General features: G+C 25.9%; 8 protein-coding genes across 25 annotated transcripts; 6 read left to right on the plus strand and 2 right to left on the minus strand.

Moving 5' to 3' along the window:
* Window positions 1-6,716: 6,716 nt before the first annotated feature.
* On the minus strand, window positions 6,717-128,413 carry LOC113553882 (spondin-2-like). Its single transcript, XM_026957482.1, has 7 exons — window positions 128,100-128,413; window positions 19,267-19,511; window positions 12,566-12,670; window positions 11,696-11,875; window positions 9,500-9,669; window positions 7,075-7,214; window positions 6,717-6,907 (listed from the first exon to the last, which is right to left on the minus strand). The coding sequence occupies exons 1-7, from the start codon at window positions 128,290-128,292 to the stop codon at window positions 6,717-6,719; spliced, it is 1,224 nt and encodes a 407-aa protein (XP_026813283.1). The 5' UTR covers window positions 128,293-128,413.
* Window positions 128,414-140,688: 12,275 nt separating this feature from the next.
* LOC113547889 (zinc finger protein 235-like) lies at window positions 140,689-143,186 on the plus strand. 5 transcript variants are annotated; one of them, XM_026948461.1, is made up of 5 exons: window positions 140,690-140,836; window positions 140,909-141,444; window positions 141,953-142,120; window positions 142,176-142,384; window positions 142,469-143,186. In XM_026948461.1, the coding sequence occupies exons 2-5, from the start codon at window positions 141,344-141,346 to the stop codon at window positions 143,092-143,094; spliced, it is 1,104 nt and encodes a 367-aa protein (XP_026804262.1). In that variant the 5' UTR covers window positions 140,690-140,836; window positions 140,909-141,343; the 3' UTR covers window positions 143,095-143,186. The 5 variants fall into 5 exon arrangements, with proteins under 5 accessions (XP_026804261.1, XP_026804262.1, XP_026804259.1 ...); XM_026948458.1 differs by having other exon boundaries at window positions 140,909-141,232; window positions 141,302-141,444; window positions 142,176-143,186; XM_026948460.1 differs by having other exon boundaries at window positions 140,689-140,836; window positions 142,188-143,186.
* Window positions 143,187-152,016: 8,830 nt separating this feature from the next.
* Window positions 152,017-157,444, plus strand: LOC113550181 (flap endonuclease 1). 2 transcript variants are annotated; one of them, XM_026951885.1, is made up of 8 exons: window positions 152,017-152,359; window positions 152,809-152,870; window positions 152,940-153,106; window positions 153,170-153,279; window positions 154,024-154,227; window positions 154,302-154,520; window positions 155,862-156,038; window positions 157,167-157,444. In XM_026951885.1, exons 1-8 carry the CDS (start codon window positions 152,324-152,326, stop codon window positions 157,245-157,247), a joined length of 1,056 nt encoding a protein of 351 aa, XP_026807686.1. In that variant the 5' UTR covers window positions 152,017-152,323; the 3' UTR covers window positions 157,248-157,444. The 2 variants fall into 2 exon arrangements, with proteins under 2 accessions (XP_026807686.1, XP_026807685.1); XM_026951884.1 differs by having other exon boundaries at window positions 152,018-152,359; window positions 152,768-152,870.
* A 1,399-nt stretch (window positions 157,445-158,843) lies between these two features.
* On the plus strand, window positions 158,844-172,901 carry LOC113550180 (anoctamin-1). Of its 2 annotated transcripts, XM_026951881.1 has the most exons (17): window positions 158,844-159,114; window positions 161,470-161,610; window positions 162,554-162,811; window positions 163,222-163,385; window positions 163,463-163,631; window positions 166,419-166,651; window positions 166,714-166,871; window positions 166,936-167,165; window positions 167,228-167,395; window positions 170,292-170,495; window positions 170,563-170,660; window positions 170,722-170,894; window positions 170,961-171,166; window positions 171,226-171,404; window positions 171,476-171,581; window positions 171,637-171,786; window positions 172,073-172,901. In XM_026951881.1, exons 2-17 carry the CDS (start codon window positions 161,470-161,472, stop codon window positions 172,217-172,219), a joined length of 2,784 nt encoding a protein of 927 aa, XP_026807682.1. In that variant the 5' UTR covers window positions 158,844-159,114; the 3' UTR covers window positions 172,220-172,901. The 2 variants fall into 2 exon arrangements, with proteins under 2 accessions (XP_026807682.1, XP_026807684.1); XM_026951883.1 differs by lacking the exon at window positions 158,844-159,114 and having other exon boundaries at window positions 171,637-171,772; window positions 172,073-172,128.
* A 5,068-nt stretch (window positions 172,902-177,969) lies between these two features.
* On the plus strand, window positions 177,970-191,105 carry LOC113555758 (P protein-like). Of its 4 annotated transcripts, none has more exons than XM_026960287.1 (19): window positions 177,970-178,738; window positions 179,175-179,273; window positions 179,455-179,562; window positions 179,878-179,971; window positions 180,453-180,528; window positions 180,611-180,804; window positions 180,970-181,067; window positions 181,132-181,291; window positions 181,454-181,525; window positions 181,599-181,730; window positions 184,957-185,072; window positions 185,208-185,346; window positions 187,810-187,945; window positions 188,278-188,446; window positions 188,724-188,766; window positions 188,836-189,069; window positions 189,134-189,392; window positions 189,456-189,549; window positions 190,868-191,105. In XM_026960287.1, exons 2-19 carry the CDS (start codon window positions 179,263-179,265, stop codon window positions 190,953-190,955), a joined length of 2,223 nt encoding a protein of 740 aa, XP_026816088.1. In that variant the 5' UTR covers window positions 177,970-178,738; window positions 179,175-179,262; the 3' UTR covers window positions 190,956-191,105. The 4 variants fall into 4 exon arrangements, with proteins under 4 accessions (XP_026816088.1, XP_026816111.1, XP_026816096.1 ...); XM_026960295.1 differs by lacking the exon at window positions 177,970-178,738 and adding an exon at window positions 178,867-178,916; XM_026960302.1 differs by lacking the exon at window positions 177,970-178,738 and adding an exon at window positions 179,041-179,070.
* A 3,820-nt stretch (window positions 191,106-194,925) lies between these two features.
* On the plus strand, window positions 194,926-201,330 carry LOC113548424 (F-box/LRR-repeat protein 20). 5 transcript variants are annotated; one of them, XM_026949295.1, is made up of 13 exons: window positions 194,927-195,194; window positions 195,413-195,520; window positions 195,855-196,141; window positions 198,341-198,454; window positions 198,557-198,624; window positions 198,699-198,828; window positions 198,887-199,050; window positions 199,116-199,273; window positions 200,111-200,250; window positions 200,315-200,506; window positions 200,567-200,668; window positions 200,736-200,948; window positions 201,152-201,330. In XM_026949295.1, the coding sequence occupies exons 4-13, from the start codon at window positions 198,362-198,364 to the stop codon at window positions 201,257-201,259; spliced, it is 1,368 nt and encodes a 455-aa protein (XP_026805096.1). In that variant the 5' UTR covers window positions 194,927-195,194; window positions 195,413-195,520; window positions 195,855-196,141; window positions 198,341-198,361; the 3' UTR covers window positions 201,260-201,330. The 5 variants fall into 5 exon arrangements, with proteins under 5 accessions (XP_026805099.1, XP_026805096.1, XP_026805095.1 ...); XM_026949298.1 differs by lacking the exon at window positions 195,855-196,141 and having other exon boundaries at window positions 194,926-195,194; window positions 198,344-198,454; XM_026949294.1 differs by having other exon boundaries at window positions 194,927-195,520.
* Window positions 201,331-204,899: 3,569 nt separating this feature from the next.
* LOC113553959 (tubulin beta-1 chain-like) lies at window positions 204,900-215,475 on the plus strand. The gene is made up of 3 exons (XM_026957603.1): window positions 204,900-204,956; window positions 212,522-212,633; window positions 214,235-215,475. The coding sequence occupies exons 1-3, from the start codon at window positions 204,900-204,902 to the stop codon at window positions 215,473-215,475; spliced, it is 1,410 nt and encodes a 469-aa protein (XP_026813404.1).
* A 411-nt stretch (window positions 215,476-215,886) lies between these two features.
* LOC113550108 (RNA-binding protein fusilli) lies at window positions 215,887-283,787 on the minus strand. Of its 5 annotated transcripts, none has more exons than XM_026951756.1 (15): window positions 283,372-283,787; window positions 276,588-276,831; window positions 259,694-259,840; window positions 245,773-246,001; window positions 235,011-235,100; window positions 234,362-234,416; window positions 227,356-227,466; window positions 226,966-227,141; window positions 226,815-226,909; window positions 226,502-226,717; window positions 225,848-226,141; window positions 225,543-225,649; window positions 220,808-221,073; window positions 219,750-219,801; window positions 215,887-219,616 (listed from the first exon to the last, which is right to left on the minus strand). In XM_026951756.1, the coding sequence occupies exons 2-15, from the start codon at window positions 276,819-276,821 to the stop codon at window positions 219,430-219,432; spliced, it is 2,259 nt and encodes a 752-aa protein (XP_026807557.1). In that variant the 5' UTR covers window positions 276,822-276,831; window positions 283,372-283,787; the 3' UTR covers window positions 215,887-219,429. The 5 variants fall into 5 exon arrangements, with proteins under 5 accessions (XP_026807557.1, XP_026807556.1, XP_026807559.1 ...); XM_026951755.1 differs by having other exon boundaries at window positions 219,754-219,801; window positions 225,427-225,649; XM_026951758.1 differs by having other exon boundaries at window positions 219,449-219,616; window positions 219,754-219,801.
* Window positions 283,788-288,358: the final 4,571 nt, after the last annotated feature.

A 288,358-nucleotide genomic window follows, 5' to 3' on the forward strand; every position in this document is an offset into this window, starting at 1 on the left:
TTTATTTATATATCATCCCTTTTAATAAAAGGCAATTATACCTAATAAATAAGACATATTAAGTTAGAAAATTTTTTAAATAAAATCACTAAAATTCAAAATTTTCGAGAATAATCTTCGATTTGGTATGAAACACCGCCTCAAGTGGATGACTAAAATCAAACTAAAATCTGTTGAATATATTATTATTACATTATCAAATGGTTAAATCGTTGTATGGTTCTGTAGCATAGACAATATTTTATATAATTTGGCTTGAACAACTGATCACCGACAATCCATTTAAAACTACTTAGGTTTTGTTAATTCTACTGATTTAATATTGTGGAATTTTATCATTAATCTAATTTAAATTAGTTATACATCATAATGTCTATTTGACATATTGCTGTCCTCATTTATAATTTTTTGATTTTGTTTTGAATGTGTTTACTTCGAAAATTCCCAATTTTAAAATATTTAAACTAAATCAATTGAAATTGAGAGGTGGTTTATAGGATGAAATTTGTGCATAATATGGTCCAGCCGTTGTCAAGTAAAATTAATGACAAATTCATATCTGTTATAAAAATATTATTGCGTTACCAGGTGATTCTGTATGATGGATAAAATTTTATATTTTTGGCTGAAATAACTGATTATCAATAACAAGTTTACTATATAACTTTGTAAATAATTCAAATATATTATGTTAACTAAACCACTTAAGTTTATTAGTTATAATGTCCAAATATTGTAGCGTGCCAATCAACTAATCATTGAGCAGTGCAATGATATAGTAGTGGGGTAATAAAATAAGATGTTGCAAATAATTTTAAAATATTTATTTAAAGAAAATATCTTAGTGTTATTAAATGCAAATTTGTTTTACAATTAAAAATTTAATCCAAGCCCTCAGAGCTAACCTATTTGCTACACCTGTTGGAATATCAGTGTTGCCTATGGAAGGATATTTCCCATATTCTATTTTTCTAACAAGATTGATATTCCAAATATTCGAAATAACGTGATAACGTTTGTTATTGCTTACAAAAATGTATGCTGCTGAACTGTCCTAGGCCCTGTAAAATTAGTAAATCAGTGTAACCAGAGAAAAAGAATTTTAAATTTTTGTTATTTTATGGTTGCACTAATATTCCAACAAATTGAACATTATTTTTGAGTTCACAGCCAATGTCCATTCTGGTTATTCTGTGTTATCATAATATTATATGATAAAAGTGTTACCACTAATAATACCACATAACCTAACATTGTATTACATTATTCTTTAGCTCAAGCTTAGCTGTTTTGTGTTCATTAAAAGCTCTTTCATGACTTTAAGCAAAGCACATTATATTAATTGATATCGTTTATTGTTTTCATCCGCTTCCATCTATATTAACCAACGTCAAGTTAAAACGTAACACGTATATTGCGGTCGTTATCGTAACGACCACGATTACTTAACTAAGTTCGCGAGAGTACGAACGGTCAAGAGTTATTCATATATGATCAGCGTGTAGCACCATATCGGCCCAATCCACAAAAAATCAAATTGCGTTTTATTTCAAAAAATGTTGTAGAATTATATTTTATTTTAGTGCAAAAATGGCCAAAATCTAAAAAATAAATTATTCTCTAGATAGCAGCACATAATTCGTTTTATAATTACCATTTTAATAATAACTTTGGGCCAAAAACGGACCAACCCAATAATAGATGAATAGGCCATTTTAATTTCTAAATTTAACTCAGTGATTGTGGAATAAGTTATTTTTGTATTAGATTTTTGATCTGATAGTGCTGGCTGATAATAATGATAACTATATACATACATTGTAATAATTTAAATACAATAAAGTGCCGTCCCAATTACATACACGACGTGTTGTTTTATTCATTGCAAACCGACACCTACACGTAATTTCTGATATAGACAAAAATGATTCATTGTTTATCAAGTACTAGAACTATTATGTTATGAATCTGGTGTATTTTAGAAATCTGGATTTCTTAGACCTATCTTTCCTTTCATTGTTGTTAATCTTAGATTTTCCTTTGATATCTACTCCTAGCACCAGTCACGGAAAATTTGAGTATGTAGTACTAAGTTTTATTACCGTTTACTATATGGTGTGTTGTTAAGCACATAATGTATTATTAATTATTATTATTATTCTAATCTAAGATTTTAGAGCACTTAACAATAAATATAATATCAATTCTCCACAGTATTGATGGAAAAATAATAATTGAAGTTAGAACGACTTCTTCTCCTACAGATGTTAACAAGCACTCGAATAATTAAAAATTTGAGTGATGTATAATAGAGGTGGCCAACCCCAGTCGATCGCGGTTCTAGGTCACTTTGTACGGTCAGGTAAAATTTAGATTGTAGAACGCGGACACTTTATACTATTATATATATATATAAAGTATTAAAGTATATACATATGTATATATTATATACAATTTTATTAGAAGTGTTATTAAGTTTAAATATTATTTGGTAAATCTAAGTATCTTATACATTCTAAATATACATATATTTCCCAAGCGCGATATCGGAGTTAATCAAATTATCGTTTGTGTTTATCGTTGAACTGAATTTCACTAAAACGACGACTGTCACGTCGTCACGATGACAACAACAAAGTCTACTAAATTAAGACCAAAACTTTTTAAAGATGGTTTTGAGTGCATAATATTGAGAGAAAGTTTAAACGATGTACGTTGGAAATGTTCTATCACTGCGTGTATAGGAAAAATTTCTACAAATCGTAAAGAACCATTAAGTACCTAATACATAAATGTTATTTCTTAATTGTATATGTTTTAATAACTATACTATGTTTGTTATTGTCAAAAATATTATATTTTTTTCAACAATATAATATATTGAGAACATATATTTCACAAATATTATAAATACTTACTACTTATATACTATACAAAATAAGTCTTTTTGTGAACATTTTTGTTAAGCTTTTTAAATCTAAATAAACGAATATATGTATAATAACTGATAACACCAGCTAAGGAAAGTCATAAATTACGATTGTATTTCAAAATAATTACATTCGAGTAGTAGATTGTCCGACGATTATAACAAGATATTCGATTTAGATAGTGAATTATTTATATTATTACGATACTTATATTTTTACTATAATATGTAGTTTTTAAAAGCCTAATAAAATATTCACCAAAAGGCTAATTTTCCATAATACCTATTATGAATGATATAATATTTTATAATATAAATTTAACTTTACTATGTATTCATTTTTTTAGTATAACATATTTACTAAGTAATATCACATAACCACCATCCAAAACAATTGGATGACACAACATTCTGTGCCGTTAACAATGCAAAAACTGACATGAAGCTGTGCGCAATTAGTAACAAAGAAAGAACAAATCAAATTCTTATCAATTGCACATGGATGTAACAGTAAGTAAATAGTTTAATGTAGTAAATAATGAAATTATTTATTTTATAGTAAAATATTTTTACATATTTTTATATATTATAAAATATTTATACATATTTTTATGTATTGATGTTTTATTATAGGTACAGTTTGTTCTAAGTTGGGGAATTCTGATGCTTTACGACGAACGATAAGACGTGCACGACGTAAATATGCTCCTGGCGAGCGCGGAAAATCTTCTTTTCTTCCAGTACCAGATAAATGGAAAAACTACAATGGGTGGCAAGGCAGCTGATTTTCTAATTTATGACAACGGATGGAATAGAATCTTAATTTTTGCTACAAATGAAGATCTGTCTTTTTATCATCATCTAATATATGGTTCATGGATGGCACATTTAAATGTTCTAGTATATTTAAAAATTATTATAGATTTTTAATTAGACGTAATAAAAGTGATAAACCGAGTTTTTAACGGAGTCCAGATTCAAGGTTGTTTTTTTTCACTTATGTCAGTCTGTATGGTGACAAATTCAACAGGACTTAACTTGGACTAGCAAATTGTATAAAGAAAATGAACGGATTGCCAAAGAGTGCAAAATGATTACCTCATTGGCGTTTTTACCCATTGACGATATTTTGGTCGAAATTAGTAATATGTATGCAACATTATCTCAAGAGTTACTACTTCTTATTTCATACTTTGATAGAACCTATGTTAGTGGTTATAATAATAACAATGCACGGTATCCTCCTCCTAATTGGAATGTAAAATCGCAAACAATGTCTAAGTCTCACCAAACAAATAATTTCAGTGAAGGGTGGAATAATTCATTTAATATACTAGTTGGAACAACGAATCCGAGTTTTTGGACAGTTTTGAGTGCAGTACAATTAGGCAAATGTGGTAATAGGCTACATAAAAAGCAAAAATCCAATTAATGTGAAAATAATAATCTATTCAGTTTATGTAACCAGCACCAAAAGAAAGAAATGACAAATTTTGATTTTTAAATTCCATATTATATTATACATGCCGGTTTTAACATTATTATTTAACTTTTTTTTCAATATGATTTTTAATTTATACTTATATTATACACATTGTTGATTTTATTATTTGACTAATATTAATATACTATATTTTATAACGTTTTTTAATAAATTGACTTTTTATATTACACTTAATATAAAATAATATATAATATATTATTATAAAATATAATATTTTATTGACTTTTTATTATACTTTTATATTAATTTTTACATTATAATAACTTATATTATACTTACTTAACACTTATGTATAACTATAAACATAAATATATACTTTATGTATATAACAGTACAAAGTGTCTGCGTTCTGTAATCTAAAATTTTATCTGACTGTACTAAGTGTCCGTGTTATGTAGTTCAAACAATGGACCGCACAAAGTGACCGTTTACCGTCAATCGCGACACCCTTTCGCATTTTCTGAATTTTTGAATTTTTTTCAGAAAACCAATTAAAATATTTTTTTTTTTTGTAAATTTGTATATCTTGTATATTCCACGAATATAAAAATTATATTTAGAAAAAAACAATAATAACTATGAAAAACGAAATTATACACAGATATCGAATAAAAGATGAGTAAAACAACTGTACATATAATATATTTTTGTTTTATTGACAAATGAGAACCTTTTTTTTGGTCGACCGCGACAACCTAGAAAATCTCGGAGGTCGATCGCAAATCTATTAAAGTTGGCGGGGTGCCCACCTCTGATGTATAACATCCTTTAAAACTTCTTCGCGTAGGTCAACAACTTATTATAACATCGGGAAAATAGAAATCATATATTTTATTATATGTTTCTGGAAACTTTAAGTTAACGTTAGAAATATCAAATATTGTCCCCAATATAGGAATTTATTTGTTTCGGTGGTATTCCTCAAGAATTATTGTGGTTTACGGATGTTTAAGCTTGATGAAGGGAATAAATGCGAAAGTAGTTTCTCTCCCATTCGGAGTACCATAACTACACAAACGAGTAGATATAACGCTGTTTAAGAATATAATATCTGTATGATATGATATATTATAAATACAATGATATGATTATGTATTTATGTGTTTATATATAATAATAATTATTATTATTATATACTCATATACGCAGCCAAAGAGTAATTAGAAAAAAATAACTACAACTTATGGAAATATTAGATATAGCCACATTTTCTTGAAGTAAAAAAATAAATTAGTATGATAATATTGTTTATCACAATCCACAATTAATTATAACACTATATTTTATTACCTAAATTATATATATTATTATGATAATATAGGTAAGTATGTTTTTTATAACTCCAGTACATCTAAATTACAATTAAATAGTCAAGTTAAATACTAATATAATATTACATTATAATAAAAAATACATTTTACAATCAATGATACATAACCTATATTATACAAAATACAATTATTTAATCATACTGAACGTGGTATCCTAAAAATATATTACATAATAAAATACTAAGAAGAATTATATAAATATCAATTTTCAATAGATTTTAAAATCTAATAATTAGTTTGCTTATTACAACAATATTAAGTACGTCTTTTTAATAATAGTTATTTCGTTTGACAAAAAAAACCACAATATGCCAGACATTCAATAATACAATGGTGAGATTATACAAATTTTTGCTCTCGTAAAATTAATACATACAATATTATTATCATATTTGATGTCAAAAACATAATTAGTATCTTAATTATAATTTATAATTAGCTTGGGCCACTTGAATGGAAAATAAATAATATAATACACGTCTTAACATACAAAGGTACTGTTTGTAAATATAATATAATATAACATGTCTTAAATTGATCTAAAGTTTTTGATAAACCTATACCTTATCTATACAAGTAAATATTTTACAGTAAATTTACAATTCTGTCTTAAAATATAAGGAGACAAAACTTAAAAAAAATATTGCATGAAGGAGATTGGCGATAAATAAGGCTAGTGACACGATTTAGTTGTCGATACTTGGAGTGCAATTAGCGTTTTAAATAACAATATATTATAATATATAATACTACCTATATGTTGTACACGAAGAGTGTTTAAGGAATTAGGAAATTGTAATTCTGAATCAGTTATTGATTAACATTTTGTGAAATGATGTTTTTATAAAATAAAATTATTATTAATAATTTGATGTACAGTATACATGTATTATTATAAACAACATACATAACATAATATGATGTATGTTATTATAACTTGTATTATTACCACTCAAAATGTGTTTGTGGGGGACAGTCTTTGGCGCTCCCCACACCATTTGGTCTGCAACAATGGTGGACACTGCCGTCCTGCTCCTCTTGGGTGTTTTATCACTTCTCTGCGCCTCTGCATTTCGCCGATGCCGCATGACACGCTGCATGCGCTCCATTCAGACCAGACACCCAATTTACAGTCCCGGTACCCTGCACATAAAACATAGTTATATGAAAATCTAGTTTAAAAAAAACTATAAAACCCCTATTAATTGAAATCTATAAAAGGGTAAATAACGCTTTGATAGTTTACAATTATTAGATATTCATAATTACAGTATTTTTGGAAACTAAAAATAAATAAAATAAATAATCACTTGATTTTTTGTGAGTTTTCTTATGTTTTTGAACATGATAGTTGTCCAAAATACTGTTCATCAACGCTTCTTTATTACCTTTTGGTATTGATATGGACGATGTAACGTTATTGGAAACCAATACTTTATCATCGCCAATACTGAAAATGAACAATCAGTCGTTATTTAATTGCTGTAAGCAGTAGTTAATAAATAATAATACATTAATATAATTTAAAACTATATTTATTTATAATAAACCATTATTATTAGTATTATTATTATCGTATGGTATAATATGCAAGCATTACAAACTAGTCACAGATATGTATAAATAATTCACATAACAATAAAACAATATTAAACTTTAAAATTAATGTAATGGGTAACCTTTCCATGTTGTCAATTAGTTAAGTAATCTAAAGTTGGATGTCAAGTGTCCTTATCTATTTTACAATGTTGTCGGTTGCTTTGTGGAGTTCTTCCACTGTCCCATTAAATGCGCAAAGAGGGCAATCACTTAAAATATGGGAGATGGACTGTAATGAGTGGGCGCAGTCACAGCCAGGACTATATCTCATTTTTCATTTATGTAGCATCTCTCCGAAGCGACCATGTTCTGTGCGTAGGCGATTAAGTGTTACCCACTCGTGACGAGCTAATTGTTGTCCTGCAGAAACTAGAATATCCAGGCTTTTGATTAGGCTATAAAATTGTCTATGGTATAATTCTGCCATTCTAGTGTCCATTCATTCATACCGTCATACTGGTTATCAATGAGTCTATTTATAGTTAGATAAGCAGGTTTTCTAGATTTTAGCCTAAGATTCTAGTTTGATGCGTCTTGATGTAATGGAAGGTTAGGTTATTCTCTACATGCAGCTTTTTACGCCGGATGTGTGGCGGTAGAATGTTGCAAAGGACTGGGAGCCATTCTGTCGGAGTCCATTTGACAGTACCAGAGATAATACGCATAGAATGATTAAGTTGAACATCGATCTTGCTACAACGCGAACTATTTAACCATACTGGAGAGACATATTCTGCGGCAGAATAGACTAGCGCCAAGGCCGACGTTCTCAGGGTGGGCATCGCTGCCCCCCCAGGATGAGCCAGCTAGTTTATAAATAATGTTGTTTCCAGTTTTAAGTTTAGCAGCATTATTTTCGATGTGGTATTTAGAAGTTAACTGTCTATTAAGCGTCACTCCTAGATATTTCGGTGACGGATCGTATTCAAGGCTTTTTCCACCAAATTTAATTTGAGGATTGTATTTTTACAATCGATTATTAAAGTGGAATGTAGTCATTACAGTTTTATTAAATCATTTAAGCTATAATATTTATGATATTGTCTAAATAAACATAACACCAATTCTTCACAGTATTGGTGAAAGCAATATTAATTGATGTTAAAACGACTCTGTCTCCTGAAAATACTAATAAGTCCTCAAAAAAAAAAAATAAATAAATAAATAAGAAGAAGAATAAAGAAAAATATGAGTAATATATACTAATTTATAATAAATAAATATATATAACTAAATGCATAACTTAGGGCTTAACTTATTTTAATTTTCCTAACAATTTATGGCATTTATACGAAAAATAAAAACGTTGTATGATATTTCATATTATAGTGATAAGGATAAGGATAAGGATTAGATAAAGATCTGTCCATATGAAAATATAAAATGAAGAGTATATAATAGTAACATTATAAATAATTGTTCTGTTAAGTACTTTGATTAAAATAATTTAATTAATTTGTTATAATAATATAAACATGTTACCTCCAATGATACCCATTTTACTAAGTCAAAATATTATATTATATTTAAGTAATTTACATTTTCGAACAAATTAGAGAGATTTAAGGTGAAGTAACTAGTAATTTTGTAAAATTGTATTACGATAAATAGTTGCATTTATATTTAAAAATTCAAAAAGTTACAAGTATTTGAATTTAACATTTTTTACTCAATTTTGCATAGTGTACAATAGTATAAATATACACATTAATACTTATAAGAGCTATAATACACTACCATACATTTTACTGTTTAAATACATAGCATACAATTAAAATATACAGTAGAATCCGCTTAATTGGGACACATTTGGCGGTGAACTATTTGTCCTATTATCCGACTGTCCCGATTAACCGAATAACTAATACACCGATACATTCGTTCGTGACTATACAATCTGTCCCTATTAAGCGGTTGTCCCCTTTATGTAGTGTCTCAAATAAGTGGATTCTACTATATAACATAGCCCAACTCTAATGCTTATTTTTTAAAAATCATTAATGTGAAATATATTTATACATATTAATTTAATAAGTCGTTAAAAATTGTAATAGACTAAGTAAGATATAACATAAATTAAGCCTAATTTAAGAAATTTACACAGTTTAGTTAATACACAGTGTACTGTAACCTTACCTTTTATAGTTATTGTACTCTTGTTCTCGTCTTTGCTGTTCCATTTCCAGTTGTACCTCACGATCGCTATCACTGTCACCATTTAAAACTTTAATAACGCTCTCTTCGATTTTTACCGTGGGGTCTGATGCCTGTCCTCTACCGTTCAAAGATTGTTCATATTCTTTGATCTATAATATTTACCAAGAAAAACAAAACACAGCAATATTACACATTCCATGAAAAAGAATTGGTTTATAAGTATTTCTATAAATGTAATCATTTAGTATGTCGTAGGTCATAAGGAATATTAAAATTTTTGACAAAAACACTATGATCTTTTTAATGGAACAGTCTGTTTGTGAACTAATTATTATTTTTCCAAACAGCCAGCTATTAAATGGGCTTGTTGCAGAAAAATTTAGAGCAGTTATACTTTTTAAAAACTAAAATTATTATAAAGTTATTGTATTGCAATTTATTGCTTGTACAAAAAAAAAAAAACAAATAACAATATCTATATTTTTCGACTAAGTACCAAATTAAATAATAATATAAAGAGAAACAAGGAAGAGATATTAATAATTTGGAGAGCGGGGTTATCAAAAATGTTATTACAAAACATCGTGCAAAACAAATACTGTGTAAAAATGTCACGGTTAGGTTAAGTTAGGTCAAAATAAATAGGCAAAATTAGTTATGAGTATACAATATATATACATAAAATTAGTTTATAGTCAAAAACTATACAATAATATTCAACTTCACTAAAATAAATATAATAGATGCTTATAAAGTTTACATAATATTTTATTTTTGTGCAAGTAAAAATTACTGTATAATAATTGACGTTTGTAAAAATTCCCAATGCAGATGTCTATTTTCAATAAGCTTGCTTATCCGGCCATTTGAATAATTAATAAGTAGTCCACAGACAGGCTATCCCGTTGTAAAGAGCCTAGTATTTTTGCATAAAATACTGATTTTTTTATATGGCCTATGACATAGGTTAGGTTAGGTTATAGGTCCTATGACATATATAATATACTTATAACGCGTGATTCGTTTAAGTTCTCACACTCATTATTTTACCTTCAACTTTTTTTGAAAATATTATTTTCACATAATTAGATAAAAAAATTATATTTTTTGTCACTATCATTTGTTTGGCTTTACTTTTTTAATGACAGTACATATTTTTAATTTCATAGATTAGGTTTGCACCTAACCTATTCTATAGATATTATGATTACACTAATAATCTCGTAAAACGTATGATTAATAATGACTAACGTATTACGTATGACTAATTTTATATTATTACCTATGTCCTATTTAGTTGTATTGTAGCTTTCGTACCTTACTTGTCTCAGTTTAAACCTACCTCTGTGAGTCTAGCTTTTCGGCGCTTGTTTATATAAAATCTAAACATCGATCATGATTGGACGTGGACAGTAATCTGAGATGCGCATTATCACATGTCGTCAAACATTCAAAAATTAATTAAATTAAACAGTTCCAACCCTCTCATTAATTTATAATTAATAATAGTTAATTTTAATTTTAAATTGTAATAATATTTTTTCTTATGCAAATAAATTAATTTAATATCAAAAAAAAACTTCATTTAAGTTATATTTATATTAATCCAATAACCAACATTAAACTATGTTATGAAGTATATTATATTATACATAAAAATATTAGGCATACATAAATCTTTTAGTAGTAAGGGGTAGGGCGTGGATTTCAAAAGGTTGATAACCCTTGTGTTAGGTTACAATATTTTGTATATTTCGTAGTATTTTAGAGTATAAATATTTAATTTCAAACCTGAAGTTAATCATTTATACAGGCTTTAGATGAATTGTGTTGAATGAAATGTTAGTCCACTAATCCACGCATTTAAACATTAAATGGTTATAATACCGACTAATTAACAATACTCGTATAGTTATATGACATTTATTTGTTTGTATTGAAGTACTTAGAAAATCATTCTGCTGTGAAATATGAAAATAAAATATATGCTGTGACTCAAAAAAGTAAAACTTAAAAAATGACAACGATTAAAAATTGTAAGAATATAGATTTTTCAAAAATGTAGTTTTACTATTACATTAATAATTTTAAAAAAATTAATACTTTTTTAAACAATTATAGTGTAGATACTTAAATAGATCATCTATTATATCCATAAAAGGTATCGAATAATACTTTTATAAATTGAAAAGTCGCTATGGTGGGTAACCGATTGAACTGTGGATAATAGAAAGAGCTGGCAGGGTGTGATGGATAGTTGCTTTTTATTCGGTATACAATGCCCTGTGGATCGGTGGGCCAGTTCGGCGCGGTAAACGTGAAGCCGTTGTCGCATCCCGCGTCAATTGGATCAGCCTATATTAAAATGTATACACAATTAGATAAAATATAATCTAAATTTAACTAAATTAATAGTTAAATTTAATCCAATGATATAATAATAAAATTGATTTTAAGATGGTTCATTGTTTAATTTACATATTTCAAAGAACATTCTTAAAGTGAAATGATTGATATTATTATTATTTAATGTAAGACGCTAATATTTAGTCATTTAGTCAATGTATGCAAAGTATAACTAAGATAGTAAAATAATTTGTTGTTTCACAAAATTGTTCACTCTCTTTTCATATACATATATTGGCCGTTTTCAGTGATTATCTAACTAACAGTAATACATAAAAACGTTTATTACTGGTATATCGTAGTTATCATAAATTAGTGTTTGTAATTTAGTAGTTAAATTCTATAAAGAATAAATGATAATATTATTAAAGTTCATATCCCGAATCGAAAAAATTCATAATATTTTTTTAGTTAATCAACTTTGTATTACTTTTTAGAAATTTTTTTACTTACTCACACAAATATTGAAATATAGGTATATTATAGCCATGTAACAATAATGTAGTATAAACTACAAACTCTATTATGTAACTTGTACATTAGTATAAACATGCATATTTTTAGAACAATATATATTCCACATTTTATATTTTGATAAATTTAATGTATCGATACTGAGTATGATAATAATATACTAACCTCAATAGTGATGCTATCGAGCCAGTTTCCATTCACGCACAGATCAAACGAATCTATACCAATAAACCAATCCGGAGATGGAATCATGCGTGACATCAATGACACCTTAAAAATAAATGTATGGATTTTACAATTTGATCAATTATAATAATAATATAAACATTTAATATACTTTATATACTGCACTAAACGTAAACAGTAAACAAGTGCGATTTATGCAATTGCTGTGATTTAAAACAAAATTGTTTTCTTTTAGAAAACACAATAATTTTTTGAAAGAAACTATAGATGAAAATAAAAGAAATATATAAAAATACTCCATTGCATATTCTAGGAATGATCTTAGTAGTGAACAATACAATACTTTAATATTGTATGCATAAAGGATCATTAAAATCAAGTCAGATGCATTTAATGAACACAAATAAACATGGGAATTTTTTCCATAACTTGTGTATTAACATAGGCATTAAATGATAAATCAGCCGACACGATAAAATCTAGATCCCGTACTTGATTAATAGAGTGAAAAAATAAACCATTCATAAAATACTGAGAATTAATATAAGATTCTATAAGATTTAAAACGATTAAATTAAATATGAACATATTTATAAATGATCGCCTTGTAGAACATTTAACGTGATAACGATCCCCTTAGAAACTGATTTAGTAATCTTAAATATTTGAGGAGCTCATAAAGAAAACCATGATAATAATAGATCCCATATTATTTTAGTTAAAAGATCAGTGTAAATAGTATTGATCTGGCCACCTAATCCAATGGACAACGATTTTTATTAAATAGAAATAAAATATTAATGTATTATTTAATGTAGATTTAACTCGACGGAATCAATGTTGTTCATTTCGGAATATTGTTTAATTTTAAACTAAAACAAGATTTGAGTTTGATAGTTTAGTGTTGCTAATATTAAATCCAGAGTGTAAGTAGGTTTAACCTAACCTACTGTAGGTACCTCATTATCATTAACATCCAATAATGAAAATCAAATTTTATCCAGAGTAATAGTTTTATTAGCGTGACTGGTTTGTAATTAGCTAATATTATGACACAATACCTACCGGCATGTAGGTTTACTATATTCATCAAACTGTGTTAAATGTATTATTATTATTATTAATACTCGTATATACGTGCTTGTACTCGTATTTTCAGACATAACTTAAATAACTTTTAACATATTATCATTGGAATAATTATATGGATTATCAATTATACAGGTTATTAAAGGTAATAGAGGTAATGTATATAGGTACCTGATGGGAGTTGAAGGAAAAGGAGTGGAAAAATATCAGGTAATCAGCGGAAAATTAATTCCGTGTATCGAGCCGAGTCAGCGCGGTGGGAAAGGAAAAAAGTAAACTCATCAGATAAAATAAACAAAACGAATTTACACTCGAACAATTGTAGAGATGGTGTAAATGTTCAATGCTTTTTTTATTATTTAAAATTATATACTGCTTCATCCGCAGTAGGTACCTGATACGACTTCTGATAACCTTTCCGATACTAGGACTCTCTCAGTAATCAAATAACTAGTCACCGGGGAAATAACTTTGAATTCTTACTGAAGTATTTTTCTTAAAATAAGAAAAAATCGATGATTATTTTGCGAAAGGAAAACAAAAAAAAAAAATATGGTAAAGTATATTTTATTATAACAAGGTATTTGTATAATACGTGTCTTCATTGTTGTGCTTATTGCATATTGTTGTTAATATGAATAGTTAAAATTACAATTATTATTATATTCCACGAATTGTATAAAATGTACAGTGAATCAATGCATATATTTTATGTTCGACGGTATATTTATCATACAAATTATTGAAGTTATTTTTTTGTCAAATAAATCTTTGTTTGATATCAAATATCAATATGCATATATTAGAATTTTGGTAACATTATATACACAATTAATTAATTATTTATAAACAGAACAACTTAACAAATAAATATATTATTAGGTATAAAAATAATTGTTCAATATTTCTTAGAAAATATTAACATAATTAATTTAAATCTACGGTCATGTATTACATAAATATGAAAATTTTTATTCTTCAACGCCAGTTAAAATATTATTTAAAATGTTATATCAATTAATAACACAGTTGAGCTAAGTTTATAAACATATTTTATAAGTATATAATATCACAAAAGTAACTAATTAAACCTTACTGTTTTATAATAATATCTTGTTAGTTCTTATAATAAAAAAAAAAATGCCAAAAACTCAACTCATAATAGCCTAGATATATTTTGGCAGTCCACTATCTGATATATATATATATAGGTTTATCACTATTAAATTTGTTTTTGATGATCGAACGTAATAATATTTCTTTATTTAATAATAATTCTCAATTCCCATTATAATATTGTATACTTTAAATTAATATATTGGACACAAGTACCTACTATGTACATTACAGTGACGTGTCGATTATCCGCTTTAATTGTGCCTGAAAGGGTGTGGCACCCACACCGAGATTTTAAATAATTATTATAAAATCATATTATTAATTTAATTTTTTTTTATACGTAAATTTGCTAAATTGCGTTTCAATTTTTTCGTTACATAAACAGGTTACAAAAAAATACAAGAAATTCCAATAAATCATTTTACCAAAAAAAAAAAAAAAAACAATTATCTGTAGTTAGTTAATTAGGAAAACAAATAAACGTACACGAACTGAATCACGATGACATACTGAAAAATATTTTATTAGCAATTTAAAACCGATGTTCGACAGCGAATCACTTTAGGAACTCGCGCGATGCGTTTTGACGTTGGATTTATTTAAATCGCGCTTAAGAGGACGTAGTACTACGTAGACCTAGCCTTTTATTGATATTATTATTTTTAAGTAAGTTATGATAATTTTAAAATGTACAGTTTCAAAATATCATAACATGCTTAAAATAATAATATCAATAAAAGACTACGAGGGGCCCATGGATAATTATCTTACCTTTAAATTTTATAATAAGTCAGTTCACTCTAATATCAAAACTAACAGAACAGCACAATATTGAAAATGGTGAACAAAAATTTGCTATGTTGCACGTGTGTAAGACGAAGACAACACAATATGCGGGTACTTACGTCCTCTTAAATCGTTTTATAGTTGTCAGAGAAAAAAAATATATATGTATCTATACGTTTAACTGTAAAAAACGACATGTGTACGTTTGTGTGTGGTAATGAATAGTATACCTAAAAATATATCTTAGACGTTTAAATAGTGTGTGCATACATGTTGTACGTCAAATTATAATTATAAACAATTTTTATTGTAGACACGAAAAGAGATTAAATGTGTTTCGTTATTTGCGAATTAAAGATTTGCTTGTGTAAAATTACGTTTAACGCGAAATTCTCAGCGGCTCCGAAACTAAGTGCTCGAGATTTGGTTTCGATTTACAACTCAAATTGTAGTTGGTAAATGGGCTTTAGGCCTAGGTTCTCATAATTAAGCAGGCAGGTTTGAACCCCACTCCGGCAGTTACGGCGGCGGCGTTGAAAATTGCACAACCACCCACGTTTGGGAGTAGAAATAATGCTTAGATTTTTGACTTCAGCCACTCTTTAAAAATGAAAATTAATCTAATTGGTACTTTGGGGGGGGGGTCAAAAGTAAAACCCTAAAAAAGTAACGAAAAAACGGGAATTTTACGCATTAATCAGTTTTCTACAAAATCATTTTTTTAAATTTTACTGTAACACAAAAACGAATTATTGGAAATACTTGATATTTTCACCAAATGTTTATATTAGCGTTATCTAAATTTACAATTAAAATTTTCGATTTTTCTAAGTTTTTTTTTGAAATGCCGATAAAATAAACTTGGCATTCCAAAAAATCTTTAAAATTTAATAGAAGGTTTATTATACGTTTTACTTATCTCAGTAAAAAAAAATCAAAAATTTTAAATCACAATTTTTGTTTATAAGCATTTAAAATTAAAATATTTACGAAATATGTCAAAATCGCAAAAATTGCAAAAATTTGCAAGGAATTTTGAAGTTTAAAATTCATTAAATTTTTATGATTTATACCTAAGGTTAAAAAACCCAACACAAGGTTCTCCATAACTTTTTCTTAAAATAACTGTAGAAAAAAATTCTAGCGTCAATATAAAAAAAAATTAGCGTATGAAATTTATAACGATATATGTATTAAAAATTAAATATAGCTAGGTAATAATATAATATATCCTATTAATTATCTTAGACTGACAAATCATTTCCGTTCAGAATCGTTTTTCGTGTACAATGATACCTGTCATTGCATTTAAATTTAACACATTTATAAAACTATAATAGTGACCTACTCTCCATCTCTACTATACAGTAGAGCGATACTCACTTACCCACCCTTTTCTATTTCAAAATTATTTAAAATCATTATCTTGTACATAGTACGATAAATACTTAAATATAATACTATAAATAATTTTCTTTCGTCTATATAGTTTCTATTTCTGTAAATTAATAAGAATAAGTTAGAAATTATTTTTAATAATACTCGAGTGTCACGATTTTGGTAATATTGTATAGGTATTTAAATACAAATACAATAACATCTATGCGCTCACATTATCCGTAATCCGTCGCAGTCGGATTGCCTAATTGGTAGGTTTAGTTGCGTATCAAAAATTGATTTTCACCGTTGATTACTGAATACTTAAAGTTCAATCACGTCATTTGATTTTATTAGAAATGTAACCTTGAAAATTCGCAAATGAAAATTTCTAAAAATTTTAGTTTTAATATATTGTTCTTATTAGAAGAATTTTTAATGAGTTAAGTTAAATTCTTCCATAAAAACCTTATATTGTGCCCACGTAAGGTCTATTTTAGAATACGGTACTATTGTATGGGATCCTGCCACTTTTTGTGGAAAGGATCAAATTGAAAGAGTACAACATAAATTTCTAAAATATACAGCATTTATTTTAAGTATTGACCATCAACTTCATGATTATAACCCAATTTTAAATAAGCTTGGTTTATCATCCTTAAAAGATAAAAGAAAATTTGCTAACCTGAAATTTCTCCAACTACTAATATATGGCTGTATTGATTATCCTATTTTACTTTCCATGATTAACTTTAAAGTCCTTTGCTCTTCTGTCCGTCAAGGTTAGGTTTTTTATTTTTTATTTTAAAATGCAACACCAATTATGCTGACTGCTGAGAATCAGCCAATCTTTAGAATGATGCGTATGGCAAATAGTGGTTTGTCATTTTTGTAGTATCTTTTATTGTTAAATTCATGTTTTTTATTTAAGTATAATTAAAATTTTCACTATTTTTATTGTTATTATTCATTGTTAAAATTTGAATTAGTATTATCATATTATGTATAATTGAGCTCAGCCCGTATTGTTGATAATAAATAAATAAATAAATTGTTCTTAACTTAATTAATTTTTAAATATATTCAAATACTTTATAAATTTTCTATTTCATTTTTATTTACATTATAACAAGTATAATGTCAGAGTCAAACACAACACTTATAATAAGAATACTACTAAAATAAAAAAAAATTATAATTTGGGTAAAATTTTGGAAGTGACTCAAACAATAAATTACAAAAAAAAATCAATAATTGTACCTAGCAAAACGAATATACACTCAACATTTATACTGAAGTAAAAATACAACATTTTTAATAAAAGAAAAAAATGCACATTTATTACTAAGTTAAATATTATATATTTAATATAGGTATAATATATAATATATATTTAATCATTTGTATTTTTAATTTACTATATTATTATGTTCAATATAATATAACACCAAAATAATATTAAAATAGGTATAAATGGTAATAAAAGTACATAGTTTAAAATATAATTATGAATATATGAATAATAACATAATTTTAAGTTATAGCTATAACTATAAAATATCAAAAGATTTATTTACTTAATTTAAAAAACTAATATGATAAACTATCAAATTTTCATGTTTTTGAAAATTTTCATGACACTGAAATCAATCAAGGTTTCTACTTTAACCTTTTGACGTACAAAACAGCACCAGACTTTCGATGTCAGGATGTGGGATTGCATGGTTAGGCATCGATTTACACTAGTTGATGACAGACACCTAGATACTCAAATTCAACTTTTCTGCATTCAAAACAAGACCACTATAATATCGAGCTACCTAATCAGTAGTAGCAACAACTTCGTCAACATTTTTATCACCCACTTAATCACAAAACTAAAATTGTGATTACTAGAATTTCTCCAAAGTCGTGTTTCCGACCTAGGGTACTCACTTACACCGAGTTACATGGATAGCTAGTCAGTTATAAAACTTAATTTATAACTATTAACATATCATAGTAATTGTACACCTTGAATGATAACTGATAAATTATTCATTATCAATAATTTCTGCGTGAAATCAATATATTATTTCTAATTATCTATAACCGAACGTTTAAAAGAAAAAAAAAATGTTTTTCAATATTTCATTGAAATATTTTAAGAAGAGTGAAATATTTTGATTGAAAAATTAATAAATCTGTGACCGGATTGTACTTTTTAAAATGATTATGAAATAGTTTAGCTTTACCGGGGTTTAAATAATAGATCATCGAATATTCACATTTATTATATTTTAAGTTATAATGAATTAGTAAATACTTACCCTAGAATGATTTCCATCAACGAAGAACTGTGATTGAGTCCAGGCAGCTCCTGTCGATACGCTGGGCGCTACAAAAGTACTCAGTATCATATCTTCGGCTGCTCGTCCACCATTCCCTCCAATCAAATCTTCACCACCGCCATCGTCCAATTTATCACTGCGCCCAGTCTTAGCAAACATGCGAACACTTTCAGATGCTGGTGTGCCTTCTCGGAACATGGTATAACCTCTAGAATGCGACCTGCCTAAAAATAAAATAACTATAATAAAAATTATAGTTTACAGATAATCGAACTGATTTGTATAAGTGTGCTTATGCTCTAATATAGGGGTCACCAAATGGTGGCCCACGAACAAATTTTATCCGGCCCACAGACAAAGAATAAATAACATATACTACAACAACATAATTTATGTTATTATAATTAAAGGCTCGTCGGTAGAACTCATGGCTTTATACAATAAAAATAACAAAAATAAGACATTAATAATAAGAATAATAAAATATTAACAAAAATAATTTAGGTAATCAATTATTTGTATTTGGCATACTATTATTGTAAGAATTTTGCGTAGGTGGCTGACAATAAATTGTCTTGGGTAAAATAACATTCATAAAAATATGAAATAGTAAAATATGGAAAAATGGCAATGCAGTATGTACACATACAAAACCAAAAATCAAACCGCATGGAAATTCATATAGGATAACATTATTGGATATAATAAGATATAATAATATTTATAATTTTGATGGATGAAAATTCAACTTTTAATAATAAAAAAACTAATTTCGTTTTAGAAAGGACAGGACATTTATCTGCTAATAAAATATGACAATATATATATAAAATTTAAGGAACATAGGGGAGTTGTTTTATACACTTGGTTGAGATACGTTACGACAACATGATGTCTTAGGATTATTGTTGAGTAGTGATTGTCGGCTTTTCGCTCACCGAGGGCCCATGGTCGATGCTTAGCCTATCATTTGCAAGACGTGCATGGAGTTGAACTTGGAAGTACAAAATGGTTCACCTGCGTATATTATGAAACATCTGGCAACTGACAAAATAGTGTGACTTACTGACTTGACGAAGGTAACTGTTGTCAACGGTCGTGATAAGATAAAAAATATCTAAGTGTGGAAAAAACGACAGAGCCGTTGGACCTCTGGCGTTTGATATCATGAAGTCTTCGTCGTTGTGAGGGATTACATTGCGGGTCGTGTTACAATATTTGTGGAGACGTTATTACAGCCATGCACCCCGGTGCGCGCCGGAGCCAAAGCAACGCGTCGGCGGCGACGGTGATCAGCCACGTGAACGTCGTGTTAACTAGACACTGAATACTGATATACGGGGGAAGGAGAGGGACATAATTGTACATGATTTTCGCGACTTTTATAGTGTTATATAATATTACTAAATAAAATCGTTAGATATATGTGTATTATTCATTATTTCTGTATGTCGTCACTTTTAAGAACAGTAGAAATGCTTCAATAATCTACTATAGGTGTAGCTTATAATAGTAAATTTAATTTAATTGTTATTTTATAAGTAAAAAGTCCTTTGAATTTTTTTTAATAATCGAAGAAAAAAATTAAGGAAAAACGAGAATTTTTATGTTAGTTAAGTTTTTGATTACATCTAATAGTTTTTTTTTTATGTAATTCCAAAACCAAAATATATAGATACTTTCTTTAAAAATGTTCACAAAGTATTTGTATTATCATTTTCTATATGTAGTAAAATTTAAAAAAAAGTCAATATGTTTGAGTTATGTATAGCAAATTTATTTTTTAATTTAATTTAGTCAAACGCTTTGAAAATTGCATACTAGGTTCCTCAAAAATTGTTAATAAAATAAAATTAAACAAAAATAAGGTTGTTAATCCACAAAAAAATGTATAAGCGTTTAAGCGTTTCAAATTAAAATTTTAACAAAATATGAAAATAATAAAATATTTTTGTAGTTAAAAATTCATTAAATTATAATTATCCATACTTAAATATTTACAACATTGCATTTTCATGCGTAAAATAACTATTTTCCCTCAAACGATTTTTTTTTCATTTCTAGGCGCCCATTTTTAATGGTCATTTATATATTATAAAGTCATACATAAATTGATTAAGTTAAAATCAGTGTCGCAGGTCATTGCATTTTTTTTTTTAATTAGAACTCTTTAGTTTCCAACTCATTTGATACAGGAGAGGTAAGCAGATAAAAAAGGTTGAACGATAAAGTATCTTTTTCTATCATTGTAAGGTTATTTACATTCAGAATTCAGTAACATTAAAAAGGCCAGATTCCATATTATATATCTATATAATATAAAATAACGTGTATTTAAACGCTTAGTTTATTATAATGTATATTATATTACATGGCCTCGCAAACGTATGTAACATTTAAACATTTGAGAAATTACTTCAAAGTCACAATAATACGTTAATATCAACAATTTGTACAAAATATGAATAGGTATAATATAAAGATGTATCACGAAATTCTGAAAAATGAAATAACTTGTGTTCTAATCAATATTTATTTTTTTTTTTTGTACAGAAAATAACCACTTTATAAACATATTGAAAAAAAATATGTTTACAATATTTTACTGTGTTTAATTCGAGTAATCCGTTTGCGAGTTATGAAGTTAAAATATTCGTTCAACTTTCTACTATTGGGTAATTTATCTTGCTCAAAAGTAAAAACCATTAGTGAAAACGAATACGAATATACGATAACAATATTATTCTTTATTATCTATAACGTTTTAGTCCTATCTCCACCATGGCTTATTTAAATTGCACATATTATTATTAGTATTCAAATATCTTTATCGTTAACTACTGATGAAAATTTAGTTTTGATTACTATATTTTACTAAACGGTTTTAGTAAATGTTAAACTATTTTTTTTTTCAATATGTTTATAAATTAGTTATTTTGAAATCAAGCATATATTCTTAAAAGAAAAATACATCCTGTATAATATTATTATTATAGTGTGACATTGAAAGTTATGACAATAATTATTCATTTAAAATATTATATACTAGGGGTGGTCAATGAGAAAAGATTCGCGAGCCACCAAATATATTAATAAATATGGAAGAGCCAAAATGTAAAAAATAAAAAAAAGGTCATACATAAATATAAATATACATACCTAAATTCATACTAAAAATTTTTTTTTTAAATGTTATCATAACATGCGAGCTGCAGTTTGGCCACCCCTGTTATATACCATCATAGCAATGACATGATAGTCTGTATACGCGATAATAGGAGTATATGGTATCATACAATCATTTTGTAACTGTCTTACGTATCATCATTATGTTTATAAATTTTATTGGCTTATTATTTATAATTTATATTTTATTATTTAATATGCATGTTATAAATTGTAACGATTATTAGGAAATTATGTTGTACATATTTGAATTGTCATTTTTAAGTTTAATTTTGTCAATAGTATATTTTGTTTTATTACGTACCTATTAATACAATTATATTTGTAAATACGTATATAATACGAGTAAATTATATGTTTTTAATGGCATTTATCAGAGTTTTGAATTTATTATGACTAATCATATTAGCCGCACATCATTTTCAAAATTATCTGATAACTATTGATAGATACTTCATTTTATCAAGATAAATATTGATTAAGTTACAAACAATGTATTCGTATGGATTGAAAAAAGCTAAAATAATAAAAATTAAAAATCCTGACAAAGATAACACTGATTCTAACAATAATTACCGACCTACGAAAGCTTTTTATTGTCTGTTTCAAAATTATTCGAAAAAATAATCCACTATAGATAATAGAGAGAGATAGACACTATAGCTATTATAAATAATATAAATAGATTAAACGAGGTTATAAATAATCAAGTAACTACAAATAATACTTTAACAGTACTTAATAATCGGAACTTGAAAAATCATTAAAAGAAAAAAACCAAGCTATTCATAACTTGAAGTACTAAATTAACACATTAAAACAAACTAAAAACCATGTTACGTTGAAATGTTGAAAACTTAGTGCATGACATTGCAACCGCATTAGAAATAGATCTAAATATGTCTGACATTTAAAACGCTAACCTTCATCCCGAAATCAAGACAAGCCTTTGATAATTGTAAGATTAACTTCCAGCTAGGAGAAAACGAAACGAATTTATGAAGAAACGAGGTAAAATTTAATTCAATAATCAACGAATTTATATAATATATTATGTATATTAAATCCTGACAGCATTCAATAGAAAATTATACTGGGAAACAAGAAGTAAAGGAAAATAATTGGGCTATCAATTTGTCTGGACAAGTTATAGTAGGATATTCTGTAAGAAAGATGAACAGGGCAAAAAATAGAAGTAAAATGTAACGAAGATTTGAATTTTAGATTCTGAACGGAGTGATGAATGTATTGATTAATTGATTTTACAGTGATGTGTGTTTTTTTTTTGTGTGTGTCTGTCATCACATTTTGGAGTAGTAATAGTGCTTTGATTTTTGACTTCAACCCCTCTTCGAAAATGAAATTGAATCTAGTTGGTACTTTGAAGGGAGGGGGGTTAAACGAATCATTGTAAATACTTGAAATCTTAGGTTAGGTTAGCGTTAGGTTAGCGTTATCTATTTATGATTAAATTTTCAAAATATTTAGAATTTTTTTTTAACCATTTATAGAACCAACATTAAAATTTTCAATTTTTCTAAATTTTTTTCTTGAAATGCCAGTAAAAAATTTGACGTTTCAAAAAATCTTTTAAATTTAATACAAGGTTTATTATAAGTTGTTCTTATTGTAGTAAACTCTCCATCTCTACTATACAACAGAGTGATACCCACTTTCTCACCTTTCTTTATTTGCATAATTGTAGTCAACAAAGAATTACTTTTTTTATAATAATATAATATTTTTATACTACATTCTAATACTTAAAATTCAAACAGTAATATAATATAGGTAACCTATACTTCTTATTATTGGGAAGACTAATGTAATTTATTTTATAATTTGGCATATTTATCATATCGTAATACTTTTATTCATAACACATTTACAAATAAACCTATATCAACTCACTTACATAATTTTGTCTAAAAAAATGAAAATGGGTCTATTTTAATTATACATAAATATGGGCTTACTGCTTATCAGCAATTATTTAATTTTTCTGTTATGCCAACACATTGTAACATGAAGCGTCTAATTGGGCCGAACGTTTTAACTTATATTACAAACATTAAAAAAAAAACAATATGAGTATGCTGATTAGATATTCGTCAATTCTATGTAAAGGTTTCGGGAAAAGTGATCGGCCGGCGTCATATGAAAGTATACCTAAAATGATAAAGAAATATCCATTAAAGACGGAGTCTAACTTTTTATTTTTTAAGTTATGGATAATTAAATTTTTTTTAAACAAAACCAAATCGACTACGTAATCTTTTCATGTCTCTTCAAAATGTTTCAACGTTTTAACATTATTAAATTAAAATAAAGCTATTTAATTATCCTATCAACCAACATAGTACGCAATAAAACCAGAAATTATGCAAATTATTATTATTAAATTGAAGAAAAGAACATTTTTTAGCAAAAATTAGAATTTTTATAAATAAATCTAGTCATATTAATCCAAATAATTCAATATTTAGTATGGGTATTTTGTGTATTATTTTACTGAATAATACTTAGAAAATACCTTATAAGTTTGGTCTTCCATAATTATAAAGTTAATTATTCAACAATACTACTCTATTTATAAATTACATATTAGACAAATGTTAATAAAATCCATAAAAAACCAAACACTAAATGCTATAGAAATAATAAACAGAACAGAAAAATACAATAAATCAGCATATATATTACTAACAAATTCTAGGAACTATCCCGATTACACGGGGAAAACTATTTTCAAATATTTAAATATTGAAGTATAAAAAGTATAATAATTTAATTAGCTAAATAGTACTTTATTGTGTAATTGTATAAGTATTTTACTTTAAACAAATTATGATATCCATGAATTCCGTACACGGCGTATATAGTATATACCACATACCGACTTAGAGCTCAGTTGGTAAACGTATCACTGTATCAGCTGTTATTATTAATGTAATTTATTGTAACTATGCAACTGTAATTGATTTGGCTGAATAAATAAATAAAATGGTACTAATTCGGATATCAAACAAATGAATGTAAGTGTTCCACAAGGATCAAAAATATCTTCATTATTTTTTAACTTATACATAACCGACTTTTCCACAATACAGAAATAGCTCTATATGCCACCGATTGTGTCATATATTCTAGTTTTGATAAAATTGAAAATTTAACATAAAATATTCAAACTCATCTTGATGAAATTCAAAAGGTTAGATTAGGTATAGCAATTATTTTCAGTCTTCATAGACCTAAAAACTATAATATTCTTAGGTTTAACAGACAACATATAGCAATCAGTGGCGTAGTTACCGCAGGGGCAACATAGTTAGTTGCCTCGGGGGCACAAAATAACAAATAAAATAATATTGGTTTTGTGTAATTGTAAATTTATTTTTATTTAATTTGAAACAAAATGTTTAATGTGATAGAAGTGTGATTGAGTTAATCTTATAAAAAAAAAACATAAATTTGGTCACAGGCAAGTTTTAATGACAAAGGTCGAAGTATCAAATTTATATAAGGTAGGGCGAAAAATGTATTTTGCCTCGGGGCGCTGACGAGGGTAGTTACGCTACTGATAGCATGATCTCATAATATTAAATACTTTGGAGTAATATTAGATGAAAAACTTAACTGGAACCCTCACATATCTTTCAAATTACAACAAGGTTACAAACGCATTATATCCACTAATTAATCGTCAAACTTCACTGAGCTGGGAGTGTTTACTAATGTTATATTATAAACAAATTATTCGTTCTCTACTTATATATGATATGCTAGACTGCAGGAGTCAATGTAATACAACTCGCATTAATAAAATACTAGTCCTGCAATCCAAAGTCTTATAAGTTATTTCAAATGATCTGTAGTTTGTTCGAAATGATGCAATGCACACAGACTTCCAAATTCCAACTATCAAAAACTACATCAAGGACTCATCGTAAAGCTTCTTCAGTAAGTATCTCATATTAGTGCTCAAACCTAAACCGATGACCGAGAACACGAGCTATTATTGTTCCGTTCTCAGCCCCAAACAATTTTATAATTATTACTACTTTTATTATATTAAAATTACATACATCTTAAACAATCTATTTTTTTTTTATCTTAGTACAAAATAAATAATAACATCGTTACAATAAATCAGGATCAGTAGTCATAATGCAAAATTTAAATTTAAATTATAGTATGGTGTTGTAATAAGTAAAACATAACTTGAAATCATCGACAGAAATCCCGATAGTTTCGATTGTATTTATAATTCCTGGATGCTACTACACTTAGGATAAAATCTTCTAACAATATTATTATGACTAATGGTAGATAATAATATTATCCATAATATTTTAGTGGTCATGACTCATGGCTAATTAGTTATTTGCCGACGACACTAGTTCCCCTATCATTATCAGAAGTTTTAGGTTTTGATTTTGAATAAATAAGTGGTAAATCGTTTTAAGTGCAGGAATAAAATATGTTTTATTATTATTTAGATCGAATTCGGGCACGTCGTTAGACAGAGTTGCGGTCGTGTGCGTATACTTAAAATTTTGTCGAAACGACAAGTGACGCAAAAGAGAAAAATTCAAAGTCTGTGACGACTCGAGAAGTGCAATTCAAAAATACGTACGAACGACGGTTGACAATAACTCGACAATATAGAACATATAAACGTATTGGTATAATAATTATTACGATTAGTACAAATGGTTAGGAACAAGGTTACAGTAACAAAAAAATATAATACACAATGATTGATAATAATTACGATAATTTTACAACGATAAAAAATTCACGAGATAGTATGGGACCAGGTTACCACAATATATTAATATGTACCATATTGCTTACAATAAACGTAAGTATCACTTAAGAATGGAACAGATATTATCTAAGTTAAAAACTTTCCAGTTGTAAACTTGTAAATATATACGTTCAATTATGAAATGCATAACAATAATATGAATAATATGATATAAACAATAAAAAAAAAAAGGTGAGCAAGTGGGTATCGCTCTGCTGTATAGTAGAGATGGAGAGTAGGTCAGAGTAATGACAGGTATCATTTTATACGAAAAATGATTCTGAATAGAGATGATTTATCAGTCAATGATAATTAGCAGGATAATATATTATATTATTACCTATATTTAAATTGTAATATTTCGTTATTTTACTTGATTTCAAAAAAATTTTCATTTCATACGCTCATAATTTTTTTTCTATATTAACGCTGGCATTTTTTTTTACAGTTATTAGAAGGAAAATTTATGGATAACCTTGTATTGGGTTTTTTAACGTTAAGTATGAATCACAAAAATTTTATGAATTTTCAACTTCAAAATTCCTTGCAAATTTACACGATTTTAATATATTTCGTAAACATTTGAACTTTAAATGCTTATAAACAAAATTGTGACTAACGATTTTTGATTTTTTTTTACTACGATAAGTACAACTTATAATAAACCTTGTATTCAATTTTAAAGATTTTTTTTATCGGCATTTCAAGAAAAAAAAATTTAGAAAAATCGAAAATTTCAATGGTTTATAAATAGTTCAAAAAAATTCTAAATATTTTGAAAATTTAATCGTAAATATATAACGCTAATATAAACATTTTGTGAAGATTTCAAATATTTACAATGATTATTTTTTGAGTTACAGCAAAATCAAAAATTCGATTTTGTCGAAAAGTGGTTATGCGTAAAAAATCCCGTTTTTCCGTTATTTTTTTCAGGGTTTTTCCTGACGCTTTTGAAAACTACTGGTAATTTTTTACTTTTTACCCCTTCCCTCCAAAGTACCAACTAGATTCAATTTTCGAAGAGGGGCTGAAGTCAAAAATCAAAGCACTATTACTACTCTAAAACGTAATGACAGACACAAAAATAAAAATATAAATATGAAAAAAAATAAAAATCTTTGTAGAATTAATACATTCATCACTCCGTTAAGAATCCAGAATCTAAAAATTACTTCAAAAACCTAAAATGTCATAGATAAAGTGTTTTAAGATGAAAAATAACAGTGATATTATGTATTTTATTATTATGTTGAATAGCAACTATAATATATAAGAATAAATGACAATTTAAGGGTTTGTAATTTTGATTCTTATACGCTAGCCAACTATGTAACTTTTTCCCTTCAGCCGAGTGTTTTTGGCGGTTAGCCAACGAAAACCCTATACTCTATACCTACTAAATCAATCCAAACTAATTAAGTTCTTTCGATACTATTATCACATTGGGGATCGAAAGACCACTTTTCATTTCAGGGAAAAAAACTCAGCCATTCCAATTACATATTTAGATACACGTATATCTATTAATAAACAACAATTCTCACTAAAGAGTAATACCGTTGATACAGACCACTGAGAACATATTATATAATCTTGAATTTTATTGTGTAAATAATACATTTAAATATTTAAACTGATTTCTTTTAAATATTATATTTATATATTTTTTGTTTTGTTATTTCGAAAAAATCTGAATTAAATTTTACAAATGTCTTTAAAAATATTATTATTATTTAATGATTTTGTTTATTTAAAACAAAAACAAATTATACGCGTATAGGTAAATATACGTACACCTATATACCTAAAATACAATAAATATAAACATGTACACAGTACACAAAAAGTGCATAAAACTTAAAAGTAACAATAACTGACGAGGTATAGATAATGTAAGTTGCTCATTGTAACCACTTTCCTTACCATAAATACAGTATTTTTTTAATATTATTATACTATTAATTAGGTATTTATCTAATATACACAATTTCACATTTATTTTAGAAACTATAAAAGGTAGGAAAAAATATTTGATTAGTATTGGTTCTACTATACATACATACATATTATATACAAAACACTTTTTTTAGTTGAAAAATAGCCTAAAAAATTGTTTACATATCTTAAATCATAAAAGCAAACAGTTATAAAGAAAATACAATATATTTTAGCTTACGTTAATATTTAGATAAATTGTATCCAGTATTACTAACTGAATCTTACAAAATCAGTCATAAATAAAAATCTTAGTTTTTACTTATTAAATTAAATGAAAGCTGAGGTGAGTATCATTGAATTAAAAAAAAATATTATTGCAATATATTTTATGAACCAATGGACAGATTTTGATTTTTTTTTTAATGATCACTAAGGTCTCTGAATGATAGACTATGATTATAATATATTTCATCAATTAATGACTAATGAGTCATGGTTGTTGGAAAAAAATTCGCTTTTATTTGAATTAATTAAATAATAAAAGTGATCGTTGAAGTATAATATTATATTATGTCATAGCTTTCCTTTCGGGAGAGTAAATTTGAAGTTTAAATCCATAATACCTAATGTTATAGTACATATAAATATAATACACATAATAATAGACAAATACAGTATGATTATTGACTTATATTTTAACATTTCTAAATGCTTAATATAATATTAGATATATATATGTATAAATATATATATGTATATAATAAGATAATATTTTTATAATTTGAATGATTTTTTTGTTACAACGAAATAGCTATTAGGTACTCACTTACTGCGTCAAAAATGGAGGGAGTATGGATAACGATAAATACATATGCACTATTTTATGTATACCATAATAATTTTGATAAATGAATAAAACAGACGGCCTTTGTAGCTCTAAACTGTCAGCAACATTCGTTGATTTATGGAGCTTCCCGGGCTAATATATATTTCTAACCCTACCCTCGTGTGCATATTTTGTGGTCGTCCATATAGTTTTTATCGAATCTACGTTCACAAAAACCCTAATTTCCTCTTCACATGCTCCTACTAACCTGCCTCTGCCACAAATTCACGTGAGGCACATGCACTGAATCTGAACTCCTCTATCACCAATTAATGAACATGGTTCCACTTGATTTTTATAATATTTATCTTTGGTTTAACTTTTATTGACTCGGAAACTCCGAAAACAAAACACAATTGTTTCAAATGTTAATAAATTTGTATTTAATCAACGCATCCAAATTAGTAGGGTCATTCGGGCATTCGGTTATGAGTTATGGCACTAAATACACTGTACGCCCGTACACATTTATAAACATAAATCTTGATAATTATTATTAGTCATTGTTTTTTTTTTATCACTAATCATATTCAAAGTTATATGAACTTTATATAATGTACCTTAAATTTGTGCGTTCTATACACAACAAATGCTTCTGTCCATGATGCATGATGTCTAATATTATAGGTTAAGATTCAAAGGAGGGGATAATTATACACTCTAGCTGATGACATTGATATTTTATATAAATATTTGAAAAAATTATCCACAATCAAACAAATTGTTAAATTTGTTACCTAGTATAAAAGATAATGCTGTTGAATTTAAGTTATCTAACGATAAGATCTCAAAAAGCCGAATCATTGTGGATTTTAATTGTATAATAGTACATAGATATGATATGACTATATGAATAGTAACTAGTAAGTAATAATGGAAATGGTGAAAATTAAAATCGATGATGAACTTAATTACGCATCAATCTGTATTCAGTGAAACATGTTGCTGGCTGTATTTTATTGAATGATATAAATGAAGTTTGCCACATGCACACATTTTAATTTGATTGGTTGGACAAAGTATTTCAGTAGATATTCCTGATCAAAATATCGATCAAGACGAGAAGATCGAGAGCAAAATTCATGAACCAATCATTGCGCTTCAAAATCAGTTGTTTCTTATCAACTAGTAATGTTTTTAATACGTAGATAATAAGCTATTATCCATTGTCTTCCGTTGAATCATCTACATACTTATAGGCATACAAAATATATATATAACTTTACATCATTATACATCATTATCAATTTAATTGAGTTATGATAGCCGATTACTCGATAACGACGTGAAATATTATACGCTTTTTTAATACATATTAATACTTTTTGGTAATTGTTGATACGTTTAATTTATAATTTTAATTCCGCGGATAATCGAGAATACATTATACTTAGATTATTATATTTAACGACTTTCAAAAGGTAATAGAACTGATAATGTTTTATATTCGTGAACAAATCCTTCATTTTCCAAACATTGATAACTCTTATAAAAAAAAATTAACACAATATCACAACTCGATATCACAATTTCCTTTGGCAGTGACTACGCGTGTATCGGCACTCGTCGCTGCGCTCCTCGGCGCCATCGCTCCACTCCGCAAATCGAAAATGTCCCTCGGCTTGTAATGAAAAACTACCTTATGTAGGTCACAGAATAAAAACTAAAATATGTATTAATAATAGTATACAGCATTTTGCACATGCATGCGCAAATGCGTAAAATGATAAACTTCGGAAAAATATAACTTCCAAAATTAGCCTAACATTCTTGGACCGACGTATTTCCAATACACACGAACATCCAGTGTTGACGAAAATCTGGGCTTAAAAAAAAAAAACCCAACCAGACTGAATATTATTTGATGCTCCGGATCCCCTGTTGATAATTAAATTTTAATATGGCACCGTGAAATTTTATGATTTTATTACTTTAGTTAGACATTTATATGAATATATCAGTAAATAATAAATATCAATTCTTATTTGTCATTTGTACTAATATCATTATAACTATTAATTTAAAATAAACTATATTGTATATTACATAGCTCATAAGTACATAGCCTTATTTAATAATTAGAGTAAAATCTTTATCAAGCAAATTATCACTAACTAAACACCTAAAGCATGACTATGATGTCCAAATGGGATATTCATGATAACGAGCGCAGAATAGAGTGAGTATGACGTATTATTTAAATGATTATTTTAGATTTGTTCACTATAAGCTAATCCAGTGATTATTAATTTCGAAGTTACAAGAAATAGTTGGGAGTCATCAAAATTGTGACGATGTTATATTTTATATGTATAATGGCGCTGATCTAAAAGCGTATAGTTTAAAAATAATGTTGGAGTCAGAAACCTTACCTTGTTATATTTGAAATATTGAAATTTATAACTGCACATTGATAAAGATATTTTATTTGTATTATTGAAATTATATTGTTTTTATCATAAGAAATAAGAATAATGTATATATATATATATATATTTCCGTATTTTGTCTATATGATATTTATACAGAAATTATTATATGCAATATGTGCATATTAAAGATAAAAACCATCTTTCTGACTTATAAAATGTATCAACCAAACAACAAGATCTATTATATTATTATATAATTTCCAAAATCCCAAATACATGATTAGGTTAGGTTAGGTTAGGATATATTGTTTAACGTAATAAACCAAATTATTATTTTTATAACATTTTTCGTTTTTTTAACTTTAATTTAACTATTATTCGTATGTATTTACGCATATAAACTTATCGATGTAAATCACTAGTGAAGTGTGCGGTTTATCGGATACGTCCATTGGATCCAGAATTTCAACAGTAAAAAAGCGGAAGTCTTGTTTTCTTTTGTCGAAATTATTCTCTCGGTGGTTTGAATAGTTTTCTCACAATATCTCACAGTAATACTGAGGAGAGAGAAAAAACTACCCTTTTTTTTACAAAGTTTCAACTTTTAGTGCCTAAATGATAGTCAGAGTGGATTTATTTTGTTCTAAACTTTTTTCTTTTTACCCCACGGGGACTGTTTAGAAAAAATAAGAAATATTTTATCAACTATGCTAAGACAAAAGCGTAATATATAGACACATTGGTTAGTGAATACTGAATTGATATCTAATAAATCAAACTTTATATACTATACGTTTTGATTATATTATAAGAACTTTAAATTATGTATATAATACAAGCGCCCATATAATTTTTTTTACCGTATACCTACAATGCTAAAATACTCTAATTCAAAGGTTTCCAAACTTTCAACGGTACGAATTATTTTAAAAAATTTTCAGATTCTAGTGATTCATGACATACTACTGATTTTTTATTTGTTTCATTGTTGATCACTTTGCAATAACTTTTAGACTGACAGCATAGTAGTGACACATATATCTATTATTGTTACTTGCAATCATTGCAAATAATTTTCGGTGATAAATCTACATTAGAACTTCGATATATAATATATTTAGATATAAGTGGAAATTACCAGAGCACTTACCCTTTCTGCTGAAGAAATAATATTAACTTGTAATTTAATAAATATTAGTATTTTACCTAATGACTTATTATAAATACATTTTTTTAACTACATTAGGAAATAAATGAAACGAAAAAATGTGCAATTCTTACTTACCAATACTGAATAATTCATAGATATTAATATATTATACAATATTTATATTTATATGTTGAAATAACATAACGACTTTAATTACCTTAAACCTAACCTAACCCGGAGTACTGGAGAACATACGTCTACAATAGTCGGTTGACACATTCACTCCCTAAAATAGTGTCTGTTTTTATACTTAGATACCTATAGTACTTACTATATTATATATAAAAAAACTAGTTTTAAATATCACTAAATTTTTCTGTTATTTTCGTTCTATAGTTAAATATAAATATTTTACAATACAAACGCAGTGTACAACTTTACAGTATTTTTACTATTTCTTACTACTATATTTATAATTAATCCACAAAAAATATTAAATTATTAAATATATATGTTTTAATTTTTAAAAATCACCAAGCTTTTTACTTAAAATAAAAACTCTAGATATTGATATGATAATTAAAATTTTTTAAGTTTTAATTAAAGCAAGAATTATATTGATGTGTATTGTGTAATATTATTAATATTATTGTGTATGATAATTAAATAATAATGCTTTACAAATGTAGACATTTTTTTAGCATCGTAGATTGTTACTAACTAAATGAAATTATAAATAAATGCATTATACAATTTGAAAATATTGTTAAATTATTGTAAAATGTACAAATAATATAAAATTACTAATTTTACTGTTCATCTACTATAGGTACCTCCAAGTTGTTATGACTTTTAGTGAATTTTAGTAAAAAAATAATTTAGTTTTAATTATCTAATACTTTTTTTTGTATTATAACTGTAATAATTAGTGATCCACAGCGATATCGATATCGATAAAATGTTACTAATGTTAGATAGTTTTGTCATGTCGATATCGTTAGGTAGAGTTTAAGTTAATTAGCATAAAAATTGTTAAGTTATACTGAAATCTCCATGATTTCAAATCTAAAAAATATGTATAATATATTATAAATTTATTATAATTATAAAAAATTATAAAATGTTTATATTGTAGTTATTTGCTTTGTATTGATTTATACATTATAATGTTTATGGATATTATAAATAATTACCTAGATATAAACAAAATTATTTAAAAAAAAAAAAAACAAAAAAACTCATTTAAGCTAAAGTAGCGTCACTGGACGCCTTCTTTACTCATCAAGCTGTCAAACCCTGTTAAAATATATTATATCATGAGTTACTTATTGTATTTTTGCTATAAATAGAATGTAAATATTTGTTTAAATAAAAAAAATTTAAAGAGTTTGGTACCACCGTCCACCATGTTACGATAATTATACCAAAGTTGTACCAACTTTTTGCAACTAATTTTCAACTTTGACAAAATAGATGCCGACTCACCACATCATCGTATCAATTTCAAACGTTTTTTTATAATATAGCAACTTATTTTAGGCAATCTTCGTAAAAACATTTGCTACCTCGTGGTTACGACGAAACGGTGAGATTGAATTCCTAAATTGAGAGGATCAAATTTACGCCACCCCACCACACACCCAACTTATTTTCATAATTAAGCAACTATTTTGTAACTAAGCAACCTTCGTGACAACAATTTAAAGCCTCATCGTAATGATAAATTTATCTATCTGCAGAGTGGACGCATCCATACCATATACCATTCTTAATTTTTTCTTCTTAAATTGTCTAGTTTAATTGCCATGCTTATAGCCAATGGCGTAGGTTTATCCACTAAGTTTGTAAGTTATGTTAAAATATTACCTGATAAAAAAAATAACTGCAATTACTTCATAATTAATAAATATTTAATAATATGCTCTTCTTAAAATGTTTGATTATATAAACATAGTCTACTAAATATATGCGCGGTACCTATATTTATATCTCCATGTTACATGTTAAATAATATATTATATATAAAAATATGACTTTCAACTATAAATTTTAATATGTGTGTAAATAAAGTTAGTAAATTTTTCACTAATATTTCTTTAAGTTTCAAATTATAGTTAAAATTGTAATAAGTCTTTACAGCATTTATTTTTAACTACAACATTAAACAAAATGGATTAATTAGACAAATATGTTAACTATAGTTTTGCGTAAAAAAAATCTTGATAAAAATTCAACTATTATTGAGTTACAACAAAATAAATAAAATCATTGTTATTTGTTTAAAATTTAAATACATAATTTCCTGCAAATTTAAATTTTAAATGTTAAAAAAAAATTGGGTGCTTATATTTTTTTTCGGTTTTAGTATGAATAACTTTATATTTTAAATTTTAAGGTATGAGTATCAACGTTTTTATAATTTTTTAACAACAAAATAATTTGCAAATTTTTATGGTTTTGACGAATTATGTCAAAATTGTAATATAAAATGTTATTAGAATTTAAAAAAAATAATTTTAAAACTAATAGATTCATTGTTCCACTTAAAAACTAAAATTAGAGATTTTAAAATTTCTATGTATAATATTATAATATTAAAAGAAATAAAATACTTTTAAAATTATCTCATATCTACAAAATGCCAGTTGTATAAGCATTTGGTGAAAAATGCAATTTATTTACTGAAGTTACCCGCAGTCTATTATATAATACTGTACACTATAGCAGTGCTGCAGGTAAGTATAATTCTGAAGAAAATATGTGAATGATTCATTGTAATTTTCTATATTCCTGTTTTAGTGAAATGAGAAAGCGGAAATACGTATAATAAACCATCATGTTTAAGTAACATATAAAATAATATACATATAATATATTTATTTTAATAATATTGCTTTTTTTTAAGTTAAAAAAATATACATGAGTTTTATAGAATCTAATACGAAAGGGATTGATATGACTAATATGAGTATATCTATAAAACTAGAAGGAATTTATGAGCGCTATAATAACGTCAACCGGGTAAAACTAAAATACACGTGCATAGTTATTATTTATCAGTGTACATATTAGCGAATGTATAATATAATGTCTATATGTCTGTATATGTATGCATAGTTGTGAATGTTTGAGTGTATTTACATGTAAACGATGGAAAACTTACGGTAATATTTTTACCACACCCAATTGGATTCTCATAAATAAGGCAACAATGTCATGGAGATCTGCTATACCAGGGGTCGGCAACCTTTTGAGACAGTGGAGCTAAAAGTTAAATTTTACATAATATTCCAGTTTTTAAAGAGCTTTTCTGAAATACGTTTTCCAATATAATCTTACGTTCAGTGATTATTATTATATTATAATAATATATGAGGCGCATATTATAATATACACCTATGAAACGATATTAAAAGGTCACACCTGGCAAGGAAAGAAGGGATATTTTATTAATATTTAACTTTATATTGGAAGTTGCACATATTTTTTACTTTTTACAATTTCATTACATAAGACTATTTTCCAAAGTAACCAGTGTGTAATTATCGACGTTGTCTCATTACGTTCTAAAAATAAAAATAAAATGTAGGTACTTATGAGACAGCCATTAGTGGTAAATCACATCCAATTTTCCTTTCTATATTATTTTAAATTTCGATTTATCACAATGAAAAGTAAACCAATATATTTAAGAATTTTCAATGCAAGTATTATCCTTTTTCGAGGGGAGAATAAAGATGGGAAAGGGCGTTAAAAAATCACCGCAGTTGAGTCAAAACCGAACCTAGGCCGTCGTCATCCGGAGTGATTGATGGCCTCTTCTTTCATTTTCAGTACACCACTGTAATAAACTTTTATCTATTACCAGACGGAAGCAGAAAAAAATCGTAGTCCCGGTAAACCCATCCCTAATTACACCATAATGACTTAAGCGTTTCAACTCCAAACCCAATTAATTTGGGCCTTGTTAACATTCTTTAACAGTGTACGAAAAATAAATATTTTTTTTTCTTAACTTTTATTATTATTTTCAATGACTGATTTCTAAAAGTATAGTGTATAAAATACTTATATCAATTATTGTTGTAGAACGAATGCGATGAATATGCATATTTTCAATAAAATTTGTAGAATTTGGTAATGATGAATATTGAATATGATCACAATGAACAGCATGTCACTGTTTACTTAAAAGAATGATTTATTACAAAAAACGTATTACCTAGTAAAAGTTAAACACTGTCAATACTGATAAGTTAAAAATAAAATAAAGCAAGTAAATGTTATATTCGAGTATAATAAGTATGTACCACAATATAGTGTTGCTATATAAACATAATTAAATTTGTTTCACGAAATCTAAAACAGTAAGATAATGTGAAATATAAATAATATAATAATAACTAATTATGTTACAATAATTAACAAAAATGTTTAATTAAACATACATATTTAAAAAATAAAAACGTTCTATAAATTTAAAGTACCTATATAATAAAAATAATAATATATTGATTGTCTTGTAGGTATATTTAATATTATTTTAGATCATTAAAACCATAATTTGAGAAAATCTATAAAAATGTTTGTTGTAGATTAAATATATATATATATATATACGTATTTTTTTTTTTTTTAGATTAATTTGTATATATTTAACATTTGCAAGAAAATAAGTCATTTAAAAATAAAAAATTTTAGTTGAGTGAGTTTAGTCATTCAAGAGATTATTTATATTTATAATAAAAATAGGCCTTTTTTATGTTCAAATTTTATGACAATACTGTTTAACTTTTTTCCAATTTTTTTTTCACAGAGATGTTCCAAATATTCTTCTGTGTGTCACCACGTCACCCGATTTTGCATTCTTTTTTTTTTGAGAGGAGGGAGAGAGGGATTTTTATTTAAAGGTTACGGTTTTAGCGTTTTATTTAAATAATTTAACGATTTTTTCTCAAAGTTTTACCAAATGACTCTGAAATTCTGAATATGATATACCAAGAGGCTTTGATTTAAGTCATTTTAAATATTCATAAATAAAATTAAATTATATAAATTATAATTATAGTTATAGAATCATTAGAATCATTTGTAAATATTATTATTATTATTTTTTTTTTTTTTTGTAATTCAACTATTACTACTCTTTAGCACTTGATTAATTATAAATATTGATTATATTTTTTTTCTTCTTTAAGACACAACTATGTGTGTTGATTTAAAAATTTCATTTAGAGTAAGTAAAAACTGCACACGAGCGAAGCTGAGGGTAATTCAGCTATTTTCATGTAAATGTTAACCGTGCTTTTAGAGAATATCTATTAACACATTAAAATAAGTATTAAATTGAGTTTCAAAATTTTTCCTCTAAATTTATTATAACAAAATAAGTGATCGTATTATATTACTATTAGTAACTAGTGATTATATCGTGAAAAAAATAATAATAAATTGTAATATTTCAATGCAGAGGTGCCAAAATATTCAAATTAAAAAAAAAATCTAATTTTCCTTTATAAGTTACAGAGAAGTTATTCCACAACATCAGGATTTACATTTTACACTAATTGAATTTTTAAAATTCCGAACCTAAAAATGTTTCTTATTATTTAATATTAATTACTGTAATTTTTACCTAAAAACTCTAAATTAAAATACCTTGGTTAATTATATTTTAATATACCAAAATATGCATGTTATCACTAATCACTAAAGGTTATTTATTTCGAGTTAGGTACACCAAAACAACAAAATTGGTTTTATTGAAAACTGTTTTTTTAATAGGTTTTATTGACAACGCATTCATATCGATTATAAATATGCGTTTAAACTTATATGTATTAGAAGTAATATCATTGATCATTGATTATAAATATATTACTATCAATCTAATAATCGACTAATCAATGGTAATATGTAGTAGTGTACTAGTGTGTTAGTGTGTAAGTATTCGGTTATTTGACAACATAAGATTCAGTCGACAGTCATATAAACCTATTTTATAGTCATATTGCTATTTAATATTAAAAACAAACGATTTTAATGAACTTTAAAATTCACAACAAGTATTTACAACCAGACGAAACCTCAATGATAAAACTCTCAAAATGTTATTTTAATGTATTATTTTATAATATGTAATTACTTATGTTTTTGTTATGCAACCACTTATACGTTAACCACATATGTTATGTAACAATTATTAATATTTATCATTTAATAAAGTTTATTACATTAATTATTTATAATATTAAAATATTTTTATAAAGCTTACAGTCTAAATATCATTAATTTTAGGTATGAAAGAGTATTTCAAAAGATTATCAAATTCGCTTATAAATAATAATAATATCTATTCTTAATTATTGATATGAAAAAAAAGTTAATTTATTTATTTTATTATCTAAATAATAACGTTTTAAATTTATCTTTATTTAGATAAAAAAAAAAACATTAATTATCTTTATCTATATTTATATGGATAATTTGTTTTATTATCTGGACTCAACACTGCACCGGATCTACTACATTAGGAATTATGTACTAAATAAATTATGTGCTAAACACGCTTTACCCTTTTAAGTGATAAGATATTGGAATAGACTGATGAAGTCGTTTCAATAAAAAATAATAATAATAAAAAAATTAAATCATGGCCATGTAGCAAGAGTGCAAAACCATACATCATAATTCATAATACTAAGTATTAAAATTTATTGATTAAATCAAAATGTAGTATAGCATACGCGGATGTCGGGTATACATATATTAATCCATTTATTTTTCAGCTATCTAATACAGACAGCTCGGTATGCACACACCCATTTCAAAAAAAAAAAAACTAAAATAATACCCAAATCCATGATTTAGTTTTGTATGCATATTTTAACGTTGCCTGTCGTAAAACTTTTTTGTAGCATAATATAACAACGTTTCAAGTCAAACAGTTGTTCGATAATTATGATTTATGGTCGATTATGTGTTATAGTTATTGGAGTTCGGATTTTTTATTCATTTATTCATATTCATTAAAATAATAAAGCATATGATATTTTATGTTTATTTTTAACCGAAGAGTTTTTAGATTTTGAGCGAAGCGATGAATGTATTGATTTTACAATGATTTGTTTTTTTATGTATGTGTACACAAGAATAGGCGATAGAATGCTTCGATTTTTAATTTTTAGGATGATTTTTAATAGAAAATTTAATCTAGTTTCTACTTTATAAAGTGTAAAATAGCCATTACTGTTTCTATAACCGAGAAAAATAAATCAAAAATTAAGAAAAATGGGAATTTTTATGCTAAACTAGTTTTTAAATACACTCATTTTTTTATTTTTTTTTTTTATAATTCAAATACGAATAATAGTAGAAACATGCAATTTTTACCAAGTGTTTATATAATCATTTTCTATACATGGTATATTTTTAAATATTTAAAGCAATTTAAATTTTTTAGTTTTTTTTAGTTTTATTTTTATAAATGTCGATAAAAATAAATGTATAAATGGATAAAAATATATGAAAATTTAATAATATAATATTTCTTTTAAATGGTTTAGTTGCCATTTGAAAAATATCAAACATTTATGATTAATTTTTTTAATAAGAATTTAAATTTAAAAATTTATAAAATCACAAATTATTTTGTAGATGGAAATTTATAAAAAAAAATGTTCTATTTATAGCTAAGATTTAAAAATTTGATACAAGGTGTTTCATAAGTAATTCTACTGAAATTATAAAATATAAAAATATTTCAAAGCAATTATTGTTTATAGACATTTTAAGTTCTAATTTAGATGAAATTAGTTATTTAAAGATAATTAATGATATGTTAATCATATTATTATAATTTACATTCATGAGATATGAGAACTTAAACTTTATGAATTTATGTATTTTATATCATAATGAATTTTTTTATACGTACCAACATTTTTTATTTATTTTAAAATATTATCTATTTATAGGTAGTACTATGAATTTATTTTTATACTGTTTTATGGTATTAAAAAATATATGTTATTAGATCTTGAGTTATAAGTACTTAATATAATAAGATCTTAATATATATTATTAAAATTTAAAATTTGTCAATTCAAATTGTGGAAAAGCTGAAATCATGTATAACAAGATTTATAAAAATCATTAAATTTTCAATCGAAAATAATTTTTTTACACTTCTATTATCTAGCATGTTGATGCATTTGGTGCAGGTAAAACGGGCAAAGCGCAAACGATAATTCACGCTGATGCGCAAATTATGTAGGATATTTTGACACAAGTAAATATACGATGCGCAAACGATATACGGCTGTAAATTGGGTCCGTAATAATTTGTGTCATTTACCAAAGCGGTAAGTTGAGTACCGGATATAAAAAAGTATAGTAACTAGTAAGTAAGTTGTGTTCCGGCTATAAACCATTGGCGCAACTAGGTCTAAAATATTAAAAACTTACAATTTTAATATTTTATATTTATACAATTTACTTTTGAATTTCCGTTACAATAATTCCCTACGTTACATATTTCATAGGATGTATCTGTTTGGACAGGGAGTATAATATAATGATGCACTGCTCGGACACCAATTAATTCTACGCATCGATAAATAAACAATAATAATTTTGAATTATTTATATCATATATTAAAAAAACCATACATATTTTAATTTATACCATTTATTTGATATTTATACTATAATTATAAAACGTATTATCTTTAACGTAGGTACTAATATTTTTTTTTACCTATACTTTTTTTCAGGGTTTTGATCAGTTGTGCTCAACGGCTGTTTTTTGGAATTTTCAAAATGCATACATCATTATTATATACATGATTATAATACCAATCCTTAAAATAGAGGAGATAAATATGTAAATAATAATCATAATATATAAAAATAATAAAAATTGTATTAATAATAATAGTTTACCTGGTTGAAATAGAGTATTTTACCAGATCGTGTAATTTTAGACACGTCGAAGTATAATTATAATTATTGTATTTATTCTTTTATTGTATACTACTTATTATTATTGAATTTATACTTTCATTATAAATACTATCGTTATTTACATATTTACATTCCCTATTTTATTTATTGGTATTATAATCATGTTTATAATAATATGTGAGGGCAATCTAACCTTTTTTCCAGGACCCAATTTACCAATATTGCGCTCGACACCCTATATTCAGCAGAGCGGTACTCACAACCTACCTTTTTCGATTACTTTTGATAAAAAAATGTTTGAAAATCATGAAAATAGAGTAGAGGGTTTAGAAGGTTCTTCATAAATTGTTCATTTACCTATTAAGAAATACCAAAAATACACAGTTCTGAAATCTTTTTATAGGAACTTGCTGATACAATACTAGAAAAAAACTGTAGTATAAGAAATTTGTTTTTATACATAAAATATTTTTAAAATTTAAAACGATTTTAGATATTCTATTATTCTTTCAAAATATCCCCAGAAAAATTTCTTTGACAATATATCACACGTAAAAAATCTTATTTCAAAATATTGGAAATAAAATAATCAGTATTTATCTAAAGTGATGGTGTATTATTCTTTATTGGTATCATACTATCACATCTTAGGTATTTTATTCGTATTACATCGAGTATTGTGAACTTATCACCTTAACTTTAGTTAAATTTATGAACACCTAGATTCTAAGTAGGTATACCTACCATAGATAGTAGTATTATAGTACCCTATTAGTACCTATAATGCATATTTATTGTCATACTAATAGTAATTGATCCACCACTATCATACTCGTTCATAACTATCAACTAAAACCTAATAATGAAATCACTGGAAAATACTCTTAAAAGTTTTAATAATAAGTAATGACCAGTACAATAATCAAGAACATCATTCAATTCGTTAATGCTGAAAGGTATTTATACTTTCTATTAGCCAAATGGCTATACTTTGTATCCTCAATATCAGTTAGTTGAAAATCATGACGAAATAACAAGGACCATGTATGTTTCAAAAATTGGAATTCATCCTCAACCGCGATAGATAGAAGCCGGTATTATTATTGAAGGGTTCAAGCAAAATCTGCATATGCATAATATTGTATATTCTCATTTAATGGGTACCTAAGTGACTTTATTATTATTATTATCTTTAAATATTATTTATTTATACATTGTTTATTATTAAATTTATTAATAACAAAGGAAATGAAGACAGCAGTATTATGAATCGCTCAAAATTGAAAAATTCCATATGGAACAAATATTGTTATATATAACAAAAAATGCACCAATAATTTACTAGATAACTACATAAATTATCTTGGATACATAAATGGGAAGATAAAAAATGATAAACATATGTTATATCTGGTTGTTATCGAAAAGTGATTCATGATCGTATATTTATGCTTTAGTATGCTGTCACTGAAGCAATAAAATACAGAAGACTTTAACATACAGATCTTACATTTAAAACAATATTGGCTTAACTCAAAGCAGATATAGTAATGAATCTAACCATGCCTTCGGAGACTAAATGCTAATCGTAATTTTGTCTTGATCAAAACAAAGGTATGTAACTTTTATTTGTATCTGTATACACGAAAAATGATAGAAAAAATGCTTTAATTTTCAAATCACGTATAAAATATTTTAAATTAGAAATACAAAAAAATATTCTTTTTATACCTAAGATTTAAAATAAATACAATTCTTCATACGTTTTTGTAGCAGAGCGGTACTTACTTCCCCATATTTTTTCGTTTACACATTTATGTAATATACATTTTAATTCCTAACCTACCACAATCTATCAATAAAAAAAAAAAAAAAAACGATTAAATTATTATAATTATTGGTATTATTATTATCATTATTATTTATTACGAATTAAATATTTGTATTATATTTGTTGTAGCTACGTTAAAAAAACATAATACCTGATTTAAAGAACTTTGGTGTTATGATGATATTTGTAGAGCCTGAAATCTTCTAATCTATTAGAATTTATTTTGGAGAAAAATGCGTACATTTTTCATTAAAAATGTTTTACCAACTAGAGTTTTACTAACTTTAGAAAGTATAACGCAGTATAGTCCCTGTTTATTATTCAGAACCAAACCGTCTTTCTCTGATTAATAAGCATGTTACGAACAAAATTCCAGGAAAATTTACAAAATGTAAAGATTACAGTAATCGCTTAAACTCGAAAATGACTATAGTGTCTTTTTGATGTTCTGAAAAAAAAAAAACTACAACAATAGTAGGACTAGATGAAAACTATGAAAATGTACCTAATGACCCATTTATTGAACTACTACTGTTCAAGTTCGACAGTTAAAAAATTAATTAAAGGACAATTTTAAATTAACTGAAAAACAAATCCAAGATTTAGAAAAGAAAATGAATAGACAACATTGATGTGATGAATAGCATTTGGATAAAAAAAAAGATAAATATTTCATATTTTATCAATAAAATAATTTGTTTTTACGAGATTCAAATATTTTAAAATATATTTTTTTTATTTTTTTAGACTCACTGTTTCAATGTTTGGTAGACTTTGTAAAACGCATTAAACCAAATCTTACTCAAAATTAATAAAATAATTGTTATTTGGGACTTTAAGAGGCAATGCTGCTACAGCTAGGATACGGAATCGCACATGAATATATAGTTAAAGAAGAGTTAAACAAGTTTAGGTTCCTACGAACGCTTTGAATATATTAGATAGAAAAGTGATACAAATTTATATCCAACATTTTATAAAAAGACAAGACAAAATTAAATCAAATCAAGATAAACTTTTTTATTTTGGTCAAACTTAAATATGACAAAAATTGTATATATTTAAAGTGTGTACCTATCTAAACATTGAGCTACTTTTAACATAATTATTTCTTTTATAAATAGAGCTAGGGATTTCTTTTTTAACTTTTATGTTCAAACAATTTCATGTTACATGTTACACTTATTACAGCACTTAATTAAATTCAAATATATAAAAAGTATATACTTTATACAAAAAAATTAATTATTTTTTAAATGGGACATTAAATTTTTTTTAAACATGTAGGTACTTTAATTTATATTAATTTTATCTAGGATTTTGAATGTGTTGACTTTCAATGTTTTTTATTGGTTTTGGTTTTACCTAAATTTTACTAGAATTAACATTATATAAATTTGGCTAAACTTTAGTAAAGATATTGATAATTAATATGTCCATTATCTTTGATAAATTAATATTAAATCTAAGTTCATGGTTTGATCTATTTGCACAGAAGTTGAAAAAAAATATCTATTAGGAATTTTGTTTCCATAATTCATTCACATATCTATAATCATATCGGAAACTATAATGGCACCCATGTTTATTTTATTATTTTAATATACATATTATTTATTTCATATTTATTTTACTAAAATCTTTTGTAACTAAAATTAAATTAAATTAAATGTTTTAATTAGCACTTCATTTTTTAACTATTAACTACACCCAATTCCACTCAACCTTAATAAAACAAATATATTATAGGTAACCTAGACGAAATAACGACTGGTGTCACTAACTCTATGTACAGTTTTGGATTTTACAAACCATATTATACTTTAAAATATTGTCTATATAATAATTTCAAACTAAGTACCTATTACATTTTTTTTTCTTCTTGATTTTTATATTTATAATTAATAAATATATTATTTCATATTATATAAAACTAATTTAAGTATAGTACTTCAAGAATTATAGCATTAGCATAAAAATGTAAATAAATTTAAACTCACAACACACGAATACACGGTTAAATTATACCAATAAAATAACATAAAATACCATTATTAAATTAAAGATTAATACTCAATCACTTTAGATAAACATCGATTATTGTACTTCTTATCAAGCTTTTAAAATAAAGATAAAGCCTTTCCAGCTCAACTCTTCAATTTGTATGCCTAGCCTTTAAAATGTTCTAGGATATTTAATCATGAAATGTTTTTTATTGGGTTATTATGACATGTCACCGATCTCTTCTTATATATACTATACAAAGGATAACAAGAATAACAAACATTTAAATTTTTTTTAATTTTGATCTAAACGAACTTTATTACAAAGTTTTTTTTGTTATTAAATTTGATGGTTATTTCTATTATACGTAGTATAGGTATAATGGTAATGCCGATAGTGGTTTGGTTATTTGTATTGGTAAGTAAATAGTAATGTAGTAATGGAAGAAGTAAATCCGAAGAAGTGAAGAATAAGAGTATTTATTGACAAACGTATTATTTTAAAAATAGAATAACTTAATTATCTATCCAAGGTAGAATTATTTCATTTAGTGAATATAAAATACCGTTTGCCAGATGAAATATTTATAAACAAGTCGATATGAGATGTGCACATATACTAGATAGTATGCTATTTTTAATTTATAAGTTTATCAAGTACGGCATATTACAGCGAAATTTATACTATATAGATCTTTATGATATACCTACATTTTTTTTTTTACTTTCACAACTTAGTTGTTTCCACAGCAATTCAACGGCTGTTCACCGGCAAAGTGGTTTTCCATTAGTGGCGACGACCATGTGACATAGCTAGTAACAGCTATAAAAGATACGCTAGGTACATGAGACCGCGGGAGTCATTGCGTAATACATACATATCCAATTCATCGTTGAAATCAATTGAATAATAAAACATGGGCTGTGTTTTACACGTCGTCCCCGCACCATAGTGACATAGCACAGGCATCAGAAGATAGCAAGGGAGGATAATTCACAACCACATACATATAATATTACAGTCAATGTACTTGCATACACAGAGCTGGTTTAAGTTCAAACCTTGAACTTTTTCTTGAGCTAAATACAGTAAAAACTAATGTAAACTGCTGTTAATATAATTATACATTACTAAATGATATGTCAATTATTGAATATATCGATAAGCGTGGTTTATTAAATATACCGACGAAAAAATATTAAGAAAATAACACTCTTACGTTGGGACGAATGAGCGCTAAAAAACAAAAATTATAAAACCTTTCCATTAATATTATGGATATAATATGTATAATAATAATATAGAAAATATAACGAAGCTTAATTTTAGCCAACACAAATAATGTACAAAAAATAAATTTATAATACTATTATATATTTTGTATACCTATTAGAGTACAATGCAAAACTTCGCTTGTTTAGGTTGTGCTTTAACGTGCGTCCCATTCAATTACGTTTCACTAACAACACGTTGACTTTAATATAATATTATGCTTATTAGCTATCAATAGAAACCAACTCTCTATCACGTGTAGTCCTTGTAATTGACTTTTTCATAATCGCTGTGTTTATATGCCTGCTACTAATAATACGGTTATAAGCATTTTTAATTTACTATCTTACATACGAATAACTTGCAAAAAAAATGTAATAGTCATAAAAATCCAATATACAAACACTGTAATTTTCTTACCATCAAGTTTCACAAACGGTCGATTTACTCTCATTTTTAAACTAACGAAGCTAAACGTGATCTGCTGAGCGTAAATTTGCCATATATTACATGTTTTCGTTTTCACCCACCTTAAAATGTATGTTGAAAATATGTAATTAGCTAACCTAACCAATTTGCTTTTATTATACATTTAATTGACACGTATCATTCACACAAATATTGAATTATCATACAGCAAAGAAATGTTATCAACTGCATAAAGTGCAGCAATACGTGCAGATTATTGTCGATGCAATTTACAAGTTGTTAGGTGGCTAGTTTAAAACCTAAATAGTTTTTAGATAAGGCAGGGATGGTACTTTGAATGTGAATAGAATGGGCTATAACACGCGAGGGGAAGAAAACGATGGAAGAGAGTAGGTAATTAATAATGGAATTTGCGTGTTAAACTGAGCGTAAACCTGCTCTCTAAAAACGGATCATGGGTAAAACTTCTATCTCGGATTATGCATTACTACCCTCTTTGCGGGATTTAGTCTAAGCCAACCCACTCACCTCCTTACCGACCCAGACCATTCACTTGTTCATTTTATACGCACATCGAATTCAAACGTGCTGCGGCCTATCCACCTACATAAATATAGTCACCTAACACACTGTGCAAACATAGAAGTAGAATTATTTCTTAATAAGACAGTTTTCCAAAGTTTGTTACATTCTTAACAAACATCATATAGTGTGAAACAGAGGTTGAGAGTATATAATATAAGAAAGAGAGAGAGAAAGAGAGTGTACTGGAAACCACTATTTACTGCCGAACCACTAGATCTAACCTCTTGCTTGTTGTATACATAAATTTGTAAAAGTTAACTACACTAACTACTACTATACACACAGCGAATATTATTATCAGTCAATGAAGTACGTTTCCAATTATTCCAAATTTTGTATTGGATGGATACATAATGTGACTGTATAGCATTAGTGAATTTCATAACGTAAATATAAAATTGTGCAAATAGACTTTGGATATATAATAACAAGTATATTTATTGCATATAAATATTATATAATATATGACTATACGATAGAAGGATAGTTGTATTATGGATTTAATGACTGATGTATGATTTATAAGATAAATCTAATAAAAAAATATTATTTCTCAACCTACAAATCTAACAAAGCGTTACAACGTATATAAAATAATACAAATCAAAATATATTTTTGCTTGCATCATATACTAAACACTAAACAGTATTGCATTAAATAATTAGTTAAATGTAACATAAATTATGTTAAGTTAAATTATTATCAGAAATATCTGTTTTTCATTTATTATTATTATTATTATTATTATTATTATTATTATTATTATTATTATTATTATTATCGTATGGTGAATTCAAACATGTTTTTAAAAATTGTATTTAATATGAATACAATCATATAAATATATAATAATAAATGTATAGTAAACTTAAATGTATGAGTATTATAAATATTATATAATACTAACATTCTATCTAAGTTCGTTAGCTCATCTTCCTAGTTCAAGTAAAAACTATAATCATAGTTATGATTACACAAAACTACCAACTGACATAATATAAATAACTTATTTAAATATAAATTGGAAATTGGAATTTTTAAATACTGTCATCCTGGCGAAAAAAAATTACTGTTAAAACAGTATAGCATTTTCTCTTCTCTACTAATTTTATACCGTGTTGATAAGTAAAAATAATTAATATTAATTTATTGGCTACATTGAAAATGTGATAAGTGAACTCATTGATTTAAATCCTATCATAATCCGTGATTTAAATTCATGATTTTCCAACCCCAAAATTTTACACCCATGATGAGTTCTTGCATGAAATATGCACTTATAACATCTGTGAACGTTGAACGGTCATTTAGTACATACAAAATTATATTAAATGAAAAAAGAACTAACATAACCCCAAAAAATATGAAAAAGTATATTGTTATTAATTGTTATGAAAACAAAAAATAATGGTTATTTTATATTTAAATATTTTGTTCCTAATTTTGTTATATTTTATTTGTTTAAATGTTTTCAAACATATAGTGATGTTTTTTTTTTATATATATATTTAATTACTTTGTTCATTGATTAATTTAGACGTTGAATGGTACAACACTCTAATTTTGTAATAAAATATTATTTTATTTGTTTTATTTGTTAAAAGTAATATAAATTTATAATGCATATTTGAGCATATTCTTCAATTATTTGTGCATATAATGCATATTTTGACCTTTTTGCTTTGCATATTTGCATCATATTTGCTACATTTTTAGTGCACATAATTCTGGTCTTTATAAGTAAGTATACTAAAAGTGGAATCATATTATTATCGATTAACATGATTATATTATAATAATATATGAAATTAAAACCTTATTATTATATAATATTAATAGAATATTAATAGAAATATTACATAATATGTCAATTTGTGGCTATGCGTAGGTAATACATTTTATGCACGTGATTCTATTTGCGTATAATTATAATACTTCAGGAGAACGATCTCCTGGTTTACTTTTTCAGGGCATAATAATAAACAAATATGGAACGAGTTATATTCGTCAAATTGAAAACATTCAAAATAAAATGATTAATTGTTTTTTTATTGACAAAAATATTATGTATTTCTTTAAGTTAAAAATAATTTTATTGCAGATGACTGTGTCAATTTTATATAGGTTACCTAGATAAATCCCCTCCCTACCCGACTTGATCTAAAAAAATTCAAATTATCGCAAGTAATTTTAAACTAAAAAAAAAATATTCCTTGTGAGTAGGTTTGGTAAATCACACTGTATATATTATACTTTTATTAAACATAGAAAATGTGTGTAAATAGAAACATATTTCGAAAATGTTAAAGTGTAAGTAGTTATAAAAATAATTTGGAATTCAGATCTGGTTTTGGAAAGAATTAAAGTGGATAAATTTGATGGGTAGAAAGGAATAAAAGCTGTTCATAACAAACGATTAACATTAGGGAAAAAAGTTTTGACTGCTTAGACGGAAATTACGAATAATAAGGATACAAATTACATTTACAGATTTAATTAAACGAAAGAAAGAAGTTTATTAGATGAGTAATTATGAATAATGTTTATAGTGTCGTTTGTACATGGCATTTTTAAATCTTTTATTTAAACGCAAGTCTATGGTATAATATAATATATAATGTATAATATTTTTATTTTGTGTACAGAATCTCAAGTGTATAACTTTTTTTTTGTTTTTAAATTTTTCAATAAAATTTCCTAAGGCAACACTCAATTCTTAAGCCAAAAATAAGGTGTATATAAATTTTAAAATGGTATAGTTCATACATGTCTTCAATCCTTTAAATCATTTAGTCAACGGACCTCTTATTATTATTATTATTATTTATCTCGTGCTGGCATTTATAGTAAAGACATAATAAATCTATTTTATAAAAATAAGTTCAGTTTTTAGTTATTTTTTATGTACAAAAACTAGCTATTCCTAGTGGTTCCTACACAGCGATGCTCGTGGCAAATTAAATTATGCCAGTAGGTTTACTGTATTTAACTTCGTTAAATGGAAACTAATTATATTTTTAATATTCATTTGAGTGGTTTTGAGTGTTTTGACCAAATATAAAATACAGGATTTACAATTATATGTAATCATAATGACCATTACAGAGTATAAATGCTGTTTAAAAAAAAATCTTACCTAGAAATAATGTTTTTCATTTTTACCTTACATTACACCTTGGTGAATGCATTTTGGAAATTCTTTCTTATTGGTTTCATCATAAAATGAAATTACTGACCAAATTTCATAATCATAGCTTTAGAGATTTCGACTAGGCGACAATGAATCAGTTAATTAAGACATGTTATTATAGTTATTTATATTTACATATAGGTACTCGTTTATAAATTTATAACTACCCAACCGATTTTGATGAAATTATTAATAACTGTTAACGTATGATGTAGTGTAGTATTTGTTGTTCAAAATTACTATTTTACTTATTTTGAAGAATTCTACTCTAATATGATCTTGATTGATAAAATATATTATAATTGATAATATTGTATGTAATTATTACTTTTTAATTATTTTACTATTTTTACTTATTAAAATATATCAATAAATTAATCAACTTAATGCAATTCAATACCGTTGTGCAACTGTACATCGTGTATGCAGCGTATGTTTATTAAAAACGTGTGCAACAGCGGACTGTATATAATGCTATCGCTAGAGCGCATTACCACTGTTTTGTTGTTATCTTGTTACACGGTTGTCGCAGCCTAAATCAATAGATATAGAAAAATATTAGGAATATCCATTAGTAATTGATAAACATTTTCTACTAGGTACATAATATTAATGTATAATTATTCAAACATAACAAGCAAATTATTTTTAGAGTATAGCTCTTGTGAAATAATAAAAAAAAAGTTAATTCAACTGTTTTAACATACATTATGTTTTGCATTTCCTGCAGGTATATTGTAATATTTCTAGCATACTTGTATATTAAACCCAATATATAATACATAATAATAATTGATAATATATAATATACTAACTATTTTAACTATTATTTTAGATCATTTCATTATTTTATATGTATATATTATTATATATTAACTAACTTTATGATTATTACTAATATAGTCACCAAAAATATCTAGGTATTTTTTTCAAAAACAAAAGTAACGACTACTTTTACTTAGATAAAGATTTTGTTACATAGCTTCACTCACAAATAATCACTAGTGTACCCTTGTATAATTATATAAAATACCAATAAATATTTTACGGTAAGTTGATATAATATATTATACTATTAGAATGTCTGTATAGTCTATACTCTATAGTCTATACCTACATTAATGCAGACAGATTGTCAGGTTTCCGGTACGCTCATGTTTTCAGGATTGTAAACGGGTTTAAAGGTTTCTTTGAATTATGTTCCGAAAGAAAATAATCGTAATAATAAACTCATTTCGTTACCGATGGACACTAAAAAAAAAAAAAAAAAAAAAAAAAAAAAAACGCTAGCATAACGCTACGCGAATATTTATGGAAAGCGAAACATAAGGAAAAACTTTCTACTGAAACTTTGCAATCCTCTGGGGTGTACCCCTGCAGCAGTCGGCACTTCAGTAAAAATAAGCTTTGGCGTTAAAAAAATACTGTACATAACTATGCAATATATAATTTACATGTAAATGATATAAATTGTGTAAATGGAGAAAAAGCTGCTAGGCAATAATAAAATAACACGTTTAGACTGTATAATACTATATATACGAAAATTGCAAACGATATTTGGTCGTCGTCTGTTTATCAAAAAAATGGTTGGATAGTCAGAACTAGATTTTAAAAACAAAAACTTAATGAATATAATATAATATGTCCATAATACCTAATTATAGTACACAATAATTAATGATAAAAACATCAGCAACATGAACGGTATACAGGGTGTATGAGAGTTTTGATATTATATAGTGAGCGATTTGTACTATAAGAATAGATTATGTATGTTGTTCATTCAACAAAACAACTACAAAAATATAGGATTTTTAAAATGATCGGGAATTATCACAAGCCATCGAGGTTGTCGATTCTTAAAAATCATCAAGCTCTAGAGACTTGTCATTAAGTTATCAAGATTCCAAGATTATTGGCTTTGCTCTTACTTTAAATATAGGTGTTTCATACTCGTTATTATAGTGAACTGTAGATCATTTAATGAAAGAATATAATATGTATTATTATGTATGGTTACATAATTAAGCTTATACTTAATAACATACAAAATTAATAATAATATGCTCCTATCGGAAATCGACATGTGACATTGTTCGAAGTGCCATTATAGTTCTGGCTGATAACAAAAACGCCTATCAAACCATACTAATAACAATAATAATCAAAAACAAACCAATAAAAGATATAATTAATGATTAAATAATTTGAAAATGTAAATATTACCATATACATTATATTATGTATATTTTATAATGTATAACTTAAATATTAATCTTCTATTCTTATTACTAAAATATTTAGAACTTAACTCTTTCGTCATAAGTTTAACTTACATGGAGCTTATAGCTAAATATATTTGTGATAAACTAATTAAATTGTGTAAATTTACGAGTATAATATGATCATATTTTTATTTTAAAAATTTATAAAAAGCATTACTTGATCACTTTAATATTTTTTTGTACTTCAAGAACTATTGTACCGATAATATCTTGGCTAAAATTAATCTTAGAATTGTGTGTGTGTTTTTTTTTTTTAAACTATGCCTAATGGTCATGCCTATTTATACTATAAAAATATGACTTGGCCAATGAAACAACTAATATGACCACTTCATAAATAGTATGTCAATAATGTATAATCTGCAGAGTTAGGCATATTATAGTTACATGTAACTAAGTTATGTAACTTGGTTACTTTTGTAAATTGTAACTAATTACACATCTTCCTGTAACTTTTTATTAAATTTAAAATTACAATTAAAAATTACATTGTATATAATATATATATTTAATATCTATCAATGTATGATTATCATATTATTATAAAAAAATTTAAATTAAAAAACATTTTGGTGCTGTAATCACAGATATATAAACATAATATTAGATATATTTATATATATTTGCCCGTAATCGACTGAATTTAATATTTATAACACAACACAAAATGTTTATAATGACAATTTTTTAATGATAAAAATGAGTCATTATCAGTTTTAAATAATTATGTCACAATAAAAAAACTATTTGTAAAATTTAATACAAATCGCTTTATTCTTCTACTCCAGTTGAAAGGTTATTTTCATTTGCTAGATTCATTCATTGTCCTATTAGAAGAAACTTATCTGACCACAATTTTGAAAAAATTTATAAAAATATTTAATAATGTATTAAATGTATAATATACTTAAATATTTAATTTAAATTTATACAATTCTTTTATTTAATTTTAAATTTAATTGCATGTTTTTAAATTATATTACCAATCATATTAAATAAATACCATTGACTTAGTTAATAATTTAATACTATAAATATTACTATTACTATACCTATGTTGCATGCCCTTATTACATAAGAAGACTAGCTACTTATCTTATGGCTGTTACGTTAGACAATTGACAAATGTTTTAAAGACTGTAATATAAACATGTTTTTTTACTGTGATTCATTATATAGGTCTAAATTGTCTTATGCTTAATAAATTACACTTTTAAAATGTGTTAATTGTATTATAATAAATGAATAAATATAAACATATTTTATTCATCAATGTAACTTTTAACTTTAAATGTAACTAGTCACATAGCTGTAATTTTTAATCAGTTACACAACATAAAAGTATCTAGTATCTTGTAACTGGTTACACAGTTTTAAAGTAACTTGTAACCAGTTACAATAAATAAAGTAACTTGCCCAACCCTATGTATAATCGTATACAATATGACAGTATAACAATGCAGTATGGGAATTTAGTAAAATTAAAAAAAAATAACTACGGACAAATATAATGTAGCTTTAATAACGAATTGATATTATTTACTAAGAATAATATTTTAATATTGTTATTGGTTAATTTAAAATTATATAAATTTTAGATATGCAAAGTTTTCATGAAGATTTACATATAATAAAAACGTTTAACAGGATGAAATATACACCAAAATGATAATAAAATAATAATATGTACATATTGTGTTATCGTGTTAACATTTATATTTAATGTTTATCTTTGGTATGTTCGAATAAAGTTAGAATAGGTACAACGTCAAGACAACGTGTGGCCACGAAAACTTTGTTATACCATGTCCCAAATTTCGTGATAAGTTTATAGATAATTAAAATATATTACGCCTTGATCTATGTACACTGATGTGATAGACGAAGTAACATGTCGTTTGATTTAATGCCGCTTTTCATAAAAATTATAATATAAGTATAACAAAAAAGATTTTTAGAAGGTTAATTTCTTAAGCATTGGCTCATGCATTCCCATAAAATATGTATCATAAGCTTACAATTTGGTTACTTTATCACTGAACGATTATTTTCTTAGTATTTATGTGTTATAAATAGTTGTAATTTTCTAAAAAATAAAATAAATATATTACCTACATAGATATGTAATAATTTACTGTTTTTAAGAACACATAAAGATACAAAGAATATTACTGGTTACTAATAATAAAATATACCTATCTTATGACGACTGTAATAATGTCTAACTAATTCTTGAAACGTTGAAAAAAAATTTCAAATTCAAACAAAATATGTATATTGTATACAAAGTAAGAAATGAAAAATTCTAAAAGAAATACACGTAAAATAATGTTCTTGGAAAAATCTTTAAAAAAATTCTTTTAACTAATAATTAATTATTTATACAATTTTACGCATGAATATATTAAAGTTGTGATATGTAATCCATTTGTAAATAAATATCTGTAAATGATCACTATGTGAATAAACTGCAATTTTTTTTTTTTTTTTTACTAAGCTGCTTTAACGTATCAATCAATCTCAAATCAATTTCAAAAATTGGTAAGTGCAAACTGGTCAAAAAGTAATATTTATTATTGTTTATTGAAGACTAAGAAATGTGATTTTATCGAGTATATAGAATATAGATACTACTTCTCAGCTAAGATGGTTTGTACGCCGCCCTGAAGTTATTATTATAATATAGGTACTTTATGTATTATTATTATTATTATTTTATATTGTCTATTTTTATAAAACCACTTAGCCGTAATCGATATCATCTTTATTTCTAAAACAGAAAAAAAATTAATGCGATAAAATTTTTCTAGGCTCACAGCCAAAAAGTTCTGAATATCTTATCGTCCAAGAATGGGTATTAATGATTATATTTTATTTTTCCTCATTTTTACCCTCTTTTCTGGAATAAATATATTGCCAATAAAGTTTTTGTGACAGAGATAACGAAATTAAAGATAAACTTTTTCAAACTATATACCTAATACACATTACACAGTATATTATTTTATAATTAATGGTAAATACGTACATAGGAAAAAAATTTTTATTTTTTTTTAATTTCAATCTCTTATAAATAATAATTTTATGTATTTTATGTGTTTATATCTTTAATGACAAACATTTAATTAAAACTGAAAAATTTAACCGTTACCACAGAAAACACCATCTATAACATTTTAACATAATACAATATTTTTTTCTCAATTTAATACTGCTCCAATTAAGTAAGTAACTTTATTCTTATATAAATATTAGTGGCAATCAAATTAGATTTTTACATGAAATTTATTTAAAATATTAAACATGTAATTAATTTGAAAAGTGATAAATAAAGTAAAATATCGTCATAACATTTAAAAGTATATATTAAATTTGAGAGTGTTAACATTTAACCCATAGTAGGTACAAAATAGTATATAAATAATAATGTACACTAATAAATTATATTATAAATGAAATATTTTTAAATTATACATAGATTATATATAAGGCTAGGGACTTCTAGGAGTTTACATATTTTTCAATAATCATTAAAAACATAGCTAAGTAAAAATTAATAGTAAATTTGTTTCATAGCAAATTAGTGTATATTTAAAATTTATTGGTGCATATTTTGCATGTTTGACCATTTTTCATTAATAAGTGCATATTTGACAATTATATATAAAATGATGTAAGTCTTATAATTTTATAATTAAAAACTTAATTTCAAATAGATTTTTTGGACCTGAGATATTAGTATGATAGTTTTATTCATATAAAATAAATATTTTAAAATTAGTGTTTATGTTTTTCTCATCAATCACTTTCATTGTTACTTATCAGTACACCGCAAGCGTGATTCAAAAAAATAAACCGGAAATTAAAAATAATAATAAACAATTTATAATTTTAGCATTTTTTCAAATATTATCTAGATATAAAAATAAAAAGATTTTTATTCAATACTTTTATTTTTATTTTTTTTAATGAATATTTTAATATCATATTTAATGATTCTTAACTAGTGTTCTTATAAATGCGGGCATATTTCAAGATTTTTTTCAGGCAGGAATTCCCTAGCCTTAATTATATATAATCCTAACCTATTACCTACACGTACTATAATTTTTGGTGCAATACAATTGCGCCCGGCTTACCTTTTTCCACGTAATACGGTTGTCGTGTCCCGTTTCGCCGCCAATTCATTTCAACGCTTTGTCATTTTACAACATAATTCTCAAATTATTTTTGTATTAGAACATGATTTATAAAGTGATAAATAGACACAGTGAAACATTTATCATTTGAAACCATCTTAAATTTTAATACTATACTAACTGAATACTGAAAATTGAGATTAACATGAAACTTCTCCAATGTGGAAAACACGATAAAAAAATTTACACTAAATGCACTAAGCTTAAACAAATAATTTGTGACATTGTCAGTTATTTAATTAAACACAACAAATAATTTTAAAGAATTCAAAAAAAATTTTTTTTGTGTCTGTCATCCCGTTTTGCCGTTTTTGAGTAGTAATTATGCTTTGATTTTTGACTTTAACCTAACATTGAAAAGAAAAATGAAGCTTATTGGTATCTATTTTTAGGATTCAAAAGTAAAAAATTTCTAGTAGTTTTCAAAAACGTCAGGAAAAACCCTAAAAAAGTAATGGAAAAACGGGAATTTTTAGGCATAACCTGCAGTTTTCGACAAAATAACTCAAAAACGAATCATTTTAAATACTTGAAGTTTTCACCAAATGTTTATATTAACGTTATCTATTTACGATTAATTTTTTTAAATATTTTGAATTTTTTTAAGCTATTTTTAGGAAATTGAAATTTTCGATTCTTCTAGGTTTTTTTTTTGAATTTTCCATAAAAAAATTTGGCAATTTCAAAAATATTTTTAATTTAATACAAGATTTATTATAAGTTGTTCTCATTTTAGTAAAAAAAAAATCAAAAATCGTTAGTCACAATTTTCATTTATAAGCATTTAAAGTTCAAATGTTTACAAAATATGTCAAAATCGCGAAAATTTGCAAAGAATTTTGAAGTTGAAAATCCATAACATTTTTGTGATTTATATTTAAGGTTAAAAAACTCAATACAAAGTTTTCCATAACTTTTTCTTAAATAATTGTAAAAAAAATTTAGCATTAATATGGAAGAAGTTTTATGAGCGTATTAAATTTAATTTTATATGAAATTGTGTAAAATAACGATGTATTATTATTTATTACAATTTAAATATACCTACGTAATAATATAATATATCCTACTAATTTATTATCCTAGACTGAAAAATCATCTCCTTTCAGAATCATTTTTCGTGTACAATGATACCAGTCAATGCATTCAAATTTAACACATTTATTATTGTAACCTACTCTCCATATCTACTATACAGCAGACCGATGCCCACTTGTCCACCCTTTTTTATTATGTAATTATCGATTTTTTTTTATTTATGATTATGACTATAAGAAGTACTTAATAATGGCGTATGCGTACTGTATGCAGTATTATGCATACATAATATAATTAATTAGTACGTAATTTATAACTTACAAGTCGTATTAAGTTACTTGAAAAATAAATTCGGCGAAATATGAACTGAATAATAATACGATTGTGTTCGACCAATTAGCACGATCGCGCCCGTTTTGACTTTTTTACCTGCATACAACGCAACACGATTACGCTTCAATATATATGTGTATATATAACAATTTCCCAATACACTATTTAAAAATACATTCGGCATTGGTTTTCTTTAGACTTGGTTTCCCAATATGATGGTATATTGGGGGTAATCCAGATAATATTGTATTATTAATTTATCTTATCTGTAGGTTGTAAATATCAATATGCGTCAATGATAGTGTCATGGTCGGCTTTTAGATTTGAGCTACAATTGACTGTTGGTTGTTGACTGTTGTACATAATATTAATTTAGTACTCACCAACTGTATCGTTAGGTTAAGTAAATATAAATATAAATATATTTCCTATAAATATAGGGAATTTAAAGTAATTAAAAACATAGGCAGTATTCGGGTATCAGTGTACTAACAAAAATTGTCAATCAAGTATATAATATGTTGATAAATTATAATAATGTCACGAAAGTCCTTAGCATGCTTAATTAACAATATCATAATATTCTTCAGAAAATATCGTTCGTAGATAAATAGTAAATTCCTGAATCAAAAGAAAATGTAAAAACAACTTATTCATAAGGCCGAACAAAATAATTTGACAAGAACTACTACGTAGCACTGAAAATGATTTAAATATCGTTCATTCTGATATGAGATTCTATAGAAAAAGTATATACGATTTCCGTAAAAAAAAAATTCCAACAATTCCAAAATCACTGGAAGAATCAAAATTTCAATCATTTAACTTGCGTACAGATACTCTTAAAACTAATACAGATAAATATTTTTGCTACATGGAAAAAATTTCAAATATAGTAAGTTGTATTGACTTGTCCAACTAATCTCGATGTATTAAGTCATTCAAATCACATTTTTGCTGATGGCACATTTTTACTTTCACCAAGATACTATGATCAACTTTATAGAATTCATACGCTACAAAACGATTTTTATAATCCTTTAATATACTATTTTTTAATTCTAAATCAACCGAATTTTATGTAGATATGTGGCGCACGGTTACAAAATTATGTTTAAAGTTGACAGGCATAAATTTATCAATATCATTAGTTCATTGTAATTTTCATTTCAATTTTGAAAAAATTGCACACAACGCTATTAAAGACGGTTTTCCAAATAGCAAAATTATGACCTGTAGATTCCATTTAGGTCAAAGTTGGTTTAGAAAAATCCAAATCAATACCAAATTATTAAAAGAATTAAAGAATATAATTCAAAGTTAGAAATAGGTCTTTGATTAAAATATTTTTTCGCTCTTGATTTTTACCGGAAAATTTAGTCGGCGATTAATTTTTGTGTTTAATATTTTGCGGGTTATAATATATTTTACAATTATGAATACCCTGATAAATATTTAAATATTCATACAAACAAAAAAATGTTTTTATAGATTCAATAAAATACATAAAGAAAGTTGACCTTTTTAAGAAGTATTTTTTACATCTAAACGGACTATAAATTATAATAAACTTTAGCCTCATCATTTATAAAACTAAACTTCAATAATAATTAAATAGTGGGTAAATGGGTACCGCTCTGTTGTATAGTAAATAATTTCGAGTGGATTATTGTATGAACATGTAAAATTTGAATTCAATAATATATCATTATATAAGAAAAACGATTCTGAGCGGAGATGGTCTGTGACATTACTAAGTATATTATATTATTTTATTATTCATAATAAAATAGGTCGAATAAATTTTTGCAAAAATCATTGTATTAGAAAATATCATTGTGTGTGCAGAATATATTAATATACGTAAGACTTGTATGTCATCACTTCGAATAATTTTTTTGAACTATAAAAAATTAACAAAATAACATTATTCAACGTCTAAATATAATACAATTAGTAATTATGATTACATAATTTTTAAATTTTTGATTTCAATATGAGCTACTCTTGAAGAACTTTGTTATGTTTAAGCTTTAACTATAATAATCGTAGATTTTATAAATATTCAATTGCATGTTAACTTCAAATGTTTATAAAAATAAATCTGCTTACTGTTTATGTATTTTAAATATTTTTATATATCTATAAGAATAACTTTTTTGGGATCATAAATTGAATTTCCTATCTTTTTAACCAATCAAATTTTTTTTTTTAATGTTTATAAAAAAAAAATAAAAAAAAATTAAAAATTACTCATGCCTATAAATAGCTTAAAAGAGTCAAAATATTTTGTAAATTATACCACGTTTAGAAAATGGTAGAAAAAGTGAAAATTTCAAGTATATACTGTTATTTGTTTTAAATTACAACAAAATAAATTATTTTAAGGATAAATAGTTATTTACAGGTGAATAATATATAATAATAAAATATCGTAAATATTTGAATTTCAGATAATCATAAAAAATTAATTTGAATTTTCGATAGAATTTTTTTTTTTTAATGTATCTTGATGAATAACTTTTTGTAATATTTTTTTTATGAACCTATTCAAAACAATATTTTTATATTATACGTACCTATCTATATATTAAAACAATATATCAGTATTTTCAATAAGATATCTAAGAGATATCGTGAACATGATGGTTACTCAGCTCCAATAATGGGGACTATGAATGCTGCGAAATAAAACGTTTAACAATGCACGTGTTTTTTTTCTTATTTTTGTCCCTACAAAACTTTTCTAATTTGGTGAAAATATTATAATATGTATAGACGTATTAGGATATAGATATATTTTTATTATTATTATTACGCATAACTGAAACGGAAATAAGATGTAGCGCCGAGATGCAGAAGTATATAAAGAAAACTTTTTCCCATAAATACAAAATCCATCCGCTATTGTAGGCACCATATCGAAATGAACGGTCGGATATTAAAAACTGGCACTGCTAAATTTAATGTCATAGCATCTGTCACTGGCGTACAACTGACTGTGCAGTTGAATTATTCAATATTTAATTTGTCAATATTAAGACGCCTATACATAGATGTGAAACAGAGCTAAAACAGGTTTATATGTATAATAATAATGAAAATACGATTATAATATAATATGGTATATAATGTATATACGTATAATAAATAAATGTAAATTTACCTAAAATAACAATTAAATATTTAATTTAAAATAATAATTATTTTTTACGATGGTATAACCAGTAAAAGAATAATTAAATAATAAAGAGTGCCATCAGTAATTAAAACATATAAAAATGATATAATGATATAGGTAAATATAATTGTACACTACTATGCAGTATAAACATGGTAGGTATCCGATTAAAATAGTGAAAATAATAAATAAATAAATAAATAATAAAAAAAATTGTACAAAACCAAATAACAGAAAAAGAAAAAATATACATTTTTCGGTATAATAACTATAAATGATAATTGATAACTTATAGTTATTATTACGTCGTTACATGATCAAGTAGGTATTGACTAGCATGGAACTGCAATCAACGACGTTTACACTGAGCATTTGCATACCCAACCCCAACGCGGAGCTATTGTATATGTTGGTCCTAATTTTTACGACGATTTTCAAGTTTTTTTTAAGACATTTGCAATTTATTATGTTTAGAACATCATGACGAAAATATTAAGAAATTTATTAAATAATATGAGATTAAAATTATTTATAAATAAATCTTAATTTTAAATATTTAGAGTATTAAATATTATAGTTTTCATTATCTTCAATATCTAGCTTTCATCTACCGCAAATACATAAATGGAAAAAATGAGAATAAATTACGACATTTTAATTAATTTAATTTATGTCTTATGAATAGGTATGAAACATTATATATATATATATTTAAATAGAAGTTGAGCATTGTTAAAGGTTGATAATACTACATACATTTTAATTTTAACTAATGAATTTGTCAACTTTGTAATAAGAAAAGGATTTTTTTACAAAATGTATTAAAAAAAAATAAAAAATAGATAATCCAAATCAGTAAAAAAATGGGGATTTCATTTAAACAGAAATAAGTTATAGGACGCATGAGTGTATCGAAAGGGTTAATAATTTGTAATTTTCACAACACATTTATTTCGGTACTACCTATTATTCACCAAAAACTTAACTTCAATAGAAATTAGAAGGTTATTCAACTGAAATATTGAGTGGGTAATTCTATTAGTGTTAAAATGTCATCAACTTATTTGAAATATAACATGCAAATTTGTGAATTGTTAACATAATTTTATTTATGTTTTGTATTGATAAAATAGTATGTATAAGAAACTTGAAAATATTTTTTCCCTGGAATTAAAATTTATAACATTTTAATGAAGAATTTCTAACTAATATGAATTATTATAATTTATAAATATATCTATTATTTTACATGTTTATGTATTATAGAATTATAACACATATTGCTACATCAAATAATGTTTACATTTTGTCCACTGAGCTTATATAATTTAATATTATTAAATTGTAATTATACTTAATAGTCATCATTAATGTTCAAAATATTATTATATTGACGAGTATTGGTTGTAGGAAAAGAAAAACGAAAATTGCATCTAATGATTCAGCTATACAAATATGTATTTATTGTATTAAAATACGAAATGAATAAAAACGGAATAAGTAGGTACGACAAACAATTTCTAAAAAATTATCAATAAAGCTTTTACATGTCACATCATTCGTATTCCACAGATCTGACAAAAAATTTAGTGAATATAAAACAGTTTCAACGTATTTTTTCGATACCGCACCTATTGTATTTTCTTTATATTACAAATTATAATTATATTAAACTACAAATTAAATTTATTCGCCTGCTGTAGGTCCCTAGTTACTATATTATCAGACAGTCATTTTGGTTTTCCCGTAACCCGTTTCCTGTAAGTTTTTCTTTCTTTATTTCAATTCTACTGTTAGGTATTATTGCGAAAATTTAGTAATAAATTCTAAACATAATAATGAATGTACCTAACTTATTTTTTTTTTTTTTGTACGTATACACGATAGTAGTTGAAAGAATACTTTAATGTTTAACTTTGAAGGTAATTTTTAAAAAAAATCTGATATAGTTTATATTTTAATATTTTTCAAAATAATTTGGAAAAACAATAAACAAATTAATAAAAACGGAAATTGTTACGCAAAAAAATTTTTGACAAAATCGATTATGTTTTTGATGTAATTCAAAAACAAATAACCATAAATACTAAAATTGATCAACAAATATTTATATTTTTAGTATTATATACATGCATTACATTTTGAAAATATTTTGACTTTTTTGAGCTATTTATTTACTGTAGAATGTAAATATTTATAATCCATTATCTTAAATTTTCTTTTTTTTTTTTATAATTAAAGGCTGATAAAAATTTTTTTACTGCGTAAAAATTCTTGAAATTTCAATAAAAGATCCCACAAAAAATATTCAAAGTATATAAACAATTAATTTGTATAAGTATTTTATATTCAAATTTAGACGAAATCACTTATTTAAACAATAAATTATGATATTAATTATCTTATTATAATTTAAAAATATTATTCGTGCAAACTCTTATGTTTATTTAATATTTATATTATACTTAGACACCTAGTATTATATTACTACCTATAAGTAATGACGTTTTTAATTATTTTTACTATTTTATGGTATTTGCAGGGAGAAGTTATAACATTTTGAGTTAAATAAGTTCATATACGTAATATGATCTAAATATATATTATTATATAATAATAATTAAATACTAATTATAATATCATAAATGAAATATTTTTGGAAAAATTTTATCAACCTACTGTATACTAAAATTAAATTAAATTACTTTGATAGCTATATACCAAAAAAACATATGAAATAATAATATATGTATAATTATATACATAGTGATATAAGCACCGCTCAAAATTGTTTTTCGTATAACCGTATACAATGATGTATCATTAATTTGAAATTAAACACACCCGTAACAATTACTCATTCAACACCTAACTACAGCAGAGCAGTAAGTACCCACTTATTCAGCTTTTTTTGTTTTTATTTTAATAAGTTAAATAAAAATTATATATTTATGTTACAGCAATAAATTAATTTTTCTGGTATACATTTATGACATAAGATTTTTAAATTCTTGCTCTATTACGATTCTCATGTTTAAGTAACATTTTTGTTATTTTAGTACATAGTATATCAATTTCATTTAATTTATTCTGCCTCCATTGTTGTATCAAAATGTAATTTAGCAAATGGTTTACAAACTTTAAAAATATATAATGTAAACAAAATAGGTAGTAAAGTGGTCGAACAATTATTTTATCATCTAGAACCTTTTTCAATTTCTTGTCAAAACTCTTTTTATCTTTCGTTTTATCTTATACGTTATGTCAAAATATAAAAATATTTAGTTTATAATATTATATTTTATGGCGATTAATAGTTATGATAAATATCATAATATACAATTTTCTATTATTAATAGATATATTTTTATCTGTGACTTGTGAGCATAATAATCTCAAATAAAATTTTAGCTCAAAAATATACTATGACATTAATTTGAATATATTAATATAAAAAATGAAATATTCAAAAACATTATGGAGAAATTAGAGAGAAAAAACAATTTTAATGTATTATTGATAAATACCAAGTATACTGAGTATAACTATAAGTATAACTATTTGGAATTATTTTAATATATTATAACTAATTTAGCATAACTAAAGTAAATACTACAATATATTATTTGGAAAATTATAAAAACGCCCGAAATAAATAATTAAAAATAAATATAATATGTAGGATTAAAGCCGACGGTAGCATAGTTAAAAAATATAGTTACAATCTGAAAACAAAATTGTATACAATTATTTGTAAATAATTAAAAAAGCGGAATGCATTTCAGAAAAGTTTATTAAAAATATTTCTCAGAAATAATTGTTAATAATTGTTTTCTAATTAATTTCAATTAAATTAATATGTGTTGTTATTCTATCATTTTATTTATATATGAAATTCAATAACATATTAAATATTATTTTTTAATTTTATTCGATTATTTTAACGCATCTTATAGTGTACAATTATTTGTATTTGAGTTTTAAATTTTAATTAAACTTTATATAGATCCCAATCTCCTTGATTAAACAAGTGCTGAAAAATAAAATGATTCTTAAATGTTTAAGTTTTAAAACTACTCTATCCATGAAAAAAGTGTGTATGTTTACTGGTTCACTCCAAATCGCCTTTTTAATGATATCCTCCAAAAGTCCAAAATCACATTGTGTTTGGACTCTGAATCTGTGAAGTAGAGCTTGGTTTTAAAATTTTGGATCTCATATAGTTATTTAAAATTACTTTTATGAAAATATAACCAATTCTCTAGATACCAACTAAATAATACAGTGATAACATGATTAGGTTAATCAATTTAACGCAGGGGTCGGCAACGTCAGTCCTCAACGGGCGCACCTCGATACCTGGCTGAGAAATCCATCTACGGTGCTTGTTTGTATGTAAAAAAATAAATAAATACGAACAATTATAATTGAGTGTCTAGCTATCAGTCACCAACCAGTGCAAATCGATACTTGGCTAGCAATCCGTCTACGGTGGATTTTTATACCTTCTTACATCGAAAATCTGATGTTGTAGGAGAAAAAGTTAAAGTCGAATGACGTGTTAACACTTAAGTCAAGATATCAGTTATCATCAGGAAAAATAAATTTAAACGCAACTAAACCTAACAGTTAGGCAATTCAACTGCGTCGAATGGTGGACAATGTTAAACATGAACACGTAATAATAACATAATATAATATTATAATAATTAATAACAATAGAGGAAATAATAATAATAATACGTAATGAAAAAATAACATATATAATAATAAAAAATAATAGTTATTGTTTTGATGAGATAACGAAACGATGATACGAACTATCACAGTTGAGACAATATAAAAATACAAGTGATACTCTTATCCGGCATTTGGCATGTAATTATTTCTTACTTATCTGTTATTAGTTATTCTTACTATTAACAGTTAATAGTTATAGTTCTTCAATTATTATTAGTATGACAAATTGACAATATTAACAATAAATAACCTACCTACTGGCTAGTGGCCACTATATGGTTATCATTTAATTGAGTCAAATGTACATAAACATAATTTATAACTATTGGTATTTACAAACCAAACATTATATAGCACTTGCAAAAAAAACTCAACATTTAAGGACCTATAACTAAAATTATTAGATAAGTGATTACTTGATTTTGGATTTTTTCTTCGTTGTAGATCCTTATAGATGGAGCATCCTTTGTAAATTGATGGCTGATCGCCAGAGCAGAGGGCACACTTGGGTGGAGCATCACGGATGTTCGGGCAGTTTGCTGATGAATGATAAGTCAACCTAACCTAACCTGAGTCAACGATAGTCGATAGTATACATAGGAACAATAAGGTATTTCCCTAAATGCCACGTCCAAGCAATAATGTTATTATCTCATCATTTTCAAAAATATAGTACGCCGAAACATTATTAAGTAGGTATATCCCTAGTTGTCATGTCTGGTGATACAATGAATCGTTCTATGAATAGGTATATTGACCGATGCATAACAATAAAACAAATAATATTCACCTTTAAAATAAATTTACGTAACATGAAACATAAAACTGCATGAATATGCTATAAAAAACAATTAAATTGGCAAAATTGGTCAAATATGCATTTTGGTTAGAAAACGGAAAAATATGCAATCAAAATTTTTGTATTTAAATTTATTATGTTTTAAAACAAATTTTTATCTCACTTAGATTATTCTGCAATTATTATTCAAAAATATGCAAATGCAACAAGTCCCGAACCCTGATGATGACCACCGCAGCGAACGCAGCGAACTGGATAGCCACAGTACGATTTGGTATGTCCATATACTTGGCAATTAGTGCATTGACTAATATTTTTAGGCTTATAAGGTTCCTCCACCTTAATTTTTGTGTGGAGAGTGACGTGAGTTGAAAGATGTCATTGGATTGGCTGGTTGGTTCAAGATCCACAAAGAAAACAGAGGTAGTGGATTTTTATTAACTTTGTGTAGGACTGCTGAGATCTGCCTGACTTCGAAAAGGCGTTGTTCGAGTTCGGATTTGATTAGCTCCGGCGGAGTAGTTGAGTGAAGATTGCGAATGACAACTCGAATTGGTTTATCTTCTTTGAGCTGGTAGGTGTGAAATTCAGCTTTATCTTCTCTTAAGAAGTGGACCAAAGTTCTGTAAGAGTCTGGATTAGTCGTCATTATTCTGAGGCGGTCTGCCAGAGCTTTACAATGGAAATTGTCAACAACAATTATCTCAATGAGTTTAGTACAGAGATCAGTAAAAATAACGTGTTGTAGTCTTAGGAATATTGGTGAGGGTAGAGTGATCTTAGGTTCAACATTAAGGGATTCCACAGGATTTGTATTATTAGCATTAGTTGTGTCGATCATTGGGAGCGTAGACTCATGATCGTTTGGTGATAATACTTCATAACGATTTGCAGAAAAGAAAAACTTTTTATTTTTATTCACCGGTGTTTGCGGAGAGTTGTTCGGAAGAGCTAAAAATCTAGAATGGTTTCATTTACCGTCTTTTGATGATTGGACTATGGTCCAATTATTCGAATCGTCGTCCATATTTTCGATAGTGTCTTTAAGATCATTATTTGTATTTAAATGAATAGATAGTGTATTGTTATTATTTTTATTTTTATAATTTTTCTGCTTCAATGATATATTAGGAAGCTGCGACATATTATCTCGGGGGTAAAGGTCGTCACGTACGTTGTAGAGATAGCGCAACAAATATTATTATTGTATAAACGGTATTTGGTCGGTTTTAAACGCATAAAGATTTTTCACATTTTGAAAAAGATACGCGTTGAGCGCACTTACACTTTAATAAGTTATATATTATTATAAGCTTGGTGATTTTTAATTTTTACGTAGTAAACTTGTCACATTCGAACACGAAAAGATAACGGTATCATAACAATTAAGCGGAGCACACAATATACGTGTGTAACAGACAAGGTGCAAAACGCGACTACTTATTAACATACCATTTTTTTTTCAGGTATGTAACACTCTACTTTTAGAACCATTTTAACGTTTTCGAAAATATTTTTTTTACATAGATAATTTGAGAAATCATACAAATGTAAAAAAATGATCTGTTGTTTTTGTATTGAAAAATATTTTTATAACAAAATTTGATTTGTTTGTATTCTGATAGATACTCACTTTAGTTACAACTAAAGAAAAAACTAATCCAAGGTTTTATAGCACTTTATATAAAAAAAAAAAAATTAAGTTTGTTAAAATACATAATGTGCCCACAAGTATTTTCAAACAATAATTTTCGGTCTTATCAATTATCTTAAACAAACTCGCGCCGCTACAATAATTCCTCTAATTGTTTACAATGTCTTTCCATTTATATATCTTTAGTGTATTAGTAGAATCGGCAATATCATATATTATATATTATATTATTATGAATATTATATAACACATGGATGTATGATAATTAAACACTGTATACTTATGTATAAAGTTAGATTCATGTAAACTATATAAGTGTGATCATGAAATATAATTTGAAAAAAAAATGTTAAGTAAAACAAAAATTACAGAGAATATTGCTCAGTGGAAAAACTTTGGTGGAGCTCGAGAAAATATTCCATTCTCGTCGGGTCATAAATTACACGTATTAGCCGCGCGCGTGAATTAGTAGTCCTAGTAGTCCTCGCTCCGGTTTGCTTTCGGACGACGACGCAACCATTTTGAAAAATCATTAAAAACCTGTCGGTTTACACCCCTGCACTTATAACACTCCCTTACCACGACTATCCAATCGCATTCTGTTCGGTAAGCTAGCTCGTTTATTATTGTTCCCTGGCCAATAAATTACGAATGTAATTAAACCCTTAAGCTTTCAAGACCATCGCAGGCAAGCCAAAGATTTTTTTTTTAATTTTTGATTTTTTTTTCTGATTACAAACATTTTGTGAATATTTTATGTGTATATATTGTAATGGATGATAAGAAATGAACCCCTACATTTCCCATCATAAATGTATCGTGGGAGGATGGAGCAAGTCAAAGTATAACTAAGTATAATATAAACATGAATATGTATATACAAATACTTGTACAAGTATCTATATAATATGCACTAAAGGAAAACAACTAGTTGCAAATTATAAAAAGACAAGCAGTACCGCTCCACTGTACAGTAAGTGATGAGCACACTGTGATGGATGTGTTAAATTTTAATTCAATGATATATTATTGTACTCGTATAAGAAAATAATTTGAAACAGAGGCGGTCTATCGTCTATCAGACTATAAATAGTCTATATAAGTATATTTCATTTTGTATTTTTTGATATTGTTATTAGGTAAAGTAATTTATTTTGCTTTTATTAATACAATAAGTTGAATTAATTTTTGCTAAACATTATTAACAAAATATAATTGTAAATGTTTTATATTCCCACGAATAATGATTTTGAACAACCACAAAATTTTATTTATAGTTTAAATAAGAGATTTCGTCCAGATTTGAAATTAAAATTTCCATAAAAAAAATAATACTTTATGCTTATATATTTTTTAAATTTTTTGTTACAGACATTTCATTGTGAACTAATTATGGCGAATTTTCTAGTAAACTTTAGAAATAAAAATTGCATATTTTATAAATTTTCTACTGTAAAACAATTTGTGAATTATTGTGCATTTAAAATATTTCATGAAAAATTAACTTAAAATGCGTATACAAATTAAATTATTATTTTTTAAATATTTTTATGTATATAGTTTTTACCCAGCGAAGAAATTTTTATTGGCATTTTTATTTAAACAGTCTATAGAAAAATAATTGATTTTCTATATTTTTGAGATTTTATGGTTCCGGTAATAAATATAATGATCTCCCGGTTAAGGTTAAGGTTAATTACACAAAAACTGTTATTCTTCATCACGATGGCCAGAAGTATCGCGACAAGATATCGGTTATATAATTATAATTATAGTTCAGCTAATAGTTTCAAAGGCTCATCCGTAGGCTCAGACATATTTTGATTTTCCACCACAACCTTGTTATAGTTGGGCTGTATATATATTCCCATTCACTTTTGTTAGCCAATTAGCGACGACCTGTGCGTGGTAATCTATTTTAGTCCACCAACCAAAGTACGTTATTATTCCACTGCGAGTATACATGGTTTTGCCACCGATAGGGTTCTAACCAGGAACCTAACCTAACCTAACTCCGAAATGCATCTATGCGCCTGTGTCACGTTTTGATAATCCACGTTTGGTCATTGGATCCCTAGTTGACATTCTATTGCACGTTCCAATATCGTTGGTGGAAAATGTGGCAAACTTTAATATATTTATGACAATTAATAACCTAACCTAATCGTTAAAGGTTTTAAATTTAGGTGACTTAGTTTTCATTGGCATCGTGTCGCACCCTGTTTAAGTGACGACTGTCTACTGATTTTCCAACAGTTAGAATGTATTCATATTCGTCAAATCACGTATCACCGTTGTTGAGGAGTTCAAATAGGCGATGGGCGCCTATATAATATTGTCAAATTGTTCTATTCAAGGAGTAGTGTAAATCGTAAAGCAAGGTAAAATCTTCGCGTATACCATGGCACTCTGGTGCCTAACCGGTACGGGAGGTCCATTTCGCCAGCACAGCCACTTTCGAATTTTAATATCAAGCCTCGACAGTATTATGTACTTTTTTGTAGAATTTTGTACAAGTAAAACAAAATTTTGTACACCCCACCAAACACGACCAAAACCGTTTTTCCTAATGCGCATGCCAGACTCTAGCGTAATATCATAAACGTTACTCTAGCAGTTAAAGTAACGTTTCCCCAACACTCTCTTTACTAAATATTGAACAAATTCAATTTTAAATTATACAGTATTATTATGTACAATTTTGTACAACTAAAACAAAATTGTGTACATACATTTAATTTGTTAAATAATTGACAAAGGGAGTGTTGGGGAAACGTTACTCCAGCACGCGCATAGGAAAAACAGTTTTGGTCGTGTTTGGTGGGGTGTACAAAATTTTGTTTTACTTGTATAAAATTCTACAAAAAAAAGTACATAATACTATCGAGGTTTGATAGATATTAAAATTCGAAAGTTCTGGTGAAACAGACCTCGTACGGGCAATTAGTTCACATACGTGATCAATCTGGAAGTTTTCAAGTAGCTTGCACCTTGTTGGACTTGGCATAATAAATCAATAATTTTGCTGAAGTTTTTTACCGTGTACAAATCTATATATTCCATGACAAATTTAGTCGCGACGAGTCCATGCCGTTTGGCCGTCTCGTTGCCACTTCGAGTTCCATTACGCAAAAATGCATTATCATTTATCTGGTTCACAAGCAGTCGCCGCCAAACGGTTTAAGTGCCTGGAGTGAAAATTGAATCCCAACAATTGGTTGCGTGTTAAATAATAATAATAATAATTATTATTATTATTATATGCCTGTTTGTATTGAGATTTTACCAATAAAAATGTTCATTGTGGTTGACTTGAAACTCCGTGCTCTGTTAATGTATTTTGAATTTATTTTACTATATAATAGATACAAAAAGCCAACACATGGTGTAATAGAAACGACTGCAACAGTGTAATTAACTAAGATAACTGCAGGGTATGTAATAATTTGAATATTAATAATTAATAAATGATTAATAATAACAACAACCAGGGTAGGATTTACCATTTTTCCACCACTAGGCATTACAACACTGTTTACCGTAACCAAAAAAAAAAAAAAATATGAGATACTACAATCACGATTAAGATTAGAGGATGCATACGTCATAATTTTGGCTGAATTAATTATTAACGTCTATCGTACGGAAGAACAGACGTAAGAAAAAGAAGAAAATTATAAAGATGATGTGGGTTTAGGTATCTCTTGTTATGTAAAATTGCGTTCGCTTAGCTGGTGACTTTATAATATACATACATATACGTAGATATATTATGTAATATATAAATATATATAAGTCAAAATACAATGAATGTCAGTGTTGTTTTGTCTTAAAGTGTTTGTTATAAGAGATACCATAAACATATATAACTATATGAATGTTCGAAGCGTTATGTAAAGAAACGACTTTTAACAATATCAGATTAATGTACGAGATTATAATATAATATTATTATTTTGGTATTTTAATTAGAAGTAAAGCTTAAAGCTCTGAACAAAACATACTTAAAAAAGCTTCCGTTTTGGATGTGGAGTAAAAATAAATTTAAAAACAATACGATTATTATTATGTAATATACAGGACGAGTGGAACAGTGAGTCGATAGCCAATCAGCCGATAACCGAAAAACCTATGTTCAAATTCAATTAATACTATTGAGTGAACCATAGTTTCGAGAATGTTTGAAATATACTACTCATAAGAAACGTATAAATAATATTATAAATCATATATTTAATAAAACTACCATAGATTTTTTTTAATATTCCTAACGTAACTATAAATATATTTTTATTTATTACATAATTATTAAATTGAATTATTTAGTGTCAGACAATTATTATTTAAACTTCCTGTGCAAATTGTTAATTATTTGCTTACTCTTGCGTATTTATTTGAGCTATTATTTTCAAAAATTAAAACAATTAATTTAAACTTTGTGCATCACAATCGACACAATATAAACGTATTTATTCTTGATTTCAGTAGGTACGTGCTACTTATTTGAATTTATATATGCTAATTTTCAGAAATACCCAGACTATAATCAATATAATTTTTATGCTTGCGTTAAGCTTCATGAGATTTGCTTTTATTGAATTAACATAATATTAGCGCACGGACCACACGTATGTTTCATGTAATTATATTGTAGCCCAAATAATTAATAATACTTTTTTCTCAATATCTATATCAAACACAAGAATAATTTATTTAGTTCTATAGTTTATTTAGTGTTTAAATATCACCGTAATAATTAATTATTTTTATAATCTAATAAAATGTAAGTTAATAACCATTTTATATATTTGATCATAAATAAAGCAAAATATATATCGGTCCTAACTTAGGCGTTTCTTATGTACAATTTTTATTTAATTTGCTAGTTAAACATATATGTATAAAAAAAACCATATACAATGAACTTTAAAAAGGCGCATACTATTATTATGTTGTCCTTTTTGGAAACCAATTTCGTTTGTTAACTATATTTCCATCTTCGTGTTCACGAATACTCGAGATTACGCGCCTATTGAGTACAATTTTTACTCACTGTAATCAATAGAGACAGTAAATAAAAGTCATCATTCATACTCTCTCTTAGTTATTTAAAATATATTAATTTATAATTCTACATGTATACAAAATTAAATTAAAAATATTTATTGAAGGTAAAACCGATTTCATAGAGTGAATTGACTTTTAAAAATATTTTTTTTTTATCTTATACATCAAAAATAATTAAATTAATTAAATTATGAGTATCAAACCATTAAACTCCAAATGATTTAACTAGCGGCATTTAAGTCTATAATATAATGGTATATTAATAAGCTATTTGGTCTAGCCTAACCTAATCATCAAAGATCAAACAGCTGCACGTCTCTTAAAATATCAAAAATAGCTAATAATATTAAAACTCTATAAACACTAGTATATAAGTATTTAATACCTGTAGATAATAGATATATCATAAATATATTATTTTAAACATAAACAAGTATATGTACAATACGTATACGTTTACTCAGAAAATTAAAACTATTATTATGTTGAAACTTTTCAATCTTCATAAAACACTTATTGAAGAAGAGCAACCGTATTTTTTCATTTTTACTGGAATAGTTTTTTTATGAAATATATAATATCTGTACAATTACCTATAGGCTAATATAGGTACTTAAAACACCAAACAATTGTTAGTAGGTAATTTGTGGAAATGTGTTGAAAAATACTTTTTTAAGTGATTTCATAATGTTATATTTTTTTATAGGTACAAATATATTTTTAAATTCCCCAAAATTGATTTAAGGTTTGGTTGCTCTTACTATACCGTAATCGCCAAGTGTAGTTTTCGGCATTAAATAGGTAACTGAAATACCCATACTTTAAATTTGAATCCAATAATAAATATAATTGTATATAAACAATTTTAATCTATAATTTCTTGTTGCAAATTAGATTTATTTGTTAATTTTAAGCGTCAAAAGTAAAAAATTACCAGTATTTTTAAAATAACCAGGGGAGAATTAAGAAAAGATGGGAATTTTCAAAGCAAAATTAGTATACATACTAGTATCAATTTTGTTTTTTTATTATAATTCAAAAACAAATTACTGAAAGAACTTTAAATATTCACCAAGTACTTATTTTATAATTTTATATACGTAGTACAAATTTTTTTTAAATATTTTTTATCTTTTTAAGCAATTTATAGTAATTTTAAATTTAAAATTTATATTTCTTTAAATTATGATAATAAAGTTATCGCATGGGTAAAAATTCATGAATATGTAATATAATGATCTTAATAAATTGTTCATTTACTAATTGAAAAATATCAAAAATTTATATATGCTCAATTGTTTTTTTAATTCGTCAAAATCTCAAAATTTTAATTGATAAAAATCAGCAAAAAATTTATTTTATATCTAAGATTTTAACATTGTAAAAAAGGTATATCATTAAATTTTTTACTTATAGAAAAAATTAACCACAAAATAATTTTTTTTTTTATCACTGGCTGTATGAAAATACTATGAACAATATAACAAAATTTAAATATGGGAAAATTGCTATACGTATAATATATACACACAATCGTATATTGGGAAAACATTCAAAACTTCTACATCCATTATTAGATTCTGGCCGTAATGATAAATGTATTGATTTTACAATGATGTGTTTTTTTCTATCTATCATAAACTGTAAGGGCAGTAAAAATGCTTCAGTTTAAACTTTGAGGATGGTTTCTAGTATGTCTTTGTACAAAAATGGATCTAATTGATACTTTAAAAAATATTAAAGTTACATGGATATAGGTTTTTACAGGCATTTGACAAAATTTGTCAAACTCATAAAAATTTACAAATTGTTTTCTATACTTTGTTCAGTAAGAGAACGCGCCACAGACCGACCAAAATCAGTTTTTCTGCGCATTCCCAAGTGACACTCAGCCACCGGCGAACCAGTTTTGATAGCATAGTATCGCGGGGGGTTGCGCAGAATCGGCGCGTTCTCTCACTGGACAGAGTATAGTCGAAAATTCTACCTAAATTTACCGGAAAGACACATTCATTTTTTATGTTTATATTACCATTGATAATTATATAATCATTTTCTATACATGATACAATTTTTAAAATGTTTCGACTCTTTTTGAGTTATTTAATTTAGTGACATTTTAACTTTAAAATTGATTTTAGTTTTATTTCTCTAAACCTTGATTAAAATTTTTTCACCTATTCATAAAGATTGGATACGAGATCCCATATAAGTTGTTTTTTTTATTAGCTCTACATTGTATTGGATTTATTCGTACGAATCATAGAACTCTTATTCTTGTTGATAATCTTAGTAGCTCACCTTATTTTTAGTCTTGTCAAAAATTATGCAGATTTGCCCCTTTACTAATTGTCTTAAAATATATCATGAAACGAAATTAAAGCTTATTTTCAAACATTTTTTAATTAATATGACAAAATATTTCAAAGTTCCAATCTATACAATCTTTTGACTGTAATAATACAAGAAAGTGTGTTTAATTTATTTCTAATATTTATAAATTACAATACATACAAATGTATTTCAGTTTTCACAACCAAATAGTTTTATTATTGTATTTTTACAATGCCTCATTGTTAGCATATGGAATACTCATATCATCTCCTTAAATGTATCTCATGATATTTTATATACTGCCTTATGTCAATAGTATACATACACATAGCTATAAGACACAGCAGAAAGTTTGATAGCCTTTATTACGCTCTGCAGGATGGTCGCGCAAGTGGATATTACATTATTACCACTATGTACATATATCTTACGATAGTTAATTTCCACCGTGTAACTGAACCGTATTTATCTTATTACCTGGGGAATAGTAATTTGGGACACAAGTTTAGGGGACAGTATCACTGATATAATATAATGTTGTCGCTCGGTTGAGCGAGATTACAATCGAACATACTAAATTGCAATTGCCTTCGGACGGATTCCAATCACGTACCCAAACCGCGGTCATGTAATAATAATTTTGGTACTATTATTTCGGACTAAAGCTAAAGAATATAATTTATTAATATACTATAGGTAAGGTAGGTAAACAGGTAAAAAATTACTCTGAAAACCATAATCTGATCAAACATTGAAAAACAAAATAATCGTCATGATGTGTTTTATAGATAGATATACATAAATAATAATATCAGAATAATCATGCGAAAAGAAATAATAGTATTTAATCAAGTCGATACATTATTATAAAAGTATGCTGTATACTTTCGCCAAGAATTTTTTGAAGTTCTTTTATATACGAAACCCGTTTTGATTTCGGTGTATATTCTCTTTTCTACTCAACCTTTGCTCTTTTCTATTTACACTATTGTCTACTTTCTAGTCTTTGAGGAGGTAAAGAAAAACACATTTCAAGCTACCGGAACATTCTTCACTATTGTTTGTTTCTTTGTTTCAAAGTTTCCTTAATATATTGCGTAACCTACCAGAAACAATTCAGTTGAAAAGCAAAAAAAAACTGACATCAAGTTAAAATTAAATTAACTTGTAACTCAATTGAATGTAGAACGAAAATTTTTTTATCAACGTTGCAAAGTGTTGCAAATTAGTTGCAAAAAAATGAGACCGATTTGGAAACGATCGGACAAAGTCGGGGTGCTACGTGGAGTTAGCACCCCGAAGCTATGTTTTTTTATACCACCGTAAAAAACGTGTTGCAAATTTTTTTATCAACGTTGCAAATTGTTTCAAATTAATTGCAAAAAAATGAGATTGATTTGGAAACGATCGGACAAAGTCGGGGTGCCAACTTCACTACGTAAAAAATGCAAGGTTCATATAGACTTCGAAAAAGCAGCTATAAATATAGCAGTCACATCTATATTAGCAAAGAACATTCAAATATAAAAGGTTTTTTTTTTAATTTAACACAAAGGTAAGTTATATTATATGGGACCTACATTGTAGATACTACTAAAAAAATGTATTTATATTAAACGTATATTATGATGAGCTACAGTATTTAAGACATTTTCGATATTGTTATTATCGTCATTATTATATCTTGTACACAGTAAAAATAATTTTTCTTGCATTTCTCATATATATATATATATATGTTTATTGCTTGTAAATTGTCTAAAACAAATTGCGTTATTTTACTGTTATCAGGATCTATCTCTAATATAATTTTTTTTTAATCAATGTCTAAATAGAAGAATGATTATAGAATATATGAAAACCGATAGTTAAATGCTTTTATTTGATGGATAGTACGCTATCAATCTTTATTAAGAGTTGTTTTGCGTACTTTCTCATAAAAAACCCCTTTTATATTTATATATTCGACTAATATAGATGAGATTGCATTTATAGCTGCTTTTTCGAAGTCAATATGAACTTTGCTTTTTTTTACTTGCATTTTCTCCATTTGCTTATATTTTCACTTGCTCTTTTTTCCTAAACTCATAATAAAAACAGCTAACAATTTACCTTTACCTTTACCTTTCATTTTATACTATTTTTTTATTATTTGCATTTTTGTATATTACAAATTACAATACCTACATAATTTTATATATATAATTGCAAATATCAATTTTTTTTAAATTATTTTATAGTTTTTTACTATTTTACTTTTTCGGTAAATTACATTATATGACGTTTATAATTATTGTATTTATCCTTTTGTTATAAATTTTATTATTATTTACGTATTTACCTCCCCTATTTTATGGATTGGTATTATACTATTATAATCATGTATATAATAAAATGTGAAGGCAACTGGTACATTTAGTTGAGCGAAACTGGTGCATTTTGTTCTAGGTAGTTTGGGGAGGGAGAATTGGTATAAAAAAGTACTTTTGAGATCAACTGGTACATGCCCCAATAAACTGAACGGCTGAGTAGAAAAATAATAACATTAAAAATACGAAAAATAAACTAACATAGTAATTTTAATATAGTTTCAAGAAAATATTATCCTTTATACGTTCATTAAATTAATTTGCTATTCAGCTACAAAATTATTTTGTCATATTATTATATCAACTACGATACACTCTTATCTGTCGAGCTATTTTATTATCCAGGTATATATGTTAAATGGTTGACAATATAACGTGACTAATGACTACATTATATGTTTAAATACAAATTATATTCAATAATTTATAATTACAATAGTGATACACTATAATATAGTATTAAATACGAATAACCGGCATAATTTACGTGTGTTCAATGTTGTTATGAGAGATATAATCAAAGTAGAAGTGAAAAGATAAAGACTGCTTCAGTCCATTTTACTACTCTACATCGTCTGGTGTCGTCATTTAATCGAATGAACCACACGCGTTTATAAGCCAATTTTGACTCTGCGTGCACATAATATAATCGGATATATAAATTACACTGCGTATATATCTGTATATACAATCCAGACGTAGTTAACTGGGCGAGAGGAGACTTATACGAGGCCAAAACGACTTGGCATTATCCTTAACTCTCGACCAGTTTTATTATATATACAGACTATACTACTACGTACAGATACCGCAGTGTTCCCGTTTTGTAGGAGCACTTGAGCCATCACAGTCCGCGACTAATGCAGTAATGGCGTAATGCATACCATCTTTTAGTCTACTGCATATCACTATTCTGTTATATAAGACAATAGCAACAACTCATCATCAGTCGTCGAGCATGAAAATTGCATACAGTAAAAATCAGAAGAAAACTAGTGGTGTTACTAACATCCGGATACCAATACTATTCGGATGATAATTTAGATATTAGAATTCGAATCATATGACGGATAAAATCCAAAATATTTGAGTAAGCCGAATAATCCAGATATTTTAAACTTGTTATTTAATTATTTAAAATTTAAATGTTTTTCATTAAATTAATAGGTCTTAGACTGTTTTATTTAAGTCAGCAAGACTTGAAATTATACATTTTACATATTTTTAAAATCTTCTTTTATAAACATGAGATATCTGAAAATTCAAATTATTCGGAAATTTTGGATTCGGATACCCGTATATTCCGGATATTCAAAAATCCGGATTTTTTACATCGCTAAAGAAAACATACATGCGTTGATGCGTATACGGTATTGAGTGTGATGGTGTATTTTTTCTGTGTGTTTTAAAAAGTCTTATATTTACAGTTTTTACCAACGTTTACTGCAAGCGAACGGCACCCTGGAGAGAAGGATTTTTCTGTGTATTCATGAGCTATTTTTTTCACTCTCTACTACACTTTTTCTTATTAAGTAAATGAAAAGGCCTAGTGCTACCGAACACGACTATGATGTGACGTAATTAAACCATTAAGTCTCTTCGTGGCAGAGTAAACCATATTATAATTTATCTTATGATAATATATATTATATATATAATACATATTATTATGTATACAGGTTGATTCTTTTATCATTAAACACTAATAATTTTATCAAGTATTGACTTTTTTAAATTTTTTCTTTTCAAACTATATCAAATTTTCATTTTTTTTGTCCTTTTATTTAATAGTAAAACCGCCATCAATCTTTAATTTTCATATGACAACCTATATTTAAAATTTACTAAATTAATAGGGTTCTTTTTTTTATGAATTTTAAGTTTTTAATGTTTAAATTATTATTTTTTATTAATTTTTTAGCGAGATTTAGCTTTTTAAAGTTGAACGTTTTTTGGTTTTTATGATACTTCTTGTTTATATAATCAATAATCATATGAAATAAACTTGTTATCGACTATCGACACAGTGATGAAGTTTTTAACTGTAGTTGTCGATGGCTCACAGTCACAATAACCTGTAGAACGAATACCTAAAAACCTCAAACCATCCAAATTTGAGCAGCTATAGCTCATTAATAGTTAAATAAAAAATAATAATATCAACGTTAAAATTCATAAAAAAATAGCCCTGCTATTTTATGACATTTTAAATATAGATTGCCATTTAAAAATCAAAAGTTAATAGTGATTTTACTATTAAATATAAGGATGAACAAAATAAAAATGTTTTATAGTTCTAGAAAAGCATGAAATTAACAATTTAAAAAAAAAAATTTTAAAAAGTCAACACTTTTTGAAATAATGAGTGTTTAATGATAAAAAATCACTCTTTACATAGATATATTTGAGTAACAAGAAATTCAAAAAAAAATTAACATGGATACCACGGGTATTACTCTAGAAATTAAATAGGAACTATCCTTATGAAAATAACACCATATGTCCATATATGATATATTATAAACAAGGTCAACGTGTTAAGGGTGGTGGGCTACCAGTGCGCCAGCTATAAGAGGGGCGGCCTCAACGATATTTATATATATATATACAGTGATTCAAATAAAACTCATTATTTTTTAAATGTATTAATAATTTTTTCTTACATAAAAAAAATATCATTTTTTTAAATAAATTTTGTTTTATTTTGACTAGAAATTATAAATAAATAATATTTTCTAAAACGTTAATAGATTTTGAAATAATGAGTATTGTTAAATAAAAGGATCCTTTTATAAGAACCTAATAATTATAAACTGATTCAAAAAAAAAACTTTATTTCATGTATCTACCTATTCATTAAAAACATAAATTAAAAACATATCATATATTTATTATTATTATAAATAGAATTATTAATAATTTATAATAAATTTGAGGTAATATTTATGATCATGTTGTAGAGTTTCATTTTTAATCATTTTTATTTAATATTACAAAAACTTTGTATCCAAAAAAAAATTGTAATTGATTATTAGGAGAGGGGACGTAAAAATATAATTTGGCCCAAAGTATCAATATTAATTATAACGCCAGCCCTGCCTATAAATAGTATAAATAGACTAAAATAGTTCCAACTATTAAAGAACCATTAAGATAGTAAATTTCCATACTTATTTTCAAGGTTTTCTTATTTGTTATGACCACTTTCATCGGAATCTATCGTTTTTGAACCATAAATTTAAATTCAACACTAACAGTTTTTAATAAATGTGCATTACTCATTATCCGTATTTTTAACAAATACCTTAAATTTTAAATGTGTTGAATAGCGTGAAATTAGTTAATTAAGTTGCCTTAATCAATAGAAAACATTATTTTTTCAAAAATTATTAATACAAATTTAGAACTCGATCTATTTTATTTCTAAAGCAAATGTTTTCTGTGGTTATAATTTAATAATAAAACAAATTTTGACTTAGTTAAAGTTTGTTTAATAAATTTCATGAAACTTTTTTACTATGCTGTTCATAAACAACATATTTTTAATTCAATTTAATTTCTGCAGTAAATATTATATATTTTTCATATATATTAATCGGTGAACACAAAGTTAATATAATTTATCAATTTGACCAAACAAAGTTATAGATATGCTTTGCTCAATATTTAAAATTGTAATATGTATTTTAAAAATGCATTCTTAATTCTAATCAAACTTATAAAATGAATGGACATAAAATAATAAATAATTATGAAAACAATAGGTACTATATTATTTTTTATTTCTCTATAGTGACGTACCTATAATTAAAATTATTTTTAAAAGCTAAGCAATGCTTAGTAAGCATGCAATGGTTTACTACTACTGTATAGTGAATTTAAAATTCTCCTCTCCATAATCTTCTATGATGAAACTTAATAACATAGGTAGGTACCTACAAAAACTACTTGTCAACATATTTAAGTATAAAATCGATAATAGCTGTATCGCAATTTAATGATAAATCACGGGAAGTAGGTTCTTCTATAACTTTATCACTGAAATTAGTAACTTTAATTTCTCTTTAGATTCAACAAAAAACTTTTTACTACTTAAAATTATTCATAAAACTATTTTAGTTTTTAAATGGTTCTCTGGCATTAAAAAATAAGATTAGGACAGACTTATTTAATGAAAGTTCATTATTATATCATTTAAATTTAACATGTTAAGTTATTATTGATTTAATATGCATAAATATATGTTGATATGATATAATAAATTTACCATAGATATCATATATGACTAACATTCATCATTCAAAGTAAAATATTATCGATGTATACAAAAGATATTAAATAGGCAAAAATAAAAAAGTATGTGGCGATAAAATAAAAGTTTTAATTAAATTTGTTCATAAGCAGCAATTATAATATGTTTGTAAAGAAGTTAATAACTTTTTTCATTATTTTATTATATTGTAATTTAAGATCCTTTGAATGTTGTTAACAATAATTATTACTTTTTTTTTGTATATATTTTTTCTCATTTTAAAGTTAAATAATCAATAATCGTCATAAAATAACGTGGTTTAATATACATAAGTTCTCGATTTTCAGTTCTCTAATACATTTAAATTTGATTACGATCCATACAATTAAAGTTTCGTAATATTAAGATATTTTTCAAGAGTTGAAAAAAATTGAGATAATTAACATGTTTGGTGTTAAGCTTTTATCATCATTAATAATTAATTAATGTAACTTGCCTAAATATATTCTTAAAAGTTTAATTTATAACTTTTTTAAAGTTCTAATATACAGTTGTTATCAGCTTTTTAATTACTTTCTAGACAATAATGAAACACTTTTATGATATTTTGCTAGGTTTGGTTTTTATTCAATTTTTCCATACTTTACTTCAAATAGAGTAGAAAATCAATCAGACATTTCTAGTAGGTTTTTTCTGATTCGTCCGTTTGTCTTTCACTCCTCGTTGCAGTATCTTAGTTATCCAGTGATTCTCTGGGGAAATCAACCACACGAATTGTAATGGTCAATAAAATGCACAGAAAAAAACTAAAAGAATACATCGACAAATCCTCTTACAAAGTAATAATGTATTATAAATTATAATAAATACCTAGTATCATTAAAAACCAACTTGTTTTAAATTTAAATTATTATTATTAATACATTTTAGATAATAAATATTTATCAAAAATACTTATAAGTGATATTATTACAGTCATACTATAAATACACAACAACCAGATTATATTACAAATGGAATTCTAAAAAAAATCTGATAAAATATCAAACACTAAAGATGAATATGCTTCAGAAAATTCATAATTCGTATGCAAGAATTGAATAATAATAAAATAAATAATTGTGTTGATGATAAATAATAAATATTCTTTAAATTAAAACATAAGATGAATAGGTATAAACGTATGCATTCATGTTGCATGTGTACTTTCTTTGTACCTAACTATTGAAAGCAATAACACTAAACATTTATAATAGAAATATTAATAACATTCTAAATATTCTTGTCTACTTTACATTCAATATAAAATTATTAACATTTATATTTCTCCGATAAATATATATATGTATATACCTATTCAGTATTCTGACTACTTAAGTAGGTATTTAAAACATTTAAACTATGATTTGGAATTTACAAATAGCCATTAATTAAGTAAGTATCCATAATTCGTAATTTTTATTAACAGTAAAAACGTACTCACAGTTAAGACAATAAAAACAATTTTTTATTTAATATTATAATATACTTATTTATTGTCTAATAAAATTGTACCTATACAAGTGCAATATATATTATCCCTTAAAATGAATACGTAACAGTAATGTTTTCATTGTGAATAAAAGGTATTATATTCTAAGAAGATAGTGGAAAAAATATCTGTAAACTTCATAAAATGTTTGAGTCTGAATTAAATATTTATTACGTCATGACTGTTTTCAAAATAATTCAATTTTAAATTAAACACTATGAAAATTGCAAAAAAAAAAATTTATTTTTTTAAGAACTATTAAATTAATACCTAATCTGAATAAATATGTATCAAAATTTAAATGCAGAAAAATATACTAAAATAAAATAATTGCAATAAATTAATTTGAAAAAGAGGGAAAATAAATAGATTTTAGATCTTTGTTAGTAAGCTAACCATTAAAGATAAAAATTGAGTTTTATAATTGAGGAGCTGCAGTTTTTATAAACAAACCAATAAAACTATAGAAGAAAGTTCTAAGACATCTCAGCAAAAGATATTTCAGCGAGATATATTGGCGAATATGGATTCGTGTTATAATTTATTGATTTTGGAGTATGCAGTGATCAAGATATAAATAATACATTTTTGTTGAAAGTTGAATCTATATTGTTTATACTTTTCACAATAAGACTATTATATGGTATATAACTATGGTTATAGTTACTCAACAATAATTTTTGGACACTATAAAGCATATGAAAAGGTTGACAGAGAAGTACAAATTACAGTTATCTGGTTTTTGTTCGTTACACTTACAATGAATATTATTAAAATAACATTCAGTCGAACCGTAATAACCGATACGAATAAAACTGGCGAATGAAGAATATTTCTACATAATAGATAAATTTCATAATGATAAGGTAAGTTAAAATACATTATATTATTTTGATAAATATAATATATAAAGTAAAAAATATATAAATATTATGTCGATATAATAATATTTAGCCGATATATCCGTATACTTATACATCCGTTCGCCGAAATGGGCTTCGCCAAATGTAGCAGTTACTGTAAAGTGCTACACCCTTACAACCTTCTCAATTAAATTATATTCTAAAAATATCGGACATATTTTAAACATGTAATTTATTATAAGATTAATATAAATAAAACAGTTTTTGTCTGTAATTATTATAACAATACTATACCTACTATAATATTATACTATATACAGGCTCCGTCCAGTGGCCGGTTTTATACGGAATACCTTATAATAAATATTATTTATATTTTCTGAATCTCAGCAATAATTTATATTTTGTATACATATAATCAACATCGTAACACGAACATGCTAATTTGGAACAAATATTATTCATACAAAAGGTTAATAATAATATACAAATTAAATGCATTTAAATACATTTAAAAACATTAAAATCTCAACAAAAAAAAATCAATATAAAATGCAATATAAGTATATCTACTTAAGAATATTATATTTTTTTTTTTTATTGTAACAACAGTTAAATAATTTTAATTTAAGATATTATCAATTTAATATGACATGCATACTATAGATGTTATGACTATAGATGACATAATATATTAGAGCTTAATATAAAATATTTATAAAACAAAATTTAAAGAAATAAAAACGATACAAAAAATGACTGTAAAAATATTTTATTGACGGGAATTACTAAAAATATCGAAAAGTAATAAAAATAAATAATTTATTTCAAAAGGCAAAATACATCATTACCTATTATAATTAATAGTATTTTTTCCTCTCAGAATTTAAAACCTAACACGACAAACAACATTTTGTTTTCAATAAAAATCGAATTAAAACAAAAGATAAAATATAACAATAATTACTTAAATATTATAGTATAATAGTTGAATACATAAACATAATTATATCATTTAAAATAAATTAAAGTTCTCGTCCACGCAAATATTGTTAAATATTTATAAATTCATTTATGTTATAGATGATCAATTAATATTATTATTATGGTCCAGTATGGTTCAAACGAATTTCATTCTTATATTTTAACATAATAGAGTAATAACTATTATAATCGGGTAATTCACAGTACATTTCTGTAATAGTGTAATAGTAACTATAACTACAATTAAATATAAAAACTTATTTTAAATACTAAAAAAAAAATTAAATTAAGAAGACAACAGTTGATTAGTTTAGTTCACCATCTCATTCAATGAACAAACACCATCCCTCTCCTACCCCCACCAAAAGTACTTCCAAAACTTTGCGATCCTTTACAAATAATGTATCCAGAATTAGTTGTACAGAAATTAAACAAAGCAGTTTTTTTTTATTACCAACTTCTTTTTATTACTTGGTTTATTGATAAATAATAATAGTTTAATTTTTATTTTATTTTATTTATTAACTCCATATAGCAATTTAGAAAGAAATACAAAATACAATTATTATTGAAAAAATATAAAAATGAATTAATAAATCTATAAATAATATCAAAAAATAAGGATATTAGTTTATACAATTTTAACAATTAAGACAGATCCAAAACAATAACAGATAAAATTATAAATAAACAAATAACAGAAATTAAATAATTAAATAACAAGTTAAAATATACTAAATGGCAGGTCCGTTACTCCAGCACCCCCAAGTTGTGAATTTTTGCACTAAAATTTCACAAGATTATGTTATCATTGTGTAACGAAATGTAACCACAAAATTTTTTTGTAACTTACAAGGAAGTTCAGAATTCCAAACTTTAATTCCAGGTGCTAGTGTACCTTGGTACCCTTCAAAATTATTTGATTGATTCGAAATTTTCACATCATTTTATAACCAAATGTAATCTAAAATTCGAAATTCTTGACTTAACTCAAATCTCATTAAAACCGTTAAGTTTCTGTATTATACTAAATTAATAAAATTATAAACTAGGTGTAAACACATTTATTTTTTTGTTTCTTGTTTATAAATATATAAATCATTTGTTTAATAGTTTCAAATCTTTTGTTACTTTAAATTTTTTTAAAGTTAAACTTTGTACTTTGTAATTTTTATATTATTCAATTGAATAATAGTTTCACAGACCTAGGCTTTTGATACTATTCATTATGATATTCTATCAAAAATTTTACTAAATCTTGGAATAAATAACCATAGTCTACAAAAAAACTTGAAATGCGATCTCAAAATTACATTATTGATGTTAGTTTTTATTTTGTTCATTGATAGTTTTATATACTATTAATTAAAATAATTAAATAATTAAAAGATATGAATTACAAAATCAGTCAATATTGTGATATCCATATTTCGAATACACTTTCTCATAGCTCTATGTACTGTCAATCTAACTTAATATGTAATATTGATCTATATCAATACTACCTAAATTAAAAAACGAAAAACTTATACGTAAAACTATCAAAATTAATAAATTATAATATTAATATTTAAATATATTTTACACGTTGAATAATATTATATACACGTACGTATATATTACGATATTTATGTCACTTAAGACGATTCTTAATTTATTTAAGTTAAACTAGGTATCTAGAATTCTGGAATATTGGATTACATTTGATTACAAAATGTGAAAATTTCGAATCAATTGGATCATTTTGAAGGAAACCTGTTTACACGCGTGACGTCACGATGACAACCGGCCGACTTAAAACGGTTTTAACAGGATTTTAGTTAAGTCAAAAATCTCAAATCTTAAATTACATTTGATTATAAAATTATGTGAACATTTCAAATTAATCAAATCATTTTGAATGTACCGGGGTGCTGTGGTGACATCACGCTTGCAGCACTCGGAATTGAAGTGCATACAGGCTATGGATGATCGTGACCATAAGAGATGGGGTGAAAAGGTATATTATAGAAAGGTGCATTTAATGTTATTGTTTTTACATTTTTTAAACGTTTTTCAAATTATTGTGTCTACGTTCTATAAGTTGTGGGTTTTTTTTACATTTTGTGTTTATAAAGGTCATGAATTCATGATAGAGTTTTAAGTGTGAATTTTTCATAACTATTGTAATTAAAAATAAGAACGTTCATTATTATCTTATAAATTTAATTTAAGTCACATTTTGCAGTTATCTTTTCTTATTTGGTCATGTTTACACGGTAAAATATTAAATATATTTATTTTATATTATAATATATATAATACATTAATATGTGTATTTTAAAGAGAGACATCTGCATGTAGCACCTGAAAGAACATTTGCACTTGATATACGTTGTAACGAATGCTTTAGATATGAATTCACAGTACCTACTTTAAAAAAAAAAAAATGGTTATTTGTATTATTGTTTGAAATGAATGTACAAAGAACTTTATAATTAAATTGGTACGCGAGAGATGAATCCTACGAACCGTCATTTATTATTCATTTCCCCACTACAGTTATAGAACAGAGGATGTACGAACAAACAAGTATTTTATCATTATAATTCGATTTCAACGGTATATATTGTAGTCGCTGGAGTCTACCTCTAAATATATTATTTAGCTATATTATCCCGTATGAAGAGGTGGTAGAAGGGACAAAAACAATAAAAAATATCATTAATGGCTTATATCAGTATAGCTAATATCTATAATAAAGTAATTAAACAGTATCTACTCTCCAGTATAACTCTTGTATTTTATACGTATCTCCGTAAGTATAGTGACGATCAGCCCTCGTATAATATATTATACGTAAATCGTATTACATACTTTACGCGCGTTTACCTCTAAATGGATATGTTTGTGTATATATTCTCGTACAATGTGCACACAGTATACACATTATAGTCTCAAGTGTTTTCCAAATACAATAGTTAAACGTATTCGTATTAAGATCCATTATTAAAATTTACAATATGCATCGTTTTTCACCATAACGAGCTACCCATTGCTTCGTTTATCTGGAATTGACATAAACAATATTTACAAAAATATATTTATAATTTACATACAACTATTTATATAGTTTCATCATACATAATGTGTGTATAAAAATATATAAATCTACATAGGAAGTAGCCAAACAGTCGATTCGTTCTATTAAAAGATACCTCAGGCCAATATAACAACTAGGAAATTTTTATAAAATCATCTATACTACTCTAATTTTCTAGGTCCAAGAAAAATTAAAGTGTTAAAATTAAATTTTCTGAGTTTTTAACTGAATATTTACAATTCTGAATTCATACTAAGACTCTGCAATAAACAAATCTAACACAATTATATACAGGAATTGAAAATATATAGTAAAATAATACATATAAGAATAATATGTAATAACAGAAAAAATCAGAATTGATACTATGATAGATACTAATATACTAATTACAGCAGCTATTAATTATTTTGGTTAATTTTGTAAAGGATTACGCCATCAGCGTGTCATAACTAACATTAGTTTATTGTTATTTATTTAAATGATTGTTCAAAATTTTAAATTAATATGTACAGGTATAAAAATGTAATTTTCTATTGTAAATTATATAAATCTGTAGTTTTAAAAGCTATGTTGATCAATGATTAATATCTATCGAAGTAGAACGTTCAACATTTATCAGTCTATACAATTTAGTATTTACAATACATTATATAAAATAAGTAATTCTTACAAAAAATATGTATTTTTGATTTATGGAATTCGTATTAAAATAAAAAAGGTGAGCAAGTGGATATCACTCTGCTGTATATTAAAGAAGGAGAGTAGGTCACTATAATGGATGTGTTAAATTTGAATGCGATGACAGGTATCATTGTACATGGAAAACCAAAAACGATTCTGAACGTAGATGATTTGTCAGTCTACGATAATTATTAGGATATATTATATTATTACCTATATTTAATTTATAATATATCGTTATTTTACTCGATTTCGTAAAAAAAATAATTTCATAGGTTCATAAAATTTTCCTATATTGACGCTGGAGTTTTTTTTTACAGTTATTTGAAGAAAAAGTTATAGAGAACATTGTGTTGAGTTTTTTAAACCTTAGATATAAATTACAAAAATGTTATGAATTTTCAACTTCAAAATTCCTTGTAAATTTTCGCGATTTTGACATATTTTGTAAGCATTTGAACTTTTAATGCTTATAAACAATTTTTTTATCGGCATTTCAAAAAAAAATTTAGAAAAATCGAAAATCTTAATGGTCTATAAATAGTTTAAAAAAATTCTAAATATTTTGAAAATTTAATCGTAAATAGATAACACTAATATAAACATTTGGTAAAAATTTCAAGTATTTACATGATTCGTTTTTGAGTTACTTACAGCAAAATAAAAAAATCTATTTTGTCAAAAAGTGGTTATGCATAAAAATTCCCGTTTTTCTGTTACTTTTTCAGGGTTTTTCTTGACGCTTTTGAAAACTACTGGACATTTTTTACTTTATACAATATTTTTTAAATCAATTTAATATCTTTACGTCGTATAGTATCAAGTGTAGATAAGTACATACAATTTAAGAAGTCGCAATAAAATATATTTTATAAAAATGATATTAAGAAAATATTTAACAATAACAATATTTTACATTTTCAATTGACACACTCCAGTTATTCATATAATAAATTGGCATCCTGGCATTACGACTCAATAAAGAACCGTTGTATGATAAATTTAGTGCGCAAGTGTATAGTAAAATATAAATTTTAACATACTTCAATTCATCAAAATCATGAATTATGAAAAATTATTTAACTGGATTTAAACACATGGTAATTTTTTACCAATATTTGACTATTTATCTTATTTGTATATTCATTAGTTATTTGTAATGATCATATACAACTGTGTTATTCATGTGTACACATTATATTTTTTCAAAAAACCTACAAATTTAAAAGCATAAATTAAATAATTTTATCAAAACCCTATTATGAAATACATTTTTTTAAATTATTTTACGTACTCGAAGAAATTATAAATGTTTTGTCTTACATAGAATATTCTTTTTACAACCCAAATAATTATTTAGTAAACAGCTTTTTTCCACAGACTATGATCAGCTTTACTTCGACAATAGAATAAGGGATATTTAGAATTAAAATTACCAAATATATTATTTTATGTTTAAATAATATTAAATATACTTATTGATATTTTTTTAAATTTATTATTAAGAAACAATTTTCTTTAAAAAATCACATAAATTTAAACATAAGTCAATTATGGTTAATTTTAATCATTTAATTATTTTAGGAACTTAAAAAAAAAATATTTTGCCTAATTTTATTATACAGCAGTAGTCAATCAATATGATTATTATTGATTATATTTTACAATTAAATATCATAGAGTGAGATGTTCTTACCACAGTTACATATAATCATAATTTAAAATTGTTTATAATCGTTTAAAGTTCAGTTGCTACAAAATCCGTCAAAATCATAGAAATATATAAATAATTTTGTAGTTAAAAGTTCTTAAATATTTGTGTTACTGGAACTAAAAAAAATTGTATAATTATTTTTTATAAGTGAATGCATTTTAAATTTTGACAACATGAGATATTTACACGTAAAATAACAATTTCACTTCAAACAATTTGCAATATTTTTTTGTAATTCAAAAAATATTAATGGTGCAAACTAAAAACATTGGAGTATTATTTTAAATATTATCCTTTTCTATGCATGATTAAATTTTTAAAATAAAATTAAAAAATGTTGATAAAAACTTTGAAGCTTGGACAAAATACTTAATATATATTGTATAATATTCAAAAAATGTAGAAAATATACAGACACAATTATTTTTATTTATTGTTTAAATTCGTTAAATTGTGAACATTTGAAAAATATTGTGTAATAATGTGTACAATTTTCAACTTTAATGTTTACAAACATTTGACAAAAGTATTTTGTACGGGACGGGCAGTATGATGCGATAATACGAGCGCCAGGTTACCTAACTAACTTCGTTACATTTACAATTAAACGATATTTACTATTTTGTACATACTAATATTATATAATATTATATGCTGTAATAATAAAGTATTAAATAAAATATTTTATGTTTCTGTGTGTTATTTATGAAATAATGAAATAAGATTATCATATTAAAATATATAATAGAATGAGATAATAAGACTACTCAATAGTGTTACCGCTGTTACATGTATGGACTATAGAAAAATTTGTTTTTTCGAGCATGACAATGAGAGATTAAAAACAAACTCTACCCTTAGATTTTATTCACATAAAAAAAAAATAATTTTAGCTAGATGAAAGACAAAATTTGTAAAAAAAAAAAAAAAAACAAGTGAGGTCACATTGCTGTATAGTAGGTTTCGAATGCACATCGTCATTGAATAAGGTCACTGTAATGGATGTGTTAAATTTTATACGAGTACTTTGAAACAAGATATTAAGCAAAGACAATCTATATTTTTGGTTAACAAGATTACCAAGAGTTATTTTAATATTAAAATTAAAATTATAAATAATATTTTATAAAAGTAAAAAATTAAAAATGTCAAAAAAGCTAAAAAAAACAGTTTAAAAACCTTAAATACTTTAAAAAATTAATTACTATCTCTAAAAATTTAAATTTTAAATTTTTGGGAAAATTACAAGTAATTATTTTACTGGAGTAATTAATTTTAGAACAAACTCAATTTCAACGAAAACTATATTTGTACGAATTTTTTTATTTTTAGTTTTTTGCAATTATTAAGAAGAGTACAGAGAATTTGTTATGATCTCCTGAAACCCTCCGAAAAAACATATTCAAAGATTAAGATTTAAGCATTTTTACCGATCCAATAGAAAATAACAGATAAAAAATAAAAATGCTTCATTATAAAACTAATCCATTCGAGACGTCGTTCAGAATCCAAAAGCAAGTCTCTAACATGTTGATTTGATAACGACACTAGAATAGATAATTCTAGGGAAATCCCGATCCCTAAAACCAAAACGAGATTTAAAGTTTCTCTTCTTGGTAAAATGGTTTAGCTTTCGTATAAACTATATAGTTTAGCCATAATGTTTCGAAAAAGTGTTTCAAGTTTTTGCAAACCACGTTACAACTATTTTGTGCATATAACTACAGACCAAGTCTAATGCGATTTGTCTGATGTAACACAATAATTAAGGGGTTCACTTTTGTGTTAACCCCAAAGGACACGCTACCATACTAACTACCATACCTATTGTCCATTATTTAGAAGCGTCCATTCAGGGCGGTAAAACAAAAGGTTGTCCCTGTAGAATTAAAGAAGAATCCTAATTGTGTAAAAGAGTAAAAGCAAAACATGGAATGACCTGTACTAGATTTAATGCATTTATAGTAGGTCTATTATTATATGCCTGCAATATACTAAAATAATTAAAATAATAATATATTTCAAAATATAAATGTAATATGAACGCTATTTATTATGCTGCTATGTTTGATTAGGTACTATCATCTAACTTTTCAATAGCGGAACCATAAGAGAACAATATTATATTAAAAGGATTTTTATTACTGCTCTCGATACCTAGGTTAGGTCACTATACTGTAAGTATGGTATTGTAAAAAATGATTTTCTGAATAACGTATATAAAAATTACTGTCGTAGACAAAATTTGAGAACCTCTCTTATGAAAATTGATTTTCACCTGTCTAAAGTGAAATTTCAGTAAATTAGACGCACTTTATGTTATGTTTTTCCTATAGTACTTTACAGAAATATCATTCTTTCATTAGATTAGATTTTTGATTGCAGTGTTAGAAAAATGTACTCATTAAAATTCCAAAGAACGCATTTATAATAATATTTGGTATTAAGTCATTTATGTGAGTAGTTTTGTTAGTTACAATACAAGAAGGAAAAACATTAGATTAATCAAAATTAAATTTTCCTGATTTTATTTTTAGTTTTTCAGTCTAAGAAAACTATAAACAACTTCAAATTAGGTTAAACTATAATTCAATACCTAAACAAATGACAATTTCTTAATTTAATACCTTGTCTCAAAAAAAAATCCTTATTTTTGTTGAAACAAATACTTGATAATAACTATATTATATTATTTACAGTAACGTAACTAGAATATTTTTCTGAATAGACAAACAAAAAATAGATTACCTCATTTACATACTCATTTGGTTTCAACAACAGCTATTGATGTATTTTTTTTTTTTTAATATTAATTTTCAAAGATAAAATTTTTATTTTATTTTATTTGTTAGCAAACTTGTCAATTACTGAAGTTAATAAAATAACTCCTTACAATAAATATAATTTTACTTAAACACATATAGTATATACAGGGTTGGGCAAGTTACTTTATTTATTGTAATTGATTACAAGTTACAAATTACTCTAAAACTGTGTAACCAGTTACAAGATACTAGATACTTTTATGTTATGTAACTAGATATAAGTTACAGTTATGTAACTAAGTTAGTAAGTTACATTTGAAGTTAAAAGTTATATTGATAAATAAAATATGTTTGTATTTATCCATTCATTATAATACAATTAACACATTTTATAAGTTTAATTTAATAAGCATAAGACAACGACAACCTACCTATCCAATAAATCTATCTATTACTTAAATTTGTTTTTTTCTTTTCCCTAAATTTTATTATTGTCTAATTCCGATACAAAACATCTTTATTAAAATCTAAATTTAATACACTATTAATTATTTTGTATATGTATACTTAAACAGATAAAAATCGCTACCCCAGCACAAGCTCTGCTTTTAGGGGTGGTTGTAATATTGTAGTCTATTTTCAAAATTGTCAACTATGAATTATATTGTTACAATAAAGCTATTATTATTATTCATGGCATTTTAGCAATATTTCTTCAAACCAAAAAATTCTGTCATACATTTAACGTTTTACCAGCCCCCCCCCACAGTACTAAAATAACTCTTGTACCAAATTTCTAAACACATAATAAAGTATGAAATGTATATGAATTTATACAAAATGCTAGACCAAAAATTATTTTTAGTATTGTGGGTGTTAGGTTAGGAAGGAAGAAATTGGAGAAATGCCAATGTATAAAAAAACCGTATTTTAGTAAGTGCACTAATTTTCGTACAAATTTCGTACTAAATACCGCTGTTGAAACTCTTTGAATACAATGATTTTATTTTCTGAGCGGACAAATGTATATATTGATTTTACAATAACGTATTTCTTTTTGTACATATAAATATATGGTTTTTATTCAAAAAAATACTTTGGTATTAAAACTTCAATTTTTTTTTTTTTGAAGTAAAGTGAATCTAATTTGTACATTTAGGAAGTCAAGTTCTTTTCTTAATAATTATTGGGAAAACTGTACAAAATGAAAAAAAACGGGATTTTTTAAATCAGTTTTCGATCAATTTGATTTTTTATTTGGTTGTAATTCAAAAATAAATAACCAAAAACGTAATTTTCGCTAAATATTTACATTACCATTTTCTATATTATAGTAAAATGTTCATAATATTTTAACTTCTTTTAACCTATTCATAGATATGTGAAATTCAATTTTTTTCAATATCGATAAAAATAATTTCACTTAGTCAAATAACTTCAAAATTTAAACATTTTTTTTTTTAAAAGCATATGAAATCCATATTTTGATAAAATTAGATATTTAAGTGAAAAATAACAAATTTTATTATTTTGTTGTAATTCAAATATATATTAATTATGTTGAGGACTTGAAAATCTTACAAATATTATTATATTTTGCATACCTACACAATGATATTTTAAAACATTTGTATTGATTAATTTTAAGCTATTACCTATTTATTCACTCCATTTTATAGTAAGGTGGTCAGTCAGAAACAATAATAAACTATTGTAATAATTAAAAATTAATAATATAATTAATTTAATTTTTAGGAATTTAAAAAATTAAATTAAGTGAAATAAATTACTATAAATAAAAATATCAAAAACACATCATGAAATATACTTAGTTGTATATGTGGTTAACTACTTCCTCTTTTTTTTCGAATTTGGAGACTAGGAAAACTTTTTTACAACCAGCCCCTCCTCATACGTATTTACAAATATTTTCAAAACTAAATTTGTATACATTTTTGTTCATACAGTTTTAAAAACTCAGTATTGTGTAAAAAATATAATGATGGGGGTTTGGGAAACTTACTTTAAAATGCTTTTAATAGTCAGTAATACGAAAACTAGCACTAACCCTCCCGAACCACACGCCTTACATCGCCCGTTAATCAAGGATTTTCAAACTAAACCAGTTAATCTGCAGCCGCGTCCATGCGGTTAAAAAAAATGCAATTCAAAAGTTTCATATTATTGCCGAAGTATTTTAAAAACCTTATAAGATTACTAATCTTAACTTTCTATACTTAAAATCGTCAACAAATAGAATTTTTTCAAAGAGCACGTCGATTATCTTTATAGTTTTAATGACCATCGCGCAAAACAACCGCTTGTTTCGTGACGGCCAAAGGTCAGCTTTTGTGTCGCAAAAGATAATATAGTGTATCATCTCAAGTAGAGTGATTAAAATTGAAAAACGCATCCTTACGTCAGAAAATCACTGCTTTTCAGGATCGAGTTCTTTCACTTAAGAGAAATCCTAATGGAGCTCTGCCTCCCCCTCATTCCGAACAAGTACTTCAACTTCTACACGAGTTATCCGAACGTGAAGATATTCTTTAAATGCGATTATCAATGGACTCCCCGAATCTCCAGCCACGCAGATAATTGATAAGATTATTTAACATTAAACTTCTTAATGACACATTACAACCTCTATCTCTATCTACACTATCAGAATCCAAATTATTTATACTGACCGAATCACCAAAGGAAAACCACAAGTCACGACCTATAAAGATCGTTTTTCAATCTTCTAAGATTGAGATCTGCTCTATAGCACACAATGTCGTACTATAAACTATGATAGGTATGCTAGATCATTTTTAAATACAACATTTGTCATTATATTAAGAACAAGCTGAGTATTAATATTCTAACTTAAATCAAATTATATTAATTTAATATCATATAATTTGTTAAATAATATTATTCTTTATAGTTCAATATTAGTTTAGAAGTTCATATTAATAATGGCTAATTTAACCTTAATGTGCATTATAACAATCCACTCATAGCAGATAACATGCCATATTGAAACACATAATAATTAATCAAAAACAAATCTATTTAGTAAAATATCAGTAAAGAGGTAGGAAAAAATTATTTAACTACATAGATAATACATAATTTACTTATTATGCGTATACCTATAATATAGTACTACACTACTATAAGGTTGAGACAAAAGAAGTTATGCAATTTAATCAAAAAAAATATCAGTCTTCATGACACTATACAATTTATATTTTCTTCCGGATGTATTAAACAATTTTCATATTTAAATTTAAAATATTCCAAAACAATAGATAAGTTTCAAAAAAAATATTTTATTTGTTTTATATATTAATAATAAATTCAATTTTCCAAGACTAAACTTACGTCTATTATATACTACGAATACATGACTAGAGGTCTTTCTCAATCCTGCGTATATATTATATCCCCAAATAACAATACAAAATAACTATTGGGAAAATAATAATAAATATACCTCGATGCGGTGTCAGTGGTAACGGTATTATATCGATCGATAATTGAACTATCTTTACCATTTTATACATTCCCCAGGTTCGCGGTTCCTTATTCACATCACGTGTCTGTCGAACGCCAGATATTTATTCGTAAACACGCGCGCGTGTGCATGTGGCCATAGCCTGGACAAGGATGTCAGTCGACTGGCGGTAAGTAGAAAAAACTGCTTATAAATATTTGGACTATGACGACGCCGAAAGACGTGATGCGTTACCTATAGCACGAAAACGATAGAAAAAATGAGACAACGTACGAGCAAGCTACATGAATCAGCAGTGTTTGTACTCTTTTATTTACACTCACCACGTACACGAAAATTACAAACTTCCGACAGTTTGGTGTGTCTGTATTATCTCCAAGGGAAAGTACTATTTCCATGTGAAAGATAAGGGATAGTAGAGAAAAATAAATAATACGGTTTAAGTGTTGAGGTAGACGTAGAGAACAGCTATAATAGGTAAACTAGGGACAACTATTAATATTTTCCTTAAAATAACTTGATAAAGATCGTAGTAAAAAATTAAAAAAGGTCCCTTGAATCATGCAGGCTCAATCATATATGCATTATACATACGAGTGATATATCTATTATTATATTATAATAGAATTTCTACATCATCATTACTAGGTATTAACTATTAAGATTATTATCACAATATCACAAATACCAATATTATATACAATTTATATACACAAACTAAATAATGCATATATTATATATACATACATATATATATTTATATTATATGCATTAAATTCTAATGTAACTATACGAATACGTTTTACGTTTCCCTCCCAACATCAATACACAATGCGCGTTTCGCATTAAGCTTTACACATATAAAACTCCTGTGGGTCTTGCATACGATCGTGGAAGAATTCAACGCATTTGACTGTGGGCCGTGACCACACTCCATCTCGTATAATTATAAATTTATAATTAATAGAGATTTACTACGCTCTCATGTTTTAAAAATACTTTATAAAGGTAAAATATAAAATAAAATATACTCATTCGCATATATAATAAGGAATAGATTTTTTAAACTAACTAAATTCTTGATCAATTTTTGTTTTTTTTTTAAATTATTATTAGATAAATAATATTTATTTATTAAATTTAAGACCTCAAAGGGGTAATGAATACCCTTATAGTATTCCTATAATAAATAATATTATTTAATTTTTATATTATTTACTAGACAACTAAAACTACTTTAAAACTATACTTATTAAAAAATAATATTTAAACCTCTATAATACATTTATATATCTTCATATTAGGTTCTATTAAACATAATAGACAGCAGATATCTACGCCGAAAGAGCCATAAACTCTCCTGAAGCCACTTCAGTCCAAATTTAAAAATAAATAACTTTCTAGTTTTTGACAGAAAGGTCTTAAAAAATATCGAAACACTTTCGATACCTTGGTATAATAAGCGAATTAAGAAGATTAGGGTGGGCCGGCTATGCTTGGTGTAAAGAAGAATATGTTAAGCATCTGGTACTACACAATAATCTAATAGGGAAAATATCACTAGAATTCTCCAGGCTGAGATGGGAAGATTATATGAAGTTGATAAACCAAATACGGATAAACAGGTTTTGGCAGAAGATAGAAACAAATAGCAGAAATTATGATTGTCTATTTGGTCTTAAAGCCTAAACTGGCTAAACTATAAGTTAGGTTAGGTAAAAAAATATATACATTACACATACCTACGTAAACTATACGTAATATACATTAAATATCTACATATTATAATATAATATTAAAATATATTATTCATACGAAATATAAGAACGTAATTATTGTAGTTGTTATACAAAGCATATGTATAATGTAAATGTTACAGTTTAAACCCGAAACCCATAAAAACTAGTTTCTACAAATAAATTCCTTTAGTCAATTTTGGTTTTGACTAGTTAAAACTAAAAATAAATAAACTAAGACCCTCAACGTTAAAACTATAATATTTATAATAGTTATTTAGTTTTAACTTGCTTTTGTTTAGTTAGAACTAGTTGTCTCTAAAATATATTAGTGAAAACTAGAATTATCTAGTGAAAATTCATAATTTTTATATAACCTAACCTAACCTAACTTAAGCTAATTTTAACTATGGAAAAATATAAATAAGTATGTATTAAGATTAAGGTTTGCAATTTACAGTCAGACAAAGGAACTCGATTTCCTCTTACTTCTCTATACAAGCCGGAGTCCCTCAAGGAAGTGATCTCGTCCCAGACTTATTTAATATATACACATCGGACATTCCCAAAGTTGCAAATACGACTATAGCTACGTACGCAGACGATACAGCTATACTGGCTTCTAACACAGACCTCATACTTGCCTCCTCTTACCTACAAACCCATCTCGACCTAATTAACACCTGGGCAACCCAATAGCGAATAAAAATTAACCCCGAAAAATCATTCAATGTAATATTCACTCTCCGTAGAAACGAAATCCCTCCACTGCAACTGCAAGGAATCGACATTCCCAAAACTTTTCAAGTAAAACATCTAGGATTCATACTCGACAAACGCCTAACCTGGGGCCCTCACCTAAAATCTAAACGTCAAACACTAAATAATCGTCTACACTTACTTCGATCAATACTCAAGTCAAAAATGTCAATTCACACAAATTAAATTTTATACAAGTCTCTTTTAAGGCCAATCTGGGCTTACGGAATGCAAATCTGGGACTGCGCCAAACCTTCCCAAATCCGATCAACTCAAGCCTTCTAATCAATCTATCTCCGACTTATAGCCTCAGCTCCATGGTATATAACAAATAAAGCACTACATAAAGACCTAAAAATTGACACAGTTGACCAACTAGCCAAAAATTACTATACCAAATTTCATGCGCAACTACGACACCATCCAAATTCACTCATCTCACACCTATCGTTACACACGCTACCCGAAAACCCTCCACGCCGTCTCAAAAAACGATGGTGTAGAGATCTCCTGAATGAATTGAGTAATCATGCTCTGAAGGATTCTGTCAATGGATAGTCTCCTTCCTCATGTAAATCATGTCATATTTAATTATGTTAGTCTCTACTACTTATCACATTTGCTTATTGTATAAATGATACAGATTGTAAATATATATTTTAATAATAATAAAAAAAAAAAAATTAATTAAAACTAAAATCGACTAAATGGATTTATGGAAACTAGTTTTAACGGATTTCGGGTTTGTAAATTTAACATACATATTATGTATAGATACTCATTTTTCCCCCATTATTATACGAATACAAGATATCTACATAGAAGCTTATAGGCGATGATAAAGGGATAATTCCTAGATGGTATATTTTGCCACCATTTACCCAACTTAATATATGCTCGGTATTAGATAATTTTTTATCCACAAGACAACTCATGGATCTGGTAGAACATAAAAAGTATTGAAAAAAAATGTCTACGTGACCGTTTTACAAGAAACTCCCAGAATGGCTTGAATATAATAAACGAACTAATAAAACCTTATTGATGCTCAGTTAGTGGTTACATTTTATTTGCATACCGACGTATTTTTATTTTAGTACTATTCATATTTTTTAGCTACATAATTTCATATCCCACATAACCCCACAAAGTTTGAAATTATTTTTAAACATTAATATTTAACGTACCAATAGAGATTTAAATAATTAATACAATAGATGAAATATAATATACGCAGATATGTTATATGTACTGAACTCGCTAACGTATGAATGAATATTGAATACTCTTCATTAATAATGTAGGCAGGTAAGGTAAGTTTATAACAGTAAACCTTCAAAATAACCAATAAATTATATTACAATTACTAACTTACGAGGTATATGCTTGCATGTCTTTTTGATATCTTTTTTAAGTAAACTTACCTGAAAAAAAAAACAATGATTAATAACTTTGTTAATGAAAAATTAAAATATAAAATTTTAATAACATTTTACATATTGTCACTTAATATAATAATATGATTTTAATTTGAATGCTTTTTATACAATTTTTATTCAATTAAAATTAGAAATGATTCAACTTCAATAATAATTTCAATACAACCTAAAATCACAACACAGGCTTCCATGAAATTGCATAGTACTATATATCTTATTTATTAATAGAAACAAATAGTAATATATTCTTAAAACATAGATAAGTAGTTATTAAAATTACTATAGACATTTTTGTAAGTTTTGTAAGTGATGTAGGAATAATACTCACTTTTTTTTTATATTTGCATTTGTATTTAAAATTTTTATAAAATTATTACTTATGAAATATAAAAATAAATTAGTTTATATAAAATAACAATTTAAAAATTTAAAAAATCAAGGTACATTAATACTTGAATTTATAAAAATGTAAAAGAAAATATACATAGAGAAAATGAGTGTATATGAATTCACCGTGTTATGTTTGTGTATATTTATAATACATTGAGAAAAACAATGCTGTCAAATTAATAAAACGGATAGAAATAAGTATGTTTGAAATATATTTTCTTTCAATAATAATACAATTATCCAGATTAAAACTCAACAAACTGATAACATTACAAATTTTATTCTATGAACTTAGTAAACTTCTTATCGTTAGCGCTAAATAACTACGGCTATTAATCATTAATAAGTCGATGAAAAACCAAATAGCGAAATATAAAATATATAATATTAATTTTAATTTTAATTAATAATTTAAAAGCCTAATAAAATTAAAAATAAATAACATATAATTCAAAATACCAGGCTAATTTACGATATGTGTGACAAATTTTAAATGTCATTTATTAGTTAAAATCTTAACACCAAAATAAGAATTAAAATTGAAAGGCCTCATGTCAGAAATTTCTTATAGTCATTATTCAATACCATAATATTATTTTTATTAAATTATTTTATAATTATGTACCTAAATATTATCAAAGTAAATTGGATGTGTCGATTAATAACAGTACATATATTACATCATTCATACATAATATTTCAAACAAATATCCATTATTATTGTGAGACGATTATGGAAACAAAAAGGTTAGTAAAGGGTATATACAGTATACTAGGATATTACTTATACGTGTACCAATTCTTTTCGCTGAAACAGACGATTGTAATCACAGATAACAAAGAAAATAAATCAAACTTTAACTTTAATCGCCAAACTATTTATATACTTTAATCACTGTGAAATGGAAGACTTACAGGAAACCCATTCGGATTACTCTTCCCAGGTTGAAATATAATGACGATTGCTGTTTATTCTATACGTTACTATATATAATTTAGGTGTCTATTGAAAAATAATGATGGGAATGATGTATAGTTATATATACTTTGTTATTTGTACATAGCTATAGGACACTCACCATAAATCTCAGGGAAATGTGTTTTTTAATAGTATCTCGTGATACAATAATATATAAACAACATCGAAAATTCAACAAAGATGTGTTACGAAGCTAGGGTGAGTTTCTGTATTTTTTCCACCATTAAAAATATGTGCACCATGCCTATAATAATATCATGTGTGAGCGGATAACAAGCGGACTCAACGCCAGGCATCTTGGAATAAATGTTATAATATCATTATGTAGACTACTCTATACGAAATAATACCGAGTGCAAAAGTAAACAGATAAATGGAATAGCGCCAAAAGATGTTGTATATTTTTTTAATGTTCCTATCGCCACTCGTCACAGACCTGTTTATCTTGGATTTCACCTTTGGTACGGTAAAACACATAAACATATATAATACATATTTAATAATATATATATAAATATATAAGCAAATATTAAGGCTGACGGGGAAAAGGAAAAAATATATTTCGTCAGCTTTCTTATCTCTGGCCCATCCATCCACCACGTCACAGAGTAACTGCATTATTTACGAAGGGGACGATGGTGAAAAAAACATCGTTTATAAGAGACTATATTATATATTATATATATATATATATATATATATTGCATGCGGTGGATTTTGTGGTGAAAAAGAAAACGTGTCAAACGAAGCGTTTATAAAAGCATTACACACGCACACGCGCGTGCAGGTGTGCGATTATCGAACTAAAGATAAAATGTCATGAAATAGAATATAATATTATACTAGCCAGGTAGGAGGTATAAAATATAATAAATTTTGTTTTACTTATTGTTCATTCAAATAACGCGTATTATTTATTGCAAAATTAAACAAACCAATATAATATCGTAGTTCATTTTTTTTTCTTTTTACTACATACCTAACATAACTTTCTGTAAATAAATAAAATAAAGATTAAAGTAAGAGTTTGTAATATTTGCAATCCCTTGATAAGCTTATAGCTTGTAGTAGAAAGTTTTATTACAATAACACAAACTAAAAATATCGTAATTCAAATAATTATATAATTTAAAAATATCTAAAAATAAAAATGTTGTGTACCTATATTGCAGTGTAAATAATACCATTAAAATCAAAAATATTATAAAACTACCTATAATAAAAAAATGTTATGACTGAACTTGAATTATTATATTATTATATACTAACACCAATAATTATCAAATTAAATTAAATATACTTATACACTAAATATTTTTTAAAGATACGTCCAAAAATAAAGGAAAACAAATATGAAATATATTAAAAAACTGTAGTGGAATGTTTAAGTTTCCATGTATCCCGCTGTATCACTGTACACCTAGAAGTACTAAACAGTTTTTTTTTTAGTGCGTTCTCGATCGTCCACATCTTCAATATTCGTTCCCCCTCTTAATATTTTTAAGTCAACCTTTGCTCGATCCATCCACCATTATCGCAGCCTTCCCGCGAGTCGTTTCTTACTCAGCTTGTTAATGAAAGTCTCTCTAATCAAATTACCCTATGCACTTCCATACATGGCCAGTCCACTCTAATCTAGAGTTTTACTTGCCACTATATAAAAAAAACAATAATATACAATATTTCAATAAAGCCATTATAATAATGACGTAATATATATTAATAAACAATTAATCACATTTCAGATACTTTTAGCCGTATTTATGTAACTGTAACTAATTTAAATGTTGGCTGTTTGCATGTGCCTAATTATATGATAAAGTTAGTAATTAATAACTTTCAAGCGTATGAAAGTATGAATTTTCTCTATAAAATTACTCTCTTTATTTTTTTTAAATGGTTTATTTATTTATTTATATTACAGAACACCCAAGTTGGCAAAAAGTACAGAAATTACAGGATATAACTTAAACATTGTTAATAGATACAATTCGGTTAAATCGGTTCATAGACTAAGAACAATGTATTTTAATAAATTAGCATTATTGAAGAAAAAATCAAACTTAATGAAATAGTTATTAAAATAGTGTCAAAACGTTTCAATGAATGTTTTCGTATAAATAACTAATTACAGCAAAATTTAATCTCATAAAAATTTATTTTGATTTTAAACTAAACTTTTTAATTTCAATAAGAACAACTTATAAGAAACCTTATATGAAATGTTCAAGCCTTATGTATTAAAATTAAAAATTGTATAGAAGTTTAACTACAAAACAATTATCTTATTTTCCTGACCTAAACGAATTTTGTCAACATTTAAAAATAAAAAATATATAAACAAAATTGTGAATATGTATTTACGATAGTTTTTAATTATTTTAAGAATAATATACAAGGAACAATGCACAATATTTTCAAACTTTTTGCCTTTCATGGAAAAAACAAAAATCATAAATCAATAGGCAACCCCAAAATAACCAAATTAATTATAAAATGGTTTTATGTCTAAAAAATGCTAATATAAATGCTTGTTAGAACAAAATAAATTTTGTAACTGGTGTTATGTATATACTATATTTTTTTAGCTTAAGAAATTAAAAATTAAAAAATAAATATTAATGTAAAGTCTATACTTTCCAATTTAAAATATGCTAAATAATCTGAAATCCGGGGACTGATTCATTATAGCTTAGTCACCTAACGATTTTGTAATCTGAATTGTAAACTACTTTGGATAAATGAGAAAAATTCTCTATTCAAAATTTCCATAGCGTTTACTTAAGGTCACACGAAAAATGGTACCTGCGTTAATCGCTTTTTACCCCATATTCTAACATCGACCACCCTCGAGGGTTTGTCTTCATTTGGATCGCTACATAGCACACGGATTTACTAAAACGCGATCTCCATTTGAGTGTCTGGGACCCCAGGTCATTTAATCTCAGTACAGCCCCTTAGGGCCGACAGAAAAATAAAAACTTTCGTCCTGAGCAATGTCAACAAAAACTTTAACCTGTATATGAACACAAATATTATTAAATTTATAGACATTGTGGAAAAAATAACACTGAAAATTATAAAGAAAAAAAGCTATTTAAATAGGTTTCTCAAGCTGTGTGATTATAAGAAAAGTTGACGTTCTTTAAAAAAAACCAATAATTTAAAACCTATCATTACTCAATTAAAATCCCATAAATGAAATTATATTTATTTATTTATTTAACGCCAATCGGCAGTTCAAAAATAAAATATTTTTTTTATCAATACATTAATTATTAGCAATAATTTGTATCTTGTAAGTCTTAAATAATTGTATTTCAATTATTTCAAAATTAAGATTAATGATATTCAGCATATTCATTTAATAAAAGTATACTATAGTACCCACCAAAGTTATTAATTTTTTAATAAAACACGAAATATATTAATTACCATGATGGTATAAATTTCAAAAACAATAAATTCAGTAAAAATAATTCAAACCACAAAACTTTTGTTTTAAAATGAACTTGATATTTGAATAATTTAAAATTTAAAATATATAATAATATCAGAGATTCTTAAAATTTTTATTCACGATCAAAATCATATTTATATTTTTATCCTTACTGCCACCTCTTGGAAATATAAAATTATATATATTCAATATTTGAGATACAGATCATCGGATCCTTTTCTTTTAGTTTGGTTTTAGCTCGTCGAAAAAAACAAAACATCAATTCAGATCAATAGGATTACCGTAGATAAATTTAATTTTTGTCGAGAAAACTTTATTTATAAATATTATAATATTATTAATTTCTATTTAATTGTTATAATAATATACATAAAAAACATAATAAAACACTTTTTTAACCTTGGCTTTTAGATCAAATATCTAAACGTTCTAAACATATCTTATCGACATGTATAGAAGAAAAAAATTTAATTTTTTACATTTTTATAAATAGCTTAAACAGAATAAAATATTTTGAAAACTATCATGCATAGAAAATGATTATTTAAACATTCGGTGAAAATTTCAAGTATCTACAGTTATTTTACCATTTTAGAACCCATACGGTTCCATTTCTGATTATTAAAATAAAATGAATTACGAAAATTAGCAAACATGTTTTGTACGTGTTTATACGTATTATACATTGAATATACCAGGTGAGATAAAAAACTTATAATTTATAAAACTAATGACTTCTCTTTTATAATTTATAGTAATTTTTAAGTTGTTACTTTTTTCGATAACAACATACAATTTTAATTTCATATTGCTCAGCAGAATATTAATCAGATTATTTTGATATATCAAAATCAAAATTCAGACAAATAATAGATTAGTTGTATTTAAAGTTTAGACAAAGTTTAATCTCATTAGATATAATTTACCTAACCTACAGGTACAATGTATTACAATTACTAATTTATCCACTTGAACGGTAACATATATAAAAGGATTTAACAGGTGTTTTAAATGTAATATAATTTTAAATAAAAATAAATTCACATTTTATGGTAGGAAATATATTTTAGCTGATATTCGTTTGGCTTCAAATGACAAAAAAGTAATATTTTGATCTTTCTCAATCACTAATTCATTAAGTAATAAAAATTAAATTAAACTATTTCTTAGACGTTTGCTATTGATATTTTTTATCGAGTAAATAATAAAAAAAAAATTTTCAAAAAATGTTTTTTTCAAAGAAATGAGAGTTCGTTTTATATAAATGTATATGATAAAATATAAACATTTTACATCTTACGTATATAACATCTTCAAATATATTTTCTCAGTGATTCAATGAACAAACAGGAAATTGCCCGTCCGTCTGTCCGTACGCAATTTCCGGACCACAAAGCTGCCTATATAGGATATTCGGGTCAACGCTTCTAAGTAAATGCATCAAAGTTAGGTTTATATTCAGCCATAAACCGCAAAATAATATGCGATTTCAGTAAAATGTATGTTCTAAGTTAAAGTTGATATTCTAGACCTAGAGCAGCATATCCCAAACTTTTTCTCTGCCGGACCCCTTAATAAAAATTAAAATTAAAAACAATAATAAATAATAATACTAAATTGATTGCTTTATTTTCTGAACTTAACTTAATTTACGTTCGCGGACCCCTCTGGTATACGTGTGGACCGCAGTTTAGGAAACGCTGTTCTAAAGTACAATTACTTGAAGTGGAATAAGCAAGTAAGACATCTCTAATAAAATAGTTAATAGATTTTATTTAATGCTGTATAGTGTATATTATACAAGTTATAATTGTAAGTAAACACTTAAATGTGTATATTTTATATTATACTCTCGGATAAGTTTATTTTGAGGGAGGTGCTTTACAAATTGTCCTACTTTCCTTAGGAGAAGATATTTTCCATATTACCTACAGAAATACACAATTACCATTAATTTGTCTTTTACAACATCGATGATCAACAGAAGCAATAATTATTCTTATCGTCGTTCTATAAAAAGCGACGATCTATACGCCCATCTGAATTAACTGCTAATATATAATATATAAATCGAATAATAATTTTAAATATTTTAATAAATAATCGATCGATGGTGGAATACACATCATCCTATAAAACTAATCTGTAAATTAATAATTTAATTTATTAATCTACTCGTATATCTAACATAATAATCAACTTAAAATATGTTGAATTTGAATTAAATTACGAACCATATTGTATGCAAAAAAACATTTATGAGCTGAAATGATCTATTAGACTATATCTCAAATTAATTTAATAAAAATTATGATGCTTAATCTTTATCTGTTATATTTTGATCTTTGACATAATTCTGTAAGGTTAGTTGAAACAATTAAGCATTTGTTATTTCAAATTTTTTTATAAACACAACAGTTTAAATAATGATTTAAAAACGTTAGTATACACTACATTTTGATTTTAATAGATTTTAAAATGTAATAATATTTGGTTTCAGTTTCAATTCTATCTAGTTTTTTATTTACAAATTCAGTACCATAAATATTATAAAAGTGAAAATAATATTCAATTATTTTTCATTAATATTACATTTTATACATTCTTGCGTCAACCTAGTTTAAATTAAAATATTTTCGACTATTTACAATATTTATAACAATCTTCAATTCTGCGATTTTAATAAAAATTATTAAGTGTATAAAGTAACTCTAGTATAAAATAACTCTAATTGAAATATTGCAGTTTATATTTATGTGAAATTAATGCTGGCCTGAAATGTGATCTACCTCCACTAAAATATGCAATCTACCAAAATGTTAAACCTTTTAACTGTGTATAATATATAAAATATAATAATATACAGTATATAATTAAAGATGGGTGTACTACATACTAAATACTATTCACATATCTTTTAAAAAATTTTTAAAAATATAATCACCACAAACTGAACACCAATATTTTTCTTTTAGCTGTCATGATAACAAAGAAGATTCATTTTTTCTCCGAATGCTATTATACAATTTGAATGCATTTAGGTACTTATCATAACAACTTTTCGACTTTCAACAAAGTTACTTTTGTGGTTAACTGATTATACCCATGTTGGTTTAATAATAATACCATGTACAATCTTCAGTCAACACTATGAATAATTGTTCAAAGTTTGACTTAAATTAAAGTCACAATATTTTTAAGTGTTAAAGCGTTTCATTTTAGATTAGAAAGTCTTTATTTTGACCCATATGGCCATACAGCATATGGTGGATTACACTTTAGACAATGCTATCAAATCTTGTGATCAACAAAATTTCTGTACCTATATTAATAAGGACCATAATTAGAAGTATGGAGTAAATTTTTTGGTAAAAAGAAGGCACAAAATAGAAAATGGAACCTAATAAAATAAAATAAATACATTGTATCTAATAATTAAACAATTATTTTTAGCTATTTACCAAAAATTTAATTTAATATTTAGAAACATAATCTATAACATTTTTATTTGTATCTTGTATCATAGATCAATTTTATTATTACATTACTTAAATTAATTGTATGTTCTAGAATAATTTAAATATTATTATTGATTAATTCACAGAATTCTATATATTTATTTCATTATATTTATTATACATTATAAATTCATTACGTGTTTCATAATATTATCTGAAGCCTAAACAAAACTTATTTGTCTATACAAAACATTCAAAAGTAGCCTTTGGTTTATTTACATAGAGATAAATTTCATTAAGTATATTTTTTATACTAGACCCAAATAATAAAAAAATATATTATATGTCTATATTTATATATAATTTATCTATTTAAACTATTTGAAAACCTATGCTTGATTAAATTCATTAATTATAGTTATGAAAAGTGCTTAAATAATTAATCCAAAATCTTAATTTTTTTTTAATCTGACACATTTAAATACTTTGTGTACTAAAATCTATAATGTTGGAAATTAACCCTTTATGAAAGGTTGGTAGTGAACATACCTACATTAAGATAAATAAATAAATAATAATTTGTATTACACCACTGATCATAATATGCATATTAATTGAAGAGTATTAACATTTAAAAATTAAAAGAATATTAGTTTTATTGGTTTTAATACTTACTTATTTAAAACTATAAAATTACATTTCGACATTCACTAATTGGGACTGTCAAATTATATAACTAAGATAATGCAATGATACTATATAAATACACATAAAACATTACAGCAGTGTTATTTGTCATTTATCTATGTAGATCTGTAGATATTGTAATATACTAAACAGTATTTTAAGTTCAACAAAAAACAGTTCCTGTAATATTTTGTTTTTTTACTTAAATATTTTTTTTAAGAAAGGATACGTTTAAAATTAAAATTTCAATTACTAATAATATTTATTTTTCCAAATAATAAAAAAACAAAAAAAATATGTTGGATATCATTTAAAATCCAAAAGTAGATATACCTTACGCGTAAAATAAAAAAGGGAGGATTTTTAAAAATATCCTCAAATATACGTTTTGTGATCCTTATTATATACAAAAAACAGAATTTAAAAATGTACAATAAGGGAAGATAATTTACCGTTTTTAAACATATTGAACACTGTTTAATGTGTAGGTACAAAACGATAAATAATTTATGATCACATACATTATTATTATCACGCAGATAATCTATAATGTTATCGTTTTTTAGGGTACCATGGATAACTGAACAATTTGGTCTTTCGTAAATGTATAGTATAACGTTTATATTATGAAGTTCAAAGAAGAATTATAAATATAAACATTATATAAATACAAAAATGCTTTAATTTGACTATTTGTTTATTCTTTTTTGACTTCAACTACAAATGGCTATCGTTTATTAGGTACATCTTTTTTTAATTTATGAAATATACATTGTCTAATTTAAATTTAAGCAATCACACATTTTAATTAGTTTATATTATTTTGTTCAAAATCCCTTTATTTTTTTATTCTGGCTTAGACCTATTGCTGCGTACAATTTATGCAGTTTTTTAAAGCACCCTTAGTAGATGATATCATTGGTGCATAGTTTGATTTTAACTCGTAAATACTATTTATAGACCTGGTGACAGGGAGGGTAATATTTTGGATCTGAAACCCTTTCATCTTAAAAAAAAAAAAAATATTTTTATAACATTATACATTATTATAGTGTATTGTTTTGTCACAAATTCATTACAATTATGGATAATTAAGATTTTGAAAAAAAAATAGTTATTAAAAATTAGTGATGATAATTTTCTTATGTGTAAAGAAAGTAGAAAAATGTGTTAGATTCTCCACTACTATCCTCTGTACAAAAAAGCTGAGCACGCGTTTTTAAGTTCCTATTGGACTATGCGCGTTTTACATGTAAGTTATTACTTTTTTTTTGCCATTAGAAATGTATGGTGAGTTTATCTTGTGGGCATCATTACAAATGACAATGTCTGTTTGTTATTATTTTTTTTTTCTTTTTAAAATATATGGATACTATTATTATAATATATTACAATCGAGAATTGTGACGTTTTGATAATGAAATAAACATAGCTACAATAGTTGATACAGTGTATAGCCATATTGGTATACAGTAGGTACACGGCAACTAGGATCGGGGACATTGTCAATTCTAATGTTCACCTCAAACACGCGTCCATAACAACGACCATAAATCCCAATTCAACTGTTTATTACGTTAATGGAAATTACAACAGTATACCGATAAATTATCGCCAGACTTTATCGTCTTAAAAGCTTTAAGCACTATACCTATATATATATAATATTATAAGATAAAAAGAAAACTCTTTCACGATTTTCCTCTCATATACTATTACTTTGTTTTTTTATTTTTTCTCTGTTTCTTTTATTTCTTCTGCGTATTTATATAAGCCCATTTTTAACCCAAAAAGTTGAGAATAAATACCCAAAATCTGTAAATAACCAGATGTCAATTCACATAGAAAGTATTGGATCAACATTTTAATAAAATTAAAATGTTCATTGTTTTATACGAATACCTATTTTACCGTGTTCAATAATATGCTGATATAATTAACACACGCTTAAACCAAAACATTTTATAATCATATCTAATTAAAATAATGCAATTATGGTGAGTCTATAATACACTGTCATTTTCAGCACGTGAAAAAGTTTTTCATCGAAAAACACATCATTCATAATAAAGAATATAGGTGTCAATTTGGAATTTTGATTATCCGGATAATCACACATAAGTGTTCAATATATCATACAACTTACCTAAAAATAATAGATTTGTTTTATTCTATTAAAATCCGTTTCATATATTGAAGTCAATTTCCGATAATATAAATATTTAACATTTATATCAATCAATACGAATAGAAATATAATTTTTAAATGCACAATAATCATTAATTTCAACTTTAACAAATTATTTCGTACTAATCTTCACTTATATTTCAACTGATTGAAATTGTATTAAATTTTCATAAAATAAAAATAAAAATATAATATGAATTTTTAATAACAAAAATAAAAATAACATTAAATAATATATAATTTATAACAAACATAATGAATTTTATATGAATATATTATATGAAACTATTTGAAATATTTTGTCTCTATTCAATTACTACAGGAAGTCTTAAAGTACATTTTAACAAAAATAAATTTTTTTTTTATTTATTTAGGTTTATCTTATCATCAAGAAATAATTTGTCATTTTAAAAATAATTTTTAATTATATTAAATAAAGTACTTTTCAATATTAATAATATTATTTTTTTATTATACTAAAAATGTGTCGATACCTAACCTATTACAAAAATTACCTAACTACATTTTTTTTTTTACTTCTTCATATCTTCACTCTAAAATGTAATTTATTATTCATTTCAGCTCTATAACTGTTGAAAAGAAAAAACACTTTTCAATGCTCTTTGAATTAAATAATTTATCGTTTTAGCAATTGTATAGGTACTGTCTTGAAAAAATCTATTATGCTACTAAATGATAAAAATCTACATTCAAATTGAAAAAATTTAATGAGCAATCTTTGCACCTTTTGGCATGTGGTTCATGTTTATATTATCATTTAATCATTAAATTACAAATATAATTTTACAACTTATAATTGACCATGATAAGATATTACATTTAGGGAAAAGAAGATTACTAATAATAATTACATATTATAAAATTCAGTAAATGCAATTATTAAAAAAACTGATAATAGATCATTGAGATATAAATTAAATACATATTCATGAGTTTCATGCATTTACTTAATTCTTTGATTAATTTTAGATACCTAAAAACAATTAATAAATAAAATAATAACCTTGAAAAGGTTTCAGTACGCTATTTCTTTACTTTCTCTGATCAACATGTAACATAATACATTTTCGTAGGTATAGAGTGAATTGAGTATTGACGAATTTTCAAATATTACCTAAATGAGATAATATGATCATTTTTAAATTGTAATAATTTATATAATCATAATTCATAACTTAAAGGTAGAGGTTGGATTTTTATGATTTTACATATTTGTTTCTAATGTATGCAAAAAATGAGAGTAAGATATATTTATGATTTATGAACACAGAATTCATAACAACAACTTAATTTCGCATAAAAAAGCATATTTTAAGAGTTAGAGAATATTTGAGAATAAAAACCAATATTTTTATTTTTCTAAATATTTCTCTGAAGAAAATAATTAATAATTATATTACATATTATTTTTATGTATCATTTATGCACAAAACAATTTTCATTGTAATAAAATAAAATAAATTTAGACTAGCTGTTATTGTAAACTAAATTAATAAAATAAATTTAAACTAAATAATTGTAATCATTTTTTTTTTTTTTTACAGAATATTAAAAGAATATTTTGCATTTTTAAGGACATACAACATCATATAGGTATATGATATTTTATATTTTAAAAGAATATTAAGAGAATATATTACCTATTTTTAATGACATAAAAACATCATATTTAATGGATTTTAAGAGAATATAAATTCGATCTCTACTTATAGGTATATACAAATTAAAATATCCTGGAAATTCCGACCTATAATCTACAAACACAGATAGTTCTTAACTTTAAGTTAGAAAATAAGTTATTTTACTTTGATAAACAAAAATGGAAAAACAAGTTTGGTTCTGCTGAACTCAAATTTACTATGTTGCACGTAAGCCAAGCTAGTGCATTGAAATCCTCTTATACCAATTGCGAGGAAAGAAGTTTAGTAGAATTATAATAATAATACTTTTAATGTAAAATACAACCACAATAAAAAGTATTAAAGCTTTTGTTTTTTTTTTACTAACAAAATAAAACAGCAATTTGCTTAGTATACAGACATCCTTTTAATGTTATTATGTTAACATTGTAAAACTATATTAATTTACTTAGTAACGTTAAATTAAAACCAAATCTATGTTTATATTATACAAGATAATTACAGATTTATAGTTTTTAAACGACACTTAAGTTCTTAAGACTTCTAAGTCTTAAAAGACAATCAGTATGTATAAAAAATGATATATATTAATAAGTGAATTTTGAATTTTGACTTTCATTCATAGTACTTTAGGGTTTCAAGAAATGAATTCGTTGGTTAGAGTAATACTACAGATACAAATTTTAAATTAAAAGCAAAGTTTTGTATTTGAATCAAAAACTATAGATTTGTGATAGAATTTTACTTTTTTTAAAATAAAAGTCATCAGATTTCTTTTATTGGTGTTTATAAATTAATGGTTAAATTTTTTAAATCATTTTAACGTTAAAATTCATTAAAAAAAAATAGCTTTTCTATTTTATGACATTTTAAATATAGGTTGTCATTTAAAAATCAAAAGTTGATAGTGGGTGGTTTCACTAGGTTGAATAAAAAGAATTAATAGTAATGATTAGACATAAAATACATAATACTTGTTTTAGTCTAGTTTTTTTATAATCATACCATCTTTACAAAATATAAAATTATAATAAATTAAGGTTAGGTAATTAACATAATTCTCAAATCATCTTCTAAGCCTCGAAAACTATTATCCTATGTACTTAAAATCTAATAACTCAGTAACTATTTGCTTAAGTTTTAAATTACTTGTACAATCAACATTAAAAAAATCATCTCCTTCGCAATTTTCAACAAAACAATGCAATTGTTCTTATTTGAAAAAAGTTTTTATCATCAAAAAAACATTCCTTAAACTGCATAAAAATTCCAAAAATATTAAAATATGATAGATATACTTAAAAATTTAAAAAATCAAAATTTGAATATAAACTTTATTAAAGGAAACAATGGGGTTGAGTATGTTTGTTAATTATTATGTGTATAATTATTTTATTAACCCGTTACTTAAGAATGTAATCATAAACTTTATCCTTTAATATTATGTATGAATGTAATACAAGTACTTTACCTATATCTAAATCGTTGTTTATTTTAGTAGTTTTCGTTGTCCACGCGATTGGTCTACAAAGGTCTAATATTTAGAGTTAAATTAATAAACAGCCTCCATTGATCGTTACAGGTATCAAGTAAGGGTAGTTTTGAAAAAATATTGTACTTAATTTCACGGCTAAGGATATTAACAGACACACATACCTATTTGTAGAGTTAGCGGCACGATATCTGAGTATTTTATGGGAATACGAGACGTGCATGTGTGACGTGTCTGTCAGGCCCAGTTGGCACATCAACAATGTTTGCCGGTCACGGTGATATGCGTATTTTTAGATATTCGTCGACTTTTTACGGGATGTACGTAGAACCCAAAATTAGAGACACAATTTATCATAGTGTTAAATGAATAGTAAATTTGCATGCATACTTGAGTGTATGTTACCACGTAACTACACCAGTTAATGTAACTAAAATCTACGGGGTCACATAGGTGTACGTTGTTCGCTTGTACGTATCGTACTATAATAATAATGTACTACATTTCATAAAAATACCTTTTTTTTCATACTAGTCTATAACTTGAAATTTGTAAGGAACGTTGCCGTCGCTTGTAAAAAGTGGACGTTAATTGTATTAACTGAATACGAAAATCGTATCTCCCGAGTAATGATGAATAATTTAACTTATTCGGTCATCGTGGTCAAATGATTTAAAACTGTAACAGTATATTATGTCAAGTATAGAAAATAAAGTTGTACTATTGAGACAAAAATTGGTTGATTTAAAGATAAGAGTAGTAGAACATTTATAATTGTATTAAACAATTCTGCAGGGAATAACTAATTATTTAGTATACTAAATAATTATGTAATAAAAACTATTGAAACGACTAAATAAAATTGAAAGTGTCTCATTGTAGATTATCCATAATCCACAATGAAGCCTTGTTACTCTTCATGAAAAATAAAAACTTAATCATGAAAAAGTATGTTTTAATTTTTACTTAACACTAAAATCACTGTCAACAAATTCGGAAAAAGTTTACTTTATCAAAAACCAATTTTTATATGTATTTTGAACTGTTATCATAGGATAACCAATAAAAATACAATTACCTAACCGCTGAAGCCGTTGGAGTAACAAATAATAACACCTTACTTCCAATTATCAACCATTATTTCTTATCTATAGTTTATTTATTTCACTTCTCACAACACTCTCTCACTTGTCCTACTCTAAAAAGTATAAATGTTCTTAAATTACGTACGTTTTGAATGAAACTTGAAACATTAATATAAATACAACAATCCCAATAATAAACAAATTATGATTACTGTAACGATAGATAATATCTGAAAATATTATATATTTGTCACAATCACTTGATGAAACTGTCCATTTCATGAATAACTTTTCATGAAATAGAAACAGTTTTTTTCCTAAATAATTTAATAAATAATTAAAAATTTTATGAAGTGGATATTTTTTCACAAAATGGATATTACAATTTTATTTTGTGTAATTTTTTTCATAAAATGGCCATCCCACTTGGGATTATAAATAACCTAACCTGGGATTATACTGCCATTGATTGTAATAATACATATACCATATATCACAATACTTATATTATTATTAATATTATATTTTAATTATATTTTATTAAATATATGAATTGTTTTAAAATTTTGTAAGATTTGATGAAACAAAATATAATAAACATTCATTATTTTATTTTTTCTTACTACTTTACAAAAATCGTTATCTTATTTAATCTGATAAGTCTAAACTGCTTTACGACCAGGCATTTATAATTGTTTTTCTGTAAGCAAATTTGAGGAGCTCCAAATGTTAGAAAAATTGACAGTAATTGATGCGCTAATTCAGTAGCGTGTTTACTTTGATATAAACAAACAAATTTATTATTATGATCCTGATAATTTAATATTAATTTAAATTCTCCATCAGGAACTGACTGAAAACCAATCAAATCAATTTGGCCTCTCTCATTAAAATGTTTTGTTACAATGGGTTGATGTTGAACCACCTACTTACGATTAAGACCTTTTTTAGTTACAGGTGTCACATATTGTAATGTAAATTTCCACGTATGATTTAAGAATGGCATATTTATTCATCAAAACAGTATAATTATATAATTACCTATAATATTATATTTTATTTCACCAAGTGGATGGCCATTTAATGTAAAAAATTACATGATATAAAATTTTAGTATCCATTTCATGAAAAGATATCCTAAAAGATTTAACCTAACTTCATAAAATGTTTAATTATTTTACTAAGTGGAAAAAAAGGTTATATTATTAAAAGTATATAATTAAGACGATGTTTTTAATTTAAGTGAAATACAATTAAATAAATGAATAATATACCATGTTATAGATTGGTATTGTCAGCATAAGGAGAAGGTAGAATACCTATATATCTTTTGGTGAGATCAATTATTTAATGGTTGGTAGACCTTTGTCGTTTATTCTTGTCACAGTTATTATCAAATTATAAATTCCATCACAAGTGAACCAGTGGCGTGGCATCTTGCCAAATCATGTTTATCTCTTGCTCGCTCGTTGACACCACGGGCATCGATTTGGCTTAACCGTTTGACAAATGAATCTGTGGCTCTTTTCTCGCTCAGCCCACTAAGGTGGTTACCTATATAATATATAGACACATGATTTCTTGAAGGATATGGTAGGGTGGAATGACATAGGTTAATTGAGCCGAAAAGATAACAAAAGCTGTGAGCAGCTTTACACACCTCCATATCGATGATATTATTGTACTAAGAGCGGTGCAATGTAGGGTAGCAGATTAAGGTGGCAGTGGTGGTAATGGTAGTGGCGGTGGTGGTGATTTGTTAGTGTGAGAAACGTGCGCCAGACACGCGTATAGGTATAAGCATGTGCGCCTGCAGCAGTCCCGATGTCCGGGGGTTAGATGGGACGGAAATGTATACCGGAAGATGATATCCTCTCGATCGTAAATTTCCGGCACCGAAATTTCTCTGACTCTCTATATCTCGACGCGTTTGCCGCCGCAAACACTTCTTAGCTCTAACTTATTGCTCTCCTCGTTGAGTTTGATTCACAGCCATTTTAGAGTGGGTGAAAGTATATACAGATATACAACTATGTACCTACTGTATACTGCACAACATCGAGCGCAGACAATGATAGTTTTGGTACATTTGAGTTATGGGTTCCGAAAATCACCAGATGCCTTTTTCAAACAAAATTTATGGTGGTAAAATATTATTACTATTAATTTCAGGTACTAAGTATCACCTACGAGTATAATAATATTAAATATTGTATACTCAACAATACATAGTAAATTAACAACAAGTTAAAATAGTATTTTTACACTCTACAGTCACTCATTAGTATTGATAATATTTTTTTCATTTTTAAAGTTGAAGTTTTAAACATATTATCTCTATAACCAATGTTTTTGAGCAAAAAAATACATCTTAAATATTTCGAACAAATAACAGTAAAAATATAAATGTTAGTATGCCAAAAATATTTGATAAATCAAAAAATTAAATACAATATTAATGTTTTCAATATGCATCTAACAATGCTTTAAAAATTTTGAATAATTTTTTGCAGCGATAGTTCAGTAACTAGATTAAAATAATGTATTATATTCATTGATTGTACTTTGAAAAGTAACTCACTTGAGTAAACTAACAAATTCTGAACACATTAATAGGACGTTCACGCATCCACATTCAAATGTGTTGTCACTTGTTTCCGTATCAAAAACGTACAACACAGTAAATTTTCGTTTATTAGAATCAATAGTGTGTTATATTATCACTAATTATAAATACTAGAAAGAAAGAACCTATGATCAAACTTAGAAGTAAGATCATTATCTGTGTTCTCTCGTTTTTAAAATATTTTAATTTTTAAGGGAGTTATGAACCTTTTAATAGTTTACATACTCAAAATTCTTACCTTTAAATTTTATCATAAGTCAATTTACTTTAATATTAAAGCCAGAGCCGTGCTGTTAAGATTTGGTGCCCAGGGCAAAATTAAAAAAATCAAAAATATTCGCCCCCTATTTTATTTATCATTATGCATTTCAATTTTTTAGCGCCCCTTTAAACCATGCGCCTGTGGCGCATACCCCCTAGACCCCCCCCCACGGCACGGCTCTGATTAAAGCTAACACAAAAATACAAAATTAGTTTCACTGAACTCAAATTTGATATATTTAACATTTTAAGACCGATATACGATGTATATAATCAATCCATGTAGTGTAAAGAACATATTAAATAAAAGTGTATTAATTAATTTATTAAAGTTTGATTAAGTATATCAAATAAATGATTAAAACCAAAAACTATTGGAAATATGTAGGTAGGTACGCAAGTAAAATTGTCAGATTTTTAAATAATATAAATGTATTAATTCATTCAAGTGACATTTTATTGAAATAATGCAAGTAATGACATTTGTTACTCTACTTTAGTTTATTTATTAACTATTTAAATTAAAAACAGTTTAATATATAATCTATTTTATTACTTATATTTGTTTTGAAAAAATGCTGATATCATTATAATTTAGATAAATAAATATTATAATATTCAATAACTTTTTTAATATTTTCCACTAACTTGTCTAATAGAACAAAAATATTTCTTTTATTATCTCGTTGGTCACCTCTAAATTTTAGTAACTATGAGGTAAAATAAATTACAATACTTTTTCTACACCTCCGGAGCGTAATTGTATTAATACTTTTCAAAAATTGTGGGAGAATAGAAAAAAGGAAAAAGGATTTCCTGTCTTTTTGAATATTTCCAATGGAAACGCATCTAATTCAGCCACTTCTCACGTGTATATATAATATAATAGATGTATATTAAAATGATATCGCAGAAGCATTATTATGGAATTTCCATAGTTAAAATAGAATCCCTATGTAGAGCGTAAAGAAAATAATATAAACAAGTTTTTTACTACAACCAACATTTTAAATCTTGAATAAAAATAATAAATATATACTTTATTACAATTGTTTTCAGAGTTTACATATTCGTATATTATACATTTTATAATATTTTTTTTTTTTATATATATATATATTAGTTTAAAGTTTCATGACAAAACACACTAATAATAAATAATTATTACTAACTATTTAAAAAACTAAGAAATTCATACTATCATAGGTATCTGAAAGACAATTCCGATCAAAGAAAACGGGTAAATCAGACTCTATGTCTAAGGACAGTTTGTATTAAATTATAATGTATATAGGAAATAAAAGTGCTTAATAGCTAAGAGTTTAAACTTTTTACGATGAAAATATTTTGAATTACAATAAAATAACTAGGTATTTAAAAGAAAATCGTTATGTTTCGTTATATATCCAAATTTTAAACGTTTATAAAAATATAATCATTATAAAAATAATATTTAGTTAGATCTACAGATTTATGTTCATAAATACAAATAATACTAACCTAACCTAACTTAACCTAACCTACAAAAGAAAAAAATAAGTAAACAATTTGTTGTGTAATAGGTATCGAGAGTCGAGACTATCGAGTGTATTCGTACCTCATTATTGAATGCTTATGACACTGTAATTAATATAGGAATTTTTTTACTTTCAACCTCCTAAAGTAACAACTTGATCCAATATTCTAACAGAAATCATCTCAAAATTGGAAAGCTAAACATTTTTACTATTAGACAGTGTTTTTAAAAAAAAAATTCACACAAAGAATCATTCAGAACATTTATCGTTCCGCTAGAATCCAAAACTCTAAAAACATCCAATAAGCAATCGATGTATTATACTTTATTCTACGTTCAATAAATGTATAATCTGTCATCTTATTATTAGTGATTATATTATTATAACTCATATTATACATTATAATTTAAGCTATACATATTATGTATTGCATAGGAAAGAACTTGCAGTGTTTTCTATTTTTACTCTTTATGTACTATCTATATCCTAAGGAATTGAATAGTTATTATTAGACTATAAACAATAAGTACTAAGAATGCAGAAATATCCAGACATTATTATGGGAAAATTAAACAAATAACTATTATAGTAAAGGTGATAGGTCCTGTGATCCTCTCTATATTTTTTATCAACCAAAACAAAAAAATCACACTATAGCATCAATTACTTACTTTAGTTAGATTAAGAAAGACGTTATTTACCCGATATACTATGTTTTTCAAAGAGGAAGCAAAAATCTGCAAAATTGAGTTGCATCATCAAATTGGTCTAAAACAAACATATAGCCTCAGAAAAATTCAAGCATACGTCATAAGTTATATCTATATATTTTATATATTGTACTATTTATAGAAAAAGTAAATTGTTAATGGAAAAATAAATAATTAAACTAAAATACTTTCTCAAAAGTCAATATATCTAATTGACTGACGACTATGACTTTATATACTTTACTTATATTTAACGATTTATGTATACTTATAGAAATTAATAGTATTTATATTTTATTTATACTGTAATAACAATAATTATCTAATAAGAATTATATTATATAAATTATGATAATACATTTGTATTTCACAAAGTAATAATGGCTTTATATAACAAAGAAAAGTAGTGCTGTGTATTTTTTTAAGACATAATAAAACGAAAGATTCATTATTTTCTAACTTACAATAATTTTTAAGACGAAATTAATAATCGAAAACTGTGGACATTAAAACATAAGTACACATTTTTCGGCGTGGTAAATTTCGTGGACCATAGCGATTTTTATTTTCACAGTGGCCATGAAAATGTTTTAAATACTTGGATACACAACCATGGGCACCCCATGAAGAAGGCAAAATGGAGTACTTGCTACCCCCTTAGAAAAATAATATTAACTTATAATTTTGCTTAAATTTGAGATTTTTTTATTTTGCCCCCCTTCCCTTAAAATGTTACCTAACCGTTCATGTACATTACCATATTGTTCACTGCAGCAATATTACATCAGTATATGCAAGTGTAATGTGAGCATCTTAATCTTGGAAAGGCTTTAGTACTTGGACCGAAGCATTTCTATTTTCGTTCTTATTATTTTTGAGTGTAAATTAATTATTAATACCAATAATACCTATATCCTATACATCAAAAATCTAATGTTATTATCGATCTAACAACAATACAAAATTAATTCTTATTGCATTTGATAGACAGTTAATTTACAGTTTAAAATGTTTTATTTACACATTATATAATTATTATAGTAATGATTTTAGTACACTTTCATTTCTAATCAATCTAAGAATACTACTAATACTAGAATAGCCATTAGACAAGCACACAATCAATTGAAAAACAGAAAATTTAATTTGATGCCAAAAGTTTCTTTTAAAATTATATTAAACAATTTGTTAATATGATCAAAGAACGAATAAAATTAAGTGGTGTTCAGTTTATATATTATGCATTATTCAATTATTGTATTCCATATATCAATATATATTGATTGAAAATTTTTTACATTGTGGTCAGGTACATAATAATATGTAATTGTTTGTGATGAATAGAAGAGTAATAATGGGTGGTATACTAGCATATTATATCTTATTAACATGGAGCTGAAGAAAATTCATTAAATTATTAATTTATTACTTGTTATATTCTAACAAAATATATTTATTGTTTGATTCATTTAACCATAATACATTTATTATGCTATAATTACAACTAAAAACATTTAAAAAACGTTGAATTTATTTGTTTATAGTTGATTCTTTAATTATGTAATTTCAGTTGTTTGATTGACTGAGCATATTTTAAGAGGAGCAAAATAACTTATACGTATAAGTATAAGTTAAATCATCCTTTTTTTCATTAAAGACACGCCATAATAAATTTAAGACTATTACAACAACTCAAGCATGAACGTCCTCATGATGCCCTGTCTCAACACCAGTAAATAATTTGTAAATAATTTATATAATTATGCATTATCAATTGTTAAACTGCTAAAATGTTAATTAATATTATCAATACGTTAGATGACTCTGTCAAGAACACTTTATAAAATAAAAAAAAAAAGACTATTACAATTATTATATTACCTGAATATTTTCAGGTTTCAGTTTATTTAATTTGTTAAAACATTGTATCCATTCATATTCTTGTAATCTAGTCTACAATATTCGTGTATATGCTCGTATAAATAAGTGAGTATATAATCTAACCTATATTATATACTCATATATATGTAATATAATACAAAATTATAAAAGTAGCAGATTTAAAAAAATTACTAGAAAAACAAAAATTATAAATTTACTCAAACAACCATAGGGTATGAACGTAAAAAAAGAAAGAAAAGTTTCATATCCACGTAACGACAGTAGATTCCTTTTTTTGTATTCACAAAGCGTGTACGATGTGCATCCTTCCGACAACGAAGTCTATGTTCGTCAATGGATTTCAAACGCCAAGGCAATTGCAATGGTTCACAGCAGGAGCTTTTCAAAACTTACCCCCACACTTCGCTACCATTAGTATATTCTATATAACCTAGACGTTAAAAAAACCTTTCCTCTCTGGAAACTGTTTGCGGCTTTTAGCTGACCCTAACTTCAATATATTCGTAGCATAAGACATACACACACACACACACACACACACACACACACACACACACACACACACACACACCAATATACTATATGCTAATATATAATGTATACGTGTGTAACTTATATTTACCTATTTATAAGAAAAACTACAATGTTTGTAAAGTTTATACCATAATCATTTGACTCTACATCGTTAATTAAAATGAGTCTTTGATGCACACAGATGCGTATTCATACTTATATACTTTTAAATAATATCGAGAACTATATATAAAGCGGCATAAATTTAAAGAGTAAAAATTTGAATACTAATTAGTAATATATAGTTTTTAGAAATGTTGTACAAGTTGTTATAAACCGAAATAATATTCTCATACTAATTACTAATAAATAAATAAGTTTTAGATTTTGCTAAATAAATAAAATATATTTAGACTTAAAGTTTTTATTTAATTATTTAAATATATTTAATGTATAATTTTTGAAGTTAAGTTATAAGAAAATACAATCGAATTATACACAAATGTCTTGACACTTTTTATGTGTAGAAAACAGTTTTATAAAAAATAACCTTAAGTTCATTTTAAATATTTATTTATTTTATTTTATAAATGAAAATTTTTTTATTCAATAAAACATTTGATTTTTATATTAATTTATACATACATTTCGATTTGTTTTTTATATGATATATATAATTTTAGGTATATCTCTTTAAATATGTGACAAATCACAGCAAAATAAGTTTAATCTACCTAAATACCTATATCATCATCATTGTCATAAATATAAATATAATTAATAATGAAATCATGAGCCAAAGAAATAACTATAGAAGCGTAAAAATATTTTTCTATAAAAATAAACATTAATTGTTGAATACAAAATTAAGATGTCAATAAAAAAAATTAAAAACATAATAAATTATATCAATATGAAGTAGTTTTATATTATAAATAACTATAAAGTAATTCTTTCAAAAAAAAATTAATCCTATGCTTGTTTAAAAGTGTCTTAAAATATTACCAGATAATTTTCACGTTATTTTATTGGTATTCAACTACGTAGTGGCATTAACCAAGTCTATTGGGACCTACACTATAGTAAACATATTTAGATTCTTCGTTGTTAAATTTGTATTTTATTATTAATAAAATTAGAATATGACTCAAGTATAAGCCAATGATCTAAAGTAAGCTCATTTAATAATTTGAATGGCTTTTAATTAATTTTACTAAATTTCATATTAATTATGATTTTAAACAATGAGAAATGTTTTTAAAAATAAAATAAACATTATATGTATAATTTTAAAGAACAAATTTCTAATAAAATCAATTATACTTATCTAGGTAATTTATTATTTTGTAAAAGGTGTTAGAAATATATTTATTTAGATAGATACTTACAATGTGAACTTTTATCCTCATGCCAGGTTCAATTAGTAAATAATAATGTATTTTTTTAAATGTGCGACACTTCATAAAATCGAGCATAAAATGTATTGATTATAAGTTCCCGATTGAATTATTGATTCTCCTATTCATAGTTTACAGTAGCTACTACTCATAAATAATAATTGGAATAATGAAAATTATTTATTAAGTACGTTACATTTGTTATAGAAAATGACGAAACTAGTTTCTCCTTCAATTTACTGTATTATAGATTACCTGGTTTTTGCAGACATATTTGCTTATGTAAATCTAACAAATAATGAATTTAATTTTCTTCAAACAAATAGATAAGTACGAGCATAATAATATGATGAATAATTAATACTAATTGATATAACAAAATAATTATCACCATATAAATCTGATTCTATTATTTTTAAAATTATATAAATACTTAAAAAAAGTATTTGAGTACTACTTAAATATGATATTACACAATAGGTGTCTAGAATAAAAATCACTAATAAATATATATAACGTTCTCTTGTAGTAAAATTAAAATCGACTTACCCACGACTTTACTCCACTGGGCTTGTGGTCTCCATTCAGGGAAATGTTTTGGGAACCGGTCACGAGTCCAGAACGTGCGCACCACCACCCGGTACCTGGCTAGCTTATCCGGCGAACAGGATGGGGCGCCGATGCATCTGCATACAGCGATCGCGACAAACGTGCACGCTAATAAACGTCGAACGGATTGCATAACAGTGGTGGCGTCGTCTTCCTGTCTAATAATTAATTTGTATAATATACTTTGACGGACGGAAGGATAGGAGGACGACGACGACGACAGCGTCAACAGTGGCAACAGGCGTGTCGGTCAGACCGTGTACAAAAGTTTACTAACCGCCGCGCATCGTCGTCATCGCCGTCGCTGCCGCCGCGCGCCGCTGCCGCAGCCACAGCCGCCACCGTCGCCGTCGCCGTTGACGACAACGCCGGCATCGCGGACGGTGGAAGCAGCAGCAGCCCGCCGTGACACCGCCACCAACGTGTTGATTTTAAAACCTACCCTCCTCATCATCAACCGTGATCCACCACTACGCTACACTCGCCCGCCAATCAATTTGTCCAGTGCTACCACTGCCGGGTAGGTAGTCGGTAGGAGTATAGTTCTCCACAACATAGTCGGAAACTAATCAAAACACTCCGCCATCAGTGGACAACGCTAAATTTTACATATAATAAGCATATAGGACTTCAAGTTTAAAATATTATCAGCTACAGCTGCATCCTAGTAAGCTGAACCTTAGTTAAACTCATTTTTAAAATAAGATAAAAATTGCTTTTAAATGTTATTATTAAAAAACTAAACAATAAACTCGCTCCTGAATTCATCCGGAACAGAATACCTAAGTTTCCATCACGAAACGATTAATGATATATTTTTATTATTTTGACATAGGTAGATAACTAACTAGATATGCGTACGAAAAAAAATTATATTGTATTAGTAGTAGGTATTATACTACTGTTGGTAATTACTCAGTACCTATGCAAGGCATTTTTATTTGGCGTACAAAGTTTAATCAAAACAGCCATCACACTCTAAGGTTTATTATAATATATTTATATCATTTATATACAAGACAATTATTTTATCAAATAACACTCATTATTTCAAAATCTATTAATTTTCTTGAAAAATTTTATTTTACATAATTTCCAAATCAAAATAAAATATCCATTTAAAAAAGTAATTGTTTTTAATTGTTATAATTTTTTAAGATACTAAATTTTTAGAATGATAATATACATTTTTAATATCATATTCTTTAACAGAATATTTTTTAGTATTTTGATACATTAAAACTGAAATTTGAACGAATTGTTCATGAGTTATAGTACCTATTTAAAATCTAGATACACCTTCCATTTTTAAGGATATTTTATAATTTATTTACATAATTAGTAGTAATTTATTTTTATTTTATTAATACGTACTAGAATTGTTCCAATACAAAGATTATTGTTAATGACCAATAAGTTAATACTTGTGTACCATTAGATGATGGTATGAAACACTGTGAATAGTTTAAAATTTATATAAATATTTTTAAAATATCATTGTGCGTTGGAAAAAATAAATAAATTCAATTTCTATAGTTTCAAGCCATTATTTCTAAATAAAAGAAAAAGCTAAAATCGTTATTGTAATATCCTTTTATAATATTTTATTTTGTAAACATTTGAACAAATGCCTTTAAAAAAAAAATGCTTCTGTGTATTTTTTAATATTTTTACAATATTTTACGAAAAATTATGAGAAATCTTGCATTACTTTTTCAAGCTTTTTGGCATATTTTAAAATATTTTTAACTCACACATTTTATCAACAAAAATCAAAAAATTAAAAAAATGTCAGCTTAAAAATATTTGGTGAAAACTTAAATTCCTTTGTAATTTACACCAAAAATTTATGTTTATTAAGTATTCCCATTTTTCTGCTATATTGTATTAGTTTTTCAGAATTATTAAAAAAGTACTTTATTTTAAATATTTATCAAGAAGAAATTTTTATAAATTTTTTTTTTTAAGAATTAATAGTAAATAACACATATTTTAGAAAAATAGTTGCAAAAAATAGAATTTTGAAATCGAAAGAAAAACATGAATTTTACTGTAGAAATGTACGTAACAGTGCAACCAGAAATATCAGAACCTATTTTTAGAGAGATTAAATTAATAGATAGTAAAATTACTAAAGAACATTAAAATACTAGGAATAGATAACATTAACACAGAACTACTCAAACTTCCAGGACATGACCTTTTGAAAAACTTACATAAAACTGTTTCAGTTAAATCGAAACAAGAAAATCTAGAAAAGGATTAGAACACTACTGTTATATAATGACTTATAATATGTCCAATATACAAGAAAACGGGCCCCGATAAATAGAAAATTATCTACCGTGGCATATCCTTACTAAACATCGCTTATAAGGTACTGTCAATAATCATTTTATATAGATTTGTAAAATACAATGGTGAAAATAGGCAAATATCGATATAATTTTATGAAAGGTAAGTCCACTTCTAACTATATACTCACCCTTAGAAAAATTATAGAAAAATTCTATGAATATGACAAAGATCATATTGATTTGTTAAATCGAATAAACGCTTACTCCGGGATTAAGAAATTCATGTAAACGCTTTTAGCGATCACCCCTCCCCCCTAAGGCCCTAAATATCGTATTTTAGTAACTAATAATTAATAAAAAAAAACATTTTTTAAGCTTCAACTATTCTGAAAAATGTTAATCACCCCCATCCCCCAAAAAATAAGCATCTAACTACATACCTGATTTACAGCTGTGATCAATGCGCGATGCAACGCATAGAATTATGAAGACGTGTGTGAGACTGAGTTCACCATAAGGCGATTGGGTACGTCACGCGCTCGAGCATCTTTAACCTAACTTAAAACATTAGGTTGAATTAATTTTTTCCCAAAACATTGCATTTGCAAATATAATTTTATCTATAAAATATAATAATATAAGTAATAGTTGTATTTACTATTTCCCCACTAATAATGCTTTTGAATTATAACAAAATAATAAATATCTTTATTCATTCATTTGGTATTGTAATTTTATGGAACTATGGCAATGTAATTTCGTCCACATATGTACACTTTTTAGGTTTTTTGATATCCATATGAAGTACTTATGAGGAACTTTGTATTAAATGTTCAAGTATTAATTTTAAAAATTGCACATTTTATAATTTTTCAACTGGAAAACAATTTACAAATACCCGCAATTTTTTGGAATATTGTAATAATTTGAACTTTAAATACTTATAAAAAAAAAATTGTTTGTATGTAATTTTATATCGATAGACGGTAACTATAAAACAACTTATATGGAATCTTATATTAAATTTTCAAATCTTGAATATAAAGAAATTAGAAATTACAAAATAATTTATAATATTTAAATGACATTCTAGGAAAAAATGTATAAATCATCATACCTATAAATAGTTAAAAAATAATCGAAATATCTTAGCGATAAGTTTAGCGTTTGCTTCATTTTGCCTTAATTTTTTGTTCGTTTCTCCAGATTATAAAAAAAAAAAAAAGTAATAGGAATTTTAATTTTGCCCTCTTTAAAGTACAAACTAGATACAATTCGCTATCCAAACCATGCTCAAAATTGAAAGTCGAAACGTTTTATCGACTACTTATTATGTACACATACACAAAAAAAACATATCATTATTAAATTAATACATCAAGAATAAAAATGAAATATTTATCTTTATAGTTGATTTCACTTTAGATATAATAAAAAGGTTCAATATTTTTAAGATGTGCGCTTTTAAACAAGTATACGTTAATTGAAGTGTTTTACAAAAACTTTAAAAGAATGAATTGAAAAGTTTTGATTTCTGAGTTAGAAATAGGTATATAATGCAAACAATTAAGAATGGTATTTATGGTTAGGTTTTATACGGCAGTCATCATAACCGCACACTTTTATACATCGATTTTGCAGTTTTCCAAAATCAAGCAGTTCGATACGACGATACCATACATACTATTAAGTATCAATAACGCAAAAATCTATCAAAAATTATACTATTGTTTGTATAATTTCTTGATATTAATATATTACATACATACTTAATTCGATTATTTTAACATATTATGTTCACGATCGCATAAAGAGCTTCAAAAAAAAGATATTTAAAAGTCATAATTTGTAGAAATTTTGAATAGAAAATTATTCTTAATACATTCATAAAAAAATATATATTAAATACATTAATTTATTGATATTTAATTATTTAATAAATTTAAAAGTAGGCTTAGTTATAACATTATATTAATAATAATTTTTTAGTACAGTAAAGTTTACCTATATTATTTTATATAGTTTACAACATGTTTGCCAATTTTAATTTTAATATACATTGTATTAAGCTTGCTGTTGTTAATTAAATTTATTAGAAATTGTTCATATCTATATAAACGGCCTAGCCTTTTAAAATAATAATAAATAAATCATTTTCTTGATTCAACTTATTTAATTAAGAACTTATAAAATTAACAATTATAGATTAATGATTGAAATACCTAAATATATTTATTTATATAGGTAACTGCATTCAAATATACAATACTACCTGTTTTCCTATCCGACATCCACAAGGGCACAATTCATTATTATTTATTTGAAAAGCAAACCTTACAAATTAAAAGTAGTTACAAACTCGTACACACGCACATAAAAAAAAAATATTGCAAAACTTATTATATTCATTAGATTCACCCGACTATACTCATCTCATTTGCACCCAACATGTTGAATAATACGAGTCACGAGATTCCGGTAGTGTTTTCAACTGGTGACGTTAAATATCAAAATCCTTTTTATCTCTTACCGGTGTAGATACATAGCGTGTGCCCTTGGTCCGTGGGTAAATTTGAATCTACAATGTTCTCTACGATATAATAAATATACTTGTTTCAATAAAAATTATCATTAGTCGCAGCTCACAAATACACTACGAAAACTGAATAGATATTAGCTTACGTCTAGACACTAATTTATATGACACGCTGTTATTTGTGAAATAAAAAAAAATTACACTTTACTATGTATGCATTAATAACGATTCACGAATAAAAGGTATATACACTTTTATTTAATTGAATTCGGATATTTCGCTTTTTTTGTAAATATAACATAAATAAATTGAACAGTAATTAGCTAATTAATTGAAGTATTTAATTACTAATATTAAAAACAGGTGTTCAATTAATTAAAATATATTAATATATATATATTAATAAATTCAAAATTCCAATTATAGAATGTGTACCTAACTACGGAAATATTGAAATATCAAAACATCTAATGAAAATTTCAATAATCTATGATTATTCGTTTTTTAATTACAAGAAAATAACATAAAAAATCGTTCAAGGAGAAATAATTATCAATAGTTTACAATGTCGTTAAAATTTTAACTTCGAACACTCATAAAAAATTTATTTAACTATTTGACTCCGGTAACATTTTTTTATTATTACTATTATTATTAAGGTTTAAATTTTCAAATCTAATAAGATATAAAAAAAAATTTGTATTTATCTTAAATTTTAACTAAAAAATATTTTGAAATTTTTCGATATTTTACGAATTTTTCTAAATTTAAACGCTGATAAAAAACATTGTGATTATATAAATTTTCAATATTTTAATTGATGAATTTACAACTTATAAGAAACCATGTATTACATTTTAAAACATTTTTATCGATATGTTTTTTTTTTTTTTTAATGAAAAATTTACAATGTTTATAAAAATATAAAATGAGTAAAAAAATTTTGGAAGTTATTTTTAAGTTTATATTGCTAACTTAAATTAAATTTTAAATCCATTATCCTTGTTTTTTATCTTGTGTCATAAAATATGAAATATAATATAGTACAAAAGTTGAGAAACACTGACACATAAAAACACACATCATTGAAAAATCAATACATTCATAAATATTATGTTATTATTTTATATTACGTTATAATGTGGATGGGCCGATACCATTTGTTACCGATATCCGATACTCAAATATATGCTACCAATATAAAACTGATAACCGTCAATACAAGTTTATGAAAATATTAAAATAACATTTTTGATAAAAAAAAAAAAACAGAGCCGATATTAAGATAGAACCAATACCACCAGGTAACCATAGGTAACTTTCCTATAACTTTTATTCTTGTTATGGGAGATGATATTTTGCCTCAATTTTATTAGTTGTAATTATTTACAACACCAATAGGTATATTTAAGTACTATGTAATTGCGCCAAAATATAATATGTATTTTGCGCTACATCTAAAAATTAATTTTTATAATTTGCGCCACGACAGAAAACGAAACAAAATATATTATAATCTGTGCCACACTTTTAACTTCAATTGTTGGAATAGATTTATATATAATTTATATAATTTTAATATGACTGGTTTTATATGTTTTTTAAATAACCTATTTGATTACGCATAATGCCCTTTTATTTAGTTTTATGTGGCACAAATTACATATTTATCTTTATTATAGGTAAAAAAATGTGTGTGAAATCTTATACAAATAGTATTCAAATATTTGATATAGATATAATTTTTTTATGAATTCCTAACTACAAAATAATTTGTAAATTTTCGAAAGTTAGATGCATTTTGTCAAAATTCTAACTTTTAACGTTTATACAATTGTGAAAATAAATTTTCGAAGTTTTTAATCAGTAAATAATAAGCAACTTGTAAAGAACTTTGTATTACATTTTCAAGCATATTGACCCTGCAATTTTTTATCGAAATTTATAGAAAAAACAGTTGATAAGTGGGATTTTCTGTACATTGGTATCGAATGGGTCACGTCATTGTTTACGAAAAACGATTTTGAGCAAAAAGGGTCTATCAACCCATACTATTACTACTTTTTTTTTTTTATCTGGATCTTCGAACTGGGGAAGGACTGCCTATGCTCTGATTTCCCGCCGGTCCGCCATCGTTTATTTAACATAATAATAATTACAGTGACAGCAAATACAATACGGCTATACCTTACTAATAAGTAATACAAGACTATGCTATACAAAAAAAGAAGAATATGGTACAAATTGTACAAAATATGGTTTTCGTACTACTACTACTGTGGGCACATTTAAAATTCGTGAGTTCTGTGGCTGTTTCACTTAAAAAACTATGTACTATTCGATGGTCTTCACAAAATCATGAAATGATTGTTTAAAAGCGCTTAGTTTACTTTACGAAGATATTTTAAAACTTTTAGCATATATTTAACTTATGAACCGAAATAATACAAATGAAAAAGATAAAGCATCAGGTCTTCAAAAGCATTTTCAAAATTTGATATAATTTTAATAATTGTCATAGAAACCAAAATTCTTAACTCGTTACAAACTGTATCACTATTGCTACAAAAATCGGATATATACTTACTTAAAGCTTTTGAACTACTTCAAACAGCCTCAAAATATATATAAAATAAATGCGTGATAAATTTAAAGAAGTGTTCGAGAAAGCTAAACAATTTCGTGGAGAATTGAGCTAACATTCACTATAAAAAAAAAAGCAAAACTATTAAATATTTTGATAAATTAAGTAGCGATAAACATATCCATGATGCTTAACAATATTTTGAATTGGCAAAATTTTTAATTATAGACAACTATTTAATAGCGGCAGATTTTCCAGATTTATGTACAGTTTTTTTTCTTTTTTTGACAATGCTAGTGACGGTGGCAAGTGCAAAAAGAAGTTTTTTAAAACTTAAAATAATTAAAAACTATCTTCGAAGTACGATGTCCCAAATTTATTCGTCAAGTTTAGCTATTATATCAATAGAAAATAAAATTTCCAAAGAAATTAATACAGAATATATTATTTCTACTTTAACAAATAAGAAGTTTAGAAAAATGTTTTAAGTTTTAAGTCTTATATTTATTTTAATTTTTATTTGTTACGATTATAACTATTTACTGATTTTTTTGTAAGAAAATAATATAATGAAGTATTAAATTAATAATCAATATTATTTTATTATTAATTAAATAGTTATACAATAATAAAATATGTAATAATATTTTTAAAAAAATTTTAATATAATTTTAGTACACTCCTCAGATTTTTTAATATATATATACATATATAAGCCTGGGCCCAAATTTTTAAGGTATTCCACTGGAAAAGAACAAAATAAATAATACAATAAGTTCAACTAAAACATTACATCAACGCCAAAAAACTTGGTTAAATCAAAAAAAATAACTTTCGAAGAAAACGGCGAGAATCATATATTTAATAATATAATTATTATAAGACACTACGTATAAGAATATTATAGGAAATAGGACTAATAACAGTAAGAACCTGAAATATATAGTCTATCGATTGTATATACAACAATCACGGTATATAAACTATGTACCTACTAAATTACAGACTCACAAGAATACTCGAGTTATTTTTTGTTGGTTGCTTAAGTATTATATAGAACATACGATAATATAATATGATTATTTATTACAATATGTTATGTTATAACTTATAAGGTTATTAACATTTAATACATTTTAATAAATATAAATTTTAAATCTAGGTTACAATTTTTAAAATGCATAATTTAGGTATATTTTATATTTTACATATAAATACATATTTGGTGATTTTTAATAGTTACAAATCCCCTTTCCTATTAATTACTACATACAAAATACATTTTAATTTGCTCTTAATAAAAATAAAATATAATAAAAATTTTTTAAAAAAATGTACAGTTTTTTAATCTAATAAATCATTTTTATTTTTAACAAGGTTAGGTCAATAATATCTCAAAAATAAATCTTATTCACATACATTTTTCTCTTCTCTTCAGCTTAGAAGTTATATGATTATAGGAGTTGCATTTATAATGTTCTTTATAAATGCTCTTTATTTGTAGAAAATCAAGTCATTAAAGGAATTTAAGCTAAATATATATAATATGGTGAGTTTTAGAATCGAAGATACAAAATGAAATATTTTGCATATCTTGTTAATTTTAGGAAGAAAGTAAATATTTCATTAATTTTCATAGCTGGAGTAGATACATATTTAATATTTTCTAAACAAAATTGAATATTTTTCTTTCTTAACATTATTATTTAACGTAGGAATTTATCGTCAAATTATTATCATCATAATATTTTTATAATATTTATAATATTTTATTAATATCAAAAACAATAATAATAATAACAACCATTTACAAATTAGTATATATAAAAATCGTATTATGTTTTTGATTCTCTCTTTAAAAGCTAGGCTTGTGCTAAGGATAGAGAGTTCAATACATTAAAATGAAGAACTAATAGATAGTTACATTAAGATACAAATACAGTAATAATATAATAATAAAAATAATAGGAAAGCAATAAAAGAGAGAAAAAAAATAAACAATTAAATTAATTAATTAAACCAGTAAATTAAACATTTATAAAGGAAGATTAATAAATTTGTTAATGTGAACACAATATTTTGCTGAAGACAATATTATATTAAAAAGTTATTAATTAAAAAATAATTAACATGCATTTTAAACTGTTAATGAATAAAACTTTTTGCATAATTTAATACCAATATTAACGGGGCTATGTTGACCAAATGTATAGTAGCACTATTGAATCATAGTCGAATATTAATTTGATAACGGTATAATGTTTATTTAATATATATCGTGTTATTGTGTTAATATAATATATGCCGAAATAGTATCTTTTCGTCGATATAAACTTAACTTATCGTAAATTTATTTATTAATTATTGAATAGTAAAGTTGTTGTGTACGGTTGACATTTTACAGTAATTTTTTTAATCATATTTTAAATTTTACTTATAAATTTATTTTTCCATACTTAACATTTATTTTTTGTACACATTAGTAACAACATTAGATGTTTTTTCAAAATTTTAAATAATTTTTTTTAAAAAACAATTTCAAAAATGTTCATGTGTATTTTAAAATGTTGTTCGTATTGATTTTACCTTTATTAGATCTTATAATTAGATCTCTAATTATAATAAATAACAGTCTATGACCCACAAAGAAAAGTTCTGATATCACATCACTCATCAGTATAATAGTGTACCACTGAAAAATGTAGATTTAAATTAATTTGTGAACCTACAATAGAGGATTTTGATGGCTAAAAATTGTAGTACGTATAAACTTCATAGTCTATTTGAGTACATTCCAATGGCGCCTGTAAAATATAATTTTGTAGTTTTTACGTTTTAATAAATTCATTTTTGTTATAATTTAGAAATTAAAACCTAACGCCAGCTGGGATGTTGCCATACATATCAAATGTCATCTATAACCTTATACAACATCCGGTAGCTTCATTATTTACACAACTCATAAAAAAAATAAATTCTATTAAAAATATTTTAAAATGATTTGTTTTCAAATCGAAGAAAATATAATGACCAAATACTTGTCTTCATGATAATTAATAGTTTTCGACAAAAGTTATAGTTTAAAAAAAATATAGGTACTTACTATATTATATATACCTATATGATATACCTAATTATATGTTATTAATTTACTAAAATTATTATCTTTTATTTGATAACTTTACTATAAATATAATAAAAAAGAAAGTTTGTAAGATTATAAGTATCACTCAGGAGTGGGTCACTGTTATGGATGTGTTAAATTTAAATTGAATAATGTATTATTGAATACGAAAAATTAGAGTTTAAGACTTTTCGGCGCTGCCATTTCAGCAATACATATAATTTTTGGCGCTGCCGTTTGGGCGATGCTGATTCGACGATAAAGACAAAATAGGAACAAGCTTAAATTAAAATTAAATATCTAAGGTTAAGTTATAATAATAATAATAAAATAAAATAATATAGATTAAAAAAAAGAACACCAGTTTATGTAAAATTAATATATCTAATCAATATTTTATTTTTATGCTATATTATTACTAACAATATTAATAATAATAATTTATTAGACATTCCCCTGATAAATGTGGGAATATCATTATTATCATATCTATCAACTAATTTAAAAATACGTTTATCCGTGTCTACATTTTTTTAACTTTTTTTGTGGACTATTACCCGTTACCGATTGTTCGTACTATGTATCCGTCCCTGCTTATAATTTGTTAATTTTACATAAACTGGTGATTTTTTTTTAATCTATCATATTATATAATTTAATTATTATTATTATATTTACATTTTTTTTTTATTTATTTAAATAATTCTATTCAATTATTTTATTTAAAATTGTATTAAACTAACTTAACCTTAGATATTTAATTTTCACTTTCGCTTGTATTTTGTCTTTATCGTTGAATCGGCGTCGCCGAAAATATCTATCGCCAAAATGGCCATGCCGAAAAGTTCCATTCCCGAAAAACTATTATGATTTATGATAGACTGGTAGGATTTTTTCCGAACCTATTATATTTAATATACTCTAAGTATTTAATTATTATAAATATTATAATAATATATATTTTTACCATATTATATCAACTTATTATACAACTCAAAATGTATTAACGCCACTATTAACATCTTTCTGTAAATACAGTAATACTGTAAAAATAGATAATAATATCTTAAAATAAATCAATAATGTCAATACGTATAGTCAAATTCCAAAAAACTTCCCCCGGGACATATGTTCCTTTTACCTTTTTAATGCACTCCTAAACTCCATACAACAAATTACGATAGCCAAGTTATTAATTACTACCATCTACAAGGATTTCAATGATTTCAGACGACTTAACTTCTTATCACACCTACCAAGCTATTTTCCCAACTTTTCGTATTGCACATTTTTAATAGTTAGGTAGTAAACTAGTAACCCATTGACTAATTTATAGCTTATACTATATTTAGGTTAGGTCAGGCTTATTAGTCTATATTTAGTACTTACATTTTATCTTTTCATACTATATTACTACAAATTAATTGATAATGATGAACTTAGAATTTCATAATATAGGTAGTTAAAAACCATTATTTGATATTTATTTCTCAAACAAATAACCGATTTATAATAAAATTATTGATTAGATGCACTAGCATATTTTTCTTAGGGCATTTTTTTTTTTATAATACTGTACAATATTGAGAATTTGTAATATAGGTAGGTACCTACTTAACTACTTACAAGTGTGTAATACCACTTATACCACAGAATATAACAAATAATATAAATTAAAAATAATAAATATCAATATGGTCATAGTTTCATAATGTATAACTACCACTGCCTACCTATTATCATTTTTTTTATAGGTATTAATGTATTATTATAACTTTATAAGTAATGTTTAATTAAGATCGTAAATTTATTAATGTGCTAATAGATCTTAGGTACCATAAAACAATAATAATAATAATAACATACAGATAACAGATAATTGTATAAGATTTGTAATACCTATCATATTAAGATATATTATCAAAAAAAAAATATACCTTTACATTTTCAAATTGAGTTTATTTTATATAACTATTGAACTAATAACTGACTCGGCAAACGTATTATCACGATTAAAGACAGTATCTTTAATCGTGCGTATTATCCGTAAAACAATTTTTTTTTTTGAGGTACCTTACCAAAACAAAAACTAATGGGAGCACCAACCGAACATAATATATGAATATGACTTCGACAGTAAGTTCGATAGCTTTTGTGGTTTCCAAGATTATCGAGTACTGACAAACGCACGATCATTTTTTTATTTAGGTAATATAGGAGATAGATATCTTAATTCATACCATTCATGGTTACAAGTTACAACTACTGCTGGTACAACAGAACGCCCGACTCGGTTCTTATCAAAAATACGCCGAGTCGGTTTTATTGTTTATATACGATATGATTATGATACCTATACATGAAATTATGCGAATTTTACACAAAATTCAAAACTGTCTTCATTGACAACATTTTTTTAATTTATGAAATTATTATTTTTTATCCACAAGTAACCATTTTCCGATTTTTTATATTCAATATATACTGTGTACGTGTGTTGTACTATTCATCATTAAGGAATATACAATATTCGTATGTATATAGTGTTTGTTATGTCTATCAATGCTGAATAATATGTTTTTATGTTCTATATTGAAATAGTCTTATAATGAAATTTCATTATTAAATTAATCAACTCCGAGTATGGAAACCAATCATCCAGTGTCGACGACGCGGGTTGATGCCATGGATAATATCAAACATGATCGTTCTGTAAACCACGGCTCTCTGATAAATAATATAAGGTAAAAATTATGTATTCAGTGTAAAAAAATTGGGACTAACTAATACTAGTAGGAATCTGTATTCTATTTATTTTTTTATGTATCTTTCAATAAAATTTAGTCCTTCAAGTTTAGAGGTCAGAAAATAATTTACATTGACTATTATCAATTAGGTATTGTTATTTATTGAACCAATAGTCAAATACTAGTCTTTTGAATTAGATTTAGTAGCCCATGATTGATCCATTAAGTTTTAATATTAAACTTTTAGATTAAATTAATCAAATTTTATACAATACAGTATTAGAATTTTCTCAGTGTTATGCCTATTATAATTCAAGTTTATTACATTCCTTAAATGTATTATTTTAGATTTTTAATGTTTTAACAATTTATTTTACTACTATACATTTTAATTAGGTAATCATGGTATGATATTATAATATATGAAGATTAAAATATGTATACTTTAATAACGATTATTTATAAAAATAAATTACTCACAAGCATATTCTTGTTCTATTTACAGTCATATGCCAACATTTGGTCTACCAGCTAGTGCCTATGAATTAAATTCCAGTGCAAGATTAACTATACGATTTGATAGAGAAATGTTCAACAGTAGTCTATTTGAGAGTGAAATAGAAATCAGTCCGGCGTTTCGATTTAATAGAAATGATTTATTCAGACCTCCGCAGTAAGATATAAATAAATTAGTTTTTTTTTAACTATTATCTAATTTTATTGAATAGTTTTGATTTCAGTCATAGAAGTAACACATTATTGAATGGACAATTCTCTACACCCAAGGAACTAGTTCAAAATTTAGATACCAAAAAGCATTTACATGAGTTTGGGTTAAAAAAAGCCGAGGTCAAAGCCAAACTGTTTAAATGTGATGTGTGCAAAAAATCATTCTCTAGTTCTGGTGGATTGACTGTCCATTACAGAACACATACAGGTAACAAACCTTTCAAATGTGATTTATGTAATAAAACTTTCTCAAATTCAAGTCATTACAATTACCACATGCGTGTACATTCAGGAGATAAACCATTTAAATGCCATGTGTGCAACAAAGAATATTCTTGTGCTAATGGTATCTTATACCATCAGAGAACCCATCACTTTTTACAAGATACAAAACCGCTAAAATGTGATGTATGTGACAAACTGTTCTCCAGTATTGGTGGTCTGACTGTTCATTATCGCTCTCACACTGGTGACCGCCCATTTAAGTGTGATGTATGTTTTAAAACATTTACTAGTTCCAGTCACTGCAAGTATCATCAGAAGACTCATTCACAATTGATTGCAAAAAAAACCTTGAAATGTGATGTTTGTAACAAATTGTTCTCCAGTTCAGGTGGCCTTGTAGTTCATTACAGAATGCATACTGGTGATCGTCCATTCAAATGTGAAGTTTGCTTCAAATCATTTACTAGCTCCAGTCATTTCAAGTACCACCAAAAATCACATGTGATTTCAAATGATAAAAAAACATTGAAGTGTGATGTATGTGATAAGTTATTTTCTAGTGCTGGTGGTCTAGTGGTTCATTACCGTACACATACTGGTCACAGACCATTCAAATGTGACATTTGCTTAAAATCTTTTACCAGCTCAAGTCATTTCAAATATCACCAAAAAACCCACATGGTTAATGTTTAATGTAACTTAAATAAATTTTAGTTAAGAGAAACTTATTACTTATTAGGTTATTATATTTATATTTTGAAATGCTTACTTTTTAGTTCAGTAAATATATTATTAGTTTTGTATAAAACTTCTTTCCTATACTCAGTATATACTATAATATTTGTTTTGTTTATAATTAGTATAGAATCAATATTTTAAGGCTTTTCTTTTATTAATCATTAATTAACTAAGTTTATTTTAACTATATTAATATTTAATTATAAAAATTAAATATTTCATAAATATAATTTATTTGTCGTGTAAAAATTGTATCAAGTATCAATTTATTTGTAGTTTATGAGTAATTTTACTTTTTTCAGTAAACATAATATTTATTTTATATCTAATCATTGTATTATGTAAAATAAGAATTATTTGACATTGTACATCTGTCAATGTTTCATTGTTTTTAATATTGAATGTTCTGTCTCTAAAAATCTGTATACCAAATTCACAATGATCAAATCTTTTTAAAGGAAAATATTATAAATTGTTAAATTATAATTCAATGGTAATGTTCAATTGTTTATACTGAATGTACATGTAAATTTTTAAATTTGAATTGATTGCTCATTGAAATTTTATTAATTTTATTGTTTTGTAAGGAATGACTTAAAAATGATATTTTAATTTCTCCATTCTTAGCATTTTTTTATTTTGCTTTTTTCTTTAAATTAAACAAATTAAAATTCTAATTCATTGTTTTATTTACTGTTTATTATGTATTGCATACCTATTTGTCTAGATTGTTATCATAAGGGCACGGATTTTTATGTATTTACATGTTTTTTCTGAACAGTCCAAAAAATAGCTAGGTAAGCTACAAGTTTGATTTGTAGTCAATACAGTGGTGGCGCCAGGGGTGGGCCTGCCCACCTTAAAAAGTCAATTATTAAATAGAAGCTAGGTAGGTTAGGTTAGGTATTATATTTACATAATTTTTTAAGTATATAAAAAGTGGTTACATTAATAGATGTTTTATTAGAAAAAAATACTATTTATACATGTTTACAAATTATTGTTTTAATAAGTTTATGCGACAAAGAAATAACCTAATGGTGATTTGACCACTCCTCTCTTGCAAAAGTGCCTGTCATCACTATTATTTTTATATATATCAAGTTAATATATTGGCCCCCCTAAAAAATCTTGGGCTTAGCCCTGGCCCACCTGGTACTAAAATTCTGGCACCGCCACTGAGTCAATAGATCCGAAATATAAAATTTTATTTTGCATTTTTTGACATGTAATGACTGTAGTGTATATTTCTGTATTTTACAATTTTTTATTGCATTTATACGGGTTTTAACTTTTAAATGCATAATATGTAATATTTTGCTTATTTTAATTAAAATAACATATTTATAGTCCATGTAATTTGTCGAAGTCATTTTTTTATCTTATCTGAGACCTATGGAGACAAATAGTAATCTATTATTGAGTAAGTTTTAGTGAATCATACATTAGTTGTGTTTGTCATGATCCGAGTATGCGTAACTTTCATTCGATTTTATTTATTTATATTTAAAATGCCGAACATTTTTTATTTTATAGGGCATATTTCTATAAAATAAGAGCATAAATGCATATTTCTAAGGTTTTTAGAGCATGTAATCCGGGCCCTAGTTATCATATATCTAAAAACAAAATATAAATAGTGCTGTATGGATTGTATAATAAAATCCCTACTAAGACAAAATCTATCAATATCACATTTTGATATTTTAATAACTGTAATAGTTGGTTATTTTGAATTATATAATTATTTTAATTTATAGACTGCTATCATATTTAATCAAAAATAATGTTCACCCTGTGTAACATAAAAGGTACCTACTCTGAACCCCCATGAATCATGACCTACTAAAAACTTGTTTTTGAACCATATAAACTACTTAACTACCTACATTATTTTTATATAGGAATCAAAAATATATTAAATAAATACAAGTTTTTTTTTAAGATATTTGAATTTTTAATATCTAATAGTTAATACTAGAGAGCCTAGATAATAATCTAAGCTATAACCTATTCATTATAAAGGAAATATATAATATAATATAGTTATCACTTAAACACTTCTTATAAAACTAAATGATCTGTTAAAAGTCACAAATATATTTTTATCAAAATTATAAATCAAACTTTTTAGCAAAACTTCTTTTAAAAATAAATGATATATACAGTATTTACTATTGTCAATCTCGCCGGTGAAAAACAATTTACTTTTACAATTGTATGTCTATTATTATTAACATTCAAATGTAACAAAATAAAAGTTCATAAATACACAATAACAATTATTTCGTTAAATTTTAGATTCTAATAAACTGAGTGATAAATAGACCCACTGGTATTGGTTTTACGACAAAAAATACGTTTTTTTTTAATCTATAGTCTTTAATCCTTTCTCTTTGTATTATTAGTTATTTCGTATTAGTTTTAGTCTGTGTTTTTACTGTCTGTTATATCATGTTTATTTAAAAAAAGCTCAAATCTAAAACTAGTAAAACTTTAAGTTTGGTTCTCGTTCTCGCACCTAATTCGATCTAATTAATATTAGTTAATACATTAACTTTGTGAGTTTGTGACGTCAAAATAATATTTTTTATAACAATCGCATTATCATAAAATATTACGCTTAATTATTTTTTTAAAAGCATTTAAAATTAGAATTTTAAAGAAAATTCAATCAAATCCTGAAAATTTGCAAATGAATTTATAGTTGTAAAAAATTCATATCATCCTAGATTTGAAAATTTAGTAAAAAGTTTCTCATAAATTATCATTACTGGATTTGAAAAAAAATCTTAACGTAATTCGTAGGTAATTCCAAATATGTATTTTTTATAAACGCTTGAAGCTTAAATTTTGACGAAATAGAATATACCAAGCTAGGTAATTTACGTGTACACAAATCATTTTCTTAATTTATTGTTATTCAAAAATAAGTATTCGTAGATACTAGATACTGGAACTAGATAGGTATTTAAAATATTCATTGCTCACCAAAACTAAATATTTACTTAATTATTTTCTAGACACGTAAATTAATTGTAACTTGTAGGTAATGGGTATATGTTATATTGTTATTGCGTATTAATTTATTTTATATTTTATACCATATTGTCCATATTATCATATAAGTATTCATATTTCAATATTTGTATATATTATTACTAAAGGTAAAATAAATTACTAAAATAGTTTTTATAACAATACATTATGTGTATAATAGTTATAATACTATTACCAGCCTTTACTGATAGATGATAGTACGAGATCTAGAAGAGGCGATCCGGGGCACTAATCATATAGAGGGGCACAGATTTCAAATTTTAAACTTATATTTTTCTTTTATTTAGAGGTATCTGGTACATAAGTATATATAAGTGAGGCCAGGGACGTACACAGGGAGGTGTTTTGGGTGTTCAAACACCCCCCGAAATATTTGGTTTTCGTATGGTTATTTACTTATTCTATTTTAATGTTAATTGTCATATTATACTTTGATAGACAGGTATGATATTACATTGTATTTGTGAAAAACCAATTGAAGCAAAAATAAAAACTTAATACTAACAAAGGTATTCGGTAAAAAGGAACAAAGGAAAAAAGGAACAATTTTTAAAAATTTGAATATAAAAAAAAAAAAAATTATATTAATTGATTATGAAGATTAAAAATGATTATTTAAGCACATTTACTCGAAAAATGTGTATCAAATTATTATTATTATATAATGAGAAAATTGAGCGTGTTGCTGGTAAAATTTGCTCTTAAATAATATACAAATAATAAATATATCAATAAAATAAAAAATATATGTATATCCTTCAAAAGCTACTTTTTAACCTCCTTTATTGGATTTAAAAGTTTCCATTTCAAATATATTTATTAAATTGAAATATAAAAATTAAATGAAAACACTTTAACACTTCTATGACTCAATAGACTAAAATTTGTTCTTTCAAATAATTGCATGAAAGTATGAAAAGTCTACATGGGAGATTTCCAGTACTTAATAAAATGTTATTTTATATTTTACCACTAATAAATTTTATGATTAAGTATGAAAAGGTCATTTATAGTCAACTAAAGTTCCGGGTTAAGAGGAGGGGGCAGTTGCCCCAGGCGGCAATTTTTCAACGACCAAAATGAAAGTTTTTAAGTCTCCAAATGTATTCTAATTTTTGGGATGAATTATAAATAATCATTCAAAAATGCGGTTATAATATATTATTACATTGTCAATCACTGAGTTATCACGTCAAGACCATACTATTAGCAACCTGTGTTATTAGAGAGCTCGGATAATCAACGCGTTTCTATTTTCGTTCTTATTATCGTATTATTTTCGATTTTAATTTGTATACAATATGTTTACAGGCTTACAGCAAAACACATTGACACATAATCGTGTTTGTGTCTGTGTAGTTGTATTATAAATTTATAACCAACAGATTATTAAATTTGATATTAATAGTTTTGAATGATTTGTTTTTACATTAACAAGCAATTGTTTTTAATTTTTATTATACTATCTATTCTATTATTTTATTATTTGTCTCTCGATTCTCGTAGACCGTTGTCAGTCTTGTCAAGTCATTATAGTATATAGATTATAGACTGAACTTTAACAAATTTTAACACTGTTTTTATTTAATATATTTAAAATTTTTAAAAATTGTTCTATTTTTCAGTGTTTTTTTTTACTTGTTCTTTTTTTCCGAGAATCCTAACAAATTAGAATAATTTTTAATATTGAATTGAGTCCATACATTTATGTGTTTGAATTGATTCTAGCTTATTATCTTAATAATATCTTTGAATTGAATTCGCATAGATGAAATGTAATAAAAACTACCTACACAGTAAAATTCACTCAAAAGTCAAAATTAAATGCTTTGAATGTGGACACTCTTCTAGGAATACAGTCTGATACACATGTAAAATTAAAAAGCAAAGTAAAAAACCATGTAAAGAACCATTAGAAAAAGAAAAAATTTTACGGGAGCAGACAAACAAATATATAAATAAGCAAATTTGGAGATTTGACTTTATAAATTCTGTATCCTATAAATTTTTACCAGTCACTATTTAATTATTAATATTATTATATTACACAAAATAATTATTTTTATTTATTTTATCAAATGTGATTCAACACTGTACCAATCAATTCATCGGTTTTTGCCTATTGATCTACGCTCTCAGTATTCGTATAGCTTCTATAGTGAACGCTCCATTTTCTTCTCTTCGAAGATTGAAAACGTATTTAGTATTTAAATTTGTTATTTACCATAACAAAACTGGCGACGAAAGATTAAATTAATTAATATTGTTAAATGTGCATAGAGACATAGGTATTAACTGTGAAGATGTTTTTAACATAATGGCTAAAACTTCACGAAAATTAGATTTAGTATTGTAATTTTTTTATTGTATCAATGTTTATACTTAAAAAAAAATATCGTAAGTAGGTATGGGTAATTTTTAAAAAAAATTTCGTATGTTTATTAAAAAAAAGTTTTACTTTTCAATAACTGATTTTCAAAAACACCCCCAAAAACATTTTCTGCGTACGTCATAGAGTGTGGCATATTAGAGAGATTAGAGTGAGCTAACTGAGCTAATTTTATACTTTGCCCGGGTAAAAAATATACTATAGTCTGCAGTCCAGCGAGACTCGTGAGAAAACGCGCCGATTCTACGCATCCCCCCGTGTCACTATGCTATCAAAACTGGTTCGCTTATTGCTGGGTACCAGTGGCGTAGCGTGAGTTTCAGCTTAATGTATGCATTGAAATAGTAAGTTAATAAAATCGTGGGGGGCGTAGCCCCCCTATACTCTTTTTTAAAATTTAACTTGAAACATACAATAACACAATGTTTTATGTGTCTGTTAATATATATCACGTAAATACATAACACAATATTATATTTAATAAACAAAAAATAAATGGCTGACGATAACGTATGTAAAACTGATCCTGCATACACAAATGACAAAAACACGACCGCGAGCATTTTATGTTTTGTTATTAATATTATCGATAAGAAATATAAATAGTTGTCGCTGAACGTCTGTACCCGTATGCAATCGCCAACGTGAATACTGCGTACATAATGAACATGATAGGTACTAGTCATTAGATATAGCGGACTATAGCGCGGCGCGGACGTAGTGTTGCGGATTAAGAGGCCGTTATAGTAAAAGTGAAACGTATACAACGCTCAAGAGATGGCGTTAAATTTCATATCGCCGCGGCGGCGGTCACCCGTAACCGCGCCCACTTTCCTCAAAGCGGGGCTACGCGCAATAGTCTCGGGAGCGGCACATTATTATTTCACAGACCGCCGTTTAAAACATTTCATGTCAATGTTATTTTGTATTAATATCACTTGCGTAATTTGAAATTTGAATATGATAAGCTCGCTTGAGCGTTCACAAACTAATTTTATTATTGATTGAAGTTTCTGTCCCCTAAACATGTATGGGGATACTTAAACTATAAAAGCTATTTTACAACATAGATCTTATTTAAAAAACCATCAGTAACAATTTAATAATACTAATAGTTTATAATTTATTACCATCGATTAATATAACGTTATAAATAAAATATAATTACAATTTAATTTATAGTTATAAATATAATAAATATACATACAAATTAAACAAATCAATATATTAATCACTACATTCATTCATATAAATATATATATATATATATATACATTATTAATTTTGATGGGTTTAAATCATTTCATGCTATAAATTCGGAATATTATTGTTTTTTTTTTTTTATGGCGCTGAAAGTTTTTTTTTCCATTGCATCAAACTCTTGATTTTTAATATACGAGTACCTAGTTGTGTTTATGAGATCGAAGTATTAAATTATATGGGTAGGTAATGCTAGAAAAAACTCTTGCCAAAAAGTTTGATACAAAAATGTATCCACAAGCATAGTTAATATAACTATTGCAACGAAGAATATCCACATCATTAGCCCCAACACGCCGTAAACCAACCCCATAATTTAAAAAATTTGTCTTTCACCATTTTTCTAAGTGTATTTTTGTCTATTAAATATTTAAATTGAATACCTTAGTATTCTCTGATACTAAACCTAAGAAAATAAATTTTATTTATAAATATATGACCCGGAAATTCATGTATAAAAAATTAGTTAAAAAAGCATACATTTATACACACTTAAAATCACCAAAACATGTAGATAATATGTCTTTAATAAATATAGATATCAAATCGAATTAAAAAAAAATACCTTTTATAAATAATACGATTTTACTTTCAATTCATGTTTATTAAAAATGTAATACAATAATATAAACATTTGGCAATTTTATACTTTTTACCTATAGTACATTAAAAAAAAAAAAAACTAAACATATTATAGTTGAATAAAAAATGTATAAAATAATATAAATGTATGTACTGTGTATTAATAAATTTATCTCAAATATTAGACGCCAATAGACGAAATTGATGCGTATTTATAATATATCAAATCCTATTTAAAAAAAAATCTATTATTTGTTAAGTATATTTATTTTTTCATTACCTATCGAAATTTGGTAACAAAAATTCATTATAATTGCTGAAAAATAGACTACCTATTATATACATTAAACGATAAAATTATTGAAAAATATGCAAAAAAAAAATCAAAATAAAATGTTATATTACGATTGTTTGTCGTTTTATTTATTTACAGTTATTAATCTAAGTAGGTATGTACGCGTAAGCAAGTAAACACGAATCATTGTTAGGTATACTAATTTCATTTTGTCACACTTTTTTTTTCATTAAACTTTTATTTTATTACGTAAGTATGTATGTTTTTATTTTTTTTATTTTTGTGTCTGTCATCACGTTTTAAAGTAATAATAGTGCTTTGATTTTTGACTTCAGTCCCTCTTTGAAAAAGAAATTGAATCTAGTTGGTACTTTGGGGTCAAAATAAAATATGCTGTGCAGTAATTTTCAAAAGCGTCAGGAAAAACCCTGAAAGGTTAGGTTAGGTTAATCCTAATGAGCTTAGAAGAAAATTTACAAAATATTATATTATGAAATACTAAATTAATACAATCAAAAATTTTGTTATAAAAATATTATATTATTAATACAAAAAAAATTATTTTTTCAATTTGTGAAGTGTATGCTGTGCATACACAGCATACTCACACGCTACGCCACTGCTGGGTACTATCATTGGGAAATGCGGTGAATGTGCAGAAAAACTGATTTTGGTCGGTTTGCGGTGCGTTCCCTCGCTGGACAGAGTATAGATCTGACTGTTTATTGACAGTCCTTCTCCTTTATTATGAATCGTTTTTTTCGTATGCAATAATTAATTATTGAATATTTGAATTCAAATTTAACACATCCATTAGGTACTTCAGAAATCTACTCAATAACTAATTTAGTAATTTACTAGTTAAATTTGAATTTGCGAAGTCAACTCCTATAACTATTAACTATATATAGGCTCACAGCACAGTAGCATAAATATCAAGAAAATTTAAAAATTATTTTCACTTTTAATGGTGTATGAAAATCACTACAAAATTCTTAAATTGTATTTTACAAAAATTGATCAGTCCCCCCTCTAGCTACGCCACTGTCACAGCTGCAGCCTGCAGCTATACAAAGCAGAATTATAGATATAGTAGTCAGTTACTTAGTTTCCCTCTTTTTTTTTTCAATGATTATTACTTCCTTGGTTTTTTTTTTAATATACTAAGGTATATTATGTTGGTTATAAAAACTATTCATCATGACATAACCTCAAAAAATGATCATCTGTAATCATGATTTTGTATTTTTACCGCTAAAATATTTCTATAATTTGTATTTGTTTACTATTATTGTGTACTTTTTTTAATAGTGTACAAGTGTACTGCTCTAACTGATTATTGTGTATTTGTGTTACAAGTGTAAATTTTTCGACTTTTTCACTTATAAGTTTCAGATTTATTGTCCATGTATGATTTAAGAATTTAATAGTTAATACATTATTTCATCTATAGACCTATAGTGTCATTGTCATTTGAATATTTCATTGAATGCTAGTGAAATAACCACATTTTCCTCAAAATTGTGAAATTTAGTTTTATAAAAACTCTGTTATGGGTATTACTGGTTTAGCGAAACTTATAGCGGACATTGCTCCAAATGCCATCAAAGAAAATGAAATTAAAAATCATTTTGGTAAGTCATTATATATTATATATTAATTAACAAACAGTTTGAATATAAAGTAATCGCAATATTATTTATAATAATAATAATATATTTAATTCCATCAACAAATATACTTAACAATGTAAGAATATTTAATATTAATTAAAATATAAATGCTGGATATTAGAGGAGAAAGATTCTAAACTAAGAATAATTGTTACATAAAACTAAGTTAATAAGAAAATTAGTTGATTTAATTATTTAATAGATCAGCTTGTGTAATATTGGTAATAAAAACATATTAAAATAAAGTATTCATATAATTCTTTTACGTATAGAAAGTTTTGAATTATTAATAATTAAATATTATACATGTAATATAATTTTGATTATGCTATTGATCTTATATTTAATAATATACATGGTTGAATTTAGGCCGAAAAATTGCGATTGATGCTTCAATGAGTCTTTATCAGTTTTTGATTGCAGTTCGCAGTGAGGGAGCACAACTGACAAGCGCTGATGGTGAAACTACTAGGTATTTATTAATATCAAACAATATAATATATAATAAAATCAATTAAATATCTGTATATTTTTATCCCAGTCATATTATGGGTACATTCTATCGTACAATAAGACTTTTAGAAAATGGTATTAAACCAGTATATGTATTTGATGGTAAGCCACCTCAAATGAAATCATCAGAATTAGAAAAACGGGCTGATAGGAGGCAGGAAGCACAAAAATCATTAGAAAAAGCAGAAGAAGCCGGTATTGTTGCATACTATTATGGGTTAAATTATATATATCTAATTTTGACTTACTGTTTTGTAGGTGATGCTACTGGAATTGACAAATTCAGTAAACGATTGGTAAAAGTAACATCAATTCATATGACCGAATGCAAAGAACTGCTAAAATTAATGGGAGTTCCTTTTGTGGAAGTATGTCTCACATTTGTATACCATATTAATATGTCTTGTGCTTCCCAAAAGGTTTGACGGTAAAAAAATTACAATCATACCATGTGTGATCTAAAACTTTATTTTTATGACTTGTAATTTTTTTCTGTCTATCTAAGTACTATCGAAAGGATATATTATGTAAACTATTTCATACTACTAAGTAGAAAGTCTTTGCTTGAATTTTGATGTCTTGTCATATACCTACTATATATTGCTACACCCCTGAATTTTTTAGTTGAGGACTTTCTGTTTGCACTTTCTATATTACCCAGTGGCACCAAACACTACACTATGTTAATGTAGGACAATTGTCCTACATATAAGATTGTTGGTGGGTGGGTGGATACCCATCACCACAAAGTTTCATGCAAACATAAATTATTATCTGGGAGAATGTATGGTTTTATTGTATTACAGAAACAGTGATCAAACTTCAAATATAAACTAATTATGTGGTGCATGGGTGTTTGTTTTAAATGTTTGTCTTACATATTTTTTTTTACTTCAGCGCCACTGATATTACCTCATTTTATTGAAAAGTTCAACAGCATATTGTTATTAGTTCTTAAATCTATTGTTTTACAAACTTGAAACTTCTAACCTGAATAATATTTTACTTTTTAATATAAAGAGTTTTATAATAATCAAATAATAATGTTCTGTCTTTTAGTCATAATACAGTTATAGTTATTAAATATCATTGTGAGATTATTTATTTTATAGGCTCCATGTGAAGCTGAAGCACAGTGTGCTGCTATGGTAAAAGCTGGTAAAGTGTATGCTACTGCTACTGAAGATATGGACGCCTTAACATTTGGTTCTCCAGTGTTACTACGTCACATGACATTCAGTGAAGCCAGAAAAATGCCAATTCAAGAATTTCAATTAGATTCAGTGTTAAAAACAATGGAAATGTCTAGAGATGAAGTAATTTTAGTCAAAAATAATTTTTTTTATTGTTAACTCAAATATGAATGTTTATAATATATTTATATTTTTAGTTCATAGATCTGTGTATACTGTTGGGATGTGATTACTGTAACAGTATCAAAGGGGTTGGACCAAAACGAGCTATTGAGTTAATGCGGCAATACAGATCATTAGAAAACATTATTGAAAATTTAGATACTAAAAAATATCAAGTACCTGAAAATTGGCCATTTAAGGAAGCTAGACGGTTATTTATTGAACCAGAGATAAGAGATCCTGAAACTATAGATGTAATATTTTATTTATAAATACAGAAAAATCCTCCCAAAAAATGAGGTTAAATATACATAATGATAAATCAATAAGTTGATACAATGTACATAAATTAATTGACGTATACAAGTTAAAGCAGAAACGTGGGGTTATAGTTTGTGGTAGCCAAATAATTATTATTACCACATTACGTGGTACATGTGAACAGGTAAAGAAAAATATTACATTGAAAATTATGATGGCTAAAAGAATTAAAGAGTTAAATTTACCTGCTGGAGATTTAAATATTATTAGCAGAACTTGAGAGATAGAGGAAATCTTATATCAGGATGTAGTTTGATTGAAGGAAAATGGATGTCTAGCTTAGACAATATCATATGTAAGATATTATGTTTTTGAACTCTTTTAATCCTATTAAAGGTGTTCATTACGGAGCTTTCAACTTGGCACTATGAGCAGAATTTATGAATAAGGTTAACATAAGAGGTGATTAGTGAAGTACCTAAATTAAGATGAGCGGGATAATAGACCAAAATGTTGTAGAGTATCTTTATACCGAATTGATTATGCTCATCTAAACTTTAAATACTCATAAACTATTTGTCCAAAATTCAATTTTTATTTATTGAAGAACTTATAAATATTCTGCTTTATAACAAAGAGTAATGCATGTCATAAAAAAAAAAAAATTATACAGTGAGTTCCGCTTAATGTGATCATATTGGTTCAGATAATTTTGATTCTATTAACCGGTTGATTCCATAAAACATTTCTTTTTATGAGTTTATTTTTATATGTACTTGTGTTTGAAATTAGATTAAAATAAAATAAAGTGAAGAATCTATTTATTTTTGATTGTACTTAAGAATATACTAATTTCATTTTCATATTAGCCTGAAATTACAACCAATATTCAGTTAATATATATACATGATTTTATGCTATAGCTCCTTTTAACTTTTTCAAAACAATTCTTGTTTCTTTTTAGTGAAAGTTTGAAATACCATTAAAACGATAAGATGATTAAAAATGATTCAATTATCTGGTACTTGGTGATTCTAATAAAAGGTTAATTTAACATTAGTAACATAAGAACTGGTTTGGGATTTTCAATTTTGATTCAAATAAATGGTTGATTTTATAAACTAGTGATCACATTAAGCGGAACTCACTGTAGTAAGAAATATTACTTAATATTATTTTCAACTTAAAATTGTAAAATAAAAAAAAAAATTATAGCTTGAAATTATGAGTATCTTACTAACATATGAATCACCCAATGTTAAATTTTTTTTTGTTCCTCTTAAAACTCATTAATATAAAGTTATAACTATATTTACATTTTAATGAACAATTAGCTAAAATGGATGGATCCAGATGAAGAAGGATTAGTCAAATTTTTATGTGGTGATAGAGGATTTAATGAAGATAGAGTAAGAAATGGAGCTAAGAAGTTAATCAAGGCACGATCTGGTACAACTCAAGGCAGGTTGGATTCATTTTTTGCATTCTCTTCAACGCCAAATAAACGTAAAGTAAGTTAACTTAACATATTTATAGAAACATTAATATTAATACAGTAAATTTCCGTTACAACAAATACCAATAGAACAAAAAATCTCATTATAACGAAAGTCATAGAAGTCCCCTGCCAAAAAGCAGGGCTTTTATAAAGAGCTTATTCGAATTTTCATTATAACAGAAAAAATTCAGTCCCCTGGAGTTTGTTGTAACGGGATTTTACTGTACAAAGTTTTTAAAAGTATATTTTAAATTATAAAATTACAAATAATTAATATATTTATTGTATTCAGTAACTATTTTTAGTAGTAGCTTAATATTCATTAACTATTAACTATATAAAATACTCTGTTTCATTTAAGATTTTTATACGATTAGCTAGCCCACACACCTTAATATTTCGGTTTTTGTCATTAGCTTTTATTCAAGTAAGTTAGGTTAGGTTAGCCTATAACAAAAAAAAAAACCTTTGTAAGCTAGATGATTATTGGAATTATAACATACAGTGAAAACTCTTTGTAACGAATCTGAAGGGATTAAGAGATTTCTTTTATTGTAGAGTTTTTGTAATAAAGGGTTTAAAAAAAAAAACAAAATTTTTGTTCAAAATTACGTTAATAATAAAATGAATATATTCAATATTGATAATAACGGTATTATTACGAGATTCATAGAAGATAATGAAATAATGTAATCGTTCTTGGAAATTTTGGCATTTTTGCCGATTACTTTTATAATTTATAATATGATAACAGGTTAATTATTGTGTTATGAAACATAAAATATTGTTTTTTTTATTGAGAGTGACTATATATTATAGAGAATGAATTGACTAATGGGTTATAAAGCAAACCAACCATTATTATTTAATGTTCATGTTTTATAGAGTTTCTCGTAAAGAGTTTTGTTACAAAGAATTTTCACTGTAATGCAATCAGAGTATGTTAACCACTGGCATGCCTAGATATCAGCTGACAGTCATTCTTGCCTCTTATATTAAACAGAGTATACATATATAATTATATAATTTTTATTTTAATAAACATACATTATTTATGCATACCAAATTTATAAATTATTTTGTTAATTTTATTATCTAATATATAATAAATAACTGTACATAATGCATTTTTTATTTTTAGGCTGAGGAAGCAAAAACAGCAGCAGAAGCCAGCAAGAAAGCAAAGAAGGGAAATTACAGCAAACGGGGTAGACCAAAATAAATTACTAGAATTTTATTTGTTTATTATTTTATTATTTTGTAATTTAATTATTAAATTTAAACCAGAGATTTACCCTCTTAGACTCATTTCGCTAGCTCTATAAATTCAATAGAATTTCAGTTTATAAGCTACTTAAGTTTATTCTTATATTTAATATATAAAAGGCTTTTTGGCAATAAAAGATCTTTTTTTCAAAATGTTATATTTAATTGAAGGCTTGCCATTTGGCACATTGACCCAATGTTTTATTTTTATTAATATTTATTTTTTTTTTTACAGACATAATTTAGCTAATTTAATTTAGTTATGTAAAATATTATATTTATATCAACTATCAAACATCTAACCATAATTTTTAATAAAACAAACTGATCCATTTTATCTAACATGTGAAGTTGAATAATTCTTGTATATTTAAAATAATATTCATTCAAGCTGTTTACACTAGAGGATAATGGTAAAGTGACATTGAACTTCAGAATTTAATATCATTAAATTAATAATTTTATCTATTATGTAAATTGTAATAGAATATTTGAACTATGACAAACCTATAGAGTAAAGAACTTGTACCTACTAATAAGTTGTATAAAGTATTTTAAGCATGAACTAAGAACATTTAAACTAACTTAACTAATTTCTCTAATATTGTATCTATTTTCTATGGTATGAGCATAGAATAAGATATTCAATAATTAGAATTTAGAATAGATATAAGGAGTAACTGGTGTATCTATTTCTTATGGCAACAGTCGCCATTCAATGATCCGTGGACTATTTGTGGTCCGCAGAAAAATTTGAACGTTATTTGCAATATTATTTTAATAACCTTCCAGCGAGTGCGTGTCATATAATCACTATGTGACAAAGTATGATTGTATTATGTTGCTGTATAAATCCTTTTTTATTATTTTATACATATATTTTTTTATAATAATTTGATATAAGACTAATCAATAGTGGAACGGTATTTATGTAAAAACCTATTATAAGCTATAAGTGACTTTATCGTGGTTTGCAAGGTCCAAAAGGTTGGCGACCGCTGCCCTATGGGCGCGAACCACAAACCACGGTCTCAGAACAGTTAGAACTAAGATATATCAGAATACCTACTCAGAAAGTCAGAATAGATCTATTCTATAATGGTCAGTATCAAATTACATGTTAAAATCTTCACCTACAAAACAAAATTTGATAAACTTATCAGTTATCATTATTACTAATCATTATCAGTTGTTACATACAAATCACGATACAAATTAAAAGCATGTGTCTTTAATCGTGATTTCAACTATTTTTTTGGACTTTAACAATCAAATGTGATAATAATATAATATGTTTATTATTTTTAATAGTTAATTAGATATTGAAAAAAAATAGGTATTGCGAGTGCCTACTGCCTTTACTTTTTTATATCATATGTTAATTATTTTTATACCAATTCATTGTTTTAAACTTAGTTTTGTTTATTGTATAACTCAGTTACTCAAACACATAATGTCAAAACTAATTAATTTTGGTTTTTAGTTTCAGATAATTAGTACAATCTGTTGAGAGTTGATAATCTTCCATCACACATTTTCAATAGTATGTACTTCTAAATGCCTTTTGACTTTTGAGCTTACTATTTGAATTTTAAGTTGTTTTATAATTGGTATTTAAATATTGCAATTTGTATCTTGCTGTCCTTGATTAACTTAGTGCATGTGTGTGTGCCATATGCAATAATATTATGCTTGTGTTTAGTCATTTTAATTGTATGCTGGAGGGGATTTTTACTGACCCTCATCAATATTGTATGAGCTAGAATGTTTTGATTACATTACATTCTATTTTAGTCAATGATTCACCTTTGGATATCCAATATGTAAGTATTTATTAGTAATTTTTTTGTATAAAGTAAACGGTATTCTTCATTATGTCATCTCTTTATTATATTTAAAAATTTATTTTTGCTTATACAATACTGAATGTTCATAACATTCATAGCTAATTTGTAGAAAAATGCATTTTTAGTCTACTATAAAACAGCTTCCTTAAAACAAAGTTTGAATTAAGTAATAATAAATATTTGATTTATTAAGTCTTATTTTACGTTAATATGTAATTTTTTTAATATTTTTGTCAATTTAAACTTTTTGCACATATTTTATAAATTATTTTTCCACATTGGTCGTATAATATATAAATATTATTAGTAAAATGTACATAATTATTGATATCTAATTTTAAAAATTTTACACTTGAGATTTTTTAATTTTTTAGTTTATGAATCTTATGTATACTTAAATGCATTTTATAATGCTTTATTTGTGTCTTGAATTGTTAATGTCATTTAGGTTAGGGTAGGTTAACCTAACCTAACCTATGCATATTTTAATGCATTAAATTCACAGACCTAATTATTTACTAACTAATCCATAAATCAATTATTTATAAAACCAATCATAATGATGGATAAAATAAATATAATATCACAAATTTTAAATAAAATTGTTGTAGACTTTTAGTATGCCCTAAGTTTCAATTTTTTTTTAAACAACTCAGAATTTATAACAATTGACTTTCTAAAATTTGAATCTAATTCTAATAATCAATATAATAATATGTATTTATTTATCGTTCATAAAGATGACCACATGAGAGTAATTTCCATTTATTAAAAATTATTATGATATATGTATGTACTGGTGAGAGAACTGCAAAAAGATCCAATAAACTTATACAGTCAATGTGCTAGATCAAAATCATATAATTTGAAAAATCGCTCACTTTCAACTTTCAAATTGTAAATATATACAGCATGCAAACCAATGATGCACGTTAATCATATTTCAATGGCACATGAAAAAATTGAAATTATTAAAACTTTTGCTATTTATAAAGTTTTGATTAAAACTGTTATAAATTCAAAAAAACAAATTATATACATTTAAAAAATTATAATCAAAAAAAAAAAGTGTGCTTACTTAATAAAATAATATATAGTAAATAAGCAACTTTATTTTTATCCTTAGAAAATTTAATTTACTTTGGGCACGTGAAAAGTTTTCAAAATCTTGATTGGTAAAATTTGGTACTTTACCCCAAAAAGGTTAGCCACCCCTTGTATAGTGGATACAATCTTTTATGATATCTGGCTTTGTTCATTTAAATATGTACTTAAAAAAGAGACATGATAAATGTTAAAAATTATGTCATGTTTAAAAAATACTAATATAAAATATTATTATAAAAAATTATAATTATTTTATAAATTAAGTACTGCAAAAAAACCAAATTGATTTTGTCAAATCTATTGTAATCACTACGTTTGTTAATTTTTATTAATTATTTATAAAAGTAATAGGAATTTTTTATTTTCAAATCTAGCTAAAAAAATTTTCTTATAGATCCAGTATGCTATCATAAAATACCAACAATATTTTTAAAATTGAAGCATATTTTCTATAAGAAAATGAGTCATTATAAAATCATTAAATTATTAGTTATTGGATTTAAATGTTTTAAAAACTATCAAAAACAATGATTTAACTTTTGGTACTTTTTAATCTTTTCCATCTTACTAATCTTAATAAACTAATAATACAAAACAAAATATCAAAATTAAGGATACACAATAAATAAACATAGGTAATGGAAATATATATGATCGAGATATATCTCAAACTGACCAATTAGTTGTTATTTGTTTGAATCCTAAACAACATTCAATAATCAATGAAGATAAATAAAGGTGTTATTGCATTCAAATAATATAGTATAATTGATATTTAGTACAAATGAAAAATAAATAAAAACTATATCAAAGTAAATATTAAAATATTTACAATATTTTTTGATTTATCTATTGTTTTAATCTTTTAATGTATATTAAAAGGTCATACAATTTTTTTTTTTATATATATACAAGAAAAATAGAATACATTACATTATATATAAAAAAAATTACAAATTAAAACTAGATAATGAATTAATATACACACTAAAATTAATTAAATAACTTAAAAATATCTTAAAAGTGTCTGTTACATAAAACAAATTATGTTCTTAGAATGCATTCTCTTAAAACTCCCAAAAAATAATGCATTTTATTGAAATCTGGGCCCTAATTATCAGTATTCAAACCAATAATATATTAAAATAATATTTAACTTAAAATTTATTTCAAATATATACATTTTTAGTTTATTTATAAAATATATTTTTATTATGGTTACAGATGAGTGATTCTGAGGCTGAGACCGCCTCAATGGAGACTACCAGGATGTACAAAGATGACCTAGAATTATCTCGTATGTCTTTGTATCTTAGCTCTCAAGATCTGATAAACAATTCTCCAGAAGCTGCTCGACACATAAGGGTATTATATAGTACAGTAAAACCTTGATAAGATGGAGCTTTGGTAAAACAAAAACCCTGGTTATACGTAAAATTTCTTTGGTGCTTTTTTTCAAATTTAATTTTTTTGAACTCCGTCAAACGGAAACCCTGTTAACACTGAAAAATTGCATGGTCCCAAGCGTCTTATTAGTGTCCTAATAACCTAGTGTCTTATCGAGGTTTTACAGTATAATAAATATTTGATTTATATCTTTTGAGATTGTTATTTGCACTATTTGTTTGCTCTATCTAATCTACTTGCAATTGCAATTAGGCATTCAACAGAACCAATCTTGTGTTTTTAGTTTTAATGTCAGAATGATTGATCAAACTTAAACCAACTTATGCTTTTCATTAAATTTAATATAAAAAACGTTATCAACTATATGTTTACATTATAAACATTTTATGTTAGATTTTTTGCGATATTCCAATTTGTATTCAAGTTATGCATATGTTAAATATTACAATTTAAAAATACTCATGTATACATAGGTGGTTATTTGGAGGGAGAGGAGGTGCTTAGCCCCTCTAAAAAAAAATCAAAAGCCCTCCCTCCCAATAAAAAATAAAAATTATTGAACATTTTTCAAAGTATCAAATGGTAACTACCTATACAATATTGCCAAGTATAGCTCCTCCCCTTAAAATAAAATAAAATTTTCACCTATGCATGTATAACAGATAAATTGAAATATTGTAAAAAATAATGCAATTATCAAAACAAATAATGTTTTTTTTAATTTAATTTTTATAATACATCAGTTCATTCTAATATTTAAGCTAATAACACAAGCTGGTTCTGCTGAACACAAATTAGCTATATTGCTATGATTCTTAAAGAAAAAACAAATAATGTGCTCCATCTTCTTAAATTAGTATTATTATTATAGAATATATCTTAATAAATTTCTATTGTTTAGCCGGAAAGCATAACTTTTGATTCGACACCGGGTGATATATCTGTGGATTTTGTACTTGTTTCATCATCCAAAGCCAAAGCACCAGTAGACATAGATGGTTGGAACCGTAGATCTGCTTTTGAGGAAAGAATTAAAGAACAAGGATTACTTCTTGAAGAAGATGTTGTTGGTGGGTTGACATTTGTCAAAGTGCATGCACCTATTCCAGTGTTACGTAGATATTGTGAAATATTAAAACTGCGAATGCCCATGAAAGAGGTAAATTTTGTTTCTAGTTATTTTGAAAAATAACTTAAAAGTTTGCAAATAATATATTTTTATAAAAAAAATATTAGATTATACTAGAAACAATAAATAATTATGTAGAACTATTCTTTGGTAAACATGTAGTTGTAGAATTATAAGTAAAACATAGGTAATATAATAAAAAATGCAAATAAATAGCTTTGTGTTGCATTATATACTGTACACTCCATGTATGTTCACCGAGAGAATTTGACTATTTCATGCATATAACCAAGTTGCTCTCTTAATTTTTACCCACTCAGCTATTCTCTATTCCCATTTGTCATTATGAAACAACTAGTTTTGGTTTGTGCTCACTGATGTTCTCTCGGTGAACAGAGAATGTAATTTTAATATTTGAGTTGTAGATTTTTGTATTTTAGTATCCAATAACTGAACATATTCCTGAAAAAGGTTTTGATCTAATAGAGAAGATAAAGAAATGTATTGGTCGCATTATAAGAGTTTTTATTACTATTGATCCAGGACCATTTGCGCCAACTAAGTACATTCTGACAGCAGAGTATTCACGGGAAAAAAGTTACTTGTTAGTCTTTAGATGTTATTATTGCAACCACATTTACATTTTACAATATGTATATAATTTTATGTTTTTAATATTAGGTTTAATGAGGATGATCCAGAATTTTTTTCTGCTGAAGTTCGCACATTAGTTATAGATTTTATCTTAAACAGAGTTAGCTGGGGAAAAGATCAAGCAGATGGTAATTGTGTTGGAATTCAGTGTCTTTTAGATGGAGGTGTTTATAGAGCTGCTTATCCTTTACATGATGTAAGTATAATATTTTAAAAACTTAATATAAAGTTTAACATTTTTATCAAATTTATTTGGGAAAATTAGCAATATAATTTTTAATTTTTTTAAACAGATCATTATCTTGTATATTTTTCTTTCTGTAGTGTTCAAAATTAAAAAAAAAATAGAAAACTTTAGTTTATCGACCTATCAGTATAGTGATCATGTAGTATATAGAATTCTTTTTTTATATTAATTGATTTTAATGCAATTTTCATTTTTTTAAGTTTAAAATTAGATAAGTAAATAATTTTTTTTTAAATTAAAATAAGCCTGTGCATATATTTTGATGGAGGATATATGAATGTATGTTCTACTTCTACTATATGCAAGTTTATCTTACATAATTCTCTCTAGTTTGCTTGGTGTTAGAACTATTGTCCTGATGGTCTAGTGAATTTCTTTATAAGTTGTGTTCAATTATAGCTTGCCTGCTATTTTTTACTTTAGGTGAGGGTATCTTTCTTTAAATTTTAAAATTTAGTTTTGTTATGCTCATCCCTAAATCAGGTGATCTAATATTGCTAATTACTAACCTATCTCTGTTTAATTTTACTTATTCAAGTTGTTAGAATTTTGAATTTTAAACTTTATTAAACCATCAGCGAGTAATATCGTTATTGAAGAACAAAACAGATTTTGACTGAGTACATAGATCTACAAAAACATACAACTCAGTCTGTAATAATTTTGTGTTTGAATTCTTTAAAAACAATCCCTAGTTAATTTTGTCTACACCAATTTAGCCAAAGCATTCGACTGTTAACCAAGTCTTTCTAAAAATCCAAAAAACTTCAATTGGTAAGTCTCTTCTCTTGTTGATTTTTATTCAATAGGATACGTGGTTTTATTCTAAGATTACTCAAAACTCATATAAAAACGATTTTAAGTGAAAGCATTTTTTGATTTTAAATTATCTAGAAACCTTAATCCAAATCCATATATCTCAATAATTTCTAGTAGAACATTTAAAGTTTTAATGTTCATAATGTGTCTATCTAAAGATTTTTAACTAGTGAAACCACTGAAATCATTATATTGTATATTTATACGTCCTTTTATAGAATATGGATCTTTATACTTTGGCTGATTTTGATTAACTTGGCGTGTAAAATGTCGAATTTTGAGATTTGTGGTTTTGTAACATACAAAATTGACCTTGCTCTGTACTATCTACATTGTTACCTGTTATGTTTACTCTAATGCTTTGTACAAAAAAAAGGAAAACCCATATATATTTTATAATAAATAAATAAATAATTTAGCACCCACATACAATATCGTTAAAACCATACTTTAATCTAAACACAAAATTATTAGGATGGACGAAGGTTAGGAGAGCCGAGTGTGAGTGTAATACTTAACAATTATATGATTGAATTCCCGAAAAAAAGATTATGGGTAAAACAGTTTTTAGAAAGAAACAAATGCTACAAATTTATGAACTATAAGTCAGATAATAATATATATTATTGTGGCTTGGTGTGGTACGATCGTACACTCAGAGCGTTTCCGCAGTTGAGTGTACGATCGTCCGGTGTTGCTAGCTCCCGGATGGATGACCACCCGGGATTTTAGTGACAAATCCTTGCCACACATACAAAAAAACATGTTTCAACTTACCGTTCCTCCCCCCTACATAATAAACCATCCAATGGCCTTTGTTGCCGCGGATTAATCAATAAGAAAATATATATATATTATTATTATTATTATTAGAGTAGTATTAACTAAATATCATCTTTTCCTGTTGTCGTTGAAAAAAAAAAGTATTAACTATTGATACTTTTTAATGTGTACAAATATATAACATTTAATATGCTTTACACAATATTTTTGTATATATTTAAATCTAATACTTTTAGCAATTTGAAAAATATCTAAGTATGAAAAATAAAATTTTGTTTTTTAAAGTTTTAATTTTGTTAAACTTAAACTAAATTTGGCCTTTACTTCAAAATAAAATTATTTTCCTTTTATGGTTTCCATTATGAATATAATATTAAAGTTTTCTTTGGTTTTAAGCTTTTTATGATTAATATTAATCATATATTATTGCAATATATTATTCATTCAATTAAACTCTCTTACACTTTTGTGTTCAAGCATATACAATGACTAAATCTTATGATGTTCTGATCAAAGATAAACCATTTTTTTGGACCCATCCAACAATAATATTTATCAAAGCCCAAATGTAACCTCTATATAATAGTTTAATCATTTCATTTTTGTATACTTTTATACATACAAAATTATATAAAGTATTACATTTTGTTTTGAGTTTCATTTTTTATTAAATAAAACGATAATTTTTGGTATAACAATACTAAAGAAAAAATCAAATAATTAAGTAAGTAGGAGTTAAAATTAACATAGGAATGACATAGAAGATAATTAACAAGTTAAAATTAATACGTAATATAAATGACACAAATATCCAGTGTACTGGATGCTCATATCCACAAGAAGTGGTATGAACTCTGCTTACAGTTTTGTCAAGTGGTTACTAAAACAAAAGTTAAATAATAGATTAGACAAATATAGGAAAGCAAGATTTATCAACAGAAATAACTGGGTATTTATTAAGGTTAAAAAATAAGCCCAGATCTAGACCCATTTACTAAAAGAGTTGATCTTGCAAAGTTAATAATCCTATAGTTAGTTAATAAAAATTATTGGTAATAAATAATAATCATTGGTAGACTCAATTTTATAGAATATTTTTATATTAAAACTAAGTAAATTTAATTTCTTTTTTAGGGAGAACATACTACTGAAAATTCATTACGCCACCAGCTATATGTTGAATGGGCTATGATGAGTAAATGGATCCGTAAACAGCCCATTGATCAGATTAAAGAGTATCTGGGTGTGAAGTATGCATTTTACTTCACATGGTTAGGGTTCTACACACATCTGTTAATTCCAGCTGCTATTTTGGGTTTAATTGTATTTTTCTATGGTATCTTCACTTTTCCTAATAATAGATTTAGGTAATTTTATATTGTTTATCTAAACTTAATTTATTATATATTAAATTTAAATTTTGGTTTAGTTCTGATATTTGTAATGCAACAGACACAATAATGTGCCCATTATGTGATCGTACATGTGATTATTGGGAACTTTCAAATACCTGTTTTTACGCAAGGTTAACATATTTATTTGACAATGATCTGACTGTGATATTTGCTTTCCTAATGTCTATTTGGGGTTAGTTAGTATATATTTTTTAATAATTTCAATGTTATTAACTAAAATATATTCCATTCTTAAGCAACTCTATTTCTTGAACTATGGAAACGATATTCAGCTACTATTACACATCGCTGGGGATTAACAGGATTCACTTTTGAAGCTGAACATCCAAGGCCACAATACTTGGCACGTTTGTCTGGATCTAATCATACTAAAGTGAACATTATCACTGGAAATATTGAACCAACCGTACCTCTCTGGAAAAAAATTCCTGCAACATTATTTAGCATTTCCGTTCTTTTACTATTAGTAAGGTTCATTAAATTAGTATTAATTAAATTAATTTTTAAAATAACCTCTTTGTGTTTAAGATTGTGATTGCTATTGCTGCTGTGTTTGGAGTTGTGCTATATCGTATGTCTGTTTTGGCATCACTTAGTCTTACAAATCAATCTGATTGGATGAGTACTTATAGCAATATATTTATTCCAACTACAGCTGCTATCATTAATTTGGTTTGCATTCAACTATTAAATTTTGTAAGCATTTATCATTTTTAAATAATATTTGATAACTAGGATCTAGGAGCTGCAGAAGTAGAAAATTCCTAAAAATACTTAAATACTGATTTTATTTTGGATTCTAAGCAGAGTGATGAATGTATTAATTCTTCAATGATATGTTTTATTAATTTCATTATTGTTTTGTCTGACACCGCATTTTAGAACAGTACAAATATTTTGATATTCAGTGTTGAGAGTGATTTTTGGTAGCTAATTGGATCTAGTTGATACTTTTTATGAAAGGAGAAGAGTAAAAAAAAAAAAAAATTCTATGCTTATTAAAACAGTTTAATTAATGCATTATGAAAATAACAAAAATTTATGGAAAAACAAGAATAATTACTATTAAGCAACCATTACCAATGTTTAATAAAATCAGTTTTATTTTTTATTGTAATTCAAAATGTTTATTTCTTGAAATTTAAAAATAGTTAAACATCAAGCTATGTAGCTAATCTAGTTAGATTCATGTACAATTTATTCTCCCTAAATAATTTTGGTATAGGTAATAGGCATTCTAAATTATCAAATTTTTATTGATGAGTTTTTAACTATTTTGTTTTTTTAAACAAATTGAATCTAGTTTAAATTTTGGAAAGGTCATTAATTTATATGAATATTTATTTTAAAATAATACTTTTTTAAAAATACTTGAAAATGTAATACAAAGATTCTCATAAGTTTTAAATTTTTCAATTAAAAAATATCAAAATTTTTTATAAGTGTTTATTAAATTTTGAATTTTGATAAAATCTTGAAAATTTTCAAATTATTTTGTAGTTAAAAATTTAAAATAAATTAAAAATATCTTTTTATATCTAATAAGATTTTAAAATTTAATAGGCATTTCTTTTGAAGTCTTAGAAATCTTGATTAAAAAAAAGTCTTCATTAATTTTTTATGAGCATTTGAAACTAAAATGTTTACAACGCCAATAACTATTTCTCCTCAAGCAGTTTTCGATATTTTCTTGTTATTAAAAATTAATTACTGTAGATACTTGAAAATTTTATCAAATGTTTATTTTATCATTTTTATATTTATGATACAATTTTCAAAATATTTTGATTCTTTCAAGCTATTTATTAACATGAAAATGTTTCAATTTTTGTAGTTTTTTCTATAAATGTTGATTAAAAATCTATTACTATGTAAAAGTACTTAAAATTTTTATATAAAACTTCTCATAAATAGTTTATTTATAAATTAAAAAATATTTATTAGTGTGTATAAAATATAATAATATACGTAAGTTTTATATTCTATCAAATAAATTTATGAATTTTAATAAAATAATTTAATTATAGTTAAAATATTTAGTTTAGTTCAAATTTAAACCATAATACCTTAATTGTCAATAAAAAAATATATAATAATATATTTTTTAGATTTTTTGTTTTAGTATGAATTATTTATGAAAAACTTTATTTTTCATTTTCAAGTCTTGTCTATAAAAATTGTACATTTTATAAATTATCAACTACAAAATGATTTCCAAATTTTTGTAATTTTGTCAAAATTTGAATATTTATTTTAACATTTGCTAATAAAAATAAATTATCCTAATGGTTTTTTAAATATTTTTATGTGTATAAAACTGAGTATAACAAGATATATAAGTATGTCTGCAACATTGTGATACGCAAATCATCCCATAAAATACCCCAACTTTTTACTGTATATTACATTCTCCGTCACTCATTGGTTGCATATATTATCATATATACAAGAGCAAAGAACTTAACAAATAGGAAAAAGTAGAGGTGTTCATACAAGATTCAAATTTGTATTGTTGGCTACAACCATGTTGCTGACATATCTATTTATATTTTGTCATATAATAGGTAAGAACAACTTAACTTATGAAGAATCTTACATTACATTACAAATAAAACTAAAAAAAAAAATTGCATATTTCTATAAATAAACGATTCCAGATTAAACTAACAAACCACCGTAACCCCCTCATCCAAAACCTCTCTTATCGAACAATCCCAGATGACTCTGACCGACATTTAAAGTGTAGAGTGCCATGAAGTACTATTATTGAATAGTTCCTTCAATCAATCCTTTCTTATTTTTTTATATACACATATATATATATATTGTGCTTATTGTAAAAAGTTTTTTTTTAATCATTTAAACTTTTTATGACATTTTCAAGTATTAACAGTTTTTCATTTTTTTATTGACAACAAATTATCAAACATTTTATGAATGTCATAAAAATTTAAATTACTAAATACTTAATACTAGGAATTCTTGATTTCAATTTCTCTACAAACAAACTAGATCCAAAACCATCCCTAAGGTTGAATGAAAATCAAAATATGTTTTTGATTATTTTTAGTTAATAGATGTACACACATTCTAAAATCAATACATTTACTGTTCCATTTAAAAACTAAATTACTACTAGCAATATAAATGTATATGCGATAATCTTAGAAATATAGGCAGAATCATTTTACATTGTATACAATGATTTCTCATTGAAATCATTGAATTTAAATTTAACACATCCATTATAGTGAAATACTCTTATTACCTCACTATAAAACAAAGCAAATTTAAATATTAATACTTATTTCTTCTAATTGATAAATGCTATTAGGTTCTTTTTAAGGTGATCTAGTTTTAAATTAATGTCGAGCTAAAATTAAACTTTTATATTTTTCAAATAATATTATTGTCTGAAATTTATAAGAATATAAATTAAGCGTTATATATGTATATTTTTTTTATTAAAATTATTTTGATATAAACTTAACTTTTGATTATATAAAACAAATTTGGCTTACTTTTAATAATTTTATATTCTAATAATAATAAAAAAATCTATTACTTGTTAATATAATATAGTATTGTCTAGGTTTATGATAAAGTTGCTATTTATTTGACTGAAATGGAACTACTACGCACACAAACCGAATTTGATGAATCTTTAACAATAAAAATTTACTTATTCCAATTTGTAAATTATTATACATCAATAATTTATATAGCTTTTTTGAAAGGCAAAAATGTTGGTTATCCAGCTAAATATTTGCGTATATTCGGTCTTCGACAAGAAGAAGTAAGATATGCACATAATCATTTAATTATACTCGATCAGTGGTATTCAATGAACATTATGATTTTAGTGTAGTCCAGGAGGCTGTCTCATGGAACTAAGCATCCAATTGTTCATTATAATGGTTGGGCAACAAGCATTAAATACTGTTGTTGAAATGATAATTCCGTATGTAAAATTGTATTTATTATCAATCAAAAGCCAATAACTAAAATTATTCATATTATAGTGTGGGTTTAAATTGGTTCAATTCATTGACTGAGAACACAGGTCGTTTAGATAATCTGAAATCAACATCTGAAGAGGAAGATTTGGCTACAGCTGTTAAAAAACCTTGGATTGAAGATTACAGACTTTTAGATTGGGGTCCAAGAGGTCTCTTCCCGGAATATTTAGAAATGGGTAATATTTTGAAAAATATTTAACTTATTAGTTATATTAATATTAAATGTGTTTGTACAATTTTAGTTATGCAATATGGTTTTGTAACATTATTTGTTACTGCATTTCCACTGGGTCCTTTCTTTGCATTGTTAAACAATGTGTTTGAAATGAGACTAGATGCAAAAAAGTTTTTGAAATATTTCCGTCGACCAATTCCTCATAGAGTGCCTAATATTGGTGTCTGGTATCGGGTATTGGATATTTTGGGAAAGTTAGCTGTTATTACAAATGTTAGTATTTAATTCTAACAAATTTATTTAGTTTATTAATAGTAAATTATGCTTTATAGGCGTTTATAATAGCATTTTCTTCCAATTACATACCTCGTATGGTGTATATAAGCTTAGTGAGTGAAGACAACACAGATAAGGGTTTCTTAAACAATACTTTAGCTTACTTTGATACCAAAGACTTTGAAAAGGGAATCGCTCCATTGTCATCATCATATACTAATGTTACTTATTGCCGGTAAATATACCACACATTATTTTTCTTACATTTTTAAAATTCATTACAATATATATACATCATTTGTATAGCTATAAAGACTATAGAAATCCACCATGGTCCCCACAGAGGTATGAAAGACCTACATTTTATTATGAAGTGCTTGTTGCACGTCTCACATTCATTGTTATATTTCAAGTAAGTAAAAATGATAAATATAATTTTATTGTGTGCTAATCTATTAGTTTTTCAGAATATTGTATCATTAGTGAAAGTAGCAGTTCAATGGTTGATACCAGATGTTCCAAATGCCCTCAGCGACAGAATTAAACGAGAGTCTTACCTTACTACTCAAATGATAATTAAGAATGAGGCGAAAAAAGCAGCAGGCATAAAAGAAAAAGTTTTGTAACAACGAAGGAATACACAGCACACATCCAATACACTAATATATATTATTTATTGTTTATTTAATATAGTACAATTTTTTTGTTAATCCTTACCATGTACCATACTTGTATGTTACTTTATTTGTTATAATTATTATTATTTTATACAATATAACATTTGAACACTGTTATGTTGGTTTTGATTTATTATTCGATTGTGTTTGTGTGTTCTCTTCAAAACAATAACAAATACCATTAATCTAACTGAAAATATAATTAACCATCTTCTTTACCTTTCAGAAATTGAACACATGGATGGTATGTTGCACGGCGTCAATTCACCAAAAAGCTTATAAGACCAATACAGCAATACTTATAAAAGGTCTTGAAGACTTATTTATTGTTAAATGTTATGTTTTGTTTAACCACACTCTGTATAAAAATTAATTTGTTTTACCAACTACCAACTATTTAAGTTAGTGAGACCTAACCTTTTTTTTTTTAACGAACTAAAATAGTAAAATGTTAAATAAGTAAATTGGCTACTTATAATAGAAAAAATTTAGAGTAATAAAAAATCGGAAATTTAAATATATGGAAATAATGATTTTTTTTTAAATATTTTGTTTTAACTTAATAATTGGACTTAGGTTAGGCATCACTGATATAAGTCATTCTCTTGTGTTCATGGTTTTTAGTATTAAATATGAAGCTTTTTGCAATTGCTTGGTAAATGATAATCATTAACATTTTTCATGCACAAATCCACAAACATGCTTGTTAAATAATTACTAAACTTTTATCATTTATATTGATATAATATATAAAAATATTGCTAATTATAATGACCAAAGATCCTCATTACGAATAGAGCTACTTGTTTGTTATCACTCTGTATACAATTATCACCCTGAAACCAGGTAATCTTTCGCCTAGAGTACTATAAGTTCTTAAGGAACCAAAGAAACCGATAGTTATCAGTTCTTGTACAAATTTTAATCGGTACCAGTTCTTATATGATATTTCAATAAAGTATCGTATGTCACAAACTTTATATTGTTATTACTTTTTATTATTATTTATTAATTATTTCTAGATTTTTAATGGACTGAATACTGTAGTAAAATAATGTTGTACATTTAAATATTAATTATTATTTTGGTTAAATTAATAACAATTTAAATTCTTTATAAATTATAGTATTATACAGTAGACTGTGATTCTTTTATCATGAACCTCATTATTTCAAAAAATATTCATGTTTTTGAAAACATTTTTTTACATAGTTTCAAGTTGTTAAAAAGACTACGTTTGTTATCCTTATATTTTTTTTAAGTTTTTACTTTTTTAAATGACAACATAGAGTTTAAATTTCATATTCCACAGCAGAATAATTTTTTGAATATTTTGATACATAAAAATCGAGTTTAGGGCAAGTAGTTTATGAATTATATGTATTTAAAGTTTAGACAAACATTTTGTAGGGTAACCCCATAACCACTCCACTACACTTGTCTGAACTTTAAATTTGTATAACTCATAAACTACTAAATTTAAAGCCCTTAATTCGATTTTTATGTATCAAAATACTTAGAAAATTATTCTGCCATGGAATATGAAATTCAAACTCTATGTAAAAAAGTAAAAAACTTAAAAAAATATAATTTTTTAATAAAAACATTGTCTTTTTAATAACTTGAAACTATGAAAAAAATGTTTTCAAAAACATGAATACTTTTTGAAATAATGAGTGTTTTATGATAAAAGAATCACCCTATCCCTGTATATTAATTAATTACTGTTCATAATTTTGAAATTTTTTTTTTTTTAAGAAAACCAATACTGAGAACTATTTAATATTATTTTATTAAATTTTATTTGGTAATATTTTGGAACCGAGCAACGGTAATTTTCTAAGAATCGGCCCATCTCTAGTTAGAACAAATAAAATGTACAATATATATAGAGATTTCTAGAAAACTCTTATTTTTTACATGTTACTTTGAAATGTTAGTTGTTAACTATGCTACTATTAACTATATATAATTTATTATAATCATTATTAGCCATTATTTGAAAATTTTATAACACTACAAAAAAAATATCATAGTATAACGTACGATCCTACCTAAAACCTAACTGGGGTGATAACAAACAAGTACCAAAATAGATAAGTATATTTGTTATTTATATTATTTTAAATATTTTTATATATTGTATAAGAAATTTCAGGGATATATTTACGCTTAGTGTTATTGATAATTAATTACAAAAATTACCTCAGTTAAACATGATGGATGTATTTTATTATTGAATCGATCATAATTATATGGGAAATAACTAGGTATGGACAACAAAAAATTACTGGTAGTATAATATATGATTCTTTATTTATTTATTTTTTTGTTGTTATAATTTAAAACTTTAAAAATATTTTTAATTAATTATTAATTTACCTATATTTTTAAAAATGTCTGCTACTCATATAATTCCTATATATAACAATTTATTTGAAACTTTTTAATACTTCTGACTTCTGCACTAGTTAACATTTCTCATCATAATTATTTATAATAATAATTTAATGCTTAATTAGATTGGTGATATACCAAATTTTTTTTATTGAATTCTAATACAACCTTTGTTGAACACTTGTACCTAGGTACCTAATGTATGTATTTGTACAAACAACACAAATGTGATATTTTAAAATTAAATGTTTAACAATAAAATATTTTGTGATTTATTTAATAAATGTATACCTACCTATCCTAGGGGTTCGCCAATATAGGGAACATTAAACTTATCATTGGAATAAATTAAACCATATAATGTATTTACAGGCTAGTGGTATGTAAGTCAACATTTATGTAATATGAACATTTCAATTTTTCATCTTTTCAGTACAGGCATGCATAGTCAAACAATTTATATGTTATGGAAAAAGTAGGAAGTCGGACATTATGCATAATGCCCAATTCGATTTGGACACTGGCTACTGTATGTAGGTTAAATATTTAATAAATAAAAAATCTTACAGGGTACTTAAATAATCATTAAAAAACTTAAAATAGACGCTTCAAATATTAGTTTTTAAATCTGTTTGGTATCCAGTTTGGTACCTACAACTAAAGAGTTATATTATAATCTAAAAGTGGTTTGACATGATTAAAATGAATACTTTTAATTATTAAATTATAATAATTTTAGGTTTTTATTACCTACTAAAAATTAATGTTAAGCACATAGAAATAGCATTATTTTACTTAATTTATTACTACATACACGACTGTAGTGGCACTTTGAGTTACAAAGTCGACCATATTTTAGATTCTGAACGGAGTGATGAATGTATTGATTTTACAATGATATATGTTTTTTTAAATTATTTTTGTGTTTCTCATCACGTTTTGAAGTAGTAATAATAGTAATAGTGCTTTGATTTTTTACTTCAGCCCTTCTTTAGAAAGGAAAATGAGCCTAGTTGGTGCTTGAGAGGGGGGTCAATAGTAAAAAATTTCCAAAGTTTAGTCTAGTTTTCAAAAGCGTCAGGAAAAACCCTGAAAAAGTAACAGAAATACATCGTACATTTTATTTGTTCTAACTAGATATGGGCCGGTTTTTAGAAAATTATTGATTAGGTTAGGTCCGGTTCCAAAATATTCCACATATCAGTTCTCGATAACTGTTCTTTTTAAAAAAAAAGTCTTAAAATTAAGAATAGTAATTAATTAGTTTACTGTATAATACTAAAATTTATACATAAGACATAACACACATCATTGTAAAATCAATACCTTGATTATCATCTCCCAACGGAGACAACGTGTGCTGGTGCCCTTTTAAGAATGAAGGGTTTTTAATTTTTTTATCGAACCCACAATTAACAATTAAGAGAATACCACACCCGCATAATAATATTAAGTTATTTTACACATGATTATTAGGTGTAGATAGCAAATTTTCATTTAGCAGTTTAAATTATAATATGATGTTAGATTTAATATTAGGGTATTAGAGACTAGAATGAACTGATATTGATCTAAAATTAGACTTACAATAATAATAATATTTATTGGCACCAAATAAAAAATTAAAAACATCTTATGAGTAGGTAATAATAATAAAAAAATACATTTAAATACCTACTTACAACGATCAGAACATTATCTGTGTTCTCTCTTATTTACAATATTTAAATTTTATAGCGAGTTATGAGAATTTTTAAATTTTAATATTTTACACACTCATAACTTGTTTATAAATTTAAATATGAAAAAAACTCACGAATTAATATAGATAATGTTTTTACCTATATAATGGTTTGTTTGATTTGATAATAGATCAATTTTTGAACGTAAGTTTTAGAATGTTAATAATGTTATAATGTATTACCACCAAGACAGAGTAAAGGAGTAAACACATGCGAATACAATAGTAGTATAGTACAATACGTTCTCGGGTACCAACTATTGACTATTAGTGAAATATACAATGTACTGAATAGTGATCACTGTCCACTGGTAACTGATCAGTCTCTGACGTCTCTGAAAATGGCCTATTTACTGTAAAACTGTTGGACATTATGGTGCTACGTGCTCTGATGTCCTATACCAATAATATAGTACACAATAAAGGATAATACGACGTAGGCTTAAGTACTACGATAACAATTAGCTATATATAATAATAACATTGTAATGAATCAAAAATAAGCTCGCGCGTTGCTATTGATGAAACTTTACCTTGTAATAATATATTAACCTAGATATTATGGTTAAGTACTTTCAATGAATAATAATTGGTGAAGCTAGAAGTAGCTACTATCCTAACTTTACTATCATTACAGATTTAAGTATATATATTATTACGATTAATACAGGTCGTGAGTATTTGGATTTATTAAGATTATTTAAATTAACTAGGATGCCTGAGTCTGCGTGTCGTGAAAATATTTGTCTATGATACGCTGATACTTTATTATTTACCAGATGTATTAATATAATTTCTTACCTTGGCTGTGTCGAAGTTGGTTGATTGAAGCAAGATTATAAAGATTTTTGATTTTTAGAGATATTGAATAGAATGAATTTAAAACACTTAATTTTTTGATTTGTAAGGAATTATAACAGTAACAACTTCCGTCAATTAAGCAGCAATGGTCCGTGAATGGAGAGTATAGCGATCAACTCAATGTGTTGATATAAGAGGTATATGACAGGCTAGAATGATGTTAGCAGACGGGCTGTATCATGTTAAAAGGGCTCTACTTATAGTATTGACCCTTGGTGCTTGTTGACAGATTTGTTATGTTATTGTCGTTTATTATCAAGGTACATAGGTAAAAGGTGCGTGTTTTTAGTAATGTACATTTTGTCATATGGCTTATGGTATATATATGTATAGGTATAAATAGATTTAATAATAATTTTATATAATATTGAGGTTCATGGGTACAGATATGTTATTATAAAGATTGTAATATTAGTGTATTAGATATAGTAATGATATTTGATTAATGGCAAGTATAAGTGTTATTAGTTATTATTATTAATAAGTATAGTTTTGATTGTTATAATGGGGTACAAAGATGTGTTATGGTCAGTCATATATTTTGATATTATGCATACTTTTGGATATTGTACTATGGTGTTTTAGATATTTATAATAGGTGTGTTATGACTTATGATTAACATAATTGAAATGATGATATTCGTAATATTATGAATATCATTACAACATGACGCACAATAAGAATATTACGACGTAGAAATAAACATATACATGTAATGGGGAGTATCTACACACCTGGGCGGTAGAATGTTATGCCTAATCGATATAAAGAATAATAATAAGAGAATTAAAAACATCTATCACTTTAACCTTCGGAAATCGGAGATGAACGAACTCAACGATACATTGTAAGCCTATAATCGAAAATATGATTTTAAATTAATCTCGAGTTCTGAGAATCTTGAGCGAGGCTGACCACAGTCGGGTGGGTAAGCATCACCAGATGTCATATACAGATTAATCATCACACGTGCATTTTGAAATGCGTAATAAAGTGAGAACAAATGACGTACTTAGGAATAGCCCAGAGAATACATGAGTAGTAGGTCGGGGGACACTGACTATATAATGGGGCTCTGGAGAGAACTCCTGCAGATGTGATTTATTGATTTACCAGAGTTAGCGCAAGCACCTTCACGTCAGTCTACACCAGAAATCTATCATTTGGACTTAGAATATTTTCAATTAATTTAATAAACAACACTTAGAAATATTTCGACACGACCTGTACTTTCGACGACCAGTTGCTGGCCCACTACAATGGACTTAACTGAGCTTGTATAACTACTACGTTATCGATCATCGATAGAAATAGTTGGACACTTTGTAGCTATTAAATATTAAATAAGTAATGCAATTTTTAAATTTTCATTTGTTCCATTGCGAAATCTGACTGGCGACTGTTTAACATGGGCCCCATCGGCTAGCCACCTGTTTAAATAGTGACTATACTAACTATTAACGAATAACAATAGAAATACGTGTATTTATCCGTAATAATTATAATTGTGACATGTATACAGGAATGGGAAACACCGTCATCGTTTGACGATATTTGTTTCTCGATTACTCTATCGTAAATAATGAATATAAACACATAGACAATATACCTACTATTAATTATTATATAGGGTTTGTAGAAATTAGAAGTTCGCCGTTCGGCCATTATAGATATTTATTCTGTTTATATTATATTGTGTAGAGTGAAATAAGTGCATATTCAGGTGTATAGGTACGTAGGTATTATACAATTATACGCGTGTGGCGTATCGTGATATAATAGTTTAAATAGTGTATAACGTTGAAGTATTATGATTATGATTTTGTACTATCGTTTGATGATAGGCTTATTGTAAGTGCTTACTACACAGCCACACGGGTACCTATAGTAAGGTAGGTATATTAAATTTAAATAATATTATGTTGTTGACTATCTGTGACACTGAAAAGCGCGTCAATTACAAAAAAAATTAACTTATACTACATATTTTTTGCAAATATACCTAACTAAATTAATACTGAACTACAGTCACTGATCACAGAGTGCAATTTGCTGTGGACTGTGGTACAGGTAATTTTTAACAATATATTTCTATCGTTCGGTGATAAAATCTATTATTATTTATTGGATTTTGTACCTATTACATTAATTATTGTCCAACTATTTTATAATTATAATATCCATATTATTACAGAATAACAGGGAAATTTGATAGATATTATAGGTACATATGCGAGATATCATTGTTCTATTTTGTGGTGGTGTTTGACCTGTAACACGTAGATAATTCATAGTAAAATAATTAATATACCTAATATATTTTGTTAGGTATTTTGAGAAAAAAACAAATAATTCAATAACATAAGTTTTGATCATCACCGAAAATTAAAAATAATTTCAACATTCTCAAAACAATATGTATCAAAGGTATGAATTAACTGTTTAAAACTAATTAATCATAGCTATTCATGGGTTATTATTTTTAAATTTAATTTTAAAAATTTATTAACATGTTAAAAGTACCTATCTAAATAACCAAGTAAATGCCAAATCTCTAGTTCTAACTATAATTTAATATTTATTTATTAAAAAAATTAATGTTTTCAAGGTTTATTGATGATTCTTCTGCTGGTCCATCTTCTATAGTAGCTATGACCCCAGAAAAATTACAACCATCATCTCTTAAGTCGACGATGCCAAAATCAATGTGTGAAAAGTATGTTATTTTTATTTATACCTATTTATTTAAAAAAATTACGCCATATGACTTTTATAATGGTTCGCGTAACACCTAAGATAATATAAGTTGGTACTAATATAATGATATTGGATAGTTAGTTATGTATAATGTATACATAGGGTAGAGAGTTAAGTTTAAGATTCTGACTAACTGATCTGTAGTCATTTTGCAGATGAAGAATTTGTAGGTAGTAACCAGAATAACTCAAAAAACTGTTTACACATTGTAGTATTTTTTTATACTTGATTTTATAATTTATAAGTATTATTTTATGATTATTGTTTCTAATAGGACATCAGCACTTAAGTTCTTGCATGCGAAAAAGAAGTCTGGCCGTGAATATACAGTTTCCATTATTCTCATATGTATTTGGCTTTTTTGTACCGTGAGTTATTTGTTTTATTTTGTTGCATTTATAAGTTAAGTCTAAATTAAGTGTAGGATTAGCCTAAATTGTAGCCTGTAGCTCATAATAAGATGATAAGATGTAGAAAAAGTCCACTAGAATTTATTTTTATTTTTTTTTCATAAATTTTTATTTAATAAATATTTTACTGGAGTGCTGCCATTGAGTTATTTCCCTACCAATACCTCCTGACTACTTCCCTCATAATATAAAATTTATTTATTGTATGTATCGTATTTATTTTGATTGTAAATTTTCATATCTTAAATTAAAAAATATTTATCTGTTTGTGTACTTGTTAATACATTAACATTAATTTAATGTTATTAAAATTTTTAGATAGTCTATAGTTTAAAAAGTGGCTTAATTTAAAGTTATACCCTGGCCTACAGCTTAATCTGTTTAGGATAACATACTTAGTGTAGTTTTATCTTACTATTCATTACCTGTTGGCTTATAGATAGTTCTTATGGCAAAACAAGAAAGGAAAGTAGATGATGTCCATCAAATAACATTAGCTCCAAATGAAACTAAAAGTAATAAACATATATATATATATATTTATAACTAAATTATACAATATATTAATACTTAACTGAGAAAAAAATTGTATTTTAGCTCAGATAATATATAAAAATTATATGCCAAACACAAATAAAATACAATTGATATTGGCTGGTGCATTTATGCCTGATTATTATAGTACTTTGGCAACACATTTCTTTAACATTTGGATAGAGTTCAAACCAATTGAAGAATATGATATGCCCTCAAATTTGGGATTGAAATTAGAAAATATTCATCAAAGCAGGGTGAGTTTTATTATAATAATAATAATATAATTAATATTTAATTAAACATTGATAAAATAAAAATTATATTTATACTTGATACAACAATATTTGTAAAATTAAATATACTTAGGTACCTAGTACCTACCTATTAGTTCTTATAATTAATTTGTTATTTAATGAAAGAATATAACTCAAATATGGTCCATACCAATTGTGAGTGAATCACTTGTTGAAGTTGTTCCTGAAATGCACCATAATAAAATCTTTAATTTATTTTCCAAGTAAGAATAGTTAAATACTAATCATGAAACTTAGTTTTGATTATTAATATATAGATTTTTTTAGTGTTACTCTTCGTGGTGATACTAGACTTTGTATGAATACTACATTGAGCACTAATTTTCCTATTGCATTGACGTATGATTTGTTTCCAATCAACACGGAATATGGTATAATTTATGCTGCTTTAGTATTGATTGGACTTTACATATTAATTATAACTGAAGTAAGATTAAATTAAAATATTATTTTAAATAGTTTATTTTTTTTTCTAACAAGCTTATATTATTCTCGTGTTTGTCATGAATTGATATAAATCTTTCCCATTTTCCTCATACAATATTTATTTCATACTTTGAGAAATATTATTAATATTTATTATTTATAGGTTGTACACAAATCAATTGCAGCAATATTAGCAGCCACTATGTCAATTTCCATACTAGCACTTTTAGATGAGGTAAAAAAAAAATTGAATAATTTATTAAAAAATATTGTAACCAATTCTGGCAGTCATTCATTATGTTATGCAGAGACCAACTAAAGATGAACTATCTTCTTGGGTGGATATTGAAACGTTGCTTCTCCTTTTCTGTATGATGGTTATTGTTGGTATTTTATCCGAAACAGGCATTTTTGATTACTTGGCAATCATAGCATACAAAGTATTAAAATAAGCAGTTAATTATCATGTATATTGATGGTGATCCATTTAAGTGTTTTACATTTACATAATTTAATGTAATTGCAAAATAGTATTTTTGAAAAAAAAAGTATTTTTTACAATTTTTATTTTTTATCATTATACATTTTAAGGTTTAATTTTTTTTTTTTTTAATGAGGATACATTATTAATTTTATATTCTGAATGCAAAATATTGCCTTTATTATATTATATCAACATATATAACTTAATATTAACATGTTTTTGTAAATACTATAAAACAGTCAAAATAGGTTCATAGTATATACAGGATGATTCTTTTATTATGAACTACTCATTATTTCAAAAAGTATTCATGTTTTTGAAAACATTTTTTTACATAGTTTCAAGTTGTTAAAATAACATTGTTTTTATTAAAAAATTATATTTTTGAATATTTTTTATCCTTATATTTTTTTAAGTTTTTACTTTTTTGAATGACAGCATAGAGTTTAAATTTCATATTCCACAGCAGAATAATTTTCCGAGTATTTTGTTACATAAAAATCGAATTTAGAGCGAGTAGTTTATGAGTTATATGACATACATATTTAAAGTTTAGACAAGCAAAGTAGTGGAAAAACATTTTGTGGGGTTACCCCGTACCACTCCACTGTGCGCATCAAAATGTTTAATATTTATAACTAGGGCTGGAATTTATATGTAATAAAAAACCAAAATGTACATAAATATGTAATAAAAATGGCTAAAATAAAAAATATGTAATGAAAAAACGTATAAAACTAAAATTAAATTCTAAATAATTTTTGAGTGATATACATATACAATTGATTGTTTTTAATTTATAATCAATTTAGTTTAAAAAATATAAAATACAAAGATGTTTCTACAACCATGCGAACGCAAGTACTGACACTGTTGAAAATTGTTAAATATATTTTAATCTAATAATTGTTGAATATTAAGAAGTACAAATGTACAATCTGAGATCATTAATGTATAGTTATCGAACAGAAACAAAAAAGATAAACTATAACCAAGTTTAACTAATACTTTTATATACTTATTTTCTGTATGCTTTATTCACTTACAATTTTTACGAGTACTCTTATTATCGAAGTCTAAATGTATAATACTACTAAACCACCCAAATTGTCAAAATTTATGAAATATGTAAAAAAAAATTTAAAATTTTACAAATAATGTTAAAAAATGTATTTATGACGAAATATGTAAAAATATGTAAAATAAAATATATCTTATTTTATTGCAAATCACGTGAAATGAATTTATCATTTGCAATACTTAAATTATTATGTTTTAATAAAAATATGTATTTACATACAAATCCCAGCCTACTTATAACTCATAAACTACTCGCCCTAAATTTGATTTTTATCTATCAAAATAGTCAGAAAAATATTTTGCTTTGGAATATGAAATTAAAACTATAATGTCATTCAAAAAAGTAAAAAAACTTAATAAAATATAAGGATAAAAATATTTAAAAATATAGTTTATTAATAAAATCGTTGTTTTTTTAACAAATGAAACTATGTAAAAAAATGTTTTCAAAAACATGACCGCTTTATGAAACAATGAGTGGTTTATGATAAAAGAATTACCCTGTATAGATAGTATAAATTTAATAATTTTTTTTACCAAAAATATAATTGCGTGTATAATACATTTTATAAACATAGAACTATAGAAGTTAAAAGTTCCAGCGACGAATATTTTTGATTTAAAACAAAATAACAAACATAATTATTGTTGTTAAAATACATAATTTTATACAAATTTAAAATTTTAAGTTCTATAAAATATAATCGTGTTTGAAGTTTGTATATTCTTTTGATTTCTTAGTTCCCGTATGAAATACTTAAGAGAAATAAAATATAAGTTTTTTTTAAATTGAAAATTTTTTAGTATATTTTATATAAATGTCAATAAAAAAATATTCTATGTATCAAAATATTCAAAATTTTTGAAAAAGTTATATTATATTCCTCATAAGTAAGTTTTCATACTGGAACTAAAAAATCAAAAGAATATTCAAACTTCAAATACAATTATACTTTATAAAACTTTTAATTTCAAATTTGTATAAAATTATATATTTTAACAATGAATAACAATATTAATTATTTTGTTTTAAATCAAAAATATTTATCGTTGGAACTTTTAACTTCTATATTTATGAAATTTACTATACGCAATTATATTTTTAGTAAAAAATATTATTTAAATTTATATTACCTTGTGTGAAAAGTTCAAAGATTTATGGTTATTTGTTTTTTTTTAATTATAACAAAATATCAAAATGGTTTGAGGAGAAATAATTATCTTATGGTTGTTATAGACAGATATTTTTATAAATTTTCAATTATAAAATAATGTGTACATTTTTGAGATTTAGATAAAATTTATTAAAATTCTAACTTTAAATACTAATAAAAAAAAAAACACCATTTAGTAGGAACCTTGTACCACTTTTTCAAGCATTTTTAGATTTACCCATTTATAAGTTTTTTATCAACATTAATAAAAAAACTTAAAAATTTTTTTTATTTTAACTTCTCTGAAGTACAAACTAAATCCAATTTTCTATCCAAAATAACCCTCTAAGTCAACGTATCTCAAAGTGTGGGTAGCGGCCCTCTGGTGGGTCGTCAGTCAATTTTTAGTGGGTCGCAAACAATTTTTTGAATTATGATGTCAATGTTGTTATTAACCATAACAGAAAACATGCACACATTTCGCATACACCTGATTATTAAAAGTACATTTATAAAAATAAATTGATTATAAACCTATAAAATACTAAAATAAATATATGTATTACAAATTTATACATATTTATATAATACAAATTTTGTTTTTTATAACTACTTTTTGAAAAGTGAAACCATGTTTCAAAAATTTTTCGGGGTAAATTTGGGCCGCGGTACTAAAAAGATTGAGAACCACTGCTCTAAGTTGAAAGTCTAAGCATTTTATTGACTATTATACATGTTGAAAAATAAAACTACACTCACATATCATTTAAAATCATTCATCACTTTGCCATCTAAAAGTTAAAAAAATGATAAAAATATAAATTGCAAAATGTTGTTTTGTAAGGACACCACATTATACTAATCAATATTTTCAAAATAATGAGTAAACATTTAAATAGATCACCATTTAGTATTAATTTAGAAAGCTAATTATTGATTTTATTTTAGGAAACTAAAGGTAAAATTTGGCCATTGATCAATACATTGTGTTTCTTTACTGCTATTGTATCTTCTATATTGGATAATGTTACCACTGTTCTCCTAATGACACCTATAACCATAAGGTGATTATTTTATTCGCCGTATTATTTTAAAAATATATCTAAATATAATTATATGTTATATAGTACTCATCATGTTTCTTGGTATGCTCATTATAATCTATGAATATCAACAGTTATACAAATGTATTGTTTTAGGTTATGTGAAGTAATGCAAATGAATCCAGTACCCACGCTTATGTGTATTATATTTTATGCAAATTTAGGAGGAGCTTTAACATTAATTGGAGATCCACCAAATGTAATAATTGGAACAAATAAAGACGTTATTGCAAGTGTAAGTTTATAGTTTATATTATCAGAGCCATATCGAGTCATTTTTTATCCTGAGGCAGAACTCTATAGCAATCACTATACTCACAGCTTTTAATATTTTTTAATAAGATTCAGAAAAATCTGAAAATTTGTAATTAGGTTTTGAGCTCAACTAGAAATACTATTTTTAATCACACCCACAAGTATATAATACTCAACTCCTTACTCCTTTTATTTTTTTTTTTTTAGTCAAAAAATCAATTTGAAATTTACAAATTATTAAGTATTTAAAAATAATAGTTAATAATAATTTAAATAAAATAATTATTTATTATTTATTATTTATTTATTTTCTTTACTTTTGTGTGTTAGCAAATTTGTCAATGTTTTCTTCATTATCTAGCTTACTAGCGATTTATGTTTCTATTGAAAGTATGGCCATATTTGAAAATCTCTCCTGAACCATTGTAAATCTTAAGTAAGTTTTTATCAATTTAGGTTTGCCGAAACTCCTTTCACATAATGCTGTTGTAAGTTTGTGACGGGCATTGAGAAAAAAATCCTTTTAGCAATTCTTTAAGCTTATTATCATGAATCATTTAACCTGAAAACGTTACTAATTGAATACTTGGCAAAATGTATAAAGCTGTTTATTTAAAATCTTTAATTTCTTCAACTATTTCCGCAGTAATTATATATCTTTATTATATTTTGGTCCTAGATTAGGAGCTGCTTTTTGCAAATCGTATATATTAGTTAATGAATGACTGGAAATAAATTCAAAATTGTTTGATATTTCTATAATTATTTTACACCACAATATCATCTTAGTAAGAAGAATGTTTGTTGAGTTTATTATGGCAATACAAAAATTAAACATAAAATAAAGTCATAAAGATAACATAATACTATTTACTAATAATAATTCAATAATTGTAAAATAAGTAATCAATGAATAAATATACAGTAAAAACACTATAACGAAATTCTTTACAACGAAAAACTCTATATAACGTAAACATTATACAATAATGGTTGGTTTGCTTTATAACCCATTAGTCAATTCATTCCCTATAATGTATAGTCACTCTCAATAACAAAACAATATTTCATGTTTCATAAGACAATTTACCTGTTATCGTATTATAAATTCTAAAAGTAATCGGCAAAAATGCCAAAATTTACAATAACGATTACATTATTTCATTATCTACTTTTAATATCGAATATATTAATTTTATTATCAACGTAATTTCTAACAAAAAAAATTTTTTTTTTAACCCTCTATTACGAAAACTCTCTTCAACGTAAGAAATCTCTTGGTCCCTTCAGATTCGTTATAAAGAGTTTTCACTGTATTTTATATTAATAATTTAATATTACGTTTATGGATCAGTGCATAGTAATGCAAAATATTTAAATATTATGTTGTCAACAATACAGTATTATACAACACCTAATTAATACATTTTCTTAAGTTAATCATTTAATATTTTTGCACCCCATAGCATCAGGCGCCCAAGGCAAGCGCCTCACTTGCCTCACCCTAGTTACGGCTCTGTATATTACTAACATAATGATAAAATATTAAATAATAAATACCTATTAATTTAAGAAATTAATATCATAATATAAATAACCAGGTATGATAACATTACAGACTTCAAGATTTATACCTCAACTTTATAACTAAATACATAAAAATATCTTATTTCAATATTTTCTCTTTTGAATAATTGATATGATTTTGTAAATAGATGTAAATATTTTGGTACCTACTACATATAATATTATCTTAAATTATTAATAGTTGAAATTTAATATTTATGGAAATTTTTCTGGCCCAAAAATAACAGACAAAATTCCATTATTTTATTGTATTAGTTTTGTTTAGTTGCTAAGCTAATATAGTATAGAAATTATACTATTTCCAATTTGTCATTTACATCAAGGACAACTTTATAATAATAGTCTTATATACCATGGAAAAAATGTAATGTTTTTATTTTAATGAGGGATAGCAGGGCCGTATTTAAAAATTTGGTGCCATATAATTTATGCCCCCCCCCCGCCAATTAACAATATTTAATTAGTATAATATTAATATTACACTAATTATTCCATTCATGATCAGGATTCTTTAATATTAAAATTTAACATCAATTAATAAATGAAAATTGTTTAATAGTTTAAAAATGTATTAACAAATTATAATATAATAAAACATAGAAATTTCTTTTTTACAATATAATTTTTTCCAATAATTAAATAAAATGAGATCATTTTTTTTTTCATTATATTTTTAAAATTAATTTCGCTAAAATATTTTTCTGCTGCTGAGACGTGCCGCCCCCAGGCATGTGCCTACCCATATACCCTCCCCCCAAATATGAGCCTGTGGGGATGTTAAAAATTGTTGCATGTGTATATCAACTTTTTTTCACCTAGTTATTTCTGTTATAATTAATAATATATTTTTTTACAGGGAATTGATTTTACAACATTTTCTTTACATATGGGTGCTGGTTTAATATTTATATTTATAGCTGTAAATCTACATTTAAGGTTTATTTTCCGTAATATGCAAGATTTAAAATTTACTGAACCTCCTAATGTCACTGGTATACAACATTTTTTTATTAAATACATTGTTTTAGATATAATTTAATTTAATTCTAGTAATTCAACTTTAAAAAAAATTAAAATTTATTATGTGTCAATTGTTTCCCGGTTTAATTGATAATGTGTTTATACATATTTTTTTTTTACGAATAGTAATATATTTGTACAGACAAATTAATTATATTCATACATATATTTTATAGTAAAAATTAAATAATAAATACAAAAATTACAAAAGAAGAAATAAACAAATAATTATAATTTATAAATATAGTATTTAAATTGCTGCTAATTATTGCTATATTTTATGTTTTTACTTAAATATATTTAGAATTAAGACAAGAATTGGCAATTTGGCAAAAAGCTGCATTTTCTTTGTCTTCGTACTCAAAAGAAGAAGGAGTTGTAAGAGATAAACTTTTAAGAAAATGTAAAACTATATTTTCAAAGCTTAAAGACACTCTTAAAGGTTTCAATGTTGATGTTCTACCAACAGAAAGGTACCTATGAATATAGTAAAATAATATTTCAATACATATTAATAATACCTTTTAAATAATTAATAAAAATTATTTGAATTTAATAATTAACCAATAATTCCTGCATATACCAATGAGTACATTGCTATGTTTGATGGACTAATCAGAGTTTGTATTTTATAACTATCAGTCATTTTTAAAATATAATTTTAAATGTTTCAATCAGAAATATATGTACAATACATTAATCATAAATATTTTGTTTTATGAGATAAATTAATATTATATACATTTTTAGACTTCAAAGTTATGATGAATCTATCAAGGATTTTTTGAATAAGGTAATATGATGACATTTGTAATATTATTTAATTTGAGTTAATAAAATATTATATTATTAATTTTTTCAGGAAAATCATTTAGATAAAAGTCTTTTATGGAAATGTGCTATTACATTAGGATTTGTTATTACTTTGTTTTGCCTGCATTCAATTCCTCAACTGAATCTTAGTCTTGGATGGATTGCTGTACTTGGAACATTACTTTTGCTTATACTTGCTGATCATGTTGATATTGAATGTGTACTAGGCCGAATTGAATGGGCAACTTTGTCATTCTTTGCTGCACTGTTTATTTTAATTGGAGTAATGTAGTGTATTACAAAAAATATTAAACAAAATAATTATAAATATCTGTATTTATTTTTAGGCATTATCTGAGCTAGGTTTGATTGAATGGGTAGGTAAACAGACAGAAATGATAATTATGTCTGTAGCCAAAGAGTACCGATTGTCAGTTGCTATAATTTTAATTCTTTGGGTTTCTACTATTGTCTCCTCATTTGTTGACAATATTCCATTGACTACTATGATGATAAAAGTGATAACTTCATTGTCTCAAAATCCTGAACTAGAATTACCATTACCACCTTTGGTTTATGCATTAGCATTTGGTGGTTGTCTTGGTGGTAAGGATTTAATACATATTTTTTTCACACAATATAATTAGTCAAATCAAAAATATATTTAAGGAAATGGAACACTGATTGCTGCTTCATGTAATATGGTCTGTGCTGGAGTAGCTGAACAACATGGATACCGAATGTCCTTTATGCAATTCTTCAAGTAATTACCTATTTCTTAATTTTTTTTTTAATTAGTTTAGATTATTCTTGGTTATTTTCAGAGAGGAATGAAGATTTAAAGATATAATTTAAAATAATATTGAATATATTTATTTCATTTTTGTCTGACAATAACCTTTAAGAAAAACCACACATACATGTTTAGATGAGAACATTATCTGTTTATTATTTGTTCATTTGGTTTCAATATTCATATTTTTTTTTTCAATATTTACAATTTGTTTTAATAAAGGCATAATGAGTAAATTAGATGAATATGAACAAGTAAAATATAAATAGGTAAACATTAGTAGCGCTTCTGGTATATATTGTCATAATTTTTATTGTTTTGTTCAACAAGTGATGGCAATTATCTTAATTTTATTAAGGTACTTCTTAGCCAATTTCTTTTTAGTCTTTTTTCTAGCCTTTTATGATATTTCAATTTGTTAGTAAAGGTGTCATTTGGACTGCGCAAGATTTACATTTGCATACTTAAAATTCAATATTATTGTGATTAATTCTAGACAAAGTTTTTAAGGCCAGCATAAAAAATATGCTTATTAAAATAAAAAATTGAAATTTTGCCACTTTTTTTAAGCAATTTATAATAACAAAAAAAAAATTATTTTACTTAAAAATTAATAATTCAAATTGTATTACTAATAAGAATTTGCTATGTTGAATGGTTGTAAGACTGAAAAAAATATGCGATCATTATGGCCTCTTAAGGACTTAATATTTTGTAGCTGATCGTTTTCTATTACAAATACCATTCCTATAATTTATACAGATGAAACAAATAGTACAATAAAAAATTTGAAAATATATTTGAATTTGTTCTGTATTTGAAATATTGACTCTTATTTGTCCCCTTAAATTTGTTTTTGAAAATTAGCCATTAGGAATTTATTATATGTTAACTTTATAATCAATTTTAATATGTTTTAAGATTTTTTATTGTATTATTAGTTTTGTGGTTTGTCGTACAATGGACAAAAAGAACATGTTTCTTAATAAAAAATATTACTCGTCAACCATAGATTGATGACATGTGCTCCACAGAATGCCATTATCTCTTTAGAACTTTAAAATTGTAAAACTTTAGTTACACTCTTATGTTATCACTGGTTAGTTACTATACATACATTAAACAATATGCACTCTAGTCCCTTTAAAAAATGTTCCGTATTTAAATATTTTAAATGATTGATTTTAATCCTCCGTAATATAAACTTGATAAAGCTTATCTATAACCACTTAATATTTTTTATATTTAAAAATATTTAAATAATATTTATTTATTTTTTTATTATTAGAGTTGGATATCCAGTGATGTTAGGTAGCATAGTTATTGCTACAGTATACTTGCTTGTTAGTCATGTAACATTTGGATGGAATACATAATGTTGTTTGTTTCGTCAGATTTTCAAAAAAATGTTCCTGTGAAAATATCTAGCTGACAAAAAGATAAATTTATTTATTTTTATATTTTAGTTTGAATTAAAATTAAAATTGTTTAAGTAATATTAAGTATATTTATGATTGTTTATAAAAAAATCCCATTTTTTTAATATTATTATGTATCTAAGTCATATAGTATTGAGTATAAAACATTTTATTATTTTTAAATTTTTAATTATATTCAAATAAATAAATAAGTTATATTTTTACCATGAATTATAATTGGAATTTGTTATGCTATCTTTTATGCATGCAAATGTTATATTATATTTATTTTAAATATAGTTAAATTAAATTTACCATTTTAGTTAAAGAAAATAGCATTCTATCGCCACTATTGCAGTGCAGTGTGGCAGCTGATAGGCCTTTATTAATGTATAAATAATATCTAGTAATAGATACTAGTAATACTAATTTTGTTTTATCTAGTGATATTGGAAGGTATGAAATGAACAATCTAATAAAGAATACTTTTATTTTGTATTCAGAATACAAATTTGAATAAATGAATATTGAAGTATTCAGAATATTTATTCAAATATTCTAATATTTTTAGAATATACATTTTTTTATTTGCTAATTTTTGCCAGTTTTTGAATGGTTCGAATCTGACGTTGTAATAAATACATAATAATTTATAATTTATCGCTAATTGAATTTATTTTATTTAAACTAATTTTTGTGATTTATACTATGAACGATTTTTAAATGAAAAATTTATTTTGTCACAAATTTGGCATTTAAAATTATTTTTTGAGTTTAAAATAAACGTATATTTTAATGAATAAAAAAACAAAAAATAAATTATTCAGAATACCTGTTCAAATATTTTTTTCAAAAAGTACTTAAAATAGTATTCAAATAAAATAAATATTTGACAATTTTATCTGAATACATTTATTAGAATATGTTACGTGACTGGAAAAAAGTACAACACTTAATTGCTAAATGTAAACTGGTTTATTTTGTCAGACAAAATTAAACTAGTAGAGATAAAATAATTACTTAAATAGCAATCAAATGAAAACACGACTTTATGTAACGACATTTATAATTTTATAGATGAATCAATTATATCAAATTTAATACCATTAACAAGCTTATGAATATTGTCATGTTGAATACACTATACACATCGCTTCACGTCTAGAATCTAGTGTAAGCAAATTCAAATGTGAATTATAGATTTATAGCCAGTGGTGTAGTCAAGTGGGGCTGAAGGGCTGCGCCCTCCCCCCACCCGAAAATAAAAGGAAATTTTAAAATTATTTTAATTTTTAATGGTCTATGAAAATCGCTATTAAAAATCTTAAATTGTATTTTATAAAAATTGATCGGCCCCCGCCGAAAAAAAATCCTGGCTACGCCACTATTTATACTTTATAGCTCTATAATTGTTTATTTCCAACGGGAAATGAAATTTAAAATTTAGGTATTTAAAAAAACGATTATAAACTTTTTTGATTAATTTACTTTTTAGGTTAGTATGTGGTTGAATGGTTCCATATAATGGAGCCATGTACTAAATAAACCTAACTAGAGACAAGTACAAAAAAAGTAAAGAGCTTTAAATGATATAGGGTCTGTAAATGTAGGTATGATGTTTAATAAAACCTAATGGTTTTAATTTAAAGATCTATTTACAGCGGTGCATACTAGCTGTCTCCCAAAATATACGAATTGCCTCACATCCTTTTCGTAAATAAAAAGGTTGATATGCACTAGTTGCCTCTGATGATCAGGTAGTTCATAATTTTATACGAGTTTCCTGATTGTCTTCCAATAATTTCTACAGTAGTTGCCTTTCGATCTTTTGTATACAATTAAGTACCTAGTAGTTTTTAAACTTCACTATAATTTATACACACTTATGTTATAACTTATAAAGTTATAATAATGTAAATTAAGTTTACAAAAACATAATAATTTCTATTATTTATATACGATATACCATTATTATAAATATTATAGTTATTTATAGAATTAGGTAGGTATTTAATTTTTTTTTAATGAGTTAATGTTTTATTATTATTAAAAATATAAATATATAATTATATTTATATTATATATTTAATTGGTCCAAATAATACAAATAGTCAATAGATATAGATAGTTAGGTAGGTACCTTAAAATAAGTCAAAAATGTAATTGTGTTTGGAGTTTTGGACGTAGTTAAGTTTATAACAGTTTAATATACGTAAAAATTAAAAATCCTAACGAATAATGCTTTTAATTGATAATAAAATAATTAACATATTATTTATCGTTTTAATAACTAATTTTTCAGTCCGGTGTTGACTTGCACTATGCAGCCTGCAATACAACATTTTTACATGCTTACATGCAAGCCAAAGGCAGATTTACGGGGAGGGTGAAGTTGCGATCCCCCCCCCTAAGCCTTTATTTTGTACTACAGATATTTTTGATATAGGTATATACTATATAGTCATACAGATATAGATAAATATTCCTATTCATCTCCTCTTAAACATGCTTCAGATCCACTCCTGATGCAAGTGGCGTTATGTGAAATGCGTTATACTGATTTTTAATTATGAAATTAGCTCAAGCTCACGGAATTTATTTTATCGAATGCATCTTCACTTTCAACATAAATAATATAAGACTCCGGAAACCATTAAACCTAAAACGGTCGCACCATCTTCGTTTAATTCATAAGGGGAAAACCCAAATAAATATCATTCGTTTCGTTGTCTCGATGACTCAAAAGAACTGTACACCTCCTGCAGACCTGCAGTTCTGTCATGTGGGACATACTAAAAAGCAGACCTGCAGACCCATATACATACTATAGCAGTGAAATGCAGACCAGCATAATCAATGTATCTGTTATCTACTAACTGTTGTCAGAAAATTATAAGTGTAGATTTGTAAATGATGCAGATGTACTCAATATAATCATCAATCGACGAATCTATTGTTACCTTTCAATATTTTTTAATTGAAAAATTATTAACTTAGAAGAGCTTTTCAGCTTTGTATTACATTTGCAAGCATTTCTACTCAACAAATAACTTTTAATCGATATTTATTGAAAAAACTAAAAAAATATTAAAATTTAATAATTGTATTATTTTTTTATATTAAATATAAAATAATAATACAATTTGTTAAACATTGTAAGTATCTATAGTTACTAGTTTTCGAGTTACATCAAAAAAAAAAAATTGAATTTATATAAAATGTTATGTTTTTTTAAATTTTTTTTTGTTTTTCCCAGTTGTAAAAATAAACACAGGGAATCTTTTATTTTTGCCCCCCCCCCCTTAAAATACTAACTAGATCCAATATTTTATCAAAATCCACACCCAAGTTTGAAAATTGAAGCATTTTTATTACTGTAGATTTTTTATAAGTTTATGACTTATATATTTCACTAATGAAAAAAAATTCATATCGTATAATCACTATAATCAATAAGTTCATTGCTCCACTCAAAATCTAAAATAAATATAATATTTTTTTTTATTTAGATACATCGTGTCAAATAATATATATCATTATTTATTATGTTGGATAATTTAGAAAGAATTTCCTACTATTATGATCTATTGGTTTATGACAAGTTACTAGTGAGTTACTAGTGACTACTGACTACAACCGTCTTTGTCTAATCTTACTACTCTTACTACGGTATGGTAAGTCTATTCTGTAATGGACAATGGTATGACCACAGCCAAGATGGATAGCCCGATAGGTATATAGTATATACTATATATCCTTTATATCCACCTTGACCACTATTCAGCCGTCTATAGTCTATATTATCAATTTCGGTCGATTCAATCACAACAGCTGATCGATATTTTCCTCCGCGTCGAATTTCATACTTAGATCATATGGTACATACTACTATACTAGAGAGCCTATTTAAATCTTAAACACGGCGCGGTAATACCCATAGATATTAAAGAATTTATTTTATCTATTTCATCTATTCTGTAGTATTACACTCTTCCGTATCTTGGGTAAACAAAATAACATAATATGCAAAATGCAAATGGATGTTAATGCGCAGGTTCGTTTTCATGTTTTTTTGAGGTACTTCAGTTTTCAATTCACAGCTAAACAAGAATCCAATCAGCTGATCGAGTGCCATTTCAATAAACAATGCTTATATAGACATATAGTACCATTTATTTTTATTTTTATGTCTTGACAGTGAGTAGTGACATACATATTATTCTGTAACTGTGATATTATATACAATATAGATAAGACTTAACCTTAGAATTAAGTTGTTACTCCATACTCGTCTCGTCCGAGTCGTTCGCTCATCGTTGATCTGAATACTCGAGTATTTCAAATCGTGGCTTATATCGGTTATCGTATTACAGAGTAGCGGCAGAATCTATAATATAATATTATTGTTTTTATAGTTGGTTGTTGGTATTTATTATTATCACTTCAATAGTTCAGTGGTTCAGTCACGGACCATCTTAGTCCGTGGGTTCAGTCGATCTACGAATGGTATCAATGATGTTGATGTATGTGCCTTTAATAATGTATACTATATTATTATAATAATAGTATAATGTTATTATTATTATTGTGACCATGTGTAAATTAGCAGTTTATTATTGTTATTATTTTTAATGTTGTATTATACGCGTAGGTATTTAAATTATAATTTCTTCGTCCTTAGTTTGGTGCGTATCGGGTTTTTTAATAGTCTAACATATATTTTTTTATATGCACACGAATATAATATAATAATAATAATAATAATAAAATGGTTATACTTATATAATAAATTATAATTCGGTTTGTATCATGTGCACGTCAATACGTGTAAACATTTCGGAATGACCTGTTCGGCAGGGGAAACAATCATCGAAGACGGTGGGAAAATCTACAATTACGTCGGTAAAGGAGGCGGTACGACACGAATACGCGGTAGCCTTGTCGTCGACTATTACGGTGGAACAACAACGGTCGGACAACCCGGACAATGGTTTTTGTCGCGTTCCACCATCGCGTGGGAGAATACGTAAAAATTAAAGAGGATAACGACGACGATAGTCGACGTCTGTGCAACAAATTCTTAACGACCGTCGCTTTGATGTCGCGCACGATCGGGTGAATGTTGAAGCGAGTAAATGTGACCGGTAATTAATAATCAACATAATATTATAATTAATAACCGTGTTGGGTAACATAATAATTGATACCTATCAATAATATAAATACTCAATAAGTGTTTGTCAGATGAAAGGAATAATACTCAAATAAGTTGAGTCGAGTTAAATAAAGAAATAAAGGAAATCAGGGCAGAGGTGGCCAAATCATGGTCAAATTTATAATGGTAAATGTATCTGACCCATATGTTCAAGTGATCAGAGATGATGTTTTAAATGACGTTGAGTATAAGAAAGTAGATGATAGATGTGAGAAGAAAACTTAATACATTTTAATGTGGTTGTATAGTACCTATAAGCTCGGTTGGCCAATCATATTCCAATAGCGTATTGTGTCTGGTCTCGTCAATATGATCTAAACGCTGAGGTTCCCAACCTTTTTTGACTTACAGCACCCTTAGTCATTTTCTTAATATCCGGAGGCACCCATGCCCTATGGCCTATAGACTAAAAATATAATTCAAATAATTTTGTGGCACCCATCATCCTGGTTGTGAATCTGATCTTAAGGCTTAAGATTAATTGTCGTACAATTTAGGAAGGCTAAAACTAATTTAGTTTTAATTATTCTGAATTTTTTGAGTTTTGATGAATATTTAGAGTCAACCTTCTTCAATTCCTGTACCTATAATATGATTTACTCAATTTAGTTAATTTATAGATTAACTAATTATATTATTTTGTTTTTTCATTCAATACCTTGATAATTTTGGTTTGGTTGGATACATATACCTGCAATGATATGTTTCTACTAATTAATATCAATAAATATTTTGATTAACTAAGAAAACACTTTTTTTCTAGCTGCTAGGTATTCTGTAAGAGAAAAAAAATTTTCCTAAACTCAGAGGACATGTTAAATCAAGTGTTAAATTAATGAATAATTTTTATTCAGTTAAAAAATTTAATAAAATATGAAATATTACTTATACATTGACATTACTTCATGCTTTACCACATTTTTATTTTTGTCATTTACCTACTTTTAAGAATAAATAAATTTTAATAACAAAGAAAGAGAATCATTTAAAACCAATTTGTTTATTAAATATTTTTTTCGATTAGTTTTTAAGTTACATTAAGTATTTTAACAAGTTAGGTTAAAATCATAATAGTTAATTAAAACTTTTTATTAATTGAAGGAAACAACTTAGACTAGTGAACTTAAGATATATAATATGAAAATAACACAATGTATAGGTAAATGTATATCATTGAATGTAATGTTAACTTGTATAAATTATTATCATTAATTATAATAAAGCAAAATATAGAGATTGTAATATAGGTACTAATGCACTTTAATAAAACTATAGGTACCATAGTGGTGTTGATATTTTGTGTGTAATTTATTTTAGTAGTTTATTATCTTTTTTGATAAAATATATTTAAAAAAACCATTGGAATCACATTAAACCTTAATTATAAACAGTTAATTGTTGTTTCAATTGTTATCACTTATCAATAACTTCAGTCTGTTAATATTAATCTGTTAGATATTTTAGTGTTACAGCAGTTAAGTATACCATAGAATAAGTATTGTTAGTGCATACCTACGCAATATAGATAATGTTTGTATCACTCTTTCATTGTTTTAAACAACCATTTGTTATCTAATTTTCAGCATTTATATTTAATATAATTTAATATTTACCTTATACCATAATATCAATAGTTCTGTATAGGGTACTAAGGTCAGTTAGTAATCAGTATTCTATTCAATAGCAATAGATAGTTCATGTTTATAATACAACTGTATAATAATATTTTCATTATTATTTTATTTGTGTGCTCAAAATAATACATAAGTAGTATCTAACATTGTTCATATTTCTAATCTGTACAATTATTATTGTTATATCTTTTGGACCTTTAGTGTCTGTAAGTTTATGACTTGTTAAGGTCAATTTATTAAATTATTTTATTACATAATAGCATTTATTTTTAAATATTGTATTACGTTTCATACTTTTATGTTAATTGAATGCTTAAATTTTGATAAGGCATTGAGTACATTAGATAAGTACTTATATTACTATTGATTTAATATTATTATTGTTATTATCCTACCTAGGTACCTAAAAAATTTATTTTTTAGTTATAAGATCAATAATTTTTTATTTTTGAAGTTCATATGGAATTTGTACCTTCCTATATGTTTATTGTTAGCAGATTAATTCTTATCAATATATGACCATGGAAACGCTTACAAGAGATGTGCCATCAAGTATGCAACATCATAATAATTCATCTATTTCAAATATGAAACATAATTATGTTCAGGTACATATATTATTACAATTTTGTACTTAAATCGTTTTTAATATTACTATATCTATTACATGTATATATATTTTTTATCATGTAATAAATATACTTTTTCAGTTATCCAAAACATGTTTAGATGAAGATGCTCAAATAAATAAAAAATTACCAAAAGAGCTTTTATTACGGTACAGTTTAAATTTGTTATTTGTTTGATATACAAAATATAATAAAATACTGATTATATAATTGTTTATTTCAGAATATTTTCATACCTAGATGTTGTGTCATTATGCCGATGTGCTCAAGTATCTCGTGCTTGGAACATATTAGCATTAGATGGAAGCAATTGGCAAAAAATTGACTTGTTTGAATTTCAAACTGATGTTGAAGTAAATATAATTTTCTTAGTTGTATAAAATTTTTTTTTATAAAAATATAATTTTTTAGGGTCCGGTAATAGAAAATATATCAAGACGATGTGGTGGTTTTTTGCGGCAAATTAGTTTGCGTGGATGTCAATCAGTTGGAGACGGCTCTCTAAAAACACTTGCTCAGTGTTGTAATTATATTGAATATATAAACCTGAATGGATGTAAGAGAATTACAGATAGGTAAATTAAATTCACTAAAATAGCTGTATGTATAAGGATATGTCTTTTAATGTTTGTTTTTACAGCACTAGTCAGTCCTTAAGTCAATATTGTAAGAAACTATTGTCATTGGACATTGGTTCATGCTCTATGGTGACTGATTTGTCTTTAAAAGCGATTTCTGATGGTTGCCCTAATTTGACTAGTGTTAATATATCTTGGTGTGATGGTATTACAGAAAATGGTAAGTATTTTTCCTTTTGTTCTCTTCTTATTTTATATATATGCCAAATTGTAACTTACTCTAAAAAGTACAATTTCTCTCATTTTAATTATCATTTATGTGACATTAATTTACATTGTTCACCCTTGGTTAAAGACTTAGATATTTTATTTGATTCTAAACTACTATTCAATGCTCATATATTGGCGATTAAAAATAAAGCCTTAGCTATAATTGGTATGATAAAAAGAAACTGTTTTGATTTTTGTGATCCACTTGTTCTCAAATGTGTATATACCTTACTAGTCCGTTCCTTATTAGAATATGCTCTATTAATTCGGGAACACAACAATGCAGGACATAATGATCAACTTGAAAAAGTGCAAAATAAAGTTCTCAGATTTATATGCTATAAATGTAATATTCTAAGAGCTCCTCACTCTGGTCACAAAAATATTTTAAAATTATTAAACTAAGAAACTTTAAAACTATGTAGAAATTTATCATTTCTCCAAATTACTAAATAACAAGATTAATGATTCAATTTTATTAAGTCAATTAAATTTCAAAGTTAATAAACATTACACTCGTAACAATTAATATTTTATAATCCAGATTCTTCTAAAAAGTATATGTCAAACGATCCAATAAATATTTTAATGTCTTCTGGAAATAGTCAATTACTTTAATAAACATTATTATTATTCTATGTATTAATCTATTTATATTTTATTATGTTATATCTTATTATTTTTAAATTATATTATACTATTGTTATTTATACAAATATATTGTGAATTAAACATTTATATTAATAAATAAATAAATAAATAAATAAAATATTTTATAATTATAAAGGTGTGGAAGCCTTAGCACATGGTTGTCCAAAATTGAAATCATTTATATCCAAAGGCTGTACAAGAATGACAACACGAGCAATCAGTTGCTTAGCACAACATTGTACACAATTAGAAGTAATAAATTTGCATGGTTGCAATGTAAGTATAATGAATTGTTAATTTTATATTTGACTCAACTATCATTGAATTCAATTTTTCTTAGAACATTGAAGATGAAGCTGTGATAAAGTTAGCCAACAACTGTAGTTCTTTAAAATATTTATGTCTTGCAAACTGTTCTTTATTAACTGATAGCTGTCTTGTTTCCCTTGCCGAACAATGTTATCAGCTAAATACCTTAGAAGTAGCTGGTTGTTCGCAGTTTACTGATATAGGATTTTTAGCATTATCAAAAGTAATGATAAATACTAAATACAGTTTGTAAATATTTCATACTACCAATAATTTTTAATAGACGTGTCATCTAATGGAAAAAATGGATTTAGAAGAATGTGTATTTATTACAGACTCAACTCTATTTCATTTAGCAATGGGATGCCCTCGGCTTGAGAATTTGGTATCTATTATTGATAATTTATTTGTATTCAATTAATTTTAATTTTAATTCATACTTTTAATAACAGAGTTTATCACATTGTGAACTAATCACTGATGAAGGCATTAGACATCTGAGTACTTCAACATGTGCATCTGAACACTTGGCTGTACTTGAACTGGACAACTGTCCTCTTATTACTGATGCATCTCTAGAACACCTTATTAATTGTCACAACTTGCAAAGAATAATGTTGTATGACTGTCAACTTATTACTAGGAATGGAATAAAACGACTTAGGGTTAGTGAACATTTTCTTAATTTATATTATATATATATAAGCTAGTTCATTATAATTTTTATGTGAAAATAATCAATACATGGAACTTAAATACAATATAGCCTTTAATTTATCATAATACATTAATGCATAATTTGTTAATTTAATTTAACTTAATTATTTTTTTTTTTTGTAATTTATAACTATTTCTTGTATTCATTTAGACACACTCGCCTAACATAAATGTGCACGCCTACTTTGCACCTGTGACGCCGCCACCATCAACTGGCAATAGTCGGCAACATTATTGTCGTTGCTGTGCCATATTGTGAGCCTGGCTTGAAGGCCGGTCATGCATACGTGTGTGTGCTACTTGCCTAAAATATTTGGCGAACATTTTGCAATCATTTGCCTGCTGTGTATTAAAATATAATATTTATTTTCTACCATTCTTTTTTATAATCATGATATTGTATTGTTTATTATTATATTTAGTATACGTACATAGATAGTGATTATATGTTAAGCACTATAAAGAAAATCTATCCATTTGGACTAATATATTATACTGGTTAATGTATTATGCGTGTGTTAGTATATATGTACATATTAACACATGATTATGGTTCACTAAATTATATGTGCCTGTATTTTCCTTTTAATATTTTTAGTTGAATGAAACTTGTAGTACATATATACATGTTATACTATGTATTTATTAACAGGAATACTTTTTTGTTGAATGATTCATTTAATGTAAGACACTTATTATTTCTAAATATTACTAAATATTTCTTTTATGTAATTTTAAGTTGCTATTAAATAACATTTTTGGAAAATCATAATTTTACTACTCTATATTGTTATGATTTTAAAGTTTTTTACTCTTGAATGATAACATACATTTTTATTTTCATGTTTTGAAGCAAAATATTATTCAGAGTATTTTGATCTATAAAAATCATATTTTGGACAAATAGCTGATTAGTTATAATAACTATTAATTATAGTTATTTAAAGTTAAAATTAGGAGATTAGTGAACCAACATTTTGTGGGGTATACTAGTACTACTATTCCACTCATCTAAATTTAAAGTATTTATAACTTATAAACTACTTATCTGAAATTTAATTTTTATGTATTGTAGTACTCCAAAAAATATTCTGCTTTTAAATAGTTAATTAAAAATGAAAAATTGTAAAAAAAAGTTTTTAAAAACAATAGTTTTTGAAATAAGAAGTGTTTTACGTCAATTTAATCACTCAATATAATATTACCTTATGCATAATTTTGAACTTAATTTGTGAAACACCAAACTAAAATGATTACTGTGCTATCAATTTCTCTTATTTGTGACAATTTAACTTAAATCTTCTGTGTATCCTCAACAGTGAACCACTGTATATTATATAGATTAATTATTATTGTATTTTTTTTTATCATCTATTCTAAATCATGTTCCTTTATGACAATACAATATATAGAAAAATAATAAAATATTTATAGATACTACTAAGTATTATGCCTCTAATTTTATCATAAACATAATAAATTTAATCTGGATAGTTCTAAAATTATCTTCATTAAACATGTTATAGTTCTTAGGTCTTGAACAAAGTTAATTCTTATTATTGTGTTTTAAATAGTTATTTTGTATTTTTTTTTTTACCTATTTTCCAATTTTAGTACAAACAAATTTTTTAATACATGTAACATGTTTAATATTTAATATTTACCTAATATATTTATACTAGATTTCCATATTTTATGAACACATAACATATTTTTTTGGTGCTTGCTCTTAAGACTTATTGAATAAATATTAATATTTAAGATTTCAGAACTTCTTTAATATGTAATTTTTCCAATTAATATTATTCCGATTCCAAAAATTTATTCAATTCTCCTATTGAAATAAAAAACCTTAAATACAAATTTAATTTTTTAAATAAATTCCATCTTATATATTTTATTTTAATTACTTGTTGAAAAGTTTAGAAATGTCAAAGCTTACATTTAATTTAAGCATGATATAACATTTGAAGATTATTAAAATTTTAAGTAAGTAGACTAAGAGTGACTTGGCATAATATGTATTATCATTTATCAGTAATTACAAAATTTTGCATTTTACTTATACCTATAAGTAAAAACTAAATGTTTATTAAGACATTCTTAATTCAGATAATTAGTTACCAATGTGATATATTTTTATTGAAATACAATAGTATATGACAATTTAAAACTTAAAAACGCTTGAATCAATTGCTACTTGTTTGATCTATTATTTTTGGTTCCAGGTCTAAAAATCTCCAATAAAATATATATCCCGAAAAGATATTTCTTCTATACAAAATATATTTTAAAAAATATAAAAAAAAATTAAAATTTGCCGTTACTAATTTAGAATATGAAAATTCATTATATTTTTAAAATATTGGCTAATAAACGACTGTGATATAATTTATTGTTATTATTATAATTAAATAGATATTTTGTATAGGTGAAACACTTGTATTTTGTAGGAGATAAAATTTTGATTGATATTTTGATCAAAGTTTTTTTACCAGTTACCATTATTTTCATACCCCATACCAATGTAACATGAATAATATTATTATTTATTTTTAGTTGATCAATAAATAAATAAAATTAAGTTTATATTAACAGTATATACCTATTATGAATTATTTATTAACATAATTCACATATGTTGCAATATTAATACGACTATATAATTTTTTTTATTTACTATATTTTTGTATTTTTTATTTTAGCTTTTGTAACTAAAGAAAACAAATAAAAAATTTAAAATTTAAATAATATATTTCTAAAATTTGATATGTGACTATTTTGAACTTGAACAAAATATTGTATAAAAGTATGATTTAATTTTTGCATGATGATAAATTTACCCAAATTTTAATCTTTAATAATACTAGGCCATATCACCTATTTAGTAAGTTTTTATGGTAATCTATGGTCTTTCAAATTGGATCTAAGTATCTAGCAGCTAGGTGGGAGGGAAGGGTTAGGGAAGTTTAACAATTTCTCATCACTTCGAAATACTTAGGATGCAAAAAGAAAAAAAAGTAATCAAAATTAATAAAAGCATAGGCTTGAAATTTCCATCAAATATTTTATATTAGCATTTTCTTGGATTAATATTTTTTTAATTATTTTGTGTGACATATAATTATATTATTATTATTATAATAATAATTACATATAATTATTAGGCAGGTCATTCTCATCTTAAAATAAAAAATATAATAATGAATATTATTAGTTAATTTACATAATATTTTTATATGTTACGATGTATGCCTACTCTTTTTAATTATAATAACTATACTCACTATCCCTTATGGATGATAACTTTAAATAAAATGTTTAAAAAATAGAGGAAGCTCCACTGTCATATTATATGGTCATTGGACATTCTTGAAGACCATTGAGTAATGGTTAATTCTATGGTTATTTAGTTTAACCAAAAACCAGAATATTTAATGTCCTTTATTTTACTTACTAGTCACTACTGTTTATTACGTATCTCCTTATGTAGCATATTTGCAATTTATGTACACATAATACATAAATATAAAATATATTCATACACAAATAGCTTAGTTAAAAACGCAAATCATATCTAATTGGATAATATAATCTACACAAATGCTATTATTTCAAAATTCGATTAAGTTTCGATGTTTAAATATGATTTGATCACGACGCCATTATACGAACTAAGGAGTTTATATTTGTGATTTGCGGACTTTTTGACTTCAGACTTGTTACTTAGTATCAAATCATCTGCTGCCTAGTTGCCACGTTATTATCGTGTGTATACAATTGGAAGACATCAATTGTTTATTTTAAAACAATCGAAAATAAAGTGGTGTAATTGAGATTCGTAACATTCTAGAATAGCTGTTCAACAGCTATATTCGCTAGTAGTGGTGATCATAGACATGGGAGAAATACTGCAAATTCAAGTGGGTCGTTGTGGCAATCGGATTGGAGACAACGTACGTGTGTCGTATAAACAAAATACATTTTTATCGAAATAATATTCTTTATATTTATTGCATACAGTATGTAAATTAGGTAATTGGAAAGTCAGTAGCTGTTATTCAAAAAATAATTCAGATGTTGTAGTATAGAATTTTTCAATGTAATCAATGACTAATAGCCTACCTTTTACAATGGCCAAAAGTAAAAAAAAATATAAAAAACTACTTAAATATTTTTTAAAAATTCGAAAATTGACAAATAGAAGAGTTACTTATTTGTAATATGGAGAAAAAAATAATTTTGAAATCGAATTTTGAATTTTCAATGAACGAAAGAAACTTCTATTTAAAAAAATACAACATAATATTGTGGTAAAATTGTACTGGTTTTCACGCTTTGATAACTAATTAGCTAATTCAATAGATTATAAAGAACACACAATTCATTGATACTTAATGTAAGATATTTTTTATTTATTTTTATAATAAATACTATTTTTTATATATTCAGAATAGTAAATTTAATTTTATTGTATTAATAATAAGTCGAAATAAAATAAAAATTAAGACTACCTACCTATTGTTAAATTAAGTTAATTACGGACTTACGTTAAGTATATAGATACTGATAGAATTATATTATTTAACATAATAGCCAATAAGTAACAATGGTAACATTGATGATACATATTAGTATATCAGTATATTAATAACTCAATATTATTTTAAGTATTATTACAATTTTATTTTTATTAAATATACCCTGTCAACACATTGTAGTTACTTCATTATGTATAATGATTTGAAAAAGATTTTTTTCACTGGATCTCATTGATTTATTATTTTAATCTTTAGGACTCCAATAGAAGTTACTTGCCGACCCCTGATATAAACAATGACAAAAATATCCTAATAGCTAGAAGGTTATTAATTAATAATTCAAAAATATTTAAAAGAAATGAAGGATCTACATTGGCATTGGACATCATACGTCTGGATGTCTGGTAGGCTCATTTTTAAGAAAGTTGGTTGAGGCAAAGGGAACATAAAAAGGAACGTGACGGAGGTCGGGAGGAGTGTGAATGAAATAAAGGACAGTATAGGTAAATAGTTAACTCAGGAGAGTCAATATATTACATTATTTACATTATTAATTCATAATAAACCATCCAAAAACGTATTCCCTGATAACGTCTACGTACGCGAAGTTGGCACCCCGACTTTATCCGATCGTTTCCAAATTGGTCTCATTTTTTTTGCAACTAATTTGCAACAATTTGCAACGTTGATAAAAAAATTTGCAACACATTTTTTACGGCGACAGAGCAAAATTCAGTTCGTGGTGCCAACTATCCCCGCTTTGTTTGCTGGGTCAAAGGTTAAAAAAATATATAAATGAAATTCCACATTAATTGCGCTTACAGTAATTTAAAAATATAGAAACTATAGATAAGCACTATTTTTTATACATTTATATTTTGCAAATAGTTTGCAATAATCTGCAAACTCATTTCCAGAATTTGCAAACTTCAACTTTAGTCGTGGGAATTGTTTAAAAATTTCGAGGGCCTTCCCCCAACGTGCATGAAGTTGTCCCCCCACTTTAAACCAGGAACTTAAAACTTCTTTAGAAAAATTGCTACACTTTTTATTCAAATTATATTTTTTATAATTAAAATATATATTTTTATCCTCGACTTGTTTTAACCAAATAAGATTTTTAAATTATGGTCGTTTTTTCATCCCAGTTAGATTGTTTTATTTAATAAAGAATCATTTTTTTTTATTTATTCATTTATGAATAATTTATAAATCAGATTTTTATCTAATAAGAATAAAAAAACTGAATAAATCTAAAAAAAGGTTAAATAAAAATTTCCAAATTTAATAAAAAGCCTAAATAAATAAGTCTATACCTAATTTATAAAAAATATTATTAATTGAATAAAAAGCCTAAATTAATAAAAATGAAATAAAAACCCTAAATTATAAAAAATTTAATATTTATAAGAAAAACTGAATAAGTACACCAAGAAAAAAACGTTAAATAAGAAATGATAAATTTAGTAAAAAGCCTAAATAAATAAAAATGTCTAAATTCCATAAAAAATATTCTTAATTTAAAAAGTCCTTTTTTTAAGAAAAATTTTTGATAGGTACCAGTTTCGAATGCGTGGATGAATTCTGGTGGGCTACTTGAAGTTCTTCATTTACCGATTCAATTAGTAGTTATTCATGTTGTAATAAAACAATACAGAAAAAAATATATACTTATGTATTTGAAACTTGTTTATAATAAGAAACAAATATATATATTTCAACATTTTTACGGTGAATGTCATAGAAAATTATAGTCCAAAATCGTTGAGACTTTTAGAACCCATTTCCTAATTATGATAAGTATTAAATACTATAAATAACTATAATAAATAATATACTATAATTAGTATTATAAATTATACCCACCCTAATCAATAATCATTGTACACAGTGATTTATGAATAGAGCTAGGAACTACATGTCTTAAAAAAATCTTATAATATGCATGCATTTATGCCCTAAAGAATCTCTAAATATGATATTAAAATATGTATTTAAAAAAAGTATATTTGTTATAAATAATAATAATATTTGTACCTATATATGACCCAAAAATAGACAAATTTGATCATAGATAATTTTGGTATATTATCTGAGAAAATTATTTTCCTTTTTTCAGATTGGTTTTCATTAAAATAAAAATAAAATTTTTAATATTTTTTAAAAAAACAACTTAAATTGAATTCCTTTGTATATTTTTAATATGGTATTAATTACCTTGGGAATTAAATTGAAGATTGAACTATTAAATATTTTCATAAGTTGCAATTTACTTTCTTCCCATGGGAATTACAGACTTACTCATTCTTAAAAATAATTATCAAATATTCATTTATAGATGAAAAATGGTCAAATATGCAAAATATGCAACTATACATTTTAAATATAAACTCGTATTGCTATGAAACATGCTAGAAGTCCCGAGCCAAAAAAATTCAAGTCGTCGTTGGTGAAGGAAAGGAACAAGAGTACAAATAAGAAAACAATTTCTTATAGGTTCTATATAGTTCCAGAGTTCAAGTGGGAGGGGGGAGGGGACTACAGTGATGTAGGCCCCCAAATAAAAAAAATTTTCTGGGCAAACCGGAGCCATGCAAATTCTAGCAAATAAGTAGATGGTAACTATAGGTATCAAATATTTTTGTTAAAATAGGATATTTTTTAAATTAAGAATATTTTTTATGAATATACACTTTATTATTATTGCATTTTTTTATTATTTAAACTTTTTATGCAATACTGAGTATTTTAATTATTTAGGTTTTATTCCATACTGAATAATTTTTATATAAATTAGATTTTTTATTATTTTTTTTATTCTAATTATATAAAAATCTGATTTATAAATTATTCATAATCGAATAAATAAAAAAAAATGATTCTATATTAAATAAAACAATCTAACTGGAATAAAAAAACGACCATAATTTGAAAATCTTATTTGGTTAAAACAAGTCGAGGATAAAAATATATATTTTAATTATAAAAAATATAATTTGAATAAAAAGTGTAGCAATTTTTCTAAAGAAGTTTTAAGTTCCTGGTTTAAAGTGGGGGGACAACTTCACGCACGTTGGGGGAAGGTCCTCGAAATTTTTAAACAATTCCCACGACTAAAGTTGAAGTTTGCAAATTCTGGAAATGAGTTTGCAGATTATTGTAATCTATTTGCAAAATATATATGTATAAAAAATAGTGCTATCTATAGTTTCTATATTTTTAAATTACTGTAAACGCAATTAATGTGGAATTTCATTTATATATTTTTTTAACCTTTGACATAGCAAACAAAGCGGGGATAGGTTAGGAACTGAATTTTGCTGTCGCCGTAAAAAATGTGTTACAAATTGTTGCAAATTAGTTGCAAAAAGATGAGACCGATTTGGAAACGATCGGACAAAGTTGGGGTGCCAACTTCATGTACGTATAACGTCTACGCTCAGCAAACTAGCCAAAGAAACTAAACTAGTTGCGACGCAACAGGGTTATAATAATTATTATATTTAATCGTTTTTTTAGATAATAGTGGTAAGACTATATTTGATTTAGACCACAATGGAATTAAAATTAACTTGGATATAATTAGCAGTGTGCCAGTGTATAGTGGTATTATATATTGAATAATATTATAAAAACAAATATTAAAAAGGTGGACAAGTGGATATCGCTCTGTTGTATATTAGAGATGGAGAGTAGGTCACTATAATGGATGTGTTATATTTGAATGCAATGACAGTTATCATTGTATACGAAAAATGATTCTGAACGGAGATGATTTGTCAGTCTAGGATAATTAGTAACATAGATTATATTATTACCTATATTTAAATTATAATATATCATAATTTTACTCGATTTCGTGAAAAAATAAACTTCTTACACTCATTCAATTTTGTCGATATTGACGCTAGAATTTTTTTTTCGATTATTTGATAGAAAACTTATGGATAACCTTGTATTGAGTTTTTTAACTTTAGATATAATTTATAAAAATTTTATGAATTTTCAACTTCAAAATTCCTTGAAAATTTTCGCCATTTTGACATATTTCGTAAACATTTGAACTTTAAATGCTTATAAACAAAAATTGTGACTAACGATTTTTAATTTTTTTTAATTATAACTTATTATAAACTTTGCATTACATTTTAAAGGTTTTTTGAGTAGCCAATTTTTTTTTATAGTCATTTCAAAAAAAAAATTTAGAAATATTGAAAATTTCAATTGTCTATAAATAGCTTAAAAAAGGTCAAAATATTTGGAAAATTTAATTTTAAATAGATAACGCTAATATAAACATTTGGGGAAAATTTCAAGTATTTACAATGATTCGTTTTTGAGTTTTTTTGAGTCAATTTTGTCAAAACTGATTATGGGTAAAAATTCCCATTTTTCTGTTACTTTTTTAGAGTTTTTCCTGACGCTTTGAAAACTACTGGAAATTTTTACTTTTGACCCCGATAAAGTACCAACTAAATGAATTTTCCTTTTCAAAGAGGGGCTGAAGTCAAAAATCAAAGCATTATTTCTATTCCAAATCGTGATGACAGACACAAAAACATTTTTTTTTAAAAAACACATTTTGTAAAATCAATACATTCTTCACTTCGTTCAGAATCTAATACAATTTCCATGAGTATTGTACCTATTTTTTATTATTTTTATTTAGATTACCTACTTGTTACCAAAACTATATAATTTTACCTTAATATATAAGTTTCTTTCGTTCATTGAAACTTCAACCGATTTCAAAATTGTTTTTTTATCTATATTGCATATAAATAACTATTTTTAAATTTACAAAAAACATTTAAGTGTTTTTTTACTTTTTTTATTTTTGACCATTGTAAAAGGTAGTTTATTAGTCATATATTAATATATTACATTGAAAAAAATTGCACTACACTATCAGCATTATTTTTCAAATTAAAGCTACTGACTTTATAATTAATTTACTTACCGTATAATATACATAAATTTTAAGAATATTTAAGGTTTGTTAAGGTTTTGACCATCAAACTGTGTCAAACTTAAAGTATTACAGGGGCCACAAAAAAATGATTGTTATTATTATTTATTACGAACAATTTAACATTTTTACATTTTATTATTATATTAATATACATTTTCCTGTACAATTTTTATTATTTTTTTTTCTGTCACCAATTTAATTTTGATTTAAGTTCTTTTAATTTGCCTTCGCTCATAAATTCATCATAGTGATAAAATTTTGATTTATATTATTTATAGTTATGGACGTTATGATTAATATTGAATAATCTAATCGGGACACTTATAACACCATTACAGATTAAATAAATTATTTTATTATTTATTTAGCAACAAAAATATTGCCATTCTCATAATTTAGGTTAAATTAAACGAAAAATTCGTTGTTCATCGATAATTTTTACTTAACTTAAATAGATATATAATTATTTAACTATACATTTACGAATTTAGGTACGTACTTAACTGCAGCTTACACAAAATAAAAATAAAAAACAGCGAATTATTTCGCTATACGGTAATGATATAAATGTATCAAACATTTGGCACCAACTGGCGAACGCTTTCAGTGCTTTTCAAAACTAGAAAAAATATCAGGAGATTAATGAAATTAAAATGTTGAAATGTCAATATTTTCAGAAAAATGAACTCTACAAAATGGCTATCTTCAATCTTTTTGAAAATAATTAAATAAAAAAATATATTTTTTTAACTTTTTTACCAAAGTATTAAAATAAATTAAAACATGAAATATTTGCAGTTCTTGTCCCTGTGAATCTTATTGAAAAACTAGAATTATGATATCTTCATTATTTCAGGAGATATCGCAATGGTGTATATCGATTGCGTCGAAATACCTTTTTACCTGTAAAAAATCTTAAATATCTATTGATTCCACTGAACTTTTTTATGTATTGATTCCATCGAAGTTTTTTATTCATTGATTCCACCGGTTAATATTTGTAAATTATTAATAGTAATAAAAACAAAATATAAAAGGCTTAAATTAATATAAAATTAATTTTCAATTCGTTCAAAAAATCCTGCGATTTTATATGTGATAATTATATTGATGTAACATCAAAATTTAATCAAAAAATGTGGACATCTTCTTCAATTTCTTCCGAACGAATTACAAACAGTTGCGAATTGTTTCATTCGAAACTTAATACTCAATTCAACAAAGCACATCCTAATATATTATTGTTTTCGTATGTATTAAATTTAAAAATTCAAACTGGTACATATATAATAATAAGAGGGCTCAATAATAATAAAATAAGTAAAAATAAAAATTATGAAAAAAAAATAATACATAGAAACAATTTTTGAAGACTATTTAAATAAAAAATTGATAAATTGAAGTATATATAACTGGCATCAAAGTACTAAGCACTATTCTGAAGAATAAATCAAATTTAAAAAAATTATGGTGAGCTGGGTGTATCTTATACCTACCTATACTATTGATTAAAAAAAAATACAGTCAGTGGAATCAACATAAACAAAATAATATCCGGTAGAATCAATAAATAAAAAAGCTCGGTGGAATCAATATAAACAAATATCGGGTGGAATCGATAGCTAGCGGAATTGATATTAAAACGGCGGAATCGATAAAACCCCATCGCAATGGGTCAATCCTTATGGGACACTGTATTAAACAAAAAATAATTCTATACCTACATAATGTATACTTTTTCAGTGTTCATTGTTGTAACATGAAATATAGGTATAGGTATAATATAAAGTTTATTTTTGAACGATCTATTTCTACCTACTATAGTCACTATATATATATGTATAATAATATGTGATTTGATTTTGATTTGTATTTGAGTTACCTATTGTAAATTGTAACAGTCTATAGAACAGCAGCAGATCATTGTTTTGTTTTTATATTGACTAGTTGACATTGGGCATTAAATAATCTCAAGTAATGTTTGCTATGACTTTATCAACTTTTATAGTTTTGGAAAACCATATCTAACGAACATGGACTTGACGAGGAAGGGAAAGTTACCAGTTATACTACAGATGAACAGTTAGAGCACATAAATGTGTATTATGACGAATCCCAAGGTAATAATACTGTACAAGTTAAAGTAGTATAGAGTTAAAAATTTAAACAATTAACAATATCATTGAAGCCAATATTTGGAGTTGCGGATGTAGTTTTTTGAGTCCCGAGACTCAAGTCCACACTGACCTGTATGAAGCAGGCGGTTATTGCTATAATGGTATACCTATATAATGTTATGAATTTGTACCTACTAGCATGTAGTAGTGTAGCCATGTAGGGTGGAATATAGATGATTACCCGAGAGGGTAGGTTTTAAAACTATAGGCTATAAGTTAGTAATAGCATTGATTTTAAAGCTATTTCATATTATTTTATCATCTTTATAACAAATACTTTCAATAATTGTTTTAACAATGTTCAAAATATCATAAGCGATATTCCAAGTGGATTTCGTGTCATGCTTAGGTTATATTGTTATCCCGAATTTAAATGGGTTAATGTGAACTCATCTTGGATTTCCTTTATTTGTAATTTGTATAGTAATTTTTAAACTCAACTATAGCCATAGACTATTGCCATTAGTAAGTTATAATAAGACCAAGCAAAATTATATTATTTTTTAATAATTTTATTCTGTAGTATTTTCAAATACTTAATAATTTTAAACACTTTAAAATATATATTCATTGAAAAAAAAGTGTTGAAAATCAACGTGTACCTAACTTAAAGTTTTATAAATTATTTAATGAGATGAACGAAAACCAAAAAGATATTGGAAAGTAACGGAAATCGCCCTCTTACATAGGTGTTGCATAGACAATGTTAAATGGTTTAAAAAATTAAAATAGTCTAGTTGGCATGTCAAGTTTTTTCTATACAGGTAATTCTTTTATTATTAAACACTCATTATTTTGTCAAATATTGACTTTTTTCATTTTTTATTTAATAGTGAAACCACTATCAACTTTTGATTTTCAAATGGCAATCTATATTTAAAATGTACTAAATCAATATGGCTATTTTTTTGAATTTTAACGTTTAAATTATTATTTTTCGTTAATTTTTTAGGGAGAAATTTGGGTGGTTTTTGGTTTTTATAATAGTCCTTGTTAATAACCTAACCTAACCTATCGACGCAGTGATAAACTTCATACTTGTAATTGCTAACCCCTCACAGTCGTAATAACCAGTAAGACATTGACAAACACCTAAAAATCTCAAACCACTTAACTTTGAGCAGCTATTACTCACTAACGTTAAAATTCATTAAAAAAATAGTCTTACTATTTTATGACATTTTAAATATATAAGTTGTCATTTGAAAATTAAAAGTTGATAGTGATTTCACTATTTAATATAAAGGAAAAAAAATAAAAATGTTATATAGTTTTAGAAAATCATACAATTAAAAATTTTGAAAAAAAAAATGAAAAAAATGAACATTGAAATAATAAATGATTAATGATAAAAGAATCACCCTGTATATTTTATAGCTAAAAAACGATTTTCTTATAGTTACATAGTTTTAGCTGCTCTATATTTTCAATTCTATAGTTTGACAACTATTAGTGTATATTTAGGTGAACATTGACTAATGACTTTTTACCAACATAATAATTTGGTAAATCTTGCTTTAGAATTAATATATAGATTGGTATAGGTGGAATTTATGTGCCTCGGGCGGTGCTCGTGGACTCGGATTCGACGTTGTTAAACACGATCGATGGGCGACCGTGTGGTGGTAATGCATACAGAAAACAAAACTTTGTGGGAGGGCATGGCAGAACCGGAAGTAATTGGGCCAGGGGCTATTATGATAGCAGTGAAATATCGAGTCTCGTCGCGGACGCTGTCCAGTCGGAAGCGGAGCGGTGCGATCGGCTCCAAGGGTTCCAGTTGGTACATTCGATGGGCGGAGGCACTGGGTCCGGTCTAGGTGGACGAGTGCTGGACAACGTCCGAGTGTCGTATCCAAATCAGGTGGCTCACACGTACAGTGTAGCACCGTGGACGACCGTGTCGGACGAGCCTACTGAGTCGTACAACGTGTTGCTGTCTGCGGCCCGGTTGGTGGGCGACGCACATGCGACATATCTGTTAGACAATCGGGCGCTATTTGACACATGCTGTAGTAGTGGAAAATATGCAACAGCCGCTCCTGCGTACGCTGATCTCAACCACCTGGTGTCGCAGATCATGTCTGGAACGACGACTGGACTCCGGTTCTCCGGTAGGTTGAACGCCGACATGAGAAAGTGCACCGCCAACATAGTGCCTTATCCGAGACTGCACTTTTTTTTGCCGGAATTTGCACCGCTCACATTCCGTGGTCAAACGGACGCGTGCGTGTACACAATTCCCGAGCTGGCCACGCAACTGTCCGGAGCAGTGCGGCTGCAACGGCGTTGCATCGACGCCGACACCATCGAGGCTGTCGTAATGGCCGCCGTCATGACGTTTAGGGGCAAAAGCTTAGAGACCGATAGCAGTGGCGGTGTACCAATGCAACCGGCTACGGGATGGATGTCTGACCCAGAACGTTGTTGGTTACCGGACAATCTCAAAACTGCCAGTTACGGTGTACCGTCTCACGGACTCGAGAATAGTGCCACGGTAGTGGCCAATACGACAGCGGTGCGCGACGTATTCGAACGGTACTGCCAGCGATTTGAGTCAATGTTGGCAAAACGGAAGCTATTGCACAAGTACACCGAAGAGAGGATAGATTTAGATGAATTCCGAGTTGCGTTTGAACAGATTGAATCGCTGCTGGCTGAATACTTGGCTATCGAGCAGATCAATTGTAGTGGTAATGATGACGATGACAGACAATCATTAACAAGTATAAGCAGCACTGTATCGCCATCGACAGTTGATGGACACAAACTGCCAGTACTTTAATTATTGTAATATGAGAAATTACATAAATTATTTACACAGAAAGATATTTTTTAGTTTATTGTAGATAACCCATAACATTCTGATGATTGCAGTTAATTGTTATTATAGTAATTGTTTGTAATTTGTATAGGTACTTCCAGCAGCTCAACGTATATATTATAGTTGCTATTGTAAAATGGTTATTTCTCTTCAATTCTAAATTTAAAAAAAATATTATATTTTAAGAATATATACACACGGTAGTCGGTAAGGAGTACTTCTGCTTAAATTTATAGCACGTATTGAATATTGTATTATATCATTGTTGGTGTTATTGTCATATTGTTATTAGATCATGACCAAAAATGAAAGATAAGGCACAACGTTTAAAAATAAAACATAAAACACACGTTAAATGTCTTTTTCAAAAAGTCTATAATAATATATATTTTATTTAAATTAAAACAAAAATGTAATATTAATAATGTCATACAAGTACTGGTACTAGACGGCAATTTGGTGTACAATTAGGTAGGTATTAATAATAATGATAAAATTTAAAATATAATAATTAACTAAAAAAACATGTACATACACTTACTTTTTGTGTATATAATAATAATATAATAATTGACTAAAAGGGACTGGAGACGACTTAAATACAAAGGGGTTGATCTACGATCAACCATAAAAAACTACACACTATACCAGATAATAAGTAGACTTTAAGATATGTGAAGTGAAACACATTTTCTAGGTTAAAAATAATTAAACATTGTTTTCACACGCACACACACATACACACATTTAATTCATATATAATTTAATTTTTAAATGATACTAACTATAACGTAAAAATAGTAATAATGTATAATTAATTAACAACACGGGTATATATTATATTATATATTCAACGATTTTTAAATTATTATTTATTGCACTACAATAACACAAATAGCATCATAGGTTTTGGTTTATTTATTCTTAATCATATATATAATCGAACGAATTGGAAAATAAAGTAGAATTAAATTATAACAACATTTGCAGTTACCTGAATACTCTCTATATATTGATGCGTAACACTGTATTTGCAAAGACAGAGAGACATCGAGCAATATAATAGGTAATAATTTATAGATCATAATGATCATGTACTAAGTAGCTACATATTAAGCATGAGCTAAGAGTAGTGATAATATTATAATAACAAACGATTAAAACGATAATATCGATTTTTTATATAGTAACATATTTATAAGAGATAGCTTGCAATCTAACTCGAAAAACGGGCGTCATGTGAAACACTTGATACTATATTTTTCAACGGACAAAGTTATAAATTTAACTATACGGGATATTATACATCGTATATCTTTTCGGTGAAAAATGAAATTTATAGTCTACAGAAGCCAGATGGAAAATAAAAAAAACCATTAAGTTATCAGAATTTTAATTGTTTTTTGGTAGTTGGCGGGGTGTACACTGATCTGAGATGTTTGTATTGTTAGTAGCAACTTTTTTTTTTTAATATTTACAATAAATATATAAATATTTAATATTGATTTAGGCGGTATAAAATATTATGAGTTCGCACAGTAAATCGTACACAAAAACATCCATAAATGTTATAAATAAAACACTTGAAAATTCAATAAAGGCATAGACTGTAGGTAGATATAATTATAATATGATCGAGATTAAATGATAAGGTATGCATTTGCAGAGTATATAGGTAATATACGTATATAATCCATATCTCATTTTTGAGTAATTTATTTATTGTGACTGGCTTTCGTGTAGGCAAAATGTTAAATTCTTATTTATATTTCGGTTTACTAAAATCCATATAAACTATTATATACATATAAAGTTATACATAGTATATATATATATATTATAGCACATTACGATTACATACACGCACGAGTCTTAACTGTATGTTATGATATTATGTTAAGGCTTATACTGCAGACTGCAGTTAAACACTTTACTAGTTGACACTTAACGTCGAATTAAATTGTTAAGCTTTAAAATAACGGGGGCAAAGACTTTGCCACGTCTCATAAAATAATATTTTTTATTAATAATATAATAACAATAATAATAATAAAAATTAATATAAAAAAAAAAACAAAAACCGTATACATATTATATATTGGAACATTGTCGATGTACATTATTATTTTATATTTTTTAATACCTATAATATTGTGCGGCCGTGACAGCAAGGGGAGGGAAAAACGATAATAGTATTATAGTAATTTTTTCTAAGAATGACTTCTAAATACACGAAATTCCTAGAATGAAATCATAATTATTAATATATTTAGACGGGTGGTTGAATGTTGGCTAAGGAGATTATCGTGTTGAAAATTCGTTCATCCGGAAGAGGACCAATAAGTATAAAATATACATTAGAGATTAATTTAATTTAAAAAATTGTCAAAAAATCTACTTTTCTGAGATCTACTTGGAAATAAACAAAATAAATTAAAATTGCACAAAACATTAAAATGTTAAAATAAAAATCATACAATACTAAATATTGTTTTCGTTATGTTTTATCGAGCATAAAGAATACTAGAGATCGTACAACCGAATGTTAAAATTTTAAGATTCATAAACTAACATATTATAGGTACCTAGATATATAATAACTTTGGCGCCTTAGCACTCTTTATCATTATTATGTTAAAATTTGTATTTTTCATTTATACACTTAAACGCATTCAAAACCGCAGTTAATGAAACGAATAATAAATTAATCTCACTAATTCCTACAAAAAAAAAAAAAAAATATTAATAATACTAACAAACAAATTTGGTCGTTTTATAGGACTTGACTAATAACAATGCGAGGGCATAAAGTCAAAAAAAAATATTTTCAAGAACCATTGCTTGTTATATAATAAAGAAAACGCGATGAAGTATAACGTAGGAAATAATTTTTTATAAGAGGTGTTATAACGATACTTCGATTTCATCGATATTGTACTACTACAATAATAATATATTTATTAAATAATCTAACTGTGCGAGAGTTGAATTGGAATGTGCATCAAATTATATAATGATATTGACGCCATCTATAAAAATAACGTGTACACACCAGTTATTATTAAATTGTTACGTGTAGTACTTAATTATAATTATATACACTGATTATACAAAGTGAACTTTTTTAAACTTAAGACATTTATTACTCGGTTTGTCACGGTCAATTAATATAATTTAAAGTAGGTACTATAATATCACATGTTTGTGAAAAAATATAATTTTCAATTTAAGTGAATTTTAATATATTTTAAATTTCAAACTTGTAATTTGAATTTTGTGTTTTAATATTTTTGGAAAATATTATATTTTAGAACATGAAATAAGAAATAATATCGATTTTTCCATGAGAAAAAATATGCCTAACCAAGAAATATGTATGGTATATACATGTATTGAGAAACAACGTGTAAATGTACTAAGAAATTCACCATGTACCTGTACTTGTAAATAAAACGGAAAGTATAGTCATTTAAGAATTGAATATTATATAAACAAGTTAAGTTCGTTAAAAGAATACTAAATTGGTAAAAATAATAAAAATCACATTGAAAACAAACGTTAATAATTCACATAAAACTTAAAAATTATAATCAACTTATAAACTTCAATAGGGTAATATTATAAATTACCTATATTGGCTATATAGTATATTTTATTGTTGTGCACACGTGACCAATAATAAAAATGAGGATTAAGTATTATTTTTTGTCTTTAATACACGCGGTGGAAGACGACTATATGATATTTGTTGGATGAGCTTTCTAAAGTTGAGTTCTTTCAACCATTTAGTTATGTATACTATTTCTTTTTCTGTCTTAAATATATACAGTCTTAAATCTAATAGAAATATCTCTGGCTCTATATAATATTATATATAGGTATAAATAAATAAATACAAACATTACTATTTATATATTATAAACACGTTAAGTACACGGCCGTTTGTACTTTGCAAAATATTCGCTTATTATGACTTGGAATTAGATGATGAGTACGTAGTCCGGTCATCAGCGTCAACGACGTTGTGTCGATTGCACGTCGATTGCCGCTGACCGTTGTTTCGCGTCGCGTCAAGCCGCAGCCGAGTGCATACCCATCGGACCTGTAACATGTTAGTTTTAGTAATTAGCTCGATTGTTCGTAGATGTTAATAGTATGGTAGATAATATATTATAGTTATTATATTGTAAAGGTCGGATATACAACTAAAGTATATATATTCTATACAAACATACCTACGTTCATTGTGCAAAATTGAGGATTCTGTTGCATGTAGTCGATGTTCCACTGAAAATAAGGATTGAATAAACAAATGTAATTAGATAAAACTACAACTAAAATATTTTTTTTGATTAGCTTATATTAGTTATATTAAATAGTAATAAACTAGATAATGATTGGCATATTTAGACGATGCGTAGAACGATAGAAGGAAGATGGCAAGACGCAAGAATTATTTTTGAAAGTATGATATCTATGAACCTATGAAGATATATATATTATTATAAACTTATACCATCTGCCCTATATATTTCTGAAAAACTGCCGGATTGTACAAAAACTGTATAGTAAATTTTGAATTTATCTCATTATTAAGAATACAGTTGTAATATAGAACCATGCGGAAGTGTTACATTTTAGTTTAATAAATAAATCGTTATGAACATAATATAAAAGATAGAGATTTATAACAAAGTTGTGTCCTATTATTTTTCTATTAAAAATACGGTACTACGATATAATTAATAATAATTATAATTTGTCGCCCAAAACAAAGTGAATATTATCAATATTATATAACGTACCGACCGTAGAATGCTGTGAATAGGTTCACAGTATAAATAGCTTAAATTTAGCCTAATATTTAAATTTTTGTTGTGTAATGTGCAAAGGAAATAATAATATATATACAAATTAAGGCGAAAAGTTGCAAATCTATAATAAATATTTTTTGAATTACTACACAACAAAATTATTAAAACCTAAACTAGGTAGAGAAAAAATATATTCCAAGCAGTAAAAAAAAGAATATAATAATCTAAGAGTGTAGCCAGTAGTTCACTTACAAAGAAACGAGCTAACGAGATAATAACAAATCTTAAGCGTATACAGTGTAATTAGATTTAAATATAAAAATAAAACACATACGATGCACTGGTACCTTCTTAAAATCACCCCCCCCCCCCCTACCGATACTGCAGATAATGTAGATATTATTATTTAACGCTTTAGTATATTAGTATGATCTATACATAGACATATGACATAATAATATGATATTTATTTGATTTACCTCGGACACTGAGTGTATGAGATTGCACATGTCCACGGGCGGCGGGGGTGGCATCGGTGGTGGCGTGCCCTGCATGATAAGTAGCGCGGGCTGTTGGTGCGGAGGCGATATAGGTGGTGATGGGTATGGCCAGTAAAGGATAGGCGGCGGGTAAGGCGCGCCCAGCGACGGCGGCGGCTGGTGGCCTATCAGCGGTGGTGGCCCGGAGAACGGCGAGTAGTTTGAAGTTGGTGGTGGAAACGGAGGAGAAGTCATTAGTGGTCCGCCTACATGTGCACAAAATACATAACTTTGTAAATATAATATTATTATAGCATACCGAAATATAAATATAAATATTATTATATATATGCGTTATATTATATATGATATAGTTAAGGGTTATTAAACCAGTACGCTTTAAGGACGGATAAAATATAATACACGCTTGAAAAGTATATATTTATATAAATCATAAGTCTTATAAGCACGGAAACGGAATGATGGAAGAGGATGATGATAAAATAATATGTCAGCATTCCTCGGACATTAGAAGCAACAGGAAAAGTGAAATAAGCAATTAAAAAAAAAATTAAACATATTTTAAACTATTGTATATTAAGTGTAATATATGTTAAAAAATTATTTATATAGTTTTAACGAACTCACCGGAAAGATTAACACCACCAATCACCAGCAACCAATTTATAAATTTTGCTTTTATACGCCCCGTGCTCTAAATTTATTTACCAACAACATGTGTGAACACCGTAGTTAAATCTAATACGTTTTGTAATGAGAAACAAATATAATCAAATAAAAATAATATAAGCCATGATAAAATACGTCTAAATAAAAAAAATAAATAAAAAAGTATTTCAAGCGAACGATTTTTTTTCCGTCGTCCAAATACAGTCACGGATCCGTTACACCTTTCATGTCCATTCTTGATGACCAGACGAAAACTTCTATGTATATTAGAATAAGCGAGTATTTTGTTAAGTTTATTTTTTTTTAAAGTACAGTTTTATAACATAACTGTTACACGTTGGCGATCCATCGGAGGCAGTGTTTGGTTACCCAGTGGCGCCGATTTAAGACGTAATATACATTTTTGAGGGCAGTACCATCTCCCAATAAAGCATATTATGACCAAATATTACAAAAAAAAAATGATAAATATTGTTTATATAGAATTCTTATCTTATTCTGTTATATTAACTAAAAAAAAAAAACCTCGGCGCCACTGACGACCACATATCATAATATACTCGCTGCGTACAACCACCTGCACCGTGGCACACCGAATGTTGACCACCTGCAGCCAGGTATTGTTAGAGGAGCTTGGAAAAAGCTGCAGACAGTTGTTATAGGTATATTAATAATAATATAACATTCCACCTCACATCTTCACGCGATAGAGTGATCAGAAGGGCAGCAAACAAGGGTGAAGGTCTCTCACACCAAGTAATATATATGTATAGGTTGCGGTATAGTATTTTATGAGGGCTATATAACGACCCACGAACACCACCAACAGCTATTTATTTTTCTTAACATGACAATACATCATATACCCGTCGGGCCACCGCGTCTTTTTAATATACATGCATAATATCAGTACCTATAAATAATATATTATATAATATTATGTACGTGATGTCGTATCAGGTCAGACGTTCGAGGAGAACTCTAGTATCACCAATCAAATTGTTTGTTTATTGGTTAGTAATTTTTGTTTTACAAATTGGCTCAAGTATAATTTAGGATTTGTTGATAATTAAGGCAGGGTAATAGGGTTATATGTATACAAAATACACACGTGTATACACGCTACTTTAAGGTCCAGGAAGCACAATATATACGTGTATCAGATTCAAAAGCTGATTTTTTATTCTAAAATTTATATGGTATATATATCTATATTATTGGAATAAATCATTTAAAACCCAACGTCATCAAAAAACGAAAAAACTGCGTTCAAATCTGATACCTGCATAATATATTGTCCCAGATTCGTCAACTGGTGAGGTTTTTGAAATCCAAAAACATAATCACCATTTTGTATACATATGTACAGTAAATAATAACAATATTATTATTTATTTTTAATTTTTACGCACATTTAAGAAAAATACCGCAGAGTAAAACTAAAGTCTATATAGAGCTTTCTCATTTCCTTTGCAATTGTATAAAGTAGTCAGTCTATTGTCAACAAAGTATACAACAAATATAAAAGATAAAAAGCAGAATAAAACATACGACTTCAACACCAAATTGCGTTAGGCAAAATTTCGATATATTTTATATTACTATATAAAAATAATTCGTCTATTATTATTATTATTATTAATATAAACGCTTAACATATTAAAAAAAAAAAAAAAAACGGGTCAATAAAAGATTTGTACATATTTTATATTTGCTATCTAGATACAGCATTTATTAAAATATTTAGTAGCACATAAATCCCAAGGTTCCGCTACAGTAAATTTATTTCTGCCCACACAGTCTTTGAATGCTGGGAATAGGGTATATTTGTTCTGTTCAAATATATAATAAGGTGTCTTAAAACAACAGGGTTATTCAAAAATGTATTATATCCTAGGTATAAAGGATTTCAGAAAAATAAAAATATTAAATAGTATATTGTTTATTAACATGTTGTTGCTGGTTATTTAAAAAAATATATTATAATTTAAAATTCAACAGTATTAACTATAAACAATCCGTTGCAGTAAATGTCAAATGTAACATGCAATGAATAAATTTGACATTGTAATGATAACAACATGTATTGGTTTAGTAAAATATTTGAACAGAACAACAAAAAATGTGCTAACAATGATATAAGTATAATAATGATCATGCAAAAAAAAAAAAAAAAACACCAAGCTTGTACTAACCCCAGAACCATTTTACCATAATGATAGATTGATTATTAATAATGGTTGTAGATTTTACTATTTCATAGATAATTTCCCTTCCAATCACCATACACGTGACTGGACCACATGAAGCTTTTAATATAATATCTAAGCGCAAAACAATCTCACAATGTGTATGAAACAGATTAATATAGAAGAAATAAATTTATCAATAGCGAAAGCCTGAGACTTTTGAACAAAACGTAATTGGTGTTAATGTTATAAATAAAAAATAAAATTATTTAACTACTTAACTTAAAAATGTCTAAAGTCTAAAAGTGCCTAAATAACTAATTAAAACAAAAAAGGTAAGTAATAATCTAATGATATTACATTTTATCAAATGATATGATTAAAACAGATTTTAAGCTAAACACATTAGGTTAGTCCTAGTTAAGCAAGGAAAAACTAAAATAGTAATAATAATAATAATAATAATTATAATAATAATAATATAAATGATAATAATAATAATAATAATAATAATAATAATAGTTTAACAGGGCCTATAAAACTATAAGACAGAAGAAAAACGAAAATAAATAAATAACAAATAATCCTAACAACAATAAGATATTAAAAAATAATATAAAATGGGATGTTTTAGAAGTAAAAGGAATGTTTAGTGTAATTATTTTATGATTTTAGTGAATTGAATAAAGTCACAGACAGTGGTCCATAAACTAATTAATTTCAAAAGTTAATTGGGAACAATATTTAAGTACATATTAGTGATTTAAAATTAGTCTTAAAATCTATTAAAAGTAACTAAAAAAAGTTAAAAATTAATTTACAAAATTCGTTCAATACCCTGTAAATGGTTTAAGCTCGATTGCTTTAAGTACGCTTTGTGCAGTCTGTATATATATAATCCAGAGGACGGATAATGTTAAAAAAATAAAAAAAATTTTTTGTGTAACCATTAACCACTAACCATGTACCCGGTTATAAGCTCTAATAACCAAACTAACAACAGCAAATTAACATTGGAGGGAGAGAAAACAAGGGTAGTGGAGAGAAGTTAAATGGTATAAAATTGTGCAGGGTGTTGCAGATAAGGGGATGATGCAGCCATGGCAGCTGCTGCGGCTGCAGCCGCAGCTGCATTATGACCTTGACTCATCGGAAACATAGGCCCAGCAGCAGCAGCAGACGGTGGTGCAAACTGCCGTTTATTGGAATTTTCAGGGCCACCAGGAAATGCTTGTTGCCATGAACGTTTTTGTGGTGAATTGGCCGTTGGCGGCATGACAAACTGACCACTTGCAGCAGAAACTGGCACATAAGGCTTAGCTGCCATATTGTGTGAAAATCGTGGCATATTAAAGTACATATATGGTGCAGCTGCACTTTTAGCCATGTAATTTTGGGCGCTATTATCTAACAACTGTTGAGCTGCATTTGGAGATAATATTGATTGAATATTAGGCTGTTGCGCTATACCACCACTCATTTCTTGTTGCTGTTTGGTGAGTAAAGCAAGATTGATTAATTGATTATGCTGAGCTAGTTGATATAACCATGTTTCCTGTTGTTGCTGCTGCTGTTGTTGTTGTTGGGCAGCTGCCACAGCCGCACGTTGAAGGGCTAAGGATTGGGCTAAATTCTGCGCATAAATGGACATTGGATCCCAAGCGGGCATAAGGGTAGGGACTGGGGTACCAGGATTAGCTACTTGGCTGGTGGTCATTAGAGGCTGTGCAGGTAACATACCAGGTGGTGATAATAGCGCTTTGGCAGCTACTGGGGATAAAGCTCCTGACGCAGCACCTCCGCCAGTCAACACCAAATGCATATCTTCACCAGAACATTGGAACACTTCGATGTACCGTTGTTTTTTTCCAAAAGACATATAATTGTGATGTTTGGCCATAGCTGCCTGAGCAGCACTGCCCTCATTGTTCATTTGAATGAATGCTTCACCAGATGCATGACCCTATGGGACAGTATTCCAAATTTAAATAATACACGTTAGGAAAAAAACTGTATGAAGCATACATATACTTAGGTATGTATACATACAAACCAAAAATAGTTAAATAATATTAAATTTACCAATTATTTTTAGTTCAAAGCAAAGCATACGGTTTAGTTTTGTTTTTACCTCAATAAATTATTTTTCCATAGTACTTACCACAGAATTATAAACCATATGTACACCTTGAAACACAATATTTTTGGAATGTTCTCCAAGGAACTCAAGTATATGTTCTACATTTGCTTCATATGGAAGTCCACGTAAGCGTATACAGTCTTTTCGTGTGCCACTAGTGATGACATGCTGAGGCAATGGCAGAATTGGCACATGCCCAAGAAGTGCAGTAGGTGAATTATTCACACCAGCTGTTGTTGTTACTGGAGTAGTAATGTTGCCATTGCTATCACTAGCTGTTGATCGCACAGATGGATCCATTGCACGATTCAAAACCTTAAAAAAATTGAAAAATTGAATCAAAATATTCATGTTTTCGTATGTAAGTTATTAATCTTCAACTATTTTGATATATTATCAAATCAAAAAATCAGAATTAATAATTGAATACAATCAGGCGCGAACGCGGGGGGGTATTTAAACTCTCTCTGAAATATCAGAAACAAAAAATAAATTACCTGACCTACAAATGAATAGTACATTTTTTTCAACGCCCCCCCCACCATCCGAAATTTTTTTATGCGTTCGCACTTGAATACAATAGATATATTTATTTTAATAAGAATTATTGATTTTACTTCAAGAAATAATCATTTTTATGTAATAATTATTTTAAAATATTTTAAACATCATTACCTGTTGTACTTCAGCTGTTGTACTCCTAAATAATTCGATGTACCTTGTACCTATTAGGTCTCTGTGTTTACTAAGTGCTTTAGGAGCATCATCTTCATCAGCAAATAAAACAAACGCATCGCCTGTTGCACGTCCATCAGGTTTTTTGACAAATAAAACACCATCTTCTCCGTCCATTACAGAACAAGTCTGCTCACCATTTTCAAAGAAAGTAATCTAACAGTTATAAATATAAATATGTATATATATATTCATCAAAGTAATAAAACAGTGAAGTTATGTTAAGTTATGTATATATGTATTTGAAACTTACAACATCTTTAGCTGTACAGTCATAAGGTAAGCCTCTCATGCGCACTATTACTTGGGCACCTTTGGTGAGAAATGCTTGGGCTTCACTACTATTACCTGCAAAAATATTATTTTTCATTTTATAATATTAAAACTTATTTAGTTCAGCATACCTCCAGCAACATTTATAAAGTCTTCGCCATTAGCTTTATATACTTCAATATAACGGCTACCAATGTGGTGCTTATGTCTTTTCATAGCCATGTCTCTGTGTTCTTGGTTCACAAAACGTACAACAGCTTCACCGTTACGACGACCATGCGCACTTAAACACAATGCTACACCACCCCTGTAAAAATGAAATATATTATTTTAATAATTAAACTATTTTAGATTTAAATGTTCTGTTACATAAAAAAATATATTAATTTAATGGTTTATTAAAAACTAATGTATCAATAATGTTATTGGTCATTAAATCATGTTTAAAGGACCATTAGCTCACTTTTTAGTGATTGTTTATGTAACCTGGCATAAATGTTTTAATTTATAATTAAACATACTTGGCTATATTAAGACCACGAAAGAACTTGGCTATGTCTTGATCAGATGATTGCCACGGTAGACCTCTAGCTCTCACTACACAATTGTTATCTACTTCTTCATTTTTCCAACTATAAACAAAAATTAAATAAAGATTATAGTTGATTGGAATTGTTGATGTTGATTATAATGGGACCTATAATATAGTGTGGGTCGCGGGAGTTGTCAATTAATATTTGTATAGGACTAAATTAGAATTTAGGAAATTTTCAAGGACCATCAAAACATAATGTACATGTTTATCCAAGAAAAGTAATTGCAAATAAATGAAAACCTTGTTTAATTCATCAGGAAAAATAATATTTTATTTAAAACATAGATTATTTGTTTAGTGGGCTAGATAAAATTTGTCTGTATGATGTATACAATAGTAGAACCAATTGAAATGCTTAAATTGAGAGGGCACGGGAAGATGGTGTCCCTCTTATTTAAAAAGAAATGTATTTCTGTATACTCCTACTAATTATATCCTTATCAATAAGAAATTTAAATATCTGGATTAACATTTTTTTTACACTTTCATTTCTTTTATAATTTTTTCACAATTCAAGCGAGAGAGACCAAAAAACATTAAAACTAAAAGCTACAAACGAATAAATGAATAAAATTATTTTATAATCCATTGATTAATTAATGTAGTAGGTAATGTCTAAAAAAAAATAGTCTTAACATTCATAAAATGTAATTAAAAATCATAAATTATAGAGAAAAAATAAGATAATCCAATTGGTGAAACAATGATAACTCTTGAACAACCTATCTACCTAAAAAATCAAATCAATAATAGCATTTAAATTATGTTTGTGTAGATATACATAACATTCAGTATAAATCACAATATATTTGCTACCTAGTTAAAGTAAAAACAATTTTAATGTATGATTTCCATTTAATCCCTATTAAGAAAAATAAAGTATTCACCCAATAAATAAACTTTTGAATAAAATTTAAATATTTAAATGTATGAATTTCTGTGCCATGGTTTGTATATACAAGAGAATTTTTATATAATATGTACGATGCATAAAAACACAAGACTTTTGTGTAATACAAGGTTTAAAAAAATAATTAAAATACAAACTAGTATAAAAGTAATTGGAGCAGTTATTAAATAGTTATTTAAATTATTAATCACGTTGTTATTGTTTTAAAATAATGAAAAAATAATAATAAAAGAAAAATTTCTCTTGGTAAAGTAATGGCTCAATAAAAGATAATATCTATATGTATAATTTTAAATTAAAACAAAAACAAGTAGATACTAGATAGGCGGAGTCATAGATTATTACAGAAGTAAGAAAAATCGTTGAGATAATTATGAAGAACTCAAATAGAATCGGTATTAATATATGATATAAAACGCTAATTGCCCGAAATCCATGTCCATGCAAATGTCGTTATGAGATTGTTATTATTAATTATCGATAATCAATTATTTTATACAACATGTCTGTAAATATACTGAGTATTGTGTAGGTACCTATTAAATATACAATCGCGTAAAAAAGAATCATGACATCATATTATAATTTTGCCCGTTGGCTAAGCATTAAGTTTATCTGGCATATCATGGATACATTTTTAAAATAAATAAATAAAAAAATACAGAGCAATTGAAAACAAGTAATATGCAAACGCAACGTAGTATTGATAACCCAGTTACGAAACGAAGACGTAACGGAAAAACGGGTATATAGTTAGACAACAGGAAGTCGGGAGTTCGTCAAAATATACAATTTTTTATTACCTATTCATAATTACAACTCCCGACCTTTGATCATCAACTATAATGTGGTGTTCGCAATCGGAAATTCAAATCGAGGACATTAGGACAACATCAAAAGTCTCCAATATATTATATAAAATTACATTATTGATGATATATGTTAATAATACTATTACAACGTAAATATCGACGACGACGCCATGATGAATAATACATAATAAAACCTTTATATGCGATTATCTATCTCCATGAAACTAAAATTATAATTTTTTTTTTTAGACCAACCCGGGATATTTATCTAATACCGACCGTGAATTATGAAAACAACACTCGAACGAGATAAGAAAACATAATCACATTATTATTATAAGTAGGTATGTCGTCGAAACTCTCCTCGTGGATATGTACGTTAAAATATAAAGTATATAGGTACCTATAATATTACATGTGTTTGTATTATATTGTACCTATACGTTATTTTCAGGGCGATCATAGGTCGAGCGCGCATTGCTGTTCGAAGAGTGTTAAATGAAATAATACAGTAAACGCGGAGGGAGAGACAGAGAGCCCAAGGTATTTTTTTTTTTTTTTATCGTCTGCGCCAGTGTCAACGCCATAAGTCAAGAGTGTGTGAGTGCGTGTTATAGGTATTGTGTTCGCCTCGTGTACTTGTTTACGTTAGTGTGCGAAGAGTTTGTGCGACACACGCGCACGTTTGGAGAATTAATTTTTTACTTATATAGTAATAAAGTACGTATTATTATAATGAGACCGATGAGAAAAAAACTAAAACCAAAAAAATGTATAATGGCGTGTGTAATAAACTGTCAAAATTACTGTGAACGCGCGTGCTACTGCAGACTGCTGAATGCGAGCACGCACACACTAGTTGTAGGCGACGAGTTTCATGATAATATAAATTATAATATTTTGTTTTATGACAAATAGGTGCATACAATTTGATGTAAATGCCGATGCGCATACATTATCCACTAAAAAAAAAAATAATTATAATAATATTATTGATAACGGTTAGGAATTATCCCGAGAAAAACGTTTGCTCTTCGAGAACCGTAAGTGTAATTATATTATTGAAACATATAAATGTATTATTATATTAATAAGACTTTAAGAAATTTAAAAAAACAGACGCTCAACAAAAAAATTGAAAGGCACGCCTTATCGTACGCAGGATTTGTTGTCTCATTCGTATTAAAATGGGTTTAAAAACATTGATATAATATGCCATAATTATTATAATCATTAAATCATATAAATTACTAATATATTTTAAATAAATAAGATGACATGAACATTTTCAAAAGTTTGCTTTACTTGTCCAATTGAGACCAGTTAATAAGAAGAATAATAAATAAGCACTTAGTAAAAAGTATCATTATCATCAAAATAATAAAACAAAACGTTCAAATAACAATAATAATTATATACAATTTAATCTCCTACTAATATTATATTATTTATTGTTGGGAGTAAAACGATCAGGTTATCAAAAAAAAAAAAAAAATAATACATATCTTTCAAAATATTTCGGTTTTATTTAACAATAGGTGGATACAAAGATATTGAAATAGTAACAATAATGATAAATAATTAACGTTATAAGAAAAATTCAAGTTTCATTGTTCAAATACCTATAGGTATAATTGCAAGTTATTGATTAATGTCTTAAATATCTTCAAAGATTTATGTTCATTCTTCCTAACACATAAAGATATTTTTTTATTTCAAATAATTAACGTTATTAAATTGAAAACCTGTCAAATTAAAACACATTAAAACCAGAATATTATAAAACGTATTTCATATCAAAGTAATTGTTATCATAAAAAAAAGCAATTATAATAAATTAAATATGCAATTACAGTTAGTAATAATTTTTATTTTATAATTCTATCCTTTGGCCTTTACAATTTTTCAAATGTTATTTTAAATTTAAAACCATTTACATTTATTTGTCTCGGGTTTTTTTTTTTGGGTTATACAATATGTAACTAACTTTTTTTACAATAAATAAGTGATAGTAAAGGTATCAAGAAAAAATGTATATAATATATAACAATATCAAGATAGTAAGCTTATGTGGAGGAGCCAACTTCAGAGTTTTAGGATTTTAATTTTGAAAAATACGTTTAACAGTTATTATATGATCATTAATAAACTAGAACCTACAACATTTTTTAAGTGCTGACAGTGCTGTAACACTTGGGAAAAGAACTGCTTTAACATTTAAGGTTAGTATCTAATCAAAAATTGTATTCGTAAAGTAATTTATTTTTACGAATAAAATATTGTATTTCAGGTTCTTTACATGTGTTATTAAGGTTTTAAACCTTTTTAAAGGGATTGGAAGTGGCGATTTTCTATCTTTGTCTAACATACGCGCAACTAAAGATTATAGACGTGTTCTATTTCCAACGTATCGATTGATATAATGAAGCGATAAGAATTCTGACCACGGATTTGAATTTTTTGTCAAGTCTATACTTAAGATCGACTTTCTCACATTTTTTATTTTATTCCCCTCAAAATCCTAAAAACGTTATATTAAAAAAATATTAATTAAAAAATTGACGCATTTCAATTTTTAGAGAAGGTAAAATCAAAAGATCAAAAATATAGGGAAGTCGATATCAAGAAGACTTGACGCCAAATTCAAATCTTTATTCAGAATTCTTATCGCTTTATTATATCAATCGATACGTTAGAAATAGAACACGTCTATAATCCTATACTGTATGTGTGTTAGACAAAGACAGAAAATCACCGATTACAATCCCCTCAAAATAGGTTGATTAATCTTATTCCACTATCCAACAAAAAAATTAAATATAAAACATCCGTGCCGCACTTATAAGTTATAACCGATAACCTCGGTGTCGAATCAATATAACGTGAATAATTATAATATCATAATGATTTACTTACAAAATTCCATATACACAGGGAATTATTGATTATGTATAATATAATATTAAACTCATATTTAAAATAAATATTACATAACAAATTATTTATTTTTGAAGAAGTAAAACGAATACATCCAATAAAACATATTTGAGAATGTTATGTTTAAAACATCACCCATGACCATAAAATTAAAATAAATTAAATGTTTAGAAATATATATGCCTACATGTGGTAGTAAAAACAGACGATACTTAATCGTAGGTATATAACTGTTCCCTCATCGAAAAATACAGTTTATTTTTTATAGTCGTATTACCTATTCACACTGGTGTTTGCGCAGCAGGTATGTTCGTAATGAGACCTGTTTATTGTTATACAATGCATGAACTAATATATGAAAATATGAAATATTGTCGGAAATGTCCCAGAAATAATACAAGTAGAATGTAGCCATGTAGGACAATATACAATTTGGGCATTTGAGTTTATTTTTTAAAATTAATATTTAATTGTTCTACGCCCTTATATATGCATAGGGTAATATAATGTTATTTATAAACGAATTGTAGACTTATTATATTAATTTTCCAACGGATAACAGAAAATAGTAATGGTAACTGATGTCAACGTCACGAAATATACGTGTACTTAGTATTTACAAGGACAGTAGGCACTTATGATTCTAAATTAGTAAAAAGAAAAAAACAACCAACACCTTAACAATAATAGGTGCTAGTTTTTTTTCTCGCAATATCGATTACTTCCAGTTCGTATTAATTTATGAATACTTATCATAATATAATGTCGTTGATATTTCTTTTTACTACCTGTCATTAAGTACTGTTGGGAAAGGGTGCGAAAATAAGAGAATTTCTCACATGCTTTACATACAAGTTACACGCATGTATTTTTCTCATGGTCCCTTTCCCCTCTCATATTATAATTTAATAGTAGTTATTTAAAAATATATATTTATAATATAATACTATAATAGGCGATTGTGACTTATCGCAAACAAAACGGAACGCCGATAACCTTAAGATTACGAATCGACGACACAGACAGCGCAATATATCGGTGGACAAGCCTGTATATATGGAAATAATATGTATACATTTATGGGTAGATCTTATAGGTATATTATGATTTATAATCTTTGTGTCGTTTTCTATATAACGAACTAACAACTAGGATAACAAAAAACGTACACGTTATACCCACCAACCAATCAAGGGTATTGATTTCAACCCGACACTCAAGCATGTGTTTAAAATCAAATAATAACGAGTACCTATAAATTACAATATTAGTATGTAACGGTGGTAATAATTTTACGAATATATTTATCTAATTAATCAGTCGAGCTGAAATGGGATTGATTTATAAATGGCGGCAAATGGTTTAATCATTATTTTATTATTATAATTTTTTTTCCAACTGCTTATAAGCCATAACCTTTGTGTATTACATACATACAAATTTAAAAAAATACGATTATACAACTAAAAGTCTATAAGATTAGGTAACTAACTCGCCAGGGAAATATGCAAATAAATCTACTAAATAGCAACCATATGACTATATTAAATCAATAAACACATTCAAAATTATAATAAAATTTAAACATATATAAATAAAATAATAATTATCTTATTATTGTCATAATAATCATCTCAACGAGATAAATAACAAAAATATATAACAACTTTCAACAGTTAATACCTACACATATTTTTGTGTTAACAAACCTTTTTTTTTTGTATTTTTAATAATAATAATAATTTAGATCATTTTCAAACATATAGTGTTGCATTTTCGATAGAATGGGAGCAGGGGATATCCTGCTTGTGGGCTTTACACAAATATGCTTAAGTGCACATAATTTACTATCTTAACTCTTGATTCGAGAATTATTATAATATAAGTTACTCTGAGGTTCAAAAATACTAGTTGTGACACTGAATGCAATTATTAAAAATAAATAATGAACGAAATGACCTCTGGGCTCTTATTACGTATAAATAATACATACTTATCAAAATGGACAATTTAAATTTATTTTCATGAGTCATATTAAAATAAATTAATTGTATTACAACATTCGATAATAATATTATTGCTGTTATGTCACAATAACTTCTAAAAAAGTAAGAATCCTTTACCCAATCAAATTACCATTTTATTTAATATGATTTTTAATTAATGATCGAGATTTGTGTAAGCATTACAATTAAAAACTAGAGAGGGGTATCAAAATATATTACAAAGATATAGTTAATAATATTAATAATAATAAATAATGTGTAACTCACCAAATACCCGGTTCGAGTTTTAGCTGAACGATTTCTGGTGAATTGAAAGTATGGCCTAGAACATGAAAATAATTGTTTTCTTAAAATATTTGACTTACGAACTAATAACCACCAATGGTTTCTCACAGTACTAGAACATCGGCTATACAGCAAGAGCGATTGCGAAACATGTATATTATAGTAATAATTAATGCGATGAGTAAATATTGTTTACTAAAATTCGCTGAGCGGTGCACTTCCTGTTACCCGGGCGAGTATATGGATGAGTCAGTGGAGAGGGATGGAAATAAAAAAATTAGGTATACGTTATTGAAAGACGTTGAACAAATTATACAACAACAAAATAATATTGGATTACACTCGCTGTGTGAAACACAGTTAAAATTTGATGACTTCATTAAATTTCGGTTAAATATGCTTGGACACGGAGCGGGGCAGGAGCTAGAAAACTGCCAGCACAGCTCGTTTAACTCCTTCCACCACACTCCACTGAAGAAATAGATCGACGATTGGTAGCGTTGCGACACAGAATACTCGGAAAGTAATAATTGTTTAATTTCTTTACATTTTTTCTATCTTAATGCGCACGGGCACATCTGATGGCAATAAAAACAAAAAAAAACTGAATTTTTAATACCCAAGAACTTACCATCAGCTATAAGCCTTTGGACAATGTTTACCATATCCTTGACCTCGGCTACGTAGAACTGAGAATCGATTTCATGAGTTATTTCTAGATCTAAATAGTCGGGGGTCAAGGAAACAACCACTTTGTGAAAACAGCAATAGTCAATAATAATATGTAATATAAAATTAATTATGATTTATGATGGTATTATTTAAAAACACAATCGACGGTAGTATTATCTGATGATATTATTATGTACGATAAAAACACAATTCGATACAATATGCATAATATCATTAGGTATATAAAATATAATACGTGGTTCATAATTGAATTAAACGGAAATTAAATATTATATATTATGCAAATCGAAGTGGGTCGTCCGAGCCAGCCAGGTGCGTTAATGATGATGTCTAATCACAAGTATAGTTGTAATTTTTTTTAACGGTATTATAATAATGGTTTTTTTAAAATATTTTTATTTGCAACGAGTGTGCATGTGAATATAATCGAAAATATTCACGTTATGCATTTGAAAAAATCTAAACATAAATTATTATTACTATATAATATATATGTTACAAATTAAATACACCTATTCAGTGTACAATTATACGTATAATTAGTTAATAGAACTAGATAGTAGTAGATACCAATAATATTAACGTTATTCCGTAAATGTAATATAATATTATGGTTATATTTAACGTGGGACAAACAATAATGTATGACTACGGCATTCATTCGTTCATTTCGATGAACTCTTTTTTTTGTGTGTTTGCACGTTTGAGCACATAAATTATAATATAATATATAGTAAGTAAAGCGATTAACGGCTGCACACACAACCTGTTGCTGATAACGAGCAGTCGCTGTATGTAGCGGTTTATGAGAGGTATACCTTTTTAGATTGTTACTCACCTATAGTATACAGGTATCAACTATTCTTGAGAGCAAAGTGCGAGTAATGAATTTTTTTTATTTACATTTGAGCACTTTTTAATTTTTTTATTATGTGAAATGCACAAAAGATATATTAAGTATGTACAAAATTACTTTTTTAGCCACTGATGACATCATGGTAGATACAATTTATATCAAATCTATACAATAATATTATACATATGTTATAAGATTCAATAATTGTATAATTTCTCCAAATACATTTTTAAAGCAGTTATTTCTCAATCATATTAAAAAAAAAAAATGTATTTGAGTATGAAGTTATTTTTGTTTTGCTTTAATGTATATAGTAAAATAAAACAAAAAATGTCAACAATTTTCCATATACCTATATAAACATTTATTTTTAATGTATTTAATTAATAAAATTAACAATTATATTATAATGTTTAAAATAAAATTATTATAATTTAATTTAAAAAAAAATTATATAAGTAGGTAATAGCTAAATAACCTAAATGAATATTTTTATTTTATTTTTATGTTTTTCATTGTAGCATTATGGACGTTTCATAAAGAATGATGGAATACTAGTTATAGTTATAATTTATTCTGTTTTGTTTAACTGCATATTAAAAAATAAAAAATAAAATTTTTAACTCCTTTAATTAATTAAAAGATATAGGGGAACATATCAACCTGGTTAGAGAAATTTTCCTATATTAGTAAAAAAAAATAAGTGATAATATTGACAATTTTATGCCATATAAACACAGTAGCCAGTAGGTGCACACCACAGTACCACACGTAATATTAGATTATAATAATATTTTATATTACTTATATTCAACATGAACTAAGATTATTCTAATAATTGCAGTCAACAGATGTGAAGTAGAAAACGATAAAATTTAAAAACGATTAAAAATATAACATTAGATAGTCAAAGTGTAATATATTATGAGTAATAATATTATAATAGCAGTAGAAAATATTTTACAACCAAAATATACCCGATAGAATTTAAAACTAAGAAAAACTTTGTAATAATTGCATTATACCTTGATTCATTATCATTAAGTATTTTCAAAAAAATTTCAGGAAATATGGATTAAAGTATTTATATGTGAATTAATAGATAATATTATATCACACAATAATATTATTGAACTATTCAATCAATTTATTTGAAAATTCCATGTGTGTATTTTTTAACCAATTTTAAACAAATAACAAAATAATGATTATAAAAGAAAAATTGTTGTATTAACATAAAAGATAAGCGACAAAAAAATGTATTTAGTTATTTTAAATTTAAAATGATTATAAAAATAATGAAACTTGTTTATTAAACCTAGTTATTATTTACTAATATTGAGGTGAATAATATTAGTCTATAAATATATTTGTTACATAGCAACAAGGATTTTGGTAATATATATTATATTATGGTGATGTGACGTATAAATAAAGTTGTTCTTCAAAAAAGCGATCTTAACATAACATATTATTTTGGAGTGATTATTTATAAAGAAACTAAACATTTTTTAATACCATATAAACGATACATATACATTATAATTTGAATCTATTATTTTCATTAATTTGATTCATAAATTAATCTTCAATATTTAAAATTGACGACAAAATCTTAAGACATTCTTGATTTTTACAAGTGTTTCAAGAGCGAGTGAACAAAATAAAAGATATTTACAATATTACCTACTTTATTATAATAAAATGTATATCTTTATAGTTAATATAGTACATAAACTTGTTATTTATACATATATTTTAATCTTGGATTTATATTTAATAAAATAGTATTAATATAACAACAACATTTTACAAGATAAATAGGTATCAAGCTCTCATATCATGATATCCATTTAGATCAATGATATTATTACATTACTGAATAAATGGTCACGTGACCGAAAATTAGTATGTTTCATAAGATTCTAAAATATGATCAAAGTATAATGATTATCATTATTCATTACACTATAATACAAAATCCAATGCAATGTTAAGAAATCTAATATGACGATACCTCTAGCTCTAAAATGCAGAATTAGATAAGGAATAATACAACACATATATATTATTTTAATCGAAGAGTTTATTTTTGTCGTTATCTGGAAGTAACATGAATAATTCTGTAGTTTATATCTATTAAGTTCGAAGATTTATGTGATCACATTAAACGGTAAAAGGTCGAAACAAATTGCATACAACCCAAATAACAAACATCACAAAAAAAGATAAAATTAATCCTATAAATATAGCAATCCTGTTATAATGGGCATCTCCTTAAGTGTATCCATATATCCCATAAATACCGATTTCTTTATATCTTTATTTGTCATCGTTTATGTTATCGACCATGTACCGATATAAAAATCCAAATGTAAAAATAAAATGAGCCATTTTATTTAATCGAATTATGTTAATGGGCGGAGGGCTGAGAAAGATTATATAGGTATTCGATAATATAGATTTTATCTACTTATTTTGTATTAAGATGTGTAATTTATAAAATTATGTACATTTTTTATGGTAACTATTTCTCAAATATAATATGTCTGTCGAATAACAAGTTATTTATTAATATTATTAATATAAACGAGAAAATAACGATAACACCATAAACAGATGTATAAAGTCCATAGCCATAGTATAATTGCGAAAATTATATTAGAAGAAAATAAAAATAGTCAAAATATTACTCTCTCAATGCCGCGCGCCATGGCCGACGATATTATTTTAACACTACTTATTTTCTTCATGAAAACAATATTTATTGTCTAGTAGTAAATACCATCTATATAGTATACACTATACATACTAACTCCGGTAAACTGAACAAGAACGTCACAAGAACTAACCACGGATGATGTTATGATTCACGATAAGTACCTAGTTAATAATTTTTTTTAAATCAGTAATTACCAATGAAAAAATAAAATTAGTGTAAATGTAGGAATTCCAATAGAGCAACCTTATAAAGAAACCCCCAAAATCGAAGTAATAGGGTTTCTCCACCCCGTTAACTTAGTATTACGACCAATGTCAAGTTAACGGCCTCTAAACGAGCATATGTCACAGAATGCATACTACATTATAATAATTTTCCAAGACCTGGTATAGATACTTCATAATAATATAATATGTTTTAAATAACAAACATCTAACTTATTGGTAATATCATAATAATTATCGACACGTATACTATAGTGGATACTAGTTATTAATTCTTAAACTGGCAAAACACGAATTTTGTTTATATACACGACTACATGAGTCAATATTTTTAAGTAATATTCAAGTATAAAAGTAATTTATCAATCAATATTATTTTGATTAAAGCTAACTAACAACAATCCTATTTACAATAATTATAAACATAATATACAATATTATAACAAAGCATTATTATGGTCACATCGTGTATACTTATAAGTTATAAGTGTGTGAGCGTGTCTACAAAAGTACATAATGTAATATTATATTGTAGTTATACAATTTTTTGTTAGTATGTATAATGTGACAATTTTTAATCATTTTATTTTAAAATTTATTATGAAATATTTAATGCGACTGTCCTGTATATAATCTTTTTATAATATTAGTAATTCGATGTCAACATTGTTTTTAGATTATAACTTGTGATATTACAATCAAAATACTTAATTGTTATAATTTAATACAAGATTGAAAATATAACAAATATTGCCCACGATAAGAACCGAAATATAATCATACATTGATTTAAAAGTTTATCATAAAACAATTCAAACAAGTAAGTCTACAACAATTCAATAAAATCAGTTTACTAGCCATATTATAAGATACGTTGTCTCGAAGTATAATTGTTTTATTGTAATAAATAAATTTAAAAATTTCTATTTTTGAAAATAAATAAATACAAAAAATATAATACTCACATAAAACAGCAATGTAAACCAAATATTCAAGATAATAAAATAACAATTATAAAATAATAATAAATTTTATTACTAACTACACGCGCAACATAATAATCGCGACTGAAGACTGATTACTGATTAAGAGTCTAAGAAATTAGTTATCTCTAGTCCCTTGGTGTGCACTTGTAGCGCACTCTACAACGGGTTTGCATTAGATATAACTCGGTTATGCTCGGAACTATTCGGAAATTGTCGAGTTATCGTAATTTCATTATTATTTATATTTCTTATCAGATATTTTTTGGTATTTTTTTTATTTTATTCAAATAAAGTCCAACACTTCAGTCTTCATATGAAATTGGAAATTATGTCATTAACTTAAAATATATTTAAGCATTACGTCAATATAGGCATATAAGTAAAGACTAAATAGCTTAGATATAAAACTAACAGATGTATACCTAAACGTCCTAAACTAAAACAATAAAATATATTATCAAGCATTTGAAATACTTATGCAAACATTATAAATATTTATGCAACATTTTAAATTAACTATTGTTAATTATTTAAAAAAAATAAAATGCAAATTATTTTACTAATAACGTCATCTCAGGTATTAAAGAAATATAGACCAATAATTATTATTTGGTTAACAGGATGTCTGCGTGCTATTTGTTTTCTCTCTTTGACCCACGCGCAACACGGTAAATTTTACGTTCACAAAAATGGCGTTCACAAAAGTTTTAAGTATAACCAATATAACCATATTAATTTCTCAAATTAATATGGTTATGTCATTATTGTGAACGTAAAATTTGCTATGTTGCGCGTGGATTAGAGAGAGATAACAAATATTACGCTGGCACCCTATTAAGGGGCCGCTAAACTAGCATTTGTTTTCTCTATCTATCTCCCTCATAATATAGGAATAAAGATGCTCCGTATTTCCACGATTACAACTCTCTGATTCAGTTTAGGGAAAAAGCACTTATTATATATTTTATAAAGAAGCGTATTTCCTGTGCACTGACCGGATGAATTTTTAATATTTACAATTTTAAATAAATTAATAATGGTTAAAAATAATCGAAATTATTTTAAATTTAAAAAACATACTCATATTTATAAAAAATATAAATATTAAAAATCTATCCGGTCAATGCACAAGAAATACTCTTCTTTATAAAATATATAATAGGTGCTTTTGCCCTTAGCTGAACCAGAGAGTCGTATCGTGGAAATATGGAGTATTTTTATTCCTATATTATGTAGGAGATAGACAGAAAAAACAAATGCTGATGTAACGGCCCTTTAAAATAATAATATCATTAAAAGCATAGGTCATTGTCTAGATAATATTCTTATCTTTAAATTTTATAATAGGTAAATTTATTCTAATATTAAAGCTAACGTCACAAAATGTATTCTACTGAATGAAAATTTGTTATGATGTACGTTAGTAAGACAGAGACAACACATGCGAGTATGGCGTCCTCTTAATAACTCGAGTTGTAAATTAGATATATTAGATTGGACACATCTAAATGTAATCAAATATTTGTATCACAAAGACTAAAAATTTCAGGCGTCAATGATTTCATATAATACATATTTAAATATATTTAAATATATTAATACTGTGATACAATTTATTTCTAAAATGTAAAAGCTGTTGTTTTGTTTTATATCATAAAAACAGTTATTCAAATTATTGAAATACTGTCATTTTTTTATTGTTATAAAATAATTGAATTATGAGTAAATATATCTTAATAATATTCTAGAAAAAATGTAAAAATTAAAAACTGAAAATTACTAATTGATCAGTACCAACCTCTTATAATTTACAATATTTTATTCTGGTATTTTATCTAGTGTTTATATTATACAATTTATTATACATCTACCTATTACGTATAATGTAATAATAAACTATAAAATAATATAAATGATTTAAAACCATTGAATTAAATTTTAGTACTTGGTCGTCTACATAATAAATTATATTGCGGACAATAAATAATATACTTAGAAAGGCGATTTGGTTATAATTCATAACATGCCTAAGGATCAGTTTATCAATATTGTTATTCATTCAATCCCCAGATAATCCCATTGACCCTTTGAAACATAAAAATATTATGCAATGTTTCTAGTTATACAATTTAAGATATGAAAAATATACATAAACATAAATTGTGTATACTAAAGACATTTGACTAATTAATCATGTGAGAAATAAAATATGTTATTATTATAATCACAAAATTCGTTGGATTATGCATATACCTACTTAATATTTACTGTTATTATTATTAAATAGTGGGTACTCATAATATAACAGTAATTATATTTAATTAATGAAATGAAAATACAAAGAAGAAAAGTAAGGTATTGCGGATTGCGAGACATACCTATATTATGTATTTATGTGCACTTTAGCAATGTCTGTTACCAATTTTTAAATACTACCAAATTACCTGGCTATATATCTTATTTTTAGAATATGACAGGCATTGATAATTTTAATTTACTCAACTAACTCATTTACATAACAATACTATTTATATTCGAGTACATGTTTTATACATATCTACTTCATATTATTATACAGTTGCTCTAGAAATTAAATATTTAAATATGTAATAAAACACAAAATTATGACCTTTGGACGCATTCAGTATACCTCTAATAGAAGTTAAGAAAATGAATAAATATTAACGTCTTATAAATATTAATATATTATGTATTATATACATATATAAATTGTAATTAATATTTACTGAATAATAATTTAAATTATTATAATATAGCTTATAAGTAATAATTATAAACGATCCATTCAATATAGTTATTAATGCCTATAAATGCTCAGTTAAGACGATTCATGATGCACTAAATTTTACTGATTACTTATTACTTATTAGTGTTATTCGTGACGTTTTTCTAAAGATATAAAGCATACCTATAAAATTTAAGCATTATTATCTTGTATTTATAGTATATTTATTATAAAATACGATAAATCATAAAAAAACGATCTTCGAGATGATTAAACGTTATCTATGCCTAAAGGGTTATCTGTGAATACTGAATAATATTGATAACTGATATATGTCACCCATAGTACGGTGCACGATCCTCAAAAAACGAGGGATGTGCATCTCGTCGAACCTGAAGTAGTGATTATGAAGCTTGTTAACATAAGGTTCGTTGTAAAAGACTTTTCATAAATTATTAAAAAGAAAATCGAATATTTTCTTTGCTTCCACTACGGCTACGCTACAGTATATTTTCGAGTCTGGTCACCAACGATTTGATGTAATGCTTATTATTTATTTCTCGTGGATTATATACCTACTAGGCATATCACACCTATAATAATAAAGTTCCTTGTGTAGACACGCAGTTCCACATAAGTTAATTACCGTTATTTAGAGTTTATATTAAAATGTGTGTACATAGGTTTCTGAAATTCAAGTAAAATGTTGATAACACGAAATATTGTGATACAGTTTCTACATTTTAAAAAGAATTCAATATTTTTTAGTTAAGCTCTGTAATAAAAAAAAATAAAAGTGTATTCTACAATACATTTAATCCATTTAAATAGAAAATAATATAGTATATGTCATTATAACAAGAGATTTAAAAAAAGTTTTAGAGAGTTCCTAAAATATTATATAATATTAACTGTATGTATTCTACACACAAATGATAATTAATTTGCCTATAGTAACGGAGCAGTTAAATATATTCTAGTTTTTATTGTAAGGTATATACAGATGTATAGAAAAAATTTAAAAATTATTGGATTAATTCATTATATTTTCCAAAAAATATATTTTTTAAACGAGATTAATTATTAATTATCATAATTATTTATTGACAAATTTCGAAACAGTATTTCATTCAATATACATTGAATAAAATTGCATACCGACTATGAAAATAACATTGTAAATAAAAAAATACACGTTTTAGTGAATACTGGAATGAATTAACAATATGAAAATATGATAATTATCAAAAAGGGTGTTGAGCCTAGTCATGCGGTTAAATTATAAAATATTCAAACATTACATTTTTATATTTCTAATTTAGTATGAAAATAAAATGATTTCAAATGATAGGTACTTAATTACAATCATAATACAAATAAATAAAAACTGAAACAATATGTAATTTTTCAAAAGAATGCTTTAAACTTGTGTTTTTTTTTTTATTTGAAATTGAATAAAAAATTTTGTCCATTGAAACATTTAAAACAAAATTTAAATTTAAATTTAATGCTTTTCATTAAAATATTTACTATTATATCTATAGTTAATAAAGGTTGAGACTTTCGCTGATAACCCTTACGCCTTACATACATAGTAATATTTAAAAATAACAAACTAATCATATTTTTATTTATTTTAGTAATATACATTTTTTTTTTATAAATTATAACAAAATAATTTATTTTTATTAATTATATTAATATTAAACTATAACTATAACTAGTAAATTAAGAAACGTCTTACACCAAAATTAAGACAAATATGGACCACTGGACTAGATTAAAATTGAAAATCGTTAAAAAAATATTAATATTTTATTTGACAAAATAGTTTTTATACACCTTAATACAAATAGTCACTACCGAATTTAGTAAAAATAATTGTTAATAATTATTATTGATAATTTATTTTCAGTTTTAGCAAGCAATTCAATATTAATTATATAAATAATTTAATACACCGTGTATGGTTCATCTCTTAATATTATAAATATGAAAGTAACTCTGTGAGTATTTTTGCTTTCACGCCCAAACTATTGAAATGATTTTGATGAAATTTGGAAAAGAGATAGTTTAGACCTTTGATAAGAACATAGGCTACATTTTGTAGCGAAAAAGACTTGAAGGAGTTGAAATAGGGGATGAAAGGTCGTAGTTTCGAGATGTCCATTTTACAACGGTCCTAATATGTATAGTATCGTAACTACGAGTATATAAAATCTTAAATGTATATTATATAATTATAAACATTTAATATTATTAAAGTCATTCATTTTACTTATAGTATTACAGTAGATTAGTATAATTTTTCCCAAAAATATTACATTCATTGTATTATTAATATTTAATTATAATTTAACTGTTGATACTGTGATCCCCGAGCAACATACAGTCATGCATATATATTATCTATGTGGGAACTCCGTAAACATAATTCCTATCACAAGCAATGTTAAAATGTAAAACCTGGCAAAATCAGATGTTTGTTTCTAATACTGGAAATCAAACATTAGTGTAAAAATAGATGAATATTTAGTAATTTATCATATCACAATATATTATACAAAGTAATAAGTAAACTAAGTGTGTAAATGAAAATATTTATAAATTAATTAAAGATAAAAGGTGTAGTAAGTGTTGCAGCACTGACGCCGTTTAATAATAAAATATCAATCAATAAATTAATTCAGTACTTTTACAATCAATAGAAATGTTACTATCAATGTTATTAAGTCATTCTAAAATAGTAGAAAATCAAGCATATGAAAATATTCTTGGAAATAAATTTCCAATTTTGCAATTCATTTTATCTTCTATTAACAATATTAAGACTAAATTTGAATTAATTTCCAATATCATAATTAGTAGTTATATCTTTTATAAGATAATATTAAATTAATACGTAGGTTTATTTAAAAAAAAACCTCAGAACTATTAGACTTTATTCATCATTAGGCGTCTAGAGAAAAAAAAATTGACGATCTATAAAAAAAAATGTGGCTAGCCAATTTAGGCTTACTAAAACAAGTAAAACTTGTTTCGCAAGTACGCTATCTAAACATTCTATACACATCGTCTGCTCTGGCTTTAACGACTTAGTACTTACCGGTAGTAAACTAGAAGAATATGCTATAGTTTTTTTTTTTTACATAATATAAAAGGATACAATTAACCAGATCTGTAATTGAGTTGAAAGTTTGGTCTTGGGGTGCATTGTAGAATTTGGAGAAATCCTTCCGTAGGTCGTGAAATACATTGTAGTATTCGGGCAGTTCAATGTCTTTAATAGATGATTCCCGATGCAAACACTGACGGATTGGAAGCTGTCCATCTGTTACTATTCGAAACATAGGTGCTTGAGGTTCGATATTCAGTGACTTAACGTAGGTGTCAAACTGTAAAAATAAAATACATGTGGTTACAAAAAAAAAAAAATGAATTAAATTATCAGTAATTGATAAGTATAATTTTTTGTCAAAGGATTAATATATTATGCATATTTTAAAATTCTAGATAGTATACGCTACATAATTTTTAATGTTTTTATAAAATATATTTTAAATTAATATACATATATAATAGTTAATAAGTTATCTACTAATGATAATAAGTTAATTTTGTAATTGTTGAAACCAATCATGGTGTATTTTACGTGAGGATGTTTGATGACATAATAACATTGATCCAAGTACTAAGCACTATGGTATTCATATGCTTGTAGTTAAAATACAATTCTGCGTATTTATACGACTTCCATTGGTTTAATATAAGTTATAAATTTACTACTATAACATACGTTTTTAAAAATATGGTACTAATTAGAGAAATATGGTCTTTGATTAAAAAGATTCCGGTAAAAAAAATTTACAGTATATAAATTAATATAATTTAATAAAAATTATTATTTTGAAAATATAAAATATATAAGTATAATAGTACTATAACTATAAAATAAGGAATATATCTATAGAAATTAGGAATGTTTGTCGTAAATATAATATATACTAGATACCTACTAGTGGCGTATACTTATATAGACAATATAGGGGATGAATCCTCCTTTGACTTTTTTCAAATACACATTTGCATTCTTAGAAAATAATCACGAATCACCTAATCTAAATAATGCATATACTATACATTATATACTTAAGTATAGTATAATTTATAGTACCAACCTATATAGACTATATAGCCTAATTAGCTGAAAGAAATCTAGTATAGGTAAGAATAAACAAAATGTGTTGTTGGCTTTATTAAAATACCACCAGAACATATATATTATGTTATTAATAAACAGATTTTATGTGATACCTAGATTTTAATGTCACGAATATTTGCATTAGAAATTAGTAAAAATTAAAACTATGCAGGGTATAATAAGACTATTTAACAAACATAGTAATATCTGTAATGGAAGTTTGTCAAATAATCAGAATAAATATTGTACAAAATTAGAAGCCGTAATAATAATTAATCTATGTATTATATAAAAATAATATAATTCACACCAAAAATGCAATTCTATTCACACAATCCTTTTTATCAAATCATCCCACTCAAAAATATAGATACTAACCTAAATAAAAATAAATCAAATTAAAATTCACAGTTGTATGGTATACCATTATATACTAACAACATTTTCTTATTTCACTAAACTTCGTGAAATTTAACAAAATATCAATCATTGTTTTTTTATCTCGAGTTTTCTAGAAAATTTGAAGTAATTATCACACAACCACAAAAAATATCATACAATTCCTTAGTAGTAAAAGAGAATACACCAATAAACATTTACCTAACCTGTCACGTTTACATCAACGTTTTTATTATTTATTTACATATTGTTATACAGTATTAAAAACTCCATGCTCTTTGCACTTTAATCAATAATAAAAATGGTAAATTAATAATAATTATTTTCAGGCTGTAGGTACATAATTTTAAAATAAATTGTTTTTTATAATAGAAATGTATTTATTTTGTAAGGGAAATACTTGAAATATTATACATCACCTATTTTATATAATCAAAACAAAAATAGTTCAAATAACTACTTAAGAAGAGATAGGTATTATGTGTTTTCTTTAGTGAAAAATTAAAGTTGTCTAATTGATGAGCTACACTTAATTTAAAAATGTATGTCGTTTATTTGTACCCATAGGAAAGGAAAAAGAGCAATTGTGACGACACGTGAATTTTAATAACAAAATTTAATTTATTGAGGAGCCAATAGCCAACCATGGCGCCCGCAGAGGGGAGCGGAGGGCATGTCCCACACTATTTTAGTTAATATTAATTATTAATTGTTATATTACCTACTTGTATGGCTTAAGTATTTATACTTTTGACTTTACCCCCACCCGGGTTTATATTTCTGAATGCGTTCTTGACGGCCAACCCTAAGTGGGTATGATTTAACGGTTTTCGGTTTACTTTTATTGGACGAATGAATATGTAATGATGTCGATTACCACCATACAGACAATAAAGCAAAATAAGGAAAAATAATTTACCATAAAGAAATATAGATATAAATGATACACAATAATACAGTATATATATATTATATAATAATACTAACAACAACAAGACAAGTTGAGTGAGAATCAATGATCTCTAACGTTTTTGCGCAGGCTATCTCATGATTGCTAGTACAACTCTTCTTTCAATGGCACAGACCGGCCATTGAACCACACTGCACAGCAGTATTAAATATGTATAATCATGTATACGTTTATATGAATAAAGGCTGGCAAGTGGAGAGAGAAAAAAAAATCTCACCCACCAATTCGCCATACGTAATACGTACTATGTCTTGTTGACTGCTATAATATTATTACGACGATAGTAATGTGATTTATTGATAATATTATAGTTGGCTTTTTATTATTAGTATTTTTTAGTCCAATAAAATAGTACTACAATTGTATGGTGAGAATTATATTGAAAACGGATACCAAAATAAATATATATCTTATGAGATTTTATTTATCAATGCTAGCAACTTGTAAAGTGAACGGTTCAAAAAATTAAATCAGGCAAAAATTGATATTACCTACCTTGACCGGTTTAAACTTGAAATTTGTTATCAATTCCTGTTATAAAAATAAATACATATTTTTTTCTAATAAAGATTTAGTTCCAACACTCAAAAAATATATTTATCAATCACGTGTCTATGGTTATTAAATAATAATAACTACTAAATAATTAACGTAACACAGATGAATATGTGATACAGCTTTTTAGTTTTCAAAGTTCTTAATAAAGATGATATCCCATCTATTTATGGATTAGTTGAAGCCATTTGAACGAACATCCTAATACATGTACAATTCTACACATATAATATGTCTCATTAAATGTGGTCTTACGTGACTTGTCATCTCGGTATATAGCCAAAATCAAGGACTAAAAAGCGAAAGGTAAACCAATCTGCGGACGGTTAATGATATCATATATACTTATACTATTTTATTATTATTATAAACATATATTCTAGATCGAGGACACATTGTGATCCACTGTACACAATTTGTTTTTTACTGATAGGCTAAATCTACATTTAATAAGGATATTTCAGTAATTAACTGCAACTATTTTTTTTATTTTTAATAATGATCTAATTTTATTACCCGGTTATTTTTCTTTAAATTTGTTATAAATCCTTTATTAATATACAATTTTTATACAACTATATTTTGTATAAATCATTAGATGTTATGACTATATTATTTTATTATTTATATTATTATTTCTATATAGTTTATATGAATATAAGATACAAATGTGTATTATTATCAAGGATATTGAGATTTAGATTTGTACATCAATAAATAATTAGGTATTATAATTTTTTTACACGTTTAACTTTATTGTCAATTTTTTTTTTATTGATTTTCGTTTGGAGAGTCACCAAAATATGCATCTATTTTTTTAAATCGTTAGTTATTGAAATGGTATATTTAACGTTAATTAAAGTATATACTATTGAGAAATTATGAATTTACATGCGTGTGAACCAGACCGAGGGACCAAGGATTTTATAACGTAAATATAGTCCAAAGACAGCGTTGGCCGAACTGAATTACGAATTCACCACACTACAATAGTTGCGAGGCCGTAAATTGGTACAATGACCTTCCGGTGGTGCCAGCAGAAAGTGTTTAAAAATCATTTTCGTACATACTTTACGTAGGAAATCATTTTTTTTGTTTAAAAATCTAGAAAATATTTTAAAAATAATAAGTAGGAACATCCGAACATACAACATATTTATATATTAATATAGTTCCTATTAGGGATCATTTATTTAAAATTATTTAGACAACCATAGGTAAGTTTTCATCTAACGAATAATTTAATAAAATTGATTGATGTATTAGGTATGCATTAACATCATGTATTAATTATAACGCTTAAGTGTTTATTTACGACAGTATTACATTGAAATTGATTTTGAAAAAGCATTCATAATTATACACTACATATAAACGGAATACGCGGTATGTACTATGTAACTAATAAATTACATGCATAAAAAAACAATAAAACACAATACAATTAAAGGATTTGTGTTCAAGTCTCCTGGGATCAATAAGTTAAATTTTGTCGCCACATACAGAATAAATTATTTGAATTTGATAATATATCCTAAGTGAATAATAAGCTATACTATAGTACTTTAATAAATAACATGCAAAGGGCAAATTCATTTCCGGTCAAATTTCCAAAATATAAGACATATATATATATATATATATACATTATCATATATGACGTGTTTCAGCGGATGTACTAAATGAAAACCGATGTTATAAATATTTTCATACACAGCTCACGTTTTATTTTATATAATATGTATAGTAGTATAGTATACATATCATTTTTTTTATTACTATTTTGAACATACAATTTACATTTATGAACGTTGGTCTTTAGTATTTCGTACAATCTAAAACGTGTAGGCCTACCTTTCACTGTATTCACTGTATAAATATACGTCGCTGTCATGACTTGTGAAGTCTTATGATAAAAAGAACCGCGAAATGTTCTACCGTCATTCCACTTATACGTCTCGCACATTAATACATCGCTGCTTGTATATACTATATAATGCACGCACAAAGTTTTATATTAATATGTATTATATAACCCTTTTGCGCCTACAAGTCATATTATAAAATAGGGAAGGTAAAACCGTTGTTCCATAACGGTTCCCACATTAAAATTTCAATATGTAAATTATTAAGGGATTTAAAAATCGGGTTTCTCCCTTTAACGAATTATTAATGTGTTATTATACGCTGCAAGATGTTCAAACAGGTGGTGTTCGAGTCAGCAATACTAAAAGAACGCAGCACTTACTTAATTTACAGATTTTAATTTTTTTTCACCGAACTTGTCATTACATTGTTTACATATTTTCACAGGAACACATAGTGTATAAATGCGTCAAAAATTTTTGTTAAGTGAATAATAATAATAATTTTATTATTATATTTAAAATTGTATTACAAGTTTAAGCATTTTAGTAAGTACATATGTATAATATGAGTATACCTAATAACTATATACACTATCAGAACCTGTACAGCGTTACCCGAGACAAAGTAAATTTCCGTATCCTGTCTTCAATTCCGTTAAATATTAACTACATATTAGTATATTATATATATTTTAATATTATTATTTCTAAATCATTTGATTGGTTTTAATATAAAATATAGATCTAAAGTTATATCCAATTATAATAAATTAATAACTAAGCATTTTATGTAACCAATGCAATGCTATAAAAATTTAAATAATAATTATTTTTTTGCGAACCAACAGATCCTCGCGCGTATTAGCCCCGTAATCCTCCTCTTTAAAACGTAAAATGTTGAAAATTGGTTTCCAGGAACACACTTTCCGGTTAGGGGTTAGTAACCTAACCTAACCTAACCCATGGGCGGATAGGCCCACCGGGAAATCGGGATTTTCCCGGTAGGCCCTCGGCTATGTTTAATGTTGAGGCCCCTCCCTGACTTCAGTCCCATGATATATATATATTCCTACTTTATGCAAATTACAAATATAACCTTTAGGTACTGTTAAATGTAACTACTATTTTAGTGTGTATCTACTTTTTTACAATTTTGTTCATAAAAAGTTTTATAATAGAAATTTTAACCATATACAAAGAATATGACAATGATCAATGGCATTTTAAATCAAATGAAAATCAATTGAATGAACTCAATAGTGGAACAATTACTGTAGAAAATAAACACCCTACTATAAATAGTAAGATATAAAACATTTTTTACCTACACAAATTAATGAATGGACAATTTTTAACTTTCAAAAGCATCTAAAAATCAGGTGCATATATTTAATGATGATTCAATATTTGAATCTTAAATAATAATTAATCAAAGTAGTATACATCGTTTAATTAGATTTTTGCTAAATCAAATAATGGTTATCCAATCTTCCTATTATATTTTCTTAGATATTTTAACCACAGACAAAGAAAATGATAGTGATGATTCACATTTTAAATGAGACTATTTGGACGGATTTCAATTGATTTTAAATCAATTGAATGAACTTAATAGTGGCACAATTTTTTATACACAATGGCTTAATGATAATAATTAATATTGTAACAAATGTTATTAAGTTTCTTATTTTTTTTAGCATTATCTGAAAACTATTTTAAAAAACCAACACTGGCAAATTTTTTAAAATTTTGGTCATTCCATCATATTCAACCGAAGATTAATGTTCCTTTTGCATCAACAAAAGCTTTTAATCGAAATGATGGTAAGAATCGTAAATGGGTATCATATAGTTTAAAACATAAAGCTTGTTTTTGTATCTGTTATGGTGATGGAACCGGTCTATTTTCCGAAGGGTTTATCGATTTGAAACATGTTTATACTCGTATAAGTGAACATGAAAATTAAAAAAAAAACATAAGAATAAAGTGTTATTTGGACTACCTTAAGGCTTAGGTAAAAAATTGTACATTATAAATTCTGTAATATAATATTTTAATAGATTTTTTGAAATTTATTTTCCAACAGAAGTAAGAAAGGATTGTTTGCTTAAAAATAATATATTTAAAAAAAATACGTCTATTTATATTTTTTTCATTATGTTTACTATGAGGTCCTTATAAATATTTCCCGGTAGACCAAAACTTGCCTATCTGCCCATGAGGGTTAGGTTAATGTACCAATAAGTTAAGTTTTAGAACCATGAGGATTGAGCACAATATATTACTGTGGATACTGTGGATCACTAACATCACACACACACGCGCGCGCGCGCGCGACATATGCATTTTTAGAAAAAAGAAAATAATATAAAATACTATTATAGATTTTGCGAAAGTATTGGGTACCATTCGTTGTGTACCTAACCTAACCAGTGAGTTATTTGTGTCTTGTGGTTGTAAGTTTATATTTATATAAAATATTGTTTTATAATAAGTGTAGTTTTCATTTAAAATGTATAATATAATACATGTAAAATATATTTACTATACTAATGATAGATTAGAAGGTCACGAAAATCCTTTAATAAAAGCCTAACCTCTTCACTTCCTGGAAATCCTTGTCGAAGGCTCAAAAGAAAATGGTGTAGAGACCTTTTAACTTAATAATTCCATAACATAAGTGCTACTAGTGCAGGGTTTGGCAACCTTTTCGTAATTACAAAGCCATGATGTTCAGGGAGCTGAACAACCTTTTTTTTTTTTAGTTGTAGTTGTTACTAACTTGTTAGTATAGATTATTATAGAATATTAGAATAAAGATAGTAATATTATTTCATTGAAAAATTGGTAGGCATTAAAACAATAATACGTGTTTAATTTTAAAATATATAGAAAACCCTAATTTCATTAATTTATTATTCTTATTATTGTTTATACAAATATAATTTATTTAATTCAGAAATACTATCACTATAATAACGTAGATATAATATAATTTATATTTTACGGGTCTCGATATATTGATGAATTTTCCAAAGAGCCGCAGGTTGCATGTTAAAAAGCAGCAGGTTCCCGACTCTTGTACTAGTGGATAGTTCTTTATTCACGCTACTCTAATAATGTTTATTCTCATCTCATATATACTTACTGTGCTTAATTGTATAGATTGTATTTTTTTTAAATAAAAAAAATTGTACACTTCAAAATATGATAGTTTCTCAAAAATATCGATGACCAGTATTACTAACTGGCTATTCAGCCTCTACTCTCCCTTACAGTGTTAATACCTATAAAATAAATAGCATGATATACCAGCCTATCACAAAAATAATTATTTTAAGTGAAAATATTGAGTAAGACTTGTATAATGTCCATCTAATGTTCAAATTTAAATCAAAATGCGAAATTACGAACATAATTAATTTCAAGATCAAGATAATTAGTTAGTTGATATACCTGTTTATTTACGAATTTACGTAAACTTAATTGTCAACTGTTAATCCATTTTATTTTTTTACTTTAAATAAGACAAGAATTTCACAGAGACAGGTTTGATCATGAAATACCCATTTTAACTTGTGTGAATAACACGACTCGTTATATTAAATACATATTTTTTATATACCTAAAAACCTACAACGTGTAATACACTAATACATGTTATGTAAAACTATTATATAAAATGTTAAATGGTACAATATCAAACCAAGTTACAGTCTGTCTTAAATGTCCTTTCTTGGTTTCAAATGTGTGGAAATTCTACTGTTCATTCTACATTTTTAGAGATATTATCCATAAAATATAAACCAGTCAGACAATTCCAAATTATCATATTATAACAACAACAATAATACTATAATATATAGGTTATTATAATTTATAGTTATCTTTTTAAATACATAAGTTTTAGAATTGTCAAAATTGGCATGTTATTATTAATATCAAAAATATTTTATTGATCATACAAAAATGTGATATAGTTATTTAAGAAAAAGTAACATTTTCAAAAAATTATTCTAACTTAACTTAACTTAATATTTTTAGATTAAACATAAGTAATTTTAATGTACAATTAATTAGTATTAGCTTTTTTGAAATTTAAATTTCAGATTCGCAGTGATGGCTGTAAATGATAGTCAACCATTTTAAAAAAAGATCTAATCTTACTTGCATATCAATTAATAGTTAATAATATTGTATAAGTCTTTAACCAATTTTTTTTAATATGATACATTTAAAAAATGTAAATTTAGTTATCTCTCAGTCTTATTAACAGAAGTATATCAGCAGTCGGATCACATTTTTTAATAGGATAATAATAATACGAATTTTGATGGGTTATAAATTATTACTTAGACTAACTATTTTTAGAAAAAATGTTTTGAAATCTATAGTCTATACTATCTTCTACATTCTTCAGTATTAAATAAAAAAATTAAAACAAGGACCAATTTTTCACAAACATGATTTTTTCGTGGGGACCAATATTGTCTTAAAATTTTAATTTGTGTGTTTCAATTATTTAGTTGAACGCAATAACACATCCATTAAAAAAAAATAAATATCTCGTTCTTAATTTTCCATTCACCATTATTACTTATACTCAATATTTCTATAAATTATGTTTTAAGAATGACGAGGTAATAGTGATTTTTTTATTGTATCGCCATAACGGAAGTTAGACCGTAAACAATGCTAATACTATATATATTATATATAATGTGTAAAACGTTTCGAATCGGAGTCCTTAACCGACAACTGGAACAAAATCGTTAAACTGTACTTGCCGCTTTTATTAGGGCACTTAGTGTACTAGCCTCTATCGACCCGATTGTCATTATACCACCAAGAAGCGAAAAGATAAATAAATTTGATAATTTTTCTTGAAAACCTAAATGCCTTGATTCCGGGGCAAATCAACCGAAACTGTCGTGGCGAATGGTACAGTCGGTACAGATAGCCGATAGGAGTATACACAATAAATAACGATAGGTATAGGTTACCAATATATTATAATAAATATGATAAGTAATAACATAATAATAATACATGATGATGAATTATTTAGAGCACAATTAGAGTCAAAATGATAACTACACCACTAACCTATCCTTGACGATGAAAGCAGGTTAGGTTAGGTTTATTTACTTATATATATAAAGGGGGAGAGATAGGATACTGTGTGTTTCCTCGTTACAGACGTTTTTAAGAAAACGCAGTGGTCCAGTCCAACCTGTACATATTAAAATCTAGGCATAAACAGAAAAACGTGGAACGTGTTTGACCAGACCATATTGAAATGAGTTGTTTTGTGGCTATATTGCAGAGTGTTGAGTATTGAAGTACTGGCGTCGCATCAAATTGATTATCAATAAATACCAAAAAAATTAAATAAACAATCTAAGTTCGGATTAAACTATTTATGAAAAAGTGTCCATTCAAAAATTAATTCGAAAATTATTCGTAAAAATAGTTGAAGACTGATAATACTTTACAATGAGTTGCACTGCGGTATATTATTTTCACAAATTGTAATATGTACGAACGTAATAATTTATGAAATATACATATAAATGTTTTTGATTGTTATAATAATATCATAATGACGGAATGGGAGATGTCAAAAATTAATATCGCAAATATTAATTTAAAGACTCGTGCTTCATTTGTTTAAACTTTTAAGTCAATAATATGGTATACACTAAATACCCAAGGGCAATATTTCCTAGTTAGACCGACAGGTAACTGATTTCCTCTTAGCAGTTAGCGACATTTTTCGTTAAAAGATTATATACCTGAGTACAAATATCCAGAATTAAAAAAAATATTTTTGGTGGTCAGGTTATTTCTGCTCCACGGGCCACCTATTGCCGATCCCTAATTTAAAATACAATACATACATTTTATATTTTGAGTACTTACATACAATTTTATAACTTTTATAAGGTTTTAAATGTGATCCAATACATTGCACTTTACTGAAGTGCATTTAATAGGTCAAAAATAATATTATTATATTGTATTTTTAAAAGCCTTATCAAATAAAACCTTGAGTGCGAGAGAAAATTAGATTGGTGTATGAAATTCTATTTTGCTGACAAGTAGATCAATAACCAAAACCAGTTTAACGGTGCAAGTAAGTTACTAACACTGGATTGTGAGCGGTATATACCAGTATTACCGGGTAGGTATATAATTCTGGCATACGTATACAGTTTTATATTATGCACATTACTACTTTCGATCATACGCAAAACCGGTTGATAACTATATTATAAGAGTTCAGTTCACAGAAGCCAGTCGTGCTTTTTATAGGAATATAATAATATCATTGTAGGAATTGAAAATGAAAGTTAATATGGGACGTACAGGGGATGGATTTAGATGAGTTTGTTTCCACTTACCAAATAAGAAAACCTAGAATGGAAAAATAAATAAAAATTTGACAATTTTATAAAATTACATGATATACCTATTTATTTATTCGATTGCATTATTATAGTAACTATAATACAGTTATTAGGTAATACAATTCCTAGGACTGGAAATGGTGAATGCGCGTTAAATAAGGGATGATGATTGTTGATTAAAAATACACGATATATCAATGGTTATTTCAAATTGTTCGTAATATTTTTTACATATATTCCTGATTTTTCTATATATATATGCGGGATATAGGTATATTATTCAACTCAAAATGTAAAATGTTGATAAATTTTATAAAAACCAACAAGTTTTGGAAAATAATTAAGTAAGATCATAGCAGGTACTATTATTTTTACAAGTAAATAATCTACCTGTGTTATATACATTTGAAAACTAATAATAATATATCGATCATAAGAAATAAAATAATTTTTTTAACATAATAAAATTGATTACTTTTTCATTAGAAAATGTATGTATAGGAAATCGTATTCCTCAAATAGGTATTAAAACGACATTCGTTATCCGTATGTCTTGTACAATCATCGTATAATCGTATTTATATTATAATTTATGTTAGGTCATAATATCAATATGTAACAATCTTCATAAAAAAATTACAACTGTCAACTAATTATTATATTTTTAATCTAACGACTCATACATACTGCTCGACCAATATGCGAGATTTCTCTTCACGGGTAAGAAGCGACGTAGAAACTAAGTTGACAATAGTACAGTTTATATTGTCCTTTTCATGCGTCTATAGTCTATATTTAGATCTACCACTAATCATACATGCAATAAGATTATCAAAATAATGATACAAATTTCCAACGACTAACGAGGCCCTATCTCTTAGTAAGTTCTAACCAACATTACCATTTTAATCCTATACCTTATAAAGTATAATACATTATTCCATATATAACCTATCTATATTTGAAAATTGTAAATTATACATTTTATTTAGACTAGCCCTTATTGTAATAAAATAATTTCTACAGAAATACTCTTTTCCTTGTTAATTATAAAAATTTTATGTCAAAAATTATTAGTCACTAATATTTGGAAAAACAAATATAATAGTAACTGAATACATAAACGTGGATTTTATTTTTGTTCAAAGTAAAAGAAAACCTCAAAATAATTATTTTAATTATGATTAATACTAAAAATATTGGAAACCTCAGTTAAAATTGTACACTGTACAATAGTACACACACACACATAATACATTAGTACCGTTGGTAACTAATATTTATATTTGTGTTCTATTTTGTAACTTGTGAGTCAGTGGTGGCTTTTAGGCACCCCCTCCCCCAGACAAAGAACTAAAGCCGCCCCTGTTGTGAGTTGTGGCACAAAGACATTTAAAATGTCTGTCGGAAACTTAGAACCAACGCAGTAAGTATTGAATGACCGACATATACATTAGAATCAAATCCTACAAAAACATAATACCTTGTAGATGATGTGCAAAGACATCTTTACGTAAGTACCCGGCGTTATATTGCCCGGGTTAACTTTTTTGAAAACCAGATGCCAAATCTCGTTATTTTTACACTTGCTGCCGCTGTCGTGTATTCCGTACACAACAGGTTATCGGATGTTTCGTGTATCCGGGTGCATAGTTATAGTATATTTGTAATTAAAAAAAAATAAAATTCTACAAACGCATCATTTGACGGTTTACCTTGGGTAAAACCACATCAGACATCCCTCCCTTATATTTTACAAATTATTAACACAATAACACCACGTGATAGAGTGTAGTGATATTATAATAATAGTCTATAATATGTAGGTATAATGTAGATATCTGTACAATACTATTATAATACAGTATGTTATCAGTAGCTTTACATGCCTCGTGGCCCTGCATGCAGGTGTATACACACTACAAACAACAGTAATGTGTAGTCGACCCATAGGAGACTGATTAACAAGTACTCTAGTCATGGCGTGTACACTTGAACTATAATTAATGTCGTATACCTGTTGCGGAACATGCGGGGTTGATCACCCTGTAGAATATAATACATATACGCGATCGTGCCTTCACCTGTAGAGCTTAAATTATAAAATAAAAGGAAACCTGTATTCAATATCAATAATATAACTGTCGTAATGTCGTGTTCTAGACAGAAAAATTTGAATGACGTCGGAGAAAATCTATTTAACACTTAATAATAATAATATATTCTGATTAAGATATACATTACTACACAGTACACATAAAATGTGTATCTACTGTTTAGAACAGTAAGGCATGAGCTTTGAATACATTTGTTAACAGCATACGTATAATAAATAATCCAAAAGACTATTGTAGTCAACACGTTGATGACTATACGATGTATTCCTCACTAACTCATAGCAGGGTTAGAAATTAAAGCACACGTATTTGAATTAAAAACGGACATGTCTGATTTAAATACATAAATGATCTTAAATTGTTGAGCAAACTTCACTGACAAATACAGCCTAATGAAAGTTATACGGCAAACAATCGGTGTAATTTATCAGGGGAAACATTCATATTATATAATATTAAGTATATTAATACGATATTATATAATATATATCATAAAAATATTCTATATTATCGCTATTATCAAAAATTCAGGGGATATATCTATATTATCAAACATTAGAAACTCACCTTGTCGATAGCATCCTGTAGGGGAATACCGGAGGTTTTGACCATTTTTTCAGTGATACCTATATCTGATGTGACTTGGTCAGACAAGATGTTTTCATTTTGGTCAACTTGGGTCGGCTTTACTAAATATTGCTGAATACCTACAACCTGAAATGAAAAATAAAACAATTATGAAATTAATAAATATATCATACATTTTATAAATAGTCATTATATAAAATACCACATTACATACATCTCATATACAGTCTATATGTATACGTGTATAATATATTGATTAATAATATATACACATTGTTATTTCAGTTTACCTGATAATCAATTTTGCTTCAGAAATATATTTGCAATGTATACGGGAATTTAGGGTTTGTATTTTGGTAACTTTCCAAAAAAATAAAGCATGTCTTAACATACATAAAAACTACAACCACACCGGTAGAACAGGCACTAACGCACTACAAACTGTATACGTCATTAACCTCCCAAAATACTCGTCCTGTAGCTATACGAGTGGGAATATAGGTAGAACGTAGAGAAGAGAAAAAAAATAAAACTTAAGGTATTCCTAATACTTTTTATAAGCGAGTGGTACTACTATATCGTAAAGAGGCAAACACGTATATATGCAGAGACACGCGGCTTACATTGCTTTATAATTCTTAAGTTGATTAACTATACACTACAACAATAATAGGGTAATTTGAAATACTATATTTAAATTAAATAGGCAATAGATTATACAATTTGATTTTGTTTATTTCGTTTAATGAATAAAAACAATTGTATATCTAGCCGATAACATTATTAAAAATACAATTAAGTAAAAATGAGTCTTTGATGATGTCTCCAAAATTAACGTTGCAGTTCAATGGATAATGCTGTTTCTCAAGACCGGTTGTCAACAACTTAAGGATACATCGTAATTTAATATTATGATATATGTAGGTAAATACTAATGGACTTGTGCGTCATTAATAATTTCAAGACATAGGTATATTTTTTGGTATAATGACTTGTATAATACACATTTAACGTGGCTTACAATACAAAAATTATAAAAGTATTACATTTTCTGGTACTTTCATAACTCTTAAGTCATAACCGTTTATAATAAGTTTATTCTGTATAGTATATAGGGAAGTATATGACTTAGTATAACACATTAAAATAGATAATAAACTAAACACTCGTATAAAATAAAATCGTAACACAATTGATAACACTTTTAAGTTTTAAACATTATCTACCTATATAATAATAAAATAATTGTTATGATATTTGAAGGATTTTTAATAAATAATAATTATGTTTCAACTGCAGTAATAAGTATTTAATAATAATCGACTTGTTTTATATACGTAAATAAAAATTAAATTCACGAGAACTCAAGCTACATTTTCAAAAGATCTAGAACATATTAAAAATTTTAAAGATTTAATAATAATTAATAATAAATAGGTAATAATATAATGATAATGATAAAATTATATTATAGTATAAACAATAAACATACATAAGACACTATTAAAATGTATACATGCTCGATTCTCATATTAAACAAAAAAAATAGGAAACATTAAGTATGTATTATGTCTATAAAACTAAATTTCGATACCAAATAGGCAAAAAAAAAAATTATATAACTTATATTACACTAATGTTTTATAACGGCTTACATTTTTAATTTTTCATTCCGAAGCAGAATAATCAGAGTATTTAATTTTATAAAAATTAAATTTTGGATAAGTAGTTAATTAATATAGTGTAATTTATAAGTATTTAAAGTTTAGTAGATGAGTAGTAAACCAAAATTTTGCGCAATACCCTTTTACCACTGTACTCTGCTCATTAAAACTTAATTAATTACTTAACTATACGTCAAAAATTCTATTTTTATATGTCAAAATAATCCAAAAAGTATTTTTCTAATTATAAAAATTTAAAACTACAACGATAAAAAATAATAATAGTTTTAAGTTTTATGACTACTTCAATGTTATATTAAATTTATATATTTTTTAGATTATACACCTTTAATTTATAAAAGTACACAAGGTAGTTAAACTTTTCTTATCATACATATTATTTTATATTATAACATATGTAGGTATATATTATACGTTGTACGGGTATGAGGGAAGAGATTGGTTTTCAATTCTTAGCCTTCTCTCAAAAAACATTTGAAAAGGTTTTATAAAAGAATTATGTCTTAAAAACTCAATTCAAAACAACTAAAAAATATATTTTCACCTCTTCCTCGAAATTTTTTTTTAAAAAAAGTTTTAAATAACAGAAAAAAATTAATATTATTATTATTATATAATATACGTAATACACTAAAATACGTATACATAGGCACATAGCATATACACCTATAATATGTTTAAAAATAATACACACACTGTTCATTTTAATTGTCGTTCTAATACGTCGCGTAATCGGCAATTACGGATGGTGATGATCAATGGATGTTAGTTGAGTAGAAAGAGGGGGTGGTAACAGGTACCGAAAAAAACGAGCGTCGACAACGTTATAGGTTATTTAACGCGCGAATCTCCTTTCTAAACGCATTATAGACACCATTCGTTTCGAAATTATGGACCAGAGGAGGTGGAAGAATGAGTAGGAGGAGGATAAGATATATAGCAAACAATGAACAACATAATAACAACAACAGCGGTCGGCGATAAAATCGTCATAACTCGGGAACAAAAAAAAGCCGAATAGAAAAGAAACATTAGATATAAACTTAGGAAAACGACGACTCTGCGTCGTATTATAAAATTGCGAGCGGTGGCGGGGATAGTTATGGCGGCAATATGCGTGTTATTATTCGTCAGCCAAAGCTTTTGACTGGAGTGAGCGAGCAGGCGGAACGATGAACGCTCCGAATCTTCGAGAGACCGTGTCGCAAACGACCAAAACAAGTCGAGAAGAAAAAACGAAATAATAAAAAAAACGGCCAAGGAAAATAATATAATATTAATATACGTCATAAGGAACGCGCGTGACGACGTCCGCCTCCACCACCGATGCCTGCAACGCCACCTACATATTATTATCATCATGACTACTATAAAGCGACGCCGGGCGCTGCTGTGGCAGTAATGTCATCGCTCCCCGAGGCCTTCCAAAACTGCAGCACAGAGGTCGTTCGCCCCCGCCACTGAAGACGACGTCCAAATCTGTCGAGCGAGACGAATTATAGCTCTTCGGATGCATATAAATCTACCGCGGATTTGATGGGCAACCCAATCGACAAAGTCCGCTCGCCAAATACTTTACAGGGGATGAGTGGGTTATGACAACCCGTAACTCAACACTTGGGGTATCATACACGTATATTATTAAACAGAGTGATTTACCTAAATTTTTATATTTAACAATTTTTAGTTTATTCAAATTCTGATTATTAAAATCTTCAAGCACACATAACTTCTTAAAGACCTATATTACCACTCGTTTAGATTTACTATTGAAGGATTGTCTCTTGTGGCGGATACAATAATATATAAATGTCTTCTTTTTTAAATGAGAACTTTTTTTTCTATAGGAACATTGTTAATCATATTACATACGCCTAACTAAGGATAATAATACTTGAAAACGGTTATAAAAAATATAAAAATATACGTATATAGTATACACTATGTAGAGAAAGTTGTATTGGATCTATAGTATTTATTATATTCGGAAATTTTTACAAATTATAAAAGTTGACGGTTAATATAAATTACTTAACTTTTCAAATTATTATAACTTTATATCTACCAAATCCATTATATCATAATATATCTATTAATCTATTAGTATACAATAAAGTTAAAAAAAACTCTAAAACAATTCGTCCGCATTTCGATTTATTGATGCGTTAACTTTTTCAAAAGTCATCTGATTAACAATTAACAGAGAAAAGGGGTGATGTTCTTATATTCTAAGTAAGAATGGTAAGCATACTACAGATCATATTATTACAGATATTTTGAATCGTATGAAAAAATCTATGTATTTGAAAATATGGCCTTTAACGTCATTTAAAAATATATTTATAAAATTTCTAAAAATCAAGATTTAAATAATTTCATTATGAAAGGGAATAAAAGTAATGAGCATTCTTGATAAATCATTCAGTTTATTAAAATTGCCAAGGGAGAAGAGGAGCTGTTGAGGACTACTGCATAACTATTAGTCTACAAATGTGCTTCATGACATATCATTCATGTTTTTGAAAACGAGTTCCTTTATACTGCTTACAAACAATTTCGACAAAGTAGCTGTATAATACGTAAATTATGTATAAATGCACATCGATTTTTGGAGCAGTATTCAGTAATAATGTTCCAATCATCAACTTTGAATATGGTTTCTGTTAACAAATATAATCTACTTAATACTCAGGAGAAAGCTTTAAAAACCAGAAAATGTTCAGTACCTAATTTTTAAAATAATCAGAAAAAATTAAGAAAAAAATTTCTGAAAAACAAGAATATAATAATATTAAAGAAAATTAAAAAGATTACGTATTTTTTTATAAATGGTAATTTTTGACTTTGGTAAGTAAATTAATATTTTTAACAAACATGTGACATTTTCAAAATATTTAGATAAATTAGTTAAAGCTAACCTATTTTTCCAGTTTTACGATACTTCGATATTTTTTGATTTATAAATCTATTACGCAATTAGTAATATTATATTTTGATAATTATTATTCAATAAATGTGATATTTTTTGTAAAAATTAATTCAATCATCAGTAGTATACGACATAGACTACATATATATATATATATAATATATAAGTATAAATAGTATAATCAAACTATCTAGCATATAAATCTACTATCTACTATACGTAAATTAAGGTCTATGGAAGTAAAAATATTCTCACGTTAATTATAACGATAAAATCATATTATATTTTATATTTTTAATGTCTGAATTATAATTAAAATTATTTATTTTATGTAATAAACATTAACATAATTTATTAATATTTGTAAAAATATTATACTTAGAAAATATATTATAATTTATAGTTATAAGTAGGTATATTATAGTTAAATTTAGTTTTTGATATTATTATTTACTAATACTTATATAAACGTTTATGTATAATTTCGAATAGAAAGTTTTATAATATATTTAAAATATAAGCTATTCAATTATCTATGTAATTAAAAAAAGGAATACTACCTAATTACGTGATGTGTTTTATAAAATTCTTTTAAAATAGAACATTTATTAAAATAAAAGATTATAATTAAAATTACACTATTTATATCTGCAATTTAAATTAACTATGAACAGAATAACTATTAGCAATTACAATTTGCAATATTATACACATATACATATATCATAAATTATAATTTATACACTTGCAAACTAAAATCATTAATTTTATTGATAATAATAAACAGTAGGATAATATTATACATGTGATTGATACGTTATATAATGTCGAGTTATAGTACCTATGTTATGAGCCTTAAACAATAAAATAAAAAAATTAATAATATTATTATAATTATAAATTAAATTACTATAATAGATATTTCTTTAAATTATCATAAGTGATTTATAACTAAATATAAATTAATATATAACTATAACTAATTGTTACTACAGGTAAGCAATGCGCTAAGAAAATTTAAAATATATTTTAAAAATAATCTATTGATAATTCAAATTATCTAATGTATCTACGCCATAAAAACTTTATATATAGTCCCGTTTCATATTTAAGTTGTTTTTAATTGTATTAAGAAACATTGCATAAACTGTGGTTATTAGCTGTTACAAAAAAATCGTCTAATATTTAATTTTAAAAGTACTATCTATTTGATTATTAATTTACATTATTGGCAAACACTAAATAAAGTATACCTGTTTTAAAGGTTGACAATATGATGAAATCAATTTCTTTTTTTATAACAATAAATTATAAGAAGATATTCTTTCAATCGACCAAATAAATCAAAATAAATCGATAGAATTGATTCCTATCTGTTATTTCATACGTTTTATTCTATACAAGCCCGTTTTTTTTTAATTTGAGAACCCCTTGAAACCGAGGACCGGTTTCTTCCACACGTCCCTGTTATGAGATTTTAACTGGCAAGTCCTTTCTCCGTCAAACTTCTCTTTCTCTTGAGGAAGGAATTGGTATCTTTTTTGTATTACGGCCAATAAAAAATAATCCCAATCATACCTGTACGTATATGTATTTAATACATATTTTTATTAAACATTAAATGTAAACATATAACAAAGTGTTGGAATTTTATATTATGGTCTATTTACATAAATATATTAAACAATAAATATGTATTAGTTATAGTACAAGTTAGTAAATTATAAATAAGTTATATATAGGTACCTATATAAACCAACAATAATAATAATTATTATTAGTTTTTGAAAAAAGTATATAAACTTATAGATTAAACCGTTGCTGCAGATAAAAATGAATTATCTTATGTAAACTAACATAACCTAAATTATGTATTATAAATATTAGGTACTACGTAGCACTTACAATTTATATTATATGTACCATGTCCATGAAAAGTATTATTCCGACTAAGGAATTTTTTTCGTAATTTATTGATATTAACTGCATAACAACATTTTTTTACCACTTTAACTTTTGGTATTAAAAGCCAACTCCCTCCTCCAAAAAAAAAATTTAAATCGCTATCGCTTTTTAAAAAAAGCTAGAAGCACATACCTTTAATCCCATAGTATGAAGCAAAATATTTTTCTGAAAATGTCAATGTAATAAAAAAAACGAAAGTTTAGATAAATGAAATAAAAGATTATCATTTTTTGAGATACACCTGTGTCATTCCATTCATTGAATTTTTAAATACATACTTCTAATTTATAAATTAAAATTAATTAGCACTACCTTTGAAAATTAATTTTTAAACATTGAAATTCATAGAGAAATATTCTAATTGGAAATACGAGATTAAAAATAAGTGCTGTCGTTCAAAAAAGTAAAATTCATTAAACATTATAACAATAGAAAATAGAAAAATTACTATTTCAAAAAACATGAATATTTTTTTAGAAAATCAGTGTTTGCCTTTGAATAATTGCCACAAATTAGTCATTATAAATTATAATATACAATAAACTAAAATAATATCTTCTTATTTTGTTTAAAAACATTTCATTACACTCACTATCATATTATAACTAATAAATAATAACATTAAGTATTTATATTTTTTATCGTAATTATTAATGTCACGAATAAATTCAAATACAAGATGATCCCGGATATTATACTACAATTTGCATGCATTTTCCGATTGTATTCAATGCAGCATATTTTAAATAACACGCATACATATTCATTCAATTTTAAATTTGTAGCTTAGTTATTAGTTTTTTTTTATACCATACATAATATTATATTTAATATTAAAAACACAAGTAGTGGACTGTATTAGGTATCAACAACTGTTGAAAAAGGATAACTATATAGAATAACTAAGTATAATGAATAATGATGCCAGTGGGTTAAATGTGAATCAATGATTATCATACATAAAATTAATATAGGTTTTATTTCCTTCCATTTAATTATTGTGCACAGTCACTTAATACATGTCTTTGGCGAATGCCTTAATTATATGCACTGCCATAAACATATATTTAATTTGATCATTCATCAAACGGTTATGTACAGATTACGATAAGGTTAAAATGAAAACAAATTCTTTTCTTATTAGATATATTGTTATGCAAAAAAATAGATATTGTGCATCAAAAATTTAACTAGACACTCATACACTCTCTTTCAACCTAGCTGTATCATTGTCCAATAATGTAATTCTGTAAATACGACGAACTAGTTATCCTTGACTCGTCCTCCGGCAATATAAGTATAACCGCAACTACTGCATATAGGGATCTCCTCAATTATTTTAGAACATTAATTTTGAACACACATCTGCTATAGCCTTCATTAAACCTCTTAGAAAATATGCTTTATTATTTTTAATAAGTATTTTTTTTTTTTTGGTTGCTTAAGTACAGTTATTATGTACATAATATTATTATGTATAATTCGGATTCATGACTATACTGACTAACTATAAATAGAAATAGGATTTTAATGGGCTTTGCATTGTTTTTAGTAATATATGATGCTCGTTGTAGTACAATTTATCTTCAGGTGTTGTAGAATAAATAAATAAATGTACTGAATTTTTATAGAAATGTTTGGAATTTTTTTCATTTTTTATAACATTTTTATGACTTAAAGGACATTCTGTGCATATATTTAAATTTAAAAATTTTGTTTTCAGATATTAATGGTATTAAATATAATTAAAACATAATCTATTCTATCAACACAAATAATATTAAAACTTTAATAAAAACTAATAAAATCGATATGGGTCAACTGAAAATATATAAGCAATATACCTACCTAGGTAGATACTTAACTTAATACTTTAATGATCGTTAAATTCAGCATTATTAAATTAATAAAATCAAATTAATATTACCAAATTAGCATACTAAATAATTTAAGCGATATTTCTATGTATATATATTAAAGTTTTTGTAAACCTAATATTTACTTGGTCTTTTAGTGTGATTTATAAGTAAATTATTTTAAATTTTGTGTGATAATTTCCAGTCCTAATTAAAAGATGTTCTCGAATGGCCTATATTATAATGAATTCTATGTTTAAAGAACTATATTATACCAGATTATGGCCTGAATCTGACCAAATCGACGTAAAATACACCCATATACATTAGAAGAATGTAGTAAGATAGGTACAGTTGATGAATTTAACTAAATGTCTAGGCGAATAGTGAAATTACATAAAAATTAAATTATTCTACCATATATTTAGGTATTTAGTGAAATGCCTGATTTGATTATATGCCTACGATATATATATATATAAAATATAATCAAATTCATTTTTCATAACCAATTAATAAGCAGATAGAAAAATTAAAACATAAAAACATTAAATATAATTTCTTTGTGTAATAATGAGATGCTCAATAGACCTTACATAGTTACATGAATCATACACATATATGAGTTTTTTAATTGAATATTACAGTAATTCTACTCAGTTAAATTATAATTATAAATTTCATAATATACCTGTGTAAATAATTTTTTTGTAAATTTAGATTTTTTTTTAAATCAATGTTTATTTTTAAATAACACGTAATTTGAATGTAATCGTTTAAGATCGTTTACTTGAGTACAGACTACAACAGTAATACATTATTATTAGTATACAAACATTAAACGGGATAGACCCTATAACGGTAGTATATGGTCGATAATATTAATTGATCCTAAATAACACTTATTGCCGCACCAAATACCAATATTATGATGAGAAATAATCAAATAAGTACTACCATCAGTACCGAATATTTTTATAAGAATAAAGATAAAAGTACCTATGATTTATCAAAAAGATCATGTTCTATTTATAACACTATAATGAGCTATAAAGGAAGGGAGACCAGGCTGGTAGTTACTTCTTTTATTTGCACCTTTATTGGTCGTGCATACACTTTATTTCTATATTCTTACTATCTTATTCTATGGGAATTTCCGGAAACACTTTTGTTCCACCACCGCATCAGTCGACGTTGTTTGGTTCCCTTGACAACACAAAGAAGTCGGCAAGGAACATTTTCGCTTTACGTTTATAAAAAATAGATTAAAATAAAAAATTACGAATAAAAAAATATAGATAATACAGCAGTGGCAAAACAGAGTAGGGGATATCAAACCGTGAATGCAACAGTGTTCTTTTACCCCTTCTATCTAACCACTATATCGGAGATTCAGTCACGGTCTGTGGTCATTCGATGTGCGAGAACCCCTCGTGATGTGTATATGCGCATTACCGACCTTCGATTGGTACTCAGATTTTTTGTATTTAATTTAGTCAATTGAATATACGTAATAGGTCAGATATGGCTGCATGAAAAATATTGGAATAAAATATTTAAAATTTTGTTATTTTAATTAGTTAACGAAAATAAATTAATAATCTATATACAATATATGAAACTAATATAATTTTTTTATTTGTATTTTCAAAATAGATTGAATTGCAATAAAACATGTTTTACAACTTGAGATGATGCAGTTGTTTTTTTATCGAACTGAAACCAGTCGGAAGGGGACCAAGGTTTCGTTTTGGACATCTTGAACGTGTAAAACTAAACCGGATAGACAAGAAAAGTACACAACATACACATTTCAGCAACAGTCAGTTATGGTAGTCATGGTAGGCTAATAAATATTTTATATAAACAATGTATTACTCCTCTTTTAAATTAAATATCATTTTAATTAGCTCTTTTTAAAAACGATACGACTATCATCCTTAAGTCCCTAATTTTAAATATTATTATTTATCAATTCTTTTCTGATTGAAAATATATAAGTAATGTTATATATGTATATAAATATAATAATATAATATATATATAGGTATTTAAACAGCGATAATAGTACAATTTATATGTACGATATAAAATAACTTAAATAATTATTGACTTTAATTAAGTTAGTATGTTTTTATATAAATATAAATATATAAGATATTAGTTGATTGAAATAGCTAAATTTACAAGAAAGATCACGGTGGATTTTTCTTTTGTGTAAAAGTCAATAACATGTATACTTAATTATGCATTTCAGTGAGTTTAAATTAAAATCTCTTCTTTCAGATTTTGAATACATTATAATCATGTTACAATTTCTATTGAATAGAACCGTTAAAATACTATTAAAATCAATAAGATACAGATAGAGTGAGTATGTTTACATACTCGAAATTATAATGGCCTTAAGAGTTTTATTAGTTTCATGTATCAACAATAACAGTTCATTTTTATATAAGTTGATATAGTCGAAGAGGAAATATAGCCCACTGCCCCCCATGGATACGTCGATGTGATATATTTAGTTTGAAAAAAAAATTAATAGTTTTAACCAGAAAAATATGTAAATTAAATATGATATTGAACTAAACCTAAGAAAGTTATCAATTAATACGAACAGATGAACTATTCGTGTTCCTAAATTATATACAGATCAGCTGATCATAAAATTCATATTATAGACATATAGTCACGTACTCACGTGTATAATGGTTTATAACTATTGGATACCAATAAGTATATTTTCATACAGTTAACGTGCTGCTATAATGTACTCGTCTCAAAGTTTCAGACTAAACCATTACCATATTATATACTAATATATTATTTAGCTGTAATGGTGCTATAGTATACTGTATACAGTGCGTTACACTGCAATGAAATATTAATACGAAACTATGAACGAGGCAAGTATATGATGAGGGGAGGTGGACAGTCGAAACCCGTTATATGTTACAACGTAGCGAAGACAGAAGCACAACAGAAAAGATGATGAAAAAATGCGTTCCTTACGCACTTAATCACCAGAGCGGCATTATAGAGAATGAATACTTTAAGAAAGAAGAAAAAAGAAAAAGAAAAGGCAGCGTGCTCGCCGTTCCGAATCCAATTATTACGCTATGCGCACCGCCAGATATACCACGAATACGCAATTAAATCCTGACTGGAACATAACGAAAACCGCTTGCGATAAAATGCAGCAAAACACGATACAAAACAAGAAAATAATGTAGTTTATAAAAGAGTTGAACTAATTTTATCCTGAAAATATATCAAAAATAATGCATATAATATTATATTATAGATAATATACACAGGCGCCCATGAAAAATTTGCCATGGAGGGAAACAATAAAATAAAACACCAAAAATGCCATTAAAAAAAATGTATACTTTGCGAACTATAAACTTAAATCAAATACCTAGCATAATAATAAAGCTTAACATTTTCAAAATTATATTTGAAGTTCAGAGAGAATGTCCTATCGTGCCTCCTCCCCATATACGAGCGCCTACGTACATACACATACCTATTACATATTTGATGTGTATTAGTTCTATATACATCAATACAGCACGTCATAGATTCAATGAATTTTCTTTTATGATACCTATACCTATCTTGAAAATAAACTATTAGTATTAGGATAACATAAATGTATAAGAATAGAATTCTGTAGCACAAAGTTGCGTTTGTATACATTATACATAGTACATACTATTTACCTTAATATAATAATATGTACCTCTATAATATATATATATATATATATATATATTGCTTTTTATTGTTTTTTAGAGCTAAAAGTATACCTACTTTACACTTAATAGTTAACCGTATATCGAAAGAAAAAATACGTACAAAAAATCAAACAGTGTGTTTGGGTTTGTATAGTTGTACTCGTATACCAAAATTCAAAGAGTCAATTATTTTTATTTTTAAACAAACCTTGATCTTATAACAATTTTAATAATAAAAACGAATTATATTAATATGTATGCTATTCTAACTAAATTATTGGTACAATATTTATATTCCTAACATTATTGTAAATTTGTATTTAATAAAAAAAATTTTAAAGCTCTATAGTCATCAAAATTCACGCAAAAATATATTTTATTTTCCGTTTACAGTATACAAAAACACAACATCATAATCTATAACTTAAATAGCACACAATATACATGCAAATATATTACCTATAAATAAAAGTATATAATATATTATATATTAGACATTTATATAATACAATTTTTATACTATATAATATGTGTAGTGATATGAAACATGTGTTTGAGAAGGCCTTGAACTGCTAACACAGTATAACCTTGAACTCTTTGTGCAACATTACAAGTTACTATATGTATTATAAAGTATACTCTTCGTTTACAGTCCCTATTTATGAAAAAAGAACTATAAAACGAAAAATGGGAAAAAAACTTTTTCATATACTTGTAGATTTTAGGTCTGGCAAATTATTAGTGATCAAACACAGAAAAATATCAAATAAAAATAAATTAAAGAACTGCAAATTATAATAAGAGGAAAAACTCTAACAGTAAAATATAGTTTATAGAATGTAGATATAGGTACATCATTTGAGTACAAAACATAAATATATTGATTATAAATCATATGTAAGTTATACCTAGATTTATAATAATAATAACATTAATAAGTAAAGGTTTATAGATTTTATTTTATTAAGATGTTTCAAACATTTTTTTATATAAAATAGGGTTGGCGCTGTATGTAACAATTTTTTTGATACGGTATATAGAGTATAGACAAAGGACACAAACTCTTCTAGTTTCTACGGTTACAAGGTAGGTTAGGTGAGAAGAGTTATACTTGTAATTTCGGAGGAAAGCATTAAACGCATAGCATTTAGAAAACGACCAGCTGTTGCAACCGTTGTATATACACGTTTTAAACGGCGAGATACATAGGTACACAAATATCAAAGACAAATCACACTAAAATATATTTATTGAGGGACAAGGTTATTCAACTATAATAGACAATAGTGCTAAATTTTTCAAAATTTGAATTTTCATGAGTTAAAAATTATAACACATATTATTTAAGATAATATTTATCTTTACAATTACTGTACCTTTACTAACGAAATTCGAATATTAGGTATACATTGCAGTTTATGTATGTTTTGTGTGTAAATAATTTAATTGTTTTATCACTTTAATAAAAGTCAAAGAAATAGTCATTTATTTGTGTCTTAATATACCGTCCACAACATTTAATATTATATATTCATATATATCAAATATACATATATACATGTGCGTGTGCTCATTTTGAGTTAGAATATTTTGATTCATATGATAATAATATTTCATAAAGTATGTAGTTATAAAAGTAAAATTACAAACTATTATTATTATGTATTTTTAAACCATTCCACCGCAGTGCCCGTGCACCATACGTCATAACAACACTATGAGCCCACTATAATATAGCTGGCGCGCACGCACATAAACAAGCCATACAGATACTCCACACAAATACCTAGCCGTGACTAATTGCCCCCGACCATTCCCAAATCCCGCGTGTATGACGATCATTATATCATGTGTTTTTACCTCTAAATCTCATTATTTCGACTTGTTCGCGAAAGCCCTAATTTTCTGGGCGTTATATTCCAAGTATAATATACACGGTCGCGCATTAAATGTCCGTTCCGAATACACGTATATCGAAGAATCATATTATATTATTAACATTATAATATTAATATAAACGACATTACGACAATCTGCTATTAATACAATTTAAAAAATATATGTATAGTACGCCGCCGCAGACTGTTTAGTAAATATACGAAAAATACGCGTCAGACAGAGCCACCCGTATATTATCGTTTTCCTACACGCGAGAAAAGTTGGGCGGGATAAATCGGACGCGCGCGCAGGGTACGGGCGGAGGCGTTCGGCCATTTTGACGCGTCCCTCGCCCACAAACGCCCGACGGCACTTAATCGCCAGCTGGGTTCAACGTTACAATCTCGTATTTCTACGCGTTATCATATAGTAGTAGTTTTAATTAATTTCTTTTTATTATTCGACAATAAAATCATTATCATATCACGTTTTTGTATAATTGTATACTATTATTATATAGATAATAACACGAAAACATAATACAATAATACTTAAAAACAGATGAATATTTTTTGCGAATAATTAAAAAATATTAATTCACTGCAATAGTATTACCTGCACTTTTTTCGACGAGTCGAGGTTTTTATTCTTATTAGAAAAATTGTATACTTAAAAATATAGGTATTATTGAATTTTATTAAATGACTTATACCATTTAGGCCCTTCGTTGCGACCACTATTCCTCTTTATCTTTTTCTGTCTATAGCTATCTCTCTATCATATGTATTAAAAAATCCAAAAAATCCATATTTATTCAAGTTTCAGAATTTTTAGATTACAAATTAAAATAATTTTTATAAACTTAAATCGTCGGTCAATCATAAAACGTTTTTGCTCAATAGGGTGTAACAGGTATCTAAATCATAATAGTTGAATAAAATACTCGTGTTAAGGACCATTTTAAAATTTTTTATGATAATGTATGTCTTAAAAAATTAATACTTATTTATAATACTAAATAAACAACTAAACATTACAGTTTATAAATAATATTTTTTCAAGAAATTTTAATTATTTTATATTTATAATAGGTAACCAATATAATTAATATAAAATAGGTAAATATCTTTGACATGTATCATGCTTATATGCAAATCAATTCATGTAGGTACCCTATCTTACATTTTTACTTAATTTTTGATGGTGATTACAATTGTATATATAATATACTTTTGACTGTTATAGATCTAGGGGACTCCTGCAAAGCGGTTGTGGTAAGGATAATTTCCTTTCTCCACAATATATTTTTTTCATCCAAATTTTTATATAATTTATTCATACAATATAAATATGTACATAATATATTCATAGTGTAGCTATATTATAATAAGTTTCTTCTACTATTTAGAAATTGGTCTAGATATATATCGTATACCATTGAAAGACCAAATACCAATAGATATAAAAATAAATCCGGTAATGTTTTATCGTATATTTTGATATTTATAATTGCAACATATTTTAAAGTTAAAACCATATTAACATAATATATCTTGAAACTTATATAAAGACCACTATGATCCAGATCATAATATATATTTAAAGACATTTTTAATCGTAATATTCTTGTCGCGACTCGCGATTCGTGATATATTTAGGTAATACGAAATTTATTATGGTACTACTAGATAGTATTATAATGTAGTACGAAATTATAAAGTAATAAAGTATGTAATTACTAATTAATAATGAATAATTTGTGACAATATTCATAATATTCTAATCAATAAATTTGTGAAATGTATTTATATATAAGAGTAAAGTCCCACACGTATTTTGTATTGCACTTAAAATTATATAAGTATAAATCAAACACAAAAATAGAGCCTGAGATTACTGCAATTGTGAAGAAGTGACTGGTCATATTTTATGAAAGAAGGTGGTAGAATTCGGAGGCTACTACAACTACTAATATGCAGTATGTATATTCACATTCAATATTTTAAAGAAAAGATATAGGGGTTAAACAGTAGGTATTGTACTTATTGTATCATAAGTAAAAGTAATAAAACCATTCGTTTACAATATTTATAGCACCATAAAATAAAATAAAACCTTTTAAATAAAGTGTCATAAAAATAGATAAGTATGTTAGTTATTAAAGAATTATTATTTTCATATAGTTATTAAGAAAGGTTAAGATAAAATAGATACTATTTTATAATGGCGAAAGTGGTATAACTACGAATAGAGTTTAGAATATGATATATACAATTATCATATTCTACACTTTGTTTAAATTATAATAGTGTGAAATATGCAACAACAATGATGTCCCGGATCGTTCAAATCATCATATTTCTTTATAGACCACCCGCAATTTTCCTTAGAGAACACCCCTGTGCGCACTCCGCACAGCCAAAACGAGCACAAAAGTACAATATTCTCTCAGTGAGCTATGACGATGTGCTAGCAGATTTGTTTCCATTGGAACGGAACCGGTTATGAAATGAAACACAAATACAACATGGCGTGTATCTACTCGTATTATCGTCTTCGTCTTAATGATATTGTGAATTGCAAACGTAATAAAGGTAATTACCAAGACCGTATAGAGGAAAATTAAAATCAAAGAGAGAGTTAAAAAAAACGAAAAACACACGTAAATTGCACTGAAATTATACTTGTAGGTACCGCAACGGAAATCTGTAGACAAGGACGTTCTAAAAATATACACGAGAATAATAACACAAATTGACTATTACGCTCAACAAACTTATATCTAACTTAAACTATTCGTATTATTACTATTGCACTCACGGTGTTGGTTGTCATGTCAACGACTACGTAAATAAGCAGGACGATCTCCTGTTCATCAGATCCGAGCAGGTTTCCTTGGTGGCCGGCTGTGGCCACGTACAAGGCACATAGGTACGGTGTGGCCGCTCTCATATTAGTAACTTTAATACTTTTGCAAACGTCTTGCAGTTGTATTTGGAGGTCCCCCTCCACCAGCGGTCGAGTATCACAGACCGTCAATTTGATGTCTGACATTCCCCATTACCTATATTATCAACATACAATATTAAATAACAAATGATAAAACTAAAAAAAAACTTTTTCATTTTGTAATTAAGATAATAATAAACGCTACTTGAATAAACTCATAATGATTTTTACTTTCTAGAAATATTAAAATATATGTTAATATGTAAAATATGATATTCAATATGACTTATTTTTTTTAAATAAAATAGAAATTAAAATATTAAAAAGTTAACACTAATACACAATAATAAATAAAATAGTAATAACTAATATTTTTCAAATCCATCACATTCTTTTATTTTTAAAAACGAATAAAAATACATAATTTATTAAAATATTTAACTAATTGCGTGAAATAACGTAAAACATTATGTATTCTTGTAAAAATGTTCATGGTTTTAACAGTGTTTACTGGTTTTCTATAATTTAAGGAAATTTACATGTGATAAAATTTACACCCATGGCTCTTCTACTCGAAGAGTAATCGTGCTATATGCTATGTTACATTTTAAACTCAAGATTCATATCAACGCGTTATCAATTTTTACAAGTAAAATATATTTCAGGGTAATATATTATGTTACCTTTATGGAAAAATCTAAGACAGTAAGTGCATTCAAAAGTAAAAAAAATATTTAATAATTCAAAACACAAAAAGCTAGGGTACAACGTGTTAAATAGTTTAATTTAGATAATTTGATTTTACTAAAATCGCGTTAAGAAAAATTACTTTAAGAGGACGTCATACCCGCATCTTTTGTCACTGTCTTACGAACGTAAGAAATAATAGCAAATTTGCGTTCAGCAGATTCAATTTTATGCTGTTAGCTTTAATATTAGTCAATTTACCTATTATCAAACTTAAATGTAATAATATTATCTAGGCATCTCATAGGCATTTATTGATATTTTAATTTTTAAGCGAGTTACGAGCATTTTAAAGTTTTAATATTTTACATAACTATAACTCACTTAAAAATTAAGATATCAATAATAATTAACAGCCTATACGATGGTTGAGATGCCCTAGATAATATTATTACCTTTAAGTTTGATATTATGTAAATTGACTCTAATATTAAGGCTAACAGCATTAAATTAAATATGCTGAACGCAAATTTGCTACGTCTTACGTTCGTAAGACAAAGACAACACATGCGGGTATGACGTCCTCATAAAGCGTCACATAGATAAACGTATAATATGTAATGTATATAATAAAATGATTAACGTTTTAACTGATAAATCGTAAATAATAATAAATAAGTCCATGTACCTAAACCAATTGAAACATTTGATACCTTGATGATAACTGATAACTTATCAAATGGATCAAGTTATTTTATTGTACAATACTTAAACAACTGAAATAACAAACTTAAATAATTCAAAATATCTTTACACATATTCAATAACTGTAAATGAGAATAAATGGAAGGGTTGAAAACGCTATTTTCCGTAAGCGGAATTATTCAATAACGATCGAAACATATCAACTTATAAAAGAAGCCAAATAAAATTAAACTACAAAAAGTAATTAGAAAAAAAGTCCTGTATTATTTTTAAGTAACGCACTAAAAATTACTAAAAACATTTAGAAATAGTACAAATAAATTATTAAAGAAAGTTATAGAAAGTATATTGAATAAATCAATTGTAATAAAAACAAACTGTTTTATTTGACTTTTAAAAACAGTTCATGAATTAAATTCAGAACAACAATCAATATAAATTATTTATCATGTTCGAGAAGATTTATATTAAATACTAAAAACACAATAATATACTATTATATTATACTAGCGATAGTCTATTGTACAATCAACTATTAATTTTAAGAGACAAAGCAAATTTTTTAATATATATTAAAAAATATATTATTTTAAATCGTTTGCATATAACATATACTAAAAATAGCATTATTATATTACCTAATATAATACTATTTCCCCAGGTATGTTTTTTTAATGAATATAATAACAAATTGAATATTTAGGTATTAAAATGCATTGGATATAACATATAATATATCATGTATATAATTAAAATACGAAAAATCGTATTGTCTAAGAAATCAATTAATTTGTAGTAGTAAGTAGTTAAGTAGTATATTCAGAGATATTGTGAGATAAATTATTAATATAAATATATCAGTGTTAAAAATGAAATACAGATTGTTATAAATTATGTATCGTATTCTGCAATTATTATTAATTATGTTACCACAATCAGTTATTTAGCAAGTTACAATATAACGTTAATGAAAATTGAAAATATAAAAACCAAAGTTTCTCAATACACTAGGTATACACTACTGTATAGTATACAATATATCTACCTACACAAGAAATAATATTAATTTTTAATGAGATGTGGTTTTTTTCATAAAGGGTCGTCGCAAAAACTAAATTTATATACATCTTTTGTAACACTGAACGAAAACGTCAAACATCGTTGTAATAATGAGACCGCGTAGGTTAGGCTTTCACCAGCCACGAATGATAGCGGTTGCTGCGACAGTTTGGACCCAAGAAAACCGTTCTGTGACCGATGAACCGATAAAAAACGTATAGCGAGTCATTCTCCTCTAAGGCTCTGAATACAGATATAAATTGAGAATAATAATAATATTAAGAAGATTTAATACGTACGAGCAATAGAGACAAAGTTAAGTTAAATATATTTTATACAATAATATGCGGTTAATAGATCAATGGTTAGTTTGAATTTGATAAAATTAGGATTTCCAATAACAAATTGTACAGTACAATTAATACATAAAATTATTTCATATTCATACCTTACTCATTATAAAATGTGCATATTAAATACTAATACTACATAAAAAACATTAAAGAACCACATTATACGTTATATTAATAACTAAATATTTTTTAGGATTAAAAATATAATAAATTACATTGAACAGTTAATTTATTACTGAGAATATATTTTAATTAAATTATATAGTATGACTTTAATTTGAAGACCTAAAAATATAGGTCTATACATAAAACTACGCCTATTCAATCATTTATTTTTAAAATGATTTTGATTAATAATTAAGATAGTGAACTATGCTATAAACTATGATATGTTATAAAAGTGCAGGTAAAGTTCAATTGATGTTATTTTTATTTTATTTATGTTTTATAAATTTTAGAGGGTTTGATTAAAAAACTTAATTTTCTATATATTTTAGTTAATGAAAACATAATGAAGATCGAATTCAGTTACATTATAAGAACGGTTTTCTCGAGAAAGAAATATAGTTAGTTCCTTTTGTAGTTTAATAGGCGAATGGGTAACTACTAACTGGATATGTTTTTTTATTACATTATATATAATTTGTTAACATATTATACATTGTTACAAGTGGGTGGAACTGTGCACTAGCAATAAAAAAAGTGCATGACGCCGCTATGTTAGTACGCAAAGATATAACTGATAATATTTAGTTGATAAGCATCTGCTAGGAACTATGGTAAGCAGTTTTTGACCTTGATTAGTTGATTATCTGGATTTTTATAAAATTATACTATTGACAAATTATTTAATAGATGTATCTGATTTAGTCCATATATGATCATAGTTTACAATAAATAAAATCTGAATTATATCATGCGTGTACATCTAAAAAATTGATATATCAGTATCACGAAAATTTATTTAATTATTACCCGCGTGTGGTAGAAATAATACTACAGAACACTATATTTTTTACAATTTACATTACCTAGTAAAATGTTTATTATTTTCTTCAACGAATACAATCTATAATTCGGTATTATATTTTATTTTAAAAAAAGAAAAATTATAAAAAATGTATATCCTTAATTATATTTTTAATGCAAATTTAAATTTAATTTCACTATCGCATAACTACTAAACACATATCAAACAATTTGTAAATTAAATTTGAATACACCAGTAACTCATAAGGAATTGGGTAGAAAAATGGTTATAATATCGGGATTTGCCTATGTGTTATGATTAACATTAATTTAATATTGTACAAAAATAAGTATCATTATAAAAAATATTTAAAAATCTTAATCTATATACCATATGTCCATATAACATAATAATAGCATTAAAAACTTAAAATTATATTTTCTTTTCCATTTTTTTAATCATCTATATTGAATATGTTATGTTAACATAGTGTTATATTGAACTTGCTGAATTATACAATATTGCATTTTAGTCTCATACAATGTAATTATTGGGGAGATATAACAATGAAATACAATAACTGTATTTTAAATAGGTACATATTTTATATTCTCAACGAAAAAAGATGAAGCTAAACACACACGTTATGTATTCACTAATCAATATAACATAAGAGTTTCAAAGGGTTGAATCAAGTCCTTTTTATATATTTCTTATGAAAATTAACGTTATAGAGATACCGAGAAAAAAAATAATTTCAAATTTTTATTGACTGTTCTTTAGCTACAAAGTTCTTTTTAATAGGGGAGAAAGGGGATATTAAAACAACAAGTTGACAAATTCCTTCACGGTATGATGATGGGAATGCCCGCTGCAGCGGTCGTAGTTCCCCGGACACGCATCACAAACCACGTATAAACAATAATACGCGTGTTACGTCGTCCAGAAAGGTAACACGGATGTGTTGCCATTGAGTATAGAGCTTCAATGGTAAAACTTCAAAAATTAAATAAGTCTTCTACATCATTATTTATTAGGATAAGTTAAAAACACATGATTCACATCAAATATTCATAAAATCGTAAATTATTTAAATATTATCATCTTTCTCGTTAAAAAAATTGTATATTAGAAACTACAAATAAATATAGGGTTAAATTAGGTTATATTAAGTTATATTAATACCCGAGTATTTTTTTAGAGTCAAAAATATAAAATTATATTAATACCTAGCTAATTTATTACTGAGAATATATTTTTAATTCAATTCTGAAATATAATTCGTTTTAATCACAAAATTATGTTTAATATTCTAATAATAGTTTTTCTATTATTTGTAAACATTTTAAGTCTTTAATGCAACATTTTTAAGTAATTATTGTATTGAATCACATGTTCTTCAGTGTTATCAATATATTTTAATTGTTTTCCATACCTATAGATTGATTACACTATTTTAAAATTAATATTTTGTACTTAATTAAATAAATTATATAACTTAAAATATTCCTCATAAGAAATTAAACATAAAATAAATTTCACTAAAAAAAATACAAGCAAAGCAAATTAATAGTTTATAAAAGGTATGTATATATTATAATAACATAATACAGGCGAATTTTTTTAGGTAAGAAAATAATAATAATAATAGCTAATGATTTAAATATTTAAAAATATATATTTACCACTTAAAAATATTAGTAAAGCTTTATTTTGTATGTAGATACTCTAATCTAATTAGTTATGATAAACACCCATTAGTATAAGTATAAACATTATTATTATTTTTTATTTAGTCCAAATTCAATATAGATACTTACTAATTTGTTTTTATTTTTTGTTTTAGCTCGAAAACAAATTTTAATATTATTTAAGTATAAAATAAACATATTTGTATAGTCTTAAGTATCAAACAAAATAATATCAAATGTTAGCTATTTAAAAATATACTATCACATTTTACGAAAATATACTGCAGTCTGTGATGTACGATTATTATAATGGTAATTGATGGTCTGTAGTTGTACATAACCCAAGTGAATATAAAATAGACTTTAAAAATTAGACTATTATATAATAGTAATAATAAAATAATTCAAATAACGAACAAATTACTATAAATTATTTCAAACATATAGTTTTCTAAAGAATGAAAATAATTATAAATAATAAAGGCAGGCCTATCGATGTTTTATTTTATAACTATAAAAATTTAAAATTACTCAGTTATTTAACGAAAACTAAATAATAAAATCTAATTTTGAGTAATTACTAATCAAATACGATAGGCAAGTAGAAGTAATAAGTGATGAATTCCAATCATGGTATCTAATAAATTAAAGCGAAGATATTCTATACACATTAAAAAATACGGAATTTAACATCAGAAAATGTTCAAAATTCATTATTACATATTTACACATTAATAGAAAGGTCTATGATTCAAACGAAAACCCCTATAGCTGATATCTTAATGTGTTATCGTTCGAGGGATAAGAGAAAATATTGTAAAGAATCAACATGTTACTATCATTCACCAACAACAATATTCTTAACGAGTGAGTAAAAATAGTTTAATCTAATTTTAGAAGCATCTACGATATTACTACTTTTACAACGGATATAAAAGGTATAATTGTATGCGTACAAGACTATGAAATGTATTCATTTTGATAAAACATCAATATCTGAATCTAGTACAACTGCATTATTCTAATCAAAGACTTAATGCAAAAAATTAAAACGAAAATTCAGCTACTGTGCTTAGAGGACGGAAAAAGCTTATAGCAGAATACCTGTTGCCGACGATCTGTTCAGCACATGTACCGTATACGGAGATAATATCTACACACGCATATACACAATTACAATATCAACTCACCGTTCAACCCGTTTCATATCCGTTATTTAATTCCGGTCGTTTGGAAGGCGCACCAAGATTTATTGTAAAAAATATTTCTATCTAATCGACGACGGTCGGCACTCAAACAACGAAAAATGAACCGAACTTTCGAAATACGTAGGTATCCGGAATTCCGATTTATGATCGATTCCGATGACGGCGGAAGGGCGCGGGGGACGTCGAAGATCTTGTACGTAATGAATAATAATGTATTATACTATTATGTACCTACTATGTGAATATAAAAGCGTACGGACGCACACTCAATAAACTTATTTAAATAATAATATATGATATTATTATGTAAGTTTAAATTTGTTAAATTATTGACATGATTATGTGTAATATTTTTGACCGAACGTGCTCGCACACCGAAGACCGAATGCTGTCGAGTGGCGGCGGCGGTTCTCTGTTGTGTTGTAAACGACAGCGGTGAGAGTAGGAAAAAATACTACAGGTATTATAAACGCGATTATAGTGGGAGCGGGACGAGGTAGTTAGGAGGACGGTCCGTGGCAACGGTGCTCCGGTGGGGAGCCAGGTGATACGGCCAGGTGAACCAGGTATTTCGGTGCGTGTGTGTACAGTCCGCGGTGTGTGTCTGTATATGTGTATGTGTATGTGTATGTGTATGTGTGTGTGTGTGTGTGTGTGTGTGTGTGTCTGCTACGTGTATTACGGTTGTGGCGGCGTCACTCCCCACTAGCGAAACCGGCTTTCCCCCTACCCACGGAACTACTACCGCGTCTTTCCCACTACCCGAACCACCGTCGTCGGGATCTTCTTCGCCGCCGCATCGTCATCGTCGTAGTCGTCGCGTAGTAGGGACTGAAAGCGACGACCTTCAGGTGTGTATTATCGTTATGACGTTTATAAATTATAATATAATACAATATATTATCTAAATATATGTAAGCATGTATGTATTTTGTATATATTCACGACATTTGTACCATACATGCATACTATATACAGCGATTATATTTTCATCGTCTTGGTGTGTGAATATCGATGAGAAAATAAATGAGTTTCACTCGCACTGATCGCATTATTTTAAGGAACCATAATGTTTCCTCCACCCTACCCTTCTTTTAGAAATGTTCCACCAAACACATTATTTTATTCAAGATTTTAAGAAGCGTACAAATATATTAAACTTTGGATGTCCAAAAGTATGATATCACAAGTCCATGTATCCTGTCATGGAAAAATATCACAATCACACGTTCTGTATAAAATGGATAGTATAATAGTAACAAATAAACATTACCTGAGTATTCTATTTGATTTTCCATTTATTTAATTTATACACTTATTTGTATAAAAATAAACATAATGTAAATATGTTAAAGATATGATCATTTAACTAGTAGAAAATTGTGATTTTAAACATTAAATTAAATTATATTTATGAATGTGATGGAATAAATATGTCCAAATACGAATATTTCAACAATTTAGATAATTGTAATATAATTTAATTAATAACTTTATAAGGTTATGCCATTAGTGGATTGAATACTACTATATTCGCCAAACTTGAATAATATACTCGGTATAATTGAATCAGTGAATTTAAAAATACATAATTAAGGTGTCAATAATAAAAATATTTGTTCCTTTCCTTATTTTTATACTTTCAAATAAAAATAATAATTAATGAAATAATATGTGATATAGTCAATAAATTCAGTAAATGTTAAGAGATGAGATTAACAAATGAGGATTCTAGCGAAACAATTTTATAATGATAACTGATAGAACTATAGCATGCATTATACCAAGATAGTTATGTCAACACAATAATATTACTTATAATAAAGTTATAAGTTATAATATATTTGCTAAATTAAATATTTAATACTCCATAAATATTGTTAGATGTTTTTGTTTTCCATCGGATAGTAAAAAAATATCACACATTCAATTTATTTATTTATACGTAATATATATTGTGTACTATATATCTATATAACAACTTAAATTATTCTAATAAAAAAAAAACCAGAGAAGTCGCACTGTTGTATACATATACCTATAAAATAAGTTTTGATGAACATACCTTAAAGTGACCATATTATTTATAACACTGGTACAAATAATTTTGGCTTAGCTCTAAAAACCTTCAAATATTGTTTAATAATGTTTAATGATATTTTAGAGATAATATTTGCCTGATAGATAAGAAGTATTGACTTTGTTGTCAGAAAGGGTGACGATGACGGTCGTGTGGGTTCATAATTACACAGTGTAATATGCCAATACGCAGGTCTCTTGTTTATAGCTGACAATGATATTGTTCATCGGCATTCGATCGGATGAACTTGGGTGGGATTAGTTCTCTCAAACGCTTTTCAAAACTCGAGCTCGATCTTCTAACAGCAAATAACAAAATAATTGTAATACATTTGCTTCATGAATTTAAGAATATACTGCTCAAAATGTCTATAAAAAATTATTATGTAGGTATCTATATAATCAGGGCCGTATTCAGGGTGGTTTTCTCGGGTCATATGTCCAGGGCCGGGCCCGGGCCTAAGCCTAAAGACTTATCAATTTATAAAATTGATATTATTGTGAGAACAAAATAAAACATATTAAACAATACGATTGCAATATTTGATGCCAAAACAATTTAATTATTAGTTTTTATGTATAATTAGACAAATTTTTCGATTGAAAATCAGGCTTAACCATAAAAAAAGAGGCCAGGAAGATTTAGTTTTCACGGGCCCGGAAAATCTAAATATAGCCCTGCCTATAATATATATAGAATATTTTTACCAATTAATAAAGTGATAAATGTTTTTAATTAAAAATAAATTCTGTATTTTTCGCGAAGTGCTTGCATGATTCAACCAACTGTTATTATATTAAAATAAATAATACAAACCTAAAAAGCATGCTTGTGGTACATAAAAAACGATTCTAAGGAACCGCAAGCAGTGGGAAAACTTTTTAAAATTAAAGTACTTATCAGATAAAAATGTACACGTCTTTTCGATATTTTTAAATTACTGTAAGAAACAACTTTAAAAGAATATTGTATTACATTTTCAAACTATGCATATTTTATTTTTATTTAAATTGAAAATGTTAAGAAGTTTTGAATATAAATTAATTTGTGAATTGTCAAGATTTTTAATAGGTCCTAGTAGTATACTATTAAACATAATAATTTTATAACATTAACTATAATGAAGTTTTAATAACGGTTCGCGTGAAGCGAGAATAATTTTTTTTATTGCATTTTAATTTTTATGTCGTTAGCCCTCCAAATAATAGTATCTGATTTCTGCCTATATGGGTATCATAAGCCACGATTTATTTGGATATCTTAACATGCACCTATTGTACCTATGTTTATTATTATATTAGTAAATTATTTTTCTATTATTTATATGGCACATATGTAACTAATTTTGTTAAAATACCCCATTAATTATACAATATATCTAGTCATTTAGTATTATTTAATGTTAATAAAATAATAACTATGTAAATTAATATATTGTGATAAAGATATATAAATATACAGTTTAACATTAGTACTAATATTTGAAAATTGTATTATGATACAGAAAATAATAACTATTAATAATATACCTAATGCCATAAATGTTAAGTCCTTATACAATGCTATAGAAATAAACAACTACTTAAATACAATATTATATTAAATCGAAATAAAATTTTAAAAAAATTCAAAAGTTCAAAGATCTAAAAATAGCACAATTAAGTCCAAAATATGTCGAGCCTCTTTTTGAATTACAAAAAAAAAACAAAATCAATTAATTTTGTGTAAATATGACTATTTTTCGTAGTTGTTTTTGTTGTTTTCCCCTATTATTTTAGGAATTTTTACTTCCAACCTACTAAAGTATCAATTAAATCCAATTTCCGACCAAAAACCACCCACAAAATTGATGATTGAAGCAATTTGACTGCACTTAAAGGTGACACAAACTAAAAATTAATATATTGTTGTACATTTATAAGACCTATACACTCATTGCTCCGTTTAGAATCAAAAGGCTAATTTCGTAAGTCAGTATGAATAAATAGAATCACACAAATATTCAAATTCGTTTATCCATAAGGATTATATTTAGATAATTTACTAGGATATTAAGTTGGTCTAGAAAGCATAACATTTCAATTATAATAGCGTGGTTCTCGAATTAAAGCAGTGTATCATACAAACTGTCGTAAAAATGGTTTTTAGGTCAAAACGCCTAGAAACGAGAGAAATGAACCGTGTTTTTTTTTGTACGCTCATTGAAATGAGCGTACACATTGTCGAGTGAGTAAAAAGAAAATTTAAAAAAAAAACATAAACGCCATTGTTTTCATTTTTTTATTTAACTTGCAGGCGAATGACAAGTGCATGTACGATCATATTTTTATAAATAATGTCAATGATATTTATACATATGCTGATTTTTTAGATTGGATTGTGTTTTTATATTGTTTTGGCCTCAATATATCTTATTGAACACAAAATATAGTCAAAAGTCCTTAAACCACAAATTTGAACATGAACTTTTCTTGAATCCTCCAGCCTAAATGACTAAAACATTACTTGAAAAATCACAGTAATTTTGCATCTTAAAGATCAGAAACAGAAAGATTATATTATAAATGTAAGATATTATGCGAAGTAGTATTTTATTGTAACTATATACATTACACAGTACCTACTTAGATAATATATTTTATATAAATATTATATTTTATTTATAGTTATTTATTACTATACAGTGACATAAATAAATAAATGAATATAAAAAAATATATAATATAATATAGTATCTGTACATTAAAATGTATATTATGTAAAATAATCAGATATTCTTAACCTACAATATATTATATAAATATTTACATTGTATACAAAAAATAAATTTTTTTTACAAAGAAAATAGGAACATTTATAATTGAATCAACTTTACAAATATTTAAAAAC

The sequence above is a fragment of the Rhopalosiphum maidis genome, chromosome 1 (genome assembly GCF_003676215.2).
Source record: "Rhopalosiphum maidis isolate BTI-1 chromosome 1, ASM367621v3, whole genome shotgun sequence".
Lineage (NCBI taxonomy): Eukaryota > Metazoa > Arthropoda > Insecta > Hemiptera > Aphididae > Rhopalosiphum > Rhopalosiphum maidis.

What these genes read in the sequence shown, in the direction of transcription:
- LOC113553882 (XM_026957482.1), bottom strand. Translation starts at nt 128,292, where the DNA reads ATGCAATCCGTTCGACGTTTATTAGCGTGCACGTTTGTCGCGATCGCT. An exon ending in GAGTACAATAACTATAAAAG is followed by an intron (nt 7,215 to 9,499) that starts GTAAGGTTACAG and finishes GTTCATTTTCAG; the next exon opens with TATTGGCGATGATAAAGTAT. An exon ending in GAAAACTCACAAAAAATCAA is followed by an intron (nt 6,908 to 7,074) that starts GTGATTATTTAT and finishes TTTTATGTGCAG; the next exon opens with GGTACCGGGACTGTAAATTG.
- LOC113548424 (XM_026949298.1), top strand. Translation starts at nt 198,362, where the DNA reads ATGACCATGGAAACGCTTACAAGAGATGTGCCATCAAGTATGCAACAT. An exon ending in TGAAACATAATTATGTTCAG is followed by an intron (nt 198,455 to 198,556) that starts GTACATATATTA and finishes ATACTTTTTCAG; the next exon opens with TTATCCAAAACATGTTTAGA. An exon ending in TGTAAGAGAATTACAGATAG is followed by an intron (nt 199,051 to 199,115) that starts GTAAATTAAATT and finishes TTGTTTTTACAG; the next exon opens with CACTAGTCAGTCCTTAAGTC.
- LOC113550180 (XM_026951881.1), top strand. Translation starts at nt 161,470, where the DNA reads ATGAGTGATTCTGAGGCTGAGACCGCCTCAATGGAGACTACCAGGATG. An exon ending in CTGCTTATCCTTTACATGAT is followed by an intron (nt 163,632 to 166,418) that starts GTAAGTATAATA and finishes TTTCTTTTTTAG; the next exon opens with GGAGAACATACTACTGAAAA. An exon ending in TTTCCTAATGTCTATTTGGG is followed by an intron (nt 166,872 to 166,935) that starts GTTAGTTAGTAT and finishes TCCATTCTTAAG; the next exon opens with CAACTCTATTTCTTGAACTA.
- LOC113550181 (XM_026951884.1), top strand. Translation starts at nt 152,278, where the DNA reads ATGGGTATTACTGGTTTAGCGAAACTTATAGCGGACATTGCTCCAAAT. An exon ending in GCTGATGGTGAAACTACTAG is followed by an intron (nt 152,871 to 152,939) that starts GTATTTATTAAT and finishes TTTTTATCCCAG; the next exon opens with TCATATTATGGGTACATTCT. An exon ending in TGGGAGTTCCTTTTGTGGAA is followed by an intron (nt 153,280 to 154,023) that starts GTATGTCTCACA and finishes TTTATTTTATAG; the next exon opens with GCTCCATGTGAAGCTGAAGC.
- LOC113555758 (XM_026960287.1), top strand. An exon ending in AAAATATTCATCAAAGCAGG is followed by an intron (nt 180,805 to 180,969) that starts GTGAGTTTTATT and finishes ATTTAATGAAAG; the next exon opens with AATATAACTCAAATATGGTC. An exon ending in ATTTGGTGGTTGTCTTGGTG is followed by an intron (nt 189,393 to 189,455) that starts GTAAGGATTTAA and finishes AATATATTTAAG; the next exon opens with GAAATGGAACACTGATTGCT.
- LOC113553959 (XM_026957603.1), top strand. Translation starts at nt 204,900, where the DNA reads ATGGGAGAAATACTGCAAATTCAAGTGGGTCGTTGTGGCAATCGGATT. An exon ending in GCAATCGGATTGGAGACAAC is followed by an intron (nt 204,957 to 212,521) that starts GTACGTGTGTCG and finishes CAACTTTTATAG; the next exon opens with TTTTGGAAAACCATATCTAA. An exon ending in GTATTATGACGAATCCCAAG is followed by an intron (nt 212,634 to 214,234) that starts GTAATAATACTG and finishes AGATTGGTATAG; the next exon opens with GTGGAATTTATGTGCCTCGG.
- LOC113547889 (XM_026948457.1), top strand. Translation starts at nt 141,344, where the DNA reads ATGGAAACCAATCATCCAGTGTCGACGACGCGGGTTGATGCCATGGAT. An exon ending in TCTCTGATAAATAATATAAG is followed by an intron (nt 141,445 to 141,952) that starts GTAAAAATTATG and finishes TTCTATTTACAG; the next exon opens with TCATATGCCAACATTTGGTC. An exon ending in GATTTATTCAGACCTCCGCA is followed by an intron (nt 142,121 to 142,175) that starts GTAAGATATAAA and finishes TTTATTGAATAG; the next exon opens with TTTTGATTTCAGTCATAGAA.
- LOC113550108 (XM_026951754.1), bottom strand. Translation starts at nt 276,821, where the DNA reads ATGTCAGACATCAAATTGACGGTCTGTGATACTCGACCGCTGGTGGAG. An exon ending in TTGACATGACAACCAACACC is followed by an intron (nt 259,841 to 276,587) that starts GTGAGTGCAATA and finishes TTTTCATTTCAG; the next exon opens with GTTGTAGGTATTCAGCAATA. An exon ending in ATATGGTTTATAATTCTGTG is followed by an intron (nt 225,650 to 225,847) that starts GTAAGTACTATG and finishes ACTGTCCCATAG; the next exon opens with GGTCATGCATCTGGTGAAGC.